General features: G+C 40.6%; 2 protein-coding genes and 1 non-coding gene across 3 annotated transcripts; all 3 read left to right on the top strand.

Moving 5' to 3' along the window:
- The first annotated feature begins 130,898 nt into the window (after positions 1–130,898).
- Positions 130,899–131,207, top strand: LOC118584617 (40S ribosomal protein S18-like). The gene has a single exon (XM_036188890.1). It carries the CDS (start codon positions 130,899–130,901, stop codon positions 131,205–131,207), a length of 309 nt encoding a protein of 102 aa, XP_036044783.1.
- Positions 131,208–134,826: 3,619 nt separating this feature from the next.
- LOC118584979 lies at positions 134,827–134,934 on the top strand. Its single transcript, XR_004945134.1, has one exon. It is a non-coding gene; the product is annotated as a U6 spliceosomal RNA (small nuclear RNA).
- A 22,283-nt stretch (positions 134,935–157,217) lies between these two features.
- On the top strand, positions 157,218–280,157 carry Pou6f2 (POU class 6 homeobox 2). Its single transcript, XM_036188889.1, has 7 exons — positions 157,218–157,272; positions 158,869–159,254; positions 234,999–235,139; positions 254,479–254,685; positions 266,810–266,978; positions 275,736–275,904; positions 279,258–280,157. The coding sequence occupies exons 1-7, from the start codon at positions 157,218–157,220 to the stop codon at positions 279,760–279,762; spliced, it is 1,632 nt and encodes a 543-aa protein (XP_036044782.1). The 3' UTR covers positions 279,763–280,157.
- Positions 280,158–288,358: the final 8,201 nt, after the last annotated feature.

Here is a 288,358-nt window from a genome sequence, read left to right as displayed (position 1 = left end):
CTGGGTCTTCAATTTGATTCCATTGATCAATGTGTATGTTTTTTATATCAATACAAAACATTTTCAACATCACTAGCAATATTGTCAAGGATGCAGTACCAATGATATCACACATTCCTGGGAACTCATCAGTATGGGAAATTCCATCCTTACACCTTCGCTGTTCTTGAGGGTTTGCATTCTTAGGTACAGAAATTCTTGTGTGTGATTGTCATGGATGCATAAGGCTTCAAGCCTTAAAGGGCTCCATGTTTAGTTCAGTGCTCTATTCTCCCTGTTTTGAAATGATTAATGATTTCTGAACAGGTGATGCTTCATTTTTATTTTACTGTTGGCTTAATACTCTAGGTTGTGATTTTCTTCTCTCTTTAGCAATGACCCACTGCTGACACTCTTACCACCCTTTCCTTACTTACTGTCTTCTAGAACACCCTTTCATGAGAAAGGGTGTCATGTATTGTTTTCAGGTGACTGTACATTCATGACCTGAGGCACTTTAAAAATATAAATATCTAAGGCCCAGTACAAGCAGTGAAATCAGAATTATTAGAAGTGGGTCCCAGGTTTAAATATATATGCAATGGTGCATGTATGAGTCTGGTTCACACTCATCCTAGGGTTCAAAATAACTTTCTTCTTTGTTGAAAGCATCTTGTAGCTCCTTACTTTCATTCAACCTTGGTTTTCTCTTTGAACTTAGATCTTCTTTCTTCAGTAGTAAGAAATGGAACCTAGGGTCTCAGGCCTACCATGCAAATGATGTACCATTGAACCACAGCCCCAGACTTTGTGTGTGTGTGTGTGTGTGTGTGTGTGTGTGTGTGTGTGTGTGTGTTTGTGTGTGTGACAAGGACAGGGACTTGCTGGGCTGCTGTGCCATCAGACCTGATGGATCCTGGCTTTCATTGTTGTCCTTTTAAATAGAGATTGCTTATTCTTGCCCAAACTAGGTGCTAGAACACCAGAAGGTACTCAGCAATGTTGTACCCCATCATCACTTCTCCATCATGTTCCCATGAGAACCTTGATCTCCTGTGCATTATTACATTGCTTGTCAATTTCTATACTGAATGCGATGTTTTCCAGCCAGCTCGACTCAGTGACCCTCATCTTCTCTCTGTGGACATGTCTAGCTTGCTCTGTAACCATCCCAAACTCTTATGCTTTGGAAGCCTCATCCTGTGTCATCCCTCAGCTATTCCTATCATACTTATTCTTCTACATCATATTCAATTGTTTTGTAGATTGAGACATGAAAGTACTACTTAAGGAGACAACATTCACCTCACTACACAAGCTCTTTAAATTTCACAGTTTGGGGCCTCAGAAACTCCGTGGTTTTAGCCTCTTCAACAAATTATTTGTCCACTAAGAGCTCTGGTTCTACTCATTTCAGTAGCTGTCTCAGACAATGTTAGTCCCTCCTCTCAAATTCAGGTCATTTTTATGTCTGTCACAGTAGATGAGCTAGTATTATCTTCCTTTAGAAAACTGAAGTTATTAGGTTTCTTCTCTGTCAGCTTCCTCCATGTCCATTCATTCTCTTTACTTCCAGTCACCATGTGTATTTCTTTCTCTTCTACAAAGCCAGCTCTCTCTGTGAGTTCCTGCCTCACACCTCCTTGGAGAATCTCACTTCAGTAGGAGTAGCAGCTTTCTTACTGATATTTTTAACTTTTCTTTCTTAAATTACTTCCTTTTACTCAGATTATAACTCTTTAAAAACAACAAACTTTACTTCACCATGACCATTTCCTGCTTTACAATCCAGAAGATTTCAAACTTTCTGACCTCAACTTACATTATAACATGGTATACATTAGAGCTCATCACACCCACTGACATAACAGAGCTAAAATGGCTTGAAATAATATTTATCTTTAATATGATATGAAGTACTTTCTTTTGTCTTATGTGATTTTACTTCATTCCACTGTAACCTTGTATTCTGTTTATATATATATATACAAAATTTATTTTATATCCAAATAATAGCCTTCCACCTGCAATTTGAAAACCACTCATCTAAACTATTCTGCCTGTTTAAATACACTGTGTATTCCACCACTCAGTAAATTGAATAGTGACCCATTTTCCAGTGAAACTATTCATGCTAGATTCTTCTAAGCTTGAACGCTATGCACTTGCATTTGGTCACCCTCTGTTATCTAGGCTTAACCCAAGAAGACAAACTCAAAAGAATAGCAAAAGTATAAGGCCTGAGTTTTCAGTACAATTCTGGCATCAAGTCGGATACAAACATAAACTAATCCCAAGAAATATGAGGGCATATTTGAGACAGTCTTTAGTGACCACATGTGCTCCTGCAAAAGTTTATCCAACCAAATAATAGTATAAGTACCTAATTATGTTAGCAAATCAACACAATCTAATGGGTAGATTTCTCTCCTTCCCTTACTTGACCCTTGTAAAGCTACCAAAACAACCAACTCTAATGTCCTACAAAATCTCCCCTTCCAAGGCTGCCAGATGATTGTGAACGCTGAGTTGTAACTTCCTGGGTCTACTGTAAATGGTGGGCATTTTCCAGAATTACATTCATAAGTCATTGTCCTGATAAATGTTTCCAGGATTTACCCACTCTATGATGTTTTGAAAGATTTGTTTGTTTTTATTTTATGTGCATGGGTGTTTGCCTGCATGTATGCATGCATACCATGTATATGCTTGGTGCCAGTGAAAGCCAGAAGAGGGGATTAGATTCTCTGGAACTGGAGTTAGAGATGGTTGTGAGGCAATATATGGATACTGGGAACTGAACTGAGGCCCTCTACAAGAGGAGCCATTGCTCTTAACCACTGAGCCATCTTTCCAGACTTATCTACTCTATGGTTTTAAATGAAACCTGTTTATTAATTGTCCTTGAGTCTGCATATCCATTTATTCCTTCATCCTTGAGGATATAGTGGTATTAACACCTCCTTCAGAGTCTCTTAGATAGTTTGTGCTGATTATGTCTAAGCCTGAATCTTTTATTCAAGCCAAGAAAATGAAAATCATTTAGTTGGCATAAGTCAATATATCCTTCAGACCAAAATTTGCCACATTCTCTCAGGTTTTATGGTGCCGTGACTCCTTACTGAACACGTCTGCTGTCACTTCCACTTCCAAAGAGTGGATTTTCAGTTTACATTACTATTCATGCCTCACAATTGTAACACTCTTGTAATTATTTATTATTATAATACAGTATTGCTATTCAAATCTGAATTATGGTGTCATGCTCTACGTCACAGAACAAATATTATCATACTCTGACAAACCACAGAATACAACATTACAACTCTCTGATTAAAGACTCTATCTGTCCAGAATTACACCAGTGTTCCAAGTCAAGTCTTGCAAACACTAGGGGTCTTTGTTTGGGAATATTCTTTCTGTTTTGATAGATGATGAAGAGGACCAAATCAGTGGATGTAGTCCATGGGAGAGGACAAGCTGTTCTATGCAAATTATTTGCACAGAATTAGAAACATGAACATTAGAGTGATCTAATTTCTTAATTTTTCATTTTCTATGTTTTGGGTTATCTTTCCCCCTCTTCAGGTGCAAAAACATTTGGAATGATGCCAATTTGTTTAATTGGATTTTTGAGTAAGTGGAAAAACATTTTTAAAAAGCCCCTTTCAAGCTTTTCTAGTAAGCTCAACAAGGGTCCACATCAATTAAGCAGATTGCTTTAAAAAATGCCTAGTATGTCTAGCTAACCTCCCCCCGACACACACCTCAGGAATAGTGTATGCCAGGCTTGTGCAGAGCAGATCTTCCCAGATGAGTTAGCAACATCTCAGCACTAAGGGCCAACAAGAGAGATGCTGACAATACCCTAGTCATGGCTGAGAAATGGTGCCACTCTGCTCCAACAGGCCTGTTGTGACAGCACAGAGGTGATGGTACAGTGTGACCCCAGACACTCAGCAAAGGCATGGCCGTCCTCCAGCTCTCCTAACTTGGATGGGACATTGTGAAAACTGTGTGTTGGACTTTGAAGAGGCATTTCCCCCTCCTCTTTATGTTCTGAAATTGGAAACAGCAGACAAATGGAAACTTCAGTGGCTTCATTTCCCCCTTTGTTCCCACCTCCTCTCACCTAGCACTTAATAAACAGGAGTAGAAGAACTGCATTTTCTTTTGAGCTGTAATATGTAACCAGAACAAACAGAGGACAAGGGAAGGTGGAGAAAAGTTAGATATATAAGCAAGAAAAAGTGAGTTATTGATTTTATTGACTGGTCTGTTAACTTCTGACATTGCAATAAAGTCTTATTTATTTGTATACAGAAGACTCAATTACATAGATACATATCATTTTAACAACTGGGTTATTTACAGGAGAATTGCAGCTTCATAAATAATACAGACCTGGAATTTCTCAAGCTGATGTTTATCCATTGTTACCTACGGAAGTGATGGCTCTGGGGCAGCTCAGTGCAGAGTCATTAGGAAGCACCACAACCGCCTGGATGGGGGTTGCCCTGCAAATAATCCCAGCCTAATCATACCAAGGTGGGAGCTGATGAACTGCTCTCTTTCCTGCCATAGCATGACAGCCAGCAAGCAGCCAGTAGCACAAGGGGCAAAGGCCCTAGTCTCTCAGTTCCACTCGGATTGTCCATTCCTACAGGACTGCATTCCAGATTCTGTCTCTATCTCTGTCTCTGTCTCTCTGTCTGTGTGTGTGTGTGTGTGTGTGTGTGTGTGTGTGTGTGTGTGTGCGTGTGCGTGCGTGCGTGCGTGTGTGTGTGTGTGTGTGTGTGTGTGTATGTGTGTGTGTGTGTGTGCGTGCGCACAAGTGCACATGCAGGTGTTTGTATGAGTGTGGTGGCTATCACAACCTTTGGTGGTGTTCCTTCACAGCCATCCACTTTGTTTTTTGAGACAGGCTTCTCACTAGGTCCTGGAACACGGCAATTAGCCTAGGCTGGCTGGCCAATAGCTCTGAGTATCCACCTGGACCCACCTCTCCAGCACTGGGGTTGCAAGCATGGACCACCACACCTGGTTTTTTACATGTGTGCTGGGGATGAAACTCAGGTCCTCATGCCTCACTGCTAACGCTCTAGTAACTAACCCATCCATCTCTCAGCATCTTTGTTTGTTTAAACAAAAGTTTTAAGAATAGGATCAAGTATTTCCTAAATTGTCTTTTCATAGGATGAATCATTTAAACAAATTGCTTTAAAAGATAATTTATGAGAAGGGGGACGGGGGTAGCCTTTTTAAATAGATAGCATCAACCCCTATTAAAGTTTACCCCTATTCAGAGGAGCGAATGCAAGGTTTTCAGAAACTGAGAGGGACATCTTGACCCTGCCCTGTTTTATGTGTTCCCTAGAGATTACTGGGGATCAATTCTGTGATTTCTGTTCTGTGCTTGATTGCTAGTTCAATGCATAACTTTCTTGCTAGGCTGTATACTCCATACACTCAGCAGTCACATTTGGTATTCATTCAGAAAATATTTGTTGAGAATGGATGAATTCATCAAGTAGTTGAGGAGTGTGATATGTGAAGTGTTTGTGTGTCCCTAATATCTGTACAATACCCTTCACCTAGTGAAAACTGGAAAAAAATGTAGCCTGGGTGAACAAATGAATGAACAATTTTCAGATGAGGAACTTTGCAGTTGGTAGGTTTGGGACTCAGAAGATCCAACACTAGCCCCCCTGCAGGACCAGGGAACTATGTTCAAGTAATTGACAGTGGCAAGAAACTGGAAACAGAACCTAGGCTCAGCTCCAATTCTGAGCCTTCCCTGTGGCTTAGGTATCCTAGTGCTGCCCTACATGGCTCTTGATCGGGAATGTGGTCCTTGCTTTAAAATCCACCTGCACACCCATCATCCACCTGGGCTTATGTTGCACACAGACCTGAGTTCTGTGGACTCACAGGAGCTCTACCTCAGCCCATGTAGATTCCTCTGCACCAGGTGAACAATTTTTCACCACAGTCATCACTGCTAGTCACTTTCATGCAAATTCTCCCTTCCACATTAAAAACACAGGTTCTTTCATTCTGTTCTTACCATAGCTCACATAGGAGCAGGTCTGTCTGTCCTGGGCTCCATTAACCCTGTGTTGAAGCTTTGAGCCCTCCAATTGTCTCTCATCCACAGGACTCTGATGCATGCTCTGGTCCTTTTCACTCCCAGGTCTTGACAATGCTTGAGGTTCAAGAGTTGCAGCTACTACCAGGTTTACCAGACCTACTCTGTTCTGGAGGCTGGGTGCCTGTAACTCCTCCTATGTGCTGGGCAAAGTGGTCACTATCTTCCTTCACAGATCAACTTAAAGCTCACATTTGCTGAGGGTTTCATTTGTGCCAGAGTCTGAGATCATGCTATTTATTCATGTGGATTAGTGGATTTAACCCTCGACCTAGAAGGCAGGTACTGTTTTTATTTCAGTTTCACAGATGACAAAACTGAGCTAGAAAGATTAAGCAACTTGCTTGAAATCACACACCTGGTAAATCACTGAGAGGGGTAATCCCACTTCAGAGCGGTCTCCTCCTCCTGAGGCACTAATGCTCTTGTAGACCCTTTCCTGGGCTGGCTTTTGTCACCACAGCAGACTCAAACAAGCTGCATCTTTGCCTGTCTGCTCCTCCCAAACCCTCATGGCTTTTATCTCTGGAGATAGGGGCTTAAGGTGAGGCATCAGGGGCACCTCACTCTGTGGCAGTGTTGACAGGCTGTCTTGTCAACAACGTGCTGGATGGGCAGGAGACAGGACAGAGCAAAGACATGTCTGTGATATGTGTGGGTACCCTCGAGGGCCTCTGAGGCAAGCCATGAGTAACAGTGGAGTCGGAGAATCGCGATCAGCTACCCAGAGAGGGAACAGGGCCAGGGCAGAGGTGATTCAGACAAGTACTAACAGCATGCCCGGATGAGCAGATGACCAGATTCAGTAAACCGAGGAAGAACAGTGACTCTTCAGGAGAGCCCTGTGGGAATCCTCTGGTGAAAACACTGATCAGGAGCTCCAAGGACTGCAGATGCTGAGCTGAACATCAGAGATCTCTCTTTTGTTCTGGCTTCTAGGGTTTCTTCCCCATACATCTGCCTTCGTTCCTGGGTATTAGCGGGATACTTGTTAGACTTTACAGGTTCCTCTAAGGGTTCCTCACTAGAGAGAATCCCCTTTGACCACAGTGTTTTCCAAAGCCTGTCTCTTTACCAAAATCCTGTGTGATGGGACAATATGTCAAGCTGTTATAACAGCACTCCAGTAACACTTATGGAGCATTTACTACACCAGTGCACAGCACAGTACTGAAATCTATTTAAATCTCACAACTACACTGCGGATGCTATTATTGCCCCACTTTACTGCTGAAGAAACTTAATGTAGGGTTAGTCCACTTCCCGAAAGTTCTGTAGGCAACTCACTTTGTTTTTTAACTTGGGACTCCCATCCTGTGCCCCAAGCCCAGTGTGGCCATCTGTCCTCAATAGGCCAATAAAACTTAGAAAGCAGAAAAAGAGATTTATTCAGTATGGCCACATTGGGAAGCAGGATAGAGAAATTCAGCAGATCCCCCAACTTCATCTTTGGGGTTTGAGTCAGAATGAGGTGTAGATAGAGGGTCAAGGATGTGTACATCTGAGCAGTCCTGGTGGAAGTGCAGCGCCCCCTCATCACTGACCCATCACTATCTGGCTTCAGTCTCATCCTCACCGTGCTCTGTCAAGTTGTTAGAACTGTATGACATCTCTTTCTGGGAGACAAGTTTCCCCTTTGGCTGGTGGCCATTCCTTCTCCAACATGAAATTCTTGGGGGGAATATCCATTTTGGGGTCCGTTGTTTTATTAATCTGACAGACCTACAGACTTGTGGGTCTATTTATAATACATTAATTTCTGCCAGGCTAGTTACAGTGTAAAACAAAGATAAAAATATAAACCAATCCAACTCTACCCTGTATTGTTAGTTTATTTATTTGGGGGGCAGGCACATGCTGTGGTGCTCATGTAGGGGTCAGAGGACAACTTGAAGGAGTTGTTGGTCTCTCCTTCCACTTTGTGGGTCAAGGTCTGTGGTAAGTGGCTTTGCCTGCTGAGCCATCTCACAGGACTCTTTTTATATTATTGTGTGTATGTATGCAAGGGGGTGCAGTTAAAAAAAATTGCTAACATGATATTGGGGAAAAGGTTTTTATTGTGAATAAGAAAGAGAAAATATCCAGAGACACATGCAAGAGTCCAGAGCAGAGAAAAAGAAAAGCAGACTGGACATGGTCAGGGCTCTCTGTGGGACAAGAAAGAGAGCAGCATAGCAGGGAAAATTAGTGATAACAAGAGATGGAGACTGGAGCAATAGCAAGAGAGAGGAGGGGTGGACAAATCCTGTGGATCATAAGGAGGATGAGTAGCTGGGGGAAGGGAAGGGCTGGGAGGCTAATATGAACTTTGAAATGTATAATAGGTACTTGTGATACTGAGGGAGCCTGGAGGCCAGCAGGGACTTTGAATATGCTGATAGGCATCATATGTCCCTTCAGTTGGAGGTAAGAGAAATAGCCCCTTTAGGCTATTGAGAACCTGTTTCAAAAGTTCCTGAGGAATGCTGGTTTTAATTTATAGAAATCCTTTTATAGTCCATTTCTAGATATTTGGACTTCCTGAGACTGTGTGTGTGTGTGTGTGTGTGTGTGTGTGTGTGTGTGTGTGTGTGTGTGTGTGTGTGTGTGTATGTGTGTGTTTCTTTTAAACAGTGTCTTACTATGTAGCCTAGGGCCCCCAAAATCTCATGGCCCTCCTTCTTAGCATCCCAAGTGCTAGCATTACATGTTGTGCTCTTATGTCTCGCTCTAGACTGGGTTTTAAAGACACCTGTTGTCTTGGAGTGGTTCTAGTTTTGGGCCATGTGGATGATTTCAGAATCTTGCAGAATCTGATTTTCTGAAGCCTTAGTGCACCAGGCTGCCCCACACTGACTTTATTTCTAAACCATCTGGAAAGTCATCTGAAGATTCTCTTACAACAGCATGGCCTGTTGGCCCAAGTGTTGTCTAGAGCCACACAGTTCTACTCTGCACCTGACTGACAGGTGACCTTCCAGGAAACACTCTTTGCCACCAATGTCTCTAGTTGGACAAATTTTATATAAAGAGTATCATCCATTTCTTTTGTCCCATTTTGGGGCCCTCAAAATACAACTTGTTTTCTTCAGCTGTGAAAGGGGAGATGACCCTTGACAACCAGGCTGGATACGAGAGCTCATGACAGGCACTGATGCCATCCTAGTGATCTAGAATGACTCCATGGAATTTCCTGTAAGCATGGCCACACAGATTGTGGTGGATCAGGGCAAAGCCGGAACACTCAGTAAGCGTAAAAACAAGGCCACTGTCTGAATCACAGAATGGCTGAATGCTCGCCAAAATGGCTTGAAGGAGTGCTGTGATCTCACCAATAAGGGCTCCAACTTCACTTAGTCTTTCTTACCTTCTAAGATGACACTAAAATATTCAATCATAAGTTCCTCCCGAGAAGCTTTGAAAGCCCCCACCCTGCACCATCATGATGGTATTTCTCCTTGGCACCTTGCACATTTTGGGTGGAAAATGCCTAGAAAGTTGACTTGATTCTGACTTGAACCACAGCTCCTCCTCTTTTCTCCCTCCTTTTGCACGAAACAAAAACAAAACAATGACAATGACTGTAAGCTGTGGATATGAGTTATTTAAATTTTCTTGGCTTTAATTCTCCTGATCTATGTTAGACTGAAGAATGAATGACATCCCAGATATGGAATTTTCAGTCATATACCAGACTCTCAGCCATCCTTCCTTTCCCTGACCCTTTATGTCAACTCATTTCTTCTACATGAACTATCCTATCCAATTGCCATCTTCCACCAAGACTACATGTAAATTTCCAGTTTATTCTATCACCTATTCTCTGTGTCATAATTTATTGATATGTGAAAGTCAGTGAGTAATAAGCACTAAAATATTTTATTTATTTATTTACACTTATATCTGCAGATTTTCTTCCTCACACTCATTTTAATGTGACACCTTACAGGGAACAGTTGAGTATGAATGGATATATGTCTTAGAGTTAGGTATATGTAGGGATTCACAGCAGCTTTTCTTATTGCATCACACAATATTCATCAATTTAACATGAGTAGCATCTTAAGTATCATATATAATTTAATTAGTATGTACCTCTATTATGCCTCCTCATATTTAGGAGTTAGATCTATTTCTTACTCTAGTTCTAATACTAAAGTTCTAAACAGAAATGTGAACTCAGTAAATGGATTTTTAAAATATTTTAACTTAGAGTGTGTAAGTTATGAATCAATGATGTTTTGTTTGTTTGTTTGATTGTTTGTTTGATGTCTTTATATAAGATAAGCAGTGACATAGACCCCAATATGGCAACATAGTGAATGGAAATGACTACACATCAGATGTTTTCCTGTAATGGAGAAAGTACAGTGGTAAAAAATAATCTGAACAAATTTTATGGAGCCTCTGTTTCATTTAAGTGGAACAAAAGCTACAGAAGAGGAGGACAATAAAATGATGCTTTGCTAAAGGGATAAAGAATACGACCCCACTCTATTAGTGACACACACTATGAATGCACTCCAGTTAATAGCATCTTTTAGCAATCACTACGTTTTCAATTACAATGATGCTAAGAAATAAATAGACTAAGGGAGAGAAAAATGGTCAGAAGACACCTGAATTGGACTAGTTCTTTGACTGATTTTTTGTTTTAGAGTAACCAACTCTTGGATAAAAAGGACTCTAAGAACAGTTTACTGATAGGGCATGGATTGACATTTTCGGATTTGAGAAATGCCTAGTATTATTGGGAGTGCAATGTTTCATTACCTCATTTCTGGAGGTCTTAGCAATTCATTCCTAGTGTGTTGTGCAGCATCCTTGTCTTCCAGCTGTGTTCTGTTGTGCTGTTAAAGAGGCTCCATTATGGTACGGGGCTGCTAACTAGGTGTGATGCTACAATTTCATGCAATGTGATTCCTCTGGGGTGTTTCTTCCTGTCCTTGCGTCCTAAATGACCCCGCTTCCACCAGTTCCGAGCCACATGCAAGACTGGCTGCGAATGCTACCCTTTAGGAGCATCTGAGCAGAAATGCAGTTTTATTTTATCTTTAAAGGTTTTTTAATTTCTTCTTCTTCTTCTTCTTCTTCTTCTTCTTCTTCTTCTTCTTCTTCTTTTTCTTCTTCTCCTCCTCCTCCTCCTCCTCCTCCTCCTCCTCCTCCTCTTCCTCCTCCTCCTTCTTCTTTTTATTAAGTGGCACTCTGGCTACTTTTGTAGGGAATGTGGCATTCTGAGAGAAAATAACTGAAATGGATAAGCCAGACTCTTCAAAAACCCTCACAAATGGTAAGATAAAGCTATGGATACAGAAACAGAGGAGAAAGTGGTTAGGAAATTTCTCATAAATCCCAGAGCTGTGATACTGGGCTAGGTTTGGCATCAGTTCTCTTGTGATTTGTGAAAGGTAAATACACTTCTTTTTAAGAAATCAGGGTAGCGCCTCCTGCTGGAAAACTTTTGGCTGGGTGTTTTCCTGTGGGTTGCACTGGGCTCAGGGCCAGATTGTTTCTGATTTGGACAATCCTGTGGAATCCTCCTAACCATTCTTCTCTGCTTCTCACTCTGCTGACTTCTGTGGGATAAAATTTGAAAATCTGACAAAAATGTCTGACCAATGTTAGGAATCTTAAGTACATTTATGCTTTAAATAGCCCTCAATTTAAAAAACAAACAATCTAGAAAAAGGAGGAAGAGACTTTGGTAGATATCAGAATGGGTGAAATGAGACAAGGCCAGAGTTACATACTCAAAACCAATGCTTTCTCTTTTTTGTGCTGTGTGTAAAAATTGTCGGAGGAGGATTTTGCCAAATGTGAATCTTACGAATGAGGGGTCTAAAGACTGGGATTTGGGAAACAGAAGTGAATCTTTCTCACGAGTCTCAGCTAGCACCAAATACTGCTGGCTGTGGGGTCAGGCCTTGACCACAAAGCCCGAGAATGAAGCTTTCCTTTAGATTAAAGATGACTGGATGCTTAATTCCTTAGGTATGCAACCAAATATGAGGAAAGAACAGGACATAGAGTGTTACCCAATTATTAATATTCTCCTTTAATTTGACTATCCTGTGAAATCCCCAAATCTAGGAAAGTGATTGGTCTGTGACTGTTGGGCTAACTGCCCATGGAAGTCACAAATGCAGACACTGGAGTAAGAACCCCAAGTTTTTTGTTGGTGGTCTCTGAGATCTTATACTATGTCTATTACCAGAAGTGACTGTACCCAGGGGCCAACATTCTCAATTGGAATAATGATGCATTCTGTTATATAGCTCATGCTTAAATCATTTTCTTCATGTCCGATCAGTGCTTTCTTGCCACTGAAGGGCTATGCAGTTGTCAGACCTTAAGCTATGTCTGGAGGTCTTTGAGAAGAAAGAAATGACTGGCACATCATAGTATTCATAGAAACATCAGGCTGGGCCAGGACTTCAGTCTTGCCATCATCACAGAACTAGCGCTATTTGACCTCATGTCTTTTCCAGGCTTTGGTTCCCAGGTATCCAGGTGAGACTAGGTTAAAACTCAACAAACTGAACATGGATGAAAAGCCCACGGTGGGAACTTTATTGGGGTAGCCCTGTAAAACAAAAGGGTTATAAAGAGAACCCTGAAGATGTCAGGACCAAGCAGAATGTTCCTGAAGAAGGCAGGAGGATAGCACATTGAAAACCGCCAAGGTAGTCTCTGACCCTCCCACTGAGGTAAGAGAGAGTACCTCTCCTCCTGCTCCCCTTCTCTCTGTCCACCAACCCCCTCCGTTTCAGGGGTTATTTAATGCTCTATTTCCGAAGCACAATTAAAGTGGCCCCTAGTGCTTTTTGTCCATTGTTCTATAAGAGGGAATTTTAAAAAAACAAAACAAAAAACAAAAAAAAACAAAAATTAAAACTGAACTAACCACATTGCCTTGAAGGATTTAGTTGTGCCCCTTGTTATCAAGCTTGGTGATGCTTTTGTGATCTGTGCTAACCAAAGCCTAACAGTTTGTAAAGGCGAGTCTATGGAAAAGTCGAACCTGGTAAAGCACCTTGCAATCCAGCACTTGGGGTGGGGAGCTGAAGCCAAAGAAGAAAACTGTCTCATCTCTTCCTTATAGAGAAAAAGGTAGATGTACAAATGGCAAGGTCATGTGACATTTGCCATATATTATCTTTGGAAAGATTTACATCCAGTCAATTCATAATTAATGTGGATATTGTCAACAAAACAATGTTTTATCTTTAGCTTAATTTTCTACCAAAGGTAACCTGTGGTAACAGCCTGTATGAGACAGGTTAACGATTTGTATAGTTTTGATTCTTTATGGAGATAAAAATATGCTTCAGATTTAAACATAGATAAAAAGGAGTACCTCTGAAGCAGGTATAAGCTTGGGTGTGATTAAAAACTGAGGATGTTTTGTTAGGAAGACTTATGAATTCAAAATAAATAACTCCAAACATTTTAGAAACTGAGTGAGTGGAGGTGTTGCGGGCAGCTGACCCATACAGTCTTGCAGTTTGGGTCAAATATTGTTAGTCTTTAGCTTAAAAGTCATAATAATTTACCTTTTGATTTGTGTTTTATTGGTAAACTCAGTAGAGCAGATGTGGAGAGACTGGCAAGCCTGTGGCCCCCAGCCCTCTCCCCCTCCTTCTATAGTGGCTTTTTCTTTTGAGACAGGGTTTCTCTGTGTAGTTTTGGTGCCTGTCCTGGATCTCGCTCTATAGACCAGGCTGGCCTTGAACTCATAGAGATCCGCCTGGCTCTGCCCCCCAAGTGCTGAGATTAAAGGCGTGCACCACACCACCAGTCCATAGTGGCTTTTTAATCCTTCTTTCTGCTCTTCTTAAGGGACATAGGCTCAAGTGGCCAAGTTCAGCATTTCTCATCAGAGTGTTCCTAGCCACCACTGGACCAAATAGCCTGTGCATAACGTGAGGAGACTGCAAGCTCTGAGTATGTCCCTCTGTGGAAGGTTAAGGTTGTGGCTTGGAGGAAAGGCAGTTGACTACTCAGCTCCAGGTCAGGGACCTGCATTTTTATTTGCACTGAGCACCCCAGCTCGTGTAGCCGACACTTTCATAGAGCTGGGCATAGATGAATCATGTTACAAATCTCCACAGCAGAGTCTGCGTCACCCACACAGCACCAGAGTGCCACCATCAAGAAGAAAAAACACTACACACAGTGCCAGTGTGTTGAGGGTGGCTCTGAACAATGAGTGACCTTGCCATTTCCTCATACATGTTATGTGAGCAAGGCTTTCTGGATTTAAAATTACACCATTTCCAAGTGGCTTAAAAATCTGTGATTAAATTGTTCCATCCTTTTAAGAATATCAAATCACTTCAGAGTTTCTAAGAGCAACATGTATACAGATATTCACATATGTAGATCATGCAGCCACAACTCAGCCCAGAGCTGGCCTGCAGGATATCAGATGACAGTCTTCGCCTGGGAGGTCTGACACTCACCAGGAGACAAGAGTACCCAGGGACCTTGCCTACTCCAAAGCTCTTTATCAACTAATAGCATGCCATGGGATTTTGTTCATGTCTGGTGGCTCTCTTTTCATTTCTCTTCACCACGTATTTATAGACATTGGTCTAGATATCAAAGGAGTTGGTCTCTGCTTTTGTTAGATAGACGTGAAAACAAATGATTAAAAAAAAAAAGTTTGGAGAAAGACTTAAGGGAGATTTGATAAATTCTGAGGGAAAAAAAACCGTTTAAAATCTCTATAGAGTACATAAACTAAACACACATGTAAAACTGAATGAGCCACTGTACAAAGTCGTTAGCTGGTAACCACGTCCAAGGAAGGGGTCTGTGTATTTTATGCTTTGCCTCAATACCCCAAATCTCTCTTTGACTTTCATGTACATATGCAGCCTTAAAACGCCATCGTATAGCACCACTGTGAACTTAGACCCTTTACTCAAGGAAAGCTGATACTCTCTTTCCAAGGTCACGTGAGTCACTGCCAGTAAAAAGAAATACATTTTTCACATTAAAATCATCAGATATTCCCTATTCTCTGAGCTTCCTGCAAAAGCACCCAAATCCATGTGGATTAACAAATGTGGGATTTAAGGTATCTTTATAGAGTTAGCCTTATTACTTTAGAGTCCTGAATTCCACCAGCAGTGTGCAGAGTTCTGTCCATAAGCATGTGTGTGTCAAGTGTCATGAGATCCCATCAGATAACAAAAGGAGGCAATGGCTCTGCAAAGAGTTTTTATAGACACTTCCACTCCCTTTCTGGCACTGAGTAATCTGGAATGAATTGAAAGAAAGGGAAGTTTAATTTAGATGGGCCTTCTGCCCTGCTCAGCTTGGGTTCACCTGCTCAACATGAAATAGTAATGCACTCAACCGCCCGTCTTCTATTAAGGAACCTGTGCATTCCTCAGCCACCGGTGAGAACTGCAGACAGTCAGTGAGATCGGTATGAAATACCAGAAGGAGCTGGCAAGGCCCCCGTGACCTTCATGTGATTATGTTTGTGCTAATGCATGGAGGAGAGAATCCCCCATTCAGACTTCTGAAGAGCCCGATTCATTAAAAATGCATTGGTCCTTAACAAGGGAACTTCCTGTGCCGTCTGTTGGATGAGGGCAGACATGGGGGAGCACATTGGGGTGAGCAGTCTGATTTAAGTCCTTTCCTTCTCAGTCTGCAGCCACCATGGTGTCCTCTTTACAAAAACAGTATGGAAAGGCTCCAGAACGGAGTTCCCCATCAGAGGATCAAAGCCTCTATAGTTGAATCTTCAAGGGACTTGTGAGGAAGAGTCTACTCCACAAAGGGAAGCAAATTCAAATCTATTCTGCTGCATGATTCTGCTCTATTACAGTAACTCAGAGATGCTGAGCCTGGCTGTCTGTGTTAACCAAAAGCTGTCAAAATGAAAAAGAGTAAAAAGGAATTTAAAAAACAACCTCACTGTGAGGAATCCAGTTAGAATCATCAGTGGCACCCGGGACTGTGTGTGAGCTTGGCTGGACCTAGAGGGCAGAGTGTTGTGGGGAGGGGGAATCTCAGTCCTCAGGGAGCACTGAAGGAAGCAGGGTTGGGCCAGCCGATCTGGCAGGAAAGGTGGAACTGAAAGAAGGAGGCCTTCTGACAAAGATCCTTGATTTCACATCCCACACTGCCCCTTTCCCACCTGGTTTCCACTCCATGAACTATCTGTGAATAGACTACACTTACAGAACCAGTGCCTGAGGCTGAGTCTTCCCCTTTCTGAGCCGGCAATCTTAATCTGATCATGATAAGAACACGTCCAGGGCGAGGAAACTGGGAAGGCAAGAGGAGTCATGCTGATCATGACCCAAAGGCTACACACAAAGCCGGTGTTGTGTGGTGATGATGCCAATGGTGGTGTGCAGTCACACAAGTGGCACTCTGTGGTGCAAGCCAGGTGTGTTATCCCCAGAGGAAAGGAAACTTAAACTCTCACACAAAGCAGTGAAGCCACCATTATTCACTTCCTGCTGTCTTTAATCCTCATGGAGTTAAGAAATGCCCCCTGCAGATGCTTCTACTCTCTGTCCCAAGGTGACTGTGGGCTGTGAAATGCTTCAACAGGCTCCAGTGAGACTTAAGGGGGGGCGGGACACTAGTGTAAGCTGTGGTCTGTGAGAGAATTTAGAAGCTGCTTTTTAGACTCTTGGTTCCATGTTTTCTGAGTGTATTACCCGAACTAGCAGCCTATATCATCAGCATCTCACTTATAGATTTAAAATTGTAGATTGCATTTATTTGGGAAAGAATTTCATTTAAACATGTATAGACTTTTTTCTTGTCATAACTGCTTAAACAATACAGTATAACAATTACGTAGCATGCTCATTGCATTTGGCATTATGAGTAATTGAGAGGTGATTTGAGTGAATGAGAGAGTATCTATAGCTTATATGCAAATGTTTTGCAGATTTAGGTAAGAGACTAATACCCTCAGATTTTGGTATTCATGGGGTCTGAGAAACAGCTCTCTGCATACTGAGGGAAGACTATTTGTGAAGATCACATTTGGTAAGCTGTTAGAGACCCAACTACTAAGCTCCATTCCAGACATTGATCTTATGGTGCACAGTACATAGTTAAAGTCAGTGCATATCCTTAGCTTGTGTATAAGATATTTCAAAGATATGCACACACAGAGATTATAATATGTATTAGTTGGCTTTGATGGGTAAATATTATAAACAAATTAAATGACATGAAATACTACTTTAAATGCAAACCTTGTTAAAGTATAATAACCAACAGATGTAGCATTTACATAGCAAGCATGCAGTGTTTCAGTGAATTTACATATTATCTTATATGACAGCCAACCTGTGAAGGAAGCCCTGTTGTCTTCCCTGACTTTCCTAAGAGAAAGCTGATGAGTAAGTAATTGGAAAACAATTCCAAGTCTACATTCCTAGTGAGGTGGCAGATCTGAATATAACCCTGACCAAGTTTCATATGTAAGAAACCTCACGTTTAATCTTTATACCAGGCGGCTTCCTCTATAAGCTTAAGTAAGCTTTCTCTTACTATGGCAAAGATCCTGATGGGGATGATTCATTTTGGCTTATTTTTTTTTTCAGAAGTTTCAGTCAATGGCCTGTTTGCCCCTTTGTTTGGAGGTCTCAGCAAGGCAGCATATGATGGACAGGACCCCCATGGATACAAAATTATGGTGGACAGAAAGCAAAGAGAGCATGAGGAAGGGGCCAGCATCCCAGGATCCTTTTCAAGAGCATGCCCACAATGGTTCAGCTTCCTTCTGCTAGTCCATTCTACCTAAGGTCCTATCACTTCCTCATCTTATTATAGGCTGGCAATAAGGCTTTTAACACACAGGCTGTAGGGACATTCTAGATCCATGCAGTAGCAATCTGTCAGTTGGAATGGAGAAAGCATTTGTCAATACATTAATAATTTAAAGACATTCCCAAGATTTATGCTAAAGAGTAATAAGTAATCAAATGAATGTCAACGAGTATCTTAAGCCAAACCTCTATTTGTATTCACTAAATAGTGGCTAAGTGTGAAGTCACTAAGTCCTGGCCTGAGAGCTCCAGTCAAAGGGGACCACCAGTAAAGAGAAAGAAGGCCCAAGAGGGTGGGTAGAAGACAAGGAAGTGAGTTAGGGTGATAATGATCAAACCACATCACTTTTTCAGGAAAACATCACACATTACCTTTTTATGTTTACTAGTTGCTGACAAAGGCATAAAAGTTTTGAAGCACAGGTCATTCATTACAGAGCTAACACCAGAGGACTGTCTTAGGACCGTTGGTCTCCAATGGTGTACTGTGTTTTCTAGGCTCCTGGTCAGCTGATAATGTTTATGTTTTCTTGTCTTCGCTATGGAAATGCCTAACCTCAAATTCTTTGCAATCATACGCTAAGTGTTGCTTCAAATCTCTAAAACCTTTAGCCAATGTCTTTTATTCATTCTGACTTCTGGATTCCCCTCTGGCTCCAGGAAGGCCCCAGTACAGGAACTGCCTTCTAAGCAAACAGATTAGTTTATGGTCCTACAAGGTTAAGTGTGATACATGTGTTTGGGGAAAATGGAGATGCACATTAAGAAGAAACATTACTTTTTGATCCAGATGGGAAAGCATACGTAATCTCCTCTGGAGCCTGTGAAAGACTTCATTTTACACGTGAAATTGTGTGGAATTGCCCCAGACTGAGTTGAACAGGGTTTCTGAGAATAGTCCTTCTCAGAACAAGCTGCTGAGCACCAGTCAGGGCCTCAGAACACCAAAGAATAAATATAAGCAAATGAATTCTGTATGGAATTGTAGAGAACAAACATACACAAGTGTTGGCACAGTTCCTGGATGGAACCAGTTCTCAGTATTATAGTGGAATATGTTAAGAACAGAGTCCAAAATAGACTCTGAACACATGAAGAAAATCTGATACAAAGGGGCCTGTTTTGCTATGGAAAATTTTAATATCAAAGTATATATTTATTTGTTTAAAAAAGGACTTTTCTATTTTTCTGTACATTGTAAAACTTTATTTTTATATTTTCTAGTATAAAAATCCAGGCCTAACAAGCTTAAGAAAGAAGCCACAGTTTTCTAAGCAGTGAATTTTTAGTCACTTGCAAATAAGCCTAATCTTAATATTTGATCAAACGCATTATTTGGGGGCTGAATGACCATGAGATTATATTACACAAGGCACTGCCTAGCTTAACATGCCCTGGTTTTCAAGCATAATAAATAAACTACATATAAAAAATTCAGGGGAAAGCTCTTTTGCATATATGGGGATTGTTGGTATCTTCTTACAGGTCATCTTACCCTTGTTATTAAATGACAGTGATCATTAAAATGCCAAACATATCCTGACAGAATTCAGTTTATAAAATGTCAGCAAGTCTGTGTTTTTATTAGTTTGCTCCAAATCAATTTAGAAATTTCAATAGAATGCTTGTAAGTATTCCCCAAGCAATGTCCATTCCTGACTTTCTGCATGAAAAAAATATTACAAATTAATCAGATTTTCAGATTTCTGTATAATGGCTTTGCACGTTTATTGCTTAATCCTATTATAAAATGCTGTTATGATTGACACATCGCTGTAGAGATAGAAGTCAATTGAATAATATGTAGCAGTCAATTTTATTTGTAGCTTAATGTGCTGAAGTATTTTTTCCACATTTCCATTATTTATAAGTCTGTCCCTTTGGAGACTATATAGAAGAATTTGTTTTAAATGAGCCAATAATACCTTCTTTAAAATTTATAAGCATGACAGAATCATATCTTTTTTCATTGGTTGGCCTCAGCATGCCAGTAAACAGAGTTTGAAATGTCTTCCACTTGCTATTCATAGGACAAACACCAGGAAAGTGGATCTTGTTAAGGTTTGCTTAGAACTGGATTTCAACCACCCCATTAGAAAACTCCAAGAAAACAAAAGCCCCCAACAGGAACACTTCAGAAATGGCTGGCAGTTTTGTTTATTTTTTATTCAAGTATTTATTGTTTCTACCATTATCTTAATCACTATGGTTTGTCCTGAAATGAAGCACATAAGCATGTAGACAATGCCCAAAGGCTTTAGGGATTTGCTGCCAGGGTGCTTGAAATGCAACAGGATCTCACCACAGGAATACAGTGAGTTCAGTGACTACAGTGTGGGTCTCTGCGAATTGGTAGTGAGACATTTCTCTTTTGCTCTCCATCCAGAAAACTTGCCTAAGGAGACCCATATTCCTTTTAGGACATTGTGGAAGGGGGCACTGAAAAGGACTATGGTTTTAAGAAAGAGTATTCATAAGAGTCCATCCAAAGCCAGCATGAAGAGATAGCTTAAGGGTATAGAACAAAGGAAAAAAATCCCTATCAGGGAACAATATGAACAGACCTGGTCATGTCTGAGACTGTACTTTGGCTCTGGAAAATCAGCTTATCTATCATTCACCTGAGCGTAACAGACACAGTTTCACATACATGCACGAACACATGTGCACATACACACACTAAACTGGAGTGTGCTATCCAAACTGATGTCTAATGAAAGTCTTTTGGTGTATATATGGAAGTATACCTTTTCCTATTGTCTTCCCTTTCTATCTCCTGATGACTTTGGCCATCCTGAATGTACCATAGCATCATTTTTTCCATAACTGGAGCTATTGAAAAACCACTCTTTCATTGAATAGATATTCCTCAGTGTCCTGTGATATCACAGAAATGTGCTGTTTCCAGGCTGTTCTTGATACTAAGGGAGCTTTTCTCTTTTGAATTCCAGGGGCCAGAGGAAACACAGTCCTATCAAACCCAGGAACTCCTGACCAGCACCAGGCCAATCAGACCCACTCCCCATTTCCCGTTGGACCACAGGTCAGTATCTCTCAACTGCTTTCCATTAGGCTGCATTTAAGATGGTTTTACCATATAAATAACCAAATAAATAATAATGAGTTAAATCCAATTAACTCCAACAGAGCAAAGATGGTGATAAATTTTTATATGGGAAGCTATATGACTACATTATTTATTAAATACTCTCAAGAAAATATGTGTTTGCAAAAGTCTCTTCTTAAAGGAAAGGTTGATTTTAATCATGTGGAAATGTTTTCCTCCCCCTTTAAAACATATTCCATCTAGGCTGGTGGGTACCATGTGGTTTTTTTTTTTTTTCTAAAGTAAAACTTTAATGACTGGAGTGTGAAGAAAATTAAGTTATTTCAACCTTACTATAGCCATTTTTGAAATACAAGATGTGATTTAATATAAAAAAGTTAATGCAATTTTAATGCAAGTTCAGCTTATTGGGTTTGACAATACTGTACATCACACATAGCTCTTGCATTAATAAAGAAATACATTCATTATTTTTTAAAGTCCAATATTTGTTTTTTGCAGCCTGGCATGGGTTATATGGAGATGTAGAACACAATTATAAAAGGCTGGGCTTTCTTTAACCTCTGCCATTGACTGTGAAACTTTCCGAGTTCATCTTGCTTTTAGGGAGAGAAATATCTGGGCCTTTCTCTCTCCACCACTGCCATTGCTGTTCCTGGAAATTAATCACTTTCAGTACAAGGAGGGATTGCTCAAGTATAAAGCTTGAATCAATTTAGACACTCTTTTTCTAATCACCATGAAATCATCCAATGGCCTCAGACCCCATTACCCATCTCAGAGGCCACGCAATTCCAGGTTGATAGACCTGAAGACTAGGCAGTATCTATTTGGGAGATCAAAGCCTAGATAGAGTTCTTAGAACATGAGTTATTGGCTTCTTCTATGTGTCATACCCTCATAAAGTCATCCTTCTCACCTCATGTGTTCATATGTTTATGTGCTTCTGTATATGTGTGTGCACAGATGTGCCTGGAGGCACATGAGTCCTAATATGGTCTATCTAATATCTCTAAGTCAGGTAATTAGAATGACAGACTAAAGACAGTGAAGAAGCTTGACTCTGTGACAACCAGGAGAATGCATACCCTACCTTAAGTCCGAAATCCAATCTTAAAATTCTGCATGTCGAGCCTCCAAACCTGTGTACAATCCTCATGAGAGCTACATGTTTCTCTTGCAGCATTGTATTGATTGGCCTTAATATCTTATCAGGAACCTTAAGGCCAAGCTACAATAGCATTATTATTCCCCAAGTCTGATTATTTGTTCTATAGAGTAACTTTGTGGTTTTTAAAGGGAAGAACAAAGTTACTGATGTGAATTCAGTAAAGTGAACAAAAATACATTGGGAGCCCAGGGCTTCCTTTCAAAGGATCTAAAGGTAACTCTAGAGGGAGAGCCAGAAAATGTGCCACCCTTTCCCTCATTCTTCAAATGCAGCAGCCCCCTGTCTTTGAATCTGTTCCTTGTACTGGAGAAGGGTAAACAAGATAGACTCTGCAACAGTCTACTTGGTCTTAAACTTGACTTCTTTATGCATGAGACATAGAACTTCCAGGAAGTTACGAAAACCTCTGAATCTCATTGGAATGTAGGGTCTGGTGATGATAATCTTTATATCATGTCCATATTTCAATACCTTTTCTATTTTCCACCAAAAAAGAAGGCTAATCCTAGATAGAGTTTCATTTTGAATCCTGTAGAAGAAAAATGTGTGATTATGTTTTATTCCACAGCTCCCACAAGGGTGTAGAGAAAGTCTTGACTCTAAGGTCAAATGGCTTGTGCTGCCATGCAGCCTGGCCAGAACCAAAATCTTAGTATATCACTCCAGTTAGGACCCTACCCCAGCACTCAAGTGAGGCTTGTTCTCCATTGCTGCCTTTTACACAAACCATGACTATTAATCAAGAGTGGACATTAACACATGTTTTTATAATAACATCTTATTGAGGTAAGAGTATAAAAAATTAACAGAAAAATATTTTTAGTGTTTTATCTTTAACTATAAGTATTTTGTTTTCTATTACATTTTATATCTTGACACACACACACATATATGTATATATATATATAACCATTTTAATAGTAACCACTTGTTTACTTAATAACTATCTAGTTTATTTTCATATCAGGAACATTTTTAACTTTCCTAAATAGACACCAAAATGATCCATATTAATAAGTATACATCATCTCACCAAGTTTAGCACTGTAACACAAACTGCTTCAACATTTATGTAATTTGAAGTGTATTGCATAATTTCGTGCCTTTATCTCTTTTCCCTTTGAATTTTATCTTGAAGCTATATCCTAGGAGAATATTCTGAGTCAAATGGGGATGAATATACTTTCCATTCTTGATACGTATGTATTTCCAAATTGCTTTCCAAAAGGATTATGCCAGCAATCAGGCCCTCCAGCCATAGATGTGCATAACAGCATCACTAAAGACCTTCTAGCATCCAGAAAATCTTTTGACACAATTTTTGTTGATGTAATACTTGAAAACAGTATGTTATGACTATTTTTGAACCAAAAAATATAATAAAAAATCCTACCAACATCAATGAACTTTCTCTAACAACATAGAATAGATTAGCTAAGCACTTTAAATATATGAGAATCGGGATCAAATAAAACTTCAGTTGAATTTGCAATGCGTAAAGGTATGATGTTTCTCTTAAAAGTAATTAAGCTCCACAGAGATTCTTAAAAAAAAAAAACTGAAAATTATCAAAGAAATCAGTGAAACGCAATGTCAAAATATAATTTTTTCCTTACAGTCTTTTTTTTTTTTTTTTTTTTCTGGGATGGGGTATGCTTCTTCACTCCTTCAGAAACTTTATGACTGGATGAATGGAGGGACTGTGCTTGGAAAGGCCATGTCTTATTCTGCTGGAAAGTGAGCCAGGCTTCTCTTGTTTTGCAGCCTCTTCTGACAGCACAGCAGTTAGCCTCTGCCGTGGCCGGGGTGATGCCGGGAGGCCCCCCAGCCCTCAATCAGCCCATCCTCATCCCCTTCAACATGGCGGGACAGCTAGGTGGTCAGCAAGGCCTGGTTCTCACACTGCCCACAGCAAATCTCACAAACATCCAAGGGCTGGTGGCAGCAGCTGCAGCTGGAGGCATCATGACTCTGCCATTGCAAAATCTACAAGGTAACATCATGCCCAGGTGCTGTGCAATGCTCCCACTCACTGACTGACTTCTCTGAAACGGACAAAAAGCCCCCTGAATAGGGACTGTAATTTAGGGGGTCTTCTATAATAAATGGCATAAAGGGCCTCTACGGAAAGCAACATTTCCAGTTGTTTATGAATCCTGAGCTTGTTCAAGCCATGGTTTTATCAACCCTCATTTCTTCTCATAAACAGCAAAGCTTTTCAGGTCCTACGGAAGTACTCATGAGCAATTATTGCAGGGTACACCATCATTTAAATGTGAAAATGTTGCATTGTTATTTGAAGACACAGTCATAATCTGACAAGGCATTCAAGTTGACCACATGCAAGGAAAGTTTGGATGTTCCTTATATCCGTGTTAAGTGGTTGGGACACCACAAATACAAAGTATCATTTGAAATGATGAATTGGATGATTACTTTGCTACTAAACAGACTTTAGATATAAGTGTTAAACACAGATTGTATTATTTGGGCTTTTTTGGTAGAAGGAGGACTTGGTAGAAGGGAGAAGTTTTTCTCTATAGTTTGAAATTTTCAACTTTTCCTAGAAATTTTGATAACACCAACACTGTTTGATTTCCAAATTATTCATCAGAGAAAAAATAACCATGGTGAAAAACATTCTGAATATAATATAATGTCTGGTACAAAAAAATCCAACTATTTACTTTGGGATACTTAAAGCAGCTGACATCTTAATTTATGTAAATATAAGCATTTTTTTTGTTTTGCAGAATGAAGGTTTGTCTGGGTAAGTTCTCGGGATAGCAATTTAAAGTACATTTTAAATTGGCTAGAGGTTCGATGTTTATATGGTTTATTAAATTGGTAAGAACATCCATTCACACACTGAAGGACAACTAAGAACTAGTGAATCTTGGACCTCTTTGCAGTCTGTGTGTTCTGATATTCCACCCATTGTTGCTACTTCTTAACTTTCAGTTTAATGTTTAAAACAAAAGTCTCTCTTATGCCATTAAATTGTGCCAAGAACCTTGCTATTCATAAATCATGCATGCTCAGGATACACTAATGCATGAACTTTGCTTGTTTCAAATTTGAGTGCCTAGGAAGCCAGGAACTTGAGATTAAACAAATAAAGCAGGAATCCACAAGGTGAAAGCAGACGCAACAGAGTGGAGGGCCAGGCTTCTTAATGTAGGTGGATGATGAAATCTTAATGAAGAAACAGGCATTATCAAAATGCAACCTTCCATTTGGAACATGTGTGCTTATGGGAATATTGAATATTATAAATAAACATCAGCTTGCAGAGCTCCTAGGCCGTGAATTAATTCTGCTTGGTTAAGATGGACACCAAAGTCCAAGTGAAAAAAAGGAAGTCTTTTTATACTTTCATTGTAGCTCAATGTTCTTGGGATTTATAGTGCCTATTATTTGAGGGTTTCAAGATCAGTGCTGGCCTAGTGTGCAGCATGGCCTCCTCCATTTTGTTTTCGATGTCAAGTTTAAGTGTGAGCTTACCGTCTAGACCTTGACTTCATGGCTTTCATGTCAAACCTGTGTTTGTGCCCTGTGTGAGGGCAGCAGAAGCATTTGCTCTTTTTATCCTTTGGAAAATGTTCCCATCAACATTGACTTCAGAAGTGTATTTGTGTTCTCAACCAAGCTCATGTCAGCCACAGAACTGTGAAGAAATATTTCTCCCTTTGAAGTCATCTTTAAAATTCCAGTGTTTCTGGAAGGGAGGTGATGAGCTCACTGATATGAAATCCCCACCAGTAAGTAAGCTGACTAGGGGGAAGTTTCCCTCTTTGGTCTTAATGTCAAGCCCTTCCTCTAAAATCCTCTCCTTTAACGTCCAAATCAACACCACATATGGAAATTCTACTTTTGGTTTCCTTAGGCTTTTCTGATCACTCCGTATCCTCTCACATGATGTCTCAACACCCAGACCTCACTAACCAAAGACATGAGCCTCCTGGTTTACTGGCAACTGGGGTATTTCCAAAGATATAGTATCTTCAGGGTTGAAATCAGTAAATCTCCAGGAAAACTAGAAAGATTTTTTTGCCCAATGAGAAGTCCAAGGGTGATAAGGATGATAAGCAGAAAGTTTATCTCCAAGGTGACCAAGATCAATGTACATGACTTGAAGAGCAATGTCAAATATCACCTGGAAACCAGTCCACCAGCACTCAGCCCAAGGCTGATTTTAACACCTTTAGGTGACCTATAGCAGTGGTTCTCAATCTGTGGGTCACGACCCCTTTGACAACCCTCTGTTTCCAAAAATGTTGAATTACAATTCATAACAGCAGCAAAATTGCAGTTATAAAGTAGCAACAAAAATAATTTTATGGTTGGGGTCACCACAACATGAGGAGTTGTATTCAAGGGTCACAGGATTAGGAAGGTTGAGAACCACTGCTCTACAATCTGTGATGTTCCCTAGGCTATACTTATGGGTGGTGAAGCTTCCTGAGTTATATTGAATTGGAGAAGATAGTGTCATGTGGGATGGTGAACAGATGGCTGGAAGGGGAAAAAAAATCATCTTTAAGGGTTTGGTCTACTTCGAGATGGAGGCAACAGTTATAGATGTCCTCAACACATAACTTTTCTCAAAAGTGGTGGCTTTGCCAATGAACACATTAGAATGAATCTGTATACACATTTGTTTAGTCAAAAGTTCACATAAAGGGTAGTAGGCTATTCTCCTTGCAGAACCCACTCCTCACACAATAAACATGGTAACTTCAGCCCAAGGTTTTCACTTTGGGGTGGGGATACTGTTTATTTATTTTGAGACAGGGTTTCTTTATGTATCCTTGACTGTCCCAGAACTAACTCTGTAGACCAGGCTGGCCTTGAACTCACAGAGATCCTCCTGCCTTTGCCTCCTGAGTACTGAGATTAAAGGCATGCCCAACCACTGCCTGGCTGGTTTTCAGTCTTTTAAAATGACTAATAAGTCCATTCATCTGTAGAAGATTTTCTCAGACTGCCAGCTCACAAATCATAATAGGGAAACTTATTATTGATTATGAATACTTGGCCTTAGCTTAGGCTTGTCCCACTACCTCTTTTAATTTAATTCAACCTGTTTCTATTTACTGATGTTTTGCCTTGGGGCTTTTTACCTTTATTTCATTCTGTACGTCCTACTTTTCTTCTTAGTCCATGTCTGTCTGGCCCCTGGCATTTCATTGTAGTCTCCTTTTCTTTCTTCCTTAAGCCTAAATTCCTCCTCCTACTTACACTCCTGCCTGGAAGTTCCTCCTATATCTCCTTCCTTGTTATTGACTGTTCAACTTTTTATTAAACCAATCAGGTGCCATAGGCAGGTAAGGTAAAATAGCAACACATCTTTACATACTTAAGCAAATACAACACATCTTTGCATAGTTAAACAAATATTTTGCAACACAAACAAATGCAACATATCTTTGCATAGTCAAACAAATATTCCAAAACATGGGAGATTAACAGGCCCCATGTTGAGGTGTTCATTCTTATTCAATGTGTAAATAGATTGAATGGAACCTGAGCAAGCAAGCTGAGGGAACATGCTAGACCTTTTGGGCCATGGTCATAGGACTTATATTCCATGTGGCTATGATCAACCCCACAACTGTAAAATGAGACCAGCAATGACAATAAACCTCTAAGAAAGAAAAATTGCTAAGTGTTCTGCACCACATTATTTTAAAAGTCATCATCTTACCAACTCCTTTGTGAAACAGATCCTGTGCTAAAAATAGTGCAGAGTTGCTCAGGAAAGTATCAATTAGTTGTAGTGGCAAAATGAAATATCCTTCCAGGAACTCAGACAAATGTGTTGAGTCTTTTCTTTTGCCTAAACTCAGGGAGAAAATGAGAACTAAGCTTAGACAGTGTGGATGTCAGTAACTACTGCAGCAAAGGGGGACTACTTCAGGACAGATGAGTTAGGTTAGTGACCTGTTCTCACAGCACAGACCAGAGTGACCCACTAATCACTGCGGGCAACACAAATGGAGAATATAAATGTGCCGTGGAGGAGATTTATGTCGAAGTGTGAACATTCCAGTTAAGACGGGCAAAACATTTAAATTAATGACCAAAAATACATTAGAGATCGCAGCTTAACCTGAACATGGAAAAGCAATTACGTTCAAGGAAAGTTCAAAAAGAAATCAGGTCAAAGATGGTTTTCCTGTCCTTGGCTCTGGAAGGAATCCTCCCCTGCTTTTCTCTGACTCTCTGGATTAGTCTGCTTCCTGTTGCCTTAACAGAATCATTAATGTCGGGTCCTAGATGCACAGGTTTCCTTGGTTCACAGTTTGGGAGAGTCAAAGATTGAAATTGGATGCTTCTGTAGGTTTGGTCTCTGGCAAAGGCCTTTTGGTTCTCCACAATATGAAGAACTAGGAAAGGAATCAGCTGTGTGTAGAAAAGGCCAAGTATATGGGGTGATCCCATTAACAACCCATTCTAGTGAGAATCACACTGCTAAATAAGCATGAATTCCTTCTGAGGATGATGCCGCCATTATCTGATTTCCTTTCAACATTACCTTCTGATCTATCAATATTTAGACCACTCCAAAACCGACAACCACATAGGGATCAAACTCCCATCCAAGAACCTTTGATGAACAACTTATACCCACCTATAACATTCCCCAAATTAATGTCTGTACATGAGAAAGTATTCAGGGATGCTTTGTGTGAGTTACACTGTATTTACTTTTTGTTTGCGGTGGCTTGTCCTCACTAGGCTATTGCATGCAATAAAACACATGACCCTTAAATGCTCAGCTCATTGAGCTCTGATGATAGTATACAACCTTGCAGCATACACCCACCACAATCAATAAATTGATAAATCAGGTTGTGGGGGCCCACCAAAAACCTCTTATGCCCCTTTTCAGTTAACCCTCTCTGTTTAATTGGCAGCTCCAGCTCTGGTATGCATTAGTGCTGTCTGTTCTAGAACTACAGGTAAATAGATTCCTATCATATATTGTTTTTAAACTCAGAATAATGTCTCTGAGATTCATCTATGAGAATATATATATATATATATATATATATATATATATATATATATATAATTTTGTTTAATTACAAAGCAGTTTTACATCATTATCGTATACCACATCTGTTTTTCCACAGCCATTCCAACATCCTAGTGTGCAGATACCTTCCAAGTCCCCTCCACTGTAACCTACTTTCTGGAGAGGAAGAGATCTTGGTAGCTTATCAGTCCAAGAAGCTATACCCTTCAGAAAGAAGCCACAAAGGCAGTAATTAATACTGCTTTTTACTTTGAAACCCCTTGTAAGGAACCATTGAAATGGAGCACAGGTCTCCCCCAGCAGATAATCATCTCTTTAAGTGTTTTAATGGAATGCCCAGAGGTATTTCTTCTAGCTTATGCTAAATCCACTCAAGGTGATTTTACCAAGCATCATAAAGCTATCCAGGGACACAAGCTTGTCCACTATTCTCCTCTCAGTTCATGGCTCGAACTCTAGGGTCCTTCCTGCCTGTCATCCATCTTGACAAGATCTGACAACGGTCTTCTTCCTTAAAGAGGACTATTTGTATATGGCTCACAGGGGCTTTGGGGCTGAGGGGTAACCTGAAGATTCCACAAGTTAAAACAGTTCTCTGAGAAGAGACAATATCCTGATCCTTTTGTTTCCAGACAGCTCCATGTGCCAGTTTTTCCAAGACATAAATCTCAAGTCTAATAAATTTCATTTCTTCACCATTGCATCCTTCTCTTTCAATTTATCTAACCTTGGGGTGAGGAAAAACTGGGTTCTTTGACATTTTTTGAATAAACTTATCTCCTAAGACTCTGAACAGACTGTGTCCTTGCCTGAAAAGCTCTGTATTTTCACCCATTCTCAGTGCTGCTGTCCCCATTTCTGCTTTCTTTGTTCCTTTACCCCAAAACTGGCTTTCTACCACCCTGCTAAGTGATTTTCCTTTCTTCTTTTTCAAGTGTGCCAAGACATACTTACAGCCACCAGGAGCAGTGGCAGCAGCACTGTGATACATGCCTTTGAAAAATGTGAAGATGCCTTGTTTGCATCTGACTTTGTCCCCAGAATGAAAGCCCTATGAATACCACCAATATTTAGTTCAATGATGTTACCCAATAATGGATTACCATGATGAATTGCCTGTAGAAATGGTCAAGGGTGGATGGGTGAGTAGGTGAATAGATGGAGGACTGATGAATGGGTCAGTCTTAAAAAATTACTAGGAGTTGTCAAGTGGAGAGAAACAGAATCCTTTAGTTTGTAGAAGGTACAGGAAGAACAGAATGTGTCAGGCTATGAGGGTTTCTCTTGTCCAAGTAGAAATTAGGAGTCCCAGTTGGCAAAGAATCAGAATAAAGAGAAAAGAAAAGGCAGTAGTGGAGGGCTTGATGTTCTTCTCTTGTACATAAGAATGGGAATCATAGCTCTAATATATTATACATGGATATATTTAACATCAATGGCATTGTGTTATATTTTCAAAGATATGTGTTTGCATTTATTATTATTATTATTACTATTATTATTATTATTATTATTATTAGTAGTAGTAGTAGTAGTAGTAGTAGTAGTAATTCCAAGGATTTAAAGTTTCTAGTAATAACATAAGAATCATGGCAGACCAAAAACCTTAGGAAAAAGGGAAATACAGACTCAGATGTAGCTCTAGAGGCCAAAACAAACACCACATTTGGTTATATATTTTGAATCATATAGTGAAGACAACCATACTAATTTGATGAGAAACAGACATTAAAATATCTATTTTTGTTTTTCACTAACACAAAGCCTACTCTTTAATTTACAAAATGCTTTTTGAAATTTCATCCTCCTATGTGGCTTTGGTGGGTTGAATGCAGATGACCCCCATAGGCTTATATGTTTGAACACTTGATGCCCAGTTGATGGAACTGTTTGGGAAGGATTAGGAGGTGTGGCCATGCTGGACAAGGTATAGATTCATTGGAGCAGGTGTGGACTTATTGGAGGAGTTGTGTCACAGGGGTGGGCTTTGAAACTTAAAAGCTTCTTGACAGTGTATCCTCTCTGTCTACTACTTGGGGATCAAGCTGTGAGCTCTTAGCTGTACCTATCATTATGTCTTTGCTTTGCCATCATGGACTCAAACAACCTGAAACTGCAAGCCCAATTGAACACTTTCTTTTATAAGTTTCCATGGTCACAGTGTTTTGTCATATCAAGAGAAAAGTAAGATAATTGCTGTGACTAAATGCCCCACAAGAAGCAATCTACAGGAGTAAATATATGATCTGGCTCATAGTTTGAGGAGCTATAGGGGCAGGGATAGGAACAATTCTAGGCAGGGCAGCAGCTAGAGCACGAGGCAGCTGGTTACATCAGTCAGGAAACAGAAGAATTTGTGTGGCCAGACTCCAACCCTAAAGCCTTTCTGCCTGCCTCCTAGCAAACCACTTTCTCTATATCATTTGTTCTCAACCTTCCTAATGCTGTGACTCTTTAATACAGTTCCTTATGCTGTGGTGACCCCAACCATAAAATTATTTCATTGCTACTTCATAATTGTAATTACGCTACTGTTACAAATCGTTGTGTAAATATCTGTGTTTTCTGATGATCTTATGTGAAAAGGTCATTTGATGCCCAAAGGGGTCATGACCCATAGGTTGAGAACTGCTACTTTAGATAGACCATGCCTCCTAAAGGTTTTATAACCTCCCCCAAAATAGTGCCACCAGCTGGAGTCCAGATGTTCAAACACATGATCTCATGGCGGGGGGAGGGGGAATATTTCACATTCAAACCCAAACTCAAATGTACTAGATTTTGATCTAAACTTGTCATGTAGTGATCACCAGTAACAATCTGTTAGGGCCCAGGAAGGCACGTACTGTCTAGCTGGGGAAGAAAGCAGGTGAAATAATGAAGGGATTCAAGTGTGCTGAATATTGTACAGGGTAATAAGTCATGACCTCTACGTCCTTCAAAAAGCCTGAAAAGGTGTACAATTTGGGGAGAAAGCGTGTCCGCAGAAGAAGTTCTCAGTAATAAGAACAGTCCTGTGGATCTGGAATACAAAAACACTGAACAAGCTGAAGGACAGGATGTCAGTATCTGTTAGCTTTCTCCAGGCTGTGCTAAATCATCCAACAAGTGACTCCTAGTGCCATCCCACAACCCAGATGTGTTTCTTTGTTCATTTCTGATTACATGTTGTCTGCAGGTGAGCAGGAACTCTGCTATACAGCCTTCCAACTCCAGGGTTCAGGCTGAAAAGGGAACCTTTCTCCCGGAAGTGCCATTCTCATTGAGAAGGATCAGGGAATGACAGGACCTCACTGCTCACCATGCTTTGCCAGCAACATCCTGAGCATTGCTTCCACGCATTGCTTCCACGCACCTCCTCTTGACAATGGAAGGCATCTGGTCAAACATGCTACCAGTGGCATGGGGGGATGGAAAGGAAAAGCCTAAAAGAGAAGAAGGAGGAGCCTGTGATTGGAAGCTGCATTACAGAAGGCTCCATCATTCCAACAGTCACACCACTGAAGACAAGCTGCAAAGCATCTGCCTTGCATGATCTTTAAAATTCTTGCAGCACTGAGATTCCAAAATCTCATTAGATAAACACACAAAGTTGCAGGTACCATCTGACTCCATGGAATACAGACATCAATAACTACTCAGAGTTATAGAATTCAAACAATGAATATAAAATTAGATAACAAATACTCAAAATAATTAGGAACTACTTAAAATATCTAGTTATCACTTATTAAATTATTATTCCTCCTTTAAAATATCTATTTTATTAATTAAAATATGATTACGTTGTTTCTTTCCACCCTTTCCTGACTCCAACCCTTCCATGTCCCCATCATTCCAGCTGCATCTCAAATTTGTGGCCTCTTTTTCTTTAATTACTATATATATGCATATATATACATGAATAAATGTATAAATTCAACCTGCTGGCACTGTTTAGTGTTGCTTGTATGTAAATTTTTAGGGCTGATCTCTTTGTACAGTATTAAAAAAATTGGAAGTTAATCCCTGGGAAAGTCTAATTTCCCTCTCTCAGCTGTCCTTAACTGCCTGTCGCTCTTCATCTATGGGTGGTGCCCTGTGAGGTTTCCCCATCCACAATGACATGCCAGCTGGTGTTGTGACTGTTCAACTGCATATTGTTTAGGCAGCCATGCTGTTGAGATTTTGTGGATGTAGCCTACTTTCATGTATAGAAGACACACTCTCACAGCAGACTTCCTGGTCCTTTGGCTCTTACAATCATCCTGTCCCCTCTTCTATGATGGTCTCTGAGCCTCAGATGCAGAGATTACGCTGTAGATGTATCCTGGGCATCCCATGGTCAGTTGTCCCGTGCATCTTGACCAGTTTTGGTTTCCTGTAATGGTTTCTATCTACTACAAAAAGAAACTCCTTTGGTGAGGGATGAGAGGGACACTTACCTGAAGGGGTAAAGGTCAGTTTTTAAAATGTAGTTACGAATTGTGCTCATTTAGGAAAGTGGCAGTAGTAGGTTCTCCTCTAAGACCCGTGGCCTCATTGGCCCTTGGTGGTTGCCAAGGTTTCCAGTACTATGATTGATACTGTGTTGAGCAGTTCTCAAGGCACATCTGGATAGAACTGTTGTTTGCTTTACTCCCTTGTCAACATAGTACCTTCTGGTTCTATGGAAGCCAAGTCCTCAAGGAGGAGGCTTTCTGGTCAGATCCAGCTTGAGTCTTCTGAGTCCTTTGTCTGAAGTGCATGGTTTCTCAGCAATAGGGACTTACCTTCAGCTTCTGGGAAGCAATCAAAGAAAATAGCAATGGCCTGTACTGTTTGGGAGCCTCCTGGGCCCTGCTAAGCAACAACTCAAAAGGAGATTTCCTTTTCCTTGTACTGGAGTTTTTATTAAATATTCTATGGCTCTTGGAGGGCATTATCACCACAAATGGTATAACTTTATTTAAGTCATTTCTCTATATAGATACATATATAATTATATGTTTCATATATAATTTTAGATAAATGTAAAATAATTTTCTGTGGCTTTTTTCCAAACATCATTAATATCATTTTTATCTCTTCCACCCTTCTCCTATATTCTCTCCCCTCCCCTCTCCCCAATTAAAGCTCCCTTTAATTTTTTCTCATTTTTGCCTTCATTATTTGACATTCAAGAAAAGGAAAATTGTAGGGACCAGAAGCAGACTGGTGGCTGTGGCAGATGACAATACAGGAGACAAGGGAATGCAGAGGCTGACCTACTGCTCTCTTCTCCCCATAATGTGGTCACATAAATATGTTGGCTTTTTACATTAATTTTTTTCTTTAATTGTTTAAATAAAGGTAAAAATAAGTGCATGCTTTAGTAGTGAACTAATTTGGGAACATTAAAGAAGGATATCTATATACAAAGTTTGCTGATGGGGTTAAACCCTGAAAAAGTTTCATGGAAAACTTCCATTAAAAGTGTTGTTGGGGCCTGGAGAGATGGTTCAGTGGCTAAGAGCTCTTCCAGAAGACCTGGGTTCAATTCCCAGCACCCACATGGCAGCTTACTGTAACTCCAGTTCCAAGAGATCTGACACCCTCACACAGATGTACATGGAGGCAAAGCATTAATGCACATAAAATAAAAATAAATAGTTAAAAAAGACAATCAATTTTTTAAAAGTGTTGTTCATTCCATTAGAAAAAAAAAGTGTTGTTGGTTCCATTTAGTGGATACAGACGATAACACTAAAGTAATAAAAGTTTCAAAGGCATATAACTTTATCCCAGTTCTGTAAAAGAAACTCAATATATACACACCAGGAAGAGAAAAAGATAAACACTACAATTCAGTTTCCTCTCAGAATCCCTGGAGTACTATTTCTGGGACTCGGAGACCTCTAAGAATGCTCCCCTACAGGGCATCAACAAATGGTCAAGTGCCATTTGTAAACTGATGCAGTATTTACAAATTCCTAGGCACTTTGGGAAGTGGTGGCACACGCCTTTAATCCTAAAACTTGGGAAGCAAACTTGTGGAGCTCTGTAAGTTTGAGCCCAGCCTGGTCTACAAAGTGAGTTCCAGGACAGCCAGTACAGTTACACAGAGAAAACCTGTCTCAAAAAAACAAAAGGAAATTAAAAAAAATCCCTAGGCGCATCCCCCTACATTTTAAAGCTATCTCCTGGTAACTTATAACACCTGTATATAAAAGGTTGTTGTACTTTATTGTTTAGGCAGCAATGACCAAAAATTCTATATATGTACAAACATGTTTTTCCCAATGGTTAGTTGAACATGAGGATAAACAATCTGTAGAGATGAAGGGCCATGTAACACAAATCTTAAATGGTCTTTAGTAATAAAAAACCCAGAGCCAAATGTTTTGGGGGGGGGAGCTGAAAGATCAGAGAAGCAGAACAAGCTAGCCACAAGCTCTTACCTCTAGAAAATCCTCAGTCTCAAGACAGTGAGTTCCTGTTTCCTCATGCCTTATATATCTCTTTTTGCCCTGCTGTCTTATTTCATGAGTCAAGCAAAGGTATGAGATCTCAAGTGTTGGGATTAAAGGTGTGTACCACCACACCTGGCTCCATTCCAGTGTAGCCTTGAACTCACAGAGATCCTCCTAAGTGATAGGATTAAGGATGTGTGTCATCACTGTCTGGCCTCTATGTCTAATCTAGTATTTGGCTCTGTCCTCTGATCCCCAGATAAGTTTTATTGAGGTGCACAAATATATCACCACAGGGCCACTTATATATAACAGTCTTAATAGTAGAGTCTACAGAGCAAGATATTATAAATGATTGAATTTCTTCTGCTCATTAGCTGAACAGTCCAAAATGTCTACATTAATAATTATTATCTTAAAATAAGAATACTTTGTATAGTTTAAGGTGAGAGATCATGCCCAAAATGTTATTGCCAGCATGACCAAGTTTAGGTATGTTAACTTTCTATCTTATTTTTCCAAAACCATCTTTTAACTCAAAGTGCATTAATTCTCAAAGTGAAAGCAGAACAAACATAAAAACATGTGCATTCATTATGTATGAGCAGGATTTCAGGTCAGTCACAATGTCTGTAAGGGGGTTGGTCATATTGGTTGAAGTCGGCATTGTTGGAATTTGGATGGAGGATGGTCCAGTGCACGTGCACTGAATACAACTGTGTTTGTCTTAAAGACAAGGAGTTACTAGCAGCTGCTTGTTCCTGGGAGTTCCCTTTGTGCTATCATGCTGATACACACACTCAGGAAGCTGTCCTCCACCCATGACACCTAGAACATGAGAGCAGAGATGAGACAGATTCTGGCTTTTAGTTTTCAGTGATATGTGGCTTGTTGTTACCAAGCACAATATTAAAAATGTCTAGTGCATAAATTCATATTTGCAGTGATTCAGAAGAGTCCCACATGACATATCATACAATAATACCAAATCCACCATGCAGAAGTTGTGAAAGGTAGTTACAGTGTGTCTTACTTTGGCAGTTTTCATACCTCTGTATCTCCAAGGCTTCAAACATTTTATTTAAAACACCTGGAGAGCCTGTTCTGCAGTACATTATCCTTGAAACAGGCATTGCTGAGGCACTGGGGCATGGATTAAACTAGAAGCACATGAATGAGGAGTTTGACTAGTATACTGCGTATTTAAAAGATACTGTCAATGGAATAAAGCATTGTCAAAGGATAATGGTTTCTAGCTGCCACATAAATGTCAAAGCACAGCCAAAGCATTTACTTCCAAAGCAAAAGGCAGGAAAGTAATGTGATCCCCAGTTTAAACATAATAAGGCTGTAAATCCATCAGGAATTTCCACAGCATCTCACAATCTGTCTACACTAGGATGTGAAAACTGGATCAGATCCAAGCCAGCCATCAGAGCTGGCAAGGGAGAGAAACCCCTTCTCAAGATGGCTGCTTCCAGAATGGCACAAATGCCTGCCTAGAAAAAGACCAAGCTGTTTTTAATTTTTTTTTGCAGTCTTACACCATTGTGAAAGATGAAAGACAGCTGGGATTACCAGCTTGCCTTCTCCCAACTGAGGATTTCTGTATCTGGGGAAAGAATGAGGTATGGAGAATGGAGAGGTATTGAAAAATACAGGAAGGGAAGATGTTTTCCAGTTCCTTTCTCCCGGCAGTTTAGAGTGGGGAGCTACCATTTCTCCCAGGAAACTCATGTCTTATGCGTATGATTTCCATAGGACGTATTCCTAGTGTGAGGTCACACTATGGTATCTGAGCTCCCTCTGGGGAAAAGCCAAACCCCCATTTCCTCCCATAAACTGTGCCCAAACATTGATGGATCTATTTCACAACCATTCGCTTAGCATCTGCTATTTGCCAGATACTGTGGTAGGCACCAGTCTAATCACGAGGCTGTTGCAATAATGATTCAGGGAGAGCACATTGGTGGCACCTACAGAGAGCACAGGGCTGCCTTAGAAGCCTTAAGGATGGGGTTGCAAAGACCCAATGTTTGCTGTAGAGTGGAAAGAAGAAAGGAAAGGGAGAGGAATTGCTTGATTAGTTCAGCAATCCAAATACTTAAAGGGAGGAGACACCTGAGTTAGTAGGAATCCTTGGATCTGGAATGCAGAATGGGATCTGTGCTGGAGATCCTGTTACAGAAACCTAATGTGACTGAAGCCAGAGAGAGTAGAGGTTTGCGGGCAAGAAGAGATTTGAAAAGGAAAGCCACAATTCCAGGGCTGGGGGAGACCCAGGAAGACCCCCCCCCAAAACAAGTTTGCCCACTGTCCTCTGAGCTCTTATGTGCTCCTGCAATTATGTCAGCATTGGATTCTTTTTCTAGGGCATAATGGACACATTCATATTGGAGATTTTGCTGCTTACCCCTTATATAGCCAGAGCGAAGCAAGAAGGGAAAAAAAAAAAAAAGCTCTCCATCTGTCAGTGGCTTTTTAATCTTCTAAGGACATGCCAAGTTTCCAAATATAAAAAAGTTATTTTAAGAGCTTGTACATGAAAGCTTTGACAGTGTTTTCTCTTTTGCTGAAAAGTAACTCCACTGATTTAGATCTATTATTTAAAAATGCAGTTGTAGCTCTAAAATCTCAAAATGAAAATGTTTGAATCCTTTTCCTTCTTTTTTCTCTTGAAAGCACCTCTGAGTCATCCCGACCATAGTTTTGTCAGTTGGTGGAAATGGTGCTATCTGTAGAGACGTACAGAAGATTTCTGTGGTCTGTAAAAACGGTAATTTAGGAAATTTGTTTTCTTAGGTGATTTACATAGTAAAATTAACGCAAGCAATAGTAGTTTTCTAAAAGTACTGATCTACTGCTAGCCTCGTACTTCAGTTTAGTTTCATCTTTTCCCAAAATACATTTAACAACTGTGCTCACTAAGATTTCAGCCGAAATTTGGGAGGAGAAAAAGCCCACATGGTATATTTGCTGTTTCTCACTGGGGTAAGATTAGCATATATGCCAGGGTCCATTAGCACATCTTTATGCATCCGTTTCCCTGAGTGCCGTTATGTTCGAAATTCTTAGCAGAACATATATATGTACTCAGCATCTGACAAAAGATAATTTGAGTTTGCTGTGTTTGGAAAATAACTCACATGGGAGAGAGTTATATTAAATAAATAATAGAGATAAAATTTATTCTTCTATATATTTCAAAGCTAATGTCGCTAACTTACAATGGAATGGTAACATGAAGACACAGTGCTGTAATGTGATTGATTTGTTTTGACAGCGACCAAATAATTGAGAGTGAAAGGTGTCAGCACAGATGAGACACTGTGTAAGCCACATTCAGAAGGCAGCCCCAGCAGCAACAGCCACTGCCGTTTTGTTTCTTTTGATTTTGTGTTCTTCTTGACTTCCAATTTATTAGGAAGCCATGAAAAAAGGGACACAACTTCCCCAGCTATGGGGATTTCCAGGAGCACAGGTATATTTGGAAGTTTTCTGAGCTGCTGAAGAATGGAGACTGACGAAGGTTCTGAGACAGCAACGGCACATGACATCAGTCGCTTCCTTTCTTTTGCAAGTTGCTGCTGCAGTGCATTTTGTCTCATTTTAAAGTGATTTGGAGTCAGAGCAAAAAATTAGATCCCATTTCCCAGCTCCTTGACAAGAGCCAGCAGAGAAGGGGGTGTGTGCCTGGCGAGGTCTCTGTGCCATGATACTTAACTGAACCCCCAAGCACCTGGTAAGAGGTGCTCAGTTAATATAAAAGCTAAATGGTCAGGAGAGACTTAGTTGGGGCAGATCCTCTGCCCTTAGGCAAACATGGAGAGCAAGTTAATGGAATAATATGAGAATCATACCGGCCAGATTTCATTCCAGCCAACCACTCACTCTCTGGTTTTTCATGGCTGTTTCTAAAGGTTATTTTAAACACTAAATGTGATGCTATAAGGAACATGTTTTGTACAAAACCTAAGTGTACAATGATGTTAGGTTACTTTCATGACAGAAAGAATGTGGTAGCCATAAGCCACATACAACCTTTTGGCAGTTATAAGGTGGCTGCTGGGAGATGAAATATGCTATGAATGAAAACCTAAACAGATGCAAGCTTATCAACTCAAGATGTTGAAAATCTATTCCAGACTTGTTGATTTATTTAGATACGATACCTTTTAAAATTGAAAATAGATTCTTCTCTTATACAATACATCCTGACAACAGCTTCTCCTCTCTCCAATTCTTCCAGCTTCCCTCACCCCCGTAGACCCACTCCCCCTCCATTTCCTCTTCAGAAAAGAGCAGGCCTCCAAGAGACAATGGTCAAACAGGACAAAACAAGATATAGCCAAGCAAGGCAAAAGCCCTCTCATATTGAGACTATACAAGGCAACCCAATAGGAGGAAAAGAGTCCTAAGAGCAGGCAAAAAGATCAGAGACTTAGATACAATATATTATTAAATTAATTTCTCCTGCTAATTTTTCACTTTTTAAAGCAAGGATGCCAGAGTTCTAAATTACATGTATGTCTCACATTGTCTGTCTTGGTCCATGCTGGCCTGAAGGGTGCCATGTAACAGCACTAGTTACAAGCTGTGTTGGCTAAAAATAATAATACACATACATTTCAGTCTTGGAAACTCAAGCAGAAACTTACAAAGGACCCACATACACAACAGCCATTAGGTAGCACATCTTGCAGGCTCCCTCTGTGGTTTGGTAATGCTGAGCTTTGGTTATACAGAGAAAAGAAACGCAGTACTCTAAGAAACTTACTTTCATAACAATCTAAAGTGATCTATCTTTTTAGATTCCCTTCAAAATTTAGAGAATTGTAATATTTGAAATGAGAGGAAAAACACAGATATGCAGGACATCTTTACATATATTATATACATAAAGGGATATTAAATTAACAGGTGTCAACATTAGCTTCATTTGCTTATGAATCTTCAGGTTATTGTAAAAGGCAGTGAGTGGGTTTTGTGCTGCTCTATGTGACATACGCCATTACAGTTGTTCTTACTCACCCTGCTGCAACATTTTATCTGAAGAAATTAAAGAGATTCTGGAGAATATTGCTAAAACCTCCTCCACCTCTACCCAGAGTCACCCCACAGCATGCCTTGCCTCTTAGAAGACCCACCCCTCTGGTGCTGATAATATCATGATATACATACGTGAAATACAGAATTTTCATTTTCTAGGTGTGTGGAAGGGTTGCATGATGACGCTGTGTATGTACTTTTGTATTTTGCCTGTTTTGCTCACTGTTTTGTGTTTGAGATTTATCTGTGTTTATACAGATAGAGAAATATGTCTTTTTATTTATTTCAATCATCTTATTTGGGATTTTCTTTTGGCCATACTTTTTTCTACCTTTTTTCCTCTTTTTTTGCATTCTGATTGCATTGTTGTGTTTTCTTTGCTCTCATCTGATTGTATAAAAGTCTGTCTTTAGTCTTCAGTTATGACTGCCTTTAGGCATCTAAAGCAGCCTTTCCTCCCAATTGATAAGTACACTTGTCTCCCCTTCTTATGTTCTATGTCAATGGTCCCTATGTCAATTATTTTGAATATTGTTGTTCCCTCAACCTTAGTCATGCATGCAAAAGTCTTTACTGTGTGCAATGCATTCCTTCCTTCTCAGTCTTCAATAACAAATTTTCCATTCACCCTCCTTTTTTTGTTTTGTTTTGTTTGTTTGTTTTTGTTCTTGAGACAAGGTTTCTCTATGTAGCCTTAGCTGTTCTGGAACTTGCTCTGTAGAATAGACTGGTCTTGAACACAGAGATCTGCCTGCCTCTGCCTCCTGAGTGCTGGAATTAAAGGTGTACACCACCACTGCCCAGCTTACTTTTCTTTTTAGTTGCTTACCTGGGCTTAGAATTCCAGGTTATTACTTTTAGAAAATGAGAAAATTATCATCCAGCCTCAATATTTTGCTGATAATAAGCATCATGTTGTTTTGTCATTCCTTCATAGCTAAAATGCAGTTTTGATTGTTTTTAATTTTAAAATGTTCTCTTTATCTTAGTTTCTATAATTTTATTGTGAAAGACCTTTGGGTGAATTTATTTCTATTTCTCTTGCTTGGCATTTGTGATTCTCTTATTATACATACAGTAGGACCTGCATTTACATCCTTTAACTGCTGTCATATATTCCCTATTCTTTATGGTACACTGCCCATTTTGTGATTTTCTTAGATCTACATCCAGTTTACTTATTCTCTTTGCAGCTATGTCTACTCTTTAGTTAGCCTTAAATTTCTTATTTTAAAAAATATATATACTCCATTTTCAGAAGTTTTACTTGGCTCTTCTTTCATTTTTTCTTAGTTCTATTTAATAATTTTAAACATGCTGATTTTTTTTGGCCTGCTTCCAACTGTCTTTCAGCTTAAGGGTCTGAGCAGCTGACTAAAATAGTATCCCAGTTGTCAGAGTAATTAGTTTCTTTGGGGGCAAGTAATTTTCTATTTTGAACTCATTTTAAGCAGATTGTTTTTTTCTATGCAAACTTTCAACCTTTGGTACTGTGTGAGTATTGCTAATAATAAGGTTTGTTTCCGTGGAATGCCAACAGATTTCATGTAGTATTTCCATCTGGATTCCTGTTTCCCTTGGTATGTTTTCCCTACCAGAGCTCTTGACAAAGACAGACATCTTCCTCAGTTCCCTCTGATAAGGAATAGTGGAATCATTTTCACTATTGAGACAACACTTTGAGCACTCTGGATTTTCACATGGGCCTCAGTTCTAATGTCTTTACTGACTTGAGCACAAGACCCCAAACCTGTGAGTTGATGTATAAGTTTCAATGTTAAGAGAACTAAGCCTGATTCCGTGTCATGGAAACAGGGAAGTTGTCCATGGTGCATCAATGTATTAATACATATTTTCTAGAGAAACGTAAGAGTTGACAGATATCAAAAAAGTTCATGATGGTCTCTCTGTAACCTAGAAAACTAATATTGTGGCTCAGCCCAAGTCTGGAAACTGTAGGGAAGCTGCTATGGTACAAGTTACAGCCCACTTGAGGGCCTGAGAATTTTGGAGAAGTGAGCAAGACATTGTAGAGACTGTGGCACCTAGGGGTCTGCTGTCCAAGGGCAAGAGCTCAGGATGGAAGAATAATTCACCTTTCCTTTGCCTCTTTCTTCTATCTGAGCTCTTAAAGAATTGGATAGTGCCTACATTAGATGATGGCAGATCCTTAGCACAGGGACTAAAAAATCCTACTTCTATAAATACCTACACATGTATACCCCAAAATAATTCTTTATGAACTATATTTATCCTTTACTCTATTCATGTTGTCATCCAAGTTAACTAATAGCAAAATTAATAGTCAATATAACATTTTATTATTTTTCTCTGTATTTTTGTCTTGGATTCTATTGTTTGTTTAGTTGGTAGATTTAGTTGGTGGGTTGATTGACTTGGTGATAGCCACCCTAATGAATATAAAGCTGTCATCTAGGGTACATAAGGCTCATTTGGAGAGAACAATTTCCTAAAGATTCATGCTGATAGAACTTGATCAGACTACATGACTATGAATTTTAAAATAACCACAAGAGAATAACACTTGGGAAGTCACTTTATATTCCATGCCATTCCAATGCCAAACATTGTCACTACAGTATTTGTTAATTGCTGTTGGACTTACATTTGTAGGTCTCTACAAGCACATGAGACAAGCTGGTCAACATTAGCAGTTTTTGCCTTGAAAGAAATTATTGCTATGTTAATTTGATTTCCTTATTGACTTCCAATATACTTATAAATTTAGCTGGACAAAAAGTACGTACCAATAAAAGAGAAGTTAGCTTGAGGAGTTTGACATCATGTCTTGCTCAGTGGGTTGCAATTGTTCTCTTATTTCTCACAGAGTCATCCATTTGAAACCTCAAAACCATACTTGCCTTTTGAGAAGTATCTCATTTCTTTTCTGAACCCTAAGAATTGTGTATTAGCTTCCTTTCTAGTTGCTATAACAAAATATCCTGACAAAAACAACTTATGTAGAGAGTATTTATTTTAGCTTACAATTCACAAGTCCATCATTGTAGGGCATCAAGGCAGCAGGAACTTGAGGCAGCTAGTCACATCACAGTCAAGAACAAAAAGAAATTGGATGCATGCTTGCCAGTGCTCAGCTGGCTCTCTCCTTTTCACTCAGTCTAGGACCTGGCCCATGAAATAGTACTGCCTACATTCAGGGTGGATCTTCCCACCTCAATTAAGAAAATCCCTCACAGACATGCTCACAGGCCATCCCAATCCACACAATTCCTCATGCAGACTTGCTTCCTATATGATTCTAGCCTGTGTCAAGTTGACGGTAAAAACTAAGTATCATAGTAAAATATTCACATGCCTACAACCATTGGCTCATTTCCTTCTTTGACTACCTAGAGTGTTTCTATGGTAGCCATGCTTCAGTCTATAGGGAAGTACTTTCTGGTCAATTCAGAATTTAGTATTAACATTTTAGTGAATTCTATGTTACAGTTGTTATTTTACTCTGACCTAAATTTCTGTCACAGGAGCTTCAAGTAATAACAAAATCATATTGATTCTCTACATTAGTATTTCACCCAGTATTGTGTAACATAATCTAGGCATTTCCAGTATATTTTTAATAATTTTCACATACAGTGAGTTGGTATTGTTCAAGAAAAATGTAATGTGCAAATAGTAGACCAGTTCACCAACAAGTTACCTTGTTTTTCTTTTGTGTGTGAAGCTAAATGTTTTTTATTATTCTTATACATTTTAATTAAAATATCATTACATCACTTTCTTCCTCCCTTCTCCTCTCACCAGCTCCTCTCAAATCCCCTCCCTCCAACTCCTTTTATGGCACACTCCTACTCTTAAACTGACACCTCTTTTTCTATAATTATTTACACATATGCTATATAACTATCATACATATGTGTATGTTTGAGTATGCACAGATATCTAAGTACCAGGAAGTTTGCTGTAATAGAGCATCTCCTATAAATGGCTGCATAACAAAGACCAGAACAATGACAACACCAATAGACGTGCCAGCATGGAAGGGGAACATCTCAGGGGTCCCACCTGAGACAAAGAACTGCAGGCAGAGACGTAGAACTGGCCTCACCCAGGGAGGAGCCCCTCATTCATTACCTAATACAAAGTAATCAGACCCGAAACCATTCACACAAAAACAGACTCACCTTGCTTTTACTTGATTTCAGCTACCTGCCCATGCTCTGGCAGATAGCAGAGTAGAAGGCAAAGTAGCCAAGTCATCTCAAAAGTAGAGAGCTGGTGGGCAGAGGCTCCTCAAGATCATAAAGTCAGCTCATAAAATAGTATCGCATCTTTTTCAGGAGATTAATAGGTAGACCATAAAATTGCATTAATTTTTTGGCCAACTTCCAGGAAGAAAGTTGTGTGTTTCCTAGGTGATGCTTTTCCAACCCACAGAACCTTGCTCTGAGTCTATTTGCTGCTCAAAATGCAAAGGACATTACACTTCTTTACTTGAAAAGGGAAAAATCCAAAAGAGGAAAAGTAGCTACCACCATTGCCAGCACACCCAGTGTTTCTGCCAGACATTTCCCTAAATGACCCACAGCTCTTTGGGAATGAAGGCGAGTCACCTGGGTAGAGAGCTTGTGAGCATACTTGATTCCCATACAGCAGCCGAGGGAGTACCTCAAAGCCACAGATGGCTGACTTCTCTTGCCTTACCATACCCCTGACATGCTCAGGAAATCTGACTCTTGCAAGTCCAAATTTCTCTGCGGAACCTGGGACAGGGTTCCATATTGGGACAATTTTTTTTATTACAATCATTTGCCAACTACATTAGAGAAATTAAACAACCACTTCTCATCTGGGATATGTCAATATTGTGTTCACAGATAAATACTACTTACAAATTTAAAGAACAAAACCTTAAGCCTCTTTGAATTCCACCAGTACTGGAAAAGAACCTAAAATATTACTAGACATAAATATCTACCCAATGCAGAATACCATCAAATTATATACTTTAATTTAGGAGCAAAAATTTGAGGCCTATCATAGAAACTTTGTCGCTTCATAACTGCCCAGTTCACCCCCAATTGATATGCTTCACATTTTCCTGACAAAAGCTGAAGGTGTCTTTAGTGCCTGAATATTTCTGAGAATTGTAGTTGAACTCCCACCCTGTCACTGAAGAGAAACCTGGATTTCAAGTGGCTAGCTGTTAAGGAAACATTTCTATATTTACAGTATTCACAGAATTATTAATTAGAAAAGAGATATTATCTCAAATTTTACTTATACTTTACCCTTTAAAAACTAGACTGTGTGTGTAATAGATGTGTGTAGGATGTGCCAGACATTTTCTTTGGTAAGTAGATTGTGCTTTATGCTAGTGTAAAACATTGCTATTTTCATGGTAAATGTTTGGCCACAAGTGATTTCATGCCTAAAGATACACCTGCCTTTTAGGAAGGACATAGGAAGCCTCAGGTCTCATGCCAGATTTTAAAGTAGAACTAATTCTTTTTTTTTTTTTTTTAAGAATTTTTTTTAGAAAAACAACATTTTTCTAATGTACATTAAGGACATTGGAGAGTTCACTGAAGCATATGCTCTGAGCTTTCAGGAGCAATCTGTAGTCAGGCATTTTAAATGAAAATTGATTTGTGATTTACATGGTCAGTGGGAAGAAAATTAACTTATGGAAGGTTGTAATGAAATATTAGACAAGTAAAAAGTAGATGGTGATCTAGTGGAACTAAAAGTCCCATCTGGAAGAATTCTGTGACATTTTTACATTTATCTGTGTTCTGCATGAGTTGTAATGTTAGTGGTAATTTTATGGGACTGAACTGAAATGAAAAGGGTGTTATCGCAGATTGCCTACAATATAGGATTGTGCTCAGTGGAGAGGCCTGTATCCTTTTCTCCATTTTCCTATAATATGACTCATTGCACTTTTTTCAGCTACTGTTGTTGAATGCATTCAGCCTTTTACTTGAGGTTATTAGAGAAGAACATCAAAGGCTCACAAACACAATCCAACTGCACATTTTGGAGGCACGCCGCGCCTGCTCCTTAGTTCTGCATTGTTTAGGTAATGTCCAGGAAAACCCTCAACTGCACACAAGAGAAGCAAGCCCACTGAATGTAAAGGTTTTATTTTAAACCACTTGCTTTTTGGTCTCAAAAGCATTATTGTCACCTCATCAAAACCTAGAACGTGTTAGCAAAATGGTAAATGTATATCTTCCTACAAATGGATCGCTGAAAAGTCAATTTTTCTCTCTTTGTGTTCCAATTTTGTGAAATAATTGCAATTGTTTCTGTGACCAGAGAAGGATAGAGTAAACCTGTCCCTTTCTGTTTGGTGGGGGAGGGGTCTTGGAAGGGAGCCAGGGGTGGGCTATTTCTTTCCCCTCTCCACTTATTACCCTGACAGCTGCTTGTGACTTTTTTAAGTCATTAATTTCTAAGTTTCTGTACCTTAACTATGTAATATAATTTAAATACTCTGACAAAGCATAAGCCACAAAATTACATGCCTTAGAATTTCAAAATCTATTATCTGCCTCTTTTCTTTTCTCTTTGTCTCTTTCTCCATGAAGCAGTATACTGACTATAGGTAGAATTTCTTTTTTAAAAAAATTCTAAAAACTAGGGCCTTTGGCTAAATTGACCCTTGTACTGTATTTCAGTAAATCCACTCAATATTGGCAACAGTTCCTTTCAGACTGGCTGGTTGGGCTGCTCCTTTTGTTGCCATTATTCTCATCAACTACACTTCATTTGTGAAGTTGGCTACTTTAGGTTAGTCCAGTGTTCCCTAATAAGAAAACTACAAATTCTTTTTAGTGCATTGAAGTTGGGGCTATTTGTCTCCTGCAATGATGGGGCTCAGTCCAAGTCACCAGTGGAAGCCCCAGAAGCATGTTGGTTATCTCCCCACCCCTCACCGCACCCCACCCCTACCCTGCCAGATCTGTTACAGGGCTCTGACTTGATGGATCCAGCATACTTCCTGACTCTGGTACTATCCCGATGGAAACCGGCATGCAGCTAGTGTTGAGACTGTAGCTTCAGGAACACTTGGTGAAATTAAGCTGCTGTAGGTGGGGGAGGTGAGGAGAGAAAATTAGAAAGGTGGGGATGAATTCACCTGCCTTACACAGGCTGCACTTCTTTTCTTTCCATTTGCTTTTATGATCTGAGGCTTTTGACCCACAGCGTTTATATTTGTGGGTTTAAAAAAACACAGATAGACTTATATACAACCAAGATATACAGGAATAATATACTACACTTAATAATGCTCACAAATCATAAACTCAAATATACTACACATTAGCTATTTTCAAGTATGTGTGTGTGTGTGCATATATGTGCAAATGTGCGGGTGTGCAAAAATAAAACCTTCTGAATCCATGCAGTATTGCTTACAAGCACACGATGTCAGAGCTGACCACTTAGCATTGGATAACCAATTAGCAGGCTCCCCTCTCTGGGAAGACTACTTCCTCTCTTTCACCATCCCTTATTTGCCTGTAATTCTTTGTCTAACAGTGACCCCATGAGATCTTCCCATTTCACGTCAGCAGTCTATTGGTTTTGTCCAGTTTCAGGTCTTGTTTGGGTAACCACATTCTTGAGGTATCATGGATGAGGCTTCCCTGTCATTTCTAGGAGACACAATTTCATAGCAAATTTCCTGGTCCTCTGACATTTATAAACTTTTTGTCCTATCTTCTTCAATATTCCCTGAGCCTTAGGTACATTAGGAAATATATCCACTGGGGTAGGACACTCCACGTTGTGCCCAAGTTGTGAATTTTGAGCAGTTGTGGTTTTTCTATAATGTTCTCTATCTGTTGCAAAGAGAAGCTTCTTTGGTTTGGGGAAGGCTGGGAGCTACACTTATCTGTGGGTATAAGAATAACTATTTAGGGGCTGGAGAGATGGCTCAGAGGTTAAGAGCACTGGCTGCTCTTCCAGAGGTCCCAAGTTCAATTCCCAGCAACCACGTGGTAGCTCACAACCATCTGTAATGAGATCTGGTGCCCTCTTCTGGCCTGTAGGGATGCAGGCAGAACAATATATATATTGTTTTTTTAAAAAAAGAATAAATATTTAGAAGGCAGTTAAGAATTATATTGATTTAGTAAAGTGGTGGTGGTAGATTCTCCTCTAAGATCCATGAGCTCATTAACACTGTGTAATTGGCTAGCCTTCCAGTACCAGGTACAATCTTTCTTCTGTAGAGTAAGCCTTAAGCCTTAAGTCAAGTTAGATAGGTACTGGTTACCACTAATATATAAGTGTCACTATTGCACCCTTAGGATTATCTTGCCATGCTGGTCTTTTTTGTGGTTCATAGGCTTCACAGCTGGGTAGGACTGTTGGTTGCTTCTCTCCCTTGGAAGCTTTCATGTCACCTACCAGTACCATGAATGTTAATCCTTAGAAAGTTTTCAGATCAGATGCAGCTCAGGCCCAACTCTGGAGTCTGAAGTATACGGTATCTTCAGCAGTAGGCACATACTTCTCACCTTTGGTAGGCAACTAAGGCCAAAGACAGTAGGCTATGTTGCTTTGGGAGTCTCTTGGACTCCCTGGACCAACAACTTGAAAGGCTGTTTCTCATGCCTGGTGTTAGGTATTTTGTTAGCTAACCTATGACTCTTGGAAGGAGCATTTAAGTTCATTTAAACTATATATGTTAGGTAAGCACATATACTTTTATGTACTGTATGTAATTTGGGGTAAATAAAAAATAATTCCTTATGGCTTTTTCAAGCATTCTTTTGTGATTTTTTGCCTCCTTTTTCCCTCCACTTCAGTACTGACCTCCCTTCTCCCTCCTCGGGGTTTGAGACAAGATTTTTCACTTCACCAGGAACTTGTCACTTCAATTGAATGGGACACAAGTCCCTGAGATCTGCCTGTCTTCCCCCTACTCTACATGGGTGCTGTGAATCTCAACTCAGGTCTTTATGTTTATTCAAAAAGCACTTTTCTTAGCTCACTCATTTTTTTTCTTAATGGTGGTGACTTTAAATTGTGTGTTTTTCAAAATTTAAAATAAAACATTAATTTTACTTCTGAGAGCCAGCTGGAATGCATTATAGAGAAAGAAGGACCTTTGCTTCCATATTTCCATCTTTGTTACTCTATACAAATGGAAGGCAATTAGTTCTCCCACCAAAATGTCCTCCAGTTTCAGAGCCAGAGACTTGCTGCGGGTGCTGACAGAGCACTGAAAGAACAAACTGACATCCATCCCTCAAGTCATTTCTGCCATGCATGCAGTTCATAACATTTCTAGGGAAAAGGTCATGGGTCTGTCACCAGTAGTGTCTGTGGCACTCAGAAAATAAAACAGGGTGGTTAATGCTAGCTGGGGCAGCCCGTGTAATCACAGGATGCTGCCCAAGTCAATATCCAGTATCGGCTTCCCGTCCTGTCCATCTGAAACAATATACTGAAGTAAATGTAATCAGTAAGTGGCCACAAATGAATCTTTTAGAGACATCTGCATTATAGAAACAAGAGATTCCTGAAGAGATGCTAAGTGGGATCTTCTGGGTTGTAATTGCAGTCCTGGGAACAATTACCTTAATTAATAGCCGCTGAGCCTGGGACCCTTGCTCCCTGGCTCATGGATGGGTCCACAATAGCTGTACTGGGAGTGCCTTGTGAACTGCACAGAACATACCAGTGGAGTAAACAGACCTTGGGGACCAGAGTCAGACACTGAAAGCTTTCTGATCTCCATCTCTTTGCAACCACAAGTACATCCCTGCTAATCCATCAGCGACTGCCATGGACCACAGAGTGGTGAGCTGAGCTGTGGTTACAGAAGGGATGCGGGGATCCTTTTCAGCATCAGGTTCCTATTTAGTAAAGGGAGCCTCTCTTGAGATATGCTGCTTCTGGTAGATTGATGGTTGGTTAGAAGACAGCAACTCTCTTGACGTTTACTTGGGAATACATAAAGGGCTGGAGAGAGAGAAAGAAATATAATGGCTTTTGTTTGTGTGTCTTTCACCTGTACTTCAGGAGGCAGTCCTGAAGAGCTGGTGAAACGTTGTCAAAAAGGTTAGCCACAGAGAAAACTGAACAAGTTTCAATCCTAATATTTCCTCAACTTTCCAAAGATTCTCCCTTCTTCCCTTGGTATCGACTGCTAAGCAAACTGTGCTGACCCTTCTCAGTCCAAGCTTCTTCTCGGCAATGGTTCCAGTGGATTTCAGAGAAGTGTCATTCCTCATTAACCTTTCCAGAAGCCTCAAAAGTGGAGATTCAAGCCAAGCAGCTCTTAAACTAGATTGGGGATTATTTTATAAAGAAGAAATATGTCCGCCACTTCCTCTCCTCGCCCTGAGGCCTGATTGCCTAATGCTTTGCTAATAAGGTATTCAACTAATTGACTTTCTCAGTGTTTAAGCTCATACATTAAGAACTACTGCTGGGGGCTGGAGAGATGGTTCAGCCATTACAGAGCACTAACTGCTCTTCCAGAGGACCCAGGTTCAAACCCCAGCACCCACATGGAAGCTCACAACAGCCTGAAACCCCAAGATCTGACATCCTCACACAGACATATATATAGATAGAATACTAATGCACATAAAATAATATAAATAAATAAATTTTAAAAAAGAACTACTACTGATTAAATTTTTCTCAGATATTACATAAACATTATTTACACAAAAGATGTTGGTCACATGGAAAAGGTACATGTCCAATAGGGATTTTATAGCAGGTGCTTTTCCATTTATCTTACCACCTTTGCCACTGAACAATGTATGTGGTCTTGGACACTGTAAAGTAGTGGGGGGTTTCTAATAGAAATGTTGAGACTTGTAATGCGGTTATATACTGCCTTAAACCTGGTTCACATCTGCTGAAAATATATTAAATGCTGAGCACTTACAAAATTCATCCTACTTATTTCTCACATGGGGGGGGGGAATGGAATGATTCCCATAAGCTTTGTATTAAACTCAAGGCAGCATGACTGGATGGCACAACCCTGGGAGGCAGAGATAGTAACAGGTCCCAGCAAGGCCTCCTGAGCTGAGTGATTGGTGAGAGCAGCGTCCAGTCTCTGACTGCGGTGTGTCTCTTTCCCACAGCAAGCAAAGTGAGAACAGCACAAGGGCTCCCTCTCACAGAAGCACCAGAACTGACTCTAATAGCTTCCACCATTCTTGAAATAAATAATAAGAAGAAGGGGGTGGGAGTCATTATTTGTTGGTATATTTAATGTGGTTTATATTTGTCAGATGAACTCTAAACTGACAAAATTTGTTACAACAGAGCCACCACCTGAAATAGATCTGTGTTAATAGTGTACAGGAATGCTAGAGGGACAAAGAGGATTGGAGAATGTTGCTAAGTGGTAGAGAGATTGCCTGGCATGCACAAGGCACTCAGTTCAATCTCCAATACAGAAAAATAATATATAGCACAGCAGTTCTCAGCTAGTGATGATTCATCCCCCAACTCCTAGGGAATACCTGGCAATGTCTGGAAACATTTTTTTGGTTTTTCTTGTGGAGGAGGCAATGCTCCTGGCATCTACGGTGTAGAGACCCAGGGACAATTCTGAGTGTGAGGAATAGGACATCCCTGCAACCAAGGCTATCCAGTCCAAAATGTCAAGTACACTGAGCTTAGAGATTTTAAAGGGTAAAAGGGAGGAAGGCAGAAGAAAGCCTGATTGGATTTATAATCACAGAATAAAGGATTTTCTGGCTAGAAATTGTGGTGAGCAAAGGATTTTAATATTTTTAGCTTGGCTGAAACATTTTTTTCATCCTTCATAGTTTCATGGACTTGACTTCAGAAATTAAATTCCAAAAATACAGCATTTTGACTGTTTATTAGATACCAGGCAGTTAATGCTTTATAAACATCATATTTAATCATCACAACTCTATGGAATTTATAAAGTTGGACCATTTTAAACAAGATGGAATTTTTACTGAAAATGATTGGGTGATGTAGAAGTGTCTCTGGAAGCAATGAAATTCTTTATTCTCTTTTTCACCTGCATACACTGAGTATCTTCTGGTCTGTCTTGCAGCTAGGTAGGGCCCTGTGACACAGCTCTGGCCAAAACAATGTGGATGAACTCAGGTATCTTCTTCCAGAACGATCCCTTAAAACTGTGCTGTGAAGTCCCCACCCCATCTCTCAGATGCAGAGGCTCCAATGCACCTAGGGCAGTGGTTCTCAACCTGACTGTCACAGCTCCATTGGTGTCGACCGACACTTCTGCATTATTTTATAAATGATTATGGACCATTTTGAAACAAGTACAATTTACTTTTAAGAACTGAATGTAAAATGATGTCTATGACTCCTCTCTATGTTTAGGGTAGAAAAGTCAAAGTATACAATAATCATTGGATTTTCTCATTATGGTGATAAAACTGCTATAAATATATCCCTGAAACACATCAGTAGTTTAAAATGTTAGAAGCAGATAAAATTATTATTTTGTGATTACCATCTGAATATATACCATTGTTGACATGTTTTTCAGATATTACCTAGACATTCATTCATTGCTCATCTTTCCAAACACAAACACCAGACAAATTGGCTACAAAGATTTCAGTCATAAAAAGGGAAGAACACAATCAACGCCATTCCTCTTCTAGATCAAAATAAACTGCTGAGTCTTGATGAATAGCTAAGGTCAACCAGAGTGATAACCACTGTGTTGGTAAGCTGTAGAACAAAGGGGAATCCCTCTAGGAAGAGTGTGGCTTATGGACACTAGACTGAGAATTCTTTAATGAAAAAAATGCATTCAATTTTATAAGAATATATGTCAGTCCCTCCAGCTAGAGTAGGTTTCTAATATTTAGAGAATGAATCTTAATAGTATTATGCCACTACAGAGTGACAAAAAGAGGATAGAATAAACAGGAGCTGAAGTTGTTAGAATTCTCCTTTAGTTTCTTGGTACCAGGGATTTCATTGAACTCAACATATGGAGCAAATACTACTGCTGTAGCAATTGTTCCCTGTTTCTATGACATGCTAAGATCAGGAGTAGTTATGGCCCATGTCATTGGTCTGAAATAATGCACATGCTAACGGCAAAGAGTCTGCTGGTGTGGGATCAATTTCCATGGCATTAAATTTGAAATTGGCCCATGAAATGAAGTTTTGTGCTCTCTCGAGGACATCTACAAAATTTCTTGACTCTGCCTGTAATATTTCTATTCTTCCTGGAACTACTTTTCTTGGCTTTTAAGCTTATTATTAATAATATTTTAGTTTCTTGTAGATAACATTGTAACTTCAACATTTATTGTGTTTTCTTACAAACTGTGTACAAATCACTAGTTAATTCTCATTCCTTAGATGTTTTACTAGCTAGTGACTTCATTGCTGTCCCTAGAACACCAGTTATGAGACTCTTTGACCCACATTTTCAATATTGCAATATTCCAACATAAGCAATAGGGAGTTCATAGTATAGTGAGAAAGATAGAACATAAAAATGGGTTATTTGGAAAAGAAATGGGCTCTTATTATTTTTCAAGTGTTTCAATAATGTGGTATTCACCCCGAGTTCAGCAATTTGTTATTTGACCAAATTAGCTGTCTTTCAAGTCATTGAAGTTGTCAATAATTTGTAACTTACAGACATGAATCAGTGTGAAGCTTCTTGCTTTGCTATATTCTTGTTATCTGCAATGGGAAGGAAGGGTTTGCAGAGGAACATGCCTTTTCCTCTTTTTTTTTTTTTTTTTTTTTTGGTTTTTCAAGACAAGGTTTCTCTGTGTAGCTTTGTGCCTTTTCTGGAACTCACTCGGTAGCCCAGGCTGGCCTGCCTTTTCCTCTTATTACCCGGAGGAGCCATCCTGTCCAGAGGGCCAGTGGCTAGAATGCTGCAAGTGAGTCTTTGGTCTTGGGACATCTCCACATGTTCATGCCACTCCTGCTGGCAGCCAGGGTTCGGTGAGGAGTGTAAGCTTAGGAGTGTCACCCCCTCCACATGGTTACACTGCTGTATCTGCTTGTGACTCATTTTCCTGCACAGCAGAGTCTTTAAAAAAACATAAAACCTTATGACTTTAATTATATCAATCCATCTGCTCAATTGCCCCCCACTCGTGTTTTCCAGGCTCCCGGTTGTGAAATCAGAGCATGTGGTTATTTCCTCTGAGATGTTTCATTAAATGGTATTCAGCACAGGAGAAGAGCATTGCTGAATCTTTAATGTTTTGCTACCCATAGATATGTGGACCTCCTGTCCCGTTTGTTTTAACATAAATTGTATGGAAAATCCTCCGTAAATGTAAGTTAAGCACACAGTACCATATGAGCCCCATCCTGTGGACAATAACCCAGGGTTATTGGAAATTTCTTATTAGGAAAAATGCATGTTTCCATTTTAATGATGAATTGGTTCACTCAAATATTAAATAAGATGGTAGTCTCAGAAATTATTATAATTAAAATTAGATTGTGAACCTGAATGGAAATATTCCCTAGTCTCTGATAAGCACATGGGTGCTTTCAACCCCGCCTACTGGGAAGTCTTTGTGGGATGCTAAGAGAGAATATATTGTGGATGGCACCCTCTGATATCACACAGGACTGGGACCCTAGGTGCTCCTGAGTCTTAGCTGCTGTGAAGATTAGTTTCCATCAATTATTGGATTTGGTGATTTCTTTTTCAGGTGAAAACAAAAGGTAGCCATGTGTTCACCTCTAGGAAGGAGGCAGGATGGGAGGAGAGGAGGATCTGCCTGGGGTGCTCCCAGAAAATGCCTTCCTTAGTGTCTCTGGCTGTCCTGCTTCTCAGCAACCCACCCCCTCCAGGTGTCAAAGTGTTTTTTGTTCTAATCATGCTTCTCATCTGTTCTTCATATGAGCAAAATTGCTATTTAATGGAGACTTCTCAAAAAAAAAAATTACTTTCTTCTAATGTCAATCTTCTTGCTAGCACATTGAATTTCCCATGCATCATTAATGCCATTGTTTCTGTCTATTTCTATGACATGTAACATCTTTCTAGAAGTAAAATTATCCAGATCAGGGCACTATCTAACAGAATAACTTTGTTGCCAGACCTAACTGAATATAAGCTGTCTTCTATAATTCTTTTCAGGCTTAGTTTTCTCACTGTGTTCAGAAGCCTGTTTGTTTTGCCTTCCTACTTTTGGTTCACGCATTTCTAATACATTGCACATCCCAACCTGCTGGGTTATTTAGCTAAAGTCTGTACCACTAGGGTAGTAATACAAGCTATTCCTCACAGTTTAGGACCAGCCCCTTTTCCTATCCTAATTAATATCATCTCCTCATTCTCCTTTCCTTACTATAACTCACTTCTCACTTGCCTGATTCTTTGTAGAAGCCCATCTTTACTGGCGCAGACTCACAGGCATTGATTTCTAGAAAAGGAAGAAGAAACAAAAGCAGTCTCATGCACATCATAAAGAGAATGACTCCCAGATGTCAAGCAGCTTGCTCAGGACACTCCAGCTAGTTTCCATTCATCCACATGGTGACTTGGTGGGGCAGTTGTTACCATCTCCATTTCAGTCACTCAGGGTCACAAGCTGGTCAGCTGTGGTGCTGAACCTGCCCACACTGCCCAGCACACTGCCCCTTTCCTTCCATGTCACCGAGTCTCAGTTTGTTTCTCCTCTAAGGTCCTTGGTGTTGACAAGACATGGTCTACATCAGATTGCATTTATTCCTTTACTTCCTGGGCATTGTCTCTACTGAGCTTTTTAACATACAGGAAGCCCTTCTTTAGAATAGCTGTCGCTGAGGTCTATTGTAATTTATACCTATTGACACTACTGCAGGTGATTCACCCCTGCAGCTGTCACTTCACACTGTCATCAGGAGTAGCTAGCAAAGGGAAATGGGATGCATGGTGCCTATCAACAGAGAACCTTGGTGTCTTCCGATGGGAACATGTGGGGGGGGGGGTTAGCTTGCACCTCCTGGATTGTGCAGACACTTCTTTGACAGGATCATTGTTCACTGGCTTTGAAGGAAATCAAAGTTGACAAGAATAAACTATGAGGTGTGATAATTATTGGAAGAAAATACTAACCAAGCACATTTGCATTTTCTGTCATAGCCTTTGAGTAGATGCTTTTATTGTTGGGTTAAGTAGCAAAATGCAATTGTAATGTCCTCCTGAGAAACTGTTAATATAATATGTGGTGGAAACCCTCTACTCTGACCATTTTTTTTTTTTTTTGGTGGTTTCACATTAAAATCAGAACCACAAAAATTCCCTTTCAAAAGAGGACACTTCAGAGATTATTTGTCCTTCTTTGCATTTAGCAACCAGAAAAATTAAAGTGTGGGAGTATCGAGGGACTTGCTCAAGGTTAAATATAATGAAGATTCCTCAGAAAATATAACTGAAACCTCTTTCTCAATTAATATCACAGCAGCCACACACACTTCTCTGCCCTTTGCTTTGCTTCCATGGCACTGGTAATAACAGAAACTTATCCTGCCTTCAGATGGTGTTTGCATCTTCTCCCTCACTCGTGTGGTTTGAAACAGCTAAGGCACCAGCCCCAACCAATATTCCCTTGAATTTGAAATGTGCTGTACGATGTGCTGCTTTTCATTTTTTACCATCTCACACCTTGTCTGCATCTTGAGCAAGCTTGTAAGTTTCCAGCGAATACATTTCTTGTGATGATATATTGTCCTGGTGGAAAATTTCATTTACTGGCTGTGCCCTTTGCTGAACCTGTTGCTAGTCAGAGAGCATGATAAGCGTATAAGTAGCATGCTACTTCATTTATCATACATCGTTTTAGACACTCAAATATCTCATATACAATTCTGCACTCTGCATAGCAAAGGACTACCCAACTCATAGAAAAAAGATCTTTGAAAAAATTGTCAGCTCATGATTTATAAATGTATCCTCTTAATAAAAATTAATCATAGCTTATACTAAGTCTGTAAGTACTCCTTTTTTTTTTTTCTTTATAACCCTGCTAACCACATGTTATCAAACACTAATAGAAGGTATCTGCCTTTGTGATTTGGTGTATAAGAGGATTGGAAAATATAAAAGCACGCTCTATTTTCCATAATTGAATTACATTGTAAAATAAATCAGGGCATTGAGAATCTCAGCAGTGTCCCAAGGGCTGTCTAGTACCATGCTTCTCATGCAGGGAGGCCCTTCAGCATTTTCCTCCCTGGGGAGTCAGAGAAATCACTAGCAGAAGTTTGGATACAGTGCACAGTGGTGAGTGCAAAGGCAGAAGACCCAGCCCTCAGTGACTATCTAGAAAGTCTGGGTGTTCAGGATTATTTTCCAAGGCCGCTGCAAGAGGTCATGCCTATCTAATTTCAGTGACTTTCCGTGTATTGATTTCTGCTCTTCCTTACCTGTCATTACAGTGTTTTACTAGCACCCATGTTTTATGTATAGCATTAAAGAATCTACATTCTGTCAGAATGGGGCCATTGAAATTTTGAAAGTGAAACTTGATTTACATTAAACACTGCTTAGACTAATTAGGACCTTTCTCAAAGGAATAGTGAACATGAAATACAGCTAACAATTATGTGTTCACTGTCTTGCTGTTCTTTTTGATGTGAGAAGTACTTTGGAGATATAGAACCCTTGCAGGATGGGGGCCATCAGCACCTTTATAAAGATACGAATTTAGAGCTACAGATATTTTTATACATGTGGGATTATTGACCCTCAGAAATAGCAGTGGTACCAAGTGTTTCAGCATCAAACTCACTTGCCTGTAAGTTTGACACTGCTGGACCACACCTTGTAGGCATGTGTCATATAAAAAGGGAGATGCCTTTCAGATGATAACTCACTATTTTTTCTAAGGAAGGATAACCCTTTCTGAAATTTGCATTTGAATGCAGAATTTAGGTGCATTGCTTTAACTAGTTAGGAAAAAAATGCCTCGGCTACATATATGGCAATAAACCACTTGGCTCTTTCCATTTCTCATCTCTCTCTCTCTCTCGACATTAGTTCTTCCTGATCTGGGGATCAAAAAGCTATTTGAAATGCTCATTAAAGTTATAGATCTGCTCTACATAAACATACATATGCTCCAAGACATACAAATTTCCGTATATAGTTTCAGGAGGAACAAATACTCTGAAGTTCACACATGGATGTGCCAGAGAGCACTGCATGGTCACCACCAGTATGCAGGTTGTTAAGTGTCTCCAAACTCACTTTTGACATCCACAAAATAAGAACAAAAAGCATACTTGCTCACCTGGTATGTAGCCATCTTTCCATTGGTACAACAAAACATCCATGATAAGTTCCTTGTAAAGTTAAAAGGGTTTGCTGTTGTTGTTCACAGTTTCAGAGGTTCCCATCCATGATCACTTAGTTCCATTACTTTGGGGTGATGGTGAAGAGCACATCACGGCAGAGTGTGTGACAATTATTAAACCTTCTACATCATAAACTTGAAAGAAGAGATAAGGAAGAGAGAGTTAGAGTCCCACAGTAAGGAACAAGTCCCCAATGATTTGATGATTTCTCAGACATTCACGAGAAAGGATGTTTGCCATACTGTAACTTACTTATCAGATCTCACCACCTCCTGTCTCCTCAACTGAAGATGAGTGTACAATTACCTGTTTATATATTGCTTGTAGTGCTTATGCACCACAGTGGCAGAGTGAAGTGGCACCATGAAGATCACATGGCTTACAAAACCAAAACTACTTACTCTGTGATCCTTTACAGAAAAGACTTTGTCTTGTAGGACTCCCCCCACACACATTTGAGCTATAAATACAAGGAAAGGTCATTTGTGGGCCAGCTGCCTTCATTCTGACTGAAGGAACTGGTGTGCACTATTGGGATAGCCTATGGAGGCTAAACCTGGGCTAGCACTGACAGTTGATGACAGTGAGACCCTCCTCTAAACTGGAACTACTACACATGTCCCCAAGAGAAAAATGGTTGAGTGTGAATGATACACTTGTATTGCAAACAAGCACACAGCAATAAAAAGAACAAACTATGTCTACTTCCACAAGCATAGACGAAGCCAGGAAAGGTGGATATAGAAGGGTACATCCTGTGTGGTCATCTGAATAAAGTGCTAGTACATATCAAACTAATCAATGGTGACACAAGTTAAAGTAATGTGGAAAAGGTGGTGCCTGGGGAAGGGAACAAGGGAAAGCTCCCTGGCTGCTCAGATATCTTATACCTTCATTGGGTAGGTCAAGATGGTTGGGAAACCTACTAATTAGTTGGTTTAAATTAAGTGTACTTTCTACATATAGTGGGTGTATATAATTTGAAATTGTGTGTGTGTGTGTGTGTGTGTGTGTGAGAGAGAGAGAGAGAGAGAGAGAGAGAGAGAGAGAGAGAGAGAAAGAGAAAGACAGACAGACAGACAGACAGACAGGAAGAGCTAGAGAGAATACTCTGAGCTGAAGCTATCAAAGTATGCCTCCTGATTCCACCACAAATTAGTGAGATAATTTGTATCAACTGTCCTAACAATACCTCAGTTTCTCATACTACAAAAGAGCTAAGCACTATAGGCCTATAAGTATCTTTATCTACAATTCTAAATTCTCTACAAAGCAACAATGTTTTCAGGAATCCATTTAGTAGCAAAATTATTCTTAATCTGTATCAGGATATTTATAATTTTTATTTTTCCTGCTTCATGTAAAAAGAAAGAGGTGGAATTTTTAACATTTTATTTTTATTTGTATGTGTGCATGTGTGTGTGTGTGTTTGTGTGTGTGTGTGTGTGTGTGTGTGTGTATGTGTGTGTGTGAAAGAGAGAGAGACAGACAGAGAGAGAGGGAGACAGAGAGAGAATGCATACATGCAAGGAAGTTTATGCATATTCATGAAGACACACCCAGAAGCCAGAGAGTGCTTGGGTTCCCCTGGAGCAGGCATTATAGATGGTCAGGAGCCACCTGAAATGGATGTTGAGAATCAAACTCTGGTCCTCTGGAAGAGCAGCAAGTACTCTTAACCACTGAGCCATTTCTGCAGCCACAAGAAAGAGGTTTGTCAGAATATTAATATGCTTGGCGGTAAAATGCTATCTAGACCATACTAAGGTGTGATGTGGTAAATGACATGTATAACTACCACATGTGTGTGTATGCTTGCACTTACATCTGGACTTCAAGTAAGGGCTGTGTTTTTATACCCTCCTTACAGAGTCTGCAGAAATTAATGCTATGCCTGAGGGTACTAGAGCAGTGCCTGTCCCATACATACCCTTAACAAGGATTCACCTTATTATTAGTGTGCTGTCTGTTCTCACTCCAAAGAAAGCTGTGGTTGTCCTTTTTCCTAAGGCCACTTGACATCAATATGAAAACTCTCCCATGTCAAGTCCCATCTTTATGCCAGAAGAGGGCAATCGGATCACACTAGAGGTTGTTGTGAGCCACCACTGTGTGGTTGCTGGGAATTGAACTTAGGACCTCTGGAAGAGCAGCCAGTGCTCTTAACCACTGAACTATCTCTCCAGCCCCAAATGTCAAGTCTCTAAGAATCATGGCCTATTCATTTTTCTTTAAACAAACTTTCAAAGAAAGGAGTAGAAAGGTTGTGAAGACTGTGGCCTCTGGGGGCATGCACTAAATCAAGACATGGAAGAACTTCACCACAGCGTCTCTCCAGCTTTTAGATTGCATCTCCAAGTGACCTTAGACCAGAAAACTGTAAGTGTTCTTGGACAAAGTTCCCTGATGGTCTAGGAGGGGAGATTTATTTAGTGTGGATTCTGCTTGAGTTTAGAAAATTCAACACTTCGTGCATTTGGACTGGACTAGACATCTTTGAACATACCACTGAAGAGCTTCCCTGTAATCATGATTGTTCCAGTACTGATCTATGTCCTATGGAACTTATGTAGATATGTGCCAGTCTAACAAATAAAAGAATAAGTGAGTGAGTCAGTCTGAAAACAAATAGCATCTAGATTAAAATACAAATTTTAAAATGCCAAATGAGTGATCCAATGAAGTCACTGAAGATTTTCTAAAGATATAACTGGGCTGGTAGAAGGAAGTCACAGACATCTGACTCAGACCTGAGTGACTTGGACATGCGTCATCAACTAGTGAAGGTATTCCATGTGTGAGATATCTTGGACAAATAGAAGGAAGTAAAATGACATACAGCATCTCTTATTGACAGAGGGACATTGACTGAAGACAGGGAAGGTCATTAGGGGACAGTATTTAAGGACCCATTTGAGAGGATATGTTTTATCACTTAGTTAATTGACTAAACCTTGTATGTCTGATAATGGGAAGGATTTTCTTTGATTTATTGACCTACACGGTACATAACATATCTGTCTTTTTAGTATATAGTTCCATGAGATCTGGCAGACACAATAATCCATCGCAATAAAATTGAGAATTGTCTCCAAACATCCTATCAAGTTCCTTTTTAATTAGCCATCCACAGCCCTCAGCTCCTAACAATCTACTTTCTCTCTCAATAGTCTGCTTTTCCCTGAATGTCATAACCATATCCATCCCTTGAGTCTGCCTCCCTTCATTCAGCATATACATTTGAAGCATCTCTGGTTTATAATGGTGGGTAACTTCCTTTGCACTAAACTTCATTGCATGACTTTATTGCAGTCTATCAATCTACTCACCAGCTTAAGAATATCTGAATAGTCTTCCATTTTTAGCAACTATGAATGAAAGCATCATAAACAGTTTGTCTTCTGTGAAAAGATACATTTTCATTTCATTAGATAATACTGAGAACAAGATTGCTGTTAGATGTACATTAACTGCCAGCAGCTTTCTAAAGTGGATGTATGGTTTTGTAATCTCATTAACAGTATCTAACTGGTCCTGTTCCTTCACATCCTTGTCAGCACTTGCTGTATCAGTTTTGGGTTTGCTCTTCCTTTCTTCTTATTTATTGTTTTTAGCTGAGTCATTCTAATGCGTGTGTGTGTGGAGTAACAGCTCTCTGAGACTTCAGCCTTCACATCTCTGATGACTACTAATGGGCCCCTCATTTGTTTTCTTTATACCCTCTTTGTCTAAAGAGAAATGTTATAAGCAATCTGCCTTGGATTGGCAGATGGTAAAATCAAAGCTGTAGAAAGACGTATCTAGGAATAGGAATATGTGTGAAATTAAAACCAGATGAGAGATGGCTACATAAAGCAAGCATGAAGCAACAGAGTGGGTACCAAGTCTTCAGCTACTGAGCAGCATCCTTGCAGGGACAGATACTGGTGTGCAAAGCACCATGTACAGTGCCTGCCAGGGTCTTGAAAATCATGATTACCTTTATTTACACTGCCCAAGATACATGTAGAAACATCAGTTTTCTTGACATGGCTGCTACATGTAGACCTGGTCTATCTCCACACCACCAACACTGAGGACTAGCTTTGTTTGTTGTATAAGTGAACTAAATCCCTTGCTTTAGATTATAGAACTACAACTCACTGGCTGAGGACTCTGATAATCTGGTAATATTTCTGTAAACTACCAAATAGAAGCATGTCCATTTGTGTTTATCAAATTAATTGAAATAATAAATGGCAAGAACTCATGACACGTAAAGATGTATAATTATAATGCACCAATAAAAATTAAAAATGTTTCCCTAAAAATTCAATCATTAACTATCCTGTTTCATAGTTCTGGTTCTTAAATGAAAATTGACTTAACAGATACATCAGACATAGCTCATCTTCTCAATGAAGTGTAGCACAGCTGCCATATTATTTGAACAATGGCAAATGTAATGTGTCTCCTTCATCATCCAGCTGAATAAAGAGTAACGGTTCCCAGACTCGGCTGGCTGTAGGATTCCTTATCAGTTTTCTGTGGCTCCTTCACAAGTCTGTCCTCCAGTTGATGAAAGAGAACTACCATAGACAGCTTGCAGAGACCCTTCCATTTCCTGTAGCAATTGCAAATCTGACTGTAAACTTGATGGGATATAAAATTGCTACAGAGGTGAACTCCTGGGCATGTCTGTGAGGGATCGTCTACTAGGTTGACTGAGGTGGAAAGAACCACCTTGAATGTGAGCAGTACCATTTCATAGGCTGTAGTCCTGAACTGCATACATGGTGAAAGTTAGCTAAGCATGCATCATGCATATATATATATATATATATATATATATATATATATATATATATATATATATATATATATATGTCTCTATCTATCCCTATCTGTCTCTCTGCTTCTTAACTGTGGTCACAAGTGACCTGCCCCCCATGCTCCTGTGACCATGGACCCTGCTGTGGTGGGCTCCTCTTTGAAGTGCTAACCAAAATGAACCCTTCCTTCCTTGAGTTGATATGGCTAGGTATTTTGTTAGAACAGTGAGACAAATAACTAACACATCCAGAGTCACGAGTTGATACCCCTCAAGAGCATGGCAGGACCTGCCTTTGAAAGCACTTCTGCAGAGCAAGAAGGAAGAGAGAGAACAAACAAAAATAACAAAGAACCCTCTCTCCTTTCTCAATTATTGGCCCAGCTATAGGAAAGTCATTTTGTTGATTCCCCCAAGAAGAGATAAGAAGTGATAACTGCACCATCAATAATTTAGTCTAGGAACAAGGGAAATCTGTGCCACTAGATCAAGATGAACATATTTTTAGAGATTTTATATTGTAACAGTGTGAAAAGCCCAGTTTTGTCAAGATTGTACTCTAACCCCCAGAAATGAAGTGCCCCAAATCCATTTGACTTGTCTTAAAGACATACAGAAAACTGAGAATTTGCTTTTCTTTCTTAACTACCACCTTCTTTGAAGCAGGAATTTGATGTACTCTGCTCTAACAGACCTGCATGTGGAAAGGGGATGGGGAGAAGTGATACACAAGTGTCATGTTGATTTTTGGAGTCATAAAATTGACAGGCCACTGACCTATACCAATTTTCAACTTCTTAAAACAAAATAAAAAACAAGAGAGACTTAGGACATTTCTACCAAAAAGGTACTAATGACTGATAAATTTCTACTCATGACATTTTCTCTATTAATAATGATAAGATTAGAAGTAAACTTTATTGAGCAGAAAGTTATGGCTTATTTCTAGATGAAATACAACCATAGATGGAAAAACAGAAAATTAAAATGTTATAAAACCCCAATTTTGGGATATCACAACAATTCTCAAGTTCATTCACTTTAGACTGTGATATGTCTTTTTAAGACATTTTCAGATTCTAAATGGCTCCTGGAGAGGAGTTAGTACTACAGAAAAATCTCCAGCTCAGAGGTTTTGTTTATCTGTGGGAAGCATTTTGATTCTTTTTGTAAGCCTGAGCCTTGCTTTCACTCTCTGCCCTGTGATCAAGTCCAACTTTCTTCTCTATAATTGGCCTTCCTCATCTATAAAGTAGACATGAGAATATATTTAGTCATTCTGCAGATTAAATATCTTAATATATGAAAAATACCAATAAGAAAGTTACTACTTATTCACTGATAGTTCCCTTTTCCTAGAATTACATTAGGAAATCACATATGCACTAATCATTCACTTCTATCATTTCACACACACACACACACACACACACACACACACACACACACCCTCAGAGAAAGAAGAGGAAGGGGATGTGCTGGATTTATATGTGTTAATATATGATAGTTCACAGCCTAAAGTTACCTGCCCTGGGAAGGCCCAAATACAAAGTCCTGTTAAAATCCTAGATTGTAGTTATATTTTAATATGTGTGTGTGTGTGTGTGTGTGTGTGTGTGTGTGTGTGTGTGTGTGTGTGTGTTGAACAGAGTTTTACACTGCAGCCAAAGGTAGTCTAGAACTGACTAGGTAGTCTAGGATAGCCTTGAATTCTTAGTAGTCCTCCTTGGGTTCCTAAGTGCTGCGGTTACAGGTGTGAGCCACCACACCTGGCTTTGTCATTCATATTTCCTATCAACAGCACGATCATCTCCTTCTGAGAGGATCTAAACAGCCACATGTCTTCCTTAGCATCTGTGTACAGCCACCCTTTGCTCAAAATGATTCTTTCATTGCAAAGGATTTGTGTTGTAGATCTTGATCCTAATGAGGCAAAGGCAGTCAGTAGCAGCCACATAGTCTCCATGCAGACTTTAATTTTCTGAATATAAGAATGGCCAGATTTTTAAAGGGGGTAGTGTCCTGGAGATGTAGTGTCTTCTAGCATTGTAGGTAATTCATAGAACTCATCTGAGACTTAGGAATTGAGATACCAGAGTTAAATGAGCTGCTATCAAGCAAAACTAAGTCTGCTTTGTTTCTGTAAAGCCTACACTTTTCCCCCTTCCTGTTGTGTTTATTTGGTAGTCTCTGTGGAAGAATATCTGCCAAGCCATTGTCCCAAGAGGCTATCCCAATAGCAATATATCTTATTCTCATATCAAGCCGTCCCTTATGACTTGTATTTTTTTTTATTGAGTGCTCACCTTTCCCTCACACTTATTAGTAAAGACACCACTGTCTCTCCATGTGCTTGTTTATCTGCCAGGCTGGATTAGAACTGAGCACTCACTCTGCTGAGGAATAACTTAATGTTTACAGAAAAATCTCATTACTGTCCACAGTAAGGGCTTTCCCTGTTACACCAGACTGAGCAGTTGCATTTAGATTTTCAGTAGAATGCTCTGGTGGAGAAAGAAATAATCTCTGAAAAGTAGAACTGCCAAGCAATTAGCCATGCAAACCATGCTGTGACATTGTTCTTGCCTTCACCACTGCTTCTAACCCTTCTACAAACATGGTAGATGGGACAGAGAACACATGAGATTTGGGGACCAAACGCAGGGTGAATCTGAAGTATCATTCATGACTCATTTTATTTCCTTTTTTCTCTATGAACTACAGAGAACCCCGAGGCTTAGGGTAACTTCTAGCAAACAAACAAGATTTCAGCCTGATAGAAACCAAACCCAAGGCTTCTCTCCACCTGTCCCCAGCCTTCAAAATCCTAAGTGGATTAATACTGGCCAACCTTTAGTCACACCATCAGTGAACTCATTCCTCAACAAGTATGTTCTAAGTTCCTCTTGTGTACCAGGCCCTGTCATGGTCACTGGGAACTTCATCAAGGAAGCCAAACGTTTTTCTCCTGGCAAGACAACTTACTCAGCCAAAGGTGTGCTCAAATGTGAAGGAGGAAAACCCAATGTCAGGGTAGATAAAATAGAAGACATATAATTTAGACAGAGATGATTTAGGTTGACCCCCCCTCTTGAAAGTGATAATTAAGAAATATTATTGGAAGATCGATTAAACCAGGGCTCTTGGTGTCATATTTCAACTCCAGCCCAAATATTTGACCTTGGGCAAATTTCTTTGACTGCTTGAGCATTAGTTCTCTTATGGAAATTTGGGGTGACAAAACAACCTGTTTATCTCAAGGTATTGTTTAGGTGACTTTCTGAGAGTGAGCTGATTCCTAAAAATGCTGACTCAACAGCAGCTACCGTCACTACTCCTCATGGGTGAGTAGGTGGAAACAGAAGTGCCAAGGTAGACACACTGAATCTCATGAATCCAGATTGGGATTTGGTTTTTGTCCCCCACTGTGTTTCCTCGGTCAATTGTCATATGGATGTTTCTAGCCCCCAAAGAAAGAGATGGACAATTCCGTCTCTGCTCAGTCCTGAGACCTATTTCAGATCAACTCCCTATGAGATATTAACCTCTCATCACTCTAACTAAGGAACTAGAGAAAGGGCAATGTGTCTCCCAGCACCCCCCCCTGCCCCCCGCCCGTCTTATAGTTCAAGGCCTGTTTTAGATGCGTTCCCATGGAAAGCCACCATTTAATTCATGATCATTGCTAGTGAGGGTCTAACAATATTTCCACTGTAGGATGAAAAGGCAGAGGCTCAAAGATGCTTAGAAAGATGTCTTAGTGTCACACAGCTAGTAAGCTTCACTGAAAGGTTCACATGGAGGACCGTATTCCTCAGCAACTGTTTAATGAGTGATCTCACTCTCCTCAGAGGAATTCCTTAATACACCCGCTTTCCTGGGCTAGCACTTTTCTTCAGCCAAGATCCAGTGCTTCCAGGCTTTTAAGTTAATGGTCACCTGTGTCGAAATATTCCAGAACAGCTGCTAGGTCATAGACCTCAATAGCTTAGGTATCTGCTGTTTTCTGAATACCTCTAGAATATTTTTTTAATCTTCCTCTGCTATCTCTAGGTCTTTCGTTCCTGCTGATCTGAATGGTTCCTTTACCTAAGACATTGCAGATGCACTTCATTCTTTAGTACGTATCTTACCTGGAATTCCAGTACTTCATGTGGGACTTTCTGAGCTTCTATAAAGCTCACAGCAACTGCATTCATAGAAAAGCATAGTAACATTACCATTTCAGGAGAAGTAGACACATTAACTTATTAAATATCGTTGGCATCTCGAATGCCAGAAAGATACAGAAGAACAATGAGAGTGAAGTAATATTTCTGACCAATGAACTTGGTCCCAGAATAAACATTCACCCAGGAAAGATTTCTAAAGAAGGACATCCCCAATGAAAAACCAAAGGACAAACAAGAAAAACTGAGGAAAGAATTCTCACCAGGGAGGTGAAAAGAGAAGGGTATTTTCAAATGATGAGTTACAGTCAGCGAATCAAAGGACCCCATAGACAAAGGATGGTCCCTGCTGCATCCTGGGCTTTCCATGTTTATCTATCCCGGCAAGAGGACACTCCTTGTGTCCACCTGTCTGTACCTTTGTGCAACAATGGGGCAGCCCAGTGAGCATGGAAATCTTCTCTGCACTGAGTTTTTTAAACTCCCAAGACCTTTATTTCTTATAACTAATTTTCTTTGAATATTTATTTATATTATTTACTTATTTTAGGAGATAAGTTCTTGCTATACTTGGCCTCAAAAAGCTTCAAGCAGCTCTCCACCCTGGGCCTTGTGAGCAAGCAGGATTACAGATTCATATTGTCTTTTCTTCATGTGTACATAGATGAATCTCCTTGATAGGTAATTTTTGTAAAATGCACACATACCCAAGTTAGTCCTTATCACAGTGGTCACTGTGTGTCTAGCCATTTGAGGGAATGTTGACTTTGGGAATACAAACCCAGAGTAACCGTAATAAATGGAGGGGGCAGGGCTCACTCACTTGGGTACTCCCTGTAGCTCCATTTCATTGGGGTAGTTCAACTAGGCTGGCTATATTAGCAGCCACACTTCCAGACCCACTGGACTGACTGTCTGACTTGCTTCCTGGTTTTGATGGTTGGAGACAATAGCATCCCCACCCTCTTCCCACCCAATCTCAATGAGCTTCATCCCAGCTCTCTTTAGCCTCCAGGTTCCTACTACAAGGGTTCATCTTAGCCTATAAATATCCATTTCTACTGATATGTATTTTTTCCCTGCATCAGTCTCTATATCCACCCCCACTTCTTCCTTTGACATCTGGGGCCCACCCAGCACAGCTGTAAAATCTTCCTTGCAACGGGACTTGAAGGCTAAGAAGAAATCCGTTCTTTTGTGTTGTTGCTGGGTGTTTAATGTACTGTCGCAATGTGTCGAGTTCTTTTCTGAATGAATTAATTTCAAGGATTGTTTTTTTTTGCTTCATCAAAGCCCCCTTGACCCTCCACTTAACAGAACTATTAGCTCCTAGACACCTGCTCTCTCTCCCATCCTAAGCAGCACCCAGAACAGTGTTCTTCCCACAGAACCACAAACGTTTCGATGTGTCTCTTTCAAAGCGTGTGAAGCCCATTACAGCTCTGCTCTTTCTAAAATCACGTCTGGGGAAACTGAGAAGCTCCTTTTGAAGGATTACATTATGGCTTTGATTTTTATTTATAAAACATAAAGGACTAATATATATCAGTTAGGACATTTTGCTTCCAGAGTGCATTGTAGCAAAATAATTGGAAGGCGGTTGCAGTGTGAAATATATGACAGCTTTACAGGACATAAAGAGCAGCTTTTTCTTTGTAATAGTGTAATTGCCTTAAACCCCACAATCATAATTGTTAACAAAAAATAATCCCAAGGAAAGGCTAATATAAGGTGAGCAGACTATTACAAGAGCCCTAATACACTCGATCCCTTGAACAGCAAATGCAACTCTCAATCTCCGGGTGCTTTTAGTGTCAGTCAGAGAGTACTCAGTCATTTCTGCGCATCAAGCCTGCAGTATTGATTTTTCCACTGACTGAAACAGCCATATAAGCATAAATTTTGCATGAGCCCTTTCACTTTGTAGACTCTCCTTTGGTCAGATGACACATGATGTGAACATGAAGACTGTATAATAACAATGCATGGTCAACCTGCAGGCATTAAAGCATGGGGCTCTCTCGACTCTGAAGGACAAAAGCAGGATACAGAGCGTGGCGCCTCGCCAGCTCCCAGGAAAACAAATATCATTTCCATCTCAGCAGCCAGGGCGCAATTTTATTTTCTACTTCTCTCCTGTATGTTCACATCTCCTCTTCAGAAAACCCTGACAATGCTTCTCTTCTCTTCTCTTCTCTTCTCTTCTCTTCTCTTCTCTTCTCTTCTCTTCTCTTCTCTCTCTCTCTCTCTCTCTCTCTCTCTCTCTCTCTTTCTCCCTCTCTCTCTTTCTCCCTCTCTCTCTCCCTCCCTCCCCCTCTCTCTCTTGCCCCCCTCTCCATGTCTGAACTCAGCTTTTTGGAACAGCATCCAGCAATAATGGCTGCAGAGCCCACTGAGCCCTTTTCCTGCACAGCCTCTGATTTTCTTCATGTTGTTTTGTTACCCTTGCTGGTTGATGTCATTTCTTTTGTGTCACCCAAGAGACTAAATAGTATGTAACAACATTTGATAAGATCTGGTGTCCTGCTGAGAAAGCCTTATCTAAAGATGTGGCTTATTGGTACATAGGTATGAGGAAAACCAGCTGCCTTTTATATCCACATTCCATCTAGCCCACTGTGGCCCCTTGAGATCTCCTTATTCATGAGCAGCTCTTTAGCTCTTGATGATGGGAATGTTCTGTTTGGAGTGCAGTACTGCTGCTAGGAGGTTCTGGCAAGGGGGATGAAGGGGAAGCTAACTCCCAGGCCTGGCCCCACCTTAAGTTCAGGTGGTGTCTTTGTGGCTCTGCCCACTTTCTGTAATGACATCATAAATGACACAAGGCATTCTCAAGAGGAAGCTCAGTTGACATGGGAAGGGTTGTCTCTAAGAACTGCTTTTTCTCTCTCCCCCCCCCCATCCCGACTTTATCTCATGTGGTGTGTGTGTGTGTGTGTGTGTGTGTGTGTGTGTGTGTGTTATCCCTGTCACACAGATAAGACCAACCAGAAGAACACTGTTTTCTTTCAAATAAAAATCATGGAGCCCAGCAGGACATTGTTCTATTGAATAACTGCAAATGCACTCAGTTTTTGTCTCTGTGTAACCATTTGGAATAACAATAATAACATTCACCTTGAAGCTTGCTAACCTGGGGAAAGAGGTGTTAGACCCAACATAAAGCACTTCAGACTTCTGCAGTTTCTAATTAAGGACACGAACTTCACACCTGAAGTATCACTTGTTTATGTTCATGCAGCCGGGGTTTGGTTTATTTTTACAGAAAAGCAGGGCTGCTTTGTCTGGAGGGTGGCATGGCTCAGCATCAGCACTGGGCTCTGGGCTTGGCACTCTCCATTCCTTTCATGTCTTGTTTCAGGGGCGCCACCTGCTCCTTTGTCATCAGCTTTATGTTTGCAAAGAGTTTCAGAGGTTATTATTTTTATTTCCATTTGATGGCATCACAGGAGACATTTCTCCTTAAAACCCAAGTTATCGTGGTGAGCAGTGTTCTCTGAAATGAATTTCAGGCAAGGAGAATGGGCAAAATCGCACTTGTAAGCCTCAGTTTTGAAAAGCTTGGGACCCGCGCTGAAGCGTGCAGGAAGAACACCTGGCTTGCTCTCACTTTGTAGGCAGCTAACAATTTGTGGGGAAATGTAATGAGCTTCCTTGATAGTGATTTTGCCCTCCTCTCACGGAAACTGGCTCAAATGTCAGCGATCAGAAGACTGCAACAGTGTATACTGTGAACTGAAACTAAAGAAAATGATGGCTCCCCAGCTCTGCTGATCTTCCATTCCAGACTCCTTTCTTCATAGGCAGAGTCAACTGAAGGGTCCTGAGACATCATACACAAAGAAACCACATCCCTCTGGCACACATTTAGATAGGACACTCCAGAGACCAGAATCTGTCAGACCAACCACCAGCACATGGTGAAGGGCAGGTGAAAAGAGATCTTTTAGTTTTGGGTTTTATTTTTCCTCATTTTACCATCCCAGTCACCTTCCTAAAGTTAGATTCTAGCCAAGGGAGAAAAATCAGAAGCCGCAAAGATGTGAAAGGGTCTGTTGCAGAACCTGCAGTGTTCCCCAAGCGCCGAGTACCTTGAAATCATTCCTGCCTAACATATGGCCTCCCTTAAGTCATGGTCAGCCTTACAACCTTCCTGGTGAGGCCTGTCCGGTCATTTCTCTCATGTCTTCCTGTCTCTGTGGAGAAATAAGCATCTGGCACTAAAGAGGTTAACAGGCGAAGATTGGTCACTAGCTCTTACAGGTCTTATCACCCAGCAAATACACCAACCTCCTTCCATTTACTACTGCCCAGACTAAATATGGGTCCTGTTCCAGATGAGTCAGAAGGGATTCTGAGCTATAGGCCAGTTGCTGTAGTTAAATCTCTTCAGTCACCAGAAACACACACACACACACACACACACACACACACACACACACACACACACACAGAGAGAGAGAGAGAGAGAGAGAGACAGACAGACAGACAGACAGACAGACAGAGACAGACAGAGACAGAGACAGAGAGGGACAGAGACAGAGAGACAAAGAGACAGAGATGCAGAGAGAGAGAGAGATAATAAAGAATGAATTACGTGAAGCCATAGAACTTCCCTAGCCCTTCAAGACATTTAAGAGTAGGAATTACTGAATGCTACCATAACAGTTTCCCAGCATCTTTGATCTCAGACCTAGCTAAAAGATAGTGGTAGTGATGTGTGTTGTGGTGTTGTGGGTGTGTGTGTGTGTGTGTGTGTGTGTGTGTGTGAGGGGGGGGAGGGAGGGAGAGAGAGAGAGAGAGAGAGAGAGAGAAGAAAGGTGGGTGTGGGGAAAGAGGACACTATTATTTCTTAATTGCCAGGGTGGGAGAGCTGAGTATTTACAAATACATTATAAGTGGATCTTTACCTACAAATTAAGATCCGAGGTTTGGAAGAAGGAAATGACTTGGCTAAGTTGTCAGTTACTAAGTGACATTAGTATCTAGATCTCTACATCTTGGTCTCTCCAACCTCAAACTTATGCTCTATTCACCATTGAAGAAGCAGTTCCAGTTGCCTTCTGATAGCAGTGTTGACACTAGCTTAAGCAAAAAAAAAAAAAAAAAATGAGGAGAGAAAATTTTCTGAGCAGCCTTGGCTGAGGCTTGGGTGGTAGAGGTGACTCTGGCACTGTTGTAAATACTGGAGACTCTGAAAAAAAAAATTAGCTGAGAGCTTGGAATGATTATGTCACTGAGAATATGATGTAAGAAGCATTCACCCAAAGATGCCATAAGTCACATCTTTCTCTTTCATAGGTTTGGTCTTTACATCAGGTCATTAACCAACTTCCTGTTACAGAGATTGGACAGTTGTTTGGGGAAATACACAGCCTCTGCTTCTGTTCATGTGTACTCAGAGTTCTGAGCTGGCTGTTCCTTTTACTGGAATGATTTTTCCCTCAGTTCCACATGTTTATCTGCCAGGGGTCTGCTTATAGCATCTTATCAGTGAGAACTTGAAGCAATATACAGAAATCAGAACCCCAAACTCCCATTCCAGTGGGTATATTATGCTTTTTCCCTACCTTATTTTAACTCAGAACTCCGAACACCATGCAAGAGAACATCATTTACAACTTATTCATCTGTTGCCTTTCCTGTGGACTGTAAACTCCATCAGGGAAATAAATGACCATGTGGTTTTTTGCTGGCTTCCTAACCCCCAAATCAAGTCATAGTAGACATTCTATGACTATTGCATGCACAAAGTCATGTCACATGTCTGTTTTCTCACTGACCATAAAGGAATGAACCCAAATAGGTACAGAAAAGTTCATTCAGTCCCTGGGATAGTGTTCTTAGAGTATTTGAATTCAGCAGAATGACTCCAGGGAGCTGCTTGAACAGGTAGTTTGGAAACTGAAGTTTTTTCCTGGAAGATTCTAGTGGATCTTTGCCTTGTTGCAGCATGCTGGAGTCTTGGCCTACGACCCACTGACAGCAGCAGAAAGCAAGCACAGGTCTGCTAATTAAGGCACTGGATAGCACCTGGTTAACAGAGCCTTCATCCTATGCTTGTACACAGAGGCTTGTGATCGACAAGCTTTATAAAATAGCAGCAATAATAACCTTTATTTAATTTTGGTATTTCTATACTTTTTGTATGTTGCCTTTGGGCAGTGTGCAGCTTTAATAAATAAACACACAGCTTCTAATGAGGGAATGAAACCACAGAATCACTACCAACCCCAGAACAACAGCCAAGATCACTATTGCACATAAATGGAAAACATGTAATATAGGTCACTGTTTTGAGGGGCAGGGACCCCAGTGTCATGCAAACTGAAGGATGGATAAAGAAGGCACAGGACAGGGGAAGGGATGCTAACAAGAAGCCCTAAAAATAGGGCATAATTTCTTTTCTTTCTCAAACACACAATGAGGGTTTTGAACTGTTTCTTATGCTGTTGCTCTGTTACCACAACAAAACCATCGCTGTTTTCGTGTGGAACATTCATTGTTATCTCCATTCTAACTCTTTATATCCGAGTTCATCTCCATTTAGCTGTTAACCTTTCTCTATTCTAGAACGTATTTTTCAAATACCTGACAGAAGACCATAAGGAGTGGTTCTGAGCCCATTTGAAAGTCAGAACGTGCTGTGGGCTGGGTCAGAACTCAGAACAAGAGTGGTGCTCATTCTTCTGGGCCTCCATCATTGGACTTGCCCGATCATGGTATGATTTTTCTCTCCCTATCCAGTCTCCTTACCTCCCTTCTCCAGGAACTGGGCATCTCTTGGGCAGCCACTGGCTGACTCTATCTGGAGATTGTATCCCAGCATAGATTTATGCATACAATAAGGTTGTACAAACATTTGCTGAAAGCATGGAAGACTAAGTAATGTGGAGGCCAACGGCCCTAAGATTTGCCTCTTTCTTATTTTGGCTTGAACATTCCTGAGACCTAGCATCCATCAAGCCACCACTCCATCAGCAAAACAGGCAGATCTCTCAGTCACAAGGGTTGCCACGTAAGAGAACAAAGGTTCATATACAAATCGCCTCAAATGGCCCCAGTAGTTTTACCTGCTAGTCTTACCCTTTTTTGGGTGAGAAGAGACCCACTCCAGCAAAAGAATGCCCACTAAAGCCCTTAATGAGGACCTCCTAAAAACCAGAGAAAGTCACAGCAAACAGTGGAGTTTTGGGGAATCAGCCTTGAGAAGCATCAGGACCCCATGTGTCTCCAGTGGCCTGATACTCTTTAGCTAGTATTTCTGTTTCTCTCTAAACATCTAATCTTTCTCTCCCGTATCAAGCCATAACACTCCAAGTACTCACAATATCATCCTATCTGCTTTCTAGCCCCTTGTTGTCTCTTTAGCCTCCGTGTCTACTGCTTACAGTCTCTCAGTACCTACTTTTGCTGAGAATATCATTAGCCCTGCTCATTTGTTTGAGCTACCTCACACACATAATAAGACGAATGAAACATCAAGAAGGCTTCATGAAGAAAGTAGAATCATTTCAGAGCCTAGGCAAAAGGTGCTAACAGAAACTGTTTCAAATATATATATATTTATATATATATTCTTATAATGCTACCTAAGGCATCTATCATTTCACACCCAAACAAGTATACAGATCAATCTATAAAAAAGCTAAGTGTGATAAATTTATATAATGTCTGAAGAATTTTGAAAGTGTAAATATATATAATCATGTTAATTAAATTGTATATAATTTAGTATACAAATAGAAATATTAGAAATACACCTAAAATGAACCTTTAATTTTAAAGAAATAATTGAAACTTTTAGAAATGAATTTAGGTTGCTTTAAATTGAAATACAAATGGTTTTCTCATTGTTGCAAAATTAACTGGGTCTCATACATTGGGAATAAAAAAACCCATAATGATTAAAATAATAAAAGACCCAAGCACAAAAAAAGCTGAATGATAAAAGCACACCTTCAGAGAGTGGATAGGAATGTACCAGGGAAAGAGGATTGAGTGAAGACTCATATTTAGTGGTCAATAAATACTTGAAGAATTAATAATAAATGAATCTGGCCTTAATATTTGGGGAAACAGAGCAGAATGTAAACTATGTTGGGGAGTATGAAAGTTTTAACTCTACTTATTAAAAATTAAATCAGCTAAATACCTGGTTCAGATTAACTGAGAGCCAAATAAGTTTACTGTTAGCCAGTAAATTACTTCAGAAGCAATAGTCCCAGGTAAGAAAAAGGAGTCAGTTCCATGTTTCTAAAGCCAAGGACCTTCTAGGAAATTCAAAAGAGCTTCTTTAGTGGAAGCTCCATCTTTCTTTCCACTGGCTGTAGCATCCATCACCACCCACACAGATTTGAACTGGGTGCTGCAGCAAGAGGCAACTTTATCTTTCTGTCTTTCCAGACTCCACATGCCTTAAACACATTGCTTCAAACACCTACAAAATTAAAATCATCTAGGAGAAAAGGAAGACATTATCTGGAAGGGACACCAAAGAGACTACTGTAGGGTTCGGGAGTGGGAAGATGGCTCAAATCAAAGGCTGTTGTGCAGTCGTGAGGACCTGGCTTCAGATCGCCAGCACCCAGGGAAAAAGCCTGGTGTAGTGTTATACACCTGTAATAAACCTCAGTATTGCAGGTGGTGGAGGGTGAGACCTAGGGGCATTACAGCCAGTCTAGCTAAATTAGAACCAGTGAGTTCCGGGTTCATTGAGAGACTGTGTCTCAAAACATAAAGTTCAGTTCAATAAGGGAAGGCATCTGATATCTTATCACTAGCCTCTAAGTGTATACACACACACACACACACACACACACACACACACACACACACACACAGGAAAACAACACAAAATCTTCAATAAAACAAACCCAGAGGGCTTTCTGGGTTTCTGACCATGATCTACTATTCAATCTAGGAAGTTGCATATATGTGTCACTTTGTGACAATACACTGGACATATAGGACATGGTTATGTCACTCTTCAATAAAAAGCTTGCTTTAAAAAACTACATAGGAATATAGCAGAAGGTCTTAGTGCCCATGTAATAGTGTTTGATGGCTTCAAGTGGGTACAAGAGTGACTTCTGCTGATCACTGCTACTAGGTCCCTTGACTTCCCCTTTGATGTTTCTTCATTCACTGTGAGATGATTGGCAATTTGTTCTTATTGCTCTTTCTTACCTGTCATCAGTCTCACCTTGTTGTTTGTATAAATATACATACATTTAATAAAGTACATGGTCTTGCACACAGTCAAGCCTCAAGTGAGGTCATGCCGTGCATAATGACATTTCAGTAAAAATTAGATGTACATACCTTGATAACCCCACAAGATTATGTTGCCTAGAGACATCATAGATATCATGTTGTAGCTATATTAATTTGTGTAAACATACTCCATGATGTTTGCACAGTGACTAAATTACCTAAGGATCTATTTCCCAGAAGGAAACCATTGTTATGTAGCACATAGCTATACTCATCACAAAAAGAATGGAATCTGATGGAACAAAAGAACAGCATGCTCAAAAGACCGCAGCATCAAAACTCCCAAAAGAAGGTGTCATGAGGCTAAGGGAGGAAGTACAAAGGAAGTTACTAATCATTAGAGAGAAGAAGAAGAGTCTGGAAGATAAAATAGAGTGCATTCCACATTGATGTCTATCACCTATTTATCTCTATCTATCTGTCTGTCTGTCTGTATGTATGTATGTATGTATGTTTGTCTGTCTTTCATCTATGTTTCTATCTTTCTATCTATCAATCTATGTATCTATGCATCTATCTATCTATGTATCATCTATCTGTCAGTCTATCTATCTATCTTTCTATCTATCTATCCATCCATCCATCCATCCCACTCTGCCTTCCTCTGGTAAGAAGAATAGTTCCTACCCTAAAAAAATACATCTCCTAATATACAGAATGTGATGTGTTACATGGCACCAAGGTTGTGTATGGAGCTAAGGCCCATACCAGTGTCTGCTGGCCTGAAGAGGAAGTATTTAGGAATACTGGATGAATCCAAAGTATCCACAGAGTCTTTAAGGGTCAAAGAGGCAGCAAGAAAGAAATCAAAAGAGACAGGGTTTCTCTGTATTGTTTTGGTGCCTGTCCTGTATCTCGCCCTGTAGACCAGGCGGGCCTCGTGCACCCAAGATAGCCTGGCAGTGGTGGCGCACGCCTTTAGTCCCAGCACTCCGGAGACAGAGGCAGGCAGATCTCTGTGAATTCCAGGCCCACCTGGGCTACAGAGCAAGTTCCAGGAAAAGTACAAAGCTACACAGAGAAACCCTGTCTCAAAAAACAAAAACAACAACAACAACAAATAGAGGAATAATGACAGACGCCAAAGCAAGGCATTGCTGGCTTTGAAGACGGGGGCAGAGCCCTGAGTCAGCCCAGAACCACAGGTCCTCTCTAGAAGCTGAAATGGGGTATTTCCTTTAGAACGTCCTACAGGGAACGCAACACAGGTGAAACCTTGATTTTGTTTAGCTCAATAAACCCACATTAGACCGATATTCTCCAAAACTGTAGACTAACACATTTGTGTTGTTTTATACAGCTTACATGCTAGAGTCACTTAGCACGGATGCAACTCAGAACTTGCTGCCTCACTCAGAATGAATCACCACAGCCCTCTCAGGCAAAGACTGCTCTCACCTACTCATTTCCATAAGCACAAGCTAAGCTTACTAGCTGCATACACATTCACACTTTGGTATTTGGGGCAAAAGCCTTGATAATGAAGAAACATGGGGAGAGAAGACTGTGTGATCCCCTGCTTTGGAGAGTTGTCATTTACATACATCCTAATACTTTGGAGGAAATACATATATCTGGAGTCAGAATTAATGTAAGTTCTGAAAAGAAAAATGTTCTTTAGCCATTGTAAGAATTGGTTACAATTCAAACAATGTAATATGCCTAAGATTAGAATTTTTAATTCTTTAGAAAGAAAAGTATCTTTCCAACACATTGAAAATTTAAGTTCTTATTCTTATTTATTTTGTTTTTTTCTGAAAATCATTATGTATTGTCTAATAATAAAATCCATAATCAGCCTCCCTGAAATGCCTTACATAGTGTTTCTATGTGGCTACCTGCCCCTCCCCAACCAGCCCTATGAAGCCATAGCCTCATGTTCCATATCCCTTTCCAGCTCAGAGAAGATGCCTACTTACAAATAAAAACAAAATTCAGAAGGCCAGGGAGGGAACAGCCTCAAGAATAACTCTCTTCCCTGTAACCAGAAGCCTTAAAATAAAAAGAGAGTGTTTGTGCATGAGCTAAAGCATCACACATTTTGCTGAGAAAGGCCCACTCTCTTACAAACTGTGCTAACAGGGAAATGCATAGAATCCACACCTACTCTTTTTAATTCTCTCTCAGAGATATATTGTCATATGTATGAAAGCTTTCAGAAAATTGTAACTTTTATGCCAAGGCAACTAATATTTTAAAAGTAAAATACCAGTGTTTAATGCTACTTATATTTACCATTGTGATATGAAATAATTAGGTGGTCACTATGTCCTTCTCGCTCCACAATGATGCCAGAGTTGACAAACGACGAACTTTCAGGTAAACTGAGGCTAGTGAGGACATCACAGACTTCTTCCCTCCCATGCTCTTGAGCAGTAGAATGAGCTCTGAGATGCTTGCTGCCAATATGCAGCTGTAACCCAGGAGAAACAGATGTTGAGGTTTCTACTTCTCCATTTGCTCATCCTGCCCCCCCCCTATACTCAGAAGTAACAACATTCTGGGAAATTTTGCTTTTTGAACATAAATGTGAAAAAACAGACTCTTAACAATTTCTTTGTCCCAGAGCCTTGGAGTGTATCCAGTATTTTACATGCTTTGGCATTGTACTTCATGTCACTTGCCCCAGCCAGTACCTGGCTGGAAACAGCCCCAAGTTTTATATATTACGAATCTTATGCCTAGTTGCTATATACGAGTAAATCAGTCCATCTCGGTTCTGATTGTTTAATTTTACAGAAGCCTTTTAAAGACAATCTGCAAAATGGTAATATAACTACTGTATTTTTTTTCTTGTCATAAATTATGTTTTTAGCATACTTTTGACCAATTGTTGCAATCTGTTTGTGGTTTCATTGTAGGTCTTTACCCTCATTGATAAATAATAAACAAGCAAGCAAACAAACAAAAGAATAAATAAATAAATAAATAAGTCAAGGAACAGTTAAATTTCCAATATTGAAAAGTGGGCCAGGGAAATGGAAAGATCACAGGGACAACAACAATCCACCTGATACATTAAATAGGACAAAGAAAGGAAGCAGGGGCTAATGGCACTGGAAAGGTATTCTAACTGCTGGCCATTTGTAATTCTAAGGAATGGACAAACATATTGTGACTCTTGCACTGTAACATACTGTTCTGGGGGACTTATACTTAATTTTTTTCTTATTATGTTATTTGAAGGACAAACTCATTCTTCAAAGACATTGCTTCAGGGCCTGAGGGCTCATGTAACCTGTTTAATCATGATTGTTACTTGAGAGCATAAGTTGGTAATCACACTATCAAAAGTTGTGTGATTATCCAGAAACCACACTAAACAAAGACCTTTGAAGACTATAGACTGGCAAAATCTAACAGTCTCCATAATAAAATGGTCTTGCATTTCAGCAGTGGTGGATTTTGTTCTCTAGTCTCAGTATTAACAGAGGGAGGGAAAAGCAGCAGCTGTTAAGCTAACAGATGTTTGAAAAAAATCTGGATAAGGTTCTCAGCTTGTGTAGAGAAGTGTGTCTGGCATTAAGAAGAGATGGTCCTCCTCAAACAGGAATGAATCACAACTTTTACCTGAGAGAGAGAAACAAAACGGCACCTCGGATGCCAATTTTGGGGAAGGGAGGAGACAGTGTAAGAGCAGGGAGACAAGGTCAAAGGCAAAGCAGGAGAATGGAGGCAGACAGAAAGCAGGTCAGTAGATAGTGGTTCAACCAGTCTGAACTCTTGGAGAAACTTCTTCCTTGAAGACTTCCCAAGAGTAGCTTCCCTCTTCTGGAATCATATGATGGTAACAGGTCTGGGAAAGCAGGTGCCTGGCCTGTGTAAAACTGAATTTCCTCGAAATGAGAGCAGCCTGTGGAGCCTGGAGAAGCCCAGACCTTGAGAGCAGCCTGTGCAGCCTGAAGAAGTCCGTGCAAGAAGCTACACTTGCCCTGGAGTCTGCAAATGGAACCTTTCTCTAACCCTGTCTCCCCATCCCACCTCCCCACAACACTGCTCACAGAGTTTCTGCCTGTGTGTCCCATATGTATACCCCTCTCTGGATTGGTTTTCTTTATTCCCATTTAAAACCTCCTCTGCTCCTTTAGAAAACTTGAGTACAGCTCATGGAGCCCAATCTCCCACTCAGCTCCTGACTCTCTTGTAAGATACACAGTGCCCAGATGCCCAGGGCTGCCTGAGCATGGGAGCACATCCATAGCCTCCAGCAGATACAATGTACTCGTGCCCCATGCACCACATTCACCACATACTACACCACACAAATTGCTTCTATACACACACACAATTACATATTATACAAATAGCACACTCAACATATACTGCATGTATATATCTACACACATACCACATGTATCAAACATGTAACAAATACATATATCCCATTAACATATAACACACACATTAAGTACACACAGTACATGCTACATGCATGCTCATTACACATCACAGACATGATATATCTTATGCACAATACACAACACACACACACACACACACACACACACACACACACACACACACACACACTACCACCACCACCCCCATAGCAGACTCACGGTTTGACCTTGAGCCTTACCACGTTATTCCACTCTGCCATTTTGCAGTAAGAAGGAGCAAAATGGAGTGCCTAACCCCTAAGATCCCTCTCATTTCTCTAGCTCTGTGATTTGTCTCTTTTTATGTTATTCATATAAATGGGTTTTTACTTTTTATCATGTTCATGTAGATTGACTTAACCAGAAAATTTACCACAACTTGTGTCTTTAAGAAAGGCTGCAAAGAAAATGAGCCTACAAACCTAAAGTACACTCAGTATTTTTTCTTGTCTAGATCCTAGGATCTCCTGGGACTCCAGGCTATCAGGGTTGAGCTGCGTTCTCTGAGTTGGATGCTGTAGGAAGCAATACTGGGGGTGAAAGACAGCTGGAAACAAATCTGGAATAAGAAGAGGCTGGAGAGGGTGCTAGTCTGAGCAGATCCTTAAGGGTCAAAATCTTTTGCCCACAACCAGATTATAGCCCAACCTGAGCTTCATGCATTAGAACTGAGCTGGCAAAGTGACTCAGGACGTGTCTTTATGGTAGTAACAGGTTTTATCTGAGGCTTCAGGCATAGTACAGAAAGAGTTCCAATTCCAACAGCCACACTTCAGGAAAGGACGGTTTTCCCGGACAGGAATGAGTGAACCAGAACTGCTGGTGTTCATATCCCATCTCTGTGGTCACAATACATGATGCTCCCAATGAGCTCATGTCCCTTCAGAGGCTTTGGCACTGGATTAATTTGTGTCCTCTTTTTTCCCGTGGGCCTGCATACAGTAAGTTCACCGGTAGAATCCACAACTGACTGATGTTCAGCTCTCATTCTGAGCAGACCAATTACCCAACAGCTGCTATGTGGTTTTGAGGGTCAGACTTGGGCTCCTTTTTATAAACAATGAAGTTTGGAAGGGTTTTTTTTTTTTTCAGTTTTAATACTTAAGAAAGCACAGTAATACACTGGCCAATATGACACTAGGAAAACGTTGAAGTAATCAGTCTAGAAATATACAGAATTCTCATACAAACATTTAGCTACTTTAGACTTTAGACTCCCATGATATGCACTTTATTTATAGCATAGTTGTAGTTGTTTTATGGTTTTTTCAAGACTGAATGAATCATAGCATTAGATTTTTTTTAAATGTAAAATGCAGTGGAACCTATAACATATACTTAACAAAATTACCCAGTGCATTTTCTGTGAATGGTACCCAACTCCCTTTCTCTTCTGTCTGACAACAAGAGTGCTGTGGCTCAGAAAATCATCATTTTCCTTCACTTTGATTTGACTGAAGACAGACAAGTATGTTAGGTTTCCTAAGGTACGGTGTTCAGCTCCTCCAACATATCACCTTAGAGATGATTGTGGCAATTTGTTTTCCTAGTGTTGTGAAACCACATGCTGTCCCCAGAAATTCAGACCACATTTTTCGAGATGTCTTTTATGTGCCTTTTATTATTGTAAAGAAGAAGCCCATTTTAAAATTTAAAAATACAGAAAACATGAAAAAGAAAACCAAAATCATACCTGATTTATCAAGAAATGAAGGAAAAATGATTCCTTCTTTCTCTTTTCCATGTTGTAAAAATAAGAAAATGTGGTTTGAAATTGTCCGTGATCTTAAAACTCAAAATTAACTACAGATAATGTTCAATGTTGTTCCTGATCACACACTGTGCCTTGTTTTAATGCTTTGTTCACAGGCTGTATGCTAGAGTATTGTCTTTTAAGCACTTTGATACATGAACAATAAGTTCATGTATTGCTTAAATTGTCTCTTTAATTTTGAGCTTAAGTAGACTTTTAAAGACCTGAGGATTATGTATTTGCTTATTTAAGGCAAATATCATTGCATACCTTGGCTATGACTTGAATACAAATTATTCAATGAAGAAACTAGAACAGATGATGGGAAAGATTCTGATAAAATTTACATTTTTCTTTGACTTGTGCAACCTCTTACAGATGATCCCCAACTTTCTGTAGTCAGACTTAAGATTTTTTACATTTGCTGTGGGGTAAAAGCAATAAATATCCAGGAGAAACTATATTGTGACTATTGAATTAGGATCTTTACCCAGACTGACAATGTACAATATAACATTCACTGATGATGGGTTCAGCACCAAGCAACAGCTCATAGCCAGCCACGTGATCACCGAGGAAAATCCCCTACAGTGTAGCATGAATCTTAAAAAGTCTTATTAATAAAAACTCAGGAACCAGGTATTGGGGTGAATTCTGAAAGATCAGAGAAGCAGAACAAGCCACTGCCAACCTCTATTGGTGAAATTATTAAGGCCACTCCACGTAGTTAAAAGGGAGGTTTATTTTGTGGCGTAACTTATAAATGAAGGGATAGGTAGGTTGTAGGGTCTGGCAAAGGTATGGCGCAGTCTGGCAGTGTTCTCTGGAGAACTCTGCTTGGTCTACCTCCATGTCAAGGGTCTGGGCCCCAAGAGATCCCTCTCATTTGGATTGTGGGTCTTCAGTGTCCTCTCTCAGCCCTGCCTTGTAGGTGTGACCATTACTGAAGCCTCAATGGGGGTTGGAACTTCCAGGCCAAGGCTGGAGTGGTTACCCACTACAAACCTCACCTTGCCAACTCCTCAGCCAATTCTGTTTCCTCTAACTGGAAGCCTCTGAATCTCATCCAAATGGGTCTCAGCTGAACTGCTGCTCAAAAGCCTAAAAGCTTCAAAAGCCTAAGTTCCTAGTCCTCATGCCTTATATACCTTTCTGCTTCCTGCCATCACTTCCTGAGATTAAAGGTGTATCTTTCCCAAGCAATACATGATATCTCAAGTCCTGGGATTAAAGGTGTGTGCCTCCATGCCTGGCTTCTATGTTTGTCTAGTGGCTGTTCTGTACTCTGACCCCAAATAAGTTAACTGGGATACACAATATATCAACCACACTACAGTGTGCTGTGTCACTAAGCAGAATGTTTGCTGAGTTGGGTATTAAAATGCACATGGAATTGGTGGTATTTTCCACTTTGGATGGGCTTGTTGGGGTTGATGTCCACTGTAAATGGGAAAGAATTTATATATTTACAAACATTTGCATACACACATACAAACATGCACTATCATTTGCATCTACTTTGCATTTTCTTATTGTGCTTATTGCATGTGACAGAATATTGAAAATCATCTATTTATTTCCCCTCCAAGTCTTATCACCACCCCCAATGCCAAAGGGGAGGTACTCCATGAGAGCACTTTAACATCTTCTTTTTATCCACAGAACCTAGAATTGTGTCTTACATATAACAAGTCTTTAGCAAGGGTTTGTGTGAGGAGAATTTTGGCCATCCTCCAAGTTAGCATTAACTGTTAAATTAACATAGCCTAGAACCACATCAAAAAAGAAAAATCTCAGTTGAGTGATTGTCCATCATATTGTAGGTATGTCTTTAAGGGATTTTTTTATTGTCTTAATTAGTTAAGGATGGTCCAGACAACTATGAGCAATACCATCCTTAAGCAGGTGATTCTGGAATATATAAGAAAGCCAGCTAAGCATGAGCCTTTAACAAGGCAGCAAGCAGTATTCCTCCATGGTTTCTGCTCCAAGATTCCTGATTTCCTGCTCTGATGCTCCTCAATGTTGGACTATGACCAGAAAGTGTAAGCTAATTAAACCCTAAATTGATTTGGTCAGTGTTTTATGTTTTATCTCAGTAACAGAGACTAGAGTAGCCATATATGTGCATACCTGTGTGACAACAAGTCATCTTTTGATATCCATAAGGGAATGGGTCCTGTATCCCCTTGAAAATATTAAAATCTGCAGATGTTCAATCCCTTAAATAAAACAGCACAGCATTTCCACATAACATGCCATATATTTCTTTATTCTTAAGATCATATCTAGATTCATCATAATTCCCAATACAATACAAATGTTGTGTGAATAGTTATTTTACTGCATTGCTTAGGGAGCTGTGGCAAAGAAAAATGCCTGTATATTTTCAGCACAGGTATAAATGTTTTAAAAACATCTTTAAAATACACTTGAATTTGCACATGTGGGACACTAAAGGCCAATTGTATGTATATCTGTGAATATACTGGTAACTCACATGTATATCCTTAAATATCACAAAGAATTGTTCCAAGGAATGAACCCAAGAAGGCATCCTAAATTGATTGGAAAAACTCTAAATGTCTCTGCAACAAAACAGTATTTGCTCTATTGTCAGAGAGGATTATTAGAGGAGACTGTTAGGCCAAAGGCTGAACTTTGGAGGAAAGGTAAAGTTTGGCCAGGCAGAGAAAAGCAGGCCTGGTGAAATAAACAGAAAAGGTCAAATGCATACCTCAGGCAGCTCTTGATTGCTGTTTACAAGGAGGGAGGGAGGGGGAGACACCTTTTCCCACCCCAAGTACAAGCTTATTGTAAATTAGGGGAACTCTCATTCTAATAACCTTTGAAATCCCAAAAGTTCAAACCTATGGTACTCCCAGACCTGAGGCCAGGGTGTTTAATCCACTGACTCCCTGAGCCAGCTCTGTTGTGAGTTTGGAGCAAGGACACTTGGGAGAAACTTAGGAGGCATAATTGCCCTTCTATCCCTACTTCTTTTAGAGGATACATAGGAATTTTACATCTTGTATCCACAGCTTCTCATATATCACACACACGATTATTACTTGTGTTTGGCAAATTGAAAGTAAAGTACATGTATTTACAAGGTTTACATGAACATTTCTAGAGCAGCAGGTGGCTTCCAGCCAGCCATCCCCACTGTTGTAAGAGAAATGCTCCAAAGTTTAGAGGCTGTTATTAACATTAAAATAGGGAGTGTTTCTAATAATAATTATTTCATCAGCAGTGTTTTTAATTCAACTTGGTACTTTAGCAATTGGGCTGTATGTAAACCAACCTTCAAGGCTGACAAGCACACCTTCCATCCAGCTTGGACTCCATTAAACTAAGCTTCTGTAAACAGACATCAATTACAACTATTTTTAAGGGGTTTAAAATGTAATCCAACAGTGCTGCTTAACTAAGTGAATCCCAGGAAGTGATCTCCAGTGAATTAATAGAGCAGTGTGCAGACGAGTGCCTATGACTCTGAGTTAATGACTGGAGAAGATCAAATTAATTACAAGTGTCTCCAAGGAATTTCCTGGAGGAATTCTCCCTTATCAGTGGAAGTCCATTTAACCCTTCATGTTCAAAAGCCCATACATTTTCTAATTGCTAGCATATCAAATAATAACAGGAAGAAAAAGGTGTCTGCCTTCTCCTTGGAAGTATAGGTTTTAGATGTATCAAAGCATCCCTCCCCACTGGGAGGAAGAATTCTTGGGAAGACTGATTCACCAGGCCCTTTTCAGAGACTGGAATCCAGCTGAGTTTGTGTTTGACCCACCATCTGAATTCCCTTGGCAAGGATCCACAGGAGATTTTAATGACAGTTTTATGGTTAAAACGTATCCAAGAAAGAACTTTAATTGGGGTTGGAAGATAGCCATATGAACAGGGTCAGATATGAGTCTCTACTGACCAGGATAAGGAGTTCAAAGCCATGATCAACCTGAATGCATCCCATGAGGATGTAATAAAGGTTGAACATCCCTAATCTAATACTCCAAAATCCAAAATGCTTCAAAATCTGATTACTAACATAACTCTTTAAGTGGAAAATTCCAGAACTGACTTCATGTGATGGGTCACAATCACAATATAGGCATACTAAAACCACAGCATAAAAATTTACCTTTTGGTTAAGTGTACAGGATGGATTTGAAACTACTAAATTTCATTTTTAAACAAGGGTCCCATTCCCTCCCAAATATCTCATTATAACACAGAGATATGAATAGTGAAACCATTTTGCCTTGTACATGTAGGATAGGAGATGTGCAAGATGAGATTCATTATAAAAGCTGCTAAAGAAGCCAGCTGACCCACTCAACCACAGCAAGGCCAACTCAAGACACACTTTCTGCTCCATCCATCAGGTTCTGCAAGAATTACCCTTATCCTAGCCCTGGCTTTGGCCCTCTACACTTCCCAATAGTGATTTTTTGATATGAAGACTCCATGTTTTATGATGCTCTGCCTTTAATTTTATTATCATGATGCTGAAAAATAAATAGTGGTTACCAATGGTGGTAAGCTCGCTGAATAGCACATTAGGAGTAAGAAAGCCAAAATGGAAAAATCTAAAGAAAATCAAATTGGAAATAAGAGGTAAATTGCAATGTGTAGATAAGACAGAACCTGCACACACAGACATACACAAAATCATAATGTGGCAGAAATAAAGAGAATTTTGCTCCTGGACTCTCAACTCTTCAAATAGAGCAGTGTCCTTTTCTAAAGTTTTCCCATCTTTGACCACCTGTTTGTTACCATTTATAGAATGATCTATGATATCCATGCTTTTGATTTTGAATGTGTGTGTTTATTAAGAACATAGCAAGCCAAAATGAATGAATAAATAGCAAGAGTTAGATAAGTAGATAGACAGACAGACTGGAGAATTCCCTGAGGGAGCTAGTGGGAGTTGCTGGTTGAGAAAGTCTCAGAAGAGAACTTCAAATAAAAGAATAAATAGCATCAGATAGATAATGTCATCGAATTGGACACTCAGAACACCCAGCAGAAATGGACTGAGGAATTTGAGGCAGCCAGCTAGATGCCCTGGTTGAGCTTTAGCTCCAGAGAGAAGCTTCCTGTGACTGAACTTCCAGCTTCCTACTGCAGACACTTTTATATCATGGAGTAAACAATGGTAACCTTTGTGGGAAATGGGTTATTAAACTCTAGCTATTTTCAAGGATGTTTTCACTGTTGGGTGGTTCTCATCCCTTGCTGTCACAGAATTAGGGGACAGCCCATCCCCAGGTAAGCAGCATTCGAGGACACTTTGAGACAAACGTGCTTGAGTCTGAAATGTGGGATGTGTAATTCTCCTTTCAGAGCCAGCTTCCCAGTGAGCTCAAACAGCACATAAAAGTTTATGAATATAATGTAGACTACAGACCCATTGTATCCAGAGAATGAGTTAATGCATGTGTGTTTTGTACATATGCACCAAATAAGCCACATATTGGACCCTGGGAAGGCAGCAGGTGCCCCAGACCTGTTGCTTGTTATTACATATTCTGCAAAGGTTCATTTTGTGCCCAGTCTTCATAACATCATGAATTTGTATAGCAATATACATAACTGATAAGCAAAATTTTTTTTATTAAACTCTACTTTAATCAAGAGCACACTGTTAATCATAATTAGCCAGCATAAGAACACTAGAATTCCCATGTCTGATTTTTTTTTCAACATATTATTTCCCAATGCAAGGTTTGCCTTGTCCCTATGCCTTGTCTCTTTGTGAGTTTTAAATAAATAGGGTAAGTCATGCACAGCTGGCTTGTAAGTGGAATCCGTTCGGACATTAGGTAGTGATCCACAAGGTGCATCCCACTGTACAGCTGAACTTCTATGCATGAATTCCAGAATAAACTAGCTCTTGGAGACTCCCTCAGTCTCAGACTCTGCAATAACATGCTGTGTTTTTATGTGTCTTCTGCATAGGGAGATGTGGCAGCAGAGTGTGAAAGTCATGGCGTCACGTGCTGGAGTGGCTGATTTTGTCGCTGCTGTAAAGTCCATCAAAGATAATGGAAAGTAGATAAAATAAAATCACATTGCCCATTCCACACTCACCTGAGCTGGGATGGCAATGCACAGACACTAATTAAAGCCAGTTCGTATGTGCCTGGTGTTATCTTTATGAGTACTCAGACTTCGGAAGCGATCATACAAAACATGACAGGGCGACGGCGGAGGAGAGGGAAAGGACGGCAGTCTAGGCAGCACCCAGGCGAAAGGAGCGCGATGACTTTCAGGGAATTTTTTTCAAGCAGAGAAAGAGAACAGTTGTTAAGTTGCTCAAGCAGAAGGGTGTACAGGGCACTCCAAATGGCAGTGTTTAAAAGGTTTCTTTGTCACTTTGTGTTCCCTTAGAATAATATGTGGGGGGCAGGAAAGCCAACCCGGGGCCAGCCTGGCACAGTGAAGCACTGCCCTGACCCAGTGTGACTCTCGGATGTTCTGCTAGGACTTGCATTCATGAAAACTCTTTTGATGATGATCTTAGCTGGAAACCTTGAATCTACTTTACATAGAAATCCAAATAATGTTCTATACAGAGTTACCCACGGCGTTTTCCAGGAATGTAACTCCTCCCGGAATCAAGGGGGAGCTGATCTTCGCTTGGGTCATGTCGTCGTGGCTTTCAGATGTCGAGCCCTGTGTTGCTGTGGTGTTTGAACTGTCATCTCCATGCTCCTAGGTCCTTCTTGTTCTCACACGGTTCTGCTAGAGTGGCGCCTAGGACTTTCACTGTAGTAGTCGTAGCTAACCTTTCACAGATGGAAATGTGTTGTTTCACTTAAAAATTCATCTCTCTCTCATTTCTCCTTTATGAATATATTGATTTTTTAATTTTTAGGAAGTATGGAAGCAGGGAGGATATACTCTTTGAATTCAGGTTGATAAGAGAGTGTTATAAAATGTTACAAAGAAATTGTAGTTGATGTGATGTGGTTGAGAATTTGTCAAAAAAGAAAAAAAAATAGAGCAAAGGCCGAAACAGTCAGTAGGCAAAAGCATCCCCATAGGCCAAGAGAGGCCTCTGGCTGGACAGAAGCAGCCATGGGGAGCCCCAGTCTGGGGGCTGTGAGGGTAGGGCTAGAACCAGGAGTCCGGGCCTGTCCAGTCCTTGGCCCCAAATGTCCCCTCCGAGAGCTGCCAGGCCCTTCAAAGTCATCCCACAGCAGCGGGGCCCAGGCTACTTACACGGGGCTGCAAGGGGGCTAATGGGAACTGGAGATGGGCAGGACAGGGGACCCTCGGCTTCTGGGGCTCCTGAGCCCCTCCTCACCAAGCTCAGGACATCAGGGACCCTGGTGACTGAGGCAGAACAGAAGCAAGGAGTGGATGGCAGACACTCAAGACAGAATGTGACAGAAAGGGCCAAGAGGCACAGGACAGCTAATATTGAGCCAAGCCCAGTACCAGCTACCTGTAGCACAAGGGCTATCCCATTTCAGTGGCGTATTGATTTTCCTTGGATAACTCCTGATTCAGGAAGGTGCTGGTTTCCGGGGTTGTAAGGAAGGCTTTGATTCTGCCAGTTTCTGTGATAGGGTCCTATAAATGGAGGCTTTTCTGCCCTACCTGGTGCTGCAGCTGCTTTTAAAATAATCACTCAGAGGCTTAATATTAATTACAAACTGTTTGGCCTATTGCTAAGGCTTAGTACTAGCTAGCTCTTACAACTTAAATTAGCCTATTTCTATTCATCTATATTTTGCCTCACGTCTCATGGCTTTACCTGTGCTCTAAACCATCTTGCTCAGCCAGTGGCTAACTGGCGTCTCCCTTCACTTCTCCCCTCTCTCTGCTTGCGTTTCCTGCCTGGCTCTTTCCTGCCTTGCTATAGGCCAAAGTAGCTTCTTTATTAACCAACAGGGGGAAAAAAAACATATTCACAGTACACAGAGGGGTTATCCCACAGCAGGGTCCCCCCTCATACACATAAGATATTCTGGTCAGTAGGCCCATCTTGGCATCAACAAGTCAAGCAGGTATGTGCAAGGGACTCCCTTGTCCTGGAAGTGGTCCTCCTTCCTTCATAGACTCTTCTATCTCAGGCCCTCTAACAGGGCCTCATCTTAAACTTGAGGCTTGGATGCTTAGCACACCCTTTTCCTATAGTCCCTGCCACCCTTGTGCCTGAAGTAAGCCTTCTTCAGCTTTAACTGTCTAGCACAAAGCAGGAACTTGTAATGTGTTATTATGGATCTTTTGTAGGAGATAAATGGCAGCAGAAGGCAAGAATCCTCATCCTGGCCACACTGTCTTCATTTTCGTTGCTACTATGAAGTCTATTAGAGACAAAATAGGAAAGGTCAAATCACATGACCCTATTCTCAATTCACCCGAAACTAAAATTTCAATGCCAAGAAGAACTGAATGTAAACACTCAGTATCTTTCAAGGGGGAAGAAGTTTTGTCAACATAGGAACTAAAACAATGAGCACCAAGAGAAGAGGTCACAGTGTGTGGGAGAGCATGTGCCGTAGCCCACTATCAACCTTGTTTATTTCTCCCATCCTTCTTCCTATGGAGAAGAGCTTGCCTCAAATTCCAGGGGTGTCATCATGACAGGTCACTTCTCCAAGGCTTGATGTCCTCATATGTGACACCTGATCAATAATTTCTACCTGTAAACTCCTTCTGAGGTTGATGAGCGAGTGAAAAATGATGCACCCAGTGACTTTTCTGATGGGGGAGGCACAGGGATTGAGTGTGGGGCTTTGCACATGCTAAGAAAGCACACTACCACTGCTCTAACCTCAGCTCCCCCTGTTAACTTCTTTTCACTTTATGACAGGATCTCACTAAATACCCAGTATGGCATGGACTTGGGATGCTCTTAGTTCAGCCTGATAAGCATTTTGGATTCCATGCCTGTATCACCAGACCAGGCTTTGTCTTTTGTGTACTGGCTTGTGACAGGATCTTGTTATATAGCCTAGGCTGGCCTCTGCCTTCCCAGTGCTGGAACTGCACACCTGGGCCACCACATCAGACCCACAAAGCACTATTGTAAGCTCCCTGCATATATAAATTTACTATCCTTAAAACAGTCCTATTTTATAGGTGAGAAAACAGAAGCATGTGCAGTTTAGAGAACCTGTCAAACCCCTATGGGCAGAATACAAGAAAGTGGGGTTTGTTTAATCTGTTATCATTTGGTGGCATTCCATTTAGGAAATGGTAGCTATTATTGCCACTGTTACTCATTCTTTTTCTGTCTCCAACTGAGTGGAAGGGAAAGGAAAGGACACAGCTTCTGTAATGGTAAAGTTAAAGTGGGGCTCTCACGCCACACACAAGCTCTCCCTGAGTCTTGTCCTACCAATGAATTAGGCTAGGAAGTAACATTCTTCCTTCATGGCCACCATGAGGCTCAGAGAGTGACAGATATCTCCACTATACTTTCTTTTCTTGTTGATTATCTTACTTATTTCCTAAGTATAGAATAATAGAAGCTATTTAATCTCATATACAAAGCACTAGCTTTTTTTTTTTTTTATCCTAACTGCTAACTTAAATTCAAGTTAGAAACTTAAATGGCATTTCTTCTACAGGTTCCACAAGGTAACTATGTTTTAATATTCTCTGAGACCCCTTCTTCCTTGATGATTCTGAGATTCCTTTTCAGAATTCCGAGTTAGTTAATTTACCATGGCACACCTCAGAGAGCATAAAACAGCCTCATCTCCAGCTGGGAGCCAGAAAAGCCCCAGGCCAAGTGGCAAAGCATCCTTTGTATTTGCCTAAATCAAGTGTTGGCCAATCAGGACTAGTAGACTAGACCCAGCCCTCCACCTGATATGTATACCTGCAAGCTAAGATGTTTTTCTTTTATTGTATTTTTGAAACTTGAAAGAAATCGAAAGGAAAGAAATCTTTCATGATACATGAAATGACAGAAATTAGACTGCGGTCAGTACACACAGGTAGCAATCCTGGAAGTGTGCCTCGGCCATTCATTTGTATTCCGTCTGTGGCTGCTTCTGCACCCCTAGCTGAGGTGAGCCCACTCAACAGAGACTCTTCATGGTATTTTACAAGTGTTTGCTGACCCTGGATTTATTATGTTGCAAGAGAAAAAAAATTCAGGTTTCAGTATGTTTTACAAAGAAATTCAGATACTGTTCAGTGTTTAATCAGTGAAGCAAATACCCTTCATGACCAGGCAGTAGTCCCCACAGTCAAGAAATTATAGGAGGCCCAAGGCCTGGGATTGTGTCTGCAAAAGTAGCTTGGCAGCTGTGTGAGCTGTAGGGAGTAGCAGATTATCACAGCAGCACGGGCTTCACAAAATTCCCCTCACATGGCTCAGGAAATCCAGTCCGTGGACCACCATTGCCTATCGGTAACACGCCCAGATGCTCATTTTCAAACATTAGCTCTACCAGGAGGATAATTTTTTTTTTTGGAAGCTGGGGGTGGGGCATCCAGGAGCAATTCAACTGGCCCTTGATATCTTTTTATTCTCTTTTAAGTAAAAAATCCTGGAAATGGAAATGTCTTCAGCAAAAATCAATTTGCAGAGAAAGGAAAGAAACAGAGATTTTATTATTTCTGACCAAGTCAGGGACTGGGTTCACCAGATCCATAAGGTTATGAAGAGGATGAGAAGCCAAGATTGTGTGTGTGTGTGTGTGTGTGTGTGTGTGTGTGTGTGTGTGTGTGTGTGAGAGAGAGAGAGAGAGAGAGAGAGAGAGAGAGAGAGAGAGAGAGAGATTGTTAGATTATATTACAAAAAAGTGCTTCTGAAAAATATCTAGATTTGAAGGTACATTTAAATATGTGGTAGCTATATAGAAAAGTGAGGGATAAGTCTAGACACCCCAAAGTGACAAGGAAAAAGGTATTCTGTACTTTTGATGTTGTTTTTATGATGTTTCTAAGGGAAAATGTAATCCTTAGAGTGACCGAGAGATAGGTCATAAATATGAACAGAAATTTACTAAAACAGAGTCATTTGATGATCTGTGCAGTTATAGAGGTGTGACATCTAGGCTGGCCCCATCTTCCTAACCATTCAGTGCAGCTGGAGGGAGCATGCCTATCAGATTCATCCTGTCTTCCTCTTGTGCCAGGAGCTCCTTTCCTCTTCTTTCTCTATCAGACTGGAAGCCCGTGGAAAATCAGGTCATATTTTATTCATAGTAAATCCAAGCACTAAAGCCAAAGCTTTGATAGCTATCTAATAACTAAATGCTTACTGAAAAAAAAAAAGCAAATACCTAGTTAGCTCTACTTTGGAAGGAAAGAGGCACTTCCCACTGAGTATGGAACTCTCTGAAAATAAACATGCTAAACAACATTATAGCTGTAGATAGATGTTTTTGTAACTGAAGCCTCAAGTTAAGCTTCTCCAACTTTTATTAAATTAGTATCAATGAAGTAAATGGATTTGCTGAACTGAACTTTGGCATCAATAATTACATGCTTTTTGGAAAGGCCCCCTTTGTGAAGAAAAGACAATCCTAAAGTGAAGGCAATTTACTCAGCAACAGTGTCTCTCACAGATTCCTCACAGCTCATTCCTCCAGCCTTGTCTTTATAGAGCCAGGAGTGACGTGGTTCTAGTCAAACAGTCAGTAATGACGAAGTCAGAGCCTGGTCATCTGGGATTCCCTGACCCTGAGGATGCACTGTGACCCTAAACAGACTGTTAACCAAAGAACCCCAGTATCAACTTGAACAAGTCAGAGACAAGAAGATAAAAAGAAGGCCCAGGTCTTCCTTAAGGAATTCAAAACAACAGCCCCAGCCCTAAGAAGTAGACTCCAATTCCTCTCCATTACTCCTACCTCTAGGATGGGTTACAGTTTGTGATTTGTTACCAAAGGACAGAGCATGAGGAGAGAAAAGGCAAGATAATGATCAAGTCTGGAAGGTCAGTACCATGGTCAGTGTTTGAGCTCATAGTCCCTGTGATGAGAGGATGAAAGTTTTATTTTTATATAGTTTCCCTTCCCTTAACTTTATTGAATCAAGACAAAAAGATGAGGTAAACTTAAATTGGAGGACATTCTAGAATATTCCTGGCCAAAGTTCCCTTGAACTTTAAGGTCATACACAACATGGAAGGATTAAGAAACTAGTCCAGAATTGGGAGAGTAGACAAGTAACAATAAGATGGAAATCTACATCTGATCCTCAGATAAGAAGGTACTCATGAAAAAACTGAAAAAGAAAAAAAAGAACATCAGCAGAGAAGTAAATACAAATAGTTCCCTGTTATGGAATAATCTTTTTGAACACTGTGAAGATGTGTCTTTGTCAAGGTGCTCTTCTGATTAGTTTAATACAGAGCTGAGTGGTCAATAGCTAGGCAGGAAGAGGTTAAGTGGGACTTCCAGGCAGAGAGTGAGAGAGAGAAGATGAATTGAGGTGCAGGAGAGACACTAGAGGAAACAGAAGGTGCAAGATGGAAAAGAGGTAAAAAGCCACAAGGCAAAATGTAGATTAATAGAAATGAGTTAATTTAAGTATAAGAGCTAGTTAGAAACAAGCCTAAGCTAAGGTAAAACTTTCATAACTAATAAGAAGTTTCCATGTTGTTATTTGGGAGCTGGTTGGTGGGGCAGTGAAACACGTGTTACAGTTCCCAGCAACTTGTTAACTTTCTCAATGAAATTATTTAGGTACAGAATCCACTTTATAGAAGTCTGTAGTGACAATAGCATTATAATGCTAAAGCAATGAAAGAAAGTAAGAGTTTATATACTTAAAATATTATTGGAACATAAACTATAAAAAGTAAAAGGAATGGCAACTGTATGTTTACCACTAACAAATTGGACTTACTTGAATAGCCATATTCAAGGATTTGGTGAATTCCTCATTTTGATTTCAAATGTCTCTCCATAAGATTTCTTTCTGCCTACCAGTATTTAATTTGAGCTACCCACATATAAAATTCTCTTTCAACATACAGCTGGCAGTATTATGCTTCTGGATAAATTGTCTTTGAACTGTATGAACAAGAAAATTTATGAAACAGCTAAATTTTAAATAAACCTGGGTAGATAGGAAGTGCTTTTCAGTCTCCCTGCTATCATGTCTGCATATTCAGAAAATCATATATTATGGAATCTTCAAGGCAGGATGGAGGTTTGTCATCAACTATTGAGTGGGGACAGACTTTCACAAGTTCTATTACCCTCATGGCCAGTGAGACATTCTCCTGGGACTCTGTGGAAGCCAGGCTACCTCATAAGGCAAAGTGGGAACTGTGGATAAACAGAAGCGCCTGAATGTTCACTCTGTAAGAGTGACTCTGAGAAGCATAGAAGTGCATTTCAGAAAGGTCCCTGACATAAGAAGGAAAGGACATGTCATCATTAGACTATGACCAGAAACTATAAATAAACTGCCCTGAGAGATCTAGGTCCTGGAGGCACAGAGCAATGGCACTAGCCCTGATTGTGGTCACTATGTGCATGGTCAGGGTGAGGGAAACTTACCTACCTGGTTGTGCTTATGTCCACAGTAGTCAGACAGGCTTCACGGCCCAGGTTACAGTGTGCAATTCATCCACTTCTTACTTCATGAAGAACCCATACTCTTATGCTGTACACAGAAGGGTACAGTGAATGAAGGGTGCTCAATGGGTTATGATTTGACTTCCAGGGACATCTCATAGATTACTGTTAGGTCATCCTGAGCATGCATGTATGCAAGTATGCTTGCCCTAGTTATTGCATTGTTGCCCTAAAGCCTGTCTTTGTTTGCCATTACAACAAATGTCTTCCTGGTAGTTCTTGAAAGCAGGAAACCTAACACCAAAAATCAAGTCTCTGGTAAGCCTTCTTGCTACAACATTCACAGCAGAAGGCAAGAGGTGAAAAAAAAAAAAAAAAAAAAGAGGGCAACAAATTGAGCTCCCAGTCTCGGGGTCTCTACAGTCACCTTAGTCCATTCATAAGATCAACCCCTCATGGCTCAAATACCAGCCGTTAGGCCCCATCTCCCAAGGCTGGTAAGTCATGGATTAAACAAACACAAGAACTTGGAAAAAACACTCAAACCATAGCTGGGCCTTTTTTTTTTTTTTTCATGATCAGTGGTTGTTCTTTTATCACTGTAAGAAATCCATTCATAGTGATTCTATGTCTGTGTTCTTTCTTCATGTCAGTATCCAGGAGCTACCCAGCATTGAAATGTGCCTGTTGTCATATATACATGCATCTCTCTTTAGAGAATTTCTGTGCACTTCATCATGCATATTTACCTTTCACAGTCAAGTTGTCACTACCCGCAAGTCCCTCAGACTAGAGAGCTGAGACCCCATCTGTGTTCTGCCTCATCACCAGCCATTTCCAATCCTATAAATGACCACAATAGAGACCCCCACCTCTGAAAAAAAAAAAAAAGCACCCAGAGTCACTTCTTGCTCTTTAATGCAACTCATAGTCTTTTAGGGTCTTTTTATTTGTTGAGACAGGACCTTGTTGTATAGCCCAGACTGGCCTCAAACTCAATATCTTTTGCCTCTGCAACCTAAGTAATGGGACCCACAGGCATGCCACTACTAGGATCAAGAGTACTCCAACTCCCAGTTCCTTCCACTGTTAAGAGTCTCTCCAAACTGCCTGTTATGGCCTATGTATCCAGGGTTAACTCCAACCATTGTCCAGATGGCCTCATGATCCCCCTGCCATCTGTCCTCCTCTCCAGGCACTCAGCTTCTCACTTGCAGATCCTCTGCCATCATGTCACCCTGGAAAACACTTCCTTCTCCATACACCAAGCATCTCTTCACCCACTGCGTCTAAAGCAGATGCCAGCAACCAGCATTCCCGGACATGTTGAGGGGTCCCAGCTTGGAGGTTACATGACATTTATGTGACCTTTGCTTCAGCCACTGCTTTTGTAAGCCTTACTTTCCATACCATACCATAAAACAAGAGAAAAATAATCACGTCCCTTCCAAATGACCGAAAAAAATGCAACTGCATAACATTTTGGTGTGATGGGTGACCTGGAACAACTGAATCCAATGTCCTATGGAGATTTGGAGTAAATAACGAAGGTAGAGGCAGTATTATAATCCCCTGGAAAAGCCCTGTCTCTTGCTTGCTTTTTTAATATTTTGTCAGCAGTCTTCAGCATGCCTTAGCTTGTAGGTGCATCATTCTAAGCTTCCATCTTCATGTAGCCATTTTCCCTCTGTGTGTTCAAATATTCCCTTTATCCAAGCAGTAGTATGCATTGGATCAGAGGCCCCATATTTTGTAGTCAATATTGCAATATACCTTCTTGGGAGAATGTAATTCAACATACAGCAAATAAGAAATGTGAAGTTTTGGTATATGCTGAGCCCTTGCTCCCACAGTATGCTGTGGATGAAAGTTTTCCTGTGTCTCGCCTGGCCCACAAATTTGTCAGGACAAATCTCTCCCACCTGCTGGTCCCACAGCCACTCCAACCCAAATAAACATACACAGGCTAATATTTAAACTATGACCATAGCAGGCTTTTTGTTATCTAGTTCTTATATCTTAACCTATTTCTATAAATCTATACTTTGCCACATGGCTTGTGGCTTACCAGTACCTTTATATCTTGCTTCTTCTGGTGGCAGCTAGCAGCATCTCCCCTGCTCTCTCTTCTTCCTTCCTCTCTCTTGCTTTAGAATGTCCTGCCTAACCTTATTCTGCCTCACCATTGGCCAAACAGCTTTATTTATCAACCAATCAGAGCAACACATTTTCACAGCATGCAAAATAATATCACCCATCAGAATGCACTGATGGTTTGTCCACCCACTCCTCAGATAAAACTAAAGATCCAACAATCAGCGCATGTGTTTACCCAGTGGTTGCTATTTCCTTTTCCAACCTCTTCCCTGGGTATTCACATTTAACTTCAGAGGAACCCCAGAATCAAAAAGACTCAAAATAAGACCTTACTTTTACAAGGGTGTCTTTACTTGGGTAATCAAGTTAAAATGCAGGGCTCCTATTCAGTATATGCTAGTGTCCTGATAAAGTGAAAGTGGCCTGGACAGACAGGTCACAGGGATCCCTACAGACCACATCTCTGGAACTTACTTTCCTTTCAGCTATGTACGGAAATTGCTGATGAAGCACCTGCAGCTGTGTGTTGGTAAGAAGTAATTGTGACTATTTCTGAAAGTATTTGTGTGATATACTCATTAGAGGTAATTTAAGGAAGCAGTGAATTGGAGTGTGTATTTCTTCTACTGAACACTCACAACACATGATTAGATAGGATAATGAGGAAAGAAAATGAGCACAGCAAAGACAATACATACAATAATGCAACCAAGAGAGAGTAAGTTAGCACGTGAATGCTTTAGAACTTCACCAGACTCTTTCAGCTGAAGCCACGTGAAAGACTGGAGTGACCACGTGTGATTTCAAAGTGATCACCCAGCACCATTTCTTCTAGAACCTACAGTGTGGAGATAATCATGAGTTGGCGTACACTAGTGAATTTCCAAATATTCGTGATCGTTCTAGAATCCTGATCTCTTGGCACAAAATTTCCTGAGAGGGCACTAAAGGACACTTGGCAAGATAAACGCATCTTTTAAGCATGTGTTTATTTTCTAACAGGAAATACGGAGAAATAAGCAGAGAAGATAAGTCACACGAAAGCAGATCTACTGAAAAATCATAAGTTTTTATTTATAGAGCTTTTAATCATGGTAACATATGCATAAGTGCTACCATTTTAAGCATACTCAACTACACATTTCAGGAGTAAGCGCATTCACATTGGCATGGAACCCCCACTTCTAATCTTTGCAGAACCTCCCCATCATCCCCACCTGAACTCTATTAATTAAACAAGAACTCCCTAGTCTTCACATGCCCAGCAACTGGCAACTAATGTTCTGCTCTCTCAATCTGACTCTGACTACTCTAGGCGTTGATATAAATGGGATATACCACGTATCCTTCTGTAACCAGATTACTTTATTAGCCTAGTGTCTTATAGTTTTATCCATGCTATAATATCAGACACAATTTTATTGACATCCATTATTGAATATATGTATATATAACACACATATAACACAATTATATATTAACAACATATGATGTATATGTAATGTAATATAATCACACTGGATTATACACTTCATTCTCTTATCCATCCATGTATTAGACACTGGGTTATTTCCATCTTTGACTTATTGAGTAAATCGTGGTTGTTACTCATTCCCAAGACCCACAGATTTTTGTCAACCAAACATGGTAAAACAATATTGTCTCTGCATAGCTCAGCACTGTTATTTCAAAAGAAGACATCAAAGTTGAAACTATAGAAGTGACTTGCGTTAGCACACATCTAGTAAATGAAGAAATAGTGCTGAAAACACTGTCAGCCTGCCTTCCAGTCTGAGTCCATACCTGACACAAGCACCCAAGCCTTCACTAGATTAGCAAGAGTCCACAATTTCAAAAAGCAAGAAACTCCTTTGCTAGGGAAACTTCACAATAAGATAAATATTCTCACCATGCACAAGAGATGCTTTGGTACATGTGCTACAGATGTGGTAGATTTCATTGAATGCATCTTAGACTGGGCTGGTGTTAACTACAGGTATTAATACAGAGTTGTAGCCCAAAGTCTTCACAGTAGGAAGTAAATTTACAAGGAAGGGACACAATACACTCCTGTGATCTTTAGGCTTTCTATGGGTTTTACAGGCACCATGGCAGCTGCTCAAAAGATAAAGGAATCTGGTGGGGTTTGCAAAGGCTGCCGGGCTCACCTGTATTTTCCCCCAATGAATGTGCTGTAGGAAATTTCTCCTGACAGGTTATTACGACTGCCTTAACGTACGTATGACCAGCTGTCTGGAAAACGGTTCAAATTATGAATTGTTCATAAATATACTCTCATACTTGGTGACAGCATGTAGCAGCACTGAACATTTAATTTGATCTTTGTTCTTTAAAAATAGTGATGTTGCCTTAAGAATGAGAGTGAGATACCATATCCTTTGGAGAAATATATATCACTTTTCTTTTCTGAATTCTGGCTTTCAAATACCTCCTAGTTTCGATTTTAATATTTGACATTAATATCATAATAGGCTTGGGTTTTTTCATGCCATTTAAGAAATAATGAATGGCTTTTATTTTTCTAAGTCACAATGATAAAGATATGATATTAACAGTTTTAGAAACTGTCTTCTCCTACTCTAGATGTATATGACCTCAACACCAGCAGTGACTGGGACTAGGGAGGCAGCCTTGTATCTCAGAGGTTAGGCTTTTGGGGTCCACTAGAAGTCTAAAAGATTCACTTTTCTGCTGACTTTAACCATAGAAATTTCCCATAACTCCCAAGCCTGTTGTATTCAGTCCTTACTGGGGGCTAATAGCTGCCTCACAGAGAAAGAAATGGAGACTGTTATGGTGGCTTATCTGGTTCATACAAAAGAGACAAGCCTGTCATTCATATCTGGATATCTGGATCCAAAAGAACACATACATACACACACACACACACACACACACACACACACACACACACACACACGCACACACGCACACATGCACAGGCTCATACAAGATAAACATTGACAGGAAAAAAAAAAGCCACAACCAGTCATAAAGGAAAGAAATCTGAAATGATATGAAATACCATCATAGAACTGGCCTTGTCTCCTGTGCTGAAGTTCTATATCACACCCCAGCACCTCCATGTTCTCCCCTCCATGTTGTCTTCTCAGCAACCTTCCCCCTCCACAGTGCCTTTCTCCCCAAAGTCAGACCTGAAGCCACTTTCAGGAAGGCAAATGATTTTAGGACTGAGCCCTGGAAGAACTAAGTTTGAATCTCTATTTGCTGCCCAGGCCACATGCTGATTCTACATGAGTGTTGGCTGATGGAGTGAATAGGCACCAATGATTTCCCTTCCTACCAGCATTTATACTTGAAGTCATTTCTCCTGTTGGTTGTACAGCTTCTTCCTTGGTAAAGGACTGTTAGCCCCAGAGAGTTATTGAAAAAGTTGCATGTGAGGAGATGGGGGCCGGGAGAACTGGAATCATGGTTTGTAGAATACACAGCTGATATGAATACTCTAGAAACATCATGCCAAGGCCAAAGGTCATAAAAGTATTTCTGTAGCAGGATAGCTTTGGCACATATGATTTATAAAGAGAAAACACCCCCTCCTGACTCAGCTGTGACTCTACAGTCATTATTGACAACATTTTAAATAATACCATTTCTTTAAAAACATTTTTATTATTCTTTGAATTTCATGCAATGTATTTTGATCACATTCATTCCCAACCTTCCTTGTACCTCTCAGATCTACTCAAACCTCCTCAACTCTGCTTTTGATTTAAATAAATCATTGAGTATAATTTGTGCTGCACATATATTCCTGGATATAGGGCCATTCACAGGAGAATGGATGGCAGACTACACTCATAAAGAAAAATGCCTCTCCCTCACCAAAAGGTCACCACGTGTCAAAAGCTCCTCAGCTGAGGGGAGGGGAAGCCTTGTGAAGCACTATCCCCTCCACTGCAAGAACATTGTCTGGCTTAAACCTGTGCAGGTCTTGTGCAAACAACTACAACCGTTATGTAACACCATTTTTATACCACTGTTTTAGTTCAATGGCATAATTTAATCTACTGTCAAGGAAAAATTAGTAAGACCATGCAAAAGTCAAGTGGTATTATATACCAGCTTCATATCCTGTAAAATGACATGTCTTCCTAGAAATGTACATCTTAGCATCTCCTTAAATAGCCCTAATGATGGCAAGGTTATTATTTTGAACAGGTCACAGACTTAGAATACTTTGAAACCCATTTCTCTGAAACTTTCACTCACTCATTGTAATTCATCTGCCTATATCATCATTTTCCAAACCGTGCCCTGAGAGTTATAGTTGGTTCTGTGGATGTTAAGAGGTAACTTTTAAAGGGAGATAGGGAATTTATGATCAAATAGGATGGAATCCTTAACTTAAATATTGTCAAGTCAGCGTGTTAGCCTAGATACTTCTCTAAGCCTTTAGGAGTCTACTGGATGATGTTTGAGTCTTCAAGTAGGGATAAGTCAATGCATTCTTGTGCCCACCTCATCACTGTTTTCCTAAAAAGTATTTCTAAATATTAATAGCCCATCCAACAGGCAATGCTTAGAGAAGTCATAGGAATAAACATAAAATAAATACACTTTTCATCATAGAACAGCTCTTCAAATAATTGAAAAAAATGACAAGGAAGGTAAGTTCCAAATACAGGCTAAATAGCCTATAGTTTGCTTGGGGCTTATGCTCATGGTGCATCTTGAATCTTCAACAGAATCCTAGCTCCTTTCCCATGGCTGTCTCAATGCTTTTGCTCTACAGATGAGATTCAGATTTGTAGTTTCCATTGGCTGTGTCCCTTCCCTGTGCTTGTAGTCTGCATGCTAACAATAGGGAAAGTCACGGTTTACCAATCTCACTGTCATTTTGAAAATTAAATGTAATATATTTAAAGCACTATGCAAGTGTTCTTGACTGTGTGCTATTTTTCTCTCTTATTTTCCACTTGGGCTCTTTTATCAGGTCTTACCATTCACACTCAGAGACCAGAACACACATACACATGCATACACACGCATATACTCACAAGAGGGAAAGAGAGAGACAAACAGAGAGACAGACAGATTAGAGAGAAATAGAGAGAGAGAAAGAGAAGAATCTTGGATCCATTATCTGAGTGTCTGAATTTTACCTGACCATTGTCATTCTTTGGTTCCCACAAGCCCTACTGTTCCAGGATCATCTTACAGCAGACTAGATATAGAGAATCTCAAAACTCAGATCTATTCATTTTGAACCTTTCTTTTCTCAAGATCCCCAGGTGAATTGTGAGCACAAGGACTGAGACATGAAGAGTTCTGGGCTCTGTATATAACAGGGACCATTAGCTCTCTTCTGCACCATTGAGTATTAGTCGAACCTGTATAAACCTGTTAGCATGGAGACTGCCAACTAGAAAATCCTACAGTGTCCAGCAAAGACTAGAAGAAACAGGGCTTACAAAGAGTAGCTACCACAATTTGCCTATGTAAGAGAAAATCAGACACAGGTTAAACAGTGATTAAAGTTCTACATTAGCTTCAAATTATCTCTTCTCTTTAGCTATTTTAATTATTTAATCTTTCAACTGCAATCAAAGCTTTAAGTTGTGAAAGAAAATGTTAACAATTCACCAGAGTATTTATCCTCAGAGGCAATAAGATATAATGTCACAACCTTCACCTTTGTATTCCAATAGACAGACTTGAGTTCAGCCCTGCCTCTAATCAACAATATGATGTCGGGGGAAATCATTTCACCTTTCTGAGCTTTGAATTCCTCACATAACAACAAAAACAACAACAGTGATGATGGTGATAAATATGGAACTTAGTGACTCACAGGTAGCAGACAAATATTGGTTTGTACCTTCTTTACTATTTACTGGCTTAAAAACCAAGATGCATATCTACACAGGTGCACATGCCTATAATCCCAGTACTTGGGAGGCTAGTACAGTGACCGGCTTTCAGCATGTGAACTCCTAAAGGACATATTCAAACCATATACAAACTGTAGCAGCTGTATATCCACATGGTTCAGTGCTGTGTAAGCCCACCATTGAAGCAGAGGCCATAAACTATCCATTCTATACTTCCTGCAATGACTGTCATTAGCAAATGGACAAGTTTTCAGCCCATTCTCTAGTTACCAAGAGGATGAAAACGCAATAGAATCAGTGTATCCTGCTCATGCTGTCAATGGAAGATACTTTAAATGATGGGTTTTGGTACAGGAAGACACTTCATAAGCACTGGTGTTTCTTAAGGATACATGGGGGAAATGTCTATTCATGCCACATAAAGTACCAACTTCTGGTGAAAGAAACTATTTTATCTGAGTCAAGCATCATGAACAAATGAGTTTATTGGGCTTGCTTATAGGAGCATGTGTGACCCAAAAGCAACTCATCAAGGAAAAGTACCACCCCAGCATTCATGATGATCCACAAAAGCTGCATTATTGAAACCTCACCTTCAGTTAACCATCTACTAACCATCTCCTTTTTATATGCTCTAACCATTCCCAACAAGACTACATATAACTGGGAGGCAGGAAGAAGTAATGGCTAGAATTTCAATTGAGAGTCCAAAGCCCATGGTCCCATCCTCATACTTGGGAGTGTTAACAGCTCCCTTACATAGATGTAGCCACCACTGTACTGTTCTGCTTGTTATTGTTGCCAATCATTCTCTAGGTCAGCACAGAACCTCTGCTCCATGACAGTGATAGTCTTATGATGCCCACAGTCAGAGCAAATCACTTTTCTCCAACTATTAGTCAACAAGCTCAAGTTATGGTAGTCTAAGAGACCTTGTGTACAATCCCCCATCTGATTTGACTCCTTTTGTTCTAGGTGCTGACTCAGTCCCTACCTACACAGCCCTGTACAGATGCTTGGGGATTCTTAGAACAGCACTTTCCCTCTTTAACTTTTTAAAGCCCTAAACCTACCTTCATCCAACTCCCAAATACTGTTGCAGATATTTTAATTTCAAGCTATCCTGGGATAATCTTGAGATATTCAAAGCATCAGCACTGCTACTTCCCAGACAGCCACATGTGCATCTGTGGACAGTCTTTGGATTTCAGGTGTAGCAGGATCTGTGGCAAAGCTGAACTTCCAGTGCCTATGAGGGAGCCAGCTGAAAGGAGCAGCCTCAGTGTGGGGAAGGAGTCTGTGAGCTGTAGAGACCAGCTTGATGTTGTGAAATGATTGACAGCCACACTAGAATTAAAGTTTTGGAGACTGGAGGAAGGTGGGCTTTGGGTTCAAAATTGCCAACTGCAAGGAGATGAATCATTGATTGATATATAGGTGAAAGATGGCAGCTAATAATTTTCAGAAAATAAACTACATTTATAGGTAAAACAAAATATGACAAACAGGATTATATATTTATCAAATCTGAAAAACTTGGATTAATGCCAGTACATATGCCACAAGAAAAAAATGTCAGCTGATTATAACCTGAAAAATTGACTTGGGGACAAGATGGTAACAGAGCAGATGGTTTCCAGCTAGAACAGAGTCTGCATCACGAGTACAACAGCTCTTCTAGTCTGTTTTCCAGGGTGGCAACTAAAGATGGCTTTTAAAAGAGAATGTACAGTCAGTATTTAACAGCTCTCGTTAGGAATATGAAACTGCATTTCAAACCTATTTTTCATGGTCCATTGGAACAAGTACCTTAGCCTCACAGAATGAAATCCAGCTCTATCATCTGGAGTGATAGATGGTCCTTTCCACTGTTACCTGTGGTTGAGACAATCCCCTGGAGGCTTGTTGAGTCATCTCTCTGGACACTTCCTTTTCCATGACCTGACAGCAGTGTGAGCAGTGGTGCTGGTCACTCTACAGCTTGTACTGGGACTCAGGACCCAGCCCCAAGATGTTTACAAAGACTAAACATAAAACTCAGAGTAATAGCATGAAAAGCCACCGCTCTCAGAAATATGAAATAAAACAAAACTGCAAGTCAGAAAAAAGTACAACTTTTAAAATATTTTTAATTTTTTATTTATTCTTTGGAAGCTCTATACATTTATACAATGAATTTTGTTCCAATTAGTGCCACACATATGTGCATGAGTGTGTGACCAACCACTGGGGCACAACCAGCAAGCATCAATATGGCAAAAGGAGAGTGACTTTCCCCTTCAACGGCTATCAATAGCCCCTCCTCTAGGGTTGGGACTGATTTGATCCTGTGCATGGAACCACAGTTGTGAGTTGACGTGTGCAATAGCCATGTCACGCCATGTCACGTCTAGAAATCAGCATTTCACAGCTCTCTGTGACATCTGTCAGCTCTTACATTCTTTCCACCCCCTCTTCCAAGATCTTCCCTGAGTCTTGGATAGAGAAAGGCTCATGAAAATCATTCATCCACAGCTGAGCATTCATACTTAGAAAAGTATTTTTAATGTAATGCTTCAAAAAGTTCAACACAGCTTTTCCTTGCCTTACCCAGGTTTTGAGCATTTCAGATCCCCGTCATGTTAGCTGTGTCAACTTCTTCTTTCGTAAGTGTCTGTCTCCTCACTATATTGCTCTTTCTTTACAATGATTGTCCCCAGGGTGACCCTTCTACACGCAGAATCCAAATCTCTTCGCTCAGATTCATGTAGCCCACTTTCTGCTCTCAGCTGCAGTAGCTCCCTGAGAAAGTTAAAAGCTTCAGGTTTCTGGGGTGAGTCTGTACACCATGCCATCCTCAGTGGGGAATAGTTCCCTGAGCTTCTGACTCTTGTATTCCACATTCTCAGTATGGTTGTATCATGTGTCCTTTACTCAAGAGTCTTAAGGTGAACCTGGTGGATGTTTGAATATATGACATTTAAAAAAAAAAGAAAGAAAGAAAAACAGTGTGTTACAAAACCAAGTCATGCTACATTCAAAGTTAATTACTGATTCTTGGTAAGTTGAAATGAGCCTAGAATTTCATGAAAGGATTTTGATTATTATCTCAAGATTACTTCTTGCTTAGAAGGAAATTATGATTTTACAAATCAGTGCAGGCAGAATTCTCTGCAATCCTCAGATATGCCTTCCTTTAAGAATTGTAGCCTGCAGTTCTGCAAGAGAAGCTCACTGGCCTTTACATACTTCAGCACACCATATAGTTGCCAACTAATAAGAAGAGAAGGTCTAATTAAAATCCCAAATACATATGAGGATTACATAATTAGCTCATATAACACCACCACTAATCTAGATGTATGCATCTATTATGGGCCATGTCTCTGTACTAACAATATTTAGAGAAATAGAATAGAGGGGCTAGAGAGATAGCTCAGAGGTTAAGAGCACCAATCACTCTCCCAGAGGATCCAGGTTCAATTTCCAGCACCCATATGGCAGGTCACAACTGTTTGTAATTCTAATTCCAGGGGACCCAACACCGATGGCAAAACACCAATGCACATAAAATAAAATAAAATAAAATAAAATAAAATAAAATAAAATAAAATAAAATAAAATAAAATAAATGTTTAAAAAAGAAATAGGCTGGAGGAGAAAACAGCACAGTGTTTATAAAATAAGATACTTACTGTTCTTATTTAAAATCTTGTTATTTCCTAGCTGAAGATACAAATCTGTTTTATGTGTTGCCCTGTTAACTTAGAACATGTAGAAGACTTATGCTCTAAAAAGTCACAAACTAATTAGCGCATAGCTAATAATCATTATCTTTCACCATATAATAATTAAATGTAAGTCAGGCCTAGTGGTGTATGTCTTTAATTTCAGTGTTCAGGATGCAGAGGCAAGTAGATACCTATGAGTTTGAGATCAACCTAGTCTACATAGTGAGTTTCAAGAAACCCAAAGCTACATAAAGAGACCTCCATCTCAAATAAACAAACAAGCAAATAAGAAAACAAAACAAAGTTAAAATAGCGAAGCATGAGCTAATTAAGTGATGCTTTTGGAGGTGAAATTATTTGATAGTGTTGACCTACATATGACCTGCCATGAGTGTCATGTTAGATACCCAACAAGACCAACACATTATTTTAAGTTCTGCTTTATGTCGTTGAGATCCACTGTAATTACAGAGGGGAATTTTTTCTTTATGACACACTATTGTTGATGGCTCCCAGATATTATTACATACCTCATTTTGTTTTCCCTTTATGAGATGCAAAGACATTGCCACTCTCCAATTACACTGGGAAAGCGAGCTTTACACCTGCTGTGACTTAATTGCATTTTTGTTCATCCAAACGTTTATACCTCTCGTGCGTTTTCAAATCATTCTCACTCTGGTGGCAATTTTCCAGTGTGGCTGTGAGAGAAAATGGCCTTTGAAATGGTGCTTTCTCTGTGGTGTTCAGAAAAAAAGGCAGTACATGAAGGAGAACCTCAGAAGATGAGGGCCAGGCTTGAAGCACGGTTTCATTAATACTGGATGGCAGAAAAGGAGCCAAGTCCCAGATAATGAGGAAGGAGTTGCAATTTTTTTAAAGCTATCTGGTGACAGGGAAAACAAAAATGACATTCAGCTGACGAATGAGCGGAGTTTGACCTAGCCTTTTGACCCTTGACAATCAATCTTACCTGCTACTTCATAAAGAATTATGGGGCTGCCACTCACATTTGACTCTGTATTTTTACTATTCCCTATACCTTTTTTTTTTTTTTTGAATACATGGTCCAAGAAGATAAATGTTTATGTTGGATATAGCAGAGAGGAAATATGGGGTACTCAGAAGGGGAAAAAAGCAGAAAGTGGAAAGAGCAACAAGAGGACCAACAGTCATAAAATGGTTTATACATGCAATTCAGGATTGTCAGGGATATTTTTTATGTGGCCGACCAAAATAGCAACTGGAAATAACTGATGACCCTCCACACACTTTCTACTGGCTCTGGGCTCAGTGAAACCCAGAAGAGTGAAGGTGAGTGCTGAGCCCACCTTCCCGTCTTCCTCTCTGCTCCCCACCTCCACATACCCCAAAATGCATCCAATGAATTTTAATGAATCCATTGCCTGTCCATGAGCTCTGATTACAGCGTGCACCGTGAAAAGGTATCCAAACCATCATTACTACAGGAGAGGGAGTGCGGGTCATGAGCCGTTTTCATTATCTGTTCAAGGCACCAAGGAATGCACTAAACAGCTCATGGTTGGTCCACTTTTGTGTCCACTGAGAAAGTGTAAATCAGCAGGAGTGAAAAGCAGTCGGCTCGGGAGCAAGGGGAAACACCTTAGGAATAAGAGATAAGGTCTTGTCGGCATTCTGGATGCTTTGTTTCCATATGTAATTTGATGCAGTTTGTCTTGAGACACTAAAACCCAAGCTAGTCAGCAAGAGCAGCTTTATGGAGCTCGTCTTGTGCATAAGTTGACCGTGGGGAGTTTTTCTCTGCTTTATAGAGTCAAGATTCCTTTTCATGGCTATACTGGAGACCACAGCAAAAACTCAGTGTCGTAGAAATGGAAGGCAATTTCTGACCATTCAATCCATCCCAGAACACTGGAAATGTAAAGCCATTTTCTTCATCTAGCCTGAACTAAGAGAGGCAGGTTTGGAGATCAGGATTATGGAATTTTGCAGTAGCTCTCAAAAAATATATAAAATAAAAGCAAAACCTTAAAGTGGGATCTACATAAAATTAACTATTTTTGTAGAATATTTGGAAAATTGGTCATATATCTGGTGGTCTCTGTCTTCCTATGGCAAAAAGCATCCAGGCAAATTAACAGAACCCTGACCATCTTGGGCAAAGCAATCTCCCTCTGACACCTTTCTCAGGAAGCAGTTTACACTTTGCTTTGAACCATTTCAGAAGCCTAGGAGTTGTGACTGCCTCTGCTCACTAGTTACTGTGCCAGGGCTTCTCTGGCCCAGCCTTCATTGCTCAACTGGCTTCTAAGGTGTTACCCTCCCTCTGCCAGGCATGAAGATCATTCCTTCCAGAATCACCAGGCTGGCAAGCTGTTTATGTTCTTGGGCCCTGTGACCATAAAGAATGTCCCCTCCAAACAGGGCAAGCTTGTTAATGGAGGAAGTGAGGTCAGCGTGCTTCTGACAAGCCTAACAAGATGACAGAATTTATGAAGCACTGGGGTACAAAGATGTAGTTATCTGCAGTCTATTCATATAATAAGGCCACCTGGGGCCCGTTGGTTACGTCTCTTGAATTTGTTTTTCTTTCTTTGCTCTTTTTGTTGCCCAGCATTTCCGTCAGTTTCCCCTCTTTCCTCTGCTTCTGTTTCTGGGTTTCAGGATCCTGCCTACTTCCCTTAGGTGAGGTAAATGGGCCCTCTTCCTCTTAAGGCCCAGTGGGTATGGACCATGGTAACAAGGGAAAATTGAATAAACCAAGTTCTTAGGTTAATTATTCATAATATCAGAATGCGGTGTTATGTCTGCAGCATCTCAAGAACAAATTAAAATTTCCAACTGAAAGCCAGGCATTTGCTACAGTTTCTTCCTAAATCTTGATTCCTTTTCACCATAATGAATGGCTACAACCCTTTCACCACAGTTCTATGAAAAAGGAGGAGATGTACTGCCCCTGGGAAAACTGAGAAGCAGGAAGGCACCGTGGCCTGGGTAGCAAGAAATAATGTGATAGGAATGGACAGCTTGGCCTACACAGGAATGGAACAGAGGATTTGAAAAGAAAAAGGGGAGAAATAAAAGGAAAATGGTGAGCTAAATATGGATGTTAAAACTAGGAGACATTTGCTAAAATCATCTATTGGATCTGAAATCTAGCACAGACTAAGATAAGATAGGTAACAGGAACTAACATGTTGCATGTGTTTAGACAGGAACCAGGGATCATGTTGTTAGGAGAACCAAATGTCCCTTCAGAAAGTCACAATCTCAATGGCAAAAGCTAACTCAATTTTTATCCTGAATCAACATTGCTGGTCAAATTGATGGATTAAAAGTAGACTTTCCAACACAAATGTTAACATGACTCATCAAATATAATCTCTTTCTAATAATAGTACAGTTGTCCCTTAGTGACGAGCAAAATCCATGAGTCCTTGATGCCCCAATGTAAAATGATGTAATATTTGCACATTTCTTATTCACACATGCACACACATACAAATTTAAGCTATTTCTGGGTGACTGCTGCTATCTAACTCATGTGTGAGAAGTTACTGCACTGTGTTGTTTAAGGAACAGTGGCAAGAGAAAAGAATCTGGGAACAGGACAGATACGTGAAGAAATGTGTGCTTCAACTCAGTTGAATCTCCAAATGCCAACTCCATGGATATGAGGGATAAATGTACTCTGCAAACCTGTAACAAAAAGAAATCACATTAAAAATAAAATTGAGAAGAGTTAATTCAAATAAGCAAGGAATGTGAAACTACATTGCTTTTCTCTCTCCCCATGTTTCTCTCTCCCCATGTAGACTCATTCCACATATGGGAGAAAATTAGGTGTCCTTATCTTTGTGAGTTACTTGCAATGAAACAGTGTGGAAATACAAAGTTTTGTGAGTCTGGCTTGTTTCACTTAACAGTATGATTTCTGGTTCCATCCATTTTACTGCAAATAACATTATTCCTTTTTTCTGTATTACTGAATGAAACTCCCTTGTCTTATGACTTGTATGATAAAAACTGAATTGTACTTACAATGTTCTCTAAAACCTTCATGCTAAGTTATCTAAAATCCATCCACTCAATATTTTTTCTTAACACATACATTATAGAGCATATTTTTCCAAAACAAAGAAACCAGTGTAACTTAACCAAATTTCCTTCCATATCAACAGTATTTTTCAGGTACTAGGATAGATTGAAGGGTATAAAGAGGGATGCTGGTCCCTGTCTCTGTAGAATTGCATCTTTCTGTCATTAGTCTTTCACATTTCATTGGGAATTGACTAGGTGGCAACACCGATAGCCTTTCATATTGGGAATTGACTAGGTGGCAACACCGATAGCCTTTCATATTGGGAATTGACTAGGTGGCAACACCGATAGCCTTTCATATTGGGAATTGACTAGGTGGCAATACCGATAGCCTTTCATATTGGGAATTGACTAGGTGGCAACACTGATAGCCTTTCATATTGGGAATTGACTAGGTGGCAACACCGATAGTCTTTCATATTGGGAATTGACTAGGTGGCAACACCGATAGTCTTTCATATTGAGAATTGACTAGGTGGCAACACCGATAGTCTTTCATATTGAGAATTGACTAGGTGGCAACACTGATAGCCTTTCATATTGGGAATTAACTAGGTGGCAACACCGATAGCCTTTCATATTTCAGTGTAAGTTCATTTCTTCTCCAAATGTTTACTGATATGGCTTAATGTAAACAAAACAACCTAGGTTTAAGAAAGTTGAAAATTAAGCTTACAATTTTCGGTTTAGTAATTTCAGAATGGAGATCAGCTTTACCACATAAATTGAGGCTATTCATTTAATCTTTAATATCCATGGAGCACAAGGAAATGTTTGAGTTCTTTGATCTTCCTTAATTATGAGAACTCTAAAGCTAATCAACATCTCCTTTGTTTTCCCTAACAAATAGTTCTTAAAGTGCAATGTTTGCCTCTCCCTTGAGATCAGGATACCATGTCTTAGTCATAAATGTATTCATAATGCATGTATTTTCCATGTATAGCATTTAAATAAGCCACCATCCTCACTCCTCTTTCCCTCCCCCAATCCAATCTAGTCTCTAAAATGCAAACATAATTATTATCTCAAAATGAATGTTCTATCCCTCTAGCTCTTTGGATAAAACCTCAAATCAATAAACAAACTCTAGACTTCCTACCCAGCTTCCCAGAAGTCTCCACTGCAAGATGTTTGCAAACCCTGTTCCTTCTGTTGCCCCGGCCAGCGGGGTGTCAACGGGGCCACCAATCCTGTGGGAGAGAATGGAAGGACAGGGCGACACAAAGAGACAGCAGCAAGACAGTATTCTGATCAAGCCGCCAATCTTTATTGTTCTCCACATGGCTTATATAGCATAAGAGGGGAAGGGGCAGGAAGGAGGGAAAGGGAAAAGGGGCGTGTAGAACATGGAAGGGGTGCAAGACGTGTGAGGCAGATAGTGCACCTGCAAGATATCGGCTAAGGTCACTGGTCAGGGGCAGTATATTCTGTTGCTAGACTGCCTGACCCTGGAATGCTCTTTATCTTCAGTTGTCATGGCACCTGACTGTGGGATGTTCTCTTATCTTGGGAGGCCTCTGGTTACTGCTCTGGGAAGGGGCTTATGAGTAGTTCTTTGGCCTAGCTAGTATTTTCTATGGTTCATGTTTGGTTCCTGACATCTTGGTCCCTAACATCTCCCCCTTCTATACATATAGCAAAACAAAGAAAGGAGGCCCAAATCTTTTGCCATGATGGGGGAGGGGTGACAGAGGCTCCATCCCTGTTGAGTTTGAGTTCTTTTGTTTATCAATCGGTTCATGTAGGCGTCCCCACATGTCCCGAAGGAAGCTGGAACAATGCAGTTTTTTACAGGGGGCGGGTTTTAATCCGGGAGGGAAGAGTATAGGGTCTGCATAACCGCCATGCAATGGAGCATGTCATCCAAGGCACCCAGGATGGTGGAGCACTTTAGTCTCCCTGCCTTTTGCAGTCCCAGCTGCACCCTCAATCCCCTAAGCAGTGGGCTCCAGCTCCCAGGCACAGGTGCATCCTCCCCTGGGCAGAGGGGTCTGTGCTGATATGGAGTCTGTATCTGGTTCATTGAGACCTCGTTCACGGAGGTCAAGGTGATGGTAATGAACCTGAATTTGTTTTGCCTGAAGTTCAGCCAGCTGACTGCGCACAAATTGAGTTAGTCGAGACAAAGCCCAAGGGCCGAATATCAAGACAAGAATGCGGCCAACCAAGGGTCCCAGGAGGGACGGCAGGAGGGTGCTTAGCCAGGGAGATGCAGAGAACCAATTTTGGAACCAGCCTAAGTCTTGGTCCCTTTCTTTTTTGCGCTTCTCTAAGCCTTCACGGACCTTAGCCATGCTATCTCTTGCTACTCCTGTGTGATCAGTATAGAAGCAACACTCTTCCTTAAGAGCGGCACAGAGGCCTCCTTGCTGTAAAAAGAGGAGGTCAAGCCCTCTGCGGTTTTGAAGGACCACCTCTGAAAGGGAGGTGAGGGAGGATTCAAGGGTGGAAATGCCTCTCTCAAGCTGTGCTATATCTTCATCTATGGAAATTCTAAGCTCTGAATAATGTTGATTAGATAAGACCAGGGAGGCTATGCCCATACTGGCCCCTGCAGCCCCCACCCCCAGGAGCACGGCTAAAGTGACTGCAGTCACAGGCTCCCTTTTCAAGCGATGGGGGGGTGCGAGGGCAGCTGTCTCTGCCAGAGTCTTCTCTTCCCATCTTCTGGAGAATTGATCTGGAGAATAATAGGTTAGCCTAGGGATAAGCTGAACCAATATGCAAAATAAGGGGGCAGAGGGATTATTTAAATGAAGAGAAATGTATGGTGTTAGGCCATCAGTACAGGCCCACCAAGTATCATTGGCAGGGAGAAGATATCCAGACTTAAGGGAAGTACTTAGGTTGTCTGTGACATTGCAAAGTGGTTGATAAACAGGGGGAATGATAGCGCCTTGGGTGACAAGGCAGCGGCCTGAGCCCATAACTTGGGAGAGTGTAAGGCGAGATGTGGGTGGCTGTTGCCAGCGACAATCATGTGGGTCAGTGGTTAGGGAGAAATCTAAATCAACAGCCACTCCTTCATAAAATGGTGGGGCAGAATGATAGCAAAGCCAGCAGGAGTCAACCAAATCAGGCTTGGAGGTATTAAGTACCTGGTAGGTTTTTGTGATAAGGGTGGTAATCATATCTTTGGTAGTTGGTGGGGGAGGTGGGAACGTGGGAGAAAAACCCATGGATGTCTGAGATATATTGGTTGTAGGAAAATCATTGTTGCCAAGAAAAGAGTTGGGACCTATAGCAACAGCATTAGGGGAATTGACAGACTGTTTTAAAAGTTTGATGAAGAAGATGACACCTGAATTATGGCCATCTTGGTAGAGTAAGAGGCCCCATTCATAGCCCCGCTCCCAATTGGTAGCCTTCTTTCCGGGGTCAGTAAATCGGATCCTAAGAGGATGACACCATGAATTAACGCACTCAGGTCTAATAGTCCAGGGATTCTTAGGGCGGGAGTAATTGGCCCTAACAGTTATAAAGTCCCAGGACGAGGAAGGGCCCCAGTATGTATCACCGGTGGTTTCACAGCCCCAGGCCTTGCAATGGCGCTCAGGGCGACCACCACAAGTGTAATGACTCGAGCAGGACGATGGTGACCAGGGCAGACATAGAGGGTGGGCCTAGTGAGGCGGGAGCCACGGAAGGCGTTGCTACATCCAGGCGGGGCATGGGCCTGTAGGGGGCGGTTAGGTGGTGTGTGGGGAGGCGGGGAGTTGCTTTCTAGACCCCAAGGGGCCGTAGAGCCTGATGCGAGCTTACAGAGTTCTGGAAATAGGTCTGACTACCAAGGGCCAGGGGTGACTAGGGAGGTTTGTCAGATGACATCTTGTCGCTCAGGAGGAGAAGTATGAGACCCCAGGCAGCCAGCTGACTCACAATGGGCAGCTTTGTGGGTGATCTCCATCTCTTTGAGGTCTCAGTCTTTGATGGTAGCTTTAGCATCTGAAAGAGAAGAAGGAGAGTCCTCAGGGGGAACAGCCTGTCCCCTGGGAATGTTAGGTAAATTTACAGATCTGACCAGGCGCTCAGGGAGCCAGCGTGGGGCATCATGTGCCTGATCAAGGATGCAAGCAGAGCCATGGCCCCAGATAAGTACAGGATCTGGACCATTCCAAACGCCTGTAAGGGGGTCTCGCCACATGGCCAAAGGGTGACTGGCGTCTGCTGAGGGGTGCCAATGACGGTCAGCTGCTGATTGACCTTCACCATCCAGGGTGAGGAAGTTAAGGACAAAGAGAGCATGGCACAGGGGGTCTCGGGGGGAGACAAAGGAAAGCTCGGACATCTTTTTTACCATCTAGTTTAAGGGTAAGTGTGGGTTGAGAGTGAGAAATAGGCTGAACCCAATAAGCCTCTGATGAGCCAATCTGAGCAGCTCCTCGGGGCTGGGCGGACTGAATGGGTTGTCAGAGGAAAGTGCAGGGAAAGTAACCAGGCGGGCAAGGCAGGTGCCACGGGAGATGGCAACAAGACCCTGGAGTGCTGAGGCCAAAATCTTAATCTCTCCTGTATAGTCATTATCAATAATTCCAGGGTAGATCTGGACACCTTTTAAGGTGGACGAGGCACGGCCAAAGATAAGGGCATGAGTGTCTGGGGCCAGGGGGCCCCAAATCCCAGTAGGGATGACCTGGGGGCCCTGTAATGGATCTAGTATTGTGTCGGTGGCGGCACAGAGGTCCAGTCCTGCGCTGCCTGGGGTTGCCCGTTGGAGGGAGCAGACAGTTGGGGAGTGGCCTGCGAAGCCCCATGGAGCACTCCCCGGAGCGGAGGGAAAGTTTCCCGACAGGCGGAGAGGGAGTGGGTGACCATGAACATCGGTTTTAGATTTACATTCCCTAGCCCAATGAAAACCTTGGCCACATCTAGGACATGGGGTGGTTGGTAGTGGCCGAGTGGTGACGCCGAGCTGGGGTACTACGGCAGTGCTGCACTAACAGCCAGACCGATGGCGTGGGCGGAGCCAACTCCTGCACAAAGGCAGACATACTCAGAAACCAAGCCTCGCTCTGGTTTTCAAGCAATGCAAGGGTAAAAGGAGCCGTGGGGAAAGAAGCAGCAAGGTCACTTCACCACCGACCAGACACTGCGGACCTGGCCGCCGCCGCTGCCACTGCGCCGTTTTAACGGAGCGCTCGGGCTGGCTCGGCTCTTTCCGCCAAGGCGAAGGAGCCGCGGAGAGGCGCCGCGCGCTCTCATTCCTCTGTCCTCCCAGCTCCCTTCCGCCTTTCACCGCGCGCACATACAGACACACACAAACAGCACATAGCATACACATATACATATATACACACATAAACAAACAAACATCCCGAATAGTGCACAACTCACACCCTGCCAGAGCTGCTGGCTGCCTTTTCTCTCTCTCTCTTTTTTAGCATTTTTCATTAATCGTCCCTTCTTGGGGAAAACAGTTACAACAATCCTCTAAAGTGACTAAAGAATTTTATGAGGTCTTTTTATTATGAACCCTTATCCCTTGTGTCTGGAGGGCATCTTTAATGCCCTTTACGAACAAGTCCTGAGAAGTTCCCTGTCCCATGGTGAAGTCTATAGTTCAGACTCACCTCGTCCTTCCCGCTTTCCCCCGGATCACCAGGACGCCGAGTCGGGTGGTCTCGACGGGTGATCGCTTTAAATCTCCACCAGACGTCTGGACTTTCCTGGAGAAGGACGTTCAACTCCCGACGAGGCAAAGGTTGAGCCCCACGTTGGGCGCCAGATGCCCCGGCCAGCGGGGTGTCAACGGGGCCACCAATCCTGTGGGAGAGAATGGAAGGACAGGGCGACACAAAGAGACAGCAGCAAGACAGTATTCTGATCAAGCCGCCAATCTTTATTGTTCTCCACATGGCTTATATAGCATAAGAGGGGAAGGGGCAGGAAGGAGGGAAAGGGAAAAGGGGCGTGTAGAACATGGAAGGGGTGCAAGACGTGTGAGGCAGATAGTGCACCTGCAAGATATCGGCTAAGGTCACTGGTCAGGGGCAGTATATTCTGTTGCTAGACTGCCTGACCCTGGAATGCTCTTTATCTTCAGTTGTCATGGCACCTGACTGTGGGATGTTCTCTTATCTTGGGAGGCCTCTGGTTACTGCTCTGGGAAGGGGCTTATGAGTAGTTCTTTGGCCTAGCTAGTATTTTCTATGGTTCATGTTTGGTTCCTGACATCTTGGTCCCTAACATTCTGTCTGGAGCCTACATCCTCCTCATCCCAGAGTCTCATTGCAATGCCTGGGCCACTCCAGAAGAGCACTGCAGATACCTCATGTCTACATGTGTGAATATGAGGCTCATATTTTCTTCCTCCCACTCTACTCAGAGCACTAGGCTAAGATGTTCTATGCCTGTTTTGTTCACTGTTATTTCTTCAGTGTCTGCTCTATCTCTGACAAAGAATGAATGGGTTAATTAATAACTGACTGAATGAACAAACTAGTGAATTAATTAACTACTTAACAAAAGCTCACTTGATTGATCTTATTGAAGGCCACAGGGAATTTAACCCTAACATGCTCTGAAATCTAAGAGTATCAGAACAATAATTATAGCCTGAGAAGCTTTGATTCTAAAATAAATTTGAAAGAAAGCCTAGGTCTGTTTTTGCCTATGAAAGAGTTAAATTGGGTATAAATTAAGAAGACTTAGTAATTAGCATTAAAATCTATAATAGAAATCCTATTAAAACTGCATTCTTCAGTATTGGTGCTAAATTGTTTTCATAGTGGATTCTCTCTCTCTCTCTCTCTCTCTCTCTCTCTCTCTCTCTCTCACACACACACACACACACACACACACACACACACACTCAAAGACACACACAAAAAAAAACATTTTTCAGTCAAACTCTAGCATACTTGAAGGAAAGCAGGCACTTTGTCAAGTAAGACCACAGCCATCACCAGTGAGACCACAGTCATCACTAGACAAGACCACAGCCACCACCAGTGAGACCACAGCCATCACTAGATGAGACCACAGCCATCACCAGTGAAACCACAGCCATCACTAGATGAGACCACAGCCATCACCAGTGAAACCACAGCCATCACTAGATGAGACCACAGCCATCACCAGTAATATCACAGCCATCACCAGTGAAACCACAGTCATCACTAGATGTGACAACAGCCACCATTGGTGAAACATGACCATTATTAGTTTCCTTTTGCATTTCACTGTCATCAGACAAAAATGACTTAAAAACTACCTTCAGCAAATGATGCTATAAGCCACATATCTATAATATACAATTTTATTTTAACTACATTCAAGTGTTTCTTGACCCACAGTGGTTTTCAAAGCTATTCAGGTGAAATACACTAACTAAAACTAATACTTTGACTTCCAAGTTTGGATATGACCCTAGTTAGTAATGGGCAATTTAATCATCTCCAGACATATTAGGCAGATGGAGGTAGCTGCATCCTCCTGGTTGCTATGTGTTCACAATGACCATCCCATTCCTTGTAGCTACTGCATAACCATGTTGTGATGTTAAGTAAGTTAAGCAGATTAAATGGAGTTTTTAATTATGTTTTCAATGTACAGTAGATTTGGGGGACTGACCCTATCTAGTTCAGAAACACCTGCATGGCTTTGCTTTAAACTATTCTGCTAATCTCACCACTACTCAAATCAGAAAGCTTAAGAACACATAGTCACAGACTAGTCTAGAAGGCCAGGATGGCATTCATGTCTCGCTTGTTAAGTCCAGTCTTATGTAAAAGTATACACACCAACGAAGATTTCTAGTAAGCACTTCAGGTCTGAAGCAGGCCTGCCTGTGAAGCATCTTGGCTGTGTGGGTGAGATCCTGCACAGTCCCCTCACCTACTTTCCTGGGCTGAACAAGGGTTTGTGCTTTTATTTTCATCATTTATCTTACATATTTCTCCATCTTCTTATACAAATAGTCAACCTTATCAGCTAATCTTTTGACTTCTGCTTCATGCTTTATCCACCTAATAAAGATCCATTTGGATCCACCAAGAGAGAGAGAAAAAAATTTACAAACACCAATCCCTCATTTGTGCTCGCAGCAGTTGATACCACATGAAGACTCTGAAATATACACAACAAAAAGTGGGAGTGATATGTAACTTTCCCAGCTGGAGCTGAGCAGAGAACAAGCACTAAATAGATAATGAGGGGCTGGAATTTTTCAAGTTCAGTATGGGCTTCATGCATCATTGAAAGGTGAACTCTGAAAGTCCTGGGAATTGACTATACAAGTGGGCAGCTGCATAAAGCCAAACCATGCTAGAGGGGTTGTATTGTCCTCAGGTTTGCACAGTACCTGTCTGCAGGTCCTCACTCAGCTCCACCGCTCTTCTCCTGGCTACTGTAGCAGGAAAGGCTTAGAAAATTCTCAGCAAGGGAGATAGGGCAGCACAGCTTGATTAACTTAGTGGGATTGCACTTGCTGGAGGAAGCTTTTTTCGGGCATGCTTTTCCCTGCCAGACATCTGGGTCCTTTTATGCTGCTGGCCAGGAGACAAAGCCTCCCCAGCATTCATGGCCTGCCTTTGCAGCAGTCCTTCACAGCTGTCCTCATTCTGACTAGGTAGACAAGTCTAGCATCCTCTCCCAAAGGCCATCAACACTGGTGAGAACCAGACCTGTGACTGCTCAGGAGTAAGGGGTTCAGCCACTAATAATATTCTTAAAGGCCAGTGTAGAATGCTATCCTTCATCAAAATGTCACAGCAACATAAACTATAAAACTTTAAAGTGTCTCCGTGGCTCAAGTGAATAGTGAATCTACAAATAAAACAAAGACCAGAGTTCAGTTAAATGTGCAGAGAAAACACTAATAAGGGATACACCAAGATGGCCAAGGATTGGGGGCCTAATGGAATGCTGAAGAGGAGAACCAGACACTGTGATAGGTCTTTCCCAATGTTGAGTCTCAAGAGAAATTGCTATGTTGGGAGAAGGACTAATAACCAAGGCCCTGCACCCATGGCAGAATGCTAGGACTGGGGACAGCCATCCTCCCCAGCCCTTACTTCTGCATTAGTTTGCTAGGACAGCTGTACTGAAGTACTACAAACCCGGTGTCCAACACCACAAAACCTTCATCCCACAGTGGGAGGCAGCCCAAGGGTTGGGTGTCAGCGGAGTTGGTTCTGAGGGACTGTAAGGGAAGAATGTGTTCTGGACCTCTCTCCAGGTTCTGGGCAGCCACTTTCTGCCTGTGTCTGCCCAAATTTTACCTTCTTATGAGATCATCAGGCTTGTTGGATTGAGGCCACTTAATGACTTCATATTTATTCACTGTCTTCTTTAAAGAAAACATCAGTGTATGTGGGGAAAGTCATGATGACAAAATCTTTATTAGAAGGCTTATGCCAATTTTGAAAGGTCATTTTTTCTAGAACTGTTTCTGTATGGTTGGTTGGTTGTCTTATATTTTGGTTTGGGCTGAGGTTTTTTGTTTTATTTTGTTTAGTTCGGGGGGGGGGTGTTGTTTGTTGGAGGTTTGCTGTCTTATTGGTTTGTTGTTGTTCTTGTTTGTTTTGTTTGAGAGAAGGTCTCACTATGTAGCCCTCGTTGTTCTGGAACTGCATAAATGGACCAGGCTAGCCTTGAACTCCCAGAGATCCACCTGCCTCTGCCAACCAAGTGCTGGAATTGAAGGTGTGCAGCGCTACACCCATCTGGAGTCCTGCTTTTAATTTCACAGGAAAAATCGTGCCCCATTTGTATTTTGACAAAATGTTGTAGAGAACAGTTTTGCTTTTCTTATTCCCGGCGCTTCACAATTTTCTCTTCTATGATGGCAGTCATCCCAGCCCAATGCTCAATGCGATTTTCAGTGTCCATTTAATAATTTGAGAACTCATTCTCTAGCTATCCTGTGAAATTAGGATTGACACAGTTGTAGAGATTTTAGTTTCAATCATTTCAGGGTTGTCTGGCGTCATGAAGAAATGATGGAATTCTGTGCAGTGCGTCCCTAGTAAATCATGCCATCCAGAACTGAACACAATATTCCCCATAGGATGTGCCTGCCCTGCATCCAGGGGTTCCTACTACCTTTGTGTGAGGTTCTGTTCTTTTACTGATTGCATCAAGTTAGGCTAACCCCATTAACTTTGTTGAGTCTACTGTTAGTCACTGTCATCAGAATCTGTAAGACACTGTACTGTGTGTCCTGCTGTTACCCATGGATCCTTACTGTGCCTGAGTGTGGATATATGTGTTTGTTTTTTAAAACAGATTGCTAACTAGTCTTAATTATATTTTATCTTGTCAGGCTTATTTCTCTACTCCTTCCTCTCTCTCTCTCTCTCTCTCTCTCTCTGTGTGTGTGTGTGTGTGTGTGTGTAATATTTTTTCTCTTCCTTTAAAATGTACCTGGTTATCTTGCATACTACAGAATATTTTGATACTTTTATTTATTTTGAATATTAGAGTTTAGATTTTTCCACTAATGAAATTTACTAATTCCCTCATTTCCAGTTGCACATATCCATTTATCAAAGATTTTTTTTATTGTAAGTTTTTTTTTCAGACTAATGTCACTAAAAGTAATAGAATTTTCACAGCTTCTCATGAGCTTGTGGACCCTCAATCTGTCCGTTATTGTCCTGGTCATCATTTCTTCCCTCACTTCCCTTCCTCCCGTCACTAATGAAAATATTAAATAAGAAAGAGACAAGGACAGCCCTTTGAGGCAGTGCCTGGGAAAGTTCACTCTGCTTTCCACACAGCTGCTCTATTTAGATGTCCTCTGGATTTGTTCCTCGGATTTCAGGATTTTGTGAGGTCACCAGAGCCCACATTTTTTTCAACCCCATCCAAAGAGATATGTAAGAGATGTTGTCAATGATTTTCCTCAAAGCCAAAGAAGAATTGTAATTTGTCATTATCTTTCCCTAAATTTACAAAACTAATTAAAGTCCTCATAGAAGAAATTAAAGAATTCCTTTTATGGATTCCTGTTTAACAAGGTCACAACTTTGTCCATTTCTAAGCAGTTAGAACCATTCATTTTATATATAAACTACAAATTTTACATGAGAGTGAAGTTAATTTCTTCAGAAATTTTAGAAACTATCTTCTTCTCTGCTCTAAAATAAATTCACATTTTCTTCATTATAGACCCCATTCCCTTGTGCAAATTCAAAAGTTAAGATACTCTGAACTGGAGTAACCCAAAAACTGTCACAAAAGTTGGTAGAAGCCCACAGCATAGGTATTCCCAGGGCCAACAGCAAAGACCAAAACAGGTATACTCAATACTAGAATATAGGCTCTTGGGATGACATTTATTTTCCCCACCTTGTGTCTTTGTGGATTTTGTCCCAATGCCAAAATACTTGAGCAACACTGTCATTGGAATATTAGAAGACTGGAAAGAAGACACTCTGAGTAACTCATATTCGTTCATTGAATTTAATACATGTCATCCCAGATTTACAATGGTTTGACTTAGGATATTTGATGTTATAATGGCACAAAAGTAGCACATGTCCAGAAGCCAGAGATATCAGAGATCATGGAGGATGGAGGGTTTTTTTTTAATTATCTGAGCTACTCAATGCCTCATTAGTAAATAGATTGTGTGTTCAGTGATCTTGCCAATGGTAAGTTAATGTATATCTTCAAAGAGTGTGTGAGCTAGACTGGGCTGAGTTGTACTGTCCAATAGGTTGAGTTTGTAGCCTTTTCTATTTAACAGAGGGTTTATCCAAGTGTAACTTCATGATAACTGGCATCTTCACTTAGCTCCATATCTGCCATCAGTCTATCTATCTATCTATCTGTCTACCTACCTATCTACCTATCATCTATCTGTCTATATCTATATGTATCTCATGCTGACACTGCTTCTTCTATGATTTTTGCTGGTTCTCGGTGAAATTTTGAGCTCATTGGTGATAAAGAGTATGTCGTATCACTCTTTAGAAGTACAACAGTGATTGGTATGGTGCAAGACACATAGACTTCCCACAAGTATCAACTGTCTTAATGTGAAAGGAATAATTAGGATCAAGAGCCTAGAGTAAAATCAGAATCACATTTCTCATAGAAAACATGAGTCCCTGTGTTCTTTCTCCTTTTGTAGCGTAAGCACTTGTCAAAGCCTTTTCAGCCAGAGTGACTTAAGTAGTTGCTGCAGAACTGCATACCTAGGAAGCATGCAGTAACTACCAAGTAATGAATAACTGAAACTTAGAGAACTAGATGTGAGTTCTATCTGGCTAAGTGCTCTGGATAGCTAAATTTGAGCTGGAATCACTAGGATGATGTCGTAATATATATGTGGATTTCTGAGGCCCATTTAGAGTTGTCTAGCAGCTGGTCCAAGATGAAGCCTGTCTAACAAGTTCCTAAATGAAATTATGGGTGCTGGGTTGGTCACATATAGAACCACTACTCTTGCATGCCTGCTCGGAAGGGTAGTGGTTGGTACAGAGACATGGCTCCAACAATCAGCTTTGTATTGCCATTCTTCTACCTGGCTATTGTATAAGGGTGGATAGAAACACCCGTCATTCTCAGATTGCTATTGTTCTTGTCCCTATCTTTTCACAACACCCCATTCCTGCAGCTGTCGGAAGGTGCAAAGGGAATTGATTTTATGGGTTAAGATAATGAGGAATGATGCCTTGGAGGTTAGGTTGACTCTCCTTCCTCAGTCAGCATGTGAGCAAATCCCCTGTGACATGCATGATGTCATAAAACACACATAGCATGACTTGGTCTCTTCAAACTGTAGGTCTAGGAATTGACATGTGACCTATACATTTGTAGGAGAGGAAGAGAAAAGCTAAATAAATCCTAAGGAACTGCCTCTCCAGTATTCCCAGAAAAAAAGAAGTTAAGAAATGTAACGCACATAGTTCAGGTCTTTGTTATTTCTGTGAACCGAGAAAATCATAAACAAGGCTGAGATAAAAGCAAAAGCAGTTTTACTCAGGTACAAAAATATCTGCAAATCAGGGAAATGTAGGTTCACCTGCAGGCTGAAGGAGCATTCTGCCCACAAGGTGGCTAGACATTTATCACAGCTGGGTACAGGCAGCAGCAGCTTGGAGGGTGAGTAGGACTGACATAGGACAAAGGTTGGAAACTGATGGAAATTAAAGTAGGAATATATTTTGTTAAGTCCACTGGGGCGTCTAAGTAGAAAGGCAAGCTGGTTCCTTGAGTGTTTCTCTGACCTTGAAAAGTATTGTTAAAGTCCAAAAAAAAAAAAAAATTGTTCCCTCTGGCAGACCCAGCTCCCCACCAGATATCTGTATGGAAATCTGTCCCCTGTCAGCAAATATTTAAAGCTGAAGACTATTTTTGTCTTTATTTGAACAGACCCCAGCTATTTGTATAACTTGCTCTGGATGCCACCCCCCTACACAAATCACTCCAGTGATATTTATCTCATCTCAAATGTGAATGAGCCCATACCAAAAATCTTCAAAGAGATGGGACATAAAAATATCTTCATATCCAAAAATGAAAAGATAAATAATAGAGGAAAATATTTGTAACATATATGACAGGATGTACCTTTAACCTTTAACCTTTAACATACAGAGAAACCTTACAAATCAGTAATAAAAGAGATCAGTTCACAGGAAAAAGAGGAACTTAGACTACAGAAACAGGGCTGGGAATATTGGCATATAATCCCAGTGTGTGGGTGGTGAGGCAGAAAAAAAAAAAAAAAAAAAAGGAGTTCGAGGCCAACCTCAGTTACATAGTGAATTCAAAGCCATAAAAGTTCCTGCCTCAAAAAAAAAAAAATTAAACAGCAGGAAAAAAAATATTCCAACCCACAGAAACAGTCTTCTGAGAGCTTACTTAAACCAACATCTTTTGAGTTAACATTTGTTGAGTGTCTTGGACATCTGAACCATCAAGGATCCTCAGCTACTTCACAGGACCCATTCCCTCTAAGCCTTGGCACACTAGGAGGGGCTGCATCTTAAATGCGTACATCTCAGGATCTCTCCAAGGTTCAGAACTAGAAGTTTTTCAAAACAAAGTGAATTAAAAACATGAGAAAAGAAACAATCTTCAACAAACTTGCATTGGAAACAGGGTCTCAGGCATAGTGAGTAAAAATCATCCATCCTTGATGTAGACAGAAATTCCTCATGCAAAGAGGAGCATAAAAGCGACTCTGTGTAAAACACAGAATACACAGTTAACACACCATTGTATTTAGAGAAGCCTACCCTAATTTTAATATTCTGCAAGCATTTCCGACTTACTAGACAGTTGCAGGGAATTCAGTCAGACACTTAGGTTTGATAGTGACCCCCAAAAGAAAGTGAACCTGAGGCTAAAAATCCCCATGGAAATAATTATAGGACTCTAGAATATAGTAATAAATTCTACAAAGTAGAATCACACAGTATCATTTAGATTAATCCTTACCCAGACAAATCCATAATCTATGTTTGCAGTTTTACAAAGGAACCTTTTTCTTAACTGTATAGATACATAAATTCACATGTTAATATGCTTGATGTAAAACACCAACTGTGTCTATATACCAGAATATAATAATTACTATTGTTGCACACTTAGTGCTGAGATATTCTCACTAGATAGGCTATTTCACTTAATCTTCATAGTAACTTTATTTTAAAAAATCTTTCTCATTTTGTTCTTAGAGAAGTCAAGCTTGTTGAAGGGTCTATAGTTAATAATGGTAAAATTCCAAAAATGTCGCTTTCTATGCTTTGATCATTGAGAATTCCTATCTCACTGTTTTAAAGATGATATATAAATCAAAATGCATTTAATTAAAAAGTGATTTTGTTATGTGTAGCTTATAATGTCTGAGAAGAAAGTCAGAGCAGCACTCTGTACTGGGCTTAATTAACATGAGGCCAGGACAAATCAGTTTGCTCAAAAGTGTTTGTGCCACAGCTGTAATGCTTTGACTGCTGGCTATTTCTTGACACTTTTCATTTCTATTAATAGGTATGGTGCTGAAGATTGAATTTTTGAGATTTTCAAGTGTCATATTTACATGTGGAGATGCCAATGATAGCCCCGTCCTTGCTGTGCAATTGCAGTGAGGACACACAAGTGCAATATGGAGGGAAATGTACGACTTAAACTGTCGGTGTGACACTTCTCTGAAGATGTGTGGTTGTAAACAGGTCTTTGCTAACATTCTCCAGTGTGCTAAGAACACTTGAAGCCTGATGCCTTGAGCTCTCGTGTACATGATTTCCACTGAATATTTATAAAAGAAGAGAGAAATGAGCTAAATTTTCTCTTAGAAAGCTTCAAAGGATACTGTTCCTTGTTGGAATAGAATAGTCAATTCTTTAACCACCCTAGAATGACTCAATTTTCTTTCTATAGCAAAGAACCATCATTGCTATTTTTCACTTTTCTTTTTCTCAATGGTTACTTAATATCAGAGTCAAATCTTATACTTGTAAACTCAATCCATGAAATTTTATGTTTGTGAAGGATATTTGAAATCCCCAGGCTTCTAACAAATAAAAAATCAGGTTCACAAATCAAGAGGACCCAATGCATTAAGTCATCCAGAACCATCAACCTGTAACTAACCAGTTAGCATTGCTGAAAATAAGGTCATGCTTGCTTATAAAAACACCTGTTATTGATGAGTCTAAGGCAATGCTTATAACAGCATAGTAGCATAAACCCATGAAAGAGATGACAACTATCATTCCTTGGGGATCTACCACTATTTAACAACTTTCCCAGAGCCTCATGCCTATTCTTCCTAATATCTTTACAGCTAGATGCCATTAAACTTATATATGAATGAGGAAACCCAACACTTAGTAGCTATCAAAAGACTTAAGCCCAAGTCTTCAAAACCCACAGTCTCTCCCCCTGTATCATCCTACCACTATTATCACACTATTAAGGTATTAATAGAAAGTCTCTGATTCTATTTTCTGGAATTTATCATTATATTTGAGTGAATGCTATAACAAATGTCCTTGACCTTCTAACTCTACTCATGTTTTTGGCTGGCAGGCATGGGGACAGGAACAGTTAAGAGCTCACATGTTGAACCACAGGCATAGAGAAAGTGAACTGGGAATACCCCAAGCTTTGAAATCTCAAAGCCCTCCTCAAGTAGCATAATTCGATCACAAGGCCACATTTTTTAAAACCCACCCAAACAGTGCCATCAACTGGAGACGAAATATTCAAACATCTGAGCCTATAGGGAACATCTTATTTGAACTACCACATTCCATTCCCTAGCCCAAACCCTGTGGGCTTGTGGCCACATAATCATGCAAAATTTAGTCCAACTCCAAAAGTATCCATAGTCTTTCAGTCTCAACACTATTTAAAATCCAAAAGTCTTCTGAGATTCAACACAATTTCTTAATGGCAGTCCATTGTGAAATCAAAAAATCAAATTACAGGCTGGAGAGATGGTTCACCCATTAAAGGCTAGACTCAAAACCAAAAAAGCAAGAGGGGGTGAGGGAGGGAGGGAGGGAAGGAGGGAGGGAGGAAGGGAGGAAGGAAGGAAGGAAGGAAGGAAGAAAATTTCATACTTCCAAAATACAATAATACAGAATACACATTATCATTCCAAAGAGAAGGAATGAGGGGCATAGTAAAGAAATACTGGACCAACACAAGGTTTTAACACAGCAGGGCATACACCAAATTCTGTAGTTCCATGTCTGATGTCAATATGTCTTTGCTGGCCATAACATACTTTTCTGGCTCAAAACATAATTCTTAATGGTTCCACTCCCTATATTTAGCTCTCCTTGTCAGATATCCCATGGATTTGGAATTTCCAACATCTTAAATTCTCCACCATAACCCAGGCTTCACACACACAGCTTCACATAATGGCTTCTCAGAACCTCGATGCTGGCATTCCCCTATATATGATGCCTGATTCCAAGAGGCTTTCTGAAACAGTGGAAGAAGATTCCATGACCCCTTTACTTATGAATCTTTATCACATGGACAATATTGCCAAGATGTCAGCATAGGGTTGACCTTGGCCCCTTTCAACTACGTTACAATAGCAGCAGCTTTTTGTTTTCCTTCTGATGCTTTACAGGAACAGATTAATGTTTAGGCTCTCTTTCACAATTTGGAAGCTTAGCTGAGTGAGGTCTTTCTCTGAGGGTATCCTTTCCTCTGTTTCAATGCATATTAAGCTTCTCCTGAATCTCATCTCTGTAAGCATAAGTCTTGGCTGTAACATTAAATGTCCTGGTATTCCTTTTCTCTTCAAACTATACATTTTTTATTTCTTTCTGTTTCATTTGCTCTTTTTTTTTTCATTTTAGACATGTATAAGAGTGATTGCTAATAATCATAAAACAGAGTCAATATTAAGTTGTCTTGCAGTCTCCTCTACCACAGAAATTAGTCCATTACTTTAAATTAGGCTCAGGCAAGTTCTCAGGACAAAGGCAGAAAGCTGCCACATTCTTTGCCAAAATATCACAAGAAAGGTCCCTAGCCCAGTTGATACTCTCTGAAATCTCTTTAACTGAGGTTCCACAGTACAAACTGCTCTCAGCATTGTCTTCCTGGATCCTACTAAAAGGAACTCTCAAGGTACAGTATTTAATTACATTTCTAGTCCAAAGTCCCAAAGTCTTCCACATTCCTCCAAACAACAGCATGGTCATGTCTGTCATAGCAGTAGGTCAGTGCTTGGTACAAACTTCTGTATTAGTTACTTTTCTACAACTGTAATAAAACACCATGACAATGGCAACTTATAAAATAAAGAGTTCATTTGGTGTTATGTCTACAGAGGGATAAGAGTCTATCATATCAAGGAGTTATGGCAGCAGGCAACAGACATAGCAACAGGAACAGCTGAGAGCTCACATCTTAAATCACAGCAGACAGGGATGCTATTAGCATGTATGAAGTTTCATTTTCCATGTTGATCCTGGAACAGGGGAACTTCTGTCAAACTGGAGTTAATGGCTTCTAGTCACTATGCCACAAGGTCCTTTTTTATTTGCTATTTCCATTCAAGTTGAATTAAGCTTGTTCCTTTATTTCATTTAATTGTCTTATATAATTTTGGTTATTTGAGGCATTATGAAGGGATATGTTAGAAGTTATTTAGCAAGAATAATTCATTAATGAGTTATGTGAGGATATTCAGATGTACAACAGATCTACCATATGAGAGCTCCACAGATATGGATCTGAATTCCAAAATGGTCTCAGAAGAATTAACTTCTGCAATTTCCAAAATGCACTTAAGGTAACTGAAAGCTCTTCCACAGGAGGACTGTGCGTCACCATGATGCTGCCACCATGTCACTAGTGATCCCTGAGAATAGCAGCAGCAGCCTTAGTCAGCGTACAATAGTCATTGTCATTGGTACCATTGTGGGTATGGGCAAAAGGTATATTTGTGTGGTGTCAAGAAAAGGGAACATTGACCTCACTAAGAGGGCTGGAAAGCTCATTGAGGACAAAGTGGAACATGTGATCGCCATTATGCTGGTACAAGATCTCACATCATTTCCTGAAAAAAAAAACAGAAGGCTGAAAAAGATGGTAAATAGAATCAAGTTCTGGAAAAATTATCTGAACAACAAGCTTCATGAAGACCTGGAATAACTGAAGAAGACTAGAATCCAAATTGGTCTTGCCATCTCTATGGCCCTTGTGCTAAGGCTAACACAGCAAGATCATTGGCCACAAGGAGAATTAAGTGGGTAAGCCTTGACTGTTGCTAGTTTATATATAAAAAGATATTATTTATTTATTTAAGTACATAATATTATTTCTGTATGGGCAGGCTAGAATTATAGAAATGAAAGTTTATATAATTTGGAGAATCTGTCAAGATCAGGTATTTGGAATTTGTTGAGCTAAGGAAGATTTTAGCAAAACAGAAATTTGAAAGTTGAAAAAGCAACATCACAAAATCCACCAACACAATCATTCAAATTCTTCAACATTGCCTGTATTTTGGTTACTACCTTTCAAATGTCTCGTCAGGTAACAAAAATTATGTAATATCAGTGTTTATAGAAATTTCTGGAGGATCATTCTATAGTGATTAATCTTCTTTTTAATCCCTAGTATCATAGGCACTGGTAGAGTTGTAATAGATGGAATAATTTTTTACACATGACTTTCTGGGTTTGCACATTTCACATGCTGTCTCTACTACCCACCATCCTCCAGTGACAGGTGCCACCTTGGGAATGCCTGTCCACATCATAAAGAAGTGTGGGAGGAATAGTGCTCAATGTTTTCCTTTAACAAGACATCCAGCACTAACTTCAAGATACCCCACTAAACCAGTACCAACTACATCTCCACAAGTGTCCTCAGAAATGCCCACAGCCAGTGTCACTATTGCCTTACCAAAAAGAAGAGTTGGAGGTGAGGACAGAAATAGTAACTAGAACAGATACAGACAACTGCACTTACAGACTCTCAGGGAACATGCCATCAGATGGATATTGGGATGGGGGCACATTTCACAGGGGCCCTGAAAGGCTCTGTGTCTAGCTGTTGAAGGATGCATTCTAAGAGGATGTTATTGCTCACCACCACTCATTAAAAGGCCTTCTACATCACCTACCCTCCTGTTGGGTGTTTCTCTTGTGCAGACAAGAATAAGGAAGTCCTCTTTAAAGATAAGAGCAAAGGAGAAACATTAGGGCACAGAGTATGGAGAGGAATAAGAAGATTCTGCTACATTTGAGGAAAATTGGGAGTCTCAGGTAGTGCAATCAATTTTCTCCAAGGAGAAATAGGGAGCCCTCCATAAAGGAAGAGATATCACAAGAGATCCCACTTGCCAGTTTGATGCTGGAAGGGCCAGCCTTCACCATCATTCTCCTCTTCACCCAAAAAGTCACTCAGTAGCATGAGAGGTGGGCTAGGATTGGGGAAAAGTTTATGGAAAGAGGGAGGAATAGAGACACTGAAGGAAATCTCAAACAGAAGTCAGTGCTCTCACCTGGGACAGCCACTCCCATGACTACTCATAAAGATGTCACAGACAGGAAAAAAATAGTGCCTCATTGTAGATACTTCACACACACCAGGGGAAAAAAAAGTTCCTCAGGTTTGCAAACTGAAGGACATATAAAGAAAACTGAAGGGCTAGTATAATGTCAAGGTAAACATTTTAATTGCATAAAACACAGAGAAAGCCTACGCTTGTCATTTTCACAAGGTTACCTTTCCTGTACAATGTAGGCTTTTATCCAACAAGTATACGCGAGTTTGTGACATGACACAGGATGTGACTTACATAAATGGAAGAGCCCACACTCTTTTCTTCTGTAGAGCTCCTTCAGAAGACACCATCAGGTAGCTAAGCTATGCCCTTTTAAGCCTTTCTTAGCAGGTAAGAAATGCATATATCTGTGTCATTTTGTAGTTGTGAATACATGGAGCCTAATTCTCCCACATTATGCCTGGCCCCTTAGTGCCCAGAGTCCCATTGATTTCAAAGAGAGTTTTTGCAGGTGTAGTGAGAGCCAAGGGGTGCAGAATTTAGCTCTCTTGGGTGAGATGATCACATAACAAAAGACTGCTGTCACCCTTCAAGAAGACAAAATTAAGGTTGCTGTTACACCTTTATTCTGAATTGCCAGAATCTAGGGCAATCCAGAGTCTGTAGCTCCACCATGCATTACTTCACAGCATTCTACTGTGAGCAGAAAAAGAGAAAGTAAAACATTTGTAATGGATGGGAAACCTTTCAGATCTGTGCATTGGATCAAAATATGAAGAAAAAATTCCATGTTCTAAGGTTGAAAAGTAGTCAGAGTAAATTTTTAAACATTGCGCACACTCAGGAAAGTACCGACTGTGTAAAAAGCACAAAGGTCATCCATAAGCACAAACCTAGTAATAAGACTCATATTTCATTTCCTTACACACTAAAATGAAGATCAGCCCTCTTAAACTAGACTGTTTTCAAAATGAGGAAACTGTTGTCTATCAGTTTGTTCTTTATGAGTCAATTAAGCATAATACTAAATGCCATGTGCATAGCATCTGAGTTCTGCCCTCCCACTCAGAAGGAAGGCAGGACTCTGGCCATCCCACAAAACCAAACAAATTCAAACATGAGTCTTGTGCCAGCATCCTGCTTAAGAGTGTGGAGACTTCCTTGCAAACTAACCTAATCCATCTTCTTTGCTGTTGTTGCCACAAGAAAATATCTATAAAGGAAAGACGATTTAACTCATATTGTTGGAGGCTAAAAAGACAATATACAGACAGTGGCCTGATCAGTTTGGCCTCTGATGAAGGCCTCATGAAGATGATGCTACAATGATAGCGATGCCTATGGTAGAAATCACATGGTAAGGCAGGTAAGATCCAAAGGAGTTTATCATAACTCTTTCTCCAAGCGAACTTGCTAAGATCCCACAAGAATTCAATCCCTTTCAAGGTAACACCTGAAGATATAAACGCCTCATACTAAGCCCCACCCACTTCCTCCAAATTCCACTGTTTATCAACGCAGTGACACTAAGGACCAAGCTTATAACACATCAAGTTTGGGAGGACCTACTCAAACCATATCGAAAGCATAACAGGTAGGGTGAAGAAATGCAGAGCAATGAAGGCTTGCCTGCCCAAGGTCACAGTTGCTCCCTTTCTCTGTCTCCCTACTCAATCTACAAGGTGCCCCAGCCTTCCTTTGAACCTCTGAGGGCCACATGATCTTGATAAAGAAAGAAAAGTGTGCTGGAGAACTGACAGAGAAGAGTGGCGACCTAACGTGTTATAGATGTGAAAAGTAATCATGGTTCTCCTATACAAAAAACGCTTCCAACCTTTCCATCACCTTCTCAAAATGCCCAGTGGTAACCTGGCCTTACCACATATTTTGCCATCTTACATAGTGAGTCTACATAGGCTTATCATTTACTTTTTGTCTCCCTCCATTACAGTGGAAACTCCACAGTGACAAAGATTTTAACCTGTTTTATCCTGAGTATACAAAATAGTATCTGGTACTTACTTGATGTCTAATAACTAGCTGTTGAACTATTTTGATGATTAATGGATGGATGAGTACTACTACAGCATTAGAGGTAATACAGTGAGATGGCTACACCTACGTAGCTAAGGGTGAGGACAGAGACAAAAATTGTTATACTTACAGATACAGTCACATGTAAAGATAAGTAAAGCTGTATAGGGCTAGTCATCAAATGAAGGAACAAAGGACGAAAAGTACAATTAAGGATCTATTCTGGTGTTCACTTCAGCAGCACATATATTAAAAATTGAAATGATACAGAGAAGATTAGCATGGCCCCTGTGCTAGGAAGACACACAAATTCATGAGGCATTCCATATTTTTGAATGATGGACAAGCCACAAGAATTTAAGGGTTCAAGCATACTTCATTTTTTGTAGCTTAGTAATAAAAGCAATGTGTTGATTTTAAAAAAAATTAATCTATTCTGAGACAAACAAAATCTAAGGAAGAAATTTCCTTTATAAAGGGAATTGAAAGAGGACATGAAATCAGTGAAATAGATCTTGAAGAAGAGCCCTAAATGGCATTTTAAAAATACTCTAGGACCTACAAAAATACATTATAAGTAATAATGATAACATTAAAGAAGAGATTAATAGGAAAATGAATAATTAATAAATTACAAGCATCAATAACAGAATACACACTGCCAGAAACAGAATTAATACCACCACATATCTCACTGCAAGGAGAGCAGAGCAAACCCCATAGATTCCAAGAAGTAGAAAACAACTTGGAACGTAGAGATCCTGCATAAATATAATTGATTTTCAGAAGAAGACATAGAAAAATGTCTAACAGTGAAGAGAGGGCTGAATCAGCTTTAAAACTTATGTTCTGGGGGAAAATACTGAATGCTTGCTATAAGGCAGGTCCCTGAACTTGAGTGTTATCTATCCAGGCAGCTAGGCATCAGAAACAAGTCATTTAGGAAGGACAGATAATGAGTTTGTCTCCAGCTTCTCCACAGAAACAATTCCAGAACACATGGTGCAAGGTCAGCCAAGTTCTGCAAGACAGATCACGAGGTTTTACAGCAGCTAAGTTGTCACTCGGGCCCTTAAGTCACTGCTACGTAAAAATCCAGGGAAGCTATCACCAGGGAAAAGTCAACCGCATGATAGGCAAAGAATGTACCTTACACAGAGGAAACCCTACTACCATCATGCATTCAGGCATTCAGTTCATTGTTGTTCCAAATGTCATTATACAATACATTACTACATATAAGCTACTGCTATAGCTGGAGGGAGATGAGCTATTGCTGAAATTACGCCTTTAGATAGAACTTGATTTTATTAACTGCCTAATAGCACATGAGGGACAAAATGAGTGATGTGGACATGTGTCTTCAAAACTACTTATTCTATTTAAATCTTTGCACTTGAAAGTGAGCAATGAACCAGAAGACAATGCACAAGTATGGCTCAAAACTGCACAAGCTTCCCAATATTCCTCCTGAGAGGGAGGATCCCCTTCCCAGAAGAGACTCAGGAGCTCTCCTTCCTTCCCTTGAGATAAGCAAGCAACATGCTTTAATCCAGAACAGAAATCTCTCTTTCATATCCCATTTTCTTTGAAGCAGTCATCCTTTATCCTAGAAGGAAATAGATGTTAAAAGTTATTTTTGCCAGGCCTTAAATACATTGGAGGGAGAAAAACTTTCTAGTGGACTCCCTGAGTCAACAGCATGGAAACTGCTGCCCAATGGGTGGGACTGAAATGGCTGTCCCTATGACTGGTGCCCACTGGTCACCTGTAAAGTGCTGTGCTCACCAGAGAGACAAGCAGCCCTTCCAGATGGGAATATCTTTTCTTTGAATCTACAAATGCTCAGGATACAATCACTGTGCTTGAAACATAACATGCTAATACATGCTACCCAAACAAATGAAGATATATATACAACTTAATTTCTGTACCAATGACATTTTTTGGTTTTAATAATTTATAGTGAAAAGTTATGACATAATAAATTACCATAGGGATTGCTTGTGTGCATTATGTTCAATAAAATAGTTCTTCATAAAGAAATTTCCACAAGCCTTTTAAATTATTTTACTCATTTAGACATATATTGTATTTTCAAGGATTTTAACATTAGATGTAGAACTGTCTCTAGAATTTTAAGCCAATAAGAGCCTCCTTTTGGGATAAGAGTTTATTGGCTTAAGATATATCCAAACTATAGAGGTAAACAATCCTACCTTTCCCTTTGAACAAAACATTTATGGTCTCTGGTTCTTGTTTCCTTTACTTACTAAAGGTGAGGTTGGGGTTTGATGTATGCCAAGTCTAGTTCTTACACGGTTCACAGAATGTGAGCAAAGACACCCTCCTTCTTTGGGCCGGGTGGGTGTTTTGGAGAACATCTTTCTCAGAAAACCCTTCTTTCTAGGCATACTGTTCTCTGCCTCTTCCTTCCTCCCTTTTTCCCCAACCCCACCTCCTCACACTAGCTCTATTACTGACCTATGTTTGTAAAACTACCAAATAGAGAAATGTATGCTCACATCTGTCAGTGATTTAGTCACTATGTGCATAAATTTTTGTATTTTTAAGGGTAAGAAACATGCACTGTTCCTTGTGGCATCCTAGGCACCAAGCCCAGTGCCTAGAACTCTAAGATACTCCTTCAAGTATGAATTGATGGCCCCTGCACCAAAATGTTGCTTAAAGGAATCCTTTTATCACTCCACTGCATAGCTATGTAATAAAGCCTGTGTGAAGACAGCTCTTTATGAATACCCTAGGTGATTGTTCGGCCCCCAGAGGCTTGATAGACAGAGATATATGGTCAATAAATACATGTTGCATACTGAATGAATGTTTATAATGAAGGGAAAACTCATCCCATGTGGGAGTAGGTGGAATGTACATATGCATTCATGCAGTCATCAATACTCCACCTTGATGCAGAGTTTCAGTTCTCCTTACATCCCACACCCCACTTCCTTCATTTCCTCCTGTCATGGAGGAAAGATTCTGACAACTTCCCTTCCTTGATCCCCACCTAAATTTCAGTTCTTCCTCTCTCATCCATCATACCCAGCCTTTTGAGGAGAGAGAAAACTGAGTAGCACTACTGTGGTCGCCTGCGTGCTCACTGGCCTTGAGGATGTAATAGTTGATTTTTTTTTTCTGAAAGATACTCTTGTGGGAACATTTTGAAACCTGTCAATCATGACCTCTCAGATACAGATCTCCTAGTGCCATAGATACACTTCCTCAAAGATCATTCCTGTCTCCATGGGACTCTCTAGTGCAAGTTCTGAGATGGTCCACACAATTGCTCTTTCACCTCCATGGCCCATGCCTGACCTGGTGGAAGTCAAAAACTTCAATGTTCCAATAACCATGTCTTGCATTTATTGTGTGCTCAGTGGGAGGAATAGAAGCGGCTGCACAGAAACATTAGATTAGTTGTAAGAATTAGAGATGGGCCCAACTTGCCTTCATTTTAATTTTCCAATGTGACAATGGTGTGGAAGCAATATACACTCAATGGAACCATTCTTCAAGTTCTGGATTTGGATCTTTGCCTTGGGCTAGCAAAATTCAATGCAATCCTTCACATGCTGGGCAGATGGAGCCACACTTCTGATCATAGAAGAAACAATGTTTCAGCCCATTACATGAGATCCTCAGAATTGACTCATGTAAGTGTCCTGAGAATATTTAAGGTAGACAAGATAGGTTATATGTATCAGATACATTTTTTTACAAGGTGCTTTCAATTCCAATGGGTTTCTTGGGAACCTCATTATTAATCTAGTATCATCTACATAGGGTTATAACATAGGGAGACAGCAGTGGGAGGAGTGGAGTGAAAGAGTTGGGGAGAGTGTAGTTGGAAGTTTTCCTGTGTCCCGGCCAGGAGGCAGTTGGGACAAATCTCTCCCATTTGCATCCCCCAAGTAAACACAATAGGCTTATATTAATTATAACTGCTTGGCCAGTAGCTCAGGCTTATTACTGACTAGTTCTTACACTTAAATTAACCCATAATTCTTAATTATGTTTAGCCATGTGGCTTGGTACCTTTTCTCAGTTCTGCCTTATCATCTTGCTTCCTCTGTGTCTGGCTGGTAACTCTTAACTCAGCCTTCCTCTTCCCAGAATTCTCCTTGTCTGTCTCCTTATCCCACCTATACTTTTTGCCTAACTACTGGCCAATCAGCATTTTATTTATCAACCAATCAGAGCAACACATATTCACAGCATACAGAATAACATCCTACAGCACTTCCCCTTTTCTGTCTAATCAAAAAGGAATATTTTAACTTTAACATAGTAAAATTATGTATAAAAAAACAGTTATTAACCAAGAATTGCAGTTACAATATCTAGTCTATTTTATTTGGCAAAATTAAAGAAAATATACTATCATCTATCCTATATTTGTGAGTCTAAAGTTTCATATATAATTTATCTTTTATCATAACCAAGGAAAATTAATTATAACTATTTAGTCTTCAACTACATCAAAGACTCCAGAAGGATATAATATTACCTAAGTAATTACAAAGTGCATTGTAAGTAACTTCCAAAAATCTAGAATGACAGAGAGAACTGGCTGCCTGGACTGTCATCCAAAGTTGCTCTGCAACATTGGGACATCCATCTTCAGCCTATAGGCCTAGAGTCTCTCAGTCACTTCTCTCTGTGTCCTGTAGAATGTCTGGCAGTTTCTTTTGTGAAGCAGGAGCCTGAAGGACAATCTCGCCTTACAAAGTTCAGTGGTTACTTTTCTATGGGTCCTGCATGTACATTTTATACAAAATATTATCAGCAGTTAAGGCAAGAGCAGCCTCTTGCCCAAATGGCTATTTTTTGCCAAGAAGAAGATAAACTCCATATATAGTATCTTCAATGTCCATCTTTCTCTTTGAAGTAAATCGATGCTGCCAGAAACAAATGTGTCTCGCTGTCTAGAAAGTCTAAGTTTTTAAAACATTTTAAATGCCATATTCTGTAGGTCTTTGATGTATTTGAAGATTAACCACCTAATTATATCTATGTATAACTAACTTAACTAATATGACTATAAGTTTGATTAAAATTGATGTTAATTATTAATCTGTATTTCTTAATTATACATTACAATTTTAAATGAGCTACACAAACATAATACCTTAAACAAGAGTAGAAATGTACATACAGTAAGCAAAATTAACCTTAAATTTGTAATAAACTAAAATCTACAGCAATTTAAAACATTTTACACAAGTTGTTGCTCTTTAGAAGTAGATTCAATAATCTACCTTTTTATCTATATCCTCTCTTTTTTCTTTTCAGAGTAGATTCAATAATTTATCCTTTATTCTACCAGGAGACCATTTCAGAAACTGAAGTGAATCGAGAACAAGTCAAGCATGATCCAGGCACAGTGGTTCATTTCCATAAGCCCTAAATTTAGGAGGCAGAGACAGGAGGGCACAGAATTGGAGGCTAACCTGAGCTAACAAGACACCATTTCAAAATATGAACATGAAGCCATTTCAAAATGTTTAACTGCATTTCAGGTAGTTCATCTGAAAGGTGAAATTGGAGTGAGGTTTTGAAGGATTTTAATGTGAAGACTAGAAATACACACTTATAAAGAAGAAATAGGAAGAGAGCATCACAAGGTATTATAACTGCCATTTGTGTCTGTTTTCCCAGGTAGAAAGTGAACACAATACACATGAGCAGAATCAAACTTCAGCCTGGCAAGCGGCCTAATTCATTCCTTGTATTACTTGACATTTTCATACATATATGTATTGAGTTTGGAGCATTTTTACCCTTCACATGTTTTCCATCCCCTCTTCCACAGAAACCCTCTTTCTTCCCAACCACCCCCCCCAATTTGATGTCTTTTTCTCTTCTGGACCATATGCCCTCTGTGAGGAGTGGGGCCTCATCAGCCCCTCCACCATGCATGATAGCCACAGCTGCAGTGAATTCATGAGTATGATACCCAGAAGACACGGTTTCAAAGCATTCCTCCCCAAACTCTGGCTCTCACATTATTTCCACTCTTTCTCCCATTGTGTTCCATGAGCCTTGCAGGGAATGATACAGAGATTTCATTCCTGGAACTGAGCACCCCATGGTCAGCCATTCACCACACTTTGACCTGTGGTAAGTCTCTGTATTAACTACCACCAACTATAAAAGAAAGCTTCTGTGACCAGAGGTGAGAGGTGCACTAACTTATTCTTATAGCAAGAAGTGAATATAGGCTTATGGGGAAGAAGTGATATAGTTGGAGGAGAGGTGGAGAAAGAAAAGAAATGGAAAGGAAGGTAAGGAGGGAAGAGTGGGAGAGGAAAAAAACCAAGAAGCTATTACCTCATTCCAGGCAACCAAGGGTGAGACATCTCATAGAGTAACTCAGGTCCGTACCTCCTCTAAACAATGTTCAGTCACCAGCGTGGGGTTGGTATTCGATGATTTAATTCTTTATAGAAAGAGAAGCTCTGTAATTTACTAGCACTGTCTATGAATAAGTACCTATCTGCCTAATGCCTTCATCCAGTTTCACTTAGGAACAGAGCACACATGAGTAATGGTGAAGAGTGGAATGTGGCTATGAAAGGGAGAAGGAGCTGACCTGTGGGACAGCACAATCACAAGTAACTCTGTCCCCAACCCAGGGCAACGTGTTTGTTATACCTGGTTTACATCCACATACTGGAAGCTTGAACATACTAAAACTTGACCTTCAAAACAGACATCTTTAGTCTATCTGCTCTATTATATGCCTCCTTAGACCAGATTAGGTAGAATTTAGGTGATGATGGTGAGAGTGATATTTTCCATTTTTCTACAGTTATGAATTGTTCTATTCATCTGAAACACTTTTCTGTCTAACCAGATAACATTTAAGGACATTTTAAGTTTTTTTATTCCCTCTTGGAATGTACTTTAAAAATATTTGTATTAGTTCTTTGAGAATTTCATACAACATACTTTAATCAGCTTCACACTCCTTCCCCCGACTTCTCCTAGATCTACTCCCTTTCCTTCCCACCCAATTTCGTGTCTTCCTCACCCCCACCAAGACTGCCCAAATATTCTTGGATGTGTGGCTTTCCACTGAAGTGTGATTAACTTATCAGTTTTTCAAATCCTAAATTCTTTGATCCCCATGAACTTCCTTGAATAAATTCCTGCTTAGAAATAAAATTTTCCTACAGAACCTGCAGGACATGGCCTCAGATGTGTAGTGGACACTGCCTTAGTCAACATAGCTATTCAAGAATGGATGCAGAACTTGACTTTGTGTATAAAAACAAGTCTACAACATTCTCTGGAATCAGCTGTCACTCTGCATGATAGGCATGTTGATCTCCTATAAACTTTAGCAGTGGGTCTCTTCAATCCATCCCCATGATATCCCTCCTTTGTGAACAAAACAAGAGAAAGCATGCAATCCACACTAGGCAAGAAGAACAAACTAAACCTAACAAGTGGCCAGTCACATTGCAGCTTTCAACAATGATTGTATCCCATTATTTCGTGAATATATACTATAATTAAGATGGTGGAGCAGAGAAGGCTGCAAGCAATAAGAGAATCATATATTATTATAATCAAGATACACTTGGTGTCCTCTTATGAAAGTCAGAGAGGAGCATTTACTCAAGATGACAGTTGCCACTCAGCTTCAGACCCCCACAAGGCAAGACTTCCATATGTTCTGGGTGGTTTTAAAGAAAAATAGATAATGCATATATTATGGAGGCTCAGAACTATCAACAGATTCAAACTGTTTCAAAGTCCTGTTTTTGTAAGTATGAGAGTGGGGTGTCCCTGCCTACTGGCTGTGCGTAGCCAAACGCCATCATGTACTGCATTTGAACTAAAAATGAAGGTTTTCATAACAGCTAGTGTCTAAAAGGCGAGTTGGAACTAGAATGCACTCAGTCCCTAGTACTAGGCTGAGCATTGAAATATAATTCTTCACCATGAGATCTAGTGTGTATCTTCTTAAAAACACACAATAAAATGATCTAGGCATCGTGGTATACTCTTATAATTCTAGCACTCAGAAGGGTGAGACAAAAGGATCATGAGTTCAATATCATTGCCATGATTCTGTCTCAAAGCCAGGACAATAGCATTTATACAAATGCAAACTATGTGTGTGTGTGTGTGTGTTTGTGTATGTGTGATCACGTTGTGTTTTAGAAATTCTAGACAAAGAAAAAGAATGATTAATTGGTTAAGTAAGATACCAGAGTCTAGTTATAGGCTATTTCAGTGATTCCCACAAGGTGTAATGAGAGCAAACTAAAGGAAATAAAAACAAAATCAAAGCAATAAATATGTAAACTCCCTGAGGAGCCCTTATTGAGGTCATTAATGCTGGTTCACATTTTTTCATGCTCCTCCCTCTCTGGGAGCTAACTGTACATCCTGGTGCTGGCAGGACAATGAATGATGAAAGAAAGTGCTGGGTTTACTGAAAAGCCAGGGCATTTAATTTCCACTCTCAAAGGTTCTCTTTCCTCTTGGCATCATCCTGGCAATGTCAGGACAGTGAACGTTTTACCCAAGTGTCTGTGATGAGCTTAGACCCCTGTCTCCTCTGGTGTAAAGGAACAAGCTTGTTAGGCTCCAGTCCTAAAAGTTTAAGAAGTACATCCTAAAGAAGATTATTACTACAATGTATCATAACACACCCAAAGAAGATTGTTACTACAGTGTGTCATAACACACCCAAAGAAAATTATTACTACAGTGTGTCATAACACACCCAAAGAAGAATGTTACTACAGTGAATCTAACCCATCCAAAGAAGGGCTGTTACTACAGTGTATCTTTAACCCACCCAAAGAAGAATGTTACTACAGTGAATCTAACCCATCCAAGGAAGATTGTTACTACAGTGTATCTTTAACCCACCCAAAGAAGAATTGCTACTATAATGAATCCTAAGCTATCCAAAAAAATGTTGTTACTACAGTGAATCTAGCCCATTCAAAGAAGATTTTTACTACAGTGTATAATACACCCAAAAATCTTTGGACAAGATTCATTGCTACAGTGTGTCTTAACCCATCCAGAGAAAGATTGTTACTATAGTGTATTCTAATCCTTCCCAAGAGGGATCACTACTAAAGTGCAACCTAACATGTTTCGTCTGGTACTATTTATTGTCTTTACCTCTTTTTTTTTTCCCAATGGTGCATCAAAGACAAAGTAAATATACTACTATTTTACTTCTTGTATTCAAGATAAGCCCGCTTGTCAAAAATCTGTGAGATGTGAGTTCACTCTACAGCATCTATTGCTTTTTTATGAATTTTCCTAAGATTCTTTTCCTGATGACCTTTTTCTCCGAGGTAATTTTATTGTTAGTGTATTTCACTAAAACTATGAGTTTCCATCTCTTTAACTTACTATATGTGAAAAACCTTAAAATGAATTATTTGAACTGAATATAGCAGTACAAAATAAGAAAATTATAAATTCAGTATATTCATTAGCTCACTAAAGAATTAAAATGCAGAAGATATGGGAAGAGAAAATAAGAATAAGACGATAACACGTATGACATAATATGAGTAACTTTTACTATTTTATTTAACCAGCATTTTGCCATTTACAGTTGTGGTGATATTTTGTTTGTGCTCTAACAAGTAAAGCTTGCCTGGAGATCAGAGGGCCAAGCTAGCCACTAGGTAACCATAGAGGCCAGGCAGTGGTGGCACACACCTTTAATCCCAGCATTTGGGAGGAGGAAACAGGAAGTGATATATCTGGGCAGAGAGAGGAAGTGATAAGGCAGAGTAGAGACAGGAGCTTGTTGGCCCTTTCAGGCTGAGGAGTTGGTGAGGTAAGGAGTGGCTGTGCCTTGCTTCTTTCTCTCTCTGATCATTTAGCATTTACCCACTGGGCAAATGGCTCTAGGTTTTTATTATTAAGATCAGTTGGGATTTGCGCTACACATAGTCATTTTATAATAAGTTTCTTTTTAAAAATCTAGACAAGTTTGACAAGGGAGCATTCTTATATATAACTTCAGGGAAGTATCAATGTTTATTGTGAAGGCCATGCAGAGTTTTGGTGCACATAGTCAGGTCTTAGATTTTTTTTTCACCTGTAAGAGGAAGTATGTCCTGCCTTTTCTTTGAACAACAACAATAACAAGAGTAGGAATCCAATGAAGTCAGATCTGTAAAGCTTTTGGCAAACCTAAATTTGTTGTAAACGAACAAAATTGAATTGCCTATTTAAGGAGTTTCAGTTCAGACTAGACAAGAAACACTCCTGGAGAATTAAAAAGAGAACATATTCAGATTCTTGGGAAGAAATCTTAAACAGTACACTCGAGCTTCTAGAGCCTTCTAAAGGAATCAGTCATCACTTCTCTGTCACTTAACTTTTTTTTTAATCTGAACTGACAGATCACTGGAGAATAACTGTAGGGAATAAGCCCCACACTGGCAGAGGGGATGGATTAAATCAACCATGAAAATAAGCACTGGCCCATGTGTCTATAGCCTAAAAGAAATGTGAGTGAACAGAGTGCTGTGTTTAAACCAGGCGCAGCAGCCATTGAATTGCTTGTAATATTTTCTCTTGCAAATCTCCATTTGAAATGAAAAGTGAATGCTGATGCTTTGAAAGTCAGGGTTCAGTTTGCCCTGCCTTCTACATTTAAAGAATCATGCTACTGTTTGATTAGCATAGAAACAGAACTTTTCTTCCTTTTGCTTTTATCCTTAATCTCATTTTAGCAAACGTGGATTCTCTTGTATCTTAATGAAAAGTAAAATTTTCCCTAGAAAATTCATGTTTAATAGGCATTAGCTGGAATTTTAAAAAATTTAACAGTTAGCAAGAGGTAACTTGGCTTCCTAAGAAAAGACCATCAGAAGATCATTTTCAAAATGATCAGCTTGTGTTACATGAACTTCTCATTTCACACAAACATGATCTCTATACTAAACTCATATCATGTCAAGAGAAACACAACATCGACACAGCAATGCCTGGAGAATCTCAGACTTCTCAATCAATTGGAGAATGAGCAGTCAGTCATCCTCAGGGACACTCCCTCCCTGTAAGATTTTTCACCAAGCCTCTGAAAACTGCAAGAGAAGGATCTCAGAAACTGTGGATTAAAATTCTCGGGTGGGTAAACTTGACCTCATCTTTACAGCAAATGGATTTCAAATCAAGAACCAACTTTCCACATATAATCCCCGCAGGGTTATGCAAACATTGGTCAAGCAAATCAACGAACACAAAGGATCTGTCCATGGGAGCTCAATTTCTAATGCCTGTTAAAATCCTTAGGGTTCTGATGTGACATTCCATTAACACCAGAAGGGGACTTAAAAAATTTGATGGAGACCAACAGAAGTTTGTAAAAACTTCTTCCCTTTCATAAGGAATATCTTACATTTATTAATAGAACTTCATTTCCTTGTGTTATGTAGCTGGAAGATTTCCTGTGTCCTGGCCTGCCTGATGTCGGAACAAATCTCTACCACTTGCTTCCCCCAAGTAAACACACAGAGGCTTATATTAATTATAAATGCATGGCCATGGCTCAAGCCTTTTGCTAGCTAGCTCTTCTATCTTAAATAAGCCCATGACTATTAATCTGTGCATCACCACATGTTCCGTGGCTTTACCTACATCCCATTATATATTGCTCCTTGAGCAGCTCACTGGCATCTTTCCCAGCCTTCTTCACATCTTTCTCTTTGATTTTCCCACCTGCCTCTAAGCTGCCTTGCCATAGGTCAAAAGGCTTTATTTATCAACCAATCAGGGCAACACATATCCACAGCATATAGAAAGCCATTCCCCTATCAGTGTTACTTAAAGGCTTATGGTGAAGAAGTTACACATACCAGGTTCCTCCCAACTACAACTATGTAGCTCTGCCACTGTCTCAGAGCCCAGGGAGGGATTGACAAGACCACAGCTGGTCCTGTTTGCTTGTGGAGACTGACAGCCTACCTTTGCACCCTCAGCCCCTTTTGGTTTCTCTGCCTTTTTCTCTATCAGAGTATGAAAAACACTTTGCATTCAAGGAAGCTGCATTTATTAAGAAATGCATATGCATTTACTTACTTATAAGCTAATTTTTGTCAATCAAAGGTATTTATAGTATTTGAGGATTTTATTTAGTATGAACTGACCAATGTTACCACACTGACTAAGCCAGATATGTGACTTAAACCATGGAGGCTTAGCAAAGGAAAACTTAACATTTACACTAGATTTGCACTTAGTTTGTGTTGGGAAAAGCACATCACTTAAAGATAAGCTTAACTAGCAAACTGGGCCTTAGTTTGCCCTTGCTTTTGACAGCTTGGCAAAAGAATTCTTTATGGAAGTTGAGTTCCCTCAGAACTTTGAAGGCATTGCTTCTCTGCTTCTACCCAGAGAGTTGCATTGATGGACGGCAGCTACATGGGAATGATGCCAAAAATTTCTGTCTCTTGGTAGGTGGCCATTTTTCTTTGCAAAATCCTTTCAGATTTTAAAATATATTTCTCTTCAGTGTTCTTCAATCCCATGAAGAAATTATTCAGGGTAGATCTTGTTTCTTTAATGTTGGTTGGCACTTGGTAAGAATGAAAGTGGAAATCCTAAGGACTGGGGAGAGTGGGAAAAAGCTCCACAGTGCAGTGATATTGACAGGCTTGTTTAGGTAAGTGAGGGGAATGAATTTCTCTTTGGGGTGCTCACAAACACATTAAAAATCTTGATTCTTTTCTGGATGACTTTTACAATTTCTTTAGAGGAGAGTCTTTCCATTATTTTTCTGATATTTTAGGCCTAACTTTGATCTATTCTGCCAGACAAGGTAGTGAGGAGGTCAACTGTTCTCTAAAGAGACCTCAGCAAATGCCTAAGTTCAGTTGTTCTGCACCCTTAGCATCTCTGCTGCCATAGGACAGGTGCTGCTTCTCCTTCTGCTTTGCTCAGAGCTCAGCTGTCCTGTGTGTGTCTGTGTGTGTGTGTGTGTGTCTGTGTGTGTGTGTGTGTGTGTCTGTGTCTGTGTCTGTGTGTCTGTATGTGTGTGTGTGTGTGTGTCTGTGTGTGTGTGTGTGTGTGAGAGAGAGAGACCTTCCCTACTTGGTGATGAATCTGGTATGTCTCATAATCCATACTTGTTAAGTGTACTCCAACAAGCATGTGCCCTGAAAATCTCAATACAGGCAGGAGAGATTAGTGAATTGACATACAATAAAATAATAATCACAAAAGCACTGGAGAATGCCCACACATTTCTTTTCTTACAGAGCAAGTGGCATGAATGAAATATTCTTGAAGATCCTAGGGAGATGGCTAAGGAAGAGGTTCCAGTCAAAGGTCAAGGGAAAAGCAAGCCCCACACACTTGTACCATCAGTCAAGAGGCAATGTCTCTGTCTCCTGGCCCCCTGGGAAAGTTCTTTAGAATGCAGATTATGTGCCACTCTGGAATGTCCTTTCTAACAAGCTCCCCTGGTAATTCTAGCCCCCAGCCTGAAATGGGTTGCTGGAGATGGCGGAAGCCATGAAGCTGAGACAGGGTTGGCTGGTTTAGACTATTGGTGGAAATTTGCACAGATGTTTTCAGGGAAGAATTTTTCTGTTTACCCTAGACATCTCAAGTAATATGTTGATCTCTACTTAAATGCAAAGAAAAAATAAAAGGGTGAGGGCCTATGCAGTCATAGTTTGGAATTAACTCCAGGTGGAGAGGGGTAGGCACCCATTATCTCTGAAGCAGCATTGATTTCTCTTGTTTCTGACTGCTGCCAGAAGTAAAGCATATTTCCCAGCAAGTTCTCACCTTCTGTGAATTTTCAAAATCCTGTCCCTAACCATCTATATTTTCCATCTAATAGAAAAATCTTTGTCTACTGATGCAGGCTGGACTTGTCCTCAGTGAGAGCACCAGAAATGACTTCCTTGCACTCTTGGTTTGTCATCATTTGATGTTATTGTCTAAGGTGTATGTGAATAGATGTTTAATTTACCAAGTCAAATTCTTCCTGTTAACTCACACTAGATCCCATATTCTCTTCTTTCAGACATCTTGTACCATCAATGTGAGTACACTGAGGCCCTTTCCCTTCTCCTCCACTGGCACCCCTTATCTGCCCCCTCCTATTTCCCCTCTTCTTTATAAAAACCCAAGGTTCATACTTAAATTAGAAATTCTTATTCTCAAAATAAACACTTAATTTCCCATCAGCAGACTTGTAAAAGATGGTTTTCCTATAGCAGGACCAATATTATATGTGAAAAAATCTACCTCAAGAAGCAAATGACATCATTAAACAAATATTCTTTAAAAAAATTTTTATTTATTTTACATCCTGACTGAAGCTTCCTCTCCTTCTTCTCCTCCCAGCCACTCCCCCCATTCCTCCTTTTTTTCCCATCCCCTCAATCCACTCCTCCTCTGTTTCTGTTTAGGAAAGGGTAAGTCTCCCGTAAATATCAACAAAACGTGGCATATCAAGTTGCGGTAAGACTAAGCACCTGCCCATGTATTAAAGCTGGGTATAGCTGCTATGTCTAAGTATTTGTACTCTAATCTCAGGAACATGACCATGGAGGGCATTTATATACAAATGAGTGCTCGCTTTTATGAAAACCCTTACTGAAGAATAGTTTGCCCCATCAATGAATGCAGTTTTGTTGTGTTCCCAAGCATTGGAAAGTTGACACTCTACTATAGAGTCTCTTGGAGCATTGGCAAGTGGTGTATACCTGAAAAAGTTATGGAACCATTCTGAACCTGTACTGTGGAGCACAGCAAAGCATTGAAAGCATTTTCCCACTCCATTGTCTTGAAAGCTACTTCATAATATTTAATGGCAGCATTTTCTAAATTACAAGACACTATTACTTTTAGCCCACAGTATTTTCCACCTGTGTACACAGCATCTAGGACCTCCCAGAATTTCTAAAAGCCGCTGTTGTGGTAAGTTACATGACTTAGAAATGACCCTGTTATCAGAGCCAAAGAATACCTTCCCCCAAATGGTAGACCCACTGACTCAAAATTGAGTATAGGTCCAGCTCAACCTGGACTATTGGAGGACTTCTAGCAGTTAGATAAAGCCAGCATTCTTCAGGAATTCATGAAGCTGGTTCCTGTCTGCCAAAAGGAGCCGTTTCCCTTACCTCTGGCAAAAAGGAAAAAAAAAAAAAAAAGACATATGGCTCTCCAATTAACATATATCTGTGTCACTTATCAGCATATCAAGGTCCATGCTAGCCCCCAGGATCCCTCAGACCCTACACAGGAGTACTTGCTGTATATTTCAAAATCCACACTAATATCCTAGCCCTTCTCATCTCCTCTACCTAAACTCCCTCCAGCTCACAGGCTTCCCCTTCCTCAGCTACTCTCTTATAACCCAGTCTTTCTCACTAGGCTCTCTCTATTCTCTATTTCCTATAGGTCTCTCTCTCTCTCTCACAGATACCCCTGGCCATTTCCAATCTGCTGTCCATGGTCAGTCTACTTCTTTCTCTCTCTTCTCTGGACTCTTCCAGATACCTCTGGGTGTTCTTTCTCTCTCATTTACAACAAAACCTTCCCATACCATGGAACGGTCCTGCTGGCAGTGTCTTTACTGCACACTCCTCGCATACATACATCTTCATATCAGAAACACTTAAAGGCACCTGTGTGTGTCCTAATTAGTTTTCTGTTATTGTGATAAACATAATGGCCAAAAGAACTTGGGGAGGAAGGGGGCTATCATGAAGGGAAGTTAGGATAAGAATTCAAGGCAGGAACCTAGCAGGAACTGAAGCAGAGGTCATGGAGGAATGTGGTTTACTGGCTTGCTCCTCATGGATTATTCAGACTGCTTTATTATACTCCCAGGAAATCACTTACCTAGGGAGGCACTCACTCCCCTAGTGGTCTGGGCCCTCCCACATCAATCATTAAACAAGAAAATGCTTACACACACACACACACACACACACACACACACACACACATACATGCCTACAGGCAATCTGATGGAGGCATTGTCTCAATTGAGGTTCTTCTCTGAAGGTTACTCTAACTTAAGTCAGTTTGACAAAAGCTAACCAGAACACTGTGATACCTCTGTGCCTGGCAGGGGCTATGCCTCTCCAATGGGAGCAGTGTGTTCCTCCCTAAGCAGCTGACCTTTCAGTGATCTCCCTAAGTTCACCCCTGAGACACAAAGTCAGGGAAACAAAAAGCAAATACTCCTGAGCTCAGCCCTTGCCTGGTGAGAACACTGACCCCTCCAGACAGCCACGCCATGAGAGGGAGTGAGGAGGCAGGCTATGTAGGCTGAGCCTCGGTGTGTGAACACAGAACTAAAGACATCCTCTTCTAATTACAGTAAAGGACATGAAATTAGCCATTTCACTTTAAGCATATAACTCAGCAGCATTAAGCACCTTAACCTCTATGTAGATCTAGAACTTTTTTGTTGTCTCCAACAGAAACTTTATAGCCTTTTCCAGTTGCTCTCCATTCCTCCCACCCCAGACACCAGAGCCCACCCCTCTGTTTCCTGTTGGGATGTATTTAGCCCTCCTGCCCATTTCTTATTAGTGGATTCATATACTCGTTCCTGGGATGGCTCATTTCAGGTACCATATTTTCAAGGTTGCTCATATTTATTTTCCTGACTCTATTTCTCTCCCTTCTAGAAGATGGGGTAAAGGTGGGTTTGAAGAACCATTACTCACCATGTTCTTGGTGGGATACTTGGCCACTTTTAAGAAGGCCCACCTGCTTCCTTCCTCCTCAGCTTAGGTTCTCTCTCTCTCTCTCTCTCTCTCTCTCTCTCTCTCTCTCTCTCTTCTCTCTCTCTCTCTCTCTCTGTGTGTGTGTGTGTGTATGTTTGTGTGTACATTTCTTTCTTTTTAAAAGAAAAGTACTAATAAGAGAACAAATAAATAAATTTCTCAGATCATAAGCTGATAATTCATTGAATATATTAGCATAGCACAGTGGCTCCTGTTTGTTCTATCAGTGCACATGTGCTTTTCTAGCCACAAATAATATCACCATCACTTCTGGACAAACCTCTAAGACTGCTTGTCCCCTGAGAATAAGACAAGGCTGGCCTTGCTTGGCATTGTCTCCTCCATTAAACAATAATAGCACTGAGTAAGGACTCAGTAAATATTTGTTGAGTAAGTGAATTCATGTAATGATGCAAAAATAGAGAAATAATAAGTTAGCAGGTGTGCTATAGCAGGGCTCCTGCCCAGCAGTCCTCTAACAATACACAGAGGGCTGAGAAATGACCCTCCACGGCCTCTGATTTGAGCACTGTTCTTAGCAGACCAGAGTAACTAATAACAAGCAAGAGCTTGGTATCCAACATGCAGGTCCAACTATAGCACGATGCTTTTGTTTGTTTTTGCCTGCTTGTTTGAGAGAGAGGGAGAGAAAAAGAGAGAGAGATGTGGTGCTGAAACTCAAATCTATCTCCCCCTCAACCAGTAGCCAGGGAATTTAAGCTGAGAGATAAGGAGAAACAGAAAGCTGGTTGATTACAGCCAGAGCTGAGTGGAGTAGTCAGAAACAGGTGCGTGGAACCAGACAGAACTTGTGAATAGCTTGTGTCTTTGTCAGGCTTCTCTAGAGGCACAGGATCCATGGGATAAACTTACATTTTTTAATGAATTCTTTAGATTGCTTTATACAATGTAGTTTGGGTAATCCAGCAGTTCTGTCTTTGCCCCGAGAGCCAGTAGGTGTTCAGCTACAAGGCTGGATGCTCTGGAGCCCTAGATTACTGGAGAGCCACTGATCTTCAGTTGATGTTGGAAATCTGAAGAAGCTCGTTTTTGATGTCAGTGAGGGATGGTGGGGGCAGCAGAGGCAGCAGCAACGGAAGTATAGACAAACTTGGGGACCAGGTAGATAAGCTCACCAGTAGGACTCAAAGACAAGCAGGCAAAAAACCTTCTCCCTGGGATCTCCCTACAAGCCTGCATTCAGGGCAGATATGAGAAGGATCAATAACGTAACCAGGAAATCCCCTCAGAGGCTAATCAATGGAAAGAATCCTCCACAAGTGTTCTGCGAGGCTTATCCTAGATCCTGTCTAGTTGACAATATTAATCTTCCAAACTTTGTGGTTGGTTTCATTTCTCTTGTCCATCCTGCATCTGTTGACAGTACCCTTTGCTTCTCATTGAGGACACTTTGTTCTCCATATTCACATTTTTTTTATTTGGGTATCTTAGTTCTATGAGGCTCTTACAGTCAGGTCCTGCACCAAGGTTCTGTGCCTGTATCCTGAAAACATCTGGAAAGACATGTAGGAGCAGGGCAGTTGCTGTTTAAGGGCTTCATCTCACAAGAAACTCAGGCCCTTCACTAGGGGGCATGTCTAATCGACAGCCCAGGATAGCCCAACACAAAATCATAACCTCACTTTTCTGTGTGTGATTTCTTCTATTTTACCTTCCCCTTCTCCTCTTTCTCCTTCTTATTCTATAACTGGATGAGCGATTCTAAAATGTGAATTTTGTAGATGATGTTCCCCAATGTCAAAAAGTTTGACACACCTGGGATTTTTCTGATTTATCTTCAACAGTTCCAAGGTCATGGCTTTCCCCCTCTATGATACAACTCTTCCTGGGCACTCCAGAAACCAAAATTAATTAGTTAATTCCATGTCTGTTAATATCAACATGTCCGTGATGAAGAATTTGACAGCTCATGGGAGATATCCAGCCTCACCCAGGAACTTGGCTTTAGAAGATAGTCTTGGAAGAGGTGTGGATGACATGGAACACCCAATCTGAACACCAAAATCATACCTGAAACTACCAGGATGGCTTGTGGTTGTGCTCTCTAAACTCTTCGCAACAATCAAGGAACTTGATGTTTCATCAAAGACAACTACTAATTAAGTGACAATTCATAACCCACACTATGGTACCTCTCCAAATGCCACCTTCTATGTGTTAGGCTGGAGGTTTCAGGATAAAAAGACGCCCTTCCCCACCTTCACTTCCAGCCAGAAGCCAGTGCTTGCAGAAGTCTGAACCAGACAAAGATTCCCATCAAATGCTGGCACTTATAAAAGCATACACAAAACACTGGACAAAGGAGACACTTAGTTCCAGATTCCAAAGTAACCACTGGACTCAGGACACATCTACTGGACCCCTAACCCAGGCAATACTCCAATATCTTATCAAGCATGGCACTGTCTCCCATCCCTTTACTACAAAAAGCCCCTACCTAACCCAGTCCAGCCAACTCGATGGTCCTTGCCTGGGAGCTACTAATCCCCAGATAGATATGCCTTTCACTTTAATTTGCCTCAATTAGATTTTTTTGCAGCAGTGGAATGCCATTCACTATGGTCTAGATCTTTCTTTCATTTACTTGATAATTTCTTATGCTTTGGTTTACTGTTTGTATTCATTTCATTTCTGTAGCTGTGATAAACACCATGACCAAAAGCAACTTGGGAGGATTTATTTATACTTACAGATCACAGCCCATCATTGAGGAAAGCCAAGGTAGGAACCATGGAAGAATGCTGTTTATTTGCTTGTTCTCCATGGCTTACTCAGCTTGCTTTCTTACACCACCCAAAACCACCTGCCAAGAGAAGGTACTTCTTGCAGTGATCTGGGCCCTTCCACAGTAATTATTAGTCAAGAAAATGCCCTCATAGGCATGCCCATAAGCCATTCTGATGCAGGCAATTCTTCAATCGAGGTTCCCTAGTGACTCTAGTTTGTGTCGAGATGACAAAATGTAACCAGCACACCTTTGCACAAATTACTTCCTTGAATTCTAGTAGTCAGTATTCTGGAAATGCAGATTAAAACCACTATATCATCCCAGTTAGAATGGCTATCATAAAAATAAGTAGTAAAATAAAATAAATCAAATTGCAATGAATCTGACATGGATGTGGAGAAGGAGGGACCCATCTACACTGATAGTAGAAGTGTGAACGAGTGAAGTCACTTCTGGAGTCAGTCGGAGGTTCCTCTACAAGCTAAATGGAGAAGAACTATACGTCTTAGGGTACACCACTCCTGGGCTTCCACCCTAAGGAATCTGGGCCCTACACTTCTACACAGATACTTCTACTTCCATGTTCATTGCAGCCCTATTCACAATAGTTAGAGAATGGAATCAGCTCGGATTTCCATCAACTGACAAGCAGATAAAGAAAACATACAAATACACAGTGGAGCTTTATTCATCTATAAAGAAAAATGAAAATCTGAAATTTGCAGGAAAACAAATAGAACTGGATATATAAATATATTGATGTAAGTAAACCCACTCAGAAAGAGAGATGCAGTGTGTTTTCTCTGAAATTCAGATCTTTGCTCTGACTCTTTAATTGTATGTCTATCCCTTATAGGGCCTTGGGATTCAAAGGAACTAAAAGGGGTCAGTTGAGGAGGGCTTGGTTTAAGGCAAGACAGTACCACATTAAATGAAGGTGGTATTTTCATTTTTCAGGATTGCATGGACTCTTTAAAGTGCAGGTACAATAGCCTGAGTCCTGAAACTAAAGATTCAATAAACTGTGAATCAAAGTGCTTTTAACTCCATCTGTAATAAATGTGCATAGACTTCTCCATTGTTTTGATTCTCTAGGGAAAACAGTGTAACAATTAGCAACATAGTATTTATACAATGCTATTATAAGTGATACAGAGGCTTTTTAAAGTGTGTGGGAGAACTTACATAGGTTATAGATGGTCACTGTAAATAGCAGATGTGAGCTCCTGTTAATGTGGGGATCCCCAGAAGTCCTGGAGTCAAAACCCATCTCCAAGGAAATGAAGGACAACTGTCTACTCTTTCACTTTCTACTCTGGCATTGGAACTGATCTCACATAAATCTCATCTTATGCAATGCTCCTGACCATCCAAGTTGTGTGGTCCTATTTAACTGTAGGATTCACTATGGAAACCTTAAACACTCAAAATGAGAAAGTGTTTTTAATATATAGTTGAAATATAGAAACTGAACAAATGGCAAAACACAGGATTCTTGGCTACTCTTTGGTCATATTAAATTATTTATTTGGAAAGTTTCAAGCCCTTTTACCACAGCCCTCTATTCTCTCTAGGAAGTTGTGAATTTAACAGAGTTTCATTTTCATTCTTCCTTTCAAAATCTTAAGTATTAAATTTTTCAAGGTGTATTTTTTGTACATGCCTCTTTCATAGCCTAAATTTCATATTTAATATTGGCCCTGTCCAGTGTACTGTAAACAGAGATAGGAAGTAAATACCAGAAGAAAGTAAAGTCTTGGTTATTACATGTTTGGGGTAAGTTTTATTCCCCAATACATCATTTTATTTGCAGACATTATTTTATAGTTCAGCTAGGTCCTTGAATTTTCTCAGTTTACTTAGTTTTTATTTTCTATGCCAATATTTCATTATGCTTTATAATATGAGACACTGTGTTTTTGTATTTTAAGTCATTGGGTAGATGGTCTTGACTTTTTTTAGACCACACTCTTGCATATTCCTTCCTACTTCCTTGTACCCACCACATACATATATGACCACATCTGATTTTCCATCGCTGCTTGGCTTCAGGTGCCTATCAGTTTACAGAATGCAATGGGGTTTGCTTAGCTTTGTGCCTTTCCAGTCAAGCTGCTATTAGAGGAGATTTCTGAGTAATGTGAGCTTGTGGACACAAAGTGTTGAAGACACATCTGGGACCGTCTCATTAGTAAGGTAGGGTCTGTTGCACTTGTCTGCCAATACCTATCTGCCAATATTCTGAAGTCTTTCCAGTTCCTAAATGCTGATTTAGATAAATGCTTTTCTAATCCAAATGAAACCACGTGGTATTGAATGCAGCCATGAAAATAAGCAGTGCTGTATGTGCCTCATTTGGAAGATGCCTAGACAGATTTGGTTTGAACCAGTCAGGAGGTGAGGTACAATTAGGTTTCACTGTCTGTAACCACCATAAAAAATGCCCAACCTCATTCTTCCAGGAATCCCAGAATGTTAGAGATCTTGAAGGTCAAAACTGGTTTTGGATCCTTGGTTTCCAATCAAACGTGATTTTGTGTGATAAGAAGAGTGAGAGAAAATAACAAAATAGGTCTTCCTCTTAAAGTTTCTGTAATGAGGATGATGACAGGGTCATTTTTTAGTCACCTCAGCCTCCAGAGACACATACAAGCCCCAGGTTGCAGGGTGCCCTCAAAAGACAGGACTCGGGCTATTTGACGAGACCTGGAGTGATTCAATGACTACCCAGGACTTTTGTCAAACAGGCCACATGGCTCTCCTAGTGGTACCTGAGATCAGAGACTTGGCATTTGGAGCCCCAGGGAATGCTGCTAACTCACCAGTGGGCTGCATTACCCTCCTGAGTAAACCCGGATTATTATCTGAAATCTAACTTATGCCAAGGCCGATTGTGATACCTTGTCCTCCCACCATGTCTCTCAAGTTTAGGTGACTCATAAATTCCTTGACTCCTAGTTTTAGGCAGTCAGACTCAAAGTTTCCCTCAAAAAGGTTTCATTCAAGCCATGTGGCCTCCAGTGCTTCTCCAGCTAGAGAGTCCCTCTCTCTCTTCCCTTCCTTCTTCCAAGCCTTCTTTGCATAGGCCCACATCCACAATGGCGCAGCCCTCACCCCTCAGACCACGGAACTCTTCTGACCTGGCTCTGTCAGGTTTATACCAGCAATCAGTGAACAATTATGAATCTAGCATATACTTCTACCAGGATTCTGTAATAATTACTTCCAAATAGTACAGTTTTCTTTTTATGAATTGATATCATTTCCTCAAAGACACTGTGCTTCTAGAAGGACTCTGTCTCTTTAAATCCTTCATCTTGTCTGGCACCCTAGCAGTATCTAGGTGGCATTTGAAGTCTCTTATGAAATGATTCTTTACAAAAGTAGCCATTAGTTAACTTCCTTGTTGGGTACCCTCAAAATATGGCTCAATATGCATGCATTTTCAGGCATATCTGTTATATGAAGGTGTATACATGATATGGCATTTCATATTACATATATTTCATATATAGATTTGAAGACTGAGATTGTCTTGTGCCTGATGGACATCTGAGAGGCAATGTGGCTGGTTTGGTACAGACGTTTAGCTTTACACACATGCTGTGGATATCGCTCTGTGTAAATAAAGTTCTGATTGGCCAGTTGCCAGGCAGGAAGTATAGGCGGGACAAGAGAGAAGAGAATTCTGGGAAGTGGAAGGCTGGGTGGAGAAAGACACTGCCAGCTGCCGCCATGACAAGATGTAAGGCACTGGTAAGCCACAAGCCTTGTGGCAAAGTATAGACTAATAGAAATGGGTTCATTTAAGATAGAAGAAGTAGATAACAAGGAGCCTGCCTCAGCCATACAGTTTCTAAACAATGTAAGTCTCTGTGTGCTTTCTTGGTTGGGTCTGAGCGACTGTGGGACTGGCGGGTAAGAGAGATTTATCCTGACTGGGCCAGGCAGGAAAACTCTAACTACACACACACACACACACACACACACACACACACACACACACACACACACCCCTCAAGAAAACCTTAAAGCATTAATTTATTCTCTCAGCTCTTTGAGATGCTAATGTATCTAACCAGCTCACAGCCACCAACCACAATCCCTTTGGTTTAAGAGCATTGTCTGATCAGCAAGCAAAAAATAATTAAATCATTTGTGGTTCTTTTATTCTCTGAAGTCTGTACTCACTTTAAAGCAGAAATGTGTTGAAACTAGGACGTCTGAAAAAATTGGTGAAGGTCTGAAGTAGCAAGGGGAAATGATGCCACTAATGGCACTGATGATGGGTGGGAAGGAGATTACTAACAATTTAGTGTTCTGTTCTTAACTCCAGTCAAGCATTTACCAAGAGAATTAAACGGGTTGAACTTTGAAAATCTAAATCAAACCTTGAAAGGATGAGTACATTTTGCAGGTGGAAAAGAAGGGAAAAAAGGAGAAAGTGCTTAAAAATGGTCTCCATCCCTGGTGCACCTCTTTAACGCAATGCTTTTAAAGCAGTGCTCAGAGCTTTAAGAATATCTGCTGGGTTACATTCTGGTCTGAAATTGCAAAATTTTCACACACACAAAACAAATGATTTTGTTTCATCCAGAGTCCCACAATCCTCTGACATGCCAAGAACCTTCAAGGAGGGGAAGACAACACTCTGTAAGAGGGACCTTTGTCATTATGCACAGGACAAGCCATCAAGACACATCTATCTGTCCTGATTGTTTCATGCCATCCTTCCTGTTTCCCCTACAGCTACCTCATCCCTGAACTCCCAACTGCAACAGCTCCAGCAGCTCCAGCTCCAGCAGCAGCAGCAGCAGCAACAACAACTGCCTCCTCCACCAACCAGCCAGCACCCACAGCCAGCCTCCCAGACAACCTCGCAGTCTCAGCAGCAGCAGCAGCAGCAATCCCAGCCCACCCCGCCCCACCAGCCACCACCTGCCTCACAGCAGCCACCGGCTCCCCCAGCTCAGCTGCAGCAGGCTACTCAGTCTCAACAGCATCAACCCCACTCCCACCCCCAAAGCCAGAATCAGTCATCTCCAAGCCAACAGAGCTCAAGTCCCCCTCAGAAACCCAGCCCATCTCCAGGACATAGCCTTCCATCACCGCTCACACCGCCCAACCCTCTACAGGTATGCTCTCCATCCTCCTTGGGAGTTTGGACTTTCCCATGTTGCTGTACAGTCCCCCGAGGCAGAGGGCCAGCAAGACATAGCATCCCGTTCTGCAGCATCCAATTCAAATTGATCTCCTAGACTTAGGGAAGGGGAAGCAAACGGCAGGCAGCTGGGGATGCATGTAAACGAAACAAATAGAGGCCCATTGATGCTGCCCTCCAAAGGATAAATGTTCTGTCTTTCTTTCGGTGAGAGGACAGCACTATAAGTGCACTTGTAGCCTGTAATAACTCCATTTTATGATACTTTTTGAAGGCTGCAAAGATAGCATCCAATTAAAATTATTACTAGCACAGTTTTGTTGCCCCGTGGAGAACTGCCTCTCCTGTCCACGAGGCTTGGTGGTTATTTCTCTATATTATGAATACAACAGTGTCTTACCTTCAGTACTTTCTGCTCTTTTCTTTTTATTCTTCTAAATACTCTCTGGGGTTAGGAGGGCAAAGAAATTTAGCCCCAGTCTTATGTCCCAGATCCCAACCACTACCCCACAGACTAACAAGTACTCTAAATTTATGCCCAGAGCCTCAGCAAATATGCATCTTGATACAAGACAAAGCAGCTATATATTTACTTTATTACTGTGAGACTGAAGGAATAAAGAATCGATACTTTAGGTTAATCATGAAAGCTTATCTTTAACCTGCTATCATTGAAGAGAAATGAAGAGGAACATTCAGGAATATATAACTTTAACTTCAGAACAGATTAGCTTCCAAAGAGAATGACCGGGATGCCCATGCAGGAAGTACAGGCTATGTGTTTTCAACTTACATGAGACACTTACTTCCATGAGATTCCAAACGACTCAGGGTCTTCCTAGGTATAATGACAACCAAGTGAACAGTTTGTACATTCATTTCAATGCCAATTAGCCCACCCACCTTCCTTAGAGGTGAGCCTTGATCCAGCCTCCCCAGCCCAAGGATGACACCAGTCAAGGCATGTATGGCTGTGAAACAGGAAGACAAACAAGATCAAACAGATAAGCACACAAACTAAAGGCAGGGAGCTTCGTAATTTAACAATTTAGAACTGACATTGCTTTGTTTTTTTGAACCTGCTTTCTTGGAGTGGCCCAAAGTTTATCTGGAAATACAAACATTTGATTGAGGAATAATTGTGATTTCCTGGACAAGTGGTTGCAGGCAACTTTCACTGTGAGCACACTCCTAAGTCAGAGCTAAGATGTATTTTTCCACAAATCTTACTTAGGGCAAGACAACCTAACAATTTTGACATGATACTGAAACGAACACAAGCTGAAAGTATCTTCCTTGGACACCTGACATCTGATGGGAGAGTAGACATAATCAAATGCACAGATGCTCTGTTCACGCAGCCCCAGTGTTGTGAGCAGCTGAAATGTATCTGTCATCCCAGAGAGAGAGTTTAACACTTTTTAAGAATAATGCAAGTAGACAGAGCTATGTAACAAGTGAGTCGGTGACTTTTACACGCTGTAAGCACACTACCCGACAGAAACAACTTGTTTTAACTTGACCGACAGTTTTGGAGAGTTGAAGTCCATCATAGCAGAAAGGGTGTGAGGAGCAGCTCAGACTGTAGCAACAGTGTGTATCAGAGCCTGTTCATGATTGTAAACGAAGAAACAGAGACCAAAGCAGGAGCCAGAGACTGACCTTAAAAGGCTTATCCCCTGGGGATGTATTTCTGCCAGCCACACCCCACCTAGAGGTAATACAACCTCCCCAGACAGCCCCACCAGCTGGGGAGTAAGCTTCAAACAGGAACCTGTGGGAGATGATTCGGATCCAAGCAATGACAACATGTGATGAAACATTTTTACCCTGCTTCCACCAAGACACCAAAATAGGTTAATTTACCAAAGAAAAATCATCCTGCCTTGAGAGATGCCATGACTTGCATCTACTGAAGTTGTTGACTATAACCCAGAGTTGTTTCCCATTTAGTAAAAGCCAGCTGGGAGCTGTGTAGACACCAGTCTTCACAGAACACTGACAACACCTGAGAAGGTCTAACCCTTCTCTCAGTTGCCATGGAAATCCCAGGATGTTTAGTTTTGTTTCATTTTTCAGCAAAGAGATGTTCAAAGCCACATTCTGTTTCTTTAGAGTCCTGATAAAGTATTCTAACTTTCCTTGCTAGGATTTTTGTTTCTAAACTTATATATATATATGTGATATTTAAGTAGCAGAGTAGATATTACACTAGCACCTGTGGACCTGTATGAGGGACCACCAAAGGAGTGCCTTGTTGAAAGTTTAAAAACATTTTCTGCGTAGATATAGAATTAAACTCAAGTAAGTCTATGTTCAATGAAAATAAAAGCACTCTTCTCTTACTTCAGGCATGTGTAAAAGAGAGGAAGAATTTCATGATCTAAACTTTTTTTCCCAACACTCGCTGCAGGGCTTTTGAGTTTGTGGAACACAGAAGGTTTGAACTTTTAAAAAAGAAAACCATTTTAAAGGCAGTGTGTAGACATTTAACTCTCAGGGGTAACAATCTTTATGAACTAGAATAAAGTGTTTTATCTGAAAATTATCCAGGGAATAAAGATCAACTAAATTTTTATGTGAGAACCTAAGTTTCATTTTTATGATTCTTCATTTTCATGTAGGCTTTAACTTTCTATGTTGTTCAAAATTCATCTGGGCAATAGCATTTTAGAGCCATGCAACATAAATTATTAGGGAAAGCCAGTGCGTCAGAAGGCCCCTTTGTTTTATATTTGGCTCAAAAACATTTTGAAGGATAACAATTATTTCTAAAGCTGTATACTGTGATGTCTTCAGGAAAAAAAAAAAGTCCTAAATGAAAGCAGGTTGTGAAGATATATGTGGGTGCGGTCATTTTTCAAGATGGAGAAAAAAAAAAATGAGTAATGCTGACAGGTAGCAGCACCTAGACAAAAAGTCTCCAAATAGCTCCTGTCAGGGGTTTCTATAAAATTGCAGTATAATTTGATTTCACTTTTTCACTCAATTCCATGAAATGGATTGCATTTACAAAACCAGATTGTTGTTTCAAGTCAGTCAAGACTCTAAAGTGGTACCCCTCTAGAAAAGCTTGGATAAGAGAGGAACTTTGTTCATTAATTTTGATCATTTGAGGGCAGGGAAGGGTGGGCTGGAGTGGATAGCAGAAGCTCAACCTGCCAGGCTGAGTTTCTCCACCGAGACTCAAAGCCTGCCCACTCACAACTTCCTTCAGTCCCAGGAGGCTGAGGAGAGAAGTTCTAAACAGGAAAGGGAGTCACACAGGTCCTCAGGAGCCAGGTAGGTGGTCAGGGCACACGGCAGATGTAGGCAAAATGCAAAATGAATTTATGTAGAGTTCATGGAACAGAAAAGTGCATCTTGGGGCTGAAGTTTGCCCTTGGATTCAGGGATGGTTTTCAGTGCATGCACCCTCATTTTGCTGTACCTCATCTGCACCAGAATAGACAAGGATCTGAAACAATAGATAGAAGAAGTAACTTTTTAGATAGAGAGGACTTAGTGGAATTAGTCCTGGTAGGAAAAAGACAAACTCAACATTTTAATTTGATATTAGTCGAATCTAGTAGAGATCCTATGAGCATGAGAATGGTGAGGCTCTTCCCTTTCAGCACTTGGAGACTGCTTTTCCTGGGCATGTCCTTCAGAGTTTTACATGCACTGGAGACATCACAAGCATTTTGCTGACGTCCTAATGATGTGTCTAACGTGGCCTGGCTGGGGACCATTGTGGTGTCCTGGATGGTTGATGGCTTCCTTCTCATTTCAAGTCACTCGTGTCTCTGGATGTTGTTTTCCTCATCTGCCATTTCTAAGAATCTTTTCAGGCCTATGCATGGGTGATCCAAATGTTGGTAGGAGTCTGGGAGTTTAGTAGCTGCTGAAAACCTTATTCTCAGATCTTCTGAGTATTCTTCAAGGTCAGGTGAATTTCTTCCCACTCAGCTGGATGGCAAAGTGGAAGGAGAGTGGAAGACAAACGTAAGTGGGATAATGATAGCAGAAGAAGGTTTTAGCTTAGCCGGAGAGCACAAATTAAGCTCAAGTCTGTGTCCTCAGAGAGTCGACGCTCTGCGCTCTCATCCCAGATTGTTTTGCCACACCTGTGCATTAGAGAAGCTTAAGGAACCAAACACTGCATTTAACCTCGGCCTTCTGCGAACCACCTGACATGGCAGGAAGCAGGATAATCTTTTCCTTTTCTTGCTATATCGCACATTTTAATAAACAAAAGAGGAACAGAGAGGAAGATGACACAGGAACAAAATAAGTAAATCTATTTGTGCTTGTATGGGAAAGGAGGGGCCTGACCACCTCCTCAGAAGAGCAGGTACAGGAAGATGGTGTGAGATGCATTCTCACATGTGAGCGTTTGCTAATATACAGTCTAGTAAAAAGGTCAGTAAAGAAACTGGATCAGAATCCCACCTCTGTTACACAGGAGCAATGCCTTCTGACCTTCCTGACAGTGGTTTTCCACTGGCACACTCTGTGTACTACATGGAAAGTACATATGTAAGAGGGAAGGGTAGTGTCATATCCGTTTTTGAACCAGAAAGTCCAAATCTTGAGAATTACTTATTTTCATTATTTTTAAAGTGAATTTTCTTCAACCACGAGCCTGCATCCTCACCATAAAAAAAGGCCAAACTCCCTCTCCCTTCAGCAATTAATACTGATCACTTTAACATGAGGCTCCTAGCTGTAGAATATTTCATTCATAAAATTAAATCCTTCTAAGGCCCTTTCAGTTCCTTTTGAGTTTTACATTAGAAATTGGTAGCACTGGGGTGATGGTGGCCCACACATGTACACTAATACACAGCCTCCTTTGGCCGTTATCAATTCTGATAAAGCAGAGACATCTCTGCGTTCACTCACTTGCAGAAATGAGACTAAGACAAGATCATGCAGTTCTCATCTCAGATGCAGAACTTAAGAGCACCTTCAATGCACAAATTGAAAAAGATAATAGTCTAATACAGGATTTTGAAAATTCAAATGGCAAAGATCTATCATCAATAAAATTTCAGGTTTTAAGCTCTAAGGCCAGGCTGAGTTATAGTCAGTTCTAAATCACAAGGGGTAAACACAAGGAATACTGATATGCTGTCCTGGTCTTGAGACTTTCCTTTTCATGGTTAAATGCTGCATTAAGTTGTTTTGCATCTTGACCCTCAATGCAGAACCTATGCTTAGCATTCTCACACTCATGCCTCCTGCTACCAGAAGTATTAATGGTGTAGTTAGCAGGCATTCTCCACAGCCAGTGGCATCCCATCTGTTGTAAGTTTCAGTATGTCTTACATCCTACTTTCTAGATGTACCGGAAAACGCACCAAATTTTGCACAGCAAGAAAACAAAGGCATGTTGGGTAATGGATTAGAAAAGGATAGGGGCTTGTCAATCCATTTTCCTCATTGCAGATGACTAATAAACTAATCTCTTTTTTTTATTGAAATGTTAGAACAATCAGATAACTCTTGGCTGACTGATTTTACTTAACTGATTTAGGATTTTCTGAAATCAAGTGAAATAGCTAAAAGTGATAGTACTGTCACAGAGTAGACTACACCTTCCCATAGCAATCCAGCCATGAAGACCTTCATAAAGTGGGAGTTGGCATGGGCTGGGAAATATTTCCTCTTGGTCTAAAGAGCCAAAGAAAACTTGATTATCATGGATGAGAAAATCTAGCAGAACTCAGAGATTTACTGTGAAGATTAGATGTAACACGCTAATAGAGATGTTTAATGTCCTATAAATTTGCTGAGCAAGCCTTCATTAGCCTAAAGTTGTAAAAGAGTAAGACCATTTCTGTTCACACCACCATCCAGAAGATTGACTCATGATTCAGCCATTCAGCAAGAGGCCTGGTGGGAAATGGGAATCCCTTTGCCCATCTGTATTAAGCACTGAATAAAATAAGCAAAATGTATTTACCCATATACTCTGTGAAGGACAATTTTTCCTTTTATGAAAGAAAGAAAATCTCCCTTAACAAAACCCTCAGTTCAACATTACTGACATTTCCAAGAATTTATTACAAGCATTTGAGATCCGGGAGGAACAACAAAGTTTATATTGCTTTGAGAGTGGCAGGGGGAAAAATTAGTTTACCAAGAATATACTTATACAGGGCAGTGATTCTTTGTCATTGTTTGGATTTACCATTCCACTGCACTGTTCTGTCGATTAGTCAGATCATGTGGAAGGGGTTTAACAAAGAAGGCAGCGTAGTCTCCCCACTCACTATGGAAACTCTCATCAAATAGTGATAGACAGAAAGGATGTGCAAGGTGGAGGTGGGGGTGGTGCAAAAATTGCAGCATTAATAAGTTCTAAGTTGTCCAATAAAACAGACCCATTGTGATCATGACAATGGGGCAGATCCATGAGCTCAGCACAGAGCCTGGCACCACACACACCTTATAGTCTCAGCATTATCTGTTAGATGGTATAGCTAGTGAACCAGTCCCCAAGTAAGTGCAGAATGCATGTGCTGAAATCCTTTTAGCTTCCTGTTCATAAAAGTATCATTTTGCTGACACTTTGCTCTGAACAAGCAAAACTTAGCATTTATGTGAACTCAATATAATATTCTAGTGCTTTAACACTGTGTTATTCTTGATGTTTTAGCCTCATTTCTCACAAGTTTGAAGCAAATTTTCCATGGGCTTTTAAATTGACTCCCAAATCATAGACTCACAGGTGAATATTCTGTAGGTTGTAAAAGCTAAAGTACTTTTATCAGCCTCTGCAAACATTTGGAAAGCACAAATAGTGAGCATTGCAACCCCAGGAGGCTCTGCAGATCAGACTCTGTGGCACCTTAGAAAGTGTCTTTTAGGAGCACACACTGCTAGGATCAAATGCTGCCTCTGAGGAGTACGTGGGTCAAGTCAGCACGTCCAGCACGTCCTGCAAAGCCTCGGTTTCCTCTATGACTGGAGGGTAGAGGTGGGGATTTAAATGAAATGGCTTGTGTGAGAGCAACTAAGATGGTTCCAGAGAATAGAGCTAGGGCCCAATGGGGATTTTCATCCATTGACTGTAGCTATTCTAATCTAGGGAGGAACTTGAGACCAGTGCACTTGGACAAAAGCAAACAATTAATCTTGGGCTATAAGAATGCATGCATACACAGTGATTACACCTGAGCTTTATCATGTGACCCTGAGTTAGAAAGGTGAAGAGACTCTCTAAAGGGGATTTTCAACAAAGGCTGTTGAGAATTTCCAAGGGCTGTAAGCCAGAAAGAAAGCAGATGCATGCATTTAATGCTAATATTGATTAACTGTCTCAGTTTAAAGACTTACACCCACAGAATCTCATTTTTATCATCAATATTATTAAGAACCAAAATAAATTTACTTCCAACTTACCAATGTAGTTTCTAACATGTAAGTAAAGGGAGAAAAAATTTTTTAATAATTATATTTGTGTGTGTGTGTGTGTGTGTGTGTGTGTGTGTGCCAATGCAGTTCATATAATTCAAAATATTTATAGAGTGTTTTGAAATTTACATGTGTGTTTTTATATTCATTGTTTTATTCATGGCCTCAAGATCCAAAGCTCTAACTATTTATTAAATAAAAATTTGTATATATCTTACAGAATTAATTTTAATCTCATATTTTCTACACAACCCAAAATAAGCTAAAATTATCTACAAATCCAAAAATCTGAATCTCAAAAAATTGAAGCAACTTCCTAAGCATCATTAAAAATAACTGAATGTATACTCCAGTGCAGGTCTGACTTCCATTGTCATCACTTGCAATGTCTATTTTGGTCGTCAGTGAAGAGTGTATTTGTGTTTTCCTTCTCTTTCACCATCCCCCACTGTTAAGACCTAAATATTGAGCCTTATGAGTACAAAAGCAGAGCTTAGAAGGGCCCCATGTTGGGAACACTGTCTCTAGGGTATCTGCTGACCTAGCACAGCAAAGGCACACTTGCCTCTCTCAGGGGCTGTCTAGTGGAAAGGACAGTTCTCCTGTCCTTGGCCACTCAGTGAGTCTGTCTGTGAGGCCCCAGAAGAATGCACAAAGGAGGGAGTGTTTGACATCTGTCTGCTACTGGCTCTGTTGAGTCTCAGGACCAGTGGCTGTGTTAAAAAGCCCAGTTGGGTTCCGATCAATGCACATTCCTAGCCCAGCACATTTTGTCTGAAGTACAGTTTGACAGTGATGAGCCCAGTAGCACTTAGTTTTCTATAACAGGAGATATTTAACTGTCATAAAAAAAGAAATAAAGTTAGAATCCCTTCTCTTTTTCAGCTGGACTCTTCTCCAGAGTGGAATCTCTGTCCTCATGCTGTCAGGTGGCAATACAGGGCATTTATAGCTTTTAAAGAGAACAAAAGGTTTTAAGAGTTCAGATAAGAGAAGGCTGAAAGGAATCCCTCTGACTTCTCCCAGGAAAGCTCTCCAGACTGTTCTCTATAAGGCTGAAAAGGTTACATCTTTTTAATTAGGGGGAAATACCTTTGCACTCCTGCCTCTGGTCTTAAGAAGTGATGTTCCTTGCAAACTAAACACATGCAACACCCTGCATCCCGAAGGACTTGCCAACCTAGGGTCAAAGTCAAGTGCTCCTCGGAACCAACCTGAACAGGCAGAAAGTCAATTATGGCAAAGACCAAAGATGGTGTTCTTCAAATTGCCTATAGAGTAAGAATTACATAGACCCCAGTTGAAATGTCCTCAAAGCACAATCTACAAACTGTTCTGCCAGCCAGCCTCTTCCATAAGTCTCTTCTTCCAGACAGGAAGACTGGCCTATGATAAAATATGTTCTAGGCTGCTGAGACCTTGACAGCCTGGCCACTATTATTCTCCCTGGACCTGTTTAACTCAAGCTGTTCCTATAGCTGTCCTTTGTCCCCAGTTCTTCTATTTTTTTTAAAGGAAATTGCCAATCTCTTTGATTGTGTTTCAGCACTTGCTGTACATTAGGAGCAATGAGTTTTTTTAGTAATGATACACAGGATCCTCCTAAGCGGTGTTTATCAACCTGTGGATTGTGACACTTTTGGGTCTCTTATGAGATAGTTACATTACGATTCATAAATTCATAATAGTAGCAAAATTATAGTTATGAAGTAGCAACAAAATGATTTTGTTGGAGGTCACCACAACATGAGGAACTGTATTAAAGAGTCACAGCATTAAAAAGGTTGAGAACCACTGACGTACAGGTTCTAAGTGAAACTGAGCTTCAACAGCTCAAAAACGCTCAAGAAGCCTCCAAAATGGAGAAAAGATAAGCAACCATCAATTGTCTTAATAATAGAGTCCAAACGATCCATTTCTACAACAGTGAGCAAAATGCTTTTTCTCAAAGTGTTGGCTGCATGAGTTGGCCCTTACTTTTAAGATATAAAGAGATCTTCATTTCGATAAAGAATGAGCCAGTGTCGCCTCCAATGTCTGCCTCCCCAGATGTGAACTGCATCAGAGAATCTGTGGCTTATTATCCACCCAAGCCTGACCCAAACTCTACATGTGGGCTAATAGCCCTCTATCTGCAGGGGAAAGTAATCCTAGTGATGTGTATCTGACACCTAAAATATTATAAGGAATAGAGACAATCCTTTTGTAATCTCTAGCACCCTCTTCAAGAACTGAGTGTCCATCTGCTCCTAAGTGCTGTCCCTTTCTAGCTAAGGGCTTCTTAAACTTTTCAGCTTGCAAACCTCTTTTTGCCTCAGAAAGTTTTACATAACCCTGGGTGTATTGGTATATGAAATTTCTGTGCAAATCAAACATTTACTAATAACAAATTACAAAGAAATTTCTTTTGAAACAATTTTGATATACACATAATTTTACCACTTATGGACAAAAAAATGGATACTAATGACAAATTTGCATGATCATTTTAAAATAAAGAATGAAACCCTCTTTTTATTTTTATTTAGAGAGAGAGAAAGAGAGAGAGAGAGAGTGTGTATGTGTGTGTGTGTGTGTGTGTGTGTGAGAGAGAGAGAGAGAGAGAGAGAGAGAGAGAGAGAGAGAGAGAGAGGAAGAGAGAGAGAGAAAGCATATACCACAATGCACATACAAAGGCCACAGGACTATTTGCAGGAGTTTCCTTCTACCATGGGGGTTCTAAGTATCAAACTCTGTTTGTCAGTCTTGGCTACTAGTATCCTGCCTACTAAGCCATCTAACCAGCCCCAAGAATGATCTTTTGGCCAAATACTTGATGTTGCAGGATATAAATCATCTTTAACAGTTTTCAGAGTCAATAAATATTTTGATTTTATGATCATCATCAGTGCTGAGAATATTACTTAACAAAAATGTAAAATATAAAATTGCAGAACTACAATTTAGAGCTATTCCAGAAATTGTTGGAAATTCTGTTCTAATTCCAAGCCAAAATTCATTTAATGATTGTGATAAGCAATCCTGGTTGTCAACTTGACACACTTAGGAAGAGTGAACATCAGCTTACAAATCGTTTCCATTAGATTGTCCTGTAGGCATATATATGGGGTTATTGTGTCAATGCTAATTGATGTAAAAGAGCCCAGTCCATGGTAGACAGTACCACCCCTGAGCAGGTAACCTGGGATTTATAAGAAAGGCTGGCTGTGCAGGAGCAGTAGATAGTACACAGTAAGCCAGCAAGCAATGTTTCTCCGTGTCTTCTACACCAAAGCCCCTGCCTTGAATACCTGCCTTGGCTTTCCTTGATGATAAACATAACCTGTAAGATGAATTAACCCCATTGTCCTCAAGTTGCTCTTGGTCAAGTTGCTCTTGCTCACGGTGTTTATCAGAACAACAAAAAGCAAACTAGAACAGAATTGTACTGGAAGTAGGTTTTTTGCAGTGATTGACCTGACCACATTAATTTGGGGGGCGGAAATTGTGGGAATTGAGGGGACTTGAGGAATTTTGGCTGGAAAAACTTTGTTCAGAGCTTAATAAGATATTGTTGTGGGAGCTTGAAGGAAAAGGCTGTTGAAACAAATGTAGATAGTGGAAGCCTGGCTTGTGAAGTTTCAGAGGGAAGCATTCTATCAGGGCTGTTCCTGTGGTATATTTGAACTTAGAATCTGTGCTTGTGGTGCCTTGAATAAAAATGGCCCCCATAGGCTCATATATTTGAATGCTTGGTACCCAGGTGGTGGAACTGTCTGGGAAAGAATTAGGAGGTATAGACAGACTTATTGGAGGAGGTATGTTACTGGTGTGGGCTTTGAGGTTGCAAAATCCCATGCTATTTCCAGTTATCTCTCTTCTCCCTTATCTTCCTTGAACTTGTGGATCATGATGTGAGCTCTCAGCTGCCGCTCCTGTGCCATGTCTGCATACCTGATGCCATGCTCCTCACTATGATGATCATAGACTCTAACCTACGGGAACTATGAGTCCCAGTACTTTACTGGGACAATGGATGCTGGTCAACTGAGGCTGGAAATTGGCTATGATTGATAAAAGATCAGCATAATTGAGGTGAAAACACCCATGCTTCATTGGAACAGTGAGGGAATGTTTCCTCAGGGTCAGTGCACAAAAGCTGTGGTCTAGAGGAGGCCAAGCCTGCATTTCAAAGTGGAAGCTAAATTTAGCAATTTGTAAGTCTCTAGAAAGATACTAATTTTAAAGGCATTAGTGGGTCATGGAGAACATCCAAGGCTCTATGGCAGCATTGGCATCCCTTCATAGAGAAAGGTGAAGCCCCAGTTGCAATGGAAACTTCAGGATATTAGAGATGACAGACTATGGGATAGCCATCAAGGATAGTAGCAGGTGTGGAGTGGAACCTGTCTAAACCTACAAGACAAGCTGTGGAGCTATGGTTGACAAAACTAGAGAAGTGGGACTATCCAAGTCTTTTGGAACTCAGGAGCCTACATCACGCATAAGGCCCAGATATCAAACACTGTTAATACTGCTGGATTTTAGTTTTAGATTGATCCTATTGTTTTTATACCCTTGTCTTTCCCTTTTGAAATAAGAAGTATGTAACTTGTTTTATATTTTACAGGAGCCCACAAATAAGAGACTTGAAATATTTTAAAGAGACATTGAACCTTTAAGTGACAGGAATTTCAAAGACTGTAAGACTTTAAAGCTCTCCTGTATTTCATATTCTGATATTAGTATGAGATCTTGTCAGCAAAAAAGAAAGAAAAGGCTATGGTTTAAAAATGATGTGTTTGTACGTCAAATTGACTGGGGTGGACTTATGATAGCTAATCTTAGTTGTCACCTTGGTACACCTGTGATAAAGGAAACTTAATTGAAGAGTTTCCCCCATCACATTGTCCTATGGTCACATCTGTGGGGACATTTTTCTGATTGCTAATTGATGTAGGAGTGCCCATCCCACTATGAGTAGTGCCACCCCTGGGTGCCTGGTCCTGTATTGTATAAGAAAGCTGTCTGAACAAAAGTAGGAGATAGCAAACCAATAAGCTACGTTCCTCTGTGGTTTCTCCTTCCAGCTCCTTTATATGCTGCTTTGCTTCCCTCAGTGATGGATCCTAGCCTGGAAGTGTAAGATGAAATAAACCCTTTTCTCCTGTGTCAGTGTGCTTTATCACAGCAAGAAAGTGAACTAAGACAATAATATTTTTATGAAACTCAAACAACAATTTAAATCTCTGTCTGTTTTGTCTCTCTGTCTCTGTCTCTCTGTCTCTGTCTCTCTCTCTTTCTGTGTGTGTATATGGTGTGGGTGTTGTGTAGGTGGTGTAAATAAATGAGCATATAGATCCATGCCTGCACACATGGAGGACAGAGGAATATGCCAGGGATCGTCTTCTGTCCTTCACTATCCTTTATTGATCTCTACCCTGTTCCCTTGAGACATGGTTTTTCTCTGAACCAGAAGCTAGCTGTTTTGGTATATTGTATTGCTAACAATAGTAATAATGGTAGTCTTTTCCCTCAGGCCCATGAACTATCTAGGCATAGGTTTCTGACCATGTTGACAGTCTCAAGAATGAGTTCCGTTTCCTGGATTGGGACTTCAATCCAATCAAAAAATGATTATTTATTCCTGTTAATATTCATGCCATTATTGCACCAATGAACATATCTTGCCAGGCAGGCCCTTGTGGTAGCTCATAGGGTTCACAGCTGGGTGAGACTGATAGTTACTCTTCATAGTACCAGCTAAGTTTCTCCATTTTCTATGACTCAAGTATGTTGTGTCTTTAGCAATGGGGTCTTACTCACAAGTTCTGGAGGGCAAAGAATATCATTGATAATAGCCTATAATGTTTGGGAGATATGGAACCCCATTAGCCAACAAATCAAAAAGAGGTAAGCCATTTGTGATAGTAGGGTTTATATTTGGGATCATACGGTGTCTGGTTGAGCTATTTTTCCCCATTATAGAATTAAGCTGCTTTCATTTCCTGGCTACTGTGACTAAAGCAACAAGGAACACTGATGAGCAAGTGTTTCTGCAGTATAGTGTAGAGTCCATTGGGAATATACTAAAGAATGTCATAGCTAGATCTTGTAATAGATATATGTTCAGCTTTGGGGAAACTCCACACAGATTCATCTACTGGGTACACTAGTTTGAACTCCCACCAGCAGTGAATAAATGTTCTGTCTTTCTCCACATCCTAGCCCACATTTGTTATAATTTGTTTATTGTTTGTTTTGGTTTTTATCTTGGCCATTCTGGCTGGGGTAAAGTGAAACCTCAAAGTAGCTTTAATTTTCATTTACCTAATTGCTAAAGATGTTGAACATTTTTTAAGGGTTCCTCAGACATTTGTATTTCATCTTTTGAGAATTATCTGTTTTGTTCCATTCCCCATTTTTAAATTGGCTTATTTGGTTTTTATAGTGTTTAACTTTTTTTTTTTTTTTTTTTTTTTTTTTTTGGTTCTTTGTATATTCTAGATACTAACCCTCTGAGAGACAACTGGTAAAGATTTTTTCCATACTGTAGTGTGCCTCTTTACTTGAGTGATGGTATCCTTTGCTGAATAGGAGCTTTTCAGGTTCAGTCCCCTTGGTCAGTTGCTGTTCTCAATGATTGTGCTACAGGATGCTGTTGAAAAAGTCTCTTCCTGTGTCTGTAAGTTCAAGCGTATTTCCCACATTCTCTCTTCTCAGATTCAGGGTGTCTGGTCTTATGTTGAGGTCCTTGATGCATTTGGAGTTGAGTTTTATGCAAACAGAAGAATATGGACAGAGTTTCATTCTTCTACATGCAGTCATTAAGTTTGACAAGCACTATTTGTTGAAGATGCTATCTTTTCTCCAGTATGTATGTTTTTTTTCTATCTTTTCATTAAAAAACAAAAGTTTATGGACTTAAATTTGGGCTCAATTTTATTCCATTGATCAGCATGCTTTTTTTAATGTCTTTACCATGTTTTTTTTATTATTATTACTAAAGCTCTGTCATATTCCTTAACATTAGGGACGGTGATAACTCCAACAGTTCTTTTATTGCTTGTGGTTGCTTTAGCTATCCTGCTTTTTGTGTGTGTTTCTATATGAAGTTTAAGATTATCTTTTCAATTTCTGTAAAGAACTGTGTGTTGGCATTTTGATGGAGACTGCATTGAATCTGTAGACTGATTTTGGTAGGACAGCCATTTCATGGTATGAGTCGTACCAGTCCATAAACATAGGAGCCTTCTGCTATCTTTTTCTATTTCTTTTTTCAGTGTCTTAAAGTTTTAACTATGCAACTCTTTCACTCTCTTAGATTTGTTCCAAAACATTTTTGAAGATATTATGAATGGTATAATTTACCAGACTTCTTTCTAGGTATGTTTGTCATTTGTATATAAGGAGGTTACTAATTTTTGTGTGTTAATTCTGTATGCTGTTGCTTGGCTGAAAGTCTTTATCAGCTGTAGGAATTTTCTGGTAGAGTCTTCAGAATTTTTAATGTATGAAGTCATATCATCTGCAAATAAGGATGCTTTGGCCGGGTGGTGGTGGCGCACGCCTTTAATCCCAGCACTCGGGAGGCAGAGGCAGGCGGATCTCTGTGAGTTCGAGGCCAGCCTGGGCTACAGAGTAAGTTCCAGGAAAGGCACAAAGCTACACAGAGAAACCCTGTCTCAGGGGAAAAAAAAAAAAAAAAAGGATGCTTTGAATTTTGAATTCTTCCTTTCCTATTTGGATCTTCTTTATCTCCTTCACTTGTCTTATTGCCCTAACTAAGACTTTATGGTCTATATTGAACAATAGTGAAGAAGTGGACATCCTTTGTCTTATTCCTGATGTTAGTAGAAATGATTTGAATTACTCTGCTTTTAGAATGGTGTTGGCTGTAGGCTTGTTGTAAATTTCCTCCATTGTACTGAGATATGCTTACTGTATTTTCAGTTTCTTCAGAACTTTTGCTGTGACTGGATGTTGAATTTTGTCAAAGACCTTGCCTGAATTTAATGAGATGAGTATGTAGTATTTGTCCTTGAGTCTATATATAAGGTGCATTACATTTCTGTATTTATGTATCATTGCTTACTATTGTGAACCATTCTTACACTTTGGAGATGAAGCTGACTTGATCATGGTGGATAATCTTTCTGATGTTCTTGAATTTGATTTCGAAGTAGTTTGTTAAAAAAATTTGTGTCTATGTTTATCTGTGTTATTGGCCTACAATTTTCTTTTTTGCCTGGTCTTGGTATCAGGGTAATATTAGGTCTATAAAAAGAATTTGGAAATGTCTCTTCACTACCTAGTCTGTGAAATAATCTCAGCTGTATTGGTGTTAGTTCTTTTATTATTATTGTTTTTGAAGATAGAATTCTGTGCTGAATCCATCTTGCCTTGAGCTTTTCTTAATAGTAAGATCTGTTTTTTTTTCTCTTAGTTTTTTTCATACAATATATTTTGATCATATTTCCCCTCGCTCAACTATTCTCAGACTCTCTTCACTTCTGTACCCACCCAACTTCATGTCCATTGTCTTCTCCTAGCTCTGTTTCTCTGTTTCTGTCTCTTTTTCTCCCTGTGTCTCTATCTCTCTCTCTCCCTCCTTACCCCTCCCAAAACAAAAACATGAAAATGAAAATTAAAAATTTACTAATATGACAAAAATTATCAAAATAAAACTAAATAAAAAGTACACCCATACAAAAATTGTGTCTATTTTTGTGTTGGTCAACTAATCCTGGGCCTACACTGGTGTGTGTTTGATACATGCAGTAATATGAAAAAATTATTTTTCCTTTTACAGCAGGTATTAATTATAAACAGCTACTTAGTATAGGTGGGATTTTGTGTCCACGTCCCCTTTTCAGTGCTGGGACTTTGTCTGGTTTGAACCTATGCAGGTCTTATGCATGTTACCAGTCTCTGTGAATTCAATTATGCATCAATCCTATTGTTTTTGGAAAACATTGTTTCCTCAGATTCATCCATCACCTCTGACCCTTAGAGTCTTTCACAATCTTCCACACAGAGACATAAGCCTTGGGGAGAGAGGGAGAGTAAAGATACCCCATTTGGAGCTGAGTGCTCCAAAGTCTTTTATTCTCTGCACGTTGTCCAGTTGTGAGTCTCTGTGTTAACTTTCACCCACTGCAAGAAGGAGCCTTCTCTCGTGAGTCTCAGCCATACACACATAGAGTCTTTCCAGCACCGTGAACACTAATCAGCAGGGTTGAAGCTTCTAGTTGGGCATCAGCTTGATTTCTACATGTTCGATGACATAAGTGTTGTCTTCAGCAAGAGGCCCTTGCCATCCTTGCCAGCTGTGGAGAATAACCAATAGCCTGATCAGTAGACTGTAGTGTTTAGAGAATTCTGTGGATCCCTTTGGCCAACAACTCAGCAAGATGTGACTCATACCTACTACTGGAGGTTTAATTTGGTGTCATATCTGGTTGGATCATTGTCTCCCCCATTATATGATGACTCCATCTAAATTCATTTCATGTAGGTATACATTTTCTGAAGCTTCTACAGTAGTAGCATTCCACGTGGTTTTTTAAGAAGTCTTTGGTGTTAGGTGTCCCTCCTCTTACTCCCCTCTTGGCCCTGTTCTCTCATCCCTCTCCCATTTAATCCTCCTATTCTAGTTTCCTTTATCTCTTTATAACACTCTGTCCTATTTCCCCTTCATTGGAGAATCACTCCTTACCAATGGTCCCTTACTCCATAACTAATATCTCTGGTTATTCATATGGTAGCATGAATATTGAAAGCTTAAAAGCAACATCCACATATAAGAGAAATCATGCAATATTTGTCTTTTGGGATCTGGGTTACCTCCTTCAGAATGCCATTTGTTTTATTGATATGTATATTGCTTTTTGTAGGCCATTTTCACAATATTAATCCTATGAATGCATGTCCATGTGAGATCTTTGTATCTCCTAATGTCCTTTTCAGTTTCTTCAATGTCCTATAGTTCTTATTATACAAGTCTTTCACTTGCTTGGTGAGAGTTATCCCAACATAATTTTTGAGGCTGTTGTGAAAGTTATTGTTTCCCTGGTTTTTTTCCCAGTGTGTTTGTCACTTGTAGATAGAAGGTTTTTGTGTGCTGCTTTTGTATTCTGCTACTTTGATGAAAGTGTCTATTACCTGTAGAGGCTTCCTAGTGGAGTCTTTAATGGATATAATCATACATATGCAAATAGAGCTACTTTGGCTCTTCCTTTCCTGTTTGTCATCCCTTGATCCCCTCCATTTGCCTTATTGCTCAAGCTTCGCTTCAAGTACTATAATCAACAGGCATGGAGAAAGTAGACATCCTTGTCTTACTCCTGATTTTAGTGGAAATGCTCAATGTTTCTCTCTATTTAGGAGATGTTGGCTGTGGACTTACTGTAAACTGGCTTTATTTTGTTGAGGTATGTCCCTTGTATCACTAGTCCCTCCAGGAATTTTATCATGAAAGGATGTTGGATTTTCTCAAAGGCCTTCTCTGCATCTAATGAGATCATCATGTGATTTTTTTTATCATTCAATTTATTTATAAAGTAGATTATGTTTATTTATTTATATATGTTAAACCATCTCTGCATCTCTGGGATGAAGCCTACTTGATTGTGGTGGATAATCTTTTTGATGTGATTTTTGATTCAGTTTGCAAATATTTTAGTGCTTATTTAGTTGCAAATATTTAGAACTTTTGCATCAATATCCATAAAAGATGAGTGGCCTATAGACGTCCTTTTTTGTTGGGTGTTTGTGTTGTTTTAGTATCAGGGTAATAGTGGCTTCACAAAAGGAATTAGGAGTATTCCTTCTGTTTCTATTTTGTGAAATAATTTTAAGAGTATTAGCATTCACTCATTTTTTAAGTCTGGGAGCATTCTGCACTGAATCCACCTGATCCTGGACTTCTTTGCTGCCACTGCCGTTGCTATTGTTGTTGTTATTGTTGTTGTTGTTGTTGTTGTTGTTGTTGTTGTTGTTATTGTTGTTGTTATTGGGAGATTCTTAATTACTGATTCTATTTCAGTAGGGGTTGTGGGTGTGTTTAGATTGTTTATTTCATTTTGATTTAACTTTGGTGGGTTACATATGTCATGAAATTTGTCCATTTCTTTTAGATTTTCCAATATGTTGGAATATAGAATATTAAAATGTGTTCTTGTGATTCTCTGAATTTCCTTAGTGTCTATTCCTTAGTGTAATATTCCCTTTTAACCTCTAAGTTTATTTATTTTAATCCTCTCTGGGTGTCTTATGACTAATTTGGCTAAACGTTTGTCAATCTTGTTGATTTTCTTAAAGAACCAAATCATTTCACTGATTTCTTTTGTCTAATTGTTCTTTCTGTTCATTGATTTTAGTCCTAACTTGAGTATTTCTTCATGTCTACTCCTTTGGGGTGTTGTTTCTTCTTGTTTCTCTAGAGCTTTAAAATGTGTTGTTACTAATATGTGACCTCTCCATTTTTTTGTGTAAGCACCTAGTACCATGAACTTTCCTTATAGAACTGATTTCGTTGTGTCCCATATGCTTGGGTATGTTGTATTTCCATTTCCATTCAATTATAAAAGGGGTTTTATTTCTTTTTTATTCCTGTCTTGGCCCAACTTTGATTCACTAGTGAGCTGTTTAGCTTCCATGAGTTTGTATATTTTCTGCCATTTCAATTGTTGTTGATATCCAGTTTATCCATGGTTATCAGATAGGACGCAGGGTGTTATTTCAATTTTCCTATATCTGCAAAGACTTCCATTGTATCCTAATATGTGGTCAGTTTTGGAAAAAGTTTCAGGAGATACTGAGGAAAGAAGTATATTCTTTAGTATTTGGGTGAAATGTTCTGTAAATATCCTCTAGGTCTATTTGATTTATGATATTGTTTAACTACAGTACTTCTCTGTTTAGTTTTTGTTTGGATGGCCTGTCTAGTGGCTAGAGTGGGGTGTTGAAGTCATCCACTATCACTGTGTAAGGCTCAATATGTGATTTTAGCTATCTTAGTGCCTCCTTTATGAACTTGAGTGCCCTAGTGTTTGGTGCAAAAATGCTTTGAATTGCACTACCCTCTTGGTAGATTTTTTCCTTTAATGAATATGCAGTGCTCTTCCCTATTTTTTCTGATCAGTTTTGGATTGAAATCTATTTTGTGAGCTATCAAAATAGGTATGCTTGCTTGCTTATTGGGTCCATTTGTTTGAAATCCCCTTTTCCATCTTTTAACCCTAACATGATGTCTGTCCTTGATAGCAATGTCTGTTTCCTGAGTGAAGGAGAAAGACAGATGCTTTTTTCTAATCTACTCTTTTAATCTGTGTCTTTCTATTTGGGAACTGGAACCATTAATGTTGAGAGTTGTTAATGATCAGTGTTTATTGATTCCTGTTATTTTGTTGTGGTGGTATAGGGTTTTATTTTCTCTCCTTTTATTTACTCTTCTGGGATTATCTATTCTCTGAGTACTCTTGGATGTAGTTAATCTCTTCAGACTGAAGTTTTAGTGCTTCCTATAGTGTTGGATTAGTGGGCAGAAATTATTAAATTTCTTTTGATCTTAGAATGTTTTTCCTCTTCATTCTATTGTGATTGATATTTTTTCTGGGTATACTAGTAGAAGTTGGTATCTGTGGTCTCTCAGAGCTTGTAAAACATCTGTCCAGGCCCTTTGGCTTAGAGTCTCCTTTGAAAAGCCACATGTTATTCTAATTGCCCTGCCTTTTATATGTGACTTGGTCTCTTTCCTTTGTAGCTTTTGATATCTTTTCTTTGTTCTGTACCTTTGGTGTTTTGATTGTTATGTGTTGTGGGAAGTTTCTGCTCTGATCATGTCTACTTGGTGTTCTCTATGATTCATGTACCTTGATAAGCATCTCTTTCTTTAGATTAGGGACATTTTCTTCTATGGTATTATTATAAATATTTTCTGTGTCTTTGACCTGGGTTTCTTCTCCTTCCGTTATGATGATCATTTGTAGATATCTTTTCATAATGTTCCAAGATTTCATGGATGTTTTGTGCCTCGACATTTTTTTTCAATTTAACATTTTCTTTGACTTAACTATCCATTTCTCCTGCATTTTCTTCAATGCCTGAAATTCTCTATTCCATGTTTTGTCATCTAGGTAAGGCTTACTTTTGAGTTCCTAATTTTTTTCCAGTTTTATTTCAGTTTGGGTTTTCTTTTTCAAAAGTCTATTTTTTTGTTAAATTCTACTTTCATGCATTGGATTGTTTTCATTCTTTCATTTAACTGTGATTTCAAGGCCTTCATTAAGGAATTTATTCATATATTTTAAGGCCCTTGAACATATTCAAAATTGCTATTCTGGAAACATTGTCTTGTGCTTCAGCCAAATTGCTTTTCTCAGGGCATATTATACATAGTGGAGTTGCTGGCTTCTGGAGAAGGCATATTGTCTTAGTCATTTATCTTTGTGGGTTTTGTACCAGGATCTAGGCATCTGAAGTTATGATGTTCAAGGTGTTTCTTTGGGGAGATTTCTGGTCTCCCCATTGTTGATTGGCTTTTCCATTCTTCGGTTGCCTTTGCCAGCTCTGAGTTTAGCCAAGTGTTGTGGTTGTGGGGTCCCTGGTAAAGAATGTTTCTTCTGGGTCAGGGCTTGTGTCAAAGAGATAAAGTCTAGAAGGAAAGACTGAAAGGCACAGTGGGGCAGAACTAGGGGGACCCTGGGTCTGCCCCAGGAGGAAAAATTCCTGGTAGATCTAGTTGCTAGGTTTTTAATTAATGCTTCTATTTTATTGTATAGTGTGAATGTATTTAAACTATTCACTTCATCTTTTCTTATTATTAGTAGATAGCATATATCTAGACATTTATCCATTTCATTTAGGTTCCCCAGTTTGAATGCAGATTTTTTTCAAAGCATGATCTTATGATTCTCTTACTTTCTTCATTGTCTGTTACAATGCTCCCTTTTCACTTCTAATTGATTAAGTTGGATCTCCATCTCTTTTGTTTTGGTTAATTTGAATAAAGATTTATCAATTTTAATTTTTTCATGGGACCAACTATTTGTTTTGCTTATGTTTATTATCATTTTTGGTTGTTTGTTTGTTTCTGCTTCATCAGCTGAAGTCCTGAGTTTGATTAGTTCTTCCATCCGCTCTCTTAGGGGTTGTTTGTTCTCTTTTTGCTAAGGCTCTTCAGAATATCATGAAGTTACTGATTTTTTAAAGATCTGTAAGATTCATTTATTTTATTTTATATATGTGTGTTCCCCACATGTACATATGGGTGCCAGATGTGTGCAGTGCACTCAGAGGTCAGTAGAAGGCATTCATTCCCCTGCAGCCAGGGTTTCAAGCAGTTGTGAGCCACCATGTGGGTTCTGGTAATTGAACAAGGTCCCCTACAAGAGCAGCCAGTGCTCTTAACCACTGAACTGTCTTTCCAGCCCCACAAGATTAAGTTATTCATATGAGATCTCTCCAGAATTTTGATGTAGGCACTTCATGCTATAAATTTTCCTCTTACAATCATCTCCATTGTGTCCCATAGATTTTGGTATATTATGTTTTCATTTCCATTAAATTCAAGAAGTTTTAAATTTCCTTCTTGATTTCTCCTTTCATCCAATTTACATTCTGTAGTGTTTGGTTTCATTCTGTGCTTGTGTACTTTCTGCTGTTTCTAATGTAGTTGATATCCAGTTTTCTTCCTTTAGTCAGATGTAGTCAGATGGAATACATGAGTTTATGTCAGATTTTCCATATTTGTGCAGACTTCTTTTTGTCCTACCATGTGGTCAATTTTAGAGAAACTTCTATAGGCTTCTGAGAAGAAAGTATATTTGTAAGTTTAGGTGCAATGTGCTGCAAATGTCCGTTGGGTCTGTTTGATTTATGATGTCATTTAACTCCAGAGTTTCTCTATCTAGTTTTTGTCTGGATGACACATCTGTTGGTGAGAGCAGGGCATTGAAGTTGCTGTTTATCAATCTGTTAGGGTCAGCTTGTGCTTTTACAAGTAATTGTGTTTCCTTTATGAAATTAGGTATTTGGTGCATAAAAGCTTAGAATTATAACATTCTTTAGGTGGTTTTTTTTCCTTTAATGGTGTTGAAATGATTTTCCCTGCCTCTTCTCACTAATTTTGATTTGGAATCTATTTTGTCAGCTATTAGAATAGTTACACCTACTTGTCTCTTTATTCCATCTACTTAGGATACTTGTCCTCATCCTTTGGCCTTAAGGTTCTGTCTGTCCTCCAGGCAGAGATTTGTTTCTTGGATGCAGCAAAGAAATGGATCTTGTTTTCTAATTCAATCTGTTAGTCTGTGTCTCTTTATTGGGGAATTATTAATACTGATAGTCATTACTGAATAAAGTTTATTAATTTCTGTTGTTTTATTATTATGGTGGTGTTTACTTGCATCTCTTCTGATAAATTGTTCTGCGTATCTTTAATCTTCTCTTCTAATGAAAATATTCCTTCTAGTATACTCCATAGAGCTGACTTAGTGGACATAAATTCCTTGAATCTGTTTTTATGAGGAAACAGTTTCTTTCTCCTTTTATTACAACTGATAGTTTTACTCAATACAGTACTCTAGGCTGGCATCTGTGATCTTTTGGAACTTGTAGAACATTGGTCAAGGCCTTTCTGGCTTTCAAAGTCTCCTTTAAAAAATCAGATTCTATTTTGATGGGTCTACCCTTATCTTTATGTATGATTTGGTCTTTTTTTAAACCACTTTCAATATTATTTCTTTGTTCTATAACTTAATGTTTTGATTTTTTTTTATACTATATGGAGTTTCTTTTCTGGTCCTATGTTGGGTATTCTGCATGCTTCTTGCACCTTGATAGACATCTCTTTTGATTTGGGAAAGTCTCTTCTATAATTTTGTCAAAGATATTGGGATTCTTCTTCTTCTTCTTCTTCTTCTTCTTCTTCTTCTTCTTCTTCTTCTTCTTCTTCTTCTATATATAGGTTTAGTCTTTTGATAGTATCCCAGATTTCCTGGATGTTTTTTCTGGTTTTCCATTGTTGTTTTGGCTTTTATTTGTTTGTTTGTTTGTTTGTTTTTAGAGTTAACATTTTCTTTTGCTGGATGAGCCATTTCTTATATCGTGTCTTCAAGACCTGATATTCTTTCTTCCACTTGATCCAAACATTTCTTGAGACTTTATTCTGAGCTTTTTGTTTGAATTCCTGTGTTTTTCATTTCAAGTTTTATTTTAGTTTGGCTTCCTACCCACCCACCCCCATTTTTCTATTTCTTTATTAAATTATATTTCATTATCTTTAATTTTTATTATTTCATTCAACTGTGTTTTCATAGTCTTCACTCATATTCATATCCTCTTTGAGTTACTTGAACAGGTTTATAATTGCTATTTTGAAGTTATCTTGTGTATCAGCTAAGTTATTTTTCTAATGGTACTTTATTTTCAGTCTTGGGGCAACTCTGGGTTCTGAGTGTGACTCTCCATGGTTCCATGCTGATGAAGTGGGTGGAGTGCTTACAGGCAGGCATCGATTGGGTCGGGAACTGGCTATGAGAGTCTCTTACTAGGGTTCTGTGTTGGAATCCATGTGATCCTAGAATCTAGGCATGGGTAGAGTGGCTGACAGTTGATAGAGTTCTGATTCAGATGTCCAGTTCTGATTCCACTAGGTCCCAGGTCAGGGGCTGAGGTTGATTCTTATTGCTTACCAGCAATAAGGTAAGGTGGTAAATGTTGAGGATCCTCAGCCATTACCTGGACTGGCAAAGCTCTGCTCAGAGAACCCTTCTGTCCTAATGCTAGCTCCTTTTCTTGGGTGGAAAATTCTGTGTGGAGCCCTAAAAGAAGCAAGTTGCACAGTAGGAAATAATATCAAAACCTCATCCACTCACTGCATCACAAGCTTCTTTTGTGCTTTTTAATTTTAGAATTTTCATTGCTAGAAAGGGGTCTCACCAGAAACACACCATTTCTTCCCTTACAGATGAGGATGATGGTGAATAGCCTTGTTGGGGAAAATATTTTCCTTTTCCTACCTGCCTGGTCTTCTCCTCAGTTTGAGTCTTTCTCCTGATTTAAATGTTGACCTTGGGCTGGAGAGATGGCTCTGCTGTTAAAGGCTCACAACCAAAAATATAAATGTTGACCTTATTCCTGCTCAAATATCAGTTTCTTTAAAGTTGGAAATGAAGACAAGGCCATACATCCTTTTCTTTCTTTAGTGAGTACACTGACTTAATGAAGTCATTTCTACCAAATATAGTGGTCTGTGGCCACTAATTAAATTAGATCTAAGATAGATGACAGGATCCCTATGAGAAGGCATCAGGTCACATACTAAGTTGTAGACCTGAGTCCCCTTGCTCTATGGACGTGATGACCATGTCCATCCACATTCAGAACGACTTTCCTGTACCAGTGAGACAGCACTCTCTGCCTCACTGGAAATTAGAACCTTCTCTTACACCATTCTATCAATACTTGGGGAGAAGCAAAAATCACAATACTTGTAAAAGAGTAACAAACTATCCTCAAAGTCCAAGAGGCCTTGTGTGAGGCCAGAATGCCATCCTCTGTAGTGAATCTCAGGTCATATATCTGTTACTAGGGAAACTGCTTAGCACTCTGAATGGACTACGTGGGGAATGTACCAAACGCAGCATGAAGTGTAAATTAAGCATCTGGTCTCCAGTTAATGTGTATTTTTAGGATGGCTATCCTGTCAGAATAGGGAATTCATCTCATACTAACTTGAAGTAATGCCATCATGGTAGAACAATGTATTTTGGATAAAACAGAGTAATGTCTTCAAAAACACTTGCCCCTTTGAAGTTCCAGGCCTGTCTTTTTTGTTTCCTGCAAGGAGGTATATGAGCCCAAAAGTCTAGTCAAATGCTTGACTCCTATTCCATGTCAGCCTCTGCCAGAACGGACAGGCAAGTTCTTCAGATTAAGTGGCCAGGGAAAGAAATCTCATTAACACTTTCATTTTCCAGCAACAGAAACCTAACAGAACCCGTACGAATACTAGCCTTGGGTAGCATAGATGAATGCTTCTGATGGCCGAAAAGAAAAAATAGGAGAAATAAGCTCTTAAACCTGGCCAGCACATATCCAACGTGTGTGTGGCTGCGTACTTGATTAATTCAAGCATAAGACTGTGTATGTATAAACGTGTGTGTGTGTGTGTGTGTGTGTGTGTGTGTGTGTGTGTGTGTACTGTCCATCTTCACAGGTATGTATCTGAGTATCCAATATTTGTGTGTGTGTATTCACACATGCAGATATTTATTTAGAATCATTTTAGAAACATCAGCTCAGGGATTCTGCAACCTCACTTAAGGTACCATCCTCCTAACACCTGCACATCAGTGGAGGGTAAGCAAGGGGCAAGAATGACATTGTCTGCTTTATTTTCCCCCCATTTCTGCCTGGATGTCTTGAGAGAATGACTAAGCAGTGCTGGAGATTGTGAATTTGCTTAAGTGTGAATGGTTGATTGCAGAGCGCGGGGCCGGCCCTCCCTGAAGGTGATTGACTGGGCCCGCAGGTCTTCACACTTGATGCCTGGATTTGACTCGGAAAGTCTGCCAAGTCTTTTACTGGGAAATTTATCTTAATTAGATCTGAAAGACCCGCCACAGCAGAATAGTCACACCGATTAAAATGAAAAACAGGAGAAATTACTGATCAAATTAATCATAATGTCGGGTTACAGCTGTAGGTCTGATGTAATTTGCCACTCCAGTGAGTTACATCGGCCCGGGCCCTGGAAAGGAAGCTGGCTTTACGCTGATCCGTAACACCCGCGCGCTCCAGGCGGCCAGCAGGAGGCTGCTTCATTCATTTTCCTGGCTTGCTCTGACCTCCCTGCTGCAACTAGAAACAAATCAGGCACCAAACAATCAGGGTGGGGAAAGCCAGGGAGGCTAAGCAAGAAACATTCCCTACCCACTGAATGTACTAGGGCACTGCCTCAAAACGGTGAGCGTTCCCGCGCCCGCTGAGCTGGAGCTTTTGGGTTTTCCACTTAACCTCCTTCTAGTTTAACCAGGACTGACCCGTCACCGATTAGATGCAGAATGGGAATCAAAGGGTCAGAGGCCAAAACCCCTGGATCTGAGCAAGGGGCGTGGGTGGGGGCCGGGAAGCACGTTAAGAAAAAAAATCTTATTTTTCTTGTGCAACAACTGGAATGTATGGAGTCTTATTGCTCCAGTGTGGGTGTAGTGCTGGGATTCTGTTTTACAACTAACACCTCTTAATGCCATGCTGGAGATGAGGTGGGTGGAGTGTGTGGAGTGGTGTGTGTGTGTGTGTGTGTGTGTGTGTGTGTGTGAGAGAGAGAGAGAGAGAGAGAGAGAGAGAGAGAGAGAGAGAGAGAGAGAGAGAGAGATTAAGAACGAAAATCTTTCCGGTATACAGCCTTTTCACATAGGGCCTGAACCTGACTGGAGTTCATCTTATGTTTGCAAGAATTCACCTGTTAGAGACAGAGAGGAGACCCCGAGGCACAGCCTACAGGTTCTGTAGGAAGTTCCCAGAAGTTAAGATTTTTGCCAGACTTTTCTTTAGCTGCTTCTGCCTATGGGGAAGGAGGGAAAGGAAGCAGGTTGTTGGAAAGGTTCAGGGAAGGGGTGTCCTGTCCTTTCCAGTGATGGTCAAATGCCTGTCCTGAGATTAAAAACAGGAGGCAGGATTTATTCATCAGGGGTCCAGACAGTCCTGCTTTTTGCCAGCCCCTCCCAAGCCTGCATGTCATTCTTTTCATCCATAATGAACCTGGTACATTTTGTAACCATGAGCAAGAATCCAGGCTATCCTTGGAGGCAAAGAAAAACTGTACCTTCTGGTCTTTTCTACTGATCTTATGTTGAATTAGATCAGACCACGTACTTAGATATGGGAAAAATAAGCTACCTGCATACTGTCAGTGGCTATTACATCAGTTTAATAACCAGCCACTACAGAGAATAATGAAAGAGAATAGAAGCTCACAGGACATATAGCAGAGCTGTTGATTTCTTGAAATTTGTTTAAATATATACACATAAACACAGATATATATATATGTGCATATATGCATATGTGTACACTAACACACTGAAAGTTAGATACCATAACATGTAGTTCTATGTGTATACAGGTTAATTTGAGATATAAAATGTGTTTCTAACTGAAACAATATCAAAAGAATTGTTTAAAAATGAAATAATAATAATAATAATAATAATAATAATAACTTACACTGTAAAAGCCAGATTTTCACATAGGCAAGGGTGGGCTTTCTTAGCCACCTAACAAGCTTGGAAGATTTCCTGATAGATCTCAGGAAACAATGAGATCCTAAACACTAAACACCACCCAAGGGTCAAAAAAAAAAAAAAAAAAAAATGTAAAATCTACCCTCTCCCTCCATTTCCACCTACACACACACACACACACACACACACACACACACACACACACACACACATACACACACACCTTTCAGGGAAATTGAACATTCAACAATGTTTTGCTTCATCTATGGTCTAAAGCTCACACTCTTCAGATTAATAGTGTATACACCTAATAAGTGCCAAGGCTAAGTTCTCCAGGAAATGCTAAGGAAGTTAGTCCTGACAGTGACAAACAAGTCTAAGGAGAAAGTGAAGGAAGGGACAAGATGGCAGCAGGAAGCCGGATCCCTGTCTGATACAGTCTCCTAGAAAGAGCTGCATCCCCCACAGAAGTGCGAGTCCAGGGGCACTGAGTAAGAGAAAAGGGGTCGGGGGAGGCATCTAGCTCCCTGGGGGCTGGAGCTTTCCTCAGCACCCGCATCTCCTCTGGCTCTGGGAAATGCTATCCCACACCCCAGAACTGATGTTCCTGCTTCGGCTTTTTTCCTTCAGCCACACACTCTGCCAATCACAGCCCAGCAATCTTCCTGAAAGCATTCTCGGTTCACATCTTCTCCATCATGGACCACTCTGTGCTGCTTGAATGGTGTACTAGAAGAGGTCACTCGTAACAAAGAGAAATGTATTTTTTTCTCATGGTTTTGAGGGCTGGAAGGAGAGGCTCCAGGTGCTATATCCTGCTTTGTCAGGCAGCAGAGGGCTCACAAGAGCAGGAGAGAAGGCCTGAAAGATGGTCAAACTCGCTTTGTAATAAAGCCACCTTCATGATGACCATGGGAATCCAGTTCTGAGGACACAGTTTTCCTCCCTTGTCCTCCGCCCCTCAACTGCCCAAACATGGACTTCAAGGGCCCATTCAAGCCACAGCAACCTTATGACCAAAGTCCCCCTTTGGCCATCTTAGCTAGGACTCTCTGGCCCTGCTCCCTGTGTGTGTGTCTCCCCAACCCTCTGTGCCTACCGCCTCCCATGCAACCCACCCCACTGTCTTTGGCAGTGCCTTGCCCATCTCCTGCAATCCCTGCTCCTTCCATAAAAGTGTTTTCAGTGGCCAGCTCTCAGAAGTTGCCCTATACTCTGAACTCATATATTAGGTGATTTTTTTACTTTTTTCCATCATTTTTAAAGAGGTTCTTGTTATTTTACTCCAGTTATAGTCTTAAAAATAGCCACAGTTTCTCACATCACTGACATCTCAGGGTCGTCAATAATTGCTATGCATGATGACATCTCACTTAACAGCTATTCATTTCACACATATGCAAGCGCCTATTGTCAGACATCTTGAAATTATTTACAAAATTTGATGAGATGATGTTTATTTACTGTGATCCTTAGAACCATGCTTAACACAGGGCGAACACTGTAATGCCTTGGGTCTCATTAGGATTAATTATTGTTATTAGTCACCTCATCATCTCTATGCTGTCTCTTCAATGGGATTTTGGAGATGCAGGCTTGGTTTAGATAAATACTTTTAAATTAGCTACCTTCATCTGGGATTAAATACATAGCAAAATAAGGACCATTGTTCTCTAATTTTTCTCTTACCTTTCCCCTACCATCTCACCAACACATGGTGATACTATACCAAGATTACCATAGGTGGAAAAATGGGCCTTCTTAGTATTTTATACATCCAAATGATCTATGTGCACAAAAATAAGCAAACAAAGACACTGAAGGAAGATGAGAATGGACCTCTCACTCTGACTATCCACCACTGGATACCTGGGACATTCATGTGTCCTACTGTCAGAGCCTATGAATAGAAGATCTTCTCATACAAAAACAATGATCCCATTTAAAAAATAAAGACACAAGGAAAACATTGGCATTTAACCCATGCCAGATGTTGTAGTAGGTGTCTTATGCTTGCATTCTTTGCAATTACAAGAGGAGTTAGGAAACCAAGACCCAGAAAAACTAGTAACTCACCAAAACCTCCAACATCTTTAAGAGGCAGAGCTCTCTAGCTCCAGTTTGAAGACCTACACATACTTTTCACTAGGATAGGCTCTGTACTGTCTGCCGTCCATACTGAGTAACTTTCCAGTTGGTCCTCAGAAGACTCCTACATGGAAGATGCTCATCCTATCATGCCCACCATTCTACCAAATTGCCCCCTTCACTTTGCCACTCAACACCACAAAGCTAGGTTTAGATGATTTCTTAACTTAGCAATAACATGGAAATGGCAATTCCTATAAACGTATTATTATTCCTAGAGCCAAAATTGCAGTGTTGTTGAATTTGCTGACACAAAGGGAAAAGCAAATGTTTATGAATGAGGTAGGGCCCTAAACTCTGGACTGGTAGGAGGCCCCTGGGGGTGCTTCAAAGAGTTAACCACACATCTAAATCACAAGTGAGGATTTCATCAATGAATAAATTTTGAGAGAGCCCATGAGTGCACGGTGAGGGAATTAGACCTGTAGATGAAAAGACACAACTGGTTTTCTTATTGGGCCTCATAGAGGTTACAATTCAAGCATACGATAAGCAGTAATGAGTACTTTATAGATGCTTGGAAACATGGCTACTGGCTGAATGACTGATGATACCAAAGAACTACTCCAGCAATTTTCATTTGACAGTGCATGTAGGGCTTTATGGTTTTGTTTGACTAGCATTTGAGATGTGTACTGGAACACAAATAAAATGATAGTTTACCTGGAACTTTTCCTGAAATAATATAAGAGGAAAAAAAGAATAGACTATTGAGATTGATTGGTAGGAATGGATGAAACAATATTGTCCAGGGGTTTGTATTATTGAAGCTTCATAACGAGCCTGGGGGAGTTAATTTGTCTTCTATGCTTTAAATATTTATATAGGGAAAAAACTAAAAAAAATAATTTTTTTACATTGCAGTACTGCCTTTATTGGTAAGATTACATGTGTTGCTAATTTGTTTGCATACTTTTTGTATTCTCTAAAATTTCCACAGCTAATGCAAATTATTTTTATAATAATTAGAGAATGATTAACTTATTCATCTACAAGATTAAAATATATTTTTCTAGAACAGTTGGATTCTATTTAATTCATATTAAATCTGTACATTATTTCCTTTTATGAAGAAAGAAAAATATGCTTAGAATCTATTAAAGATACCTAGTCTGGTGATCAGATGGCCAAACACCCTAACTGGCATGCTAGAACTCTCATCCAATAACTGATGGAAGTGGATGCAGAGATCCTTGGCCAGGCCCCAGGTGGAGCTCCGGGAGTCCAATTGGTAAGAAAGAGGAAGGATTGTGTGAGCAAGAATTGTTGAGACCAAGATTGGAAAAAGCACAAGGACAAATAGCCAAACTAATGGAAACACATGAATTATGAACCAAAGGCTATGGAGCCCCCAACTGGATCAGGCCCTTGGGATAAGTGAGATAGTCAATTAGCTTGAACTGTTTGGGAGGCACCCAGGCAGTGGGACCCGGACCTGTCCTTAGTGCATGAGCTGGCTATTTGGAACCTGGGGCTTATGCAGGGACACTTTGCTCAGCCTGGGAGGAGGGGACTGGACCTGCCTGGACTGAATCTACCAGGTTAAGCTGATTACCCAGGGGAGTCTCAGCCCTGGAGGAGATGGGAATGGGGGTGGGCTGGAGGGAAGGCAGGGGTGGGGACAGGGGAACCCATGGCTGATATGTAAAATTAAATTAAATTATAAAAAAAATTAGAAAAAGAAAAAAATAAAATTTTATCACCTGGGGATTCTTTAATAATACAAATTCCCATCTGCCAACTCCAGAAACATAAACTTGGAATCTTTAGTGCAGAGATTCTGATGCTCAGCAGCACTTAAGAACAACTTTTCTATGGGCTAGAGAGATGGTTCAGTGGTTAAGAGCACTATCAGCTTTTCCAGAAGAACAGGGTTCAATTTCCAGCACCCTCATGGTGTGTCAGAGCCATCTATAACTCTAGTCTCTGGGGAATCTGATGCCCTCTTCTGGCCTCTGATGGAATTGCATGAATGGGGTGCACATACATGCTGGAGTAACACATATAGACACAAAAATTAAAAGAAAAACTATTTTTATGTAATTGTAAATGGATTAGATTAAGGCTCTGTGACAATATACAAACTGATTCATGGATTAAGAAAAAGTATGTTAAGAAATTAAGGTTTTTTTAAACAAAAGTTAAATAACCAAAGATGGCCATTAATAGCTGAGAAATTGTAAGGAATAAAAAAGTCACTAGAAAACTAAAATTATAAAGATCCTTCCAGTTCTTTAAAAATAAAGAACTTCTTACTAAAGGGATAAATTAAATATATACATTTGTTCCTCCCTTCTCCTAAATCCCACTAAAATGATCTTAAAAGAAAAAATTTGAAGTGTTGAATCCTCAACAATAAACAAGTCAAGAAAAAACAATAGTGGATGACCTGTGAGAACAAAATACCAATGACTTGAGAGAAGGACAGAGGGATGTAGGGCAACTCTGGAGAACACAGAGCAGTGGGTTTGAAGACAGCCCATGGAGGAGGAAGGAGATGGGTGCTGTGGTTCAGAAACAGGAGGATGTTTAATAAGACTGTGGAGTGAATAGTTAGAATGTCAGCTCCATCCCCAGCCCCAACAGAGCAACAGCAATCTCTCCAGCAGCCTTATGCATGAGAAATGGAATGGAACAGCCTCTAAACTTGAAGACATAAGCTTCACTCTCTTTGGGGAGACCCTTTACTCTCTTCAGGAGGATCCAGAGAAACTCTGCTTTTTAAATGATGAGACTGGTCTCACTGAACTATAGGCTTTTCCTGGAGGTGTTCACATGCAGGCACTCACCACCTCCTGGACTCCACTGTCTGTCTCTCTGCAGGAAGATTGTTCTGACAGGGAAACCCCCTCTGACTAAAGAGGACTGACCCAGTTATGCAAACAAGATCATCAAACAAGAACACTATGCTTTTGCCTCAGGGTGAAGACAAAAAGGAATGACTTGGAATTTGAGAAACACCTTTGTCCAAAATCAGAAATTAAAACTAGAAGGGGGAGGTGTAGAAGAAATAAAGACAAGGAAGGAAAGGAGCCATAAAAGCATAAAAGAAAATGTTCTTCTGGAGATACAAGAAGGCTAGGCATCCATAAAACTCACCACAGGAGTTCTGTGCAAGAAACATTTACAGGATGAGGCAGAGAACATGGTGATCATTCAAAAAATTAAGAAAGTATGGTTCAATGGAATATATAGAAGATGAAGAAAATCACTCTGAAAATACATCAAAGAACAGAGAAAGGGAAGAGAAACAGAAGTAAAATGAGAGGAAATACCAGAAGTCCAGAACATCCAACTTTTAAATAATAGACCAAAGAACAAAAACAAAAACAGAGATGCATTTACCAAAGAAAGGGTCCCCAGATTAGGAGGATGCTGCGTCACTGTAAATTTTACTACCTACATGTACAACCTGAAGAGATTACAAAAAGAAAAATAGCCCATCTCAGACCTTATAAACATTTTTCAAGGAAGAAGAAAAATAGGTAAAACACTAAAAAACAGGAATCCAAATAGCATTTGTTTTTGAAAGCAACACTTGATGCTCCAAGGTCACACTAACTCTGAGGGTGTGATTTTTCCCTGTGCTGTTTTATAACCTGCACAACTACCCAGCAAAATGGGGAATATGCTAATGATGTGGATGCAAAGTCTCTGGAAATATATTTCCCCTATGTCTGTCTTGCATCCTTCATCAAATCTAGTAAAAGTGTCCTACACAAACAGTAGAGTAAGTCACAAAAGTAGAAGATTAGAGATGTACCACCAGAGTTGGCCACAAGGAGTCCCTGGACCTGGAACAGTGGGGAAGAAAAAAAAACAAAACAAAACAACAACAACAACAACAACAAAAACATAAAGACAGATGCTTCCAGGATGCCTAGCCTGACTAAGTTTATAGAAAGCAGCATTCATAAAGATCTTACTAACCATGGAAGGGGAAAAAATAGGCAAATAAACCAAAAACACAAACTAATTTTTTGAGAATGAGAACCTATAAGAAAGGGAATGTGGTTGTGAAATATTAAGAGACTCAGCAATAAACAGTACTTTCTAGGTCACAAAAAGAAATGCTGATTAAATCAGTAATTGTTGAGAGGGAGGGTGCAGGGAGGTAGGAGCGTCCAGGAGATTGGTTGTTCAGCCACCTTTCAAAAGGGAGGTCGGTCAGTAGGACCCCAAATTAGCAAATTGGGGAAACTTTGCCAGTATTATTTAGAGTCGCAGATAGTACTGAAAGAAAAATCTAAAAGAAACTAGAGAGAAATGGGGGGGGTGGAAGTAAAGAGGTAGAAGACGGTGTCTGCATATACGCGTGTAAAGATTGCATGAGTTAACTGAGTTGGCGTTCTTGGGGCCTTGCCTGTTACTGCTCCTTCTGCCTGAATACTTTCATGTATCTAGCTGGGCTGCAGTTTTGGGAGGCACCATCTCACCACCAAATATTTCAAAGATACATGCCGACCACGAGAAAAATGAGATAATGGGGAGCCGGGCCAGCAGTGACTGCTCTAGAGCACAGAGCTTCCTAGGCTTACATGTAGGTGGGTGTTCTGTCCGATGATTTAGCAATGCCCCTCCCATCATACCCCCGAGAAAATCAGCTGTCAATCCAGTGATTCTTTTGTAGTGGAATGGAGTTGGGCCAGATGAGCTTTCTGGTCCAGTGGGGTCTGAAGTTCAGTAGGTAACCCCATCAAACATAAGAAAGTAGAATTAAATTTCTGTACAACAACAACAAAAAGATTAGACAAGATGCAAAGATACTTTTATCACCAGAAGAACTGAATTTTTAGAACAAGGAATGTCTTCTTGACAGAAGCAGAAGCCCTCCTATGCAGATATGTTGTAAGGTGCCTGTCAGCCTAATTCAGCTCTGTGGCCTCTGTGCCTAACAGAAATCCTAGTACACATATTTAACATGACATATACTTGGAATATATGCATACATAATCACCGTATCTCATAAGGAAGTGCTGTTTTCTGGATTTGGTGTGAAGACAAGGACACCCACAGTGTTAGTATCCAGTGGACCAGGCAGCTAGGAAGACACTGGCAGCATCCATGCTGTTTGGTTTGAAAAGGGAAAAGCTGCTCCTACACTTTTAGATATTCTGTGAGTTTACTATAGAAACATTTTCATTATAAAAAGTGTGTTTTTTGCCTTTCTCTACTAAATGAACTTTGTATTAAATATATTGTGTAAAACCTATGTTCTTATCCCTGACTTCAAGAAACAGGGAAATGGTATACACAGGCTTTAACTGAGTAAATGTCCACATTCACAGACTAAACACAGGAGCAGAAATGGGGGAAAACCAGAGAAACAGAGCCTGGTTTTATCTACCCAGTACCTAGGGCTTCCTGGAAGAATGGGGTGGGAACTGCCAAATGTACTGATGTGAGGGTTCCTAAAGTTAATTTTTCTCAAAATACCATAACTGAATTTGCTTCAACACTTGAAAAGACCCATCCATTCTAAAAAGAGTCAGTTGCTTAATCCTAAAATTAAAGGTTATTGCATGCAAGAGAAAATAATTACATGCTCAAAGTATGGAAAAAAGAAAACTTTTTTTTAAATATGTAGGTATTTGTATAATTAAAGACTAATCAAGCGTGAAGGGCTGCTGACTAAACCAGAAAATGAGATTGTTGGCAAGCAATATTGTAATGTAAATGCCATTTTTGTTTAACTACTAAGAAGCTGGAAAAATGATATCCTGAACAGATTAAAAGCAAACAGCATTGATAATAAATATTTATCGGATTTTAAATGCAACACAGAAATTTTTATATTTTACATGCAAGATTTGGTTGCAGTGAGGTATTCAGGCACTTTTCAAGATGATAGTTAACAACCTCATTTAGAATTGCGCTTTCAGGTGTTACCTTCCTCCCGCCATTGTGTGTGTGAAATACTAACCAAGGGAAAGGGTCCCTTTTGAGATTTCCTGTTCACAGTGCAGTTACCTGTTAGTTAGGATTTTAGTCATTAGTATTAGCTATTTAGTGTTAGGTGAACTTTATTCATAGAGATAAACTACAAGCCATACTAGTTAATTAAGTAATTGGTTATCAAAGAAATTAGCAAACAACAGAAGTGAAAATAGATTACATCAAACCAAAAAGCTTCTGCAAAGCAGAAAAAAACCAATGTGTAGGGACAACATATAGCTTGGACGAGAACATTTGTAAGCTATGGCCAATAAAGGATGAATACCCAACATCTATAAGAAACTCAAGCAACTCAACAGCAAGAAACCAATTGCTGAAACAAAACAAAAGTAATTAATGGTCAAGGAGACTCTACAGACATTTCTCAGTAATGACACAGAAATGGGAAGCAGACATTTCTTTAAAGTCTCGTGATAATAACCATAAGTGAGATATCATCTCACACCTGTCAGAATGGTATTGTCATGAAGACTAAATAAGCCTAAGTGTCAGAAGGATGTGGGGAAAGGAGAACCCTTGTCTACTACTGACGAGAATGAAGTTAGTATGCCTCTTCTTGAAGAGTGTGGAAATGCACGAAAAACAGAAAACAGATTACTGTATTACCCAGCAATCTGACTCCCAAGTGTCTACCAAAAGACCTGAATCAGTTGGTTCGACAGAGTCCCACATTCGGTGCTACTGCACATATCCATAATGGTCAAATAACAGAACCAACCTAAGATTCCACCAACAGGAGAGAGTAAATAAAGCGTACTAGAAAGGCACAATGCAACCTTAGTTAGCCCTAAGGAAAGGAATGCTGTCGTCAATCCAGTGAAACTGGGAAACCATCTAGCTAAGTGAAGTAAGCCAGGCACAAAAGGACAAATTCTGCAAGTTCTTACTTCACATGGAAGAGAAAACAATCCAATGTTTTGAAACAGAGAGTAGAAGAATTGTTACTTTGGGGGTGGGACGAAGCAAAGGGAGATGATAGCTACAGGGCAAAATCTCAGTTATAAAGGAATCTTTTGATTCTTATCTTATAGAATGGTAAAAAAAAAAAAAGCTAATAATAGTATTTTACTATAGAAAATTTCTACAAATAAATTTCAAATGTTCTTATCACAAAAAAATTAAACATTTGATATTATGGTTAACTAATTCAATTCAACCATTTCATATTATACTATATAAATATATAGAATTCGAAATGATAAACTGGGTTGGGGATTTAGCTCAGTGGTAGAATACTTGCCTAGCAAGCTCAAAGCCCTTGGTTCGATCCTCAGCTCCAGACCAAAAAAAAAAAAAAAAAAGGAAAAAGGAAAAAAAAGATTTATTTAAAAAAAGAAAGAAATGATATACTTACAGATAAAAATAGTCACTGTAACATAAAGAAAACAGAAATATTTAAGATAAAGACTTCTGGGAAGCTTCAGACACATGAGTCAACATAATGCATAGAAACTTTGAGATCCAATGTAAGCATTCTAGGAATTCCTTGAGCTGTCAATACTGCATGGCCCACTCATCTGTCCTGAAGACTAAACAGTTAAAAAAGCACCTGCCAGGACCAAGGCTATGATGTTGCTAGCAAAGCTTGGATTTCTTCCATTCCTCCCTCTTCTCTACCGACTGAGTCCAATCTGAGCACACACAGCCTTATACCTTCATTCCATACTAGGGACCTACCCGGATGTCCTGACCATATCAGACCGCAGCACCACTAAGTCTCTAAGATGCAGGTAGAGGGTCCATGGTCTCCTTTGGCCTAGAACACTTGGAAGCTCAACAAGCCAAAAGGGAAAAAAAGCATCTCAGAAACAGGCAAAAGCTTTTGATGAATGACGCCCTCACCACAGCTCCACGACCCCCTCCCTCCGTCTACTCAGAAAATGCCTTCTGATTCAGGTGTGGTGATTTCCTTGTATTCAATATTGCTCAGCCCTGGTTTATCTCATAAATCAAGATTTGCTGCATAATTATTAGTCAGAGCTCTAAAACCTGTACTTCTTGTCCCATGGGTGCCACAGTATGAATGAAACAATCAAAAGTATCACTTAAAACTCAATTGTTAACAACTGTGCTACTTTCCCCTTTTCAAAATCATAACTATAGATCCTTTTCAGAAGAGGCAAGACTACCACTTTTTTCCCTTCAGAAACAATAAAAGATTCATTTTTTTCAGCTTCCAAATTAGAATCCATCAGTCTGACTACCTTTGTTTCTTTGAGAAATGATGCGCACTCCAGAAGAAGGAAGCTTGCAGACCTACTAAAATGCATTGGGGGGGTGGTGGAGGGGGTGGAGACTGATTGAGTGACAGTATGATAGTCTTCAGACTTGCTGCTGGGAATTTCTATTTAGCTTATTCACTCCCTAATGTGGCCGTACCATGCACCTATTTTCTGAAGATTGCAGAACACATCATCAAATGACAGTTCAAACAGGGCTTTAAAGTTTATTCTTTCCCTCTGTGGGTAACTTACCTTGCGAGCCCAGAAATGGCACTAAGCACTGCCTCTCACTGCTTCTGCCCACACTTGCTGTTCAAAGCGACGGAGGTGAAACTGCAAGTTCTCTAGTCTGGACAAAGTGTACACACCAGTATCTGAGCTCCGATTCCACACAGATGACTCTGAGGTCGCTGCTAAATGAGTACATCTGACAAGTGAGGGTGGCCTGCAGAAAGCGCCCATAACACACAGATAGCTCTCTCCAAGCTGCCACCATACATGTGGACAGTGTGAGCTCTCCCAAGCTGTCTCCCTTGGAGGTGTTTTCTGAGCTTATAAGGTGTTGCTCTGTTTCATCTTATATTGTCACCACTGCTCTCTCCTTCTGCAGGGACACAGAGAGGAAATTTCAGTGAATCTGAACAAACTTAGTCAAATTACTTGAAAGACCCCTTCCACTAAAATCTATCTGACGTTTCTAGTACTGGCCAAAACCCTGACGGCAGGCCACCTGGTGTCTTTTTATTTGCAAGTTCTAATAGCATCCAGAGGACAAAAGAGGACAGAGCAATCATCATCTATTCCAGTCTGTGTAAAGGGATTTGCTTAGAAGAAAGGCAAGGCCAGAAGGACCAGTAGGGTACCCTAGATTCACAGAGTGGTTAAGACAAAATGACCTGAGGCCCTCATCTGGGAACTCTTTTTTCTGGTTCCTGCCAGCTTCTTAATTTACATTTCTGAATATATTTAAGATACCTTTTAATCCCTTGAGTCCTTCATCCATCCTTTGTATTGAACGCCTATCAAGTACTGGTCAGGGCTAAGGCAGAAATTAAGGGTGAATACAAAATTTAAGAGGTAAATAAACACTTAAAGACACAGTGTATTGAGCATTTTAGCTTCTATGACATAATAATAAATGAAGTCAAAGCAAAAAAAAAAAATGCTGGAGTGAGAATCTTGGTATTTGATACAGGCCAATCAGAGAACTGTATCTTCATCAAGACAGACCTCTGCCAACAAATAGAGGGAATACACTAAGGGATGGAAGCAGTGAGTTAAGAGGACCCTTGATAGACTCAAGGAGGCACAGAGGGGCCATCAAGACTGGAACAGGGTTGGAGAGGCAGGAGTGGGGGCACTGTAACCAGTACTTGAAGAGGAACAGGAAGCCCCAGGGATGTTGGAAAAGATGAGTGCCAGAAGTCACAAGCAGGAAGTCCACCTAGGGTCAACTGAAGCCTGGAGGAGAGAGGGTGTCAGTTTGTACCATGTTGTGGCAGAAACAGTGAAAGGTGATCTGATTCTGCACACTCTGAAGAAGAACTATCAGGACCTGCTGACGGACTAGCTTTGGGTGTGAGAAAACAGGTGCATGGTAAATAGAATTTCCCAGCACCAAGTCTGAAGGTTATCATACAGTCACCCAATAATCAGTCTCCGGAGATTCCCAAGTGAATTTCAGTAGGTCTACAAGCTTTCAGCTTTCTAGAGTACATACTGTGTGCACCACTGCCCCCCAAAATCAAACATAGTCAGACCACTGGATTCTAATTTGAGAACTGAAGGAATGAATGTGGTCTCTAGTGACTGACCTCCACAATTGAAGAGATGAGAGTCTCCACTGTTGAAAGGCTGTGAGGAGAACAGAGTTGCAAATAAGCTTTGTTTGGGGGATGTCCATTTTTGGACAGGTAGTATTTTTGAGAGCACTAAATGGTTGAGCAATGTAAAGTAGTCAGTTGCCTTACAAAGTTCTGGACTTGAGAGCTCATCAGAATAGCACTGCTGTGTAAGCCTGGAAAACACATGCAGACAGTGAGGGTCAAGTGCTGTCCCTGGAAGCCCCCAACTTGAAGGATGCCTGAGAACAGAGGGAAATTTGCCACAGAAATTAAACAGGGATACAGAGGTAGAAAAGGAGGAGAGGTACTTGCAAGTCAATGTGGGGCGCATGCTCATAGAGGGAACGGTAGCTATGTCATGCAGCTTTGGTAAGAATGCAGAATAAACAATTCGTCTGATCACAGGAGATTCCCACAGGACTCAAGAAAAATTAAAGACATAAAACACAAAAGTTGGAGCTATGGTATCGCTCTTGTTTGAGGCCCTGGTTTGATGTCTAGAACAAGGACAACACTTTACTGTAAAATTAATCTGACAGATGGTAGTGGAACCAAAGTTGTTGTTGTTGCTGCTGCTGTTTTTTAATGAAAAATGGAATGTCATGTTTATTTTCTGGCATGGTCCTCTTACACAGGATGCTCTTTAATAGGCAAGAGTCATGATATCCACTGAGGTAGAGGAGGGTTTCTCTAGAGAAGAGCTGAGTGTGCTCTCCCACCAGACACAATGTGAATGCAGATGCTGTAAGTTTGCGCTGCTGGCAATGAGCAAGAATGGAAGTTCTCCCGTTTGACTCTGTTTTCTCTGTGACATAAGAGTCACAGAGAGTCAGTGAGTAAGAGAAAGAATGAGAAAGGAGGTACTGGAGGTATAGGTGAAACGAAAAGATGTAAAACCACCTTTGAAGGACTATGGGAGGATGTACAGTTGGTGGGTAATATGAAGGGTCTGCCTCTTTGAGGTTACTAACTACTTGATGTGGGACTATAAGCATCATTGTGTGTTACTACTGCCAAGGTCACCTGCACAGAAGTAGGGAAGAGCAGGTGCAAGCTGGCCTGGAAATGCTAGCTAGATAACGAAAGGGGTGATGGAAAGGTGAGAGAGTTTAAGGATTGTAAGTTCCAATGAAGTTATAAGTTATAAATTCCGATGGAGTTTGAAGTAGTTTAAGAAATAAGTTGGAAAAGGGAAGAGAAAACTGAAGAACAGGGCACTTGTAACGGACAATGGGATAGGTGTGTTTATTGGCATCACAGGAGGACAACCTTAGGAGAGATGGCTGAGATAAGGTGAAAGACATGTTTGCTGGAGCATAGAAGGTCAAACAACTGAGATACCAGGGTATCCAAAGGCTATAAAAGTCATACACACACACACACACACACACACCACACACACTGCCATAGTAATCTTAAATCCATAGAGAGTGACAGAGCATCTGTCTTCAAAGCAACAAGGTAGGGTAACTTACAAGGTAAGGACCTACAGATTTCTACAACAAAGAGTAACAACTTGTATAGTCCAGTTGAGCTTCAAGTCACTTTCCCAGGAGCTGGGTGGCAGATTGGCATAGGAGCAGAAGTGATGAGCAAGCATGACTCCCACAGAATCTCCAGGCCCAGTGTCAGGAGAGAGAGAGGACCACTTGCATGAACTCTTTAGAGAAGCAGTCTTCTCAAGGAAGAGCAAGAATCATGTTGTGACAAAAAGGTTCAGACAATATTCTGACAGGGTACTAAGGGGATAAGCCATTTGGCTGATAAGAAATTATAAAATCCAGAGACCAAAGTGGGAGAGTCTCTGGAACTGAGGAGTCAGGAGAGGTGAGGCATGAAGGGAACAGGAAGGAAAGAACATCCAAGTGTGAGTGTTGATTTGAGATTTGTGGGCTTCCTGAGGTGACCAATGTAAGATTTTATGGTTTAGTGTTGATGACCTCCAAAGCCAGCTATTGTGGGAGCTTCAAGAACACAGATGAGGAAAAGTAAGAGGGATACACAAAGTTTGGGGATATTTTCCACTCTCAGAGACAGATGTGGAGACTAGGAAAGGAGAAATATTTTGAGAAATATAAGGAGACCTTGGAACCCTGTTCACTCATAGCCAACACAACAGTGACTACTAAGAATACTAAGTCACTGATAGAAACTGTTACAGAAATCCACAATTGGTCAAAATTCAGAGAACAACAGACCATGGAATGCTCAACCCCAATTAATACATCCACACATCTACAATGTAACTAATATACCTAAGGCTCAGGGAACACCATGGAGGAGGGAAAGACTGTAAGAGCCAGAGCAGGATAGTGTCTTCTATATAGGACAGGGAAGCTGCACTCACGAAATCTCAACAATATCGTCATGTAAGAGCAGCATAATGACAGCATGAATTGACATGTCATGTTTAGATGGAGAGATACAGGCAATTAATTAGTGTCTGCTGAATCAGTCTTCTTTAGAAAGGACCCTCTCTCCCAATGAATTATGCAATCCTGAGTAGTCAGTCCTAAACACAAATACATTTGCAAAATACTGACTGGGCTCAGCATGTGGGTGTGTGTGTGTGTGTGTGTGTGTGTGTGTGTGTGTTTGTGTGTGTGTAGTTATTATATGTTAAAGAAGGAAGAGGTCAATTATTTGAGAAGGAGGAACATGAAAAGAGATTGGATGGGAGAGGAAAGTGTGGAAATGATGTAAATACAATGTTCATGTATAAATTCTCCAAAATATAAAAAAAAATGTTAATTAAAATATGTTGGTGAATTGATATCAGTTTATGTAATCATCACCAGTAATAATAGTTTGGAAGTTATTTGCTTTTCTCCTATCATAAGTTTCAAGCATATTTATAATTAAATGTTCAAATATACAATGAACCTAGAAAGCCAGTTGTCTATCAGCCACCATGCCATAAAAATAAATATAATTTTAAAATTAGAAGAGATATGGTACATTTGAAAAAAATTACAGCATGGAGGCATGTCAGAATAACCAAGAAAATTCTTGGCTGTCTATCACTCTTGAGCAAGTTCCTCTCCATAGACAATTTTCCCAGAAGATAAAAGGGTTAAACCTTTTAGTGCTAGTCCTGTAAAACGTGTAAAATGTGAATCTTTTAAAAGCATTTTACTCCCACCCCTTGCCTTCTTAAACAGAGTATCATAGTAATAAAAATCTTCTATTTGTATCATGCCTCATGGTTTACAAAGTACTTTCACAAACATTATCTCATATTATCCTTCAACATCCAGTAAAGTAGGTCCTTAACAGATTTGGCAGGTCGGTGAGAGGGGCCAGCGCACAGTGTGAAAGACCAAACACAGATGAAAAGAAATACAATTTCAGCTTCCTGGTGACTTTTGGTCATTGTTATTGATAGAGATTATAATGATGTTTACTGGGGGCGGTGGTGGCCAGGTGTGTCACATGAGAACTTAATTGACTATTAAACAGTATGGGCAGCCTCAGAGACTGGGATAGGAGACTGCTCAGGACTGGGAGTGTCTAAGAGGAACTGGGAGGAAGGGAACCCAGGATTTGCGTTCTAGTCGAGTCTAGAAGTTTAGGAATGCTGGAAGTTGAATACCCTATGCTCCCAGATCTCTAAGTCAGTAAAAAATACTCGTTAGTCCCATTTCTCTCCTGCTATGGGTGTATATCAAACCTGTGGTCAACTTCTGCCCTCCACAATTTCACCTAAATTAGTCTTGGTAATAATGATTTTTATACATCAACTTGACTGAGCCACTGTGCCAGGTATTTGGTCAAGCATTACTATAGGCATTTCTGTGAGGCCATTTTCCAATGAGTTGGACATTTAAATTGGTGGACAATGAGTAAAGCCTCATCCTGTTAGTTGAAGTCTTGAATTGAATCAAAGCTTGTCCTCTTCTAATCAAGAGGAAGTTCTGCAACAGATAGTCTTGAACTTGAATTTCAATATTGTGTCTTTGGGATTCTAGCCTTCCAGCCTCCCCTGAATGTTTGGAGTTTGCCAACCTCTGAAGTCAAGTGAGCCTTGAATTAAATGTTTTCGAAGTATGGATAAGTAGGGAAGGGGCTGGTGGAATAGAAGAATACATACATACACACACACACACACACACACACACACACACACACACACACACCATTGGTTCTGTCTCTGAATAGCTCAGACAAATAAAACTTCTTTCTCAAAAATAATACAAATTTCCAGAAAAATAAAAGGGTACAATTCTCCTTTGCAAAATATGGCCCCATGCAGTGGATGGAAAGAAGAGTGCTTGTCAGACCAGGTGATGGAATCAAGGCTGTCTGAGTGTTTATTAGAGCAGAGGAAGTCAACTCTGGGTAGTGATTCTCAAAGTTGAGTCCATGAGGAACCCAATCCCAGAACACTGGGCCCATTGTCCCTCTTCCATCTCTACTCTGGACAATTCAGTTCAGGTCTAGTTTAACAGTTCCCATCTCATGGCTACATGCTATCCCCTTGAGCCAGCTCTGTGGCTTTACTAGGTAATGCCCAGAAAGATAATTATCTGGATACATTGTGGCTAACCTGCCATTTTTGTCTACTAATGATCCTGCCCAATACCCACTCAAGGTAGACAATTGATCAAACCAGCTAGCTGGCTTAGATCCATCACTAGAGCTCATTGCTATAGTGCAGGAGTCAGCAAATACTTTCTGTAAAAGCCAGGTAGTAATCATTGTACTGGTTAAAAGGCAAAATCAAGGTTCTCATAATGTACATATATATAAAAGAAAATGAATTACCACAAATTTTATTGATAAAATTCTAAATGTCATAACAATAATTAATAATGTATTTTAAGACAGGCAATGGCAGTGCATGCCTTTAATTCCAGCACTTAGGAAGCAGAGGCAGGTAGATCTCTGTGAGTTCCAGGCCAGCCTGATCTACAAATTGAGTTCTAGGACAGCCAGAGCTGTTACACAGAAAAACCCTGTCTTGAAAAAAAACAAACAAACAAACAAACAAAACAAAACAAAATTGTAATACAGGTCTACTAATGATAAAAATAGAATCTTTGAGGAAGATATATTAGTCAAGAGGATAAATTAGTTCTCCAGATAAACTAATAGGCTATAGAATCTATCTGAAGGAGGGAGGAAGAAAGAGAGAAAGGGAGAGAGAGAGAAAGGGGAGAGATAGAGATAAAGAAGTAGAGATTTGGCTCTTGGAATTGATAGTGGAGGCTCTCAAGTCTGAAATCTGAAGAAATTATATACTGGTTCAAGCCACAAGTTTACAGAACTCCCTCATACTACAGACTGGGTAAATCCCAACCATACAGCAGAGGGTAATCTGCTAACTCAGTCTATTGACTCAAATGATGCCATCATGGAAATATCCAGAAAAATGAAAACTTCTGAGAACTTCATAGTTCAACCAAGTGATACAGGAAATTAACCAACACAGAGGCACGGCATTTATTGGAACTGCACTAAATGCAGTTCACACTTAGTGCTTGCCATCATCAAATCAATGTCAGTGTTCATCTGTGAACACTAGGCTTAACTTGCCGAGCTGTCCAAACATATTCTATAGTTCAGAGTTGACTGTGAGCAGCAGTTGACCAGCTCTTACCACAGAATAATAGTAATAATAAAACATAATAATTAGCCCTAAAAATAAAGATAATGACAGCCAGTCTGTGTGTACTTAAGATACAACTGATTAGGCTTGAATTCCAACCTCCTTCTTTAGTGACTGAAGAATCTTCAGAAAGTTGATAACTCAATTTCCTTCTTTTGGAAGCGGGTATAGAATCAACCTTACAGATTTCCTGGGAGGATGAACTGGGAGTACTTTTAAAGTTCTTAGAACAATGCTGGTCCTTCATAAGCATGAGCACTGTGAGAGTGATATATGGTGGGTGTGATGGGGACTCTGGGAAAGATGGGAGGAGCAGGAAGAACATGGGAAATAAATTCTTTTGATGCCAGGGACTTGCATAGTCTCTACACGTTTCAAGCACAGCTAGGAAGTTGATTTATCAACCTCTGAAGAGAACTATTAGCAACTCAAATGTGAGACTGCTCTTGTATTCTAAGAACCAGTAGTCACAGTCTTGCACTGTGTCCTAACAATCAAAGTTACTAATATTGATTATATTCCAAAGATGAAGTAACCTAGGAGGAGAGAGGGCTTGAGGGTGGAGCATAGAGGAATTTAGCACCTACCTTTAGAAATAACGCAGACTCTAGCACATAGGGAAACAGGAACTGTCTAACTAGTCATACCTAATTGGGTGAGTAGGTTGGAGAAGCAAAGCTTTTACCAAGGGGCTGGGAATTGGTGACTTTATTGAGTAAGGAGTGAGTTCCCAGATTTGCACACACTGATTTTGTTTTCCATCTCTGTTTAACACACTGAATTTCTTCTTAATAGCCAAACTCTCAAGCCATTCAGAAGCAAATGTGTCTATATTTGCACTTCCTACAGTGTGTCCACATACTTTGGAAATTTGGTAACCTTTTTATAGATCTTAACTCTTAATTGTCGTCACTCTAAAGAGATTTTTTTGAAAGAGAAATGATGGATTCTGAAAAATAAAAAGATCTGGCTTTATTGCTTTGATGACGATTTGCCATCAATGACCCCTTAAATATTGAACTTGAACTATAAAAATATCACTTCTTATTGATCACATGGTTATTAAAGTCAGTCAAATGCTGAATTTATATGTCAAATACTTGTAATATTTCTGTAAATATTAGGGCAGAGAGAGAAGATGATAATGCCACTGTGAATCGCATTAGATCTGCCCAACTTTACGTAACTGAAAAATAATAAAACTGTCAGCAAGAATTTCATTGTATATGCCCAGCACTTGTCAAAAACCGTTATGCATCATTTACCCATGTATATGTGTCTGTGCATTAGCCCAGAGAACATGCACACACATCAGAGGACAGGATCGTTGCTCCTGTGTGCCTGTGTACCTCTGCTGGGCCCCCACGGCACAGCACCTCCCAGCAGCTGGGACCACGGTACAATCCCATGCAAGCACATTCGGTTTTTCTTTTTCTTAAACTCAAACCTGCTACAAGATGCAGACCAACTCTCTGGATCTAGAGAAAAGCCCGGGAGCTCACTATTTGAACAAACACTAATCAAGCATTAAAGGTAATTCTCAAAATTCCCTTCTACCAATATTCAAACCATGTCTGGGGTCAGTCGGCAGAGAGCTTTAGATCCCCAAGACACCTTTCCATATAGGCAAATGCTTTTCAGCCAGTAACTGAAAGGGGCCATCCATCAACCACGGGGGAGTCTCCCTTCATTGGGGAGGTAGGGGGAGGCAGGGAAGGCCCATGACAGAAAAGGGGGAGGCATTTCTAATGGCATTTTGATGTACATGCACAAAATTGATGTCGGAAGGATCATTGTAAAGCCCCAGACAGTGGAGTACTGAGGACATTTTCAGGTGGCTGGCAGATTCTGGCTGGGTGAGCCCAGTATATTTTCTCATGTCACAGTTGATTAGGTTCACAGGGAAGTGGAAAGAGTAAAAAATTCTCTTATTACTGCAGCAGTGCCGTCTCAGCCTCTTTTCCCTTTGAATGCAACATTAGTTTTTTGTCCAGAAGTCTAACTGCTTTCTACAGTTTGGGGAATTGTAAAGCAGAAACAATTTCCCAGCCAGGCTGACCTTCACAGTAATGAGAAATGACTGGAATTTCTCTCTATTTCTCTAACATTTGGGGGAGGTTGGGAAGGGGTGGGGGATGGGGCAATATGCTTGTTTTACCTGATATTATGTTGTGGGTGTCCATTTGGCACTTGGAGCCTAATTTTTTCTCCGTTCAGGGGATTACATGGGCTGTTGCACCACATGACCTGCGAGCCAGTCCACACGTGTATTGAGGACAACAGTAATGCACTTTAAACCTTCTGTTATCACAACAGAGGTGGCATTTTGTTTCAGCCATTAAATGAATAAATATTTTTCTCTGGGGATGCTATTTTCATTCACTCTCCAGTACAGGCTCAGGTGGTGAGGACGGGGCCAGACATTCCTCTTTCATTTAAGCCACAGCACCAACCCTCCCTTGTCATTGCCATCCTCCCAATTCTGCTCCTTCCAGGCAGCCTCCCTTCCTGCCCAAGAGTGGTGGGGTTTGGTTTTGGTTTTGGTTTTGTTTTTTTTCCTTCTGTTTTCTCTGGTCGCCTTTCCATTTCAATCAGGTATGACTACGCTGAATTCAAATCCAGCCCTTTTACTCATTAGCAGTGTGGCTTTGAAAAAGCAACTGAAAGTCTCTGGACCCCAGTTTCCTCACCTGGAAGATGGGGCTTATGACACTTGCCTAAGTTCACAAGGCTTTTAAAGGAGAATAGCACATTTAACAAGTCCTCTTCCATCTGTCCTAAATAAAGGGTCTTTATACACTGTAAGCTGTTGTTAACTAAATTCTGCCCATTTTATATATATTGTAAATTAGCAATTCATTAGTCATTTGGACTCAAGATTCCACAGTTAATCCATTCACTGGTATATGATGTATACTTAACTTTGGACAGCATAGCGTGGACCTAAAATCTCTCTCTCTCTCTCTCTCTCTCTCTCTCTCTCTCTCTCTCTCTCTCTCTCTCTCTCTCTCTGTGTGTGTGTGTGTGTGTGTGTGTGTGTGTGTGTGTGTGTGTGTGTGTGTCTGTCTCTGTCTCTCTCTCTCTCTCTCTCTCTCTCTGTCTCTATGTGTGTTGTCTATCTGTCCTTCTCTGTGTCTCCCCTCCCTTCCCTCTTCCCCTCCCTACCCCTCTTCTCCATCCCCACACTCCCCCTCTCCTTCTCTCTCAGAGACTGTTACAGTTAAGTGTGAAAACAAATGAACAAGTGTTGAAGTAAGTGGTCAGTCCAGAGGGGCATTGGGGAAGGCCACCAAAGGCTAAGGGGAGTGACTGGGAAGACTCAAGGACTTAAAAGGACCTTCAATGCTTGCTGCACTTGGAAGCTGTGCCTAGGCTGGGCCTTCCACCTGGGTGACATTCTCCAGCCTCTCTTGGCCCAGAGTGGTAGACAAATGCACCTGCTACCATGTCCACCCAGTTGTAGCTGCGTTTAGGTCTCTTCTAGCTTTCACCTGATGAACTACTTGAATATCATTTGCTGTTTGAAATTCTGTTAAAATGTGAGAGACAAATACCAGGAAGTACTCAAAATACGCAAAATGATACTAATATATCATTCATTAGCTATGATAGACAAAGCTTTTATTGTTATTTGGCATTATTCTATTTTGATTCTGTTTTAGTCTACCTTATTGTTAATACAGTTTAATATTTACTTAGTAAATATATATATATATATTTAATTTACAACATATATTTAGTATACATAATGTTTAATGGTATAAAAGTATACATGCATGGTGTACATAAATGTGTATTTAATTATATATTAAATATATAGCACAGACTAAATAAATTATAATAAGTTAAATTATTTAACTTATACCATTGACCTTTACTATCCATGGTTTGCACATCTGCAGATTAAACAGCTTCAGAGTGTGTACCATGCTAGAGTGTACTAGAACCACTTTAAAGTATATACCATGTCACTTCCCTGCTACTGTGTTGACACTTGTTGGTGACATGGTACAGCATGATGTATCATGCATGATATGGCATGGACAAGCATGAACCCATGAAGCCAGAAATCAGAATTCCAGCAAGTCTTAATTCTGCTTGGTCCTAAAATTTGTCACCACTTCTTAGAAGCCTTTGCTACTTCTAAAACATGAATTCTTTGCTAGATCTTCAAAGACTTCCCTTCTGACAGTATGACAGCTTCCAAGTCTCTGTAAACTATTATTCTTGCAACTTGAGCCTTTCAAAGAGTCACCAAATTCTTCAAATCCTAGAACTGCCAATGTAAAATTTGAGAGTTACCTTGCAATAGCCCAAATTGGAAGGAATCAAGATCTTATTTGGGCCAACAGTAGTGCACAGGAGGAAAAATAGTAGAGAATTCTTCAAAGTCAAAATGACTAGAAGGAGCCATTGATAGGATCTCTGAAATGAGGTGAGGGAGGAGCGGGCATGCAGAACACAGGCCCTGAAAAGAAGGGGCCCTGGGGGAAAGCAACTCTTACTACGATTTATCATCACCATGGCAATGCTCTAAAAACTATCAGGGTTTTCTTTAGGTAGGCAGACAGAAGAGCTACAATAGTACCATGAATTTAATATGGAACCCATACATATTTTTACTCTTTGGCCATTCAGACTCTTGCCTTCAGACTCTTGGTTTTCTAGTCAGCATTACATTTTGTACTTGGCTGGCCCTTATGCTGCTGCTCAAATGCCTCCCCCTCCTCTTCACTCACATCCAGTTCCTTCTGGTATACTTTTATCTTCTTTTGTTGTTGTTTTACTTTGTTTGAGACAGGACCTCGCTGTGTAGCCCTGGTTTAACTAGAACTTACTGTGTAGACCAGGCTGGCTTTGAACTCGTCAGTCTTCCTGTCTCTATCTCCTAAGCACTAGGGTAACGTGTGCTCACCACCATGCCCAGTTCATCTTCATTCCCCGAGTTTCCATTCTCTCAGCATGGTTGTTAACAGGACAGTTTCTTTTGTCTCCTTGCATGACCAAGTACTAAATGGTCTCCAAGCGAGACTGCACCCAGTTTCTGTTACCCTGCAGAGGGATCAGACGCTCCACTGTTTCCATGCATCACTATTAGCATTGTGTTTTCTTTATAAGTGCTTTAAACACAAGGAAACTGAGGCTAATTTCTCCAGTTGGTTCTCCCAACCTGATTCCTAGATCTCACCAGCACCAACTCCCCTGATCTCCAGAGAGAGCTGTTCATTTAGGTCGTGAGTGAACGCATACTCTTTCTCCAAATGACAGCCCTTGTCATTTGAGGTAAAATGCCCTCCCGACAGCGGTGTGACTTTCTGAAAGAGGGCATTTATAGAACCTCACATAGATGAATCGTTTGCTTTCAAGCAGGGAAATGTATTTTACTCTTCTTGCTTCAACTGGGATTGAGCCCATTCGTTTCATTTTTTTTATGTTCTCCTGTTTTATTTAGAAATGATCTATTCATCCCAATGCAATTGAAGAAATACATATAACTCAGAAAAAAATTGCTGTATTATTCACATGAGAAGTATAGATGCTCTCACTGAATATTTTCATAGCTCCATTTAATTTGAGCTGTATAAACCTGGCCTACAAATTTTCCTTTTATTTATTATGCTCTAAGCAAGCAGAATAATCCCTGGGGGGAGACCTAGATTCTAATTGCAGCTGCTCCTGTGCCCTTCAGACAAGACATTTAACTTCAATTTCTTCACCTGAAAATGGGGATAATAGAATCTATTGTTCAGTGTCTCATAGGATTAAATGAGATGATATATAGTAAACACACACACACACACACACACACACACACACACACACACATACACACATATACCGTTTCATGTATAAAGTACTACTTTGGAGGACTCTCCATCTCTAACATCATTGCTGCACACCCTTCTGCTAGCCTAACACAAACATATACCACTTTGCCTCTTTTCTTTGCAACCTAGCATTGCTTATATTGTCAAGAACTGGAGCTTCTTAAGGTATCATAAGATAAGTGTATTGTAAGTGAGAATGATAGTGCTAACAAAAATTGCCTTACTATAATTGAAACTTTAACTTTACTGTTCTATTAGCATGTACTCATTTCTGTAATGACTATCCATACGAAGCAAAGCCACTAAGAGTTGATTAAATGCTGCCTCCTCTCTTTTTTTTTCCTAGAAGTTGTCCTATTTGGGGGCAAGCATCACAGTGGCATTTAGTAATGTCTTTGTTGAACAGATTACCCAAAGAAGTCCAAATCCTGCTTGGGGGGTACTTTCCAGTGGTGGCTTTGCTTTTGATGTTTGGTCACCATTCTCTACAGCAGTCCCCAGGAGTGCTGCGTGACATGCAGGGAAGAGAGGGCCATTGCCTTTCCGTGATCTCACTTACCAGAGAAAGATTCACCCATGTAGTCAGAGGATGACATCACACTGAAAAAAAAATACAGAGGTCCAGCCTCCCCACCTGTTCCCACTTTGAAGTCATGTCACCTTGAGTCACCTCTCATGGGCTCATCTAACCCAATTTCAAAAAGTCTCATAAAAGAGTCTTTTGCTGTGGGTTGGGGAAGACTGATTGGTATGGATAAGTATTTCTCTTCAAGATATTTGCATGATTGCAAGAGATGATGTTCCTGCTCCAACTGAAGCAGAAAAAAAAATGGCCTAATTATTAAATAGATTCCTATAATCAGTTGATTAGATTCCTGATTTCCATTTAGTAACCCGGTTTATACTTTAATAAAGTTATACAACTTTTCTAGAATTATTTGGAGCTAATAAATATGTAATTTCATGATGATGTATAAGAGAAATGCTATTTTCACTGATGACTCAGGTAACAGCTCTCAAATTGGAAACACCATGGTTCAGCAACTCATCTCTTTAACCAATTGAGAACAAAGAGAGAAATGCATATGTATGTATGTATGTATGTACACATATATACTCACATATATATGTATATACATATATACATGAATTATTACTTCTTCGTCAAATGTTCATGCCCTGATCTAATCAGACTGATTTTCTGGTTGCAAAAGCCACTGAAGATTAATAGCAACAAATAAGAAAAGAAAAAAGTGACCTCATGATCAGGGCTTAGGAAACTGAGAAGAATGATGCTCCCTGTCCAGATAGGAAGAGGCAGGAACAGGTCAAATTCATGAAGAGGAACAAAGCAAACTGTCCAGTATCAGAGAGGGTACCATCAGCCTGTAGATAGATAGACCAAACTAGGAAAAGTAGATGGCAGGCAACAGGACTCCATAAATCCAAGCAACTGGAAATAACGCTGGATGTGGTGATTCTTGCACAAGCTTGTAAGCCTGGAAGGGGAGAAATTTTAATACAGAGTCCCAGTCCTTGGGGATTCTGGGAAGACTAAAGTAGGTGCATATGGGGAGGAACGGCACCATACAGGTTTGTAGAGAAAGGACATGAGCAAGAGGAAATCTATGATTTTGTCACAAGAGCTTGTATGCTGCCCAGAATCTTGAATTATGGCACTGAGTCAGAAAGAATATAAGTACACAGTTGTTCAGGGAGCATAAAGATTCTCAAAGTTAGATTCAGAGACACTGTATGATGACAAGACTGAGGGACAGAGTGCCAAGCAGTTCACACATGCTCATTGGTTTTCATTATACTCCAAAGTCATCAAGAAAACTAGGCATATTCCCTTAAGCTTAGGAAGGCATTAGCTTTTTATTGTTATGAAGAGATATGAATTATATGTAATGTAGTTTTTAAAAAGCTCCCTTCCCCTCCAAGTACTCAGGCTATGTTCCCACTATCATTTATGTATGCAACAAGACAGAATCCAATAGAATAGAAAGTAAAATGTTAGTCAAAGATTTTTATTTTGTGTATAGATATTTTACCTGCATGTGTACCACGTGTATGCTTGGTGCCTGCAAAGGCCACTAGAGAGAGTCAAATCCACTATAACTGGAATTACAGATGTCTGTGAGCTGCTATGTGGGTGCTAGGAACCAAACTCAAGTCCTTTGCAAAGTAGCAAGTGCTCCTAACCACTGAGACATTTATCCAGTCCCAATTGAGACAGTTTTAATTCATATATTTTTTTAATTTATATGATCTATTTGTTTTACCTTTCATGGTTTTCTACAAAAAGTACATATTTCATGTATAGTAGAAGTGACAAGGTAAAAGAAGGTAACAAAATTAGCAGTCTATTTTCTAATATTTCATTGTTTAATAATAAAACCTTAAACACCCCTCAACATCCAGAGATCCTGGTGAGCTAGCATGAGTCATGCTTTGGCTGAGATTTTTCCAAATGGGAACTTTAGGCTAATCACATCTCCCAAACAACTATCTACCACTGTTTCCTGAAATAGTTTGGGTTACTCTTAAAAGGAAATGATCATTTTCTTTGATATCCTTATTAAGTCTAATGGTACCCAATGGTACGAGCTCTTCAGCACAAAGAACTATGTGTTGACCGCTTCCGCCATCACCAACAGCATGTGGAAGCCAGTAGTGAAGGCAAAAGTCACAAGAGCTACTGTGTTCATGGGCCGAATGTCAGAAGGAATGTGTGAAGGTGTTCACGGTCACACAGCAAAGCAATGCTTAGGGTGTTAGACCACTGCTCACTGACCTTTATAGATCTCACTGCCAAATGTCCTGGGGAAAGGCTGCACATTTTCCAGATGATGAGGACAACTTCCCTAAGCTTCCTTCTCTTGGCTTGCATCACATCTCTCTCCAATTCCCACCACAGCTATCACATGAGAAGAAGCTTCAGGCTTAATTGTTCTCTCTTACTCCTTCCTGCCAAGACAGAGTGAGTCGTTTCCACCACCTTTTCTCCTAAATGCTCAATTTAAATATGAGAAGTAAGACTCCTCAGAAGGGTCTTAAAATAAGAACTAAATTACAAATCATTCAACATAAGAGACTCTAAGACCTTTGCTCTAAAAACTGACTCAAAAATCCAAAGCACAGCCCTCTTAGAGATCTCAGAGAGGAAGATAAATCCAACTAACCCCAGTGGTTCTCATTTGTTCCACCAAAGTCAGGAGGAGGAATTTTATTGGCTCTGTCTCATAAAATAATAGACACTCCATCCTTGGATGTACTTGCATTTGGTTCAGATCAAATGCTCCAGGGCTTGGGCCAGACACCATGGCAAGGCTGTTCCCTTTCTACAGTAGCAATGATAGATAGCCATGTTGAAATCTGTGCAATGTCTTAAAGTTTTAACAAAATACATTGCAACTCAAAGCATGTCCACATTGTGATCCCATCTGAAGTCTGTAGAATGTAGGACAACAAAGGGGAACTATTAAGGCTGTTGGGAGCTGCACCTGTTTTGTGATTGTTTAGCAAGGTCAATCTGCTGGACATACTGAGTACAAATTAAGTTAACAAATATCTATCCATAAATGATTTTCCAGGCTTAGGACTTAAACAGCCTTGCTTGCTCCTGCCTCAGGATCTTACATTTCTTGTCTTCTCTCCGCCTGGTTGTATATCATATTTTTACGTGAGTGTCTTCCTCTCATCATTAAACTGTCTCTCTTTCTCACCTCCTCTGAGAGTTCTCTCCTGTCCACATGACCTAATATTTTTGTTCTCTCTCCTTTCACCAGGACCCCTTCCACATTCTCCTGATTTGTTTTCTTCCCAGCATTTCCCGCTATCCAAAATTACCCATTGTTTGCTCATTGATGCCTGTCTTCTACAAGAATGCATGAACAAGCACCCTGTCCCATGTGGCTCTTGCTTCTGATTCTTCCAATATCTAAGAACAGTGTAGGCATGTGACATACATCCACTAAATAAAATGTGGATGGATGGATGGATGGATGGATGGATGGATGGATGGATGGATGGATGGATGGTGGATGGATGGATAATTCCACTTATCACATAATGACTTAATGTTTCTTTTGGTTTAATATCTTACTTTTCTGCTTGTGAGCCATATTTTAAGCATCACCCCTAACATACTGTGGGGTACAATGCTGTTTTACAATAACTCCTTATAAACATACAATAGAAGCAAAAATATAATGGTTCAAGTTGATTCCACATATGTGGAAACTTTATGTTCCAGAAATAAAACTTTACAATGAGTTATGTTCTGATAATAATCCTTAAATGTTTTTTAAAAGCCAGAACATGGAAGATGCTATTTGCATACATATAATTTATAACCTGCCTCCATTCAAAAGGGATCCAAGAGGGATTATGATAAAAAAATATATATATAACAGTCATAAGCAAAGCCAATAAAACAAACACAAAATCAATGCAGAGTGAAAGGAAAATAAGACACCAAATGCGTAGGCTAATACCATATCTATAATTGCTCATTAAACTTAACTCTGGACTTCCCAAGGGTGAAGTTAGGAAATAATAGGTTCTGTAAATCTCAAATCCTTGTAATAGCAAAAATAGCTGTATGTGACAAATGGCCAACCTTTCCCTTTCACGTGTTTATTCAGTCAACAAATGCCCATTGCTTCCCCAATAAAGCACAGTGATCCATGCCAGCAGTGGTGCAAAGTAGTAAGAGAATAAGACATAGTCTCTGTTCTTGAGTTCCTTTTAGTTCTAGGAGAGGAGAGGGGAAATTAGGCATGGCTATGACCAATTTTAATATGGCAGGTATTAATTAGAATCCCATGCAAGTTACTTAGGAGTAACAGAAGATACTGGTTTTGATGGGAGAATTTTGTGTTGGCTCTGGGTTGGGAAGGAACTCACCAATGAAAAGAAGTCTCTAGGCCATGCCTCTGTGTTGGAAGGAACACGCTTGGTTCTAGGAAGAACAATGTTCTAAGAGTACTTAGGCCTTAAGAATGTCATGATCATCCTACAATAGCAAGTCCTGTGTGAACACTTCACATCATACAAATGCCTAGAGCCAGTGTCTTCACTGTTCCGCATTCACACAGTAAGAACGGAGATTTAAAGGGGGAAAGTGTAGGTGTGCCTTTGGCTCCTCTTCAGTGGGTGAATTGCTGGGCCAGCTGCCTGGAGTGCCCTCTGTCAGCAGCTCCTCTTGTTGGCCTCAGCTGCAAAGGGCCTCCTCCTCCTCCAAAGCCATGCACTGACCAGGATGACTCACATCCAATGACCTATTCATGTGACCCTTTAAAGCCCAGCTCTAGGGCTGGAGAGATGGCTCAGCCATTAAAGACTAGGCTCACAACCAAAAATATAAAGCCCAGCTATAGTACTTTGCAAATCTTCACTCCTCACCTGTCCCACTGCTGCCCTGCAGTGTAATCTCATCTGATCTGTCAGTTCGCTTTAGATAAAGTATAACTCAACCCATGTTTATGGACTATTGTAGCTCTACAACTTCCCTGTGGGCTTGGAAAACATCCAGACAGACCTGCATCAAACCCAAGTTCTCTGCTCACTCCTTCCACTCACTTCTTTCTGCAGTCCCAAAGGCCTTCCTTCAATAGCATCCTATGCCCTATAGCAGTGGTTTTCAACCTGTGGATCACAACCCATTGGGGTCAAATATCAGATATTTACACAACAGTAGCAAAATTACAGTATGAAGTAGCAACAAAATAATTTTATGGTTGGGGGTTCACCACAACACAAGGAACTGTATTAAGGGGCTGCAGCATTCAGGAAGGTTGAGAACCACTGCCTTAAGAGCCTGTTTCCAAGAAAACCCATCTAGAACCCTGTAAAAGTAGGAAGATGGCAAGCATTATTTAGAACCCCCATGATAGGACTCAACCTCAGTCATTGGTCCTACTCACTAACCCTGATACAGATGCAGAGATGAAGTTAGAGCTCTATGTTTAGGGCAGGCTGTGACTGCCTTTATGTACATCCTCAGGTTATGGCCTTTCAAGGAAGAAGAAAGATGTCTTTCAGTCTTTACATAACAGCAAACGAGCATTGTGGAGTGTATTTTTTATTTAAAATTTTGATTCTTTGGAGAACTTCACACATGAGTACTGTATTTACACCAGTTACCCCTCTCTCTCCCACTCCAACTCCTCCCCCAGCCTCTTCACTCCCTCTTAAATCCATTGTATCTTCTTTAATTGTTGTTGACCTACTGAGTCCATCTAATGTTCTTGTACATACATGAGGTTAGAGCTTATCTCTTGAACTTGCATCTATTTAAATGAATCGATCATAGAGGGTCAAGCCACAGCATCTGTGTGGCAGTCAGAGGATAACTTGAAGTTAGTGCTTGCCCTCTACTATGTGGGTCCTGGGGCTCAAACTTGGAGATTTATGCTTAGTAGTATGTGGTGATTAGCTGTTCCAGCTTTGACCTGGAAGTACTACCCCCACTGAGGCTTCCAGTAACTGCCATGCCTACAAGGCAAGGCAAAGAGAGGAGCCCTTAAATCCCGAGATCTGGATGTGCCAGCTTTCTTGGTTCCTGGATCCTGGACACTGGAGGCAGATTGAGCAGAGTTCTCCAGAAAACACCGCTGGACTGTGCCTCACCTTTCCCGGACACTGTGTAACCTATCCCTTTACTTATAAGTTAGCCCACAAAATAATCCTCCCTTTTAACTACATGGAGTTGCCTTAATACTTCCACCAATAGTAGTAAGTGTAGGGAAAATGTCTTTTTAAGTCTAGTATTTCACTACTTTTGGTAGTTTTCATTCAGAAAATGTAATCATCTCAGGAACAGAGAAAGGAACTTCCATAGCCATAGTCTTGTCAAGACCTTGGTCAATAGTTGTGATCTCCTTTCTTCTATTGTGTGAGTGTCCTGAAGAGACTTGTGTTATCATCAGTATAATTGTGTGGGTTATAAGAGTTCAATTGATTGTTTAAAGCAGCTTTAGGTTCACAGCAAAATTTGATGAAAGGTGGTGAGTTTTGGTACACACCCTTGCTCCCACACATGCACTGCCTCTCCTACTGCAGGATCCACACACATCCAGATGGTGCATTGTTATCATCAGTGACTCCACAATAGCAGCATTTTCACCCAAAGCTCCAGTGTACTCTTGGTCTTGTTCATACTGTGTGTTTGGACAAGTGTATAATGGTATTCATCCCCACTCCTGCCCATTATGAGAGATGCTCACCACTAAGAAGTAGATCTATAGTGGCCATAATGTTCTTAGCAATGGCCACAAAGGGCACAGTTACTTGCTTCAGAAATTCAGAAGCCTCTGCATCCCACTATCTTCTACCCTCCTGAGTGAAAATTAAGAGCAAGGCGACACCTCCTGCTTATATCAAAACGTGGTATCACCTATGCTCCTGGTATAGAACAAATTTATCTTCAGAAATAATAGTGCTTCTTTCGTCCAACTGTCACATGCTTCAAAGTAAATGTCCAATGTCAAGTTTCAAACTCTAAAACTGGCTTTTTTTTTAGAACCAGTTTTTACATCATAAGATTTAATTGTAATTTATAATGACTCCCTTTTCTGTTCTTAATATGAACAGATTTAGCTACATTATGCAATAGACATTATATACATGTTTCTTGGCTTTATTTATCAACAAATAACACTTTAAATTGAGGTTATTAACAAAATGAAGGTGTTAGTGGTCATTTATTATTTATCTCCCAGGCCACAAATGTACAGAAAATAATAATGAGTCTTACTCTTGTTAGAATTAACACCACCAACGCAGCTTAGAAGTGGAAACCTGTGAGCACACATGGCTGTCTTGAGTTCTGTCCTCACAGAACCATCATCCAAGATTTTCTCCATGAAAGTTTCCTGTAACGCCTGTGCCTGCTTTCCATTCTGTCCACACCTCTTCTCTTTGTGGGATGTAAAAGTTAGTGGTCCAGGTATCAAGAGTGAGGACAATTATACTCTGTTGGGCTCATGACTGGTTCTATTCCACTTCCTAGGAATTCAAAATAAAACCTCCACTGTTGTGCAATGGTAAGCAGGTATGTTAATAAATTCCCAAAGCCTGTGGTCTCCATGATACATGATATTGAAATTAATAAATCTTATCTTAACTAATTCGTATGAATCATAATTAAAGTGTCAGTAGGAACATTTTCCAGATGTAGGTGGTTTGTGTAACACCCAGGTTTGAAGATACAGTCCTTCTTTGCGATGCAGATGATGGGACTAGGTAATATGGATTGCAAGTATATATGTTAGTACATTTGATAGATTTATGGTTAACAGATTGATGTGTGACCTAGCTTTTCTCAAGGAACATAACATTGGAACACAGTTCTGAAGGGTTTTCCATGTGGTGCTGTATGTAAACAAGCTACTGTGATCAAATCATGTTGGGTACAATGGTTATACACACTGAGAAAGTTTCCTTAACCAGAGCCAGTAACATACTGAGATGATTGTAAGTCAACAGAAGGCGTATGCATCACACAGTGTTTGGCAAACCTAAATGACTTCCAAACCTTGTGCTCCAGAGCAAACCCTGGAACCACAGTCCCAAAACACAGACTTTGGGAACACTTAAGCGTTCTGCCATAGTGTCGTTGCTTGATACCTAAAAGCTAGAAATATTCAGTGTTCTACAGACATTATTAACTTCCATTCTATTCCAATATTCTTTAAAATAATATTTCTCAATGTTCTTTGATAACCCAAAAACTAAAATTGACTAATTTGGTCAATTTACTCAGATTCTTGAAATTAAAATCCTTAAAAAATTAACATGCTTAACACTTTCACATTTCCATTTCTGTATTTTATTTTAATGTTTTCCATAAAAGAATTAATTACTTCCTGAAGTTTCATATTTTCTTTTAGTTCAGTGTATGCAAGTGTATGAGTGTGTGTGAGAGAGGAGGAAGGAGTGTGTATATAAGTGTGTATGGCCTGGGTGTATATATGTATGTGGATGTATGTGAGTATGTGTGTATGAGTATGTATTCGAGTGCATACACAGGAGTGTATGTGTATAAGTAATTAGGTGTGTATGTTTATGAGGATATGTGTGTGAGTGATTTGTGAGAATGTATGTGAGTGTGTATATAAGTGTGTGTGTGTGTGCATATGTGAGTATGTTATGGAGTGTGATATGTGAATGTGTACATGTGTAAGTATATGTGTTTATATGTGAGTTAGTATGAGTGACATATGTGAGTGTCTGTGAGTTTATGTGAGTGGGCATGTGTTTACCTGTATATATATGAGTGTGTGTGTCTGTGTGTGTGTGTGAAGCTGTGTAGATGCATATGTGTGTGGCATGTATGAGAACTGCTTGTGTGTGTATGTGAGACTGTGTAAGTACATATGTGTGGCTGTGTGTGAGAACTGTGTGTGTGTGTGAGAGGCGGGGGGGCTGTGTGCATGTGTATGCAAGTGTGTTTGAGTGCCTATGTTGGACAGAATCTTTCCCTCTATCTGTAACTGAGAAGCATGGGGGGGGGTGGCTCTCAGCTTTTAAAAAGTAGTACACAAAGCAAAACCTAATCTGAATATTCAAAAAAAATACAAATAAGGCTTTCTACCATCCAGACTTAGGAATATGGCCTTCCTAAGTCCCAAATATTCTGGAATTAATATCAAAATTATCCAAGTCCCCAGCAGCTGTCCCTCCACCCAGATCATCCCCAGTCCTTCTGCAGTGGCTCTTTGGCACTGATGTATCCACTCCTCAGTCTTCTGGAGTCTTGAAAGCCTTTGTCTGGCTGACTTGAACTTGTTTACCTTTTCACACCAGGTACTTTGGCTTTTATTAAAAATCTATTGTAGATTTAGCATTCTGTTGCACTCTGTTCTAAACCATCATGATAGTTTTATCATATGGGAAAGGTTTCAGGCCTTCTCTGCTTGAGGGGGGTTTATATACCAATCCTGCCCCCCAAGGCTGCCAGAAACTACCGCAAAAGTCAAGGAGATGCATGTCATTCTGGAACCTTGCCATAAGCCTGACTCACTAAATTCTTACCTGTAGCCACGTTTCCATTTTTTAAAGCCATTAAGAAAATTATGTTAAGTGACTCATCTATAACCCCAGCACTCAGAAATCTGAAGCAAAAGGAACAATGCCACAAGTTTTCGGCTAGCCTGAGCTACATAGCAAATTCCAGCCTAAGCTACAGAGCAAATAAGACACTTTCTCAAACACACACACACACACACACACACACACACACACACACACACACATACACACACACATACATACATACACACACACACATACATACACACACACATACATACACACACACACATACATACACACACACACATACATACACACACACACACACACACACACACACACACACACATACACACACACACACACACACACACACACACACGGGGGCTGAGGAGAAGGAGAAAAGGCAGACAAGGGTGATATAGAGAGAATAACATTCAATTAATATATTTATTTAATAATTTTTATAAACCTTTAAGTTACAGTGCTGTTCCCACTTTTATTACATTTTAACAGCATCATTGTCGATTTGGGGGTCTTGAGTGTCCCCGAGTCCTGTGTTAAAGGCTTAGTCACCCAGCTTCAGCGCTATTGGGTATGGTAGGAGATGAAGCCTAGTGAAAATAAGGTACAGGGTCACACATTTCAGAAGGGACCCTGGGACCTGGTCTCTCGCCTTTGCTTTGCTTCCTGGTTAGCGTGAAGTGAGCAGCTTTCTTCACCAGTGACTAGTGCTGCCAGCCCAAATTAACCAGGCCAGGCCGCCATGTACGTAAACTTTGGCTACTATGAGTCTAAATGAACTTCCTTGAGGTAGGAGTGAAGGAAATGCCTTCAAAAGGGCCTTGTGAAGTTTGCGTGTGGTACTGATGGGGCAGGTTGGATCCAGCTCAGAGCTACAGCTGGGAAGGCTTTTCCTGTAGACCTCCTCAGGGAAACCAAGCTTGTTGGCGCGGTCTTGTGCCCAAAGCCCTACAGAGTTCTGTCGGGAGCAGAAATCTGGCTTTCTCCAGTCCTTGCCACAGCATAAATGATGATGAATTGGTGGGTCTCAGCACGGATCCCAAGTTTTCAGCAGAGTGCTTAAATCTGCTGTGGCTGCAGTCCCTCAGGAGCCAGCTTTGAGAACAACGGTGTAGCTCCATCTTTTCTCTGCAAAGACAAGCCAGGCAGCGGGGCCTAGCCAGTGAGCAGTTGACTCAGGAAGGGAATCCTAGAGCCCTGGCTTCCAGAGACTCTGCCAAGAGCTTCCCCGACGTCTTAAACTGACCACTTTGTGTCCTTCACACCCAACATTTTCTCAGTGTTGGCCAGTACTTGGAAAGATTTTGGTAGGTTTTTGTTACTGATTGGGAGGATTGCTTTCTTTAGTCTCTGGCTACCTGCTCTAAATGCGGGAACGTCTAGCACAGCCCTACAATTGCTCATGGTGAGATTCAGCTTTATACTTTTTAACCTGTGTTCAGCTTTATTAATGGGAACTTCCCAAACAATCTATACAACAACTTTTTATATTTTCTTGGCTCACGGCTCCTACAGAGAATGGTTCTCATTGTTAGCTTAATGTTTTTAGAACAACCTATAACCAATATAATTTTGTGAGTGCAGGAGGATTTTATTTACCTTTGAGCATTCTGATCGTGTCTTTTTTTTTCCCTGAGTCTATACAGCCATATTTTCTCTAATAACTTGGCCACTTGTTTTCCTTTATAGAGTTATTCACAGCTTTTCAGAGATGGTGCTGTAGCCACCTCTGTAATGCTCAGGGTTTCTTCTCAGGCCATTTGCAGAGGACCACACACTGTGTGGTGAAGGGACCACTCAAATGTTTACTCAAGGATTCATATAGACACCAACTTAAGGGGCTGTGACCTGACCAGAAATGATATTTTCTTCTATTTACATTCTAAATGCCCTGTCTGATCCTTACTGTACACTCACAAAAGATGCTGTCCTAAGGTCTCCCTGTCTCTCTCTGTCTCTCTCTGTCTCTCTGTCTCTCTCTCTCTCTCTCTCTCTCTCTCTCTCTCTCTCTCTCTCTCTCTCTCTCTCTCTCTCTCTCTCTCTCTCTCTCTCTCTCTCTCTCTCTCTCTCTCTCACACACACACACACACACACACACACACACACACACACACAAACACAAAACCAACCAGGCTGATTGCTACTTGTTCTTGGGATGAAAAACTGTGACCAAGTGTAGGATTTTTTCTGAGAGTACCACAGCCTCGGAGGCTATAGCAGTTGATCAGTGAGTAAATTTTATGAGGCAGGCAAGCCATCCAGCATAATAATAAAATTCAGACACAGCTTGAACAAGGGCCTCCATCTGCCCATAGGTGCTCAAAACCAAAATATTCTGCAGAAGACTTATTATAAGCACTTTTTAATAATGTGATTATTGAGATGGAAAAAAATAGGTTTGGTTTGGTTTTGCTAATAATCAATTGAATCAGTTGGACTTGGGAAAAGTTTCGAGTTTTACCAAGGAAACTAGAATGTGTAGAAACACACACACACACACACACACACACACACACACACACACACACACATTCATCAGTGAAATACCTCAAAGTTAGTAAAAGACTTTCATCTACTCGGGCAGATTCCCAGAGATTTGATCTTGTCATAAACTAGTACATTACTTCTAATTAACTGATAAAATTAAAATTTATTAAATGATACTTTGGCCTTAAATGTGGACCCAGCCATAGATATAGAGTGGTCATTATAGTCCATCATTATGGGCTTTTGTAACATAGAGCATTTCTTTATTTTAAAAGAAGATAGTTTTGTTTCTATTGTTGAATATTTAACTATCAATTTTTGGACAGTCAGCAGTTTAAATTTCCCTTTATAGAGAAATTGCTATATAGAGATTTCTACTTATCAGCGGCTGTCTTGCTTCAAAGCTGTTCTAATGGTCTCTGTGGAGTCACAATGGAAATGAGCATGTAGGCCCTCCACTTTCGGAGCTGTGACTCTCATTCAGGAGGCTCCACCCACAAACACCAACACACCATTCCTACATGTGCTTCTGAAGCAATGCTTCCTGCCTTTAAAGCCAGCTAAAAGTATTCCAGCGCTGTCTTCTGCCTGAACTGTGCTCTGGACACTCAGGGGGCTTTCTAATGCCACAATTCTGTCTTTAGTCTCTCTTCTGCTATAATTACCTGTTTTTCCCCATCTGCCTAACTGATCTGTGATGTGTACAGGGTTGAGCTCCTCTGAATTCTGCGGAAAGCTTCTCTGACTGCCTCTACCACTCCAAGCTCCTCCAAAGCAGAAGTGCCACACTAATGGTTCTACACACACAAAGTTCTGTTTCTCAACTCTGCATCTTTGACTGTGGCATCTCTGGGGATGTGAAGCCCCTTCCTCTCTTCTTCCTACTCCCTGACAATCAATCAATTCATAGTCATTGTTCAAGACTCAATTTGAAAGAGTCATCCCCAAGAAGTCTCCCATTTTCCTGGGTCTTGGTAAGGCCCCCTTGTCTGGATTTCTTACCTGTTTTTCTTACAGTCCTGTCTGCATTGGTAGAAAGGGCCTAAAGGGCCCAGAAAGGCCTAGAAGGACCTGTAGGCAAATTGTTCTTGCCTCCTTTACCTCTGTATCCCTGAGGCCTGATGCAGAGCCTGTACCAGTGCCACTTGGGGAATCTAATGAATGACATTTCCATGAAGCTTCATAAAGGTAGAAACTGTCCCTTGGCTTCTACTCTCACCCCCTCTTCCTTGTCTTCCCTTTGTACTCTGTAGCACCTATGTTCCCTCGTAGGGACTCAACAAGTGTTGGGAACCAAGTCATATATTAGGCTCGGGCAAATAAAAAGTGTAATAAGCTTTTCAATTGCTAGAGACTGGAACAATACTAACTGTTGTACCATGGCAACAATTTATTCTCTCTCTTTTTTCTTTAAGTGTTTCCTTTTTTCATCACAGGAGTATTCACAATTATTTGTTTAAAGTGAATGAGAGAATAAGAAATACAGGAAGAATGATTCTGTACTATCAACAAATTTACCTAACTAATGTGCCATGACAACAGGCAATTGGTAAAAGCAGCACTTTGTAAGTAAGAAAATATCATGAAACTCCATAAAAAGATGGATTTTCAGGTTGTTACATAGAGGAATAGACAGAAAAGTAAATGAGATGTGTAGGTTTGTAGTGACTCTCTGCGTTTGTCTGCATAGCACTTGTATAAAATCTGATTTAGTGTTAGTGTGCTCAAATTAGTATGTTGTGTTAAGGCAAAAGCTAGATTCTTGCCTCTACTCTGGGATTAACTATTATACAGTAAATTTAAAGAATAAAAGAAGCATGTGCCTTTGGAGAGCTTTCGAATAGCTTGCCACCTAACTATAGAGTAGCAACCAGACTCATCTCCTCCTTCTTCATCTAGTGTCTGCAGAGCAGCTCCTGGACTCAGATCCCCCGCAGTACCTAGCTGTCTCTCCAGTGAGATTCTAGAACACTCACTAAGACAGCCGTATTTACTTGGGGAGAGCCTCCTCTGCTCATCTGCAGTGACTCCCAGCTTTGCAAGGTCAGCTGTGAGAGCCTCACTTTTGACTCAGTGACCGCCATAAAGCCACAAACTATTTCTACACCTAAGAGGCCTCATACACCATAAAGCCCCATCACAGCTCAACGCTATCCACCAAACCCAGTGACTTCAAAACAAAATAAAACAAAGGCCACATTCACCACTAACTTAACTTTCAGTGCCCAACCAGAGTCATGAATAGCTTACTGACAGACATACATTTCCCGAAATATGTTATTGGGCCACTTCACTACCTACTGTGCAAATAGTATCTGGATGGTGTCGCTCAGTTACTAGCTGTGCCTGTGTGACACAATCAAGAGATACAATAAACAGAAATGGATGAGGCTGCTGCTCACATCATACAGCATGCTGTTTTACAGTTACGTTCCTGCATAATTAAAAGGAGTACATTCTAAAACAACAGTACAAAGTATCGTACAGTAAATGCATTACTCAGTAACACAGTCAATTATTATCATTGTAAAGTATTATATGCTTTATTTGAGTGCAATACTTTCTTATGATTGGTATGTTTGCTGGCACCAACACAAAATCTAAGTAATGTGTTATGCTGTGGCAATATGGCAACTGCAGCATCACTAAGCAATAGAAATGCATCAGCTCCATTGCAGTCTTACAGGACAATGACTCCAGATGCAGTACATGATTAACTGAAACATCATTATGAAACACATGACTGTAATCTCATACCAAGTGATTAAGCCCCTGTCCAGTGCTCTACACCATGTCTAGGCTTTCAGTGTCTAAGAGATGCCAGAGGGCTTTTCATCCTGGATGTCCAAAGAACAGCTACATCTTCATCTCTACCTGCCATCATTATTGACATTCCCATCCTGGAGTATTCTCAATTGTAGTCAGAAAGATCATTCAGGGCCATGGCAGCCTTACAAGTATTGGCCTGGACAGTGCATTTATTGACCCTAATTCACCTGAGGAATTAACACCTAGGGACTCAGAAGTCTCTGGACTTTCACTCCACACCTAAAGCTTAGATTGATTGATGCAATGTGAAATGAGAGAATTTAAAGCATTTTTAAAAGGAAAAATGTTGATACGTTTATTTCTAAAGATGTTTACTCTTTTCTGTAAATATTAAAGGATTGACTTCCCACCACAAAAGTCTTGTACCTAAAGCAGATAGTTTGCTCATTCGTTTGCATACTAATTCAGTAAACATCTATCACGGGCCTCCTGAGTGTCTTTCATTGTGAAAGACACTAAACATACAGCTGTGAACCAAAATTGGTAAAGAGAGTCTAGAGCAAGGAAGAAAGAGAATAGACAAATAAATAACCTTTGATGAGTGTTGTGAAGCGACGGGACTGGATAAACAATAGAAAGGTGTATTAGTTATTTTTTCATTGCTGTGTAAATGTGCTCAACATGAGACACTTAAGAAAGAAAGGATTTAGCATCTATTCTAGTTCACTATTTGAGGGTCCAGTCCATTGTGGTGAAGATGGCATAGTAGCAGGGGCATGAGGCAGCTTGCCACACTGAGTCTGTGTCAAGAAACAGGGAGATGTAAGCTGGTGCTCAACTAGCTGTCTCCTTGGATCTTCTTATTCATTCGAGGACTCCAGCTCATGGACTGATGATGCCACCCACTTTCAAAAGCCCCTCCTCAGTCAAACCTTTCTGGAAACATCCTCACAGAAATTCCCAGAAGTGTATTTCCATGGTGATTCTAAATCCAGGAAATTCAACAATGAAGATTAAGTATCACAAAGGGGATCTTTAAGAAATGTTATTGTGGGGGAAATATAGCTACATATAAGAAGAGACTATGAGCCATGTCAGTTTGCAACTCAGTGTCTACAAGCATCTCCCCAAGGCCTATCTTCCATACCCAACCACCTGGATTAGTTTGTAATAAATCCTGAACATTGTTTCATCCCCTTATTATGGTTTTGGTATGACTCTTTACCAGTAAAAGTAAGTGCACTTTGGATACTATAATCAAAGGAAGTGTCTCTGAGGGAGTGTTCAAGGAAAATAACATGTGTAAATGGCAATGAGAGTTACCAAAGTGTAAAACCTTTGGATGGTTTAGAATATGAAAATTGGCCAATCATCTACCTTGGATATTGTGAAGGTGTGAAGGTATTCAATCCTAAAACATTGGTATGCCTATAACAGATAAAATGGATACAAATACTATAGTAAGACTTATAAGAGGCTATAAAATGGATACAAATACTATAGTAAGACTTATAAGAGGCTTACTACTCTATGCCAGGAACTCTTCCAGTATGTTTCATGAATTGGTTCATATAAATGGCTAGCTTTTGTTGTTTTATTTCATGATTTTGCATATATGTGGTGCTAAGGTTTGAATCCAGAACCTCACACATGCCAAGAACATGCTCTACCACTAGACTGTACCATCAGCCTTGAGGCATGTGTCTTTTTACAGTTTTAGGAAGCCATAATTTATTCCCATTTTACTAAAGTTGGAGAAACAGAAGGAACAGCTACCTAAGAGTAGCTTCAGAATCTAGATCCAGAACCCAATCTCCCAATCATTGCTACTATGACCCTTTAATTGCCAGTCACATTTCTGTACAACTCTGAACAGGTCCAGGTACACAGATCACAGCTCCTCAAGTATCTTGGAATCTACCCCATCTTCTCTCACTGCCTCCAACTATAGACTGCCACCCCTCCGAGATTGGAAATCAGTGATTGGATGGCTTATCTTTTCCTCGTTTCCTTTACTACCAAATTTCTTTGCTTGTTTGAATATAAGCCCCATGAGATATGGAACATATCAGTCTGTCATTCATTACCATACAGTAATCTAAACATACTGGGTGCTAAGTAAGTGCTTGCAAGCTGAAGAAATTAATAAGTGAAAGGCTGTATATGATTCTGTAACTATAGCATACACATTAGTGTTTAAAAGGGACAACTGTTGATTTACTTGTATTTCTGTAATGCAATGTATTTGGCTATTTTCTCTACACCAAGCAATTCTCCAATTCTGTGAACACAAACAATAATTCCTACTGTTTAATTCAATTCTGAGGTTAATTATCTGAAGTTAGTGCAGGCCTCACAAGTAAAAGGCATAACTTCACAAGTTCAACACACACACACAACGTGCAAGTATATTACATATGTCAACTGTCAGAATTGCATCCTCAGGCTGTCCTGGCTTCTATTTCCTTTGGCTACAACTCACAGATTCCCATTAGTCTCTCTCCCTGTACAACAATTTGTATCATAACTTGCAGAACACAGGGAAATACGTTTACTGGTTATAAAGGGTATTAGAAAGGATGAAAATGAACAACTAAATAAGTAGTTCAAACCTGAGGGTTGTGACCCTTTGGGGGGGGGGTCTCATCTCAGCTATCCTGCATATTAGATATTTACATTACAATTCATAACAGAAGTAAAATTAAAGTTATAAAATGGCAAGAAAATAATTTTCTGGTCAGCAGTCACCACAATATGAGGAATTATATTAAAGGATCACAGCAATCAAAAGGATAAGAACCACTGAACTAGATGAATGGATGATCCAGAGGCAAGATCCAGAGGGTCTTGAGTGCAAGAGTTTCTGTCTCTGGGTGGTTTGGGGCACAATATCCTCCCTTTCAGCCTGTGAATTCTCCAAAACCCATTGTATGCATGACTAAAGTTTTGAAATCAGTAAGTACCCTCTCACGCCCTCTTCAGTCCCTGGAGGGCAGGGGTGAGCTGAAATGTCTAGACCTCTGATCACATATTTCAGTGGCTCCTCTGGCAACCAGCCTCCCAACCTCCAGAGTCAGCTCATAAGCATAAGCTCAGGTGAGGTATAAATGGGAATTATAAGTAATATTCAGCTGTTCTTGCTACTTATAACCCTCAGAAATTCCCAGGATTGAAGAGCTCTATGATAATTACAGGGAATGAGAACCAACCGTGTATTTGTTATCATGTCACAAAATCTCCAATGACATCAATTGGAATTCCAAGTTTTCCTGAGCTGTTCCCATGCCTCTTCTTTAACAACTGTCGCATTCCAAGGGCTTGCTTAAGTCTCAGAATTCATTTTACCTCATGAGGCAAGGGTCAACCCATGCTGTAAAGTGATGACTGTCAGGTGTGAAAGACGACATCCCAGTTTCCTCATACTGAAGTAGGACATGTCTGAGGCCCCACTCACACCCCAGAACCCTGCAGGACCAGGCTTCTCTTCTCCATGACCTGTTGTTAGGGTATCAGCAGACACATTACATTACTTTCTGAAATTCCTGTTAGGCAGTATGACTGTGTACTAGAAATAAAAAGTTACTGTGCTTGTCAGTTTGTCATTAAAATAAAATTAACTCCAGAAGTATGTAGAAATTGATGTGATTTTAGGTTGATGAACCAAAGTGGTTTTTTAGGATATTAAAGTGCTTCAGATCACCTCAGCCCCAAAGGTCATTGAAGACCTCTGGTTGACAGATGTTGAATAGACAGCATTTAGCACAGAGCCGTCTCTGTAATACAGCAGGAAGTGAGAGACCTGAGGAGCAGCTCAGTATGAAAACACCCCAAACTGTTTTCCAGCTGTTCTAAGGGTCTCAAGCACAGCAATAATCACAGACCAAGGAGAAAGTCTTGAAAAATAAAACACATGTGACATAGCTCATTAAGAGGAATAGAGTCACCCATCCAATGCATGTCTACTGGAATGCCCTTCACCACCATAAGAGTTGAGGAACAGAAATACTGATTTGGTTAAAGAGTGCCAAAGACACTAGAGACATGCTTTTTCCCACATATAAGTAGAAGGAAAGCCAAGTCTTAATGTATGTAAATGAAGTAAAAACTGAAATATTTTCTGGCTGTTTAGAAACAGCCAGTGAGAGTCATTTGGACCTTAAATGAGGAGTCAGTTGTGATAAATACACTCCTCAGTGTCCTCATTTAAAATGAAATGGGACCACACACCCAGACTCTAAACTGAAACGTTAGTAGCAAAAAGAACTGTTCCTAAACCCAAGTGGCTCATAAGGGATAATCCCTAGATCATGGGCAATTATGCTCCAGGAAGGCTTTGAACTTATGAATCCAGAAAGCCCCCTTGGGATACAGGCAAAAACATTGGATACCATGTCACAGCTAAACTGCCTCATTGTGCTGTCTTACTTATATAAATGAATTTTACTATTTTAATTTATTCAGAACAGTTTCTTTAAAAATGTTATAACTGCTTAAATCCAACTTCAAGAAACCTGAGTCTTTTACCAAGATGCAGGATAGCAATCTCTGAGAAAGACAGAGAAAAGTGTTCGCTAACTTGTGGTGATATCTGTGATGTTGACATCTGTAGATGATGTACACAATGCCTCTGAAGGCCCCTCTTTAGAAGACTTTATTAATTTTTCTACATGATCTAATGTCCATGGACAGAAAAGAGATGCACAATACATATAGATCTGGAAATATGGATTTATTCTCCTCAGATCAGCACCCAATAACCACACAGATGTGTGAACACAGAAATAAATAAGTGTAGGTACAGACAAGGAGGATCAGGAGTTCAGGGTGATCCTTGGATACACAGAACATTTGGATCCATTCTGGGTTACATGAAACCTAAGAGAGAGAGAGAGAGAGAGAGAGATATCATCAAAAACAGTGAGTGTTATTTCTCTCTAATCGTTTTATTGCATGCCTTCACTATCTAATAAGCAACTGTAAGATAAACTACTTCACAATGTTTTGACATGAACCAGGAATTAAATTGCAAAGTGAACACTTCAAGGGAGTTTTTTAAATGTTATAAACTAAGTCTGAGGATAGTGCACTATAAAGAAAGTCATGTCTTGTCTCACTTCTCTGTCACCTCTCAACCCTGCCCCCAGAATCAGAGCTCTACTGTCTCTACAGAGGCACAGGTCCTGTCTGGCAGGAGGGATGTGAGACAAGTAGGTGGCAACTGTTCCAAATCCTGTTTTGGTTTTGTATTACCTTCTAGTGATACACATCTAAAAAGATCTTTTCATTTTACATGCCTCCTACTCTTACATTTTTAAAATTACAGAACTCACCTCATCTAGTTGCCATGCCAGTTAGCCAATAGCTTCCCTCCGCTGCCCTTTAAAAAGAACAGGGCCAGACACGGTGACACATGCTAGAACCACAGCACTGGGGAGGCTATCTCAAGGTGGAGGCCATCCTGGGTTACAGAAGAAGACTCTGCTTAAGAAAAAAGACAAAAAGCAAACAAGCAGAAAAACCTAAAGTACCATGTACACAAAAGTGGGACAATTGCCAGGACTTGTTAAGAGTGTCAGCTACAGTTGCATATCTAAAGCTCTTACCTGCATATTCTCATTTGGTTCTCATTATACTCTTAATGAGTTCTATCATTTTCCCACCTATTTTATCCAGGAAAACAAACAAACAAACAAACGCAACCAGAGTCGAATCTCTTACATCTACTGAGGCATCTGGTTTTGCAGCCTGACTCTCTCCTGCCTGGACAGGGGAAAGGTGAGGCCTGGTGTCCTACTTCAGTGGCACACAGCTATATTGACAGCTGTTTTGTTGATTTATTTTATAAAACCTTAGGAGGGGAAATGTCTTAGGAAATAGGTGTTTCAGTGAGTGGATTCAGCCATGAATCCCACAGCCACAGCTTGAGGTGCTCAGGATGTAATGTGAAAATTCTCACTCACTGCAAATCCTTGCTCTGAACCCTCCTGTACTTATAACAAGAACACACTGAAATCAGCATGGCCTGAACTGATCTGTTGAAAACACACCATGTAATACAGTCAGACTTTTTCCAGGCTGCCTTTTTCTGGTAGGTACACGGCAATGAAAGATATGAAGGCATAAGCTTGGCGGCCACTTCAAAGTGCCCAGATGGCCCTAGAACGTCACCATGCTCATTATATGCATTTATTGTGCATGAGCTCACAGCTGTCCAAATCTACCCTGAGTCTCAAATCTAGAAGAAAAGATGATAGGAACACTGCTAATGTGACATGACTGTAGACAACACAGAGTGACATGGCCTGGGGTGATGGTCGTTCCCCCCTCCCCTGCCACTTATCTTTATAGCAGTGCAGCCCTGCCCAGGAAGTCACAGACAGAAGAGCCAAAAAGTATTCGTGGAGCTGTATACACCATGAACACTACCCAAGTCACTCTTACACTGACTTGTACTACAGGGCCACATTGGTGTCAGTATTCTGGCTCTAGAGCATGGCCAGCCAGACTTCTCCCTAGAGCCAGACATCATTCACAAATGCAAAGTAAGAAGGTAGCTGGACAGGAATTAAGAAAGTCATCCATGGCTAGAGGTTTATAGCTCAATGGGATAGTATTTGTCTAGAAAATACAAGGCCCTGGGTTGGTTTGCAAAACAGAGTAATAACAAAAAAATCATCCAAGTCAGCATTTTCCCCTTTAAGATGGAAAGACAATGCATGCAAGCATACACACCCACATATGTTCACACACACACACACACACACACACACACACACACACACACACACCATTAAGGGCAGTGAAATCATAGGACCAGAATACAGAGGAAATAAACAATGTCAGTAAACAAAACATACCTTTGTGATGGTTGAGCAATCTTCTAAAACACCTGTTACCCATTTCTAACCCTTAAACACATAGACTCAGAAGTCTTCTTAAGAAATTGGTTTGCTTTATATTCAAAATGAGTTCTTTGTGAAGCATCAGATATCACAGCAAATACACAGGACTACTGGTGAACAATACACTGGTGTCCTAGACATAGGGAGTTCACGGCAAATACACAGGACTACTGGTGAACAGTACACTGGAGTCTTAGATATAGGGAGTTCTCAGTCTCAATTATTGTGGTACACCCAAAGTCAGTCATCATTTCCTAATGATATCTTGGTTGACCTAGAAAATATCAAAGAAGTGCTTTACAATTATGGAAATTATGTGCTCTTTGTTAAATAGGGATAACTGCTTGTCTTCTGAAGACAGTATTTTCTGTGTACAAACTTAAAATTTTCATTCACAATTGTAGACGACTGACAAAATTTTCAAAATTAAGACCAAACTTCACATGAATTAATCATTCTTTGGGGGTTAAGAAGTTTATTTTATGACTCCAGAAATTTTATTATGATTTCAGCTTCATGCATAAAAACAATGCAAGCAGAACCTTCTCAAAGAAGCTCAGAATGGAAGGCCAGTATGCACTGTCTGTACCGGTGCTACAGGTGCTGCTTGCCAAGACCACAGTATGGACCATCCATTGTGGGCACTCAAACTACAACAAGGAGCATTTTCTCTTAACACACCGGTTCCTCAGCCACAGTCACTCTATAGACATACTCAAAATACCAAGATCAAGGCTACCCTGAATGTTAAATCCCATGGTGGTAATCTTGGATGGGACAGGGTTTCTCACTAGGCCAAAAAAAAAAAATATTTTTTTTCTCCTTAAAAAAAGTTATATTTTCTCCCCTTAAGAGAGAGATAAAAACAAAAGACATAAAGTAATGAGTTTAAAGTGGATTTTTCTTTCTAATATGATGTGTTGGGTCAATGAGACTTTGTTATAAGTAAATAATAAGGATAAAGGTATACATTAGCAAAAAGTTATCAAATTCCCCTTTTTTTCTTTTCATGTTTCCCTGATTATTATTTCCTTCCTCAACAGATGATGTAAAGCTCTGGGCACATTTCCAAAATAATTAAGACACATAATATCTTTTGAGAGGAAAAGAAAGAAAAAGAAGAAAAGAGAAAATCAGAGAGAGAGCAGAGAAGAATAAAGAATTTTTAAAAACTAAAAAGAAAGTTTTAAAATAACAATAATAAGAGAGGGGCTCTAGAAGAGCCAAGACTTGAACTAAATATGGTTTGAATTCTTTCCCACCAGGTCTTAGCCTTGGCAGGTCTCTGCTAAAATGCAGGAGTTTTATGGATGTGGAAACTGGTGCTGGAAAATGCATTATTATACACAATTGTTGTACTTGAGAGAAACTATATGGAGGAAAAAAAATAACACCCTAGAATAAATACAAATGAAATTCATGTATCAAAACCAATACTGTGAAAATAGTTTAAATGTTTCTTGAATTTATATCTAGTCATTAACCTAAATGCAGATTTTAGTTCATGCCACCCTTCTGCCTCATGGTCAGAAGGCCTGAAAACCTGTGGTGTGGAAAATTGGCAGGATAAAGAATATTGAATTGGTCTCCATGGAAAAACAGAACTTGGCAGCCATAACCTCCTCCCTGTCTGGTCTCTCTCCCACTTCTGTTTATTCTTTCCTGCTAAACCTTTGTCCCAGGAAAGAGGCCACACATCAGGTAAAGCAGGAAGCAAATGTCAGCCTGACCACTCACCAGTGACTTTGAATCTCTCCTCAACATAAGCCCCAAGTGTCCCAGCTCTCTGAGATGTCAGAAGCTGGGCTTTCGCTGATTTTGGTTGCTTCTCAGGTGAGAAACGTGCCTCACCCAAACGACCCCTGAAGAAGCTGTGATTCCTACATGGAAACAATAAATCCATACACAAATCCTGTGGCCATCAGTCTTCTCCACACACCCTGCTTCACTCTCATGATGATTTTAAGGAAGGCTGACATTTCCTTGGAAGTTTATTCTGTGATCTCCCCCAGATTCAGGCTAAATCTCTCCTAGACTGTCCCTCAGCTGAGACTCCTCTGGATCCCCAGCATTGGTGGACCAAGTCCAGACCCCTGTCTTGTCCCTGGCCTCCTGTAGTCAGTCAAGGAATCGGCTTACTGGGGACTCTGCAATGGGTTCGGGGTTCTTTGCATGAGCAAGCTGGAGGGAGTGTTGTGTCGCTGTATGGTCACTCTGCCTCATGGTGGTTTTCACCCTGATCTTTTCTTTCTTTTCAGCTGGTTAATAATCCTCTAGCAAGTCAGGCCGCCGCTGCTGCAGCAGCCATGGGCTCCATAGCAAGTTCACAGGCCTTTGGCAATGCCCTCTCCAGCCTTCAGGGGGTCACAGGTCAACTAGTTACTAATGCACAAGGACAGGTGAGTGGGAGATGGGAGCAAGAGCGAATTTTTATGGCAGATTGAACTCAGAGAGGAAATGAATTTCTTTTGCATGACAGTGATATGTAGCTGCATCTATTTGAGGCAAATAAATAATGTTTACTAGCAATGCCAAGAACAGGAAAGGGTCGGGAAGTGTTTCTATATTTTAGAAGCAAGATTTTTCTTTCTTCCCCCTAAAATGTCAAGGTTTGATTTTGTTTTTGTTTTGTGAGATGACTAGTGTTATGACCTGAGTTAAAGAATTTTTTTTCTTTCTCTCTATTGGAACATTCTTGGAAATAAACAATCAAAAATTGAATTTTGGAAAGAAAACCTTGCTTTGCTTTTTTTTTTTAAATCTTTCACTTTCAAAAAAATCTGATGTAATGGGGAAACTAATATCTTTTGCTGGTTACTCTGATATGTCTAAACTAACCTAAGTAAATCCAAGATCTGTATGTGTGGGGAGCAAAGTCCTTTTCAAGCAACAAAAGGAAAGAGGGCATTAGATGCCAGCCGCCCTTCAGTCCCTGGCACTCTCACTGATTTTCAGGGACTCAGGAGGTCTCTTGCATGCCTGTTGATTATCTCTAATCTGTCAGGTACACTAAGCCCTCCCCATATCACAGGAGAGTACACATTCTCCAACTAGGTTCGTGTGTCCATGTCATGTTCACCGAGGTGACAGATGACAGAGCCTCAGTGATCAGTAACCCTAAAAGCTGGAGAAAACAACAGAGCAGAGTTGAAGCTGATGATGTCAGGGTGCCCTCCAATGGAAAGCCAGAGTCCAGCCTCACTGGTTAGTGACTTCAGTTTTCTAGTGTGTCCATCCATGATTACAGAGAGAGCATTATTTCTTTACTTAGCAGTGTGTTTACACAACTCCCTGCTAGAGCTGCTCTGCAACACCAGGAATCTCAATGTCTTCAACTCTTGGGTTTTTATTTTACATAAAGCATAAGCAAAGATGCATTACAAGCTAAACCATCTCTATCTACAGCCCAGGAAAAGAAAAAGCTGACCTTGTTATATTTCCTGGGCGGGTGTAGGATTGTCCCATCAGAGACCCGAGGGCTGAACGATGGAGCTTGTCAAAGAGAGGCCCCATGTAATGAATCATCTTCTCACAGGTGCACACCACACATATTAAAGGAGGGTTGTATGAACACTGTGCCCTCTACAGTAACCTTTCAATGTCTGCTTTAACCCTTGTTCCAATTCCTTTTCATCAAAGGATCATTTTATGCAGCCAGCTCTAAATTGAGGCTCTCAAAAGCATATTAAGATTTCTGAAGGGCTGTGGGTATCTGGGTAGAGGAAAAGTAGGGCTTAATATCTATAACTCATTCTGACTTCAGGCCCATGCTGGAAGCAGCTTCCTAAAGCTATGCCCAGAAATAAAGCAAGCTCAAAATGTAAATATTAAGAGTTGAAGATCAAAACTGAATCTACCCAGATAGGCATTTCCCTCAGATTTTTCTGTTCCACCATCCAAGGGAAATATACTGTTATGCCCCTGCACAAAGAAATGTTTTAGTGTAAAGGACTAGTATGTCTTACTTTTCAAATGCTTTGGTGGCTGATTAACCAGTGGTAACTTCTTACGGGCCAGAGTGCCCATCTGTCACTCTAATATCTGGAATCTTTCTCCCAGCCCACAAGAATCCCAAGTTGAATACTCACAGGGCGGTGTAGACACTGAATCAGAATTGATCTTAGTGTCATTTTTATTTATTATTATTATTATTATTATTATTATTATTATTATTATTATTTTACAAGTTGTATAAGGATGGTTTATTTGTATTTATAGTAAACGTATTTCCAAAAGTGAACATCTACTATCATAATAAGGGGTCAAAGTTATCTGAGATGTGTTTCTTTGTCTTGTGTTAATGTGATACAAAAGAGATGAATATATGGAACCAGATTAATACAATTTGCCTTGCTTAACATACCCTGCCACCTAGAATTGCCACACTCAGTTTATTTTTCATTGCTTAAAGTCTCCGTAGAGGTTTCTCAGACAGATATGAAGAAAAAACTCTTTGAATATTTAGAAACTCTTTTATTTAGAATTTTTTTATATTTGGAAGTTTGTCAAAGAATAATACCATTAATATGTAAACCTAGGTTTAAGAAGCAGGATTTATTGATAGTTACATGAACAAATTGGAAGATTCGTTCCACACAGAACCATCAGGCAAGGGTATTGTCATCCAAATGTCTATCCTTGTCCTCACTCCCTGAGATTCGTTCTACATTCTATAAACAAAAGACAGGTTTTTAAGAGACCTAAATGAGCCTTCAGGCCTGCCCAGGGATAGGTTTAAGTACCAATTCTCTCTGGTTTTCTGAGTTTCAGACAGAGGCTTAGCTTACCCAAGCCTACCTTAAACCTTCAAGGAGTCATCTGCTGCAGGCCACACTCATGGCTGCTCAATCAGCCTCTGTTCTGTGCCCAAATCTCCTTCAGACTCTCGGTTTTCTGGTCACAACAGCCAGAAATCTCATTATCTGGCTCTTGCTATTTGACTTGCCTGCCTTGGAATCTGTGTTTTCCAGAAATTAGATCCCAGTAAAGGCATAGATGGGCTATCTGGATGTGTTGAAGAATGAGCTGTTCTGCTGTATTACTTTCCCCAGCCTCTAGTCATAACAAACACAGAGAAAAATCTCCTCCGTTTTCATACTTTTCTCACTTTACCCTCTCATAATCACTCATTGAAAGGGCAGACACAGTCACTAGAGTTAACAATTTAACAGACACTACAAGACAAGAAGGCAGTCAGTGTCCCCTGGTAACTAGTAGTCAGCGTGGACATGGACTACAGCGCTGCTGAGAACATTGGAGGTCTCTTTGCTTCCTGAATCAGAGACTCATGCAAGAAGAAAAAGAATAAGCGGTAAGGTGAAGGATTGCATTCCAAAGACAGTCTGAACAAGTTGCCTGAGTCCTTTGAGCCTCAGGTTTTCTAACCACACAATGAAATATCTGAGCAAACCCTGGACTAGGAAGATGGCTCATCAGTAAAGTGCTGGCCCATGCAAGCTCCAGGACCTGAGTTTGCCCTCTAGGATCTACATTCAGCCTGGACATGACAGCACAGCTTTGTAATCCTGCCACTGGAGAAGTGGAGACCTGAGAGTCCCTGGCTTGCTTGCTAGCCAACCTAGCCTAATCAGTGTCCCCTGCCTCCCAGTGAGATAACTATCTCAAAAAGCAAGTAGACAGCTCCTGAAGAATGACATCTAAGGGTGGCCTCTGGCTTCTACACAGATACACAGACACCAACACACAGACACAGACACACAGACACAGACACATACAACCTATATCCATAGGTTATGAAGATTAAATGAGCTTGTGTCTCAAAAAATACCTCCTAAGAATTTAAGGATAATTATGCTTGTAACACATAAAGAGAGTTAAAATTAAAAAATTTGTATTTCTAAAAAAAAAAAAAAAAAGATTTTAAGGACACAACTAAGATTCAATAAACAATGCCACAACCATCATCATCATCACCATCATCATCATCATCATCATCCTGGTTCATGGTGTTGTTTGGATATGCAGCCAGAGGCAGTAGTATGGTGTGGTGTGCAGGGAGACAGAAAGGGATCTGCAGCCAGGCTACCATTCTGATCTCTTTATTCTCTGACTGCCATGATTTCTTTTCTGAAAAATGGGGAGAATAGTGACATCATTTCACTGAATTAAAGTGCTTAGAATGGGGTCAATCACACAGTCATATCTCAGAGCCACCAGTCAGTAAATGCTAATCAAGATGAACGTGAATCAAAGTGAACATTTTTCTTTGGTGCACAGATGAAGGTTTGGAGACTGTACGAATCTCAGCAGTGCGTTGTTCAGTCATCTTAGGGCATCTCAACCTTTCTCAGAACAGTGCGCCAGAGGGTGGAGAGTGAGTGTGCCTACGTGTGCTCCTAATAGTGTTTTGAGGAATTGGCAAGTAGATTTACTGTCAATCTGTTCAGCTACGAAACTGCTTCCCTTGTGTCCCTGGCAATATCTCCTTATTGGCATTACTACAGAAAAGTAAAAGCAAATGAAATTTTATTTTATCCTGGGGTTAAGGAAAGCATTTTACATTTTAACTGAAGCTCATGACTGTTTCCTGATGAAATCAAGTCCTCCACTGCTGTGGGAGGAAGCTTCCATAGGTGGTAGCAGGTGAACTCGGACACCCACCTTTGTACTTTAAAGAGCCAAACATAGAAAACACAAAAGCAGCTCAACAAAGTTACTTTTTTAAAAAACAGGGTTACCCCTGCCCTAGTCTCGCAAGTGCTGAGATGACAGGTATATGTCACCACACCTGAGGATCTTTTCCCCAACAGTTTTTAAAAAGAACAGAAAAAGGTAAAGACACATGCCCATACGCAAGCTTTTATACATCTGAAGGATAGAGATAGAGCTGGCTCGATAAAACAGGAGTTACTGTGATGACATTGAGCTGAAGGCTGCCTCCTAATGACCGTGAGTGGAAGGCTGTAGTTTGAGGCATGGAGGGTAACCATCAGCTTCGTTTCAAGCCCAATGGTAGGTGGAGGAGACAATAGTACCTCTGACAGCGCACTTTAGATCCAGGCAGTTCAGGAAGTTCCCCAACAGTTCAGCTCTCCAAAGAGGGGCAACTGAAGAGATGCACTCCATGCAAGGTCCTCTGAATTATAGTTGTGAACCAAATAACATCTCTAGGGCAACAGCAAATAGGAATCTCAAGTTTTTATTGAAACACAAACATTCCTATTTATTAATAGAGTGGCCTCGTAAAGATTATATAACTTTTCTGGGGCTCTTTTCCAACAGTAAATGAGAAATGACGCATTTAATAAGTTACAGTTATTTCTTTTGAGATCAAAACCCAGCAACTGACCCTATAGAGGTTGCTGAAGTGAACGTTAGCACATAATTTAAATGGAACGACAAGACTCTAAAACGAACTCACTGTAAGGGGACCTGAGATGAAGCTATAATAAACAGTAATCTCAGTGACAAGATGGAGAGATAATAATTTGATAATTATCTGCTGCTTCTCTCCGGGGTCTTATTAGGTCCATTTAAAGCCATAACTGCACGTATCTGTGAAAACAGTTTTCCAATCCTGCAGGAAAGGGAGAAATAGTGTGTGGCTCTGATTGTGAATAAAGCTCCAGGGCCCACAAGACCCAAGCAAGTCAGCAATGGAGCACCCGGGGAGCTCCACGTAGTAAAGTGAAGCACGCCAAGTGTATACAGAAAGAATTTTTCCAAAGCATCACACATATATCTCCATTTTCCCACCAGCCTCAGTTCTCTTGCTTATTTTCAAAAGAAAACAGACAGTCCAAACAAACAAACAAACAAACAAAAAAAATACTTTCCCCTCCTAGGGTGGTAACAGATAGAAAACTGACTTTTCTCTACAAAATTTATGTTTTTGACACAAAATATTATTTTTAAAGAACAAAATGCATAAAACGCTACTTTTTAAAAAAATACAAAAACAATAGAATCTATTTAGAGATTTTATATAAATAAGGATCAAACATGTTTTGTTGAAAATTCAAAGTTGGTGTCTACATGTTTTCTCATAAACAGAACAGGATTGACAAAACGGTCACTCTCCCATTTGCACACGTCATGAGGGAAGGTTTAAGGTATACTAATGAAACCCCATTGAATGAACTGTATTTCAACTATCATTTTTTAGTAAAACATTTTTTTTATTTCTCTGTGTCTGAAGACCAGGAAATGTATTTTCACGGGATTAGTAGCATTCCAAGAGTTCCACTCTTGCTTCTCTTCGGTGATAAAGATAAAATAACAATCAGTCACCCCAATCCTTCTTCTAGTGTAGCAAATCTGCCCTCAGAGCCCAGTTAAGAGCTTTATTGCCTCATTTCAGCACTGTTTCCCTAAGTGCTCGCCTTACAGTCCCTCAAAATGCTCTGCAAATGAGAACTCTGGCATCAGAGCAGTGGTGCCCCAGACAGGTGCTGACCACCCAGCTCTCCTGGTACTGAGCGACAGTGACCTATAAGGTTCACAGATGTGACTGGGGTCAGGCCATCAGGTTGTGGACTTGAACTTTCTTAGCCTTTGATTCCCCGACCAACACTTAATAAAATGTACATGCTTTAGAAAAACACTGCTGCTAGCAATTCTCACTTCTTCCCATCCATGTTTTTAAAATGTTTTTTGAAAGCAGAAATCCTTCAGGCGAGGAGACGCGGCTCTGCCACCAGAGCTTTGTTGTGACTTCTGGTCTGTTGTGATGCCTACTTATCCCATTTGGCTCAAACTGTCTCAAGAATTCCCAAGGACCCATAACATGCAAATCATTGGCAAATCAATGTTGGCCTGTCCCCAAGCTAACCTTCTCTGGACTTTAGAACCTGGAAAGGTAGGTGGGAGGTGGTACCAGAGGGCCAGCCGATGGAGCCCTGGTAGTGTCTGAGTCCTTGCCCTCCAAACTCGGATGAAAGTCATGTTGTTTAACCCTGGTGGGCAGTGACTCTGTGGGTGTTGAGTTCAGAGGGAGGGGTGGCCACAGGTGACTTTGTTGCAGACTCTGTAAGACTCAGAGTTGTGTCAAGTTTGGTTCCAGCGCTGCCCATCCAAGGCTACTTACTGCTCCTGCGCCAGCCACCTCCCCTTCTTCCAGCCTCTCCTCCTCTCCATGTCTGATATGGAACACTTATCAGTCCCAGAGGCCCATCAACTTAAAGAACTTTAAAAGGCCCCTCTGGAGACTTTCTTTTTAGCCTCCATCTCTAGCAGAACTCACCTCACGTAACAAGGGAGGTAAGCAGGAATACACAGTAAAAACTACCCTTGCAGAATTCACCCTGAAAAGTCAGCAAAAGGGACCATGTCTCTGCTACATAAAGCAGAATGTTACACTGTCTACTTCTTTTTTATTCCCGGCCACTGCAGCCTTCTGCTTTTTGTTGTTTTAAATTCTTCATCCCCGAAGCCTTTTTCTTCATGCAGTCAGGGAAATGGTCTCTCCTGTAGACTCTTCGATGAAGACTTGTACAGTCTTTTGAGGCCAGTTAGTTCCTGGAGCTTCCCAATTAGAATCTATAATTCTCAACAGCTAATAAGTGAGAGGATGCTATTCACAGCTCCAAGGAGCTGGTCAGGGCCACCCTGCTTAACATTAAACATAAATAAACAAAAAGGAGTTGTTCCCTGTTCAGCACACTTCCGTTTCAGTTAATGCACCCTTGTGGGAAAGTGCTGCCTGTCTCTAAGGAATAATCATGTACTTCATTTGAGTGTGCAGAGATCTTTAAGCATCTTGGCGGACTGCTGGGTTTTAGCTCCTTTAGGCCAAGTAACATCTGAAAAACAAACAAACAAACAAAAGACAAGTAGTGTCTGCCTTATACTGATCTGAGCTCAACCTGGGATGTCATTGAAGACTTTCATGGTCCCACCGGTACAGATGGGCAAACTCTCTAGAAGTTTGGAGGAATGCAACTCCCCAGAGCAGCACCTTGGATAAGTGGCAGAGCTGAGATCTGAACCCAGTGCCCATGGATATGAACCCACCCTGAGCTTCTCTGGCTGGAAGACCTGATTGCTTTCCCAAATGCTCCATGAAAAAAACAAGTTAGAAGCACAGAACCTAATTATCCTTATCTGAAAAAAGTGGGGGAGGGAATGTATTTCTTCCCCTATAGTCTCACAGAGTTCTCCTGAAGGTGCAGCTATACACACACCTGAAACCTAAAGATGTATGTATGCCTTGCCAAATAAAAACAAGGTATTCTAGTTCCTATGCTTACCAGTTTATCTTTGCTCATCCAAAGAACTGGAGAGGTACTTTCAGGGAAGTCTCTAAAGCAATGAGACAGCCTTGGAAAGTATAACTCAGATCTACACTACATCTTGCCAGAGGAAATAAGCCTCAAAATGTCAGGATATAGGAGACCAAAATTCTCCTGACTCCCAGCAAGGCCTTTTAACCATGGGCAAAGAGTAGCAGGTATGCACCACACATAGATACCCAGCACCACAGACGTTTTCCACATGAGCCTCTGGGAGCTCAGTAGGAAGCCCTACCCCTGTCAGTCCTGCAACAGAGCCAAATAGTGCTGGAACTGATTAAGCTTAAAGCATGTTGAGATGCCTCATGTTTCTAGATCTTTCCCCCTAGAGACCTACTCCTCCAATGAGGTCTTTCAAAGGACAAAAGAAATATCTACCACAGTATTTTTGTGTGTAAGAAACCATTGATTTAAATTGCACCTAAAGTCGGACCATGCATTTTTGAGGGAGAGGGGTTAGTGTCAAAATACAATATTAGACAAATATATCACTTGTCAGGGATTCACAGATTTTCAAAATATCTTTTCAAGCTATAACTGAAGTGTAGTGTTGGAATGGAGGAACTGTGCTATTTAGTTGATGAACAGCCCTGACCTAGCCTGGTATTCTGACAACTATATACCAGACCATTAGCTATCTTTTTAATATTCAGGTTTTAGAAGAAGTAAGGGGTGAAACAGGAGCTGTTTATTCATAGTCTTTCCAATTAGGAAATTAAAACTAAGCTTGATCTGAATTAGAGTGGAAGCAAAGAAAGAAAAGGAACACTGAACTCTGAGTTAGTGTTCCCAGAATATCACCAGCCTCATCTGCAAGCCATCATTGTCATTAAGACATTACAAGTCATGGTAGAACATTAAACTCAACAGGTGAGATACAGCCACCCAGGAAATAAATATTCTACATGCCAGAAATGCACCCTACATTTTTGCTGGTCCATGAGTTGGTTAGTGCTCATAAAGATGTCAGATGTCATCAACTTATATGACCAGTCAGAGAAATATGAATAGGTCAGAGGCAGAGAGGAATGGAGAAGTCACAGCTCAGAGCAAGAAACGGGGCCATGTTCAAGTTCAAACCCATGGAGAAGCCAGCCATTATGTAACCTCATTAAATGCAATGCATTAGCTCCAAATTTCCACTTGTTTTATCATCTAGCTTTTTCCACCTCAAATAAATAACAATGAAAAGTAACCTCTGATAAGATGTTGTAAGCTGGAATGGTCAGAATACTGCTATACAGTCTGAGCATATAAGTACAATTTATCAGTAAATGGCATTAAGCACTCAATGCACAGAGACACAAGAAGAAAACACGGCACACTCCCTGGATCAGACTCCTGACAGTAGGTAGTGACAATAACCCAGAGCTCCACTGAAATAACACAGCTGGTCAATGAGTGCCTGTCTCCTCACATGGAAGGGCATCCAATGTTAAAAAACCAAGGCTCTCAAATCAGAGAGGCAGGGACCTAAGCTCTCACTCCATTCCAGCATACCCCCAGGAGGCCAGGCAAGGCATCTCATCTCCCTCAGCCAGGTTTCTCTTCTCTGAAATGATAAAATATCTTCCTTAAAGGGCATTAGGTGGATCACAATTTGTAGCAATACTAAAATTAGTAAGTGGCTACCATTTACAGAGCGCTAAGTGCTTAGCCCTCAGCATGTCACAACCACTCACTCTGTCTTCCCACCACTGCATGAAGCAGTATATGAGGACTGTACAGATGGAGAGTTTCAAAGGTCACCCCATGAGAAATGGCAGGAACCAAGCTCAGTTTTGTCTGATGGAAGAAAATTATCTCCATCACATGTTCTGACAACAATTCGAAGCTTCTTGCTTTCTTCCTAATTCATTCCAAAAGCCAAGAACAGCACCTGGTACACAGTGAATATGATATATGGCCCAGATAGCATTTCAGGTATGCTAATAAGCTCTTCAGTAAGCATTTTACAAAGATTCAGTATTTCATTTAATGCTCATTGTGCTCTTTACTATTACCCTTGTTCACAGCTGATGGGTAGACTGCAGGCTTAGGAAAGTCATCCAGCTTTCCAGAGCCACACAGTGAATGAAAGAGCCAAATCTGGCTGCCTCAAAGCCCAGATTTCCTTTGAGCAGAGCTGCTATCAGCATAAGCTTTCTTACATGACTAATACTGTGCCTGTTATATGGGAGACATCCCACAACACAGTGTATGTATACTTAATCCCCTTCAGTCAGCTGATCCAAGGTAAGGCCCATTGAATATATTAAAGTTTTATGTGAAGATGTATTAAACACCATCCACTATGCCTCTGTCAAAAAAAAATGACCCTTTTGAGTTGTTTACCTTTCTTCAGCTTCTTGAAAAAATTGACAGCTAGTGTAAAGTGTAAACACAAGAAAGTTGTTAAACACTTGGGCCTCACATGGAGAGTCATATGAGTCTCAAGCATGGCCTGCCCCACACTTTTCTTTTGACCATATCTCTCATGAAACCATGTTCCCTCCAACATGCAGGAAAGGCCAGTGTGGCACTATGGAGTCTCCTACCCATACGATTAGCAAGTGGAAAATCCTATTCTCTCAAGATTAACAATAGCCCCAGGCTAGGTTATGTATAGCCTGCCCTTCTCATATCATATGGCTTCTGGACACAACAGCATTGGCCTTTCTTCCTGACAGGATGTCCTAAATTTAACCAAAAGGCAGGTCCAGAGGAAGTTCTCAACCATCAGTTCATTTAAGCACTCCTGTTTTTCTCCAATGCCCTAGAATAAAAAAATAAAAATCCCCCTTTCTTCATTGTATCTTCCAGTCAATTTTTAGCCAGCCTTCCTCCACAACCAGAAGCCAGAAGAACTGATAACGTGCACTACATAAAGTCTGCTTTCAATGTTCAAGGAACTTGAGAAACTGCAACTTAGAAACAGAAGATTTTGAACCATGAGAATCTTTTCAGTATCATGTGGCTACAAAATAACCACTTAGGCTTTTTGATATAAAGGATGGCATCTTTGAGAAAAGGGATATTCATATTTAAAACATGATGCAAAAATTACTAAATGAACACAAAGGCGACACACTGCATTACCCAGGACTCAGAAAGCTCATTTTGATTTTGAGACCACAAGATCACGTGACACTGTCTACGATGAAATAGTTTTGTGAATTTAACACCTGTTCCCACAACGAAGAATGTAAATGAGTCATGAAGGACTAGAGTAATTGTGTGTGGTTTTTGAGAGACATTTAAAACAGAAATAAGAAAACTCTGAAAAGCCACCATTGGAGTTGACATTTGTCAAAAACTCTCTGATCGCTGGGGATCTGGCTGGAGATTGGCCACCTATGACAATGAGTTCGCGGTTTTATGAGAAAAACTCATCAGCATAATTCTAATGAGTCTCAGTCTTTGTTGTGAGAAATGAGAAATTTTGTGGTCTCACCCTAAAGAACATTAAGAAAACATTACTAACAGGAAATTGAAAAAGTAATAAGTGTTAGAACGAGGAGAACAACTTTTTTTCTGATTGAGCAGTTAGATAAGCATAGCATACAAGTTTCAAAATACATTTAATTTTGCCACAACAATAGACATTTTCTTCACAAAGGAACACATGAATCATCCTGGGCTTGTGGACCAGGGTGATGATAGACAGGTGCATCGCTAACAGCACTTCCGGTGCCTTCACACACACCCCCATCCCTCCTTTTCCTTGGAGGTGTGTTTGGTTGTTTATCCTCATTTCAAATCAGCTTCACAGCCTAATGCACTCACTGGGTATAAACACAAAACCAGGAGGTGCTAAATATGCATTGCGCTTTCCTGAGCGATTGCCAAGCATTCTCATCACCTGTTCCCATGGAACAAGGACCTGTTTCAATAAAGGGCATGGAATATTGAATTAGGAATATTGGAGATCATTGTCACTGGTCCCCAGTTTGTTTTTATTTGTTTGTTTAGTTGGTTGTGTTGGGGGGCGGTGGTGGGAGTTATTTTTTTTTTGTCTTTGTTGGTTTTCTATAGTTATTTGTTTCTCCTTTTTTGGATGAAATATAAAATGGATAGTTCTTAGATGGGAGGCTTTGTTGGAGGATGGTTCCTGGCTATGAGTCAAGGTGTTCTTCCAAGCAATAAATAGCTTCTATCTGATTTCGTCAATCTGGCAGCAACTAGTAGAAACAGAAATGCTTTCCCTAATTCTAATTTTTTTGTTGTCGGTGGTGATCTTTTTGGCTGGTATTAAAACCTGTCTTGGGGAAAGCCTTGTAAAGGCTGTTTCTGCAAAGTGAGGGCTTCACCACAGTTGTGAGGCTCTTTGGGAAACCAGGAACTATGTTTGCAATTCTACAGTATGACCAGTACTGAAGAAAATGAAAACAACCCATAGTTTAATTTATAAACCACCTAAGAACAGAATCAAGGAAGAAAAAGTATTTCTGGTTCTCATTAAGAATTTGCCATCATCTGGTTCTCAGACAGTTGTTCTACTGTCTAGTGGACACATGTAAAGAAAATGTTAACACCACCAAAGAGAATCAGACACCAAAGCATTAGCTCAGTTTTATACCTATTTCCTTATTCCCCAACATAACTAATACTCAAATAAATAATCAAGGAAAAATAATGTAAGGAGGTAGAAAATAACCCCAGGCTACACAGCTTAAGGGAATTCATTTGTTTTCAGGAGGTTTCACTTTTGTCCTTGTAACAAATAACTATGGATTAAAATATACTTTAAAAATCCCAATAAAAAAAAGAAATGGGGGTCCCTTTTATGTGGAGCCTGCCATCTTGATCTATCTGCTTCGTGAAGACCTCACCTCCAAATACCACCACATTGAATAAGTTTCATTGTGACCTATCAGGGAGCTGTGCAGATGCTCTACAGAGAAGACCCACTGAACTCTGATGGCAGAAGAGGTGATGTCTTGCAAAACCATCTCCCTCCTCTCCTGCCTTCATTGTCCCTCTTTCTACATGAGAAAAACTGTGTGAGTAAACTCAACACTATGGGGGAAAGCATGACCCCTCAAAAATCCAAACTTTACCAGAATGGTTTTCAGTGCAGGACTGGTATACATTTGATATAGTTCTAAAGCTTGCACTGATGGCAGGCATTTACATTTTGCTCAGAAAGGCTGCATATACATGTGTATATATGCATATATTCATGAGTGTACATATGTGCTGTATATGCATGTATACATATATGTATGTATATGTGTGTATGAATATATACATTCTTTCAAAATAAAAATGTTGAAAGTGATTTTGCAACCTAGTGAAAATACACAGAAGCAGCCACACAAGAACAGAAGCAAAAATAAATTCTGAATGAGCATTTGCTGAACTCTCAGCTGCTAGGTAAAGCCATGTTGAGTACTTTGCACACTTTGTTTCATTTGGGGCTTGTAATGATATTATAAAGCAATTTTCCCCTTTTACAGAGGAGCAGACTGAGACTCAGAGGCAAAGCCATTCCTAGTTCTCCCAGTCAGGGAAGATTTGCTTCTACCATATCCATCTTAAATTCACTAAGAGAATTACCCTTTAATGGATCTAAGATGATTTTGGAGGAGGAGGTTGTCTTTACTGCTTTGCTGTGTCTATAGCATCCACTTCCAAGCACACTGTTCTTAGCATAATGTTGAGGAAAGTTCTAGCTTACAAATCCCCATGCCCCCGGTGCTGTGCTTGTCTGTGTGTTTCTGTGCTCCTAAAGTTGAAGCCAAACTTTTTAATGTTCAAAGGGGTTTTAATTCTGGCAGTTAAAGACATCGAGTGGGAGGGTATTCCCAAGTGGACCTCTAACATCCACAGTAGACGCATTAGAAGGAAGACACTCAAATATTCTTTCTCACTCTTCTTTCTTACTAAAATGTGTCTTTGAAGTTGGTTGGCCTGGGATCCCGGGCCTTGCCACTACCACCTCTGGCCACACTTACCAAAACAGCCATTGGGAATCAGTCACAGGACTTTACAAACACAGGCCCTTCTAGCGCTCCAAGAGGCCAGTGCCATAGCCTAGACAAAGGGTCCTATTCACTGTTCATGGCGTCTTCCTCTGTCTGCTCCCTCCATGCCTTTACCATTGTCTGATTCAGATTCTCTGTGATTTCCCCTCTCAATGCTCTTGTTCACCATCTTAGACATGGCCAACTGCAAGGAAACACTAGATTATAGCTTGAAAAATAAACTTTGGTGTAAAATTGTGCTGTTTTCTTTTCCCTTTAGAATAAATGTCCTAATCAGAGATGCCAAAATAACTCCAAGAAGGTTAGCTTTAAACCTAGAACAACAATGACCTTAGAATGAATCCACCATACCGAAAAGGAAAACACATTGCTTGAGCTAGGAAAAGCTCACTGTAGTCATACCAGAAAGAATGGGCAAAGTGGTTGACTGCTTCCATTAGTGTGAGCTCCTCACAACATCTCAGTTCCTTGTTCAAAAGTGGACACAACAATGCTACTATTCACAAAAGCTACTTGGCCAAACACTGCTGGGCTGTCACAAATATATAGAAAGGGGGTGTCTCTGCTGATGCAGAGACAGACCTGAGGAAGTCACTGAGTACAGCATTGACAGGCTCCCTTTTTTTAAAGTGTGGCAACAAAATTACTTGTCAGTGTGACACCTGCTGTCACATTCCTTTGGCAGAGTTTAACTGCATATCAGAGCCTGTAACAACATGCGGCCCATCAGATGACTTGTCTGGGTGCCTGGGCCTCTGTGACACCAGCTTAAGACTGCAGCCAATGGCATCTGTGTTTTAGCAGTGAATGCATTCATTCATACACTTCCCTAATTCAGACCTAATTCATCCCTGTGAATACCTGTTAGACTGAGGTACAGGAGGGTGTTGAAACAATAGCCTGAGAAGCTACATGGCCTTTAACTGCAAGATTTACCATCATCACAAAATAATCTTCATGATGGTATGGTTTGCTACTGAATTAATGATAGTACCAACTGGATGTAAGCCACTCAAATTATAATGGAAATAGAAGTCTTTTACATATGTGAGCCAATGGACACTATTCATTTGAATGGTTTTGTTTAGTTGTTCTTGTATATAAACATCATTCCTCAGTTGTGGCCAATGCCCTTAGCCCATCCAAGCAAAGAGTCAGGCAGACTTGAACAGCAACAACCAAGTAAGTTCCCTGTTAGAAAAACAAGAACTCTTCCAAGTCACAAATTATCATTATAATACCAGTATGGGCCTCAGCCTGGTTAAAGCATTCATCAGAGATGAATCATTACAGGTGGAGAGCCAGGGCAATGACACAGAAGATCATTGCAAACGATGCCTGAGCTATTTGCTGTGGGATTGATGGGGCAATAACTTCACTCAAAAGTTTCTAATGTTGCTAGACATGGAGTAGGCTGCGCTTTGTGATTTGAAGTGGAAGCCAATGAATCAAGCATCCTCTGTGCTAAGGATTCATTGAGGCATTTTGCTTCATACTTGGACGACTTCAGTAGCATCCTAACAACGGGTCTGGTCTGTAGTCTTTCACCACTTGAGAATATTCTGCCCACACTGCCATATTCACACATGAAATGGCTCCATATCATCCCTCATCCCCAGCTCCTAACAAAACCTATTCATCATCAGGTATGATGGCACACACTTATAATACCGGTACTCAGGAGGTTAAGGCAGGAGGACTGGGTTCAAGGTAAGCCTGGGCTAAATATCAAGTACAAGGCCAGCCTGTACAAACTGAGACCCTGTCTCAGAATAGTCCCACTCCCACAAAAAATTACTGTAAGTCTTTGGCTGGATGGAACTTAACCTTTCCAGGTTGACAAGTCTCAATCTCCTATTGCCTCCAAACTGATCAACTCAGCATCCTCATGCCTCTTACCTTTACAGTAGCTTCTCTTAGGTTTTACCTCATCCTAAACTTTACTTAGCCTCTACATGTTCTGCAGAGTATTCCTGAACCAACCCCACCTTCCTTCAAAACAATTCATTCATCCTCAATGATCTTGAACACATACCACGTGGACATAGACATTTTTATCACAAAGCCCTTACTTGTTCATCTAGTGCTCATTTCTTCCTTTGACTGATACAATCTTTGCATTTGACATCATGCTAATCTGTTCCAGCCACATCTGTTCAGTATCTTCTATGGCCCATAACTTCATACTAATAGAGAGAAGAGTACACAGATATTCAGCTGCTCTGCCCAAGTCCTTTATAATTCAAGGGAGTGAGAATTAGCTTTAAAGTTTGGATGAGATGAGCAGGAGTTAGATCCTGTTTGTCTTGTTGCTGTAGCAATGTAACCTTTTACCAGAACTTCTCAGCAGTAAATTCTTTGCCTTTGTAAGCTGAGTATTCAAATTCCCTTATAAGCTAATTTTAAAATTATACTTTCTGCCTTCATCCCCAAACCAGAAACTCTCCATAGTTTTGCCAGATTCAGTATTAATTTCTTGACTTAGTTGAAGTAAGTATAGATAAAGACATTTCCCTTGCATTTCACAAGACCTTTAACTTGAAACACAATTTCCATCGGTAACTGGACAGTGCTTAGGAGCATACAAAGTCTTAGATGTTTATCACTCAGCTCCTATTATCCCCTTGTGGGAACCTCTGTGAACCCCACACACTTGGAGGTGTTCTTATTACATGTGTGCTAAGAGGAACCAAAGCCAGACTGAGCATATTAATTCAACAGAGAATTTTTAGATAAGCTAGAGTATGATCATCTCTGCCATTTCACAAACTTGTTCAAATTAAAACCAGGGTGTTTTCATACCTTGGAGCCTATTACCAAGCTCCCAACAGGCACTGACAAGTGCTTGGCATGCTGACGCGATACCCATGCCTTTAAAAGGAAGACAACAACTACAAAGAAATGTGTGACTTCACCGAAGACTTCCTGACTTTACACCTATCCCTGCACCATCCCTAATCTCACAGCCAAACTCTATTAGACATCTCCTTTGACTGGGCAATTTCGGATGCCCCTGCCTCTGACACTGCCACTGTCTCATCCATACGTGATGCTCACACCTAGGTAAAAAGGGGGGAGAGGTGGAGAAGGCACGGTGACAAGCATTTTAGTTGCAGCTCACTGTTAGGGAGTGAGGCTGATCCTAGAGAAGAGGCTGGTGAGCTGACTGCATTTGCCTTTCTGTTTCTTCTGTCACCCAGAAAGTGCATCTCATTACCACAGAGTCAGCACATACTCATGTCAATCATCTCGGGGCCAGATGCGTCTCTTTTCATCACAATGTGTTCTATAGCTGTCATATGCCGTGCCTTACTCTGAGGCATTCTCTCAGGCTACTTACTCCCACAAGCTCCTAAATGTACTGACATCCCGCCTAAAATAGAACCCATAGCCCTCCACTTAAATGCATCCAGCTTCTGCAGCCAATCAGATGGATCAGGAAGGCAAAGGCCTAAGATCCTCTAGGCAGCTGGAGTGGGCCAGTCTGTTGCTGAGTTTTCACTGTGCATGTGTAGGCCATCTATATCCAGTATAGACTAGGACAGGAGGCTAATCCCATGTCTCTCTCTTACAATGCCTGTGGGGGTCACAGGGACTGGCTTTTAGCCTAATGTAAGGCCACTCATCAATAAAGTACTTATGCATTATCATCTATTGATGTGGACTCCTCCTGACCTTGCTCGCGCTGATGGGACATGTTCATTGCTGTCACCACAAAATAGACATGGCATGCTTGTTCAGGATACCTGCAAGCCTGACAGCTCCATAAGGGATGGCTGGCCAATTCCATGATAATTGCTTGACCTTCATCAGCAACCACAGACAAATGCCACTGATACCAGATAGTTGCACAGCTTCTTCATTTTTGCCATCCCACAGGGTTGCTGAGATAGAAGCAATGGCAGGTGGCAGAGGGGGCTCTCCAAATGCATCTCACCAAGTGCTGTAGTCTGGTGGTTCTCCTATTGTCCCACTTACATCTGGAATCCTGAATCCCAGAATCCAAAGTCATTCCCTAAAAAAAAAAGAACATTAGCTGAGACACCGTGTTCAAAGCCTTGTGTGAGTACTGTGCAGTAGAAAACACTATCATTTGTGAACTGGGTCCACAGGGAGTTTATCAGCCAGTGGAAAATTACAGATAGGATGTGAAGCATTGGCTAAGAGTTAGAGTCCTTCAACACCCAATGTTCAGTGTCTTCCAGGTGGTGGGACTCAGGAAGCATATGGAAAAGCAAACATTCAGGGACACCATTCCATCTCTGTCACCTGCAAACTCCTCTGCCAGATTACTCCCCAGAGTCCCTTTCTGCACTTGTGTCTGTTGTATAAAGCAGAGACATGGCTAATCCCCAGTTCAGTTCAGAGGGGTCTTGTAAGAAGACAGGATGACCTAGAATGTCACACAACAGTGAAGTCATGGACCAGGTCATCATGGCTCACAACTGGGGAACTTGTAGTGCAATGCTTAGTATGAGCAGGAGAAGTAGCCCCACACTCATTCCCTATGACACTTCTTGAGGGTCCATATTTAGAAACAATTCATAGTTGGAGTTTTGAAAATTAAACCTGTCCCTAGCAATGTATACTAAAGTCCCTACTTTCAGATTCTGTAAACACTCTGGGTATTTGTTGCTCCTGGACATGGTGTCTTCTATCACCATAACTGTATCATCACTTGCCTCCTACTGCCATCCCGTACAACCCCTTAACTGATGACAGAAGCCACTGGAGACAAAAGCCCTGTCCTATCCCTGGTGCAGAGGCTGAAACCCCTAACAACACACTGCATTTAAGCTGTAAATCTCATCTTTCTGATTTCAGTCCTCATAGTCCACTGTTTAAAGAGTTTCAGCTCTTTATTTACTAACCTAATTCTCTGACATCTTTGACACCCTGAAGTGCCATGACAAATGTAGCTAGTTGGTGGTCTGCCTAGGAATCACATCCTGTTTTCCTGTCTCCAAAGTCTGGTCTGTCCACCACATAAATGAGAGGATACTTGCTTGAAGCTGTTAGTCCTTCAGAGTACAGAGGCCAAGAAGCTGACCTTGACCTTAGCAGTGAGTAGTCTAACAGGGCAGGGGCAGGGGCAGAGAAAAGGATAGAGGATGTAAGGGGCAGATTGTGGAAGGAGACTCCCCAGAGTTCAGCAGGGCATGTAGAGTTTCAGTTAGGGGTGGATGCGGTGCCACTGGTCCATGAAGGCCTTAAGTATTGAGAAATCTATTCCTCCTGTTTCTCCTGGCAGAAACTGCATGTTTACACCTTTATCGATACTTGATTTTATTTTTGAATTAGATAACTTTCCCTTCCCTTGGTGAAGTCAGTACATGTATAGCGTTTTCTTCTTTAAACGGTCATGCCCTAATATTTACTCTATGCCCCTAAGCCCTGGCCTGCTTGAGATCCTGAATGAATTCCTGATAACATTCTTCATCACAAAGTCACAATGTGGTCTTCGTCTGTGCAAGCAGACCCAGATTCAGCCGACTTCTCACCTTCAGGCCTATCTCTTGCAGATTATTGGAACCATTCCACTGATGCCTAACCCAGGGCCTTCGAGTCAAGCAGCAAGTGGCTCTCAGGGCCTTCAAGTACAGCCTATCACGCCCCAGCTCCTAACCAATGCCCAGGGCCAGATCATTGCCACGGTCATCGGAAACCAAATCTTGCCTGTGATCAACACCCAGGGTATCACCCTGTCTCCCATCAAACCTGGCCAGCAGGTAAGGGTCCCACACCAAGGTCCCAATTCACTTCTCCTCTCCTCCTTCCTCTCCTTTGCTCTCAATGTAAAGTAAATCTTTCATTACAAAAGATTTAATAGTTTCGCTAAACCTAATGTATCAATACTTATAAAATGGCACACAGATTGATTTCCTACTCTTAGCAAATATAAGCAATAACATTAGTAACTCCCTAACATAAACCCAAGAGCATATTAAACTATAACAGACACCATGACCAAAAGTCAGTTACAATGTGTCCTTCTTAATCTAGACCCAATATACTTTTCTGGTTTTTTTTTTTAAGTAGAGTCAAAAAGAAGCCCAAACCACTTAATCCTTAACTATAAATGAAATAAAAGTTAAACAAAAAGCAATCCCAAGCTGAAGCTCTGCTGCAACAGTTGTCTACAAATGAAGAAATGAAAGATAGGCAGTTCTGCTCAGTAATTTCACTAAAACTCTGATGGCAGTTTACTTTTTCATTTCAAAGACAAACTGAGCTTTGTCCTATATGTGTGTTTATGCCAGAAGTTGAGCGTGTTGCACTGAAAAAGAAAGACGTGGTCCTTGATCTTCATGGAGACTTTGGTTGGCTAGTCCCTTCAGTAAGCAATTTTGATAATCTATAGGAAGACTCAAATAAATGCTAGCTAAGAAACAGACAGATGCTTTCTAATCAAGGGGGTTATGGTGTTACGTGGGACAGAACCCTTTCTCAGTAAAGCAGAGAAAGGCCTGTAACTGAGTAGGAAGAGTAAGAACTGACAAGGAAAATGAATTAGCAACACCACAGAAAATAGGAACAGTAAGCACAAAGGGAAGAAAGGTGTGCTGAGGGACCAGGGAGTGGTTCTTGAGGCAGGCTGGGGACAGTTAGGAGTGGGGAGTATAATCAAATCAGAAAGCATAAGTTTTATCTCTGTGTGATCTTGAAGATGTCACATGCCAATTTCCTGCTCAAATTGTCTCATTTGCAAAAATAAAATGTGGTGTGGATAGGGATACCAGTATCTACCTCAAAGAATGTGTGTAGGAGGGTTAGAACTGTATCTAGTATACAGCAAACTATAATCCAGTCAATATTGCTGAGGTGGTACCTCCTCTACTGCTGATGGCAGTGAAGATGCCACCCTGGGAACCATAAGAGGTGGGTGTTACACAAGAAGGAATTACATGCTCAGTTTTTTCCCCTAAGAAAATAAGTCTGATGGTTGAACTGAAATGATGAAATTTCCATCATAAACAAACTATTTAGGGGACAACAGTGAATCCCCAGCTAGCATCGTTGAGCACACCTATTGGACACCAGCTGACAACAGGAGTCTAGGTCATTTATTGTAACTGAAAAATAAAGGAGACCCCTAGACATAGCCTGTGTAACAGGAAAAGGAGCAAGATCCAAGAAAATGCCAGCTCTTAAAAAGAATAGGAGAGGTAGGGACAAAGAGATGATAGACATGTAGGGGAGGAACATGGAATGAGGCCACCTAGCACAAGAATGACGAAACGGTAGGACCCGGGCAGGCATGAAAGGCTACAGAGAAGATATTGGGTAGATCACATTTTAAAGTGTAGGTCAGTTCTGTTTTAAGTACTTTGAGTCAAAGTTGAGCAGGGCTAAGAGCCAGTTTTAAGGCTGGACACTGATGAAAGAAAGATGATAGAAAGAATGTGAAGGCTAGCAGCCAGTGGGTAGTTGGCTGTGATAGTTTGAAAGAAAATGGCCCCCAAAGGGAGTGGCACTATTAAGAGATGTGGCCTTGTTGGAGGAAGTGTGTCACTGTAGGGGTGGGCTTGGAGGTCTCCTTTGCTCAAGCTTCCCCCAGTGCGACAGCCAGTTGACTTCCTGTTGCCTACAAGATGTAGAGCTCTCAGCTCCAGCAGCACCAAGTCTGCCTGCACACTGCCGTGCTCCCCACCATGATAAGAGTGGACTGAACCTCTGAATTGTAACCCGCCACCTCAATTAAATGTTTTCCTTATAAAAGTTGCTGTGGTCATGGTGTCACTTCACAGCAATAAAAACCCAAACTAAGACACTTGGGATAAGGCTTTGTTTGTATGTTGTTGGGAGACTGTAGGATATGAAGCAGATGGCCAGGAGGGGAAGGGATGGGAGCAGTAAAGCACCAGTATCATCATTTGCTACAGCAAAAAAAAAAAAAAGCCCCTCCAGAGACCTCAGCATCACCTGTGCCTTCCCACCTCAGCAGCACTCAGAGGCTATGCATAGAAACCCACTTGCTAGCTCGAATAATATTAAAAATATGTTTACTGGAAATATTTTTTGGCCAGCAACCATATGTCAGACAGTGTACCTGGAAACTAGCTATGTGGATAAGCAAGACAGTCACCATGGCCTCTTCTTTCACAGAGTTTACAACCTAGCAAGGAAGATCCACAGAGGTCAAAGACTTATTCAGATATGTAACCACTCCATGGTGGATGTCATGATAAAAAAATAAAACATAAAAGGAATATGATAACATTGAGAAAGAAGTAGCTGTTGTGTGGAAATACACATCATGAAAATTAGGATCTGTCTCTCTGCACTAGAAGTGTAATCTTGACCAGTGGAGCCATTGTTCCTAACTGGACTCCAGGCCCAAATGAGGTCCCTGACAGACCCACCTTTAAGTTAAAGACTTTCTTACCCACAATCACCTTTTGCTATTTACAAGGGTCCATTTGATTGTTTGATTCTCTGCCTTCAAAAGAGGCAAGCTTCTCTATTTTTCACTATTCTTACTATATAGCCCAGGCTAGCCTGGAGCTTGCTGGATAAACCAGACCACCTTGAACTTATGGAAATGCAGCTTCCTCTGCAGAATCAAGGTGTGTACCACACGCCCAGCCCCTCTGGCTTCTTAAACCCTAGTTCCGTTTGTTTCAGCTAGTTCATGATTATCTCTAGAGAGAAAAATGAGGCCTGCCTCTCTTCTCACAATCTATTTTTTTATTTGTTTTTAATTAAAAAACTATTTCTGTTAGCAAAGCTAAGTTCTAAATTGTCAGCAAAGGTGATGAATTCATTAGAAATCATCAGCATTTGATGTAAAGTTGCTCTCACACTCACCTTGAATTTCCAAGGTGGGTTTACAGGTATTCTTAAAATTAAGGGGCCTGGTCAATAAACAGAGACACTTTTCAATTCTGCCTACCGTAGCTATCAGCAATATTTCCAGTCTCCCCAAAGCACCCAGAAACACTTCCAGAGCTTTCCCATGCCACATGTGGCTCCCCTGTATTGAAACCTCACTACTACTGAGGGAACAGGTGGCACTCCACTGTCATGACCTGGCAAACTCATGTCAGTCACAACTAGTATCCCAAAGAGAGGGACCCCTTCACTGGTATATGTGCACGCATCTCTTAGGCACCTGTGTACATACTTGAGCACAGCTGAAAGGAGTGTAGAAAAAGTCACCCACTCCCAAGTCACAGCAGCCACAAAGCCTCTTCTTTCCAGCAGAGCTAGAGTCTATCCTACTCCAAGAAAAGCCAATGGAACCAAGGTGAATGGTAGAGACCAGCAGAAGAGTTTGTCTTGGGATTAGCTGTAACTGAAACACTTTGGACCATGAATTTAAGATATGAAATTGAGCAAATCACCAGTAGATATGCAAGTTTAAGTCCTGGATACAATGGCTATGATCCCAAGCATCAGAACGCTCCCCATCAAGGGTGAAAACCAGAGGTATGACAATAGTGGCCTTCACTCTGTCTTTAAACAGTACCCTTGGCATTGAAGAAACGTGCTGTGGACAAGCACTACAGCTAAAGGATCTCTATCATCCAGTAAGAATCATCTCAATTTATTCTTTTGAATGATTCATGACAAATGCTAGGCCTCACAAGAGCACAGTTCTGACAGTAAAATATGTCATAAATTAAAGGAAATCCACATGAAGTACAAAGTTCTCAGGTTGGATGACCTGGAGTGGGTCACTTTGATTTTTTAAATAGTATTAACCAACCTTAAGCTTTCCATTGGCTTACCACTGACCAAAAAGACCTGAATGAGATCTAAGAATGGAGTCTCTAGCCCTCCTGACTTATACTAGTGATGAAAGACAAGAAGAGCCTACCAAGTTATTGTCTGAAACACAAAACAGTACTTTAGAGTACATCAGGATCCAACAGTTCCAGATGAAGCTCCACAGAATCTACCAGATCAGAGAAGCTTGATGAGCAGGGCAAGAACATAAAAGAACTAGATGTGAAACAGAAACTTTTTATGTATAAAAGTGAAAGTATTTAGTGGAGCCCAAAAGCAGCCTTTTGTTCCTTGCCCTGGATTTTGTGGCTGCCCTGGCTCTTGAGGACTCATTTGAGTCCAAGAATGGCCCCCAATCACACATTTGTCCTGTGACTGATTTCCATGATTCTTTCATATGCCATTGTTTCCTCCTCCTCCTCCTCCTCCTCCTCCTCCTCCTCCTCCTCCTCCTCCTCCTCCTTCTCTCTCTCTCTCTCTCTCTCTCTCTCTCTCTCTCTCTCTCTCTTCTCTCATCTCCCCTCTCCTCCTCTTCTCTTCTCTCTCTGTCTTTTTTCTTCCTTTCAATAAATCCTAGCAAATGTTGATAACTTTTGTCTCACAAGAAAAGTTTGAAAAGCAAATGTTTCAACCTATAAAGTGAAACACCAACATTTTAAAAATTATTATGATACTGAGAGATTCCCATACAAGAAACCTTCAAAGTAAAGATTCTAGAGTTTTCTTCTGAACATTCAATGAGACCAGAAAGCCAATAGCAGAAGCAACTTAGCTCCGCTCTCTTAAAATTCCATGTGATAACCCCATTCTATCTTTTTCTTTTCAAATAAATGCAAAAAATACTCTTGCTTATCGGTTTTTTATCTCCCCCCCCCCTTTTCAGTTGTCTTGCTAACTCCCACATTGCTTGTCTTTTGTTTTGATAAACACAACACACGCCAGTGTGCTGGCCATGGAATCTCCACCACCATGTTCATCGGGACACTCTTGACTAAAGAGATTAATTTTGCCATTTTTATCCACCTTTAAGTATTTCAGGACAGTCAACGTAACCTTGGTATTCTTCTTGGATGTGGTGTAACTCTTTTCCCAGGGTCACCACAGTCTCAACTCAAGATGAAGGACAGATTCCTTTGGAACATTGTAGTCCTGGGCAGAAGTCTTCTCACGCTCTCTGACAGATTCTAATTTGGGGCATCCTGGCAAATGACAGAAGACATTGGAAAGCTACAGAGTCCCTAAGACAGTGAAATAGGAGAATTCAGCATCAATGAAATGGAACACACTGATTGACTCTTCACAGGATGGGACTGGATCTGTGTGGATGAGGCTGAGTTAAACTGGCCCCTGTTCTAACTAATCCTCTAATCTAAGTCCTCTTGTTCTAACTCCTGACTTCTTCACGTCCTTACAGTGCCTGGCACATGCATAGACAGACCTGCCCCACCTCTCCCTGCCCATCTTCTAGCTGCTTATCAGCGGAGAACAGTCTTTGCTCACAAAGAGGAGTTCCTGCCTTGGCCTATACATTTTCTATAGTGTCTGAGGGCCAAGCCTCAGAACTGATAGTCTTTCTTGTAAGGCTCCTTATAAAAATCTGCCTCTTAGTGACTTTTCCAAGGCAGATGGCAGATCAGAAAGTGCTTATCAGTTTTACAGTGTTCTCTGTACAGCATGCACTCTAGAATACCTGTTCCCAAGTTCCCTGACCAGCATCCTGTAGGATCTGGGCCACCTGCCCTTTTCTGGGCAACCTCCCTCTGTTACTCCCTCACCTCAGCTCTCTTTTCCCCAAGCTCTGTTCACTTTCATCAAACTGTATTGTCACCACAAGTCTACACCTGAAAGTAAGGGGCCAGCTTAACTCAGCCTCATCCACACAGATCCAGCCCCATCCTGTGAAGAGTCAATCAGTGTGTTCCATTTCATTGATGCTGAATTCTCCTATTTCACTGTCTTAGGGACTCTGTAGCTTTCCAATGTCTTCTGTCATTTGCCAGGATGCCCCAAATTAGAATCTGTCAGAGAGCGTGAGAAGATTTGACTACTTTTTCTACTGGGGTCTTCTGAACATCAACCCATTCTCCCTCCCCATGACCTCCCACCTTATTATCCCAGCTGCACACAACTCCTCCTTTTCTGCCCTGCACTTAAAATGCAACTCCCATTCCCCTGTGTCCCTGCTGAACCCAGGCTGTGTCCCACAGTTGTTTGTGATGCCCTGGTCTCCTGCCTGTATTTGGAGTTGCCACTAAGTCCTCTTGTTCTAACTCCTGACTTCTTCACGTCCTTACAGTGCCTGGCACATGCATAGACAGACCCTCCCCACCTCTCCCTAAGACAGCCCACCTTGACTTTGCCAAGCTTGTGTAGAGCACATGTATACAGGCCAGACATCCACCAATGGCCTTTGTAGGTCTGGAGAGATTTTTTTTTTTCCCACATGAATTTCTCTGTATAAATTTTACTGTTGCCATACATTCCTTTTCCCAACTTGGTAAGCTCAATTGGCATTTTCTTTCATTTTATAATATATAAAAATATCATCATGGAATTAATGAAAGGTGTTTTATTCTAAAATCTAAAACACTATAAAGATAGCACAGGCAAGATACAAGGAACCAGCCAAGTGGAAAAATCACAAAACATTTCCCAGGTGCTGCCATTTCAGTGTCTCTTTGTCGACCATATGGGACACCCTGGAAGTGCCAACCAATGCAAACAATCCTATGAAGCCAGCCTGTGGGAGCCAGCATGAGGGGTCAGCCTGAGTCCTGTCCTCCCTGTGTGCCATCTCGTGTATGAGACAGATGTGGAGCCTCCTCTGGCTAACGAGGACTGTCCCTGCCTTTCCTCATGTGCCTGCTCCCCATGCTTTCAGCCTATCTGCACCTGGCTCCTGGCACCAAAAGGGCAAGGAAATGATTATGTGAACTCAGTTACAGGTAAACTACAGCTCCTTTAAGAAGCTTCAGTGAGCAAACGGAGAATTTTATTAGACAAAAGGACAACTCCAAGGAAAGTAACTTTGGAGTACTATAGTACCAGAATAGAGTCTATCAGAGACGATCTGTACATAGATCCATCTGAAATGTGTCCTCAGATGATACCAGTTACCTAGAAGTATCATGGTATTCTTAAAATACGAAGTTTTAAAGACTCTGAGACCTGTAGAGAACAATATCTAAACTGGAAACCATATGTTAAGCTTCCTAGGACAGAAATGAAAGTGGGGTGTGAGTGGATAGATCTACTCTAAGCACTGGCAGCTCTGTCAGAACTCCTCATTGATTCTCCTACTCCCAAGCAAGGCTCTCTTCCCCTGACTTGCTGGCCCTGCACAGGTAGAGGAGCACCAGCTTGTAATCGGCTCTCCAGGGCTCACAGCTGGTATGCTCTAGTTGTCTTGTTCCCAGGCGAGTCACTTTATCTTCAGGAATCTGCTGCCTCCTCTACAAAACACCACCATTATCTAATGCAGAAGCTATTGTTAAGTATGTAGCCTCCCTTTTCCTTTCATAAATTATTCTGATTGCTATATCCAGTTGTGTTTTAGTTAGGGTTGTTTTTTTTTTTTTTTGCCAATACTTAGGCAATGTATATGCATATATATATATATATATGATTTTTGAAATTGTCAATATCTTAAAAGGCAAAATAATTAAATCAAATATTTAATATTTTTCTAACTTTTAAAAGTATATTAACTTTTTTATGGAACCAGAGCTCTTTCATGAAATAGCTTAGGTATCTTTTTCTTTCCTTCTTTGGTAAATATATCTCTAAGCATAATTTTAATAATTAATAATAAATTCTTAAAATTAATATACCAAAATCAGTAAAAGTTTGAGTATCCAAGACACAGTGCCATGTTCACCTAGAAGCATTGCTGTTTGCTGGGTGAAGGTGTCTTATTTAGTCTTTTTTTTTTTTTTTTGGTTTTTTGAGACAGGGTTTCTCTGTAGTTTTGGAGCCTGTCCTGGATCTCATTCTGTAGACCAGGCTGTCCCCCAATTCACAGAGATCCGCCTGGCTCTGCCTCCCAAGTGCTGGGATTAAAGGCGTGTGCCACCACCGCCCGGCAAAGTATAAGTAGGTCCCAGTTCCTGGGGGTAGTTTTGTGTGGTGTGTGTGTGTGTGTGTGTGTGTGTGTGTGAGAGAGAGAGAGAGAGAGAGAGAGAGAGAGAGAGAGAGAGAGCGCTGAGAATCGAACCCAGGGCCTTGCACTTGCTAGGCAAGCGCTCTGCCACTGAGCTAAATCCCCAACCCTTATTTAGTCTTCTATTGCTCTGATGGAGTACCATGACCAAAAGCAACTTGGAGAGGAAAAGGTTTATTTTGCCTTACAGTTAAGGTCTACTATCCAGGGAACTCAGGGCAGGAACCAAAGCAGAGGCCATGGAGGAATGCTGCTTGCTGGCTTGCGCCTCATGGCTTGCTCAGCCTATGGTACCCAGCACCATCAGCAGCCCAGGGGTGGCATCACCCACAATGGACTGGGCCCTCCCACATTAATCACAAGTTAAGAAAAAGCACCAAGCCTTATTCACAGAGCAATCTGGTGGGGGCATTTTCTCAGTTAAGGTCCCTCCTCACCAAGTGACCCTCTCTTGTGTCACCTTGACATAAACTAGCTGCACAAAGGTAAGTGCTGTGGTACTGTCCATGTCCTCTTTTTCTGCGGAAGAGCTTTGGAGGGAGCTCACTAGTTTATACACCACACAGCTCCCTCTGAGCTCACAGCTGTTCTAGAATTAGCATCCAAGTATCCACACTGGCAACTGGAATCAGGAAGAAAGAAGCCATCACAGTCTACCCAGTATCTTTAATCATTCTACTTTTGCTGAACCATCTGGCAGAACTCAGGGAAGAAATCAAGACCCCAATGTCCTTTAAAAGAATGTTTTCTTTGAAAGAAAAATATCTTAAATTCTAACAAATCTTAAGTTACTCTTTAACTACATAGACATGGAGCAAGTTCTTTTAGAATATTACCTTGCTTTCCTCTTGGATTTCTTCTTCTGCATGGAATTATCCTCAAACCCCAGTTTGGTTTTATGGTGGGTAAGTGACAATGCAGCCTGGTCATGCTTTTCTTTACTATGTCATATCTACCAAAGCAATGTTTCAATTGATTACAGTCCTGTCCAGTTCCTGGATGGCACTTCACCACAGCCAGAGCCAATCAACTATTGATGAAATGGGAAGCCAGAGGGCTTCCTCCTGACTTAGTGTCTCAAACCCATAAACACTCTTGCCCTGTACCAGTCTTTGGAAGATTGACATAAAATATCTATCACAATTTATGAAGTAAACTAAAATAGATTTAATATTTACTAGGCATCCCTAAAGCATAAAATTTGTTGGATTTAATTGTTGATTATGTACTCTGAAAATGGGCTAATTACTTTAGGTGGTTGCTTGATGACTATTGATTTGGGTTCCTGTGTCAGTTATGACCATCTTTGGCTCACTTCATTTAGAATATCTAAGTATCAAGGGTGTTCACTTAAATTGTAACTGCAGGCAGTTCCATTGGGGGGGTGGGGGACAAGTGGGCACCTATATTCTGATGTTCAGAAGTCATATGGGCCAGTCATGTATTTATCATAACCATGACAGGCATATGGGCTATGCAGGAATAGCCTGTGAGTGTGGATATTGCTATTGACCACTACAGAGGGAGAGGGAACAATGGGAAACAGCTTTAAGTTCATTTTTAAGGTCCCCCCTTGCTAGAACTGCTGGAATGGCTAGAAAGACATTGGGATGTTTAAGAAACTGATAGGCCGAGGTGCTAGTGATGATTAAAGAGTAATGAGAATCCTTATGCATTACAAGTGTCGATGTAAAGGGACAGCCCCTTTAGAGATCAGTTTTGGAATTTCTTAAAAGGTTCAACACAAATGTACAGTATGATGAGTATTTAAAGTACAGTTCTCTTCACATTTTCATTGAAAACACGCACAAGTAAACTCAGACTTGAACACAAATGTCCATGAATGTTTTATCGATCATATTCCCAAACTGGAAACACCCAACTATCCACCAACAGAAAATGGATAAACAGTATAATGCATGTGTTGGGGGGAGGGGAGACTTGTAATGGGGGCAAGCTACTACTTAGCAATCAAATGGGATGAGCTGCTAGAGCACACAACAAGATGGATGATCTATAAATAGTCTGCCAAACAAAATAAGGCAGATTCAAAAAGGGTGTGTCTTCTATGATTCCATTCCTAGGACTACACCAAATGAGTCTGTCGAGAGAAAAGCAGGAAAGTGGTTGTCAAGGCTGAGAATTGAGGGTGGAGATCACTTGCAAGAGAAAACTTTGTGAAATGATAAAGTTTCCTGTCTTGATTGTAATGATGGTTTCACAGCTGTATCCATTTGACAGACTCCTCAGACTACATTTAAAATGGGTGTGTTTTATTATGGGAAAATTATATCTCAAAAAAAAAAGTTGACTGGAAAATGAACAGAGGAAAACAAAGGCAGATTGGAGCTGAAGATGACTGAGCTGGTCTGTTCTGTGGGCAGCTCCCACCCAAGTTCACAGCCTGCTCTGATTTGGCTCCCGGATGCCCCACTTTTATGAAAAATCTTGTCATGCCTTTTAGTGTGAACCAAATATCACTCACAATGAACAAGGTAGCTGCCACTGAGGCTAACCTCCCACTTCCTTAGGGCCCTGAGCCCCTGAAATATGTTTATGGAAGGGCAACACAAGATGAAGGAAAGATTCCTCCAGGCCCCTTAGTGGACCCTCTCTTCCTTCCCCTTCCTTATTCTGCATCTTCTCATCCAGGTTCCTTGTAATCTCAGGGTCACTTTCCCTTGAGAGCCTTTAAAGGAATGATAAGTAAACAGACATAAAGACAGCCTTCCTAAAGAGAAACAAAGTTCAAAATTTAAAAAACTAATTAGTTCTTCCTTGTGTCAGGGTATCCACCTGCTCAAGCCCCAGGACCAGACTTCGCATGTCCTGAGACCAGCTCCTCCACACCAGGAGGATGGATCTAAAATGTCTCAGCTTCTCTGTGTGCTGGTGTCCTTGTTTGTACAGAGGCAACAACAGTGTGAGAACTCAGTTAAGCAATGGGTGAACACCCTTAACCCGGTGGCTGACACGAGCAAGAAATTCACTGAGAGGCTAGAGAGATGCTTCAGTGGTTAAGGGCACTTGTTGCTCTATGAGGAAAGCTGGAGTTTACATCTCTGCACCTGTATCTGTTGGCTCCAATATCAGCTCCAAGGGATCTGACACCTCCATGGGCATGCACATATGCACAGACACTCCCACAGAAACACACACACACACACACACACACACACACATAAAAAAAATTTAAAAAAAAAAAAAAGGAAAATGCCAAGTCTGGCACAGTGGCACACACCTTTAATCACAATGCTTGGGAGGCAGACGCAGGAAGATTCCTGAGCCCTGAGTTCAAGGCCAGCATAGTCTGCAGAGTAAGTTCCAGGATACCCACAACTACATAGAGAAACCCTGTCTCAGCCCCCCACCCCAAGAAAAGTAGCAACTGAGAACTGCAGATATTATGGGATGTTGTCCTGACTGTTCCAATTCTTAGATTTCTAGAGGACATCAGAAAGCATGTTACCCGTTCTGTGTAAGACACCCAAAAGCCTGGATCTGGAAGAGCAGAGCTGCCAACATAAACTAGAACTTCTCCTAAACTCTCAGTTCTGTGAATGATGGGTGTAGGCACAATTTTAAGTTTGAGCTTTGCATTTGGATTGTGTCCTTTCATCATACACATTCCTGAGAAGCCTCCCAGGTGTGTGGTAACTGTGTAAAACAGACAGAAAAGAGTCCAGCCACACACTACGACTGAGAAATGTCAAAAATTGGATGTTCTGGCAAGCCAAATAGGGAATTAATAATATATTTAGAGTTTCTAATAAAATGCCTGTCAAACAAGCAACAATATATTATATATACAAAAAATAAATCCTGCCTGAGTATACTGCTCTTCCCAAGAAGTATACACTGTATTCGTGAAAATAGAATAATTTCACCCTAGATGAAATATCTGTTCCCTAGCATTTCCCATAATATTACATTCATTTTTGTATTTTTTTACATCCCTTATGTAGCTTCACCAATCTTCTCAGACATCAATGGGTCAAGCAGGCACCCAAGGCAACCTTCTGCACCTGGCTCATGGCCAAGCATCCACATCTCAAAGTCCCGTGCGACAGGCTTCTTCTTCCTCCTCCTCATCCTCCTCTTCTTCAGCTTTGAGCGTGGGCCAGTTAGTCAGCAGTAAGTATCCTTTCTGGCTCCATCTAATCATGGTAACTGCCTTGCTGCCTATTGCAATCTCTCTCTCTCTCTCTCTCTCTCTCTCTCTCTCTCTCTCTCCCCTTTCTCTCTCTCTCCCTCTCTCTTTCCGCCCTGCATCATTCCTAGGGCTGCTAGGCCAATGTTGGAATGATGTCTGTGTCCAAGGCCAGATGACTCCTTAGGGCAGCTGGCACCCACAGCATCAGTGAGAGCTGGGAGCAGGTTCCATTTTCAGGGGATTCTGCTGTGCTGAGTCAGACAGACCCGCCACTTCCAAAGCTAGAGACTCATCAGCTTGCAGGGCATGAGCAAACAGCTCTGAGCTGAAATAACCAACAACAGGCACTCAGCTGGAGGGTCAAGCTGCTTTCCTGTGTGTTTGAAGTCCCCTGCCATTCTGTCTATAGGTGTCAGAGGAAATAAAGGAGAGCATGCCTGTGGGCGGGTGTGTGAGTGAACAATGAGCCACCTTCAGTGACACATGGAGGCCAATGTGTGGGCTGGAATCAGATGGAAATCTCCAAACAACCGTTCACAAAATAAAACAATCCTAAAGACTGCGTCCATAGGAAAAGGGCTATGATAGTCTATATGTGGAGTTGGCATATGTCCCTAGGGAAGCCAGCATATTTGTCACATGTAAACAAAAGCATGTGAAGATGCATGAGACAGTGGGTATATTCAACATCATTTACTTACCTCTGTATAATTTTTACTAATTTTTTATAAAATCAGACTATATATTTATATATATATATGGATAGATAGATGATAGGTAGATAGATAGATAGATAGATAGATAGATAGATAGATAGATAGATAGATAAATACAGATTGCAATTCAGCAGATATCAAGATTCCAATAGTCATGGGTTTAAAAGGCCAAGACACTGCATAGATAGGCAACCTGTGCCATAAATTGAGGATGCCTGTGTCTGTGGAGATAAAGAAAAGGGCCTGTTAAAGCTAGAGCACAAGGATCTTCACAAAGAATGGGCAAATCTGGTAAGACAAAGTGACACTCCCCAAAGGAAAAGAAAAACACGCTTGTTCAACAACAGAGGCAATGTAGACTAGAAAGACACTGTGGGTGGGGAAGCCAATGAAGCACTACGGGAAAGTGCTACAGTGTCCAGGTCCTTCAGTGCACTCTCAGACACTGGACTCTCAGTCTTGACTGTGGCTCAACACGAAGCAATGAGGGGCACATGTAGAGTTTTCTCTTTAGTCTCCTGTCTAAACACACAACTCTATTTGGTAAAAACCTTTGTCCCAGATAAATAATATCATAGACAAAATTAATCTTACTGTATCTTCATATTTTCTATAAAGAAATACCTCATATGGTTATTGTAGGAAAAGATCCAAAATATACTTGAATTCAATTTCCTGGGTGTTTACAAAATACCCATTTTAAATGGCAATTTTAGATAAATGATAGATAGATAGATAGATAGATAGATAGATAGATAGATAGACAGACAGATAGATAGACAGATAGATAGATAGATAGATGATAGATACACATATATGGAGAGAGAGAGAGAGACTCCTTTCTCATATGCACTTGAAGCAGAAGACGTGGCATTCGTATGCAGAGCCTGGCAAGGAAGGAGCCCATACATATATTAGAGTGTAGGGTAAGCTTGGTCCTAAAAGCAAAGGAATCAAAGGATCGGGGTGGGGTGGGGGGACACACGAGATGAAAAGTGCAAACCACTTCACTAATGCAGAGTCTTACACATGTGTTATACTCAGCATGGGAGGTGGACAGAGAAAGGCTACATGATGGAGACATGGATGGGCATGGGGTGTCTCTGGCCATTTGGTACGGCTGAACAAGGAAGGATTAACCTTTTTTTTTAGAAATCTGTAGAGAAGCCTACTTAACAGGCCAGATGGAATTTCAATTATCTAGCGGCAACAGGTTATTCAGCCTCTAAATATATGATGAGTAATCATCAAAATAAAGACTGGGGAGAGGGAAACTGCTCTACCATGTGCATTTGAAGCAGAAGATATGGCATGCATATGCAGAGCCTGAGCAGGAAGGAGTCCATACCAACTGCAGATCCTCTTTGTAAAAGAGAGCCTAGTGACACCAGTGAACATCAGACTGCATAAACCCAGTGTGAACTTAGAACCATTATAGGTCTGGGACATGTTATTTAGTTATTTCTTTTCTGTGTCAAAACCCAATCACAAAAAAATTATGATAAACATATTTATAGGCCATATCGCTTCCAGTTCAGTAATTTGCTATGGCTTGTTTCAGGGAAACATGTTTACTGGTGTGTTATCAAGCATGTGATAACGGACACAGTCTTATCAGCACTTTCGCACTCAGCAAGAGGTGCACAGGTGCAAGTCTGAAAAGACCTGAGTGCAGGAACTTCTGACCCTGTGGAGTCAAGCCATGTCATGTTCACGCAGTCGTGTGTGCGCACGAGCGCGCACGTGCACACACACACACACACACACACACACACACACACACACACACAGGTTGTGCTCACCAGCCCAGAGGCTCTTTCAACCCTGTAGTTCAGGGATTTTTGTGGAAGTCTTGATCATATAGACATGATTGATTATTAACTCAATCTCCAGCCCCTCTCCCCCTAGATTTTATCATAGCTTGTTTTTCTAATGACCAACCTCTTCTTGAAGCTATCCAGGAGCCAACTAGTAGTCACCTAATTAGGACAAAAATAAGTTCCTATCATCTAAGAAATTCCAAGGAGTTTAGAAGGTCAATATTGGGAAACAAAAAGGCCAATATCCAATGAGGATCATAGCATTCCTATAATTACTTAGGACACTTAGGAGTTTTGAGAGCTGTGTTCTAGTACAAGGCACAAAGACCAAGAACATAATTCTTATATGACAATATCACACAAACTTTTATCAGAATTATAGTTAGTGGATCTTCCACACCACTGTCAAAGAGGGTATTGTCCAACCTTCCATAGTTCAAAAATTAGTATTAAAATATCTTGTTCACTCCAGGTAAAAGAGTACCAAGCTAATCCCTTGTAGTGATCAAACAACCTTCATGTGTGATGAACCCCACATCTGACCTCAGAGTAACCAAATAAGCATCCTTGTAGCCCTGACACCCTTCCCTTAACCTTGCTCAGTTTCCACAGCTCTTAAAGACAGACAGTTTCAATTAGCTAGACTTGTCCTTTTTTTCATTTTTTTTATGTGTATGTGGTTTTTGCACATGTGTTCACTTGTATATCGGTGCATGTGTGTGTACACGTTCATGTGAATACATGTGCATGTGTGTTAGTGTGAGGACCCCAGGATGATGTTCAGAATCTTCCTTGATAGATAGATCTTCCACCTTACTCAGTAAGGTGGGATCTCTCAATCAAAGCCAGAACTCAACGCTATGGCCAGTCTTACTAACTGGCTTGCTCAGGGAAGCCCATCTCTGCCCATCTTTGCATTCATTCTGGGCTAGAATTGCAGGCAGTACCCCATGCCCACCTGCTATTTTATATAGGTTGGACAACTTTAAAAGGACCACCACTTCTTCCTCTATCCAGAGAATCTCTACCCTAGGTTTCAGGCTAGAGTTGCTGGGTCTACTTTGAGAAAGCCCTAAAGATTCCTCTTGTGGTCCCAATCAAGCTGACTTCAGATCATCTTCAAAACTAACTTCCTCTAGAAACAAGAGAATGGAAGGCAGGTTATCTTTCCCACTGTGGAAGGTTATACCCTCAGCTAGGCTGAGGGCTAAAGTGGTACCCAAGGGAAGTCTCCATTCACCATGTGCACATCTTTTTCTCAGGTGTAAAAATACATATTCCTTAGCAAAGGAGAACTCTTGCAACAACACAACAACATCCAGACAGTGTGAGACAAACTTTGAGGCATAAAAACAGTAGCATAGTCATTTGATTAGTAACAAACCCCTAAGAAACACCGAAAGAATCTTCCTCACTGAGACCAGTGAGGAGTACTGGATGTAAGAGGAGCTGTGGTTGTATCAGTTTCATAAGCAGAGTTGAAGTAGATATGGTCCATATGTGTAGGAAACACAGTTCTTTTGTTCTGAGCACGCTCACGTTTCCTGCTGTATTGGAAAATCTGGAAAGCAGGAGCGTGCTTCTTGCTCTAAAGCAGAGTGTGTTTCATGTATGAGAACTCTGGTCTGAATTTCCCTTCAGAAACGGAGTCAAATCCCGGGCTCTGTGTCTTCCTACAAGCAACAGTTCATTTCTGGTAAACCCAGTCACTCTGGGGCTCAAATGAAGATACACAGTGTGCTAAGCTCACACGTTTCTAACCAGCAACTGCAGAGCACTGGATGTAAGAGGAGCTGTGGTTGTATCAGTTTCATAGTCCTATGGGATATATAATCAAGATAAAGTTAACAGATGTCCAAAGATGGCTCCTTTCTGTGGAGGCAAACCTTGCAGTGCATTTTGATAGCCAAACTTTATGAGTAAGAACACTAATAGAAAGAAAGCCAAGTGACTCACATCTTTTGTCAATCAGGAAATTGCACAAAATGCTGAGTTCTCCTTCCAGGCCTTGGTTGAGACCATCACCCTGTGTAAATTAAAAACAAAAACAAAAACATCTCTTCTTATTGCTAGGTGTAGTGGGTCACACCAATAATTCCAGTACTTGGGTGGCAGAAAACATTGCTGTGAGTTGCAAGCACACACACATACACACACACACACACACACACACACACACACACACACACACACACACAATTCTCCTTACCACTTTTTATATAAAGCTAGAAGCATGCTCATTAGATCGTCATGAAAGACATTGGATGTATGACTGGGACTCAATTCTCTGAACTCTGAGTGCATCTGAGCATCAACACTCCTCAGTATACAGGATCTCAGCATCCAAAGTGTTCTTTTCAACTCTGATTATTGTCAGAGGAAAAAAAAAAACCTTCGTGATCGTGTGAGCAGGTTGAACAGGTTTAGTTCCAAGGCTCAGGAATTAGCAAGGAGATCTAATCTAGAGAGGTGGTAGATGAGAAAAAAGATGAGAGAGCACATTTACCTAAAATCACTGCCCACATCCTAAACTCGCCCACACTGCATGGCCGTGTGTGCTGGCAGCATAGGTAGCTACATAGACTGTTGAAGGCCTTCCATAAAGACCAGTCCTTCCTGCGCTGGTTAACTCCACTGGTTTTGGTTGATCTAGAGACGAGACTAGCAAAAACCAAAGGGTTATTTCCCACAGAAAACGTTCTCCCAGTCGCAGACCACACTGGCCTCCCCATCCCAGACTCACACTGCTTTGCTGCTCTCATATGCAGTGCAGAGGGTTGGGGAAAGGGAAAAGTAGGAGGCCCTCTTAGGAGCCCCTCCTCACCAGACCTGTCTACCTCATCAGTCTTTTGAGCAAGCAAGTTTTCTGTTCCATGAAACCTGCTGGATGAGAGCATGAATGGGTTCAGAAAAACAGGGGCCCAAAGAGGATGCCACACCCAGGCTCGGGAAAGCTGGAAGAAAAAGGTGGAGACATATGCATGCACAAGCAGGCAGAGATTCCCCCTGCATCAGAACACCTGTACCACCAGGAAAATGTGCCACTGTGGACTCCACAGGGTGACTCAAGCCTGTCAAATTAAAAAAAGCACAGTTTTAAAAGCCATGTCTGTACAAAGAAAGTCTCTGGCTTCTTTTTTATTATTTAAGTTTTGAGTTTTGAGTGTCCTGTGTTACTTGCAAGGCTGCCAAACATTTCACCATCTCTGGAAGAGACTAGACCAATCTTTCCTTTCATTGTACCATTCTGTACCAGCCAGTGCCCATCTCTATTCTAATTCGGTATTCCTCAGCTACTGATTTTTTTGCCTCTTACAAGTAGACTTTTCCAACTTTTTCTTAATCCTAATAATTCTTCTTCCCACCATGAAGTTCTTTTGTTGCTTGTTTTTTAACATAGATATGCTATAAACACAGATATGTACTGTGGCCTTTGGTAATGACAACCACTGTGTCACGTAGTATTTCCTGCTTAAGCCCCAGAACCAAGCAGCAAGAATGCCCAGTCTAGACTTAGGCTCACAGTTCATCTTGGCCAGGCAGCAAACGTGAGGGCAGCTGGAGAAGAGGGCCTGAGAGGCGGCAGTGAGAATCAGTTCCAGATGGCTGGGCACAAGCACTGAAAATGTAGGTCCTCTGTACCGGAAAGAACATCACAGTTTTGCTTTTCCTTTAAAATCCCTTTTTATAGCATTGGCAAGTAATCCAAAATATGTGTAAGCCTCTGCACTACTCGTTTACAGCTCCTGATTCTAGGAGTATTTTAATGAGGAAATAAAGCAAGAGTAGAGGCAGCCATGTGCGCAGATGTGGTCTCCAGAATTCTTTGCGAACCCCAAGAGCCACTCCGCACTACTATGCTGGTGGGACTTAAAATTCAGAGGACAGTCTCCACCACCAAACACTCAAAAGTCCTTCATTAATTGAGTGTCAGATTTCTAGAAGCAAATGGGGTGGGGTGAGGGGGTGCAGGGAGACAGGGTAAGATGGATTTTAATTCATCGAATCCAAAGCCACACTTGCAGGCTGTCAGTGTGCTACCCTGAGATGTTCCCCACTTGGATGAGTTCCTTCTCCAGCCTGTGTGTCCCTTCAAGCCCTTACATCCTCTGAGAAGATGACCCCCTCCTATCCCGCTTCCCTCCTCCGCATACCTGGAGTTGAATCACACTCCCAGCTGTTTGGTTTGTTTTGTATTTTCTTTTCCTCTTTCTTTAAATTGAAAATAAATTTTTCCATATAGTACATTCTGACGATGGGTCCCCCCCCCAACTGCTCCTAGATCCCTTACCTCCCCTCCCACCCAAATCCATACCATTTCTTTCTCTCCCTTGTTATTAGGATACAAACAGGCACCTACAAAATAATGATCAAATGAAAAGGAACAAACCAGAATAGGACAAAACAAACAGAAACAAAGGAGTCAAACAGAAATCACACCAAGAACAATGCATAGAGACACAGAGACACACATCCACACTCAGAGCAATCCCATAGGAACACAAAAATCAGAAATCATAACATATATGCAAAAGACCTGTAAGGTTAAAAAAAAAAAAAAACATAACAAAAAACCTTCCAAAATGTGACTGAGTTAGTTTCATGTTGGCCATCTCCTGCTGAGCATGGGACCTGCCTTTCAGAGTGGCTTGTAACCTCAGCGACACTCCCACCACCAGTTCGAACTATTTCCATCGTTTTTCTGTAGGTTTTTGATGTGCTAGGATTGGACCTAAGCCTAAATAAACTAAAGGTACCTGCCTCCCCACTCCACTCAGAAACCAGGAGTCACTTAAAACTACTTACAATCTGACTGCAGTGGCCAACCCATTATTTAATCTCTCCATAATTAAATAGTAGTGCTATGGAAATTCTAAGGACTTCTCAAACAATCTTTCTGAGTTGCCCTGTTTGGCCTTGGGCTGGGGCTCAAGGCTCCTCTTGCTTTATTTAGTACCACACATACATGCTACTATACCCAGCCAGTAGTTTATTTTTAATGTGAAGATAAATCTGTAATGTATATGTGTATTACTCCTTCAATTAATGGTACATTTTCCACAGCCTGGAGGGCATGACTCTCCCCACCCCATCCCATACTGAGAGAAGCTACACACAGTACTCTAGGCCCTTCCCTAACAGACACACAGATACCATCTGCCTTATTTAAAAGCATTTTAAAAATTGCCATGTAGGATGCAAACGTTCCTTTAGTAACAGCCAGAGAGTACATAGTGCTGAGAGGCCGGAAGAGTATCGTAGTCTACCACAGTCCTGGGACAAGAGCAGAAATTCACAGAAATTGATGGGTTGCTGTGCAGAGAGAGGGAGGGCAACTTTCAGCTGAAGTCAGAAGAGTGAGGTGAAGAACAATAGGGATGCCTTGCAGCGGGACCAGCTTCGCTACAGGCAGCATCGAGCTGCACTGAAATCTCCCACCAGGCCCGGCCCATGCTGGCTCCGGCTTGGTGAACGCTTTCATTTATCCAGGGATCAGTAGCCAGGGGGGAGAAAGTTTCATTCTCCAGCTGTTGTGTCATTTCCCTTGATAAGTCCTAAATTGACCGCGTTATCCGGCACCAAAGGAGCCCTTCCTGCGGTAGGCAGTTTTTATTATGTGCCCTTTCAGGAGACAAAGGCAGCTGTGAGGGTAAACCGCTATGGGGGAAAAAGACAATATTATTCTCGCAGCTTCATAACCATGCTCTTCTGAGGGGTGATGCGAACATAAGAAATGAGGCGAGATTACCATCTATTAGCCCGGCTACGTGGCAATCAGGTGAAAAGAAAACCGCAAAGTGCCTTTTCCTTCATGGGCAATTGATAGCATGGAGAATTCCAACTAAGACGTTTCAAACAGAAACCTCCTTGTGTTTTTCTGTTTTTGCATAGCGTATGAATGAGCTTACCGACAGAGTGGGGCTGAATCCCTCTAGCAAGAGCCTTGCCCTTGCTGGTTGCTGTTGTTAAGCCCTAAAGAAGTGTGCTCTTGCTTTGGGAAGTGGCAGGGTGAATGGGAGTGGCTTTATCTGGGACGGAAGGTCCTTGAAGGAAGCTTGTGCAGGAGGAAGCTGTACTGAAGGATGAGAGAGGAAGAAAGTACCCTGATGGTTTCCCCCATCGCTCTGTGGCTGCTCAGCGAAAAACATACTGACAGGCTGTGTGTTGACTTGTTGATCCTATTTTAAAAACATCTCCACAGATCCTCAAACGGCAGCGGGTGAGGTGGACGGGGTTAATCTGGAGGAGATTCGAGAATTTGCCAAAGCTTTTAAAATCCGGCGCCTGTCCCTTGGCCTGACGCAGACTCAGGTGGGACAAGCCCTCAGTGCCACAGAGGGCCCTGCATACAGCCAGTCAGCCATCTGCAGGTAACGGGCTCTGCATGCTGTCACCGGCCAGCCCGGGGCCTTGTTTGTTCTCGCAGCTCAGCTCTTCTTCTTTGGGTGGGCAAACTGGAGGAACAGAGCATGGCGTGAAGACAGGGGTAGTTGTGTGTTGGGACTGGTGACATTGATGAAAATGGGGTGTCAATGGAGAGTTGAGGGGTTCTGGCCTCCTAACTCCTATCAACTCCAAGAACTTCCAAGGCTGACAGGTTGAAATGTGCTGTCCTGGGCAGGGATCTCCTTTCTCCTCTGTGCCCCTCCGGGAGGAGAATGCCAACTCCTGTCCACACAGTGGACATCCTGAGGAAAAGCAAAACTCTAGTCTATCCTATGGTTAACTACCCAGAGATGGCTCCAAGGTTTCCCATGAAACACACATTTTAACCAACTTCACTATTTCCTGGGAGGAGTTTATTTTAACTTGCCTGCCCAGACACATCTTTATAAGCAGGAAGGAAGGAAGGTAGAAGAAAAAGAAAAGAAAAGAAATAATGAAAAGGCCTGTTTGAAATGTCTCACAAACGGTAGTGAATCTGGCCTAGCTGTACCCACACCCTCCCTCCACATTAAAGAAATGACTGAATCCAGCCTTGGTTGTGTTTGAGTTGATCCGGGTTAAGTCTTCAGGAGCAGCCCCCACGCATGCATGTGAGTTGCACTAATGCCATGTTTATGCATGAGGTAAGGAAGGCACTGGCACTCGGTAGGAGCTTTTTCCTCTTGGGCAATGTCTTAGCAGTCCTCCTCCATCAGGAACGGCCAAGAAACCAACTCTAAACTCATTTAAGTGGATTTTGTTCTTGGTGATCCATGAAATGCTGTCTTTTTATCTGCTCTTTATACTTTTAATGTATTCCCCAAAGGACAGAAGTGTACTTTTCCTGCAGTTTAAGACTAAGGTTATAAATAACATCAGTATGGGGTGGTAGCTTGCAGCTCACATTTTGCTCAATGATTTTCCATAAAACCCATTGATTGTTGTTAAATACAAAAAGCACCATAGGATCCTTTCACTTGTATGGTCTCCCCTACTGTTTTTTCTTATAAGATACCTCCCTGTAGAAAATAACCTTTATTCAGTCTATACAAGGATACCACTGCTGGGAAATTTATATCAAGGCTTGTATATGTTATTCCCAACAACATGTACAGAAGCATCGACACTAACAAGCAGCATCGATGACAGGAATACTGTCTCTCTCTGTCGGGAGACATTAATTTTGTTTGGTCCTGGCACCTTGTGATCAAGGCAGCCACAGGTTTTTACTTTGATGCCAATTTGCCATTGTTGCTAAAATCCTCTTTGGCTTATTTTAGCTCTAAAATGTGATTTTCTTTTATTGACTGAAGTGTTCTCTAATGTTTCAACTCATACATACACACACACACACACACACACACACACACACACAGACAGAGAGAGAGAGAGAGAGAGAGAGAGAGAGAGAGAGAGAGATATTTCTGGGCATCCCCAATCAGATATACTGATTTGTTAGGTCTTCCCCAGAGGGAAGCCAAAAATACTGTAGCATGCAGACTTCTGGGAATGTTATTATTGTTTAACAGAGCAGACCCCCAGACTTCAGGCCTTCCTTTATCCAGTTTCCAGTGTTCTAGTGATGGTTTTTAGAAGGTGTTTATCCAAATTTTAATTGATAAGTCTGAACACTTTACATTGGAATGCTCTCAGTGAATTCATCAAAGAGTTAAAAATCTGTGTATCAGTGTCTGCACACTGAGATGTCACTCTGTGCTAATTGACTGCAGTGACTCCGAGGTGCTGTGCAAGCCTTCTTATCAGAGGCACAAGAGGAAGATGATACTGATATACCAGACATCCCTGTCATGAGCTCTGTCCCTTGGTGCCACAGCCCTGTGAGCCCATTTGTGATGCTATCAAGAGTTCAAGCCCCAGGCTTTTATGATGAAGGATGGCAAAATGCAGAAGGTGGCAAGTTGTCACAATGGTGGCTTTGGAGAGCCTGTCACAGATGATAAACTCATTAATAATACTAAGTGATTAGTTCACCTTGCTCTGAGGGCAGGTGAACTTCTTCCTTCCTTAGTAAGTACTGGAATAAACAAATGCCTTCTCGAACTCTGTGCAGAAGGGAGTGCCAAGGAGTTAGACCCTTCATAGAATTTGTACTGCTCATCTCAACAAAGGAGTCTAAAGACACACTCCAACAACACTCAGATCCTGGCACAGAGGAAGGCCGTCCTGGTCTCTCCTTTTGCAAGCAAGCATCGTAAAACACACCAGATGATTGCTTTTCAACAACATGGAGTACTTTTAAAGAGAGTCTGTGTCCACCATTGTCGATAGGAGGGATATGAATTCGGACTTAGAATAAAGAAGTCAATGAACAAAAGGAACTGGTCCCCTTCTGTATGTCCCTGACAGTATGAATTTAGTACCAGGAGGACTTTTTAAAACACTCTATGTAATTTTGTCCAGGATGCTTCATATTTTTTAAAGTAAATGTAGCAAAGAATTGCTGATGGCAATTGATACATAGAAGACCTCATTTACAGAAAATGATATCATTCAAGTACAGTTTGCAGATATCCCACATTAAACACAGCGTGATGCCCTGGTACAAAAGTGCACCATTACACTGAATGGTGATTGGAAGGCATGAGGTGGCCTAAGCCCACCCAGGGGTGGGGCATTCCATAGTAATTACAATGTATCCAGCTGTTTAGGCCAGAACTGGAAAGTAACAATTGGACTGTAGTTTACCTGGACAGGGAGGCATGTTGTTAAGTTACATATGGGGAAAATTGTTACCAGAGAGAAAGAAGTTAAAATAAGACACAAGGGGAGATAAAAAGAAGCATGAAGAGGGGCTTGGCCCAGTAGCCATACCAGACTATGATAATAGCTGAATTTTTTTTCAAAACCAACACAATAGAGAGGAAAACCAAATGTAAAACATGATCATTTTACGTGATATGACAACTGTTACCTTGAACGTAACTTTCTTGGTTAATTTCTGCCTTAAGAATTCTGAGAGTTGGGGAAATGACGCTGGGAACAGCTGAAAAGGCGGCTTAGGTCTCAGAGTTTAGAGAGAAAAGGCTTGCGAGTTGCTTGTGTTTCCACAGTGTATGCCCGTGCTTTTTCCCTCCGCTGTCCGTGTGCTTGGGGACCTGCATGGCTGGCATGGAGCTCAATGGGAGGGTGGGTGCTGGCTGGGACAGGGCTGGCTACCTTGCAGCTGGCTGCTAATCTGGAGTGAATTCACCCTGCCAGGCAATCAGGCAGGCAGGCAGAAGGCCCACCCTGGCAGAGGACTCAGTGTAAGACTGTTCTTTCTCAATTCTCCCCCCAGACACACCATCCTGAGAAGCCACTTTTTCCTACCACAGGAAGCCCAAGAGAACACTATAGCTAGCGGTCTGACAGCCAAACTGAACCCTGGCCTTTTGTATCCTGCCAGGTTTGAAAAGCTGGACATCACCCCTAAAAGTGCCCAGAAGATCAAGCCGGTGCTTGAGCGGTGGATGGCTGAGGCTGAGGCCCGCCATCGAGCAGGTATGCAGAACCTCACGGAGTTTATTGGGAGTGAGCCATCCAAAAAGCGCAAGCGGCGCACCTCCTTCACACCCCAGGCCCTTGAGATCCTCAACGCCCACTTTGAGAAGAACACACACCCCTCAGGGCAGGAAATGACCGAGATTGCTGAGAAGCTTAACTATGACCGGGAAGTAGTCAGAGTTTGGTTCTGCAACAAGAGACAAGCCCTCAAGAACACAATTAAGCGCTTAAAACAACACGAGCCTGCTTCAGCAGTACCCCTGGAGCCCTTAGCAGACTCTCCCGAGGAAAACTGCTAGACATACCCACCCGTGGTCAGAAGGAAGCGCCACAGAAACTAAACACTACCCCGCTCCACAAAAAAAGGAAAGAAGGAAGAAAGAGAGAAGGAAGGCTTTAAAGACACCCTCAATCATCATCACCCTTGTATGTAAAAGACTAAAAGAGAAAAAAGGAAAAAGAAAAGGGGAAAAAAAAGAAACTACCAAATGGGCAGAATGGTTTATACATGTCCGTTGGTTTTCCAAAAGGAAAAAAAAAAGGAAATTTTAAATTTTTAAACAAGAAATACACCACACAGAAGGAATATGTGGTAGGATTGTTCCCTTCTCAACCTGTCCCCATAAAGCCAGTTTTTTAAAGCAAACCAAATATCCACTTACTTTTTTCTGTATATGATGAAAATGTGAATACCTTTTAAGGAAAAAGAAAAAAGAAACTAAGCCAAAAAAAACAAAACAAACAGAAAACAAAAAAACAAAAAACAAAAAAAAAAAACAAAAACAAAAACACCACCACAAACTTGTATCTGTTCAAAGCGAATGCAAGCCTGCCACCTGGAGGAGTGTCTGCATCCCTTCAGGGCCTAAGTGCTGATCACTGCAAAACCTATTAACCAAAGTCAGAAACACTGCAAACGCTGTTGCTCGTCTACTCGCCTCTGCGTGGAAAGTTGTGTTATCCGTTTTTACATTTGTACCAACAGAAAAGTAGCACGCCTGCTTTCCCCCACCTCTCTCACGGTCCCTGCCTCATGGGTGCATGCCATCATTGAAGTCACTCTGTATGGCTCACTCTCTGTCAATTGCTTCTTAGCAGAAGTACGTTTTTTTTTTTTTTACACCCCTGAATTGTGTTATTTCCTATTGTTTTGTTTTGTTTTAGGTGTGTGTGTAAGTGGGGGAGCAACCTGGATTGTGTGCCAAAGCATTCGTGGCTTTCTTCTCACTCTGAGTTGTAGGTTTGAGAAAGAAAACGGAGCTCACACCTCCCTATCTTCCCAGTTTCTCCACCTCCCTCTCATGTGGCTCCCCGGGATCTTCTGGAAGGTAGCAGAAGTGGGAAGAAACAGTGCATTTTCCACTCTGATCCTGCAGAGATGCAGGAAGGACTCCAGAATAATTAGGGCTTTGCTGGGTGACTGTCAACACCAGCAGAGGCTATAATTGTGCTCACAGTCCAAACCAGAGATTGGGATTTTTCTCAGTCTGCTAGCCACACATGTGGAGAGCTGATCAAAACTAATTCTGTAATATAAACATAAGCTGCACATATGGTTCAATACTTACATTCATGTTTTGCTTCTGTTCAAAGCAATTTCTCTCAGAAGTCTGATAGCCAAAGAAATGTCTCAAGGTTTCAGTGAGCACACACACACACACACACACACACACACACACACACACACACAAGCATGCTCACATCCATCCACCTCACACAAAGAGGCCACAAAGAAAACGACAGTGACCTAGATTGTTAGGGGCTGCCAAATATCTTGTTAGCCTCACCTTGTCTGCGACTTCCTTCAGCAGACAGTGTTGGCAGACATTTGGAGCTGGGATACACCTGTTCTTGGAATATATAAATGGGGCATAAATGTGACAGGCAAATTTAAGCAATTGGAATTGGGCTCTGACTTCTTGACTAGAAAAGAAGTTTTAGCAACCAAGTTTCTCCAAGAAAGGAAAAATATACAGAAGCAGCTCATAAAATGTATCAGAAAAGCCTTCACTGTTAGAACCAGCGTATTAATTTGTTTTTAAAAGAGCTTCACCAAGGCATGGGCCACAAGACCCAAGAAGCCCACAGAATGGGCGAAGAGGGAGAATAAAGGGGCAAGGGAATTCTTGGAACCTGCAAACGTTTTCACCCAGGTAAAGGTAGAGGGTTCCATCAAAGGAAGCAAAAAGAATCATTAATCTGCTTGTTGTCAAAATATTCCTGAGTAATTAAAAAGCATGCTCATTTACTTCCTAGAGACAAATCATGAGGGGCAAAGAGAAACCACACCTCACATTGCCTAGTTGATTACAAAGACCCTCTCCTTCTTTCCCTAGCACACTCTTCCTACCCAGGGCTTCTGGGTTTTTTTGTTGTTGTTGTTGTGTTGGATCCTTTGCTGGTTATGAAAACAGGGCAATGTAATAGTCCCCTCAACTGGTTCAATCAGCAATCATAAAAAGTCCCATCAAGGAAACTAAGTAACAATAATTCTGGAAGTGAGAGAGTCATTAATAAAAGTGTTTCCATGCCACCAGTCTGATGTTAATTGACCACAACCAGCCCGATCAGTGCCAACAACATCATGGTAGCATTTCACCACTTCAAAAACTGCACAGATACCAGCAACCCAGACACCGAAAATTTTATTGATTAAAACAGATTTTGTATTCTCCTAGGACCTGCTCCAAATTCCATCAAGAAAAGCTCCCTAAGAAGAGAAGTTAACAAGATAACATGGGACGGAAGCTAGATATTTAAATCTGAACCAGCAGCAGGAACTTGAGGCCTGCTGTGTTCTGAGATCTATAATTGGAAGAGCATAAGTAGAATAATGGAAACATAAAATAAAAATAATCACCCAGAGTAGAACAAAAAAGAAATGAATTCATCCCCTGGTTGTAAAACTATTTGTGTGCGGTGATTTTTTTATAGTTTTATAATTTTGTATTGTTTTATAAATTATTTATATAGTGTTGTAATGCTTCTTATATTGATTTTTTTACTGATGAATTTTTTGCTACAAGGCAAAAAAGATGCCTGAACAGATTCTTAGGAATATAAACTGTACTTGGGAACACACAAGCCTTCAGGACCACACCTACTGCTTAATTTTATTAGACATTTCTTATTTCCTCTGGTAAACAACTTCATATGCCAATAACATCTAAGTCTTTCATGTTTCCATGAACTGAAGGTTAAGGTTAAGGTTGCCACCAACAGAAAGTAAAAGCCACTTTGAGTGTATGCATTGTCTTTCAAGCTTCTGTAATCTTTCTCACACATTTTGAAAATCGTTGTCCTCTTCATTTTCTTCATCATTGATGAGAAATGGCAGCCGATACTGTATTTTACACTTGCTTATGGGGGTTGTTTTCTCTTCCAACCAAGAAGATATGTTGAGTAGTTAAAAGTTTCACTTGTCTTTGCAAGTTCTGGACTCTTTATGTCATGATCACACAGTCTCACACACACACACACACACACACACCACACCACACCACAAAAGAGAACAAAAAAAGCAGAAGGAGCTGGGGGAAGCAGAACAAACCAAGTAGAGGCGTATCAAAGAACTCAAGCTGTAACCAAAAAGAAATCCAATTGCCTTTGCTCTCTTCTCTACGCTGGACCAAAGCTCAGTATGTGTAGGTATATGCACATTGTGTAGATATGGCTAAATGTTGCTGACAATCTTGCAATACTAAACTGTTCCTATTTTAAGAAAAAAAAATCACAAACTGTTCATCAATGTTTTACCTCAGCACTCTACTTGTACCCAGTTAATGATCAAGCATAAAAACAATGGAGAAAAAGGAAACTGATTTTCATTTCCATGTCTGACTGTAAAAAAAAAAATCTGTTTGGATAATATTTTGTAATGAGCTTTTTTGTCATGTGATTTGCTTGTCTTCAACTTGAAATTATGTGAGGCACATTGGCTTATTTGTTGTTGAAAGGTAATTATTATTTTTCTTTTAGTTTTGTTTTTATTTAATTATTTCGTCCTCTGTGCTGTGATCTAGACTGGTCACCAGGGTCACTTAATGAGGCACTGCAAAGACATCTGCTTCTCCATGCCTGGAGCAGGCAGCAGGAGAGAGGGCAGGAAAAGACTGGGTTGTTCTGGAAAAACAAAAAACAAAAAAAAACAAAAAACAAAAAAAAACAAAACTCATCATGACAAGACATTGACACTATAGACGTGTGACCAAGAAGCCAAACTGGATATTGAAAAGCTCCTTACTTGTTCTAACACTGAAACCAAAGCTGACTTTTCTGCACAGGTTGCTTAATGTTTAAAAAAGAAAAAAAAAACTGTACTTAATCTAGAGCAATATCTGTATGGTCGGTAAAGCTGCACTTTGTGTATTTCTTAACAGCTTCAGATCTGTCACTTTTAATTTGTACCATGAAAAATAAAGACTTGTTTGACATGAACTTCGGGGCTAAGGATGTCTTACACTCAGGTATGTCATTCAAATTGTAAGCATTTAAGTCTACATTAGAACCCCAAAAAGTTGAGAAAAGGAAGTATATTCATTGGGATGCTTTCCATTGCATATTACAGAAATCCAACTCAAGTCTGACTAGACGACAAGGCACCATGTTTCATGACTGAATGGGAAGTCATCCTGTACATGTCTGGTCACCTGCCTGTTTCACTTGCCTTTCCTCTAACCGTCCACCCAAAGATGTTGAATCATGCTCCTCACTCTAGTCTAAACGATGGTACCAAGGCAAGGTGTGCCTAAATCAAGCATTTGGAATTACAGGCTCACTCTTGACTAGGTGGGGCATGGAACCCCACAATAGAACCACAGGACCTCCAGAATAAAAGAAGAGTCTCCCTGGGAAGCAGAAGCTGGAAGATGAGGCCTGGCAATGCACAGATACAGCTGAGAACTACTGCAGTCTGCTGCTTTACCCAGCTGAGAGCCAGATGTTGCAGAGAGCTCTGCCAGGACGCCTCTTTCTGCTGCTCTGTGTAATACCATGCATAAATTACAAGTTTTACATATCTAAAACATACTAGTAGGAGGAATGAATTAATTTTGTTATCCAATTTACTTATTTAAAAAGAAGGTAGAATCATCTTGTAACAGCCCTGGCTGTCCTGGAACTCCCTTTTTACACCAGGCTGGCCTGAACTCAGAGATTTGCCTGCCTCTGCCGCCTAAGTGCTGGGATTAAGGTCATTAGCCACCACCATTTAGCCATCTCTTTTTTTCAATGTGAGTTAAACCCATAATATTTAAAATTCAAATCTCCATATATTTGATGACCTTCAGCAAATATTTCACAAGATGCATGGAGACCTGTGTACCAGCCTGGCTAAAATCTGAATGTCCATGTAGCATAATGGACAGCCAAAGAAGCAAGCTCCAAGTAGGACCTTAAAGGGGGCAAATACTAATGCCTCTGCCCTCATTGGTGGGGGAAAGGAAAGAAAAAAAAAAGACAAAATTAAAAAACAGCCAGAGCCATTTTAAGCTTTCTTTCCATATAGAAGATTCTAAAACTAGTTTATGAGGCTAGGCCACAATATGGGCTCTTTAAAAATACATCATTTAAAAGCAATCATCCTATATTCCACAAATATCTTCTAAGCACTTTATGTGCCAGAATATTCTATGTGCTAAAGATTCAGAAATAGAATTGTCTCAAAAAAAAAACCTCATTGTACAAAAACTAATTATTTCTCTTGAAATTAAAATTAGCCTATGTTTTTCACACTACAGTCTACAAATAAAAATAAATCCCAAAATTAAAATGGTGAAAGTCAAGAAAACGTGACTAAGAATCAAGTTCAGGCTTAGAAGATGGTCACCTGCACAGCTGGGTTTTTTACTCTTGGACTCTTTGGGGGGGGGGGGGCTGTCCCCAGCTCCTAAATAAATCACAGTCTTAGTCTCTCTTATGGATGCTTGGCCTTAGCTTGGCTTATTTCTAGCCATCTTTTCTTAAATTATCCTGTCTACCTTTTGCATCTTTTCTTCTTACTCCATGGCTGGCTGTGTAGCTGGGTGGCTGGCCCCTGATATCTTCCTCTCCTTCTCCTTTTCTGTTCCTCAGTCTTCGTCTCCCCAGATTTCTCCTCCTATTTATTCTCTTTACCTGCAAGCCCCACCCATCCTTTCTCCTGCATAGCTATTGGCCATTCAGCTCTTTATTAGACCAATCTAATGTTTTAGGCAGACAAAGTAACACAGTTTCAAGAGTTAAACAAATGCAACATAAAAGAATGCAACATATCTTTACATCATTAAACAAATGTTCCACAGCATAAACAAATGTAACACATCTTAAAATAATATTCTACAACACACCTGTGTCATTAAATGATTCCAAAGGTTATTTTTGGTGATGATCCCCCCCATAGAATTGGTCACACAGACACAATATAGGGTGGCAAGGGCAGCAAAGGTGAGTTTGGTGAAAATCTACAGCTGGATTTACACAGATACTTTGGGTCTTAACATATAATCAAATTCTTCTCTAGTAAAAATGGCTCTGGCTCCATTGCCCTGCCCTTCAAAAGAAGTCCAATACAACATCATCCATGTGGCTAATTTACTGTGTTCTCAGAGAATCAATCCATGGTCAAAATGAAAAAGTGATACCTACTGATTATTTACTACATAGTGTAAAAAAAAAAATACTTTTGAAAAAACTTAAATTTCCATGATTTCTTAAAGAGGATCATGAATATAATTTACTCTCCTTTTGGTAGCCTTTTGTTTGCTTTATCTTTGTTAATGAGTAGATATTGACTGTCCAAAGCAAAAGCCAGGGAACCACCCCCAATCCCTATGCATGCATGTCCAGAATGGAATGAAGCAGGAGAAAGCCATGGTGGTTTGACTATCAAATTTTCTTCAGTTATAGGTCACTTAGAGGAAGGAATGTGAATAAAAGATAGATTTCTTTTAATGAACAGTTGTGATAAAATTAGCTAGCCTCCACATAGGCAAGAGAGAACTGCACCTGAACCATTAGTATGAGCAACATAGACACATAGTGGAACTAAAGCCTTGGCACCAAGAGGACAGCAAATTGGCCTTACAAGGTGAAATTTTAAAGAGATACCCACAGAGGAGAGGAAATGGGGGGAAGAAAAGGGCCAACCAAAATGACCCAACACAAAACGCAAAGGAGAACAGAATGACAGATTGTAGTCATGTAAACAGCTACCACTGAAATTCTAAAGTCCCTAGGGAAGGCAGTTTACTGTGATGAACTGAACCCATCCATCTTTCTTCTGTTTGGCTCTGAACATGCAGAAAGGGGCCTCGTCACAGTCCCTGTTGTGAGAAACTTACATTCTTAGAGTCAAAGTTTGCCTCATTCTGGTATGATCTACTACTGTTCACTACAATGCCCAGTCAATGAGTTGTTCTTTCATTAGTATTTCTCCACATTTACATCTATGGTTTCTTTCTTCAAAATGTGCTAATTCAAGTCCTCACTCCTAGCTGTAGTCTAAATGCATGAGTTTTTCTTAAGGATGGGAAGAAAAAAAAATGAGACAATAGTTATCTCCATAATCCTCTGTATAGCCTCAGTTTATCAATGTCTCAATAACGAGAAAGGCTGAGCTGGATGAGGCATTTAGTCCCCTAAGTGGGCACATCTACCAGCCCTCCCGACATATTGATTAGTTAATCGATTTTTAAGATTTATAGAAACATACTGCCAAAGTCTCTGGGCGCTTCCAAGACAATAACATTAAGCAATGTAGAGAGGTGGCTTTCCCCTGTCCCAAAGGCTTCCTCCTGCCATTCAGGAATTTTAAATGCACATTAAAGGTAGCCTTTATGCCATGCACTGAAGATGATCTAACAAAGGTTTACCCAGAGACCAAAACAGAGTAGTTTGTAATGCCACAAGCCTGCACAAAACCTCCTCTCTCCAGTGTTCAGAAACGGACAGAATTTTAATCCTGGAAAGGACTTGAAAAGCCACTACTGATGCTCCCAAGTGCTAACTGTTGCTGTGCGGTCTCTCATTGATCCAAGTGAAGTTAGAAAGTAGCAGAGAGCCAACAGAATAGCTTTTCTTAAAATCCAAGTTCAGTCAAGGAAGGCATCAACATTCTGACATTGTATCCTTCCTATTTGGGGATTATGGTTAAAATATGGTTTATTTTATAAAATAATGATGGTAGCTGGTCATTATTTTAAATTACATTTTCAATTAACAAAGCAGAAAATGACAAGATAATTATATATCTTCAAAATTACTTTTGAATTTTACTGGCTTATGAAATTAAAATTTTACAAATCACTGACTTTTCAGAACACTGAAGTTCAGAACCAAGTGACCCACAAAGCCAGTTAGTGGCACAGTGTGGGTGGAGAAACAAATTTGCATTTCCCACAAGCCCACGGTGCCTCTTTTAAACCTCCAAGATGCTGAGACCATCTCAACCCTCAATAGTATATATTGCTCTTATCTTGAAACTTAAATTTAAAATTCTTTCCTATTTGGGAAATCTTTTTCATCTGTTTAGGTCTTGGTAGAATACAGAGATCAACTCCCCTTCCTTGAGAACTATGGGGTTCTTGAGTTAAGGCCCAGGTAGGCATCTCAGATGTTCCCTCCTGGAACTGTTAACCTTGAAGGAATATCTCAGAGGTGCCAAGCCCAGGAGATATTTTGTTGGCAGCAGAACTGAGAGCCATAGCAGAAATAAGAAGAGACCATGACTACAGAGGCACCTCCCAAACCAGGCCCTTCCCTAGCATGGCCTTGGCTGTGTGCCATTGACATCCAGGCCCTCTAGACCTTGACCTTTCTAGCCTGGTTCCAATGCTTCCCTCTGATTCTGTTTACAACCTACAGCCCTGTTGCAGCCTTCCCTAATTAGCACTGACCAGTTTTCACCTAACTACTGTG

This window comes from Onychomys torridus, chromosome 5, assembly GCF_903995425.1.
Source record: "Onychomys torridus chromosome 5, mOncTor1.1, whole genome shotgun sequence".
Lineage (NCBI taxonomy): Eukaryota > Metazoa > Chordata > Mammalia > Rodentia > Cricetidae > Onychomys > Onychomys torridus.
The sequence above is the reverse complement of the archived record's forward strand: the minus strand, read 5'-3'. Positions and strand labels throughout refer to the sequence as shown.

What these genes read in the sequence shown, in the direction of transcription:
- LOC118584617 (XM_036188890.1), top strand. Translation starts at nt 130,899, where the DNA reads ATGTCACTAGTGATCCCTGAGAATAGCAGCAGCAGCCTTAGTCAGCGT.
- Pou6f2 (XM_036188889.1), top strand. Translation starts at nt 157,218, where the DNA reads ATGGCGCAGCCCTCACCCCTCAGACCACGGAACTCTTCTGACCTGGCT. An exon ending in TTCTGACCTGGCTCTGTCAG is followed by an intron (nt 157,273 to 158,868) that starts GTTTATACCAGC and finishes TTTCCCCTACAG; the next exon opens with CTACCTCATCCCTGAACTCC. An exon ending in CCATCAAACCTGGCCAGCAG is followed by an intron (nt 254,686 to 266,809) that starts GTAAGGGTCCCA and finishes TCCCTTATGTAG; the next exon opens with CTTCACCAATCTTCTCAGAC.